This window comes from Melospiza georgiana, chromosome 8 (assembly GCF_028018845.1).
Source record: "Melospiza georgiana isolate bMelGeo1 chromosome 8, bMelGeo1.pri, whole genome shotgun sequence".
NCBI classification, from domain to species: domain Eukaryota; kingdom Metazoa; phylum Chordata; class Aves; order Passeriformes; family Passerellidae; genus Melospiza; species Melospiza georgiana.
Window position 1 is genome coordinate 7,328,890 of NC_080437.1, and position 243,793 is coordinate 7,572,682.

The following is a 243,793-nucleotide window of genomic DNA, read 5'->3' on the forward strand; positions in this document are numbered from 1 at the left end:
AGGAAATGAACCCACCAGAAACTGAGTCCTGGGAAGGAGAGTGGGGATGCTGCTGCTCTCTCTTCATGCTGTTACTGAGCTTTATACTATATAGATTTTATTTATTACCAGAAATTTTGAACTTTCCCATGTGACAGAGGAGTGCAATCAGTTCCCAAAGAGCAGCCAAGCAGCTTTCAAATACATCATGCAGTCTGAAAACAAAAAGAGGGTCAGACACAGAGCTCAAAACTAAGCTGTTCTTTAACTTGATGACTGCAAAGTGATATAATGCAAAATAGCCACTAACAAACAATTAATCTACTGACTTGCCAATCCCTAAAAAAACAGCACCAAACAGAGACGGCATTTTCATTATCAGTCCTAACTTTGGTTTCCTGCCCTTCTGTTGCCTGTGGGCTTCTCTGCATGGCCTCATGTCCTATAGATTAGACCCATGTGAAACTTCTGCCATCACAAAGCTGTTTGAAAATCTGTGTTAAACTTGGCCCAGTACTTTGGCTAAAATGGAAGCAGCAGGTGCTTTACCCTTCCATTCAGTGGTGAGCACACTTACAGAGGTTGTGGATGACTTGTCTTTTCCAAAACAGCAGAACAGCTTCCAGGGAAAGGTCATCCACACCTTCTCTAGTCAACCAGTCCCAACAGCCCTTAGAAATCAACTGGGCACAGAGTCTAAAAAGGTATTTCAAAAATGTTAGGTCTGTCTTTTTTACTGAATATTATCTCTGTTCAAATAACAATAAAATAATAATAAAACAGCTTCTTGTTCAACAAATTACCTTGGAAGAGGAAGGAAGAACAGCTCCCACTGATGAATGGGGAAGGTAAATATGCTGTGACTGCCTCCAAATTTTATGGTGTCCCCATAAACATGATGCACAACAGTAATAAAGTCAGACTTACATGATTTGAAAAGGACATGTACAACAATACAAAGGGTCAATCATGTACCTGGCCTGACAATTTTATTACTGCAATGGGTCATTATTAGAATGGGACATTTTAGCACACCTAAGATATTTCAAGGTAAAAAGACAATTACAGGACCAGGTGCATTATGAATGCAATAATTACATGCCACAGTTGCATTTCACCAAAAGGAAAAGACAATAATATGCCATAAGCCATGGTGACATGTAAAACTTTCTTCTGAATTTCAATAAGTCTTGTGACACAATATTACAGGAAGGCTTTTGTTTCTCCTAATCCACTGTCACAAAATTTGATTCTACCTAGTGAATGCACCAATACAGAAAATACCACCTTTATTTGTCTGGAATGAGAAGAGGCTTTTTGCAATCTTTTTCTTACTGATAATCACCTGAATGTCTACACACCTTAGGCAACTAACTGCCCATTTGGAAAACCATTTATTACTCTCCCAACCTGTTACACACAGTTAATCTTCTTTACAGCACTTCCAAGGTGAAAAAAACGAGAAGTTTGGAAGTAGATGAAGAACAAACCCAGAATTCACATGAAGATCCTTTGTATGACTATCTCCAAAATCTGACCTTCTCAGAAGAGTCCACTCCTCCTACTGTCCCTTGCCCATGACTGAGAAGTCTTTTTCTCCTGGCTCTGCATCATCACAATGTGATTTATCCTAAACCAGGAACCGTAGCTGCTTGCCACAAAAAGGAAGAAAACTTTTGCAGCCTCCTGACAAGTTTTCCAGAGTGAACAGCAGCTTCCTGCCACACAGCCATGCACAGTAGTGTTCTGCACTGCTGGACATGAGGGATGAATCAAAGGGAGAGAGCCCACTGGGGCACACACCCCCAGGGTTTTCTCTTGTGAGGTTTTAGGGGGTGCAGCCTCCCTTTTATCCTGAACTCTCAGCTGCACGTTGCCCTTTTCCTTTCCCCATCAGCTGAGGTACTAGGAAGATACAGCCTTCCCAAACCACCTATTGATATCCCCCTTGAACCTGTCACTTTACCCCAAAGTTCAGAAACTCTGGCTTCTGCAGACCCTTGCTGGTTTGAGGCCCCAAGCTGTCTGGCCCAGTAAGGAACCCAGACCCCAAAGTCAGCAGAAACACTGAGACCCATTTCAAAGATGTTAACACCCATCACATTGTTTGTAAAGACACCAGCACACATCTTTCCTCCCAGATTTACTGTAAAGGGGATGGAGGATCTCACATGTATTTAGAACTGCAGCAATTCTGTATAAAAATAATTACATGCATTTTTTTCTCCAAGCAACAGTGTGTATATGTTAACCAAGAAGCATCGGATATGAAACACCAGTGAAAGGAAAAGAAGCCATAATCTTATCTTTTTTTACTAAATTCAGCAGATTCAATTAGGTATACCTAATTTGCAGTGCTTTATCTGGGGAATAACTGCACAAATAGATGAGGTAGCACGACCTTTATTTGGGATTCTTTTTTCTGTGCTAGCAAAGCACAACAGTCATAAACCCAGCTGAAGCATCAGTGGCTGCTTTATGCTGTCCAAGTGATAAAAGCCACTTAGAGCTTATCAGTCAATATGCACCTCCATTTATCAGAGGATAATTTATTAGAGTTGCACATAAGTGACTGGAAATCAAAAATCTTTAGCTTGTTTCCTCCTGCATATCAGCTTCCCCACTTAAAACTATTTTATTTGCATGTTGTTGAAAGTTTATTTATCATTTTATATCCATCTGAGAAACTTTGAAAAATCCTTGAGGGGAAACTGCAGTAAACTGGATATATTTGTTCAAGCTGGAACATTATCTTTTATTGTGCAAAGATTTTTATTCTGTATTAACTTTGAACATGACCTTTGGTTTATGCTCCAGTCACCACAGTGAAATTAGACTGTAAGACTGTGATCTCACCTTGAAAAAGGGAAAATCAGTCCACTAACTATTACTCCAAAAGGGCTCAAAAATACACAGGGTTCAAATGTAAAGACACTGTAAAAGACAACTCTCCCACCATAAGGGCAAGTAAAAATACTTTGCTGCCAGTGTTTGGTTAAAGCATAACTTTAGCATTGCTAACATGGAAAAACAGAATAGCTGGGACAAGAATTGCTTGGATTCCAGTTAAGAAATTTGACTGAAGAATGTAAATTTATTTTACTCAGCATATTGTGACAGTTTGGGATGCACATTACATCCTGGACTGATAAATACAAAAGTCCACTTTTGCCACTTGCCATTGCATGGCTTTTCCTGCCACCTTGCCACACTGGCTGTGTCCCAACAGCTGAACTCTCACCACCCCAAGCAGCAAGGTCACATCAGTCTGTTGGCTGGGACCACTCCCTGGGCCAACTCAAGGGACAAAACCCAAGGGAGAGTCCTTGCCAAAATTATCACAGCACAGACAGCTGTGGGTTCTGGCACTGCTTATTTTCCTGCATGACTCAGCTCTGAGGAAAGAAAAACACTGGAGATGAAGATGATTTGATCAGTCACCTTCATCATGAGGACAGTGGTAGTTCCATAAAAAATTATGGATGAGGATGTAATAGAAAGAGCTTGTGCAGAGAAATCAGGAACTCCTACTTGAAAAAGGCAAAATTTAAAAAACAGTAAATGAGTACAACAAAACCAGCCCAGACTAAAGTCTTCTCTGATACTCCTTCAGCCTCCTTCCTTCACAAAACTTTGAATATCAGGGGCAAAAATTGAACAGGTTATCTGACAGTATTGAAAACAGGTGATGTCTTGAACAGTCAGGAATGTGCTTCTTTTGAAGCAAGGAAACACTGCACAGGTAGTGAACCAGAGATTAGTGCTCCTGCTAGCTTTACATCAAGTATTCCTCATATTTCACTTTTTCAATGACATCAGAAAGTAACAAACATAAAAATGTATGGATTCTGAAAATTTTGTATTTTTCTCTATTTTTTTGCTATTTCCCTCAAGATCAAGGCTTTGATATTAAAAAAAAAAAAATAAAAAATCTTATGCTTGTATGTATTTACATTACAAAGATCCTTCACAGTAAAAAGTATTGCCCTTTCTTTAACTTAGTCATATATACCTGCCTGGAGGAAAAAAAAAATAAAATAAATTGAGGTGTGTGTATTCCTTCCCTCTACTCACATCAAAGATGTCTTAATTTCAAAGATCAGCAGAGACTTTGCAAAGGATGCCATGACAAATCTCAGATTAATCTTTTAGAAGGTCACCTTCATTATATAAAATGATATAATTTTACCAGAGAAGAGAAAGATAAAGACCAATCAACACAGTTGCCTCTGAAAAAGTCTAGTCAAACCATTTATCTGACATTTAGGCATATTAACATATTAACATAATTAATATCACATTTCTGCATCTAGCATAAAATGCCTTTAGTTCTTTATTTCTTAGAGACCTACAGGGGAGAAAAAAATAGTTGGGCTTAAGAAAAGCCTTTACAAACACTACATACAGGTTATAAACTTACCTGGGCATAGGTAGATCCATTTGGTCTCTACATCACTTTAGACAGTATGTTGATCATGTATTACTAAAAAAAAAAAAAAGAAAAAGAGCTGATTATCATTACAAAAATCAAGGGGAGAAAGGACATATTCCTCCCTTGAAAATCTTGGTTGTTAATAAGTGATTCTAAAAAAAACAAGCAGGAACATGCAGTTTGCTGACTATGCTTATGCAGGAGTTAGACCTGAAGGACGTGATGCCCTTCAGTGGGACCTGGACAAGAAAGATCAAGAGAGACTTTTTACAAGAGCATGTAATGACAGGACATTGGGGTCCTAAACTGAAAGGAGGTAGGTTTGGATGGGATATTTGGAAGAAACTCTTCCCTGTGAGGGTGGTGAGGCCCTGGCACAGGGTGCCCAGAGAAGCTGTGGCTGCCCCACCCCTGGAAGTGTCTCGGGCCAGGTTGGGTGAGGCTTGGAGCAACCTGGGATAGTGGAAGGTGTCCCTGCCCTTGGCAGGGGTCTTTAAGGTCCCTTCCAACTCAAACTATTCTGGAATTCTAGGTTCCCATGTTTTTAGCCCACACTTTAAGAAGCATTATTAATCTTGGATATTGATGGAATTATGACATTTGCCTCCATTTCTTCTCCTAAATGTCTTGAAATTTGCAGTCATATGCAAATATACACACTATTCAGATCTTCCATCTTGGAATTAAATGCAGATTTGCAAGGTTCAGGCAAGCAGCACCCAGCTCTGAAGTCCCCCACCAATAGCTGAGTGGAGCAACACACTGCCAGGCAATATGTGTTGTTCCCACCAAGGAATGGAGTTTCAGAGCTGTGTGGCCCAAATGCCCAGCCCTCACCCAGCTTGCTGTTTCCATCCACTTGGGAAATTCATACTGCAAGAAGCACACCTAAGCAATATGATTTTGTTCAGCTTGTTTCCAGAAAGCATCTAGTTCTGCTTCTGAATATGGTTCAGATACATCTTATGCTCTATTACAACAGCAGGAATTCTCCCCTTTCCCTGAAATAATACAGCCAGGTTGCCCATCATGGGTTAGCTACATGAACATCCCTTTGAGAACAAAACCATCCTCACCAAACCCAGGTGTCAGAACCCAACCAAAACCACAGGTGAAGCTCCATTATTTATTTATGACTATGTTGTAATGACATTAATTTCTTTTCAGCTCTAATTGTTGGTGACTTATCCGTAGTGAGACACTGAGACACTGCTCTGGGTGCTCCAGCTGAATTTCCAAGACTTTTTCCACAAACTGACCCCCCACACTTTGGCAGGTCAGATCTGAGGGCTATTAATGGTCTTACCAGATATTTGATTCTGAGATAACCACAAGCAGGAATGAAAGAGGATGGTATAAAGTCACTTCAAGTCATATGTGGTGCTCTATAACTGTGTGTGACACAGAGTTACACCATTTCACTTATTTCCTCATACTGTGCTACAGAAACCACCTCAATAACAGGAAAAGCAGTTTTAAAAGGGTAGAACAGGAGTGAGTCATTCCCAGTTTTAACACTTAGAAACCTAGGAAATGGGAGAAGGGAGGCAGACACAATCAATGAATATTCAAATTGCCTGAGCACAAGATTTTGGCAGCAAGTCAGTACAACACCTAAAGTTTCACCTTATGTTCATCCCTTTTGGGGAAACAGTTTGATGCTCAGATCAAACTCCTTCCCCCTGTCTTCTACCAGACTTTTTCCCTGGAAACTTTACCCTAGTATATTACAGACATAATACTGTGGGACACTTGGAAGGTGAAAAAGGTATATAGAAATAATGCTAAAAAAAATATACCTATTTCCTTGGTACCTGCATTCCCTATTGACAACACTAAGGACACAAAATTTTCAGTGCATCTTTCCCAGTTTCCCTGCAAAATTCTCACCTTCTCATAAAAACAAAACAGAACTGCTGCACTTCTTTCCCTATATGCTGGGCACAGATAGCTTTAAATACCTTGGGATTGATTATTAGATTGAATAACCTAAAAAAGCTGAGGCTGTGAGCTCAGCCCTCAGTAACATGCAAGGCTGAGTAACATACAGCTCACCTCAGTTTAGAAGGAAAGGCAGACGAAGATTAACCAAGGATTGGGTGATAGCACAAGCAATTCTGTAGGAAGTTCTATAACATGGGCCTGTTATTTTCTGGATTGTAAGAGCATCTTCTGGAGGACATCTGATTGCTGTCCAAAGCCCTGTATTTTTCATTCTTTGAAAATTATGTAATTGCAGTCAAATATCACACACATTTTGCTTTTACAATACAACAAAGCAAAACTGATGTGTATTGATCTGTCCACGAAGCCACAAGCCTGAAAGTAGAACTCTTCATACAGTGAGATTTCTCTTCTGATTGTGTTACTCTACCTATGTCACAGATACAATATTTTAGTCATTCAATGGCATTAGCAGTAAGTTTGCTGATATGGATCCCTGTGTTTATGTTGCTAATACAGGACTGAGATTCAGCAATTTTATACTGAAGACATTTGCACTTGTTTCACTGTTGAATGCCAATGGAATTATATGTCTCTTATCTAAGTAGATGTCTGACTATTAGGTCAAGAAACAGATTTTTCCTAGAATTTTAAATCATTTACCCATTAAAGTACTTTCTTCTCCTTTTGAAAACCTTGGGAAAAATCCCCAAATGTGTATGTGTGTAAGCATCTTCTCAGTGATACACTGAACAGCTCATGGCTAAAACTAGTTGTAAAACAGGTGCAAAAATCCAGGAGAGAAATTATATCAGGTGGCCTGTTTTGTTACTACAAGCAGAGACAGGAATCCCTGGAGCAGCAGATATGCAGAAGGACAGAAAAGCTTTTCAGACATTATGGGAATGGCATTTCATCCTTGGCTTTGGCAAGCTTTTGTAGGGACACTCCATAGCTTTGGGGGTTTGAGGACAGTCAAGTGCATGGGAAGACTGAGAAGGGTTTGAGGACTTCAGGGTGAGGCAGAACACCTCTCATTGTGCCAAGAGAGGGGTGAGCCACCAGCCCTGCCAGGTGACCTGAGGTGGCAGAGGAGAAAGAAAGAGGACAAGGCGAAGAGATTATGAGGTTCCAGCCCACCTGGAGCCCCTGCAGCTGGACCAGGGTTCAGCTTTCATCTGTGATTAGGGATGGTCTGGCCCCATAGCGGCACACGACAGACCAGGAGCTGGGATGCCATACAGGAAAATTAAGGGTGAAAAGCAGAGTGAGTGGGAACATACCTGGGGTTGTTTCATGTTTCATTTCAGGACTGGCTCTTGCAGACACAGACCTCAAGCTCCAGAGCCTTTGAAGATGATTCTTCTCACCTCAAAGAGCCACAGACTTCCTCCTGTTGAAAATGAAACAACCTGAATGAACCATATGCAGTTTCATCATCTAAGATTTTCTATGTAATGGACTGGCCATAGCCAGCTGCCAGTCACCCACCCAGACATCTTCTCCCTCCCTCTCCTAAGCAAGATGGAGAGAAAATAACCAGGAAAATTTTGTACATGGAGATTGAGACAAGGGAAACCATTTACCAATCCCTGTCATGGGCAAAACTGATTCCAGTTGTGGAAAATCAGATCAATTCAGTGCCAGTTAGAATAGAGTTGGATAGTGAGAAACAAAAACAAAAATTAACACCCACGTCCTGCTTCTTCTCTGGTGCAGCATCACACCTTCACTCCTGACTCTTCTCACCATCGAGTAGCACAGGGAGTGGGGAAACGCAGGCGACAGTCCCTAACACCCCCACTCTGCCATTCCTTCCTCCTCACACCTTTCCTTGCTCCACTATTGCCCTGGCACCTGGAGTGGGTCACCATGCATATCTTAGCTATATCCATGGCTTGCATATCCATCATGATAACAGGATCATTGAAGGCACAGGTCTAACCTGTGTGCTGCATCTGTTCATTCTTCTGCCTGCTATTTCATCAAATGATGCAGTGAATTACCTTTAAGTTCAAGACTTGCCTTTTTAATTGAACTCAAAAATTGCATTACTCTGCATATATGCTATCACTAACAAGAAAGCTGGCATGGTTTTTCTTCCCTTTTAAAAGGCAAAGCTACCCACCTAAAAATAGCTGCTGCCCTTTAGCCCAAGTTTTATGTGTATGTTTTTCATATTACCATTTCAGGCTTTTAGCCTCAGTACTGACATTCCAGTAATTAGGTACAAACTGACATGCAAATTGCCAGTAGCAGGTTCCCCTCAGTTATCTCATTTATAGCATGATAAAAATTTTACTTCCATGAAAGAAAGTCAAAGGCAATGATGGAGAAACAGCTTGCAATGCACTGAGCAGTTGCTGACAGACAACACAGCTCTCTGGCTGCGCAGACCATGATGGCTGCTGGCACTCCAGGATATTCCATGCCCAGATGTCCATCAGCATTGTCAAAATGCAGCCTGGGGGTTCCTCACTGACTGAACTCTTTCCCTGCCTTGTGCTACCCTGCATCCCGTTTCCAAAGGGCCAAAGCAAAAAACCAAACTTCTCTCTCATGTCACTGATGTATTTTTTCTGGTTCATGAACCCTCAAATCTCTAGATCCTGCACCACAGCAAGGTTTCATGTCTCCAGGGCTCTGTCCCACATTGCCATCACAGCTTCCACCCTGCCAGTGCTCAGATCATTGACAATTTTGATACTCACACCAGATATCCCTGTGCTGAACCCCCTGTGCTTTGGACTGACACAGGAGTTAAGAAAAAAGAGAGCACATCATCACCCAAAGCACAAGCTTTTACAACCCTATTAATTCTCTGAGCTGCATGACATATTATGCAATCACCATGGAAAAACCACAGTTGTCTGTGTTAGATGACTGAATGAAAAACACCTTTAGTGACAACAGATGTCCACATTCTGTTTGGTGCTTTCAGTCTGATGTTGTTAAATATACCTTTTAAAGAGTGACATTTATTTTTGTTGTCCAAAAGGTGACAATACCCTCCAGGCTGCTACATGTCTGCTGAAAATTGGGCCACAGTACCTTGCTAGTAGGAATAATTTTATACCAGCACACCTTTGATTTTAGCAAGAATGAAAGCTCCACACAGACTGTGCATCTGTCCTCACATGGAAATAGGGTGTTGTCTCCAGGAAGCTGGGCTGGCAGTGAATTAGCTCTTCCTTCTCCCAAGAGTTGACAAGACATGTGTAAGTGAGAATAAGAAATTCTGGAGATGTGACCATTGACCACCAAAACACCTAAAAAGGACTCATTTTCCTTTCAGGTCACATTTACAATGGGTTTGTGTAGCTGCTGTAGCAATTACCACACACAAAAGACCAGTCCAAGCAAAGGGGTAGAGATAATGCAGAGTCCAGCAAAAGGAGCCCTGGGAAAACCTGGACTGTGGCAGAGACATCCCCATGACTTCTGCAAAGATAGCTCTGTTTGTAATGTCTGGGGGTTTTCCTATCACATAAACACACACATTACCTATCACTTGGGAGGTTCTATTTGTTAATTTCCCAAACTCCTTTGAGATCCTGATGTTTGATCAGCACCATTTTGATTGTTGATACTGAATGATGAAACTGGAAATAAAAAAAGTCTCTGAGTGTGCAGCAGGAAAATGAAGTATTACCCTCTGAGTGAGCATGGTGTGACGAATAACAGTGTCAGCAATCTGATGCTCTCCAAGACTAGTGCTGGATACTGAAAACAGCCCTTCTGTACTGATAACTTTCAGAAAGGATTGTAATAGCATCCTTTCAACCAGTTTTCCATTTCTGTAGATATTTCATTGTGCTCCTAACTTCAATATCACCTTCGTTTTAATAGCAAGGCTTTGCATTGTAATGTCTCCAGTGCTCTAGCAGGGCCTAAAAACACCCTGCTGGTAGCAGAAACAAAGTCTGAGAGTTGTTCCTCAAACAATTCTTTCAGAGGAAATTCCTTCAGAGGAGGGAACTCTTAAGTATATATATACCTTTGATATAGAAATTTCTTTAGGTGTGAAATCTATTACCTTGGTTGCCAGCAGAGGGGACTTTCTTTGCCCTTATCAAATTAAAAGTGTAAATTTCAATTGAAAGGTGAGCGGGGGTGGGATGTTCTCTTGTTTTGATCTTTTTAAATCAAAGTGAATTGGAGCTCATTAACTTCATGAGCTTGCACGTGCTGATTAAAATGGACCCAACTCTAACGTATGTGCTAGGCAGCTGGCATTGTTCTAGGAAGAAAAAAGGAACAACAGAGCAGAGCACTGACGTGTACTCCATTTATTTTAAATAACTTGTGTCTGAATGCCAGTGGTCTAAAGGGCATGAGGGTTCCCAAAAAAGCTAGGAACTGCTTTGCCCAGCCATGCAGTGAATTGCAAGAGGTGGTACTGCTGGTCAGCAGCTGCACCAGCCCAAACCCAGCTCTGATGTCACTTTAAGTAGACTTAACCAACTCCTAATACACTTTCCCATGGTTTCTCCTGTCAGCTACCATGTCATATATATATACATATTCCATTTCATATTACTGTGCTTTCACCATCAGCTGCTTGACCTGTAGTCTAAGCACATGTAAATATACCAGCCAGACCAGTACTAGCACTACAGTTAATGCTCTACATCCTAACTAGGCTTTATATTATGTCCTGCTCCTTTGATCCCCCCCTCAGACTGCCATCAGCCCTCAGAGAAATTGTGACCCCTCTGCTCCTCCCCTAGCCACTCACTCAGGTGCCCTGATACCTTGGCTGCACACTGATAATGATGCCAGATTCATCAGGCATCCTTAGAATTCCTTCATAAGGCATCCCTATAATTGTCAATGAGAGCCTCAACAAAGATTCTTCCATACAACAACTAAATTTTGGAACCAGGAGTTTCCACAGGAGGATGAATAAACCTCCTAAATAAACAAGAACAAGGTGATTCCCATTGGCTTCCTGTAGAAAAGGCTTTTTTATCCTTCAGCCCAGCTGAGCAGAAGTACCTGTGGTTTTTATCTTCCCTGCTGCAGCACTGTACAGGGATTTGAAAGCCTTTCTGCATGAAGCAGTGAGGCAAACACCTATCAGAGGAGGCCAAGCAATTAGGCCAGGGCAGCCATTCAATGGACGCTGTACCCAATGAGGTGAAGTGAAAATTAACAGTCCCCAAACTGTGCCAGACTGCTACAGATGAGTTTGGTACTGGGAGCATTTGTTGGGAGCTGTTTTAACTAATTGTCATAATAACAGGAGCAACCCTGTTAAACATCACCTCCTTGACACAAAACCCAACAATGGATATGCAGTCAGGCTGAGGAAGGGCAAACCTTGTCAGCAGAAACAATTCAAACAAGGATGGAAGAGAAAACAACACATTCAGGAAGTCAGAATCAGAATTTCCATACCTGCAGGACTCATCATTCATAGCAGATAGTGCACTTACTGCCTGTCACTCAAGGCCTAAACACAACCCCAGGAGAAGCTGATGGCTTTCACCTGGGCTGAGACATGGCAGCCCCATGTCTACACAGAGAAGCAGCAGGGTTAGGGCTCACATCTGGCACCTGCACCCATGGCCAGCTGACACAAGTGCCTGATCACCCCTGTGGGATCCCAGCACTGCATTACCACCAGTCTATTGCCCAGGTGCATCCAGTTTCCCAATGGAACTGTGTTCCTCAAAATACTCATCACTTACCACTGAAAATCCCATCTGCAAGCCAGCACTGGCACTGTGCTGGCCAGTTTATTGCATGGCACAGGTGGATCATTCCACACACACTTCAAAGGCAAATGGGAAGTTAGCTGGTAAACCTGGGAGAGACAGAGGGAACTGAGGGAAGGGCAGCAGAAAGTCATCTGGGTTTAAAGCACATACCACATCTCTGCTGCTTCTCTGATTTTTTCTATAAAATCCTTTTTTTATTCATGCAGGTGAGCAAGCCTGGGTGGGTGTGCCTCTTCTCCAGACTAATGTCCAGAATGACCTTGAAATAAAGGATACCAATTCACATCTAGATTTTTTTTTCATAGCCTCCACCAAAGGCCCTTGCTTATTTTTCTTTGTTACACAAATTGGCCACTCAGCACATACACAACTTTGCTCCTGAAGAGCCAGCCTGCTTTTCTGGCCAAGTAAAATCACAGCCACAAGCAAAGCAGTCAAAGCTTGGCTGCCATGGGAGGCCCAGGATGAGTCTGTGCCTATGACCCTGCCCTGGGGCCAATTATTACAGGGTAGTAGGGTTAAGAGAAGAAGAATGTGGGGTTTTTCTTTCCCACACAAAGAGCTCAGAGTTCACTGATTGATCAGAAAACGAACCCAGCCTCCATCCCCAGCTTGTACAATTTCCAGGGCAACAACTGGGATCAATGCCCAGCCCAAAAGCAAAGGGCTTGATCCCTTGCTGCTATAAACATGCTCTTTGGAAAGTTCTTTCCATATACACCCCCCAAAACCTCTTTTTTTCAGATTCTTTCTGGTATCTGAGAGCTTGCATATCACCCAGGCTGATGTTTGCCTTCCAGACATGAGTGGTCCTGTGGCTCGCTCCCTGCGTTACGTCTTCATTAGTACTTGGCAAGAGCAGCTTCAGCAGTGGGAATGTCTGTCATCATGAAAGAAGATATTCTCATTAAAAAATAAAATAAATCCATATTCCCCAACTCTTTCTGGTGCTTTATTTCCTTTCAGCTGTGCTGGTAAGCCCAAATATTTCCAATAACCAAGCAGTTTGAATAACACTAACAAACTTAAAAACTCAGTAGTAAACACAAGCAACTCTCTTTAAAAGAACCAGCCTAAATTTCAGCAGTTTTAGTGAATCTTAGAGGATCCATAAACACATTTTTAATACAAGATAGGAGATATCTTGTTCTTTTTTTCTTCCTGTTCCATTTATTCCCTTATCTTTATTTAGTTGAGTGTTTTTTAGCTTCTCTCAGCTATCCTTTCTTCGTCTTTTGAATTGTTCACCTCAAACAAAGAATACGGGGATAATGTTAAATACAATCTGATATACCAGAAATTATTTAAAAAATCCATATATCAAAATTCCCTCCCCTCCATTTGCTCTCATACCATCACCACCCAACTATAATAGCATAACAATAGATACTAACAGCCTACAATGCTGGGCTTCAACCAGAATTTAACCTGAGAGTTCTCTATTAATGTGGATAGAATTAAGTCAGTTTTTGTCACATCCTGTTCCACTTTACAGCAGGAATAATCAGCCATTGCCACAGAAGCTTTCAAAAAAAATACTCAAATGAACAGAAATTGGTAAGATAAAAGAGCCAGTATATAAATCATATTCTTCTTATTAATGTTATGCATTTTTATTTCCCAGGAATCAAAACAGCATACTTTGTGTGTATTCAGAAATCACAGTCATATTCTGAAATGTTTAATTTACATGCAAATTAGAATCAGGACCCTACTGGTTGCAGATATTCCCTTTCAGTCATAAACTGGCCTTTAAACCTATGTAAAAGGATAATATAATGGCAACAATATTATTACTGGTGCTGTAAAAGTTTAGCTTTGAAAAGCCATAGAGATTTGATTCAGTGAACAGGAATCATGGCACAGAAGAGGGAAAAAAAAAATTACAACAAGAAAAATCTGGACCTCCAGAGCAGCAAATTTGAAACTGCCTCATTTTAGAATAAAAATAACCAAAAAAGATTTTTAGAATTATGCTACTTTCTACTCTGTGAATCATCCAGCTGATGAGGCTTGTGTATCACCCTCATCCTTCCAGAGGAAATGCTGATACATTTCTCTATTTGGACTTCTAATCTCTTATGTTAGCCTGATATATTCCAATGATGCAGTGCTAAAAATTGTTTCACAGGAGTGGCAGATAAGGAAGAAACAATTTGGCAACATAGAGCTTTGTTATCCTGATGAAGTGAAAGGAAGAACTCCATAATGCACTTAAACTGCAACAGCTCTGTCTGCTACAAGCCTTGCAAAACAACTCCCTGGGGAATGATTTTAAAGCAAGTTTCACCAGAGCACTGGGCTATACAAGAGCTGCAGCTCATGTGAACAGAGGTATAGTATTTTGTTTCAATTATCAGTGTAACAAATAAAAATGTTATTTGATTGAAAAACGCATGTCCTGAAACCAAACCAAAAGAGAAAGGTGCTTTTTCTAATGCTTCATGTTATGTTTAAGCAAGTAGAAGGTACTGAAAAAGAAAATAAGTATTTTCTTATTGCCTGTCTCTGGCCCAAGAGGCCTGAGTAAAACAGCTCTAAAGATATCTTAAATGCAGTCTATTAGAAAGAGGTATATTTTCATGGTCAAGCCCTTTCCATGGAAACAAAGGGCATCTGATATCATGTTCAAGCCTTTTCATCTGTGACAGACTAAACTCTTTTGACCAGCCTCTATTTCACTAAGCAGAACAATCCCTTCTTTTAGTTCCCTTCTTGCAGTGCTCCTACGTGTAGCAATAAAACATTACAACATCATTACATTGTCCATGGGTGTGAGTACAGCAGCAATATTAGCACAGTGCCAACCTGCAGAGAGGCCACAGTGCTTTCATCATACTGCAAGAATATAATAAGAAATAGTTTGGGAAGTGCATGAAAATGTCACAGCAATGTCATTAAGTGCTTTTTGCAGGCTGATGGGAAAACAATTTGAATGCTATATGTGGAGAGATTCTTATTACAAGATACTCACATTGGAAACTAGCTTAGCAAAACGATCTTGTGTGGTCACAGAATTTTCACACCTATGCAGTCACTAAGCACAGCCCTCATTTCTACCCTCCTTGGTGGTGTTCAGCTTTCACTGAAGTGTGAGATGCCGCAAAGATGATCTCAATCGAGTATCTGCAATTAGATCCTTGTCCCAGTATCAATCCAAAAGTGAATTGGCAACAGACATTTTATCACACAGCTGGAGGAGGAAACCTTGTCCTTGAGGTGATGGATAATGTAAATTAAACTGGCAGCACAAGGGAGTTACAGCCTCCAAAACAGGCATGTCACACTATTCATGTAGGGTTTGGGGACAGAACATTTTTTAAAATAGTTAAAACTCATGTGCTTGGGCTTCAGGCAGGGCACTGACAAGTAAAAAGTCCCACTAGAAAACTCCAAATAGGTCAAAGACACTGCTCCTCTGGGAGATGAGGCTCCCAAACACAGCCAGGTCCTGTTTTGCTGGTGCCATGGAGGGCCCTGTTGGATGGGGAGCTGCAGAAATGCCTGTGTGCTGGGAAGAGCATGGCCATGCAGCTGGTCCCTGGTCCCCAGTGCCCTCTGCACCCACAGGGGCTGCTGAGCTGCCACCTTGGCACTGCTTTTGGCTTGAAAAAGTCAACATGTGTGCAAAGATAAATTCACCTGCACAGAGAAATCCTTATATGTAAGGACAAAAGAGATGTGGAAGGAATCCAACAAGCCTCTCTCCCAAAAGCTCTGTGATGGCCATAAAGGACCCTTCATGCCCGCCTGACAGATGTTCCCTGTTCTCTGCCCTTTGTGCTCTAATACATTTTCTCTTAATACCCTTAAGTATACCTTAAGACTTGGTGCTATAAATGTTCTTAACTAGTTTAAATCCTTCAATAATTTCACTTAATTGTGCTCCAGGCAAAAAAAATAATTTAAAAAAAATCCATTTTTCAGTCTTTCCCTGTATAGAAATTCTGTTATCCTGGCTATTCACTTCATAATTCTTTTTTACCAGCTTTTTTTTTTAATTTAGTGAGATAACCAAACCTTGACCCTGTGCTCCAAACAAACTCAAAAAGCACTTCATATAGTATTAACACAATTCCTTGGAGAGGGCAGTTTTCCCTTCTTGACCCAAACCATTATCTTGAAACACATTTGCTGCTGCTGCTTATGCAGCAGACCAAGGAGTTAAATGTTACCTAGTTTGATTGCCATGACAATGACAGGATTTGACTATTATGACTTTGAGGTATCCCCATGCTTGCAAATATTAATTGCATACTTATGTTCACTCAGAACATTAACTTTGAAGGCAGGGGGTTTCTGTGAATGGCTGCAAGTATTTTATGTTTCAGTTTATTTGCAGCATGTTGCTTTCCATGTAAAAAAACCTAGTTATGTTATTGACATCAATAACTGCAATGCCAGACTTGAACTTCCATTCTGCTCCTTTCCATATACATAGTGAGTTATGATTAGAGACTTTTTCCCCTCTTCCTCAAACAATACACAATAATGGAACAGCAAACTCCTCTGCAATCCCGTGCTTAGGACAGAAAATGAATTTACTTCTAAAATAATTAAGGGCTCTGCTTTAAAACCCATCTTCAGGCCAGCACAATCACTGCATTTCATCTTATCTGAAAGATGGAGGACTTTGATTGAAATTAACTATTCCCATTAAAAACATTCAAAATGCAGAATGGTGGAATTGCAGCACACATTTCAGAGGGTGCTATCACACTAACTCGGTTATACAGGGAGGCTGGTGCTTCCTGGGAATAAATAATCTATTCTCTCAATCTCTCCTCATTCTCCAGGAAAACAGAGATTTTCTTCATTAAAATGTTCCCATACAGGTGATCTTGTACAGGTGATGAGTATCAGTGCATGTCATCATTTCCTTTCCTGAATAATTTCATAGCTCACTGATCTGACCCTCTCTTAATCTTTCCATTTTTATTTTTTTTCAATTTAAAGATAACTACTCCACTATTAGTGATTTATTAGGATTTTATCTACAGCTAACTATGACTCATTTCAATAACAAGTTTTTCAAGCTCACACAAATTATTGATCAGCATACACATTCTTTACATCCCTTGCCTGAGAATCACACACTACATTAACTCATTAATGATTCCTACAAAAAGATGGATAATAATATGATAAATCATTTTAACTGCTGCAAAACTTGCACATGCAACTCTTAACCTTGTTCTGCCTGATACAATGCAGGGACCGCACAAACACAGGTCACTGTGCTAATTCTATTGTATTCATTTCAGAACAAGATAATAAATAGCCTAATCAGGCAAAAGGCTCCTGGTGACACATTTTTTTGATGCAGGCCAGGATTTGCAAGGGTCAAGTTCACCTTTTCCAAGTGGATGTGCCTTTTCCTATCAGGTCCCAATTTGTACCAAGCAGTACCCTCAGCTTGTGTATTCCTGCTCTGAATATTTACAAGATCACATATTGGCTGTCATCTCATCTAACCAAATTACCAGCCTCAAGATTTAATAGAGGAAGATCAAGGATTGCATATTTGCAATGGGGATCCTTCAGAACACGAGGCTGATATTTTTCTCCAGTTCATCAAAACTTCTGCTGCACTGGGGACTCTTTATATGAATCTTAAAAAATCTATTTGTATGAAAGTGAATGAACTTCAAATAAGCAAAAGGAAATAAAATACCATATGGCATATTCAGATTCATGGGATTGCAATCCTGCTTAATAAATCTTCCCTTACTCACATTTTTGATAAAAGTATTGTATCCTACAGGGATTTTAATTTTATATCTCAAAAGGAGGTTAGCATATTAGATTTTACTGTATACAGATTAAATGAGGACTTTTGAAAATTCTCGAACTTATCTGCTCAGCTAAATAAATTTTCTGACTTTGCACTTGGGGTAGTTGTAATAGAGCTTTTGATCCCTGGGTAGATGGAGGCAATAGTCCTATAAATCACAGATTTTCAACATCTTCAAAGACTATAAAATGTTTATGAGAGAGCATGGTTTTAGAGACATCTGGTGGTTATATAATCCTAAGGAGAGAAACCAACAGTGAAAGTATTAAACATACTTTTTCAACAAAAGTATCCTGTAAAGACAAAAAGACATGAGCTTATTCACTGTCTCTGCAAACTGCAGCAGATAATTTCACACAGGACCCAGCCTTGTTTATGGCAACTTGACAGCTTTGGTCACATTAGAACAAAAGAGAAAAAAGGTTTTTCAAGGTAAACGAATGTAGATGTCTTTCAGCAGCATTAAAAGTTAGCACAGCTTAGTCAGAGAATAACAGGGGCAGGAGATTGGATACTGAATATTTTAAATCCTCCTGCTAGACAAAAATCATTATCTCTGCCAGCACCTTGTTAGCTTGGCTTTTTCTAACTCCTGGTGTGCTTTTATTTTGGTTTTTTTTTTGAAACTTCACTGAATTTCCAGCATATTTTTTACTGAACTGTTTGCCTAAAGCTAGAAGCTAGAAATATAAACTCAGAAATTAAGTCATATTCTTAACTTCTTAGGTTTAAACCACAAGGACAGGTACCATAAATACGACAGCCATACTTATTTTCTATGCATTAATAATATACATTATTATCAGAAAGGACTTAGAATTAAAGTTCTTATTAAAAGTATTTGGTGCTGTATTTGAACCTCCACCTTATTTCCACAGATCCACTGTCATACAAAGCACAGAGCTACTTGTTTGGAGACATCAGATCAAATGCTGCTCTCAGACACTGACAAAAATTCAAAAGAACAAATCCACTCCAGGAAAAAAAAGTCTCTTCAAATTTAGGGGAAAAAAAATTATTTGGCCTCATCTTCTGCACCTAACACATAAGAGACATGACTGCAAGAGAAGAGAAAAATCCTCCCAGGCCCACTCTATAATATGAATTTGGAGAGTTCTAAAGCTAAAGAAATATTGAAAATTCCCATTTCTGCTGTCTGGAAGGAGGATTGCTCCTCTCTGGTTTGGGTGGGGAGGGAGGCCCTGTGCTTCCAGTCCCTTTGGGGTTCCCAGCCCTTTGACAACTTTCCCAACTGCTTTAGGGGCATCTGTTTCCTCAGCCCAAGTATTGACCCCTCAGTCGGAACTGCCTCCCTGCTCACAGCAGTGCTGGCACCTTTTCCAAACTCCTTTCTTTCCCTTGCTTAGAGTAGAGCACAGCAAACTTCTGTGAGAGCTAAAACTGGCCTCACACAAACGTAACTGTTCTCAAAGGCAAACATCTCTGCAGCGGTCTGTGCTGATCAGAACACAATACCCTCAGACACGACCCTCAGCAAGGCCTCAGAGGAACAAAGCAAAGAGCCATCAGAAATTTGCTGGCAGTGTTACTTTCCCAAATCACAGGTGGTGTCAACATTTCTAGGAGCAACGCAATAATTCTGCATCATAAACTTCTATACAGTGTAAGCAACACTGACAAACTACACTCACCTGTTTATTTTCAGTCAAGGAAGAAATTGGTTTGAAAAGTCTAAAGTATACTTTATTTTACTTTTAACAATCTGAGCATGAGCCAACATAAATTCTGATGCTAAGGAGGAGTTTCTTATGCACATTTTTGCATCCTGATCATTCAAAAGCAGTTCTCTCCTTAAAGTTTTAACTTTGAATATAATTTACATGCAATGAGCTGCATTAGTCTTTCATTATATTTGAGATTATACATGTACATAATTCAGGATATTTAAAGTCATGGTTGCTGTAGAAACCATAATTATATTTCTTGTTAAATCATTAAAGTTAACATCATTTACGAAATTATAGGATATTATGCAGGAGTAGGAATACTGCAGTGTAAAGCCATTTTACACATTGAGTTCTATCCATGCGCAAACACCAGGAAATGCAAAATTAGGGCATCTCCAAGTGCTGTAAGGAGCTCCAGTTTCATCTCAGTCATCAGCTGGTCAATCATGTCTATTACTTTACAGCCACAATTTTCTTTCATTGAAATGTCCTGTGAAGCCAGTTGATAGGTGAGCCCATTTCAAGTTCCAGTTGGACTGGGTTTTTTGGCTTTGCTCAAGTTAGGGCAGTGCCCACAACCTCCAAAACTGGATGCAAACTGGATGGAGGAAAAACATACTGCTATTTCTTCATCTCTTACTTTGATCTCATGCAGGACTTCCCCCTCCCCTCTCAAACACACCACCATGCTCTGGTAAGCTGATGGACATCTGGAGTTCCAGTCTCCCACTCCAGAACAGGGGACAGGGATGTTTTGGCATGGCTTGAAAACAAAGATCAGCTCAGGTACATCCTTGTGGGAACCCCCGCATGGGATGAGGCTCTGGGAACAGCTGTGAGCACTGCAAGCACTCTCATAAGCCAGATGTTCTTATCACAGCTTGCATCCCCAGCTCATGATGAGAGAGAGTTTTGTGTCATGTCCCCACACACCCAGGAGTGGACATGTGCTGCTCTTGACACACTGCTGGAGGACACAATCCCTGTTTGTGGATCTGCTTTTACTTACTGAAGCCCAGCATGGCACAGTGAAGAACAAATGCCTTTCAAACAGATATTCTATCACCTCTTATAAAATAAGGAGCTACTTTCCAAACAGGGAACAGCTGTAGGCTAATTTCTGGATCCTTGTCAATCACATGAAAACCTTCTAAATTAATCATGTCTGATGTTCCAAGCCATAACAGAATTAGCATTCAAGTGCACAGCACGTAAAGCATTACTTACATTGTCATCATTTGTCAGACAAATCCTTCCCCTCTCATTTTCTTATGATATTGCACAATTATTGAAATGTCATGTAATATAAAACTTGCTGGGAAAATTTTAATATTTTTAGAACTCCCATATTAAAACATGCTACTAGGCCATCACTATCAAGATTTGTGAGTCTCCTCTTTTGAAAGCCAGAAGTTATTTCAGCATCAGCATTGGGTTTATGTACTTCATTATACCGTCATTTTCTTCATAATTTCATAGACTCGCAATTGTATTTAAAAGGCATTTCTACAGGGAATAATTACGGTCTGCATTGACTAAAATTCAAATGAAAGAAGGTACACAAGGCATGAAAAACCAGCCAGTGCAGCAATGCAGTTCAGATTCCCTCCTTGAGACCCTGGGCAGATGAGCAAAGGCCTTAAAAACAGCCCTTTCAGAGGCTGGCAACTTGGGAGGCAATGTACAGTCCTCCTGGGGAGAAAAGAGTAAAAAGGAGGATGAAAAGCAGAACGCTATTTCTTCTTCCTTTCTGCAGCTGAAGGACATGGAGTCAGAGGACTTGCACTTTATCAGACCCACCAGAACTAATCCCAGCTCAGGAGATCACACAGCCCTTTCACAGCTGCTTGATGCATCACATTCCCTCTCTCTCTGCTCTTGTAGCTCACCCAGTGATACAGCCAGGCCCTTCTGCTGTTTGCCTCTCTTCCTCCTCTGCCTGAAGTGTCTGCACACACAAACGGGGGGGGGGGGTTTGTGACCTGAGTTAACCAAATAGTTCTACCACTGCTTTGGTTAAGTGGTGTCTTTCAGCACCCAATCCTTTCCACGTTCTGCCACCTGTTCTCACAGGATCCCAGTAAACAGCACTGAGAGTTTTTCAGCCTTTATCTGCTTTTCTCCATTGAATTACTAGTTTCTTGTTTCAGACACCAAGACCTCAGAGCCACAAAACCGCTTTTTGCCCCATCTTTTACAGCACTGTGCATGTGGTCTCCACCCAGAGCTCGTAGGTACTACACATCACAAGCTACAAGAAGTAATCCTAAATTGATGATACAAACCTGGTCCCCTCACTTCTTCCTGGAACAGATTTTCAAGCCTATTTCTCACAAAGAACCCTTGTGCCACCCCAGCATGTATAAGTTGCCTATCACCCTGCTGCGCTATTGCCGTCCCATCTTTCAAGGACTAGGACTAAAGAAAAAATGATCAATAAGCCACAAATGCACAAAAGTGGTTGTGCCCAGTTACAACCAGTTAACTCTTCACCTTGTGTGTCTTATGTACTGAGAAAGGTTAGAGTCAATACATGGATTGGCCTTTAACTCTGTCTTTTAAGAACTTTCAGCTTTAAGTTCTTTGCAGCTCCTCAGCCCTTTGTGCAGAGGTTTTCATGAGACCTGCAACACCATGGAAGTTTTCTACATCAGCCTTCTGGGCAAAGGCTGAGTATTTGGTAGGGACCTCACCACTTTCCTGGGATTGCCACTCGAGTGTAGATCAGAAGGCAAATACTTAGTGGGATGAATTTGGAAGTTAAGAACAGAAAGACATGAAATAAAAGCCAAAACAGGTCAACCATGGAGAGCAAAGCTAACTCCTGTAAGTGAGGTGTGCACCATTCATGTGCAAGGATTACAGCACTCAGCTTTGCCCTCCTGCTTAACAAACTCCCTCTAAAATATGTACATGTCAACAGGATGCTACATTTGTCTTAACTCAAAAACCTCTAAACCTCTGTCCCTCCTTCACTCACAATTAAGAACAGAATAATCATTGTGAACCGACACAACCATCTTCCCCAAAGGCAGATCACCTCTTGCTGCTTGGTGATAACAGAGGAACTTCAGCTTGCTCCTACTATTTACTGTAAAATCACTCAAGTTTTACTGGAACACAAAGCTATTAAGGTTATCATGATACTCAAATGTCTTAGGTGTTTGCACCAGTTAAGATTGCACTGAGTCTTTCAGACACATCTATCTGATGTACCATCTATCTTCTTTCTACTGTCACCACTATTTCTGATTGATTAACTTTCTTTATTGAATTACCATTACACTAAATAAATAAGAATAATTAGCCTAACACCAAATTATACTTTGAATATGAATCTGCAACAATCATAAAACAAACTCGGAGGTAACACACTATTATAGAGAATTTAGGAGCAATTGGTTGTTAACTGTCATTCAGATTTCTGCAGTCTGAGCTCCTTATACTGAGTTGGGAATGCATGTGGCCAAGATGGACCTTCTGACTTAATGTACCATTGTAATTTTATTTTTTAAATAGCCATTTAAAAACTTAAAGTCATGTAAAATTCACAAAAATTTGAAATTTCACTGCAAATTTGAAATAATTTATCAATGTTCAGTACCTAATCTTAGTATCTAGTACTTTGCTAACATTTTCAAAAGTTCATAAAATTGAGCCCAACAAGAAGAGAAAGCACTTAATTTTGTGCATCATACTAACGATACTACTAACAGTCTCACCAGGTGTTTTCAGAACTTACATGTAAATTAACATAGTGTGTAAAAGTTGTCCTAAATAAATAAAGAATAAGAATTAAGAAGCTCATCCAAAGGTCGCTAGAGAAAGATCAACTTCAATCATATTTTATCCTAGTTCATAAATTAATTCCAGGACTTTGCTTTATACAAGGTACTGATTTATAAACTGTAGAACAACAAACATGGGAGAATGAAGCATGTCCCTGAAGATCTGCATATGGTAATTCCTGTTGTAGAGATCCATGTCTTTATTAAGATTAGGGGTTTTCATAGATACTGTCCTTCCATCAATACTGCCAGCTAAAGCTTCAGAGCTGAAAGCAGATATCAAAGGTTTCCATGCCTACTTCTGATAAAGATATGCCTACCTCATCTTCATAAAAAACAGAGCAACAGATTCCCAGCACTCCTTCCACATGACAGGGATGGAACAAGAAGATTTGTTGCCATTAAGTTATGGCATCTTCTCTTTCCCCTCCGAATATTTTTAAAAAATCAAAGGGAGAAAGTGGGAGATTGTACACTTGTCTTTGATTCACCTTAAATTATAGTCCTGGCTTCTGAGGGAGGACTCCTGCCATAATAGGTAGCAATTTCATCCTGTCATTATGTGCCAGTTCTAACTAAGTTTCGTGCTTTCAGAAACCTCTCTTCCTGCCCCTTGCATGCACAGCCCTCAGCTGGGTGTTCTCTGAATAAGCCAGAACCATGCAGGTGAGAAGCACATTCAAGTCTATGAGTTAAACATCCCCCTCTTTAATCACAGCTCTGCTCTATTTTACTGTACAGTTGCTTATTAATGTTGCTTTGGTGATGGCAAAATTACCCTAAAAGATTCAGCTAATGATAAAATTAATCCTTTAAATATTTGTCTCCTTGATATATATATATCAGTTTTATTTAAATTTGTACAAAGGTGTCCTGATTTTTCTTTTGTTGATGTTGCTCCCACACTTCTTACATTCTTGTGGGCTGAAAAAGAGTATACAGGGGAAATTACACCAAACTAATTTTACAAATGTAACACATAAAGGAGAGGCCTACAAAGCTGTCTTTCCTCTTGTGTAATTGCTAATTGTGTCACATGAATTTAGCTCTTTACTACTGGGGGATGTAACTCAAAAAGATAAAGCACGTCATACAGGTAATTTCTTTTTATCTTTTGCAAATCAAGTGAGTTTTCCTAATCCATCATGCCATATTTAATAACCCAAAGAGAGAAAAAAAAACATTTACCAATGTATTTCAGCAACAATTTTTCATGGCTTGCCACTGGAGGAAGAGGACCCAAACCAGATTATCCTGATGTTATCTCAATATGAGGAACCACATCTCTGTCAATAGTTCCACCAGACACAGGCTGCAGATTTCTGTGTTCATCATCTTTTTAAATATCAGGGAACCTTGACTGGTTTAGATGGGTGTTGTGCTTTGGGAATGGTGCTCCTCGATTCAGTCTCCTACCAGGACTCTTCAAACCTCCCGCCACTCTCCCTTCCCCACCTTCCCCTCCCCAACCCTTGTGGTGGCTGGAGAGGGGAACTGGATCCACCAAAGGTAAAAACCAGAGAACAACTTACTGGAAACAGCAATATCATACAAAAATAGTAACAGCAACAATTATAGAGTGTCCAAGAAAGAAAATATTCACACAGATTCTGACAACACCTGACCTCACCCTACACCAGGTTTCCTAGACCAGGAGGAACCCCTTCTCCTTAGAACACACTACCTTTCCCCTGCCCCTGGCAATGACATGAGGTGGTAGAGAATAACTTTGAGGGGCTGGCCATGCCCCTTCTGGCTACTGCAAAAAATTAACCCTGGTCTGGCTGGAACCAGAATAGATGGGTCTGCAGGGAACCGCCCCCACAGCAGCAGCACACTTCAGATTTACTTAAAAGCATCACAGAGAAAGTAGTCTGCAAATTCCAACAATGCCTGACCACAGCTGCAAAATAAGCAGCAGAAAACTCAGAAAGATACAATCTGCTTCTGAATTGGTTCATCATACCAATTACCTTTTTCTTCTGTCAAGCAATTTTTCACCACCATACTGGAAGCCCAGTCAGTATTCACAGCATGACAGCCACATCACACTCTCCCCAAAACTGCTGGACTGGGTAATGCAGCAGAGGCCAAACAGGAATGTCTGCCCAGTGACAATTACTGGTAGAATTTCTCTCCCCTCAACATGCATTTTCCATCACCCTTTTCTGCCCACACTGGTAAAGTGACCATGTTCAGGTTTTCCATGCTAGTGAAGAACAATTTTGGGTGCAGCACAGAAAACAGCCTTATTTGCCCATACAGACTTCACTCCACCCCAGCACAGTCATCTCTAATTTCTGGTCCTAGCCTAAGTTCTAAGAACCAACCCAGTTCTTTGTGCAGTCTAAGAAAGACATACCCATGATTAGTGTTGATGATTCATTTTGTCTCACACAGCAAACTTACAATGGGATAAACTCACCCTGGAGTTATTTCTTCCACCCCCAACAGCAACATTTCTGAACTTCCAACATGGTAATGAGGGCCATAAAAATATTTTTGAGGCGTTTACTAATAGCCTGTATTGTGATAAGCAAACCAGGAAAGGAAGGAACATTAAATTTTTTCAACTTACATGTAGTTACCCAATGCATTTTCTTAAAAAAATCACCACAAAAGGCCCATTCTGATCACACTCTTCCAGGTGCTCTTATATTAGTTGCATAACATATCTCAACTGTCATTCATCACTGAACAATAACTTACCTATCTCCTGTTTCACTTTCTCACTCCTGAGCATCACCTCTGAACCCAGCTTTCTGAAAGTAAAGAAATCCAGGTTGGTGAGGCTGGAGCACATTTCCCATAACACTTTTTCCCTCTGGATTCTTGGTGGCACACCAGCTGCATAAAATTTTATAAAGCAAACCTGGATTTGGTTTGAATCATGTCCTCTTCTTCTCTGGCTAGAAAAAAAAAATGTGCCCCCATTTTGTTTTGTTTTTCTTCTTAAATATGTCATCACAGAGGTGTTACCATCATTGGTAATTGGCCCAGCTTTGGCCAGCAGCCTGTCCATCTTCAGAGCCATCAAGGATTGGCTCTGCTGGATGTGGTGGAAGCTTCCAGCAGCTTCTCACAGGAGCCACCTCTGTGGCCCCTCTGCTGCTGAAAACCAGGCCAGGCAAACCCAACACATCTGGTGATTCATTCCTGTGCACAAACCCCAGGGAATTCAGAACTATGATTTCTATAAATAACCTATTTCATCCCTCTTGTATTCTGAATTGCTGATTACTCAGTATTGGCATTAGGCTTTTATATTTCTGCAATGACACTAACCTACAATAACACAGAACAAAGTTTTACCTTTCAGCCAGACCTTGCTCTCAGATAGGCAAGCATAAACCTCGGGTAAGTCAATTGTTCTTGTGTTTTCCCATGAGTTACACTAATGTAGCATACAACTGGCTCCAGACCACTGAGTTAAATTGCTTTACAAGGCGATACTTTAATGTTAATATTCTTTAAATTAATATAAACGTGTCTTTCAGTTATATTTTACATAAGACCAATTTCCAATGCATTATTTCAATTACCTTCTTTTATAGATTCAAGTAGACTTCTAGCAGTGCCAGAAAACCAGCTGGCAAAACTCTTAGGAAGACCAAATTCTAAGTGCACACATTAATATTTTTAAGCTGTGATTTGCATGATGAAAATATAATTACTAAAATGCCCCAGGCTTGGGCAAAATTATGTTCTCTACATGAGATTATTGGTTTTTCATGCACATTTCTCTCAGGGTGTAACCTGCATATACTGTACCACATCCTGTTCATCCCCAAATCAGTATGGCTGAGTGCCTTAGCTTCAATGGAATAAAATGTGGCCTATGTTCCCTGTTGACAGAAAGAAATTCTACTTCTTGCTTTTTTTTTATGCAACATAATCCCAACCTCCTACACACTGACAAGCAAGAAGAATAAACATCCATTTGGTTTAAAGCCACCATATAGTGTAGAACAAATTCTTGGTCCCTCTAATGCACTCAGAGCACATCTGCACTTGCCGTGTGTGTGAGGGGGCAGGACTGACAGCAGCAAAATCATCAACCCACCTCCAGCAGCACAAGGTGAGGATACTTGGAGCTGGTTATGCTTTTATCCCTCAGCATAATCTGCTAGAGAGAGACTCCAGTGGCACATATGGAGGGGGAAGAGCCTGGGGACAAAGTTTTGTTGTGTAAGGTTTCCCCCACCCAATTCTCCACAGGTAGAATGCAAAGATTATCACAGTTCACAGGATACAACCCATGAGTTTCACAGACTTAGACCCCACTCACAGTGCAGCCCTCTGCTTCAAAGATTTAATCCCTCAGTTATCTCCTTTTACACATATTCAGAAATTGCTATACTGAATTAAGTAACTCTAGAGACGTCAGAGACAAAGAGATTGCAATATTAGAAGATGGTGGTACATTTCCATCTTTGTTTTGGGCACCAAGCTGTAAGAGTAAGAGTGGCTACCTCTCCTGAGAAAGCAGAGAACATCCAGCCTTCCTCTCCAGCCAAGAAACATTCAGCCTTAGCATTTGTCCTGTGACTACAAATTAAATGGTTCCATCTGGCTGTCAAAGCTGAAGCAGTGTTCAGCCAAAATGCCATTGATGGTTTTTCATAGCTAAATTATCCTTTAAACATTACCTATGCTTCTATTGTACATAAAAATAGCAGGGCAGCAACTAAGGTGGGAGAACATGAAGTGTAATATAATTTTAAAAGGGGCTATATCTTCAAGCAAAGTAGCACCAAGATCTGTCTGAATTTGGTGTCTTATAAAGCAGAAAAGGACAGATTGTTTCACAACATTCATCCAGTACTCTTCAACAGCATCTACATTCTCAGAAAAAGAAACAACCATTGTTTCCAAAGATGACACTCTTTCCTTATGCCCATATTAAATATTCATTTTTCCTCTCTAAACAAACATTCTGTTACTGAGAAGAAAGAAAGAAGAAGAAACAATCCACAAAAGACCAAACCCTTTATCCATCCAGCCAGGTACCAAAGCTCTGGCTTGGTCCCATGAGTTCATCCCGAGTGGGAAATGCTCACCTGTACTTGCTCCCACTGAACCTGGCCCGACTCACAGGGCTACAATAACCCTGCACTACAAGCCTGAAGGAAGGGATTCTCTGCCATGCAAATTATCTCTCCTCTTCACCCCTGAGATGCACATATACAAAAACCAATTCACCTGATGTAAACCAAACTGAGTGATGGTTTTTACTGACCTTTTCTCTCCTTCTGGGCTTTGTGCAGTAGCATACACAAAGTTAATTTTTCAACTAACTGCTGCAAAAATATTATTTCAAAACCTAATATTGCCTTTTTGCTCAAGCAAACCTCATGCTGAAATGAAGATTTTTTTACTTTATTAATGTTTATATAACAGCAAAGAAAATTCTTTTTTTATTTACTCTGTAAAGCAAATAAATGAACAGTGAACATTAAACTACTACATGGGTTTAGATATTCCAAATCCCAAACAGCTCCACTTTAATAGATGTGTATTTTTCATCTGTATAACGAATGTTTCTAAATATACCCAAAGAAAAGAAAGAATATTTACCTTTTTAATACTTAATATTTTGCAGTCATATAGATGGAAACAATTTAAAATGGGTATATTTCTGGGCAAAGGAAAGATCTCCATTACAAAGGCTGAAACACAGGTTTGATTGCAAAACCCTACCATGTTTTGCATCCTGAAAGCCAAATAAAAACCAGCTGACTCCAGAGCATTGAGATGAACTGTAAATAGTACAGTGAACAATCAAATGCAAAATATTATTTCAAATCTTGTACAGTGGTTCATACCCATTCTATTTATATGCTGAAATACTTGAAAATTATATCAGCTGAAACTTCTGCCTCCATCCCAAGGCCCCACATTTATCATTTTTAAAAATATTATTTGAAGGCTGTTCATTTCAAAGCATCACTGATTGCGATTTTTCTCATCATCCCTTAAAATCCTCCTCATGTAGCCAACATTTACCCATTTCCTGCCCACTCTGCTAACAGAGCAATGGGCACAATCTGGCAAAGAGGATGGGAGAACTGCAGGTGGGACCTACAGGAACCTCCCCAGGGCCCTGTGCACTCCACAGGACAGGCAGCACAACTCCCAGAGACCAGGGTGCCTTTTTTGGACAACTGAACTATGTCTTTCACATCATCTAAAGGGAGAAAAATAACTTTTATTCTTTGCCATATAAATTACATATTAATATTTTTTTTACTTAGGTAAATTTTAATAGATAAATTTAACCATATTTCCTCTAATAATAAAAGTGAAGCCAGATTATTTGATAGTTTCATAGTGTTTGTACTGCTTTTTCAATATCAAAAATTATTGTTGCATACAGAGCAAAGGTCAATATCACTATAATAACTACACTGTGAAAGATTGACTCCCCACCTCTTTAATCTGTGCATCACCTGTAAAAGACTCTTCACCCAAACCCCATGGAGAATTTTTGTTTTTATCTTATCGTTTCTTCTTTTTACTTAATTTTTGTCAATTGCTTTCTCAGAAACATTGTAGCTAATACAAGATTGTTGATGGGGAACTGAAGCCTAGAACTCCATGGCTCAAGACCTCATAATTTGAGCAATTTGAGCAGATCTTGACCATTTGAGCAATATACCAGTCTTCATATTCTACACAAAAAAAAAAAGCAGTAGCTTCATGCAGGTTTTTATGTGTAAATGACAAATTGCAAATTTATTGCAAATAAAGGCTGTCAAAAGGGGCACTTTTCTGTTGTTGCCTTTTATTTGAGCCAGTGCACTTGAAAAGGTCTAATCACATTTGCCCAGGACAGCACATATATTGGGAAGGATAAACACCTCCCTGAGGAAAGAAGAACAGTGACCAGGACCAGCCCTGGCTCTGGGGCTATTTTCTCTATTTTGCAATGTTTTGTTGGGTTTCTTTTAAATAACATTTCACACATTTAAACATGCACAGCCAATTATACTCAATTTATCTATTCCTCCACTACAGATTTCTAAACAGGCTGTGTTCATCCCTTCAGCTTTGTTAATATATCATTTTGGCTGTATGAAGATGCCTGACAAAATAAAGAAGATTCATGAGTCTGATTACCAGCATTTATAATTTGCAGGATCAAGGTGTCAAAAGCACAAACTACCTCTCCAAAAGAGAGAGCTGGCAAACTATCACCATAGCACACCACTACAGCAATGACAGAGACAACACAAAGAAGCAGCACATTTAACACTCCTGCTTTGTGAGCCCCTATTTTAGCATTACATTACCAATCTTTGCCCTTGAAGCTGTAGTTTGGGGAACTCTAAGAAAACAGGCTGAGATAGGGAAGCTGAGCCTGGAGAAGAGAAGGCTCTGTGGGGTTCCTCAAGGGGCTCCAAAAGAGCTGGAGAGGGATCACAGGCAAGGCATGGAGGGACAGGACAAGGGGAATAGCTTCCCACTGCCAGAGGGCAGGGTTAGATGAAATACTGGGAAGCAATTCTTCTGTGTGAGGGTGATAGGGCCCTGGCACAGGGTGCCCAGAGCAGCTGTGGCTGCCCCTGGATCCCTGGCAGTGTCCAAGGCCAGGCTGGACAACCTGGGACAGTGGAAGGTGTCCCTGCTCATGACATGGTGTGGAACAATGTGGTCCTTAAGGTCCCTTCCAACCCAAACCATTCTATGATTCCATAACACAAACTAGGTTATTCCTTTTTTCCCTTGAGCCAGTTCAGTTACATCCATCCTACTTTCAAACAATTTGTATGGACCTCGAACACTGCTGTGAAGGTACTGGACTACCATGGAAAATATGTCCTTGCAGAAATATTCGCCATGAGCTTTGTAGGAAATGGCACAGCCACGCATCCTCCCTAGCATCACAGCACTTGTCCCACCTGTACAAGCACCATCCTGTCACCAGTGTGGGTGCTGGCCCATTTTGCAGGTTGTAAGCAGGTAACTGAACCTCCTGGTCTCCAGGATGCAAGTTCACTGTTTGATGGCTTGTGGTCGGTAAAGTAAAAATGAGTTTCCACCTTGAAACTGAGCATTAATAACCCATAAACAAGCTGAAATGCTGAGAGTGGAATAGCTTGTCAGGAGGGATACATCTTTTTCTACCCTGGTAGGAACACATAGAGCATGGAACAACATATCAAGCTTCACAACTTGCAGTAGGAAGTGCAGTTTGTCTCCAAGCAGACAGTGCAAATTTGCCAAACACACCAAAAACGCAGAGGGCAGCCCCTCTGTGAGGCACTGGCTTAGGAATGGCACTCCCCAGTTCAGTGCTCCTGCTGAGGCTCTCTGAGCCACACTGCTGCTCACTCTGGGCATGAGGTGGATGCTATGGAATAAGGGGTGGACAACATCCAGCAGCTAAAGAACACAACCTGTGCATATTGCACCACTGCAGCCAGACACAGACCACACAGCCTCTCCCCACTGGCTCCTGGCTCTACTGTGTCCCACTCACCTAGAAGCAGAAGAAACTGGAACCATCCTCCCTTACAACCATCAAGGCTAATTCTCTAACAGGGAGTAACGTTTGTGGGCAGACCTTGCTGGCATTTGATGTTTTGGAATACAGCAGTGTGGCATAACCTGCCTCAGTGCTGCCCTTTTCAGGAGTTGCCCCACAGAAAGCAAGAACTGCTGCTTTTTGTCCCCTATTGCTTTTAAAGCTCCTAATTTCACACCACCATGTGGGTTCTGCACACATTGCAGAATCTCCTTACACAGAATTCCTGTTCTCAGGGCTTATATTTTTAATACAAGATTGACATGCACAACCCTTTTTCTAATGAGCAGTGATAAATAATCCCAATTAGATACCTAATATGAGAGTATTTGCCCTTCACTTATAATTGCCTTTTCCACTCATAAAGGGAGAAGTTTTTGTCTCACTTATATATTTACTTATCATTTTCCCTCCCATGTTAACATTTCCACTGCCATTTGACATTTCATTCTCAGGATTTTCTCTTCCAATTATTTTTTATTGGCTGTGATTTCGTGTCTTTTATTAGAGGTGCAGAGGGCCATCTGCCAGAAATTCAACCCCTGCTGCAGAAGCCTTTTGTCAACAGCTTCATCTAGACAGCTGAGCACTTTGGGTTGGTTAGGACCATTATTTTTATTCAAACTGAGAACCACTAGTATTTCCTCATTATTTGCACTCAAATACTCTTTATCTGTTCCCACATTTTGTTCAGTTGCTTACAGTCCCCCCCGACTTGCAGTGTTAATGGTTACACAGTTGTTTCCTCTAATTGAGCCATGACCCATTCACTTCCCAGACTATTTTTACTCTTCACTAGTTCAGGTTAATTTGCAGTCCCTTTTGCAGCCAGCAAAGCTGCCTTGCTTGTATTATTCCAAGCAGCAGACTCTTTTTCTGAGACTGCATACCACCTCCCTTAACTCCATTACCCAGCTCTTTTCCCCATTCTAGCACTGTCTTGGGTGTTAGCAAGGTGCTAAATCTTACTTGTTTGGCTATTCAGGTGACTTCAACTGGGCATTGTCACTTCCCTACACAGTAAATGCTTATCATTCCTCAATAATAATTTGTAAAAAACACTCAGCAAAGCAATAACTTTTCAGCTACTGTTTTCATCTCTACATCTGTTTCTTTCCTCTTGCCAGTTCTTGGGGTAAAGAGAAAAATTTTTGTCTTACTTTCCTTTCCACAGCTGTTTGTGTAGGAAAAACTTTAGGTCTCTACAAGAAGATTTTCTAAAATACCTTATCAAAGCAGCTCTTTGAGTGAATTTGGAAAACTCAAACAATTCTTTCTATCAAGTACTTTGGGAGTAGTTTGGGCAGGATTATAATTGATGCATATCATTAAGGTCACTGGAGGCTAAAAAGGAAATGGAATAAATGTTTTTGGTCCTTCTCTTCTGATGACTGTCCCTGAATCTGCACTATGCTGTCCTGCTCTGCACAGCCTGGGCAGCTCATGAGCAGCAAGACTTTGTTACCATACAGGGCTTCAGGCCAACAGCAACAAAGCTCAGATCCTCCACTAGCAAAATGCTAATCCCTGGAATTATTGCTTTTCTGTTTTGTGATCCCAGCCCTAGACTTCTCTGGATTCATTCCAGACCTGCTTCTTGAGGCTCCCCAAACAGCAGATGCTGTTGGCTTCCCATTGCCTCTACAAAAGGGGCAGGCAGAGAGACTGACTGCTGTAATTGCCTTAAACAGCCCTATGCCAGCTTGAAACCAGGCCAGTGCTGCAGAAGGGCAAAACACTTGAGTTATCTGCAGGGCTGCCACAACCCTGAATCAGAACACTTCAGGTCAAAAAAGGGAGTTCCACTAATCTGCAATTTCCAGGCCAGAGTTTTGTATTTCAAAGAGCAATTGGAGACTTGGCTTGACTCTGATCTCATCAGCATCTTGCACCAGAGCCAAAAGCCCCAGGAGTCAGAGCTGTGGCTCAGCACAGGCCCTGAACATGGGGAGCTGGGACTTGTTGGCATGAGATCCAGCTGAGCCAACGGGAAACCAACTCCTCCAGCAGCCCAGCTGGCTCCTGGAGGAGCACCAGCACAGCAAACATCTCCTTTCCCATGAGCAGTCCCATTTTCCAGCAGCATTCACAGCCTATCCTCTCCCTCCATCTGGAAAGAGTGTTCCAAACTCACAAGAGATTTGCTCCTCACAAAAGCGTCTGCTGGGTTCCAGCACTCTCACAGTATTGTCACTAAGGCCAGACTTCACTGTCTTAATTCTCCTCCAATCTTACCCTTAAATATACTGCAATCTTTCTCAGTCATGTTCCTGCAGACTATCTTCCTAAATTAACATGTCATATGTACAGTTTTCAATTTAGCATTTCTTGATTCCATTCACATAATTCCTCAGGAATTTTCTGTGACAGCAGTATTTGAGCTGTATATTAAAAGTGGATTAATGCTTTAAAGACAGAGCAGCTCCTCTTAGGTTCCTATGCACTATTGCCATAGGATTTGACTGACTGCATTTAAAAAAGAGATTGAAATTAATTTTCTTTTCATAATTTTGTACTGAACAAGTGAGAATAACCTCCAGGAAACAACTAACATAATGGTTATCTTTTTTAAGTTTTCAAGAGTTTTAAGCATTAGTAACGGGATGCCTTAGTAAAAAGGAAGTTACACTTTGTAACAAAATGGACTATAATTGCCTTGGGTGGCTATGAACTTTCAGAAGTTTTGGAAATCCATCTTGTCTACTGCATGTGTGTAGAGAGTGACACAAGCCTGATTGGTAAAACCTATGGTATGATCTTAATCAGCAGTACACTGGTTTATACTTCATTTCAGTCATAGGTGGGTTTGCACAGACCCCTGGCTTCAGGCTGGATGACCTCTGTGATTCTGTGAACCAAACAGCATTGGACCTTCAACCAAAATTCAGAGGGATCAGATCAGTAAGACTGCAGATGTTTGGCAGTTTCTAGTGACTACCTGCCATGTGCTTCAGTAGCTGTTGGATTTAGTTTTGGACTAACCAGGATGAAGGGCAGCAGCATTATAGGATATTTTTGTTCCAGTTTTCCCATCACTCTCTCTTGCAAGCTGAGTTAACTGTAGTTTAAGCTGACACCTTCCACCTAGAGGAGGTTTTTAGACTTTCAGTGGTTTTACACAATTTTGAAAGCAGAAGGTTGCAATGTCACAGATCTCTGGAGAGCTCCAGGGCAGGAAAAAGATGTTAATACTGGTTCTAGATCTGGCAAAGCTTGAAGCTGTAATGAGGTTATGTCAGATGAAAAAAGTAATTCAAAATAATCTTTTCTATGACCATAACTGCTGTTGTGAAAATTAAATAATAAATCATTCTCTGAGAGGAAGCAATTTTACAAAACAGTTTTAGATCTGAGCTCTGACAACCATCATGTTCTTTTTGCGCACCTTTCACGACACATTTTAGTACAATGACACTTCATATAAAGAACAGAAAAATTAGGCATTTCACATGTGCTGGTTTCAATCCAGAAGAATTCAGCATGGTTGCTAAGATTTTAAAATAAATTAACTCATCTATTTCAGCTAAGTACAAAATTAGAAACACTTTGCATTGTAATATTACCTCTGTGCACTTGCTGGAAAATGACAATCCATGGAAAATGGAACTGGAAAGTTTAAAATGTACCCAATTAAATACAAATAGCCTGACTAGCAACCAGGACCCCAAAGCACTACCTCATTTGCAGCTATTGGAACTGAGCATTTTACAAATGCTCTTGTTTACATATCAGTACATTATTAATAAACTTGGCCTGCAGCTCCCATACTGTATTATGGGACACTGAACAAAAGAGAGCACCAAACCTTAGCATGGCCATATGTCCCATGGCAAATGACCAATAGGTGGGGATTTTTCCTAATCTATTTCCATATAGGTCACCAAGTTCTGAAAGAATTGAGCAAACAGCATCTGTAAGCAGAGGTGAATTGCTACACTTTATTTTATCAGTGATGACACACCTGAGCAACTTTCCAATACTGTGATATGGAAGAAAAGACTGAGAATTCAGCATCCCAAACCAGCTGTGGTAGGCAGCCATGGTGGGGAAGAACATGGCTAATCTCATTAAAGAGACACAGAATTTATGCCCAATTAGATGGGCTAGATGGCTTCATCCGAAGTTTTAACATACACATTAAAAGGAAATGTAAAGTTCAGTGCAGTCCTCAGAGCCTGGAGCCAGCAAAGGGTGAAGAGAGACCTTTAAATGTCACTGGAGCAGAAAGTTGTTTTGCAACCAGTCCTGCTAGAAAAAACATGCTTAAATCTATATGGAGCAGAAACTACTTCTATTCTGATAAGATGCAGCCTTCCTCTGCTTAAAGGAATAATTGAGATAAGAAATTAACCCTGTCAAGAGTCTTGAAGACTCAAAAAGTTGAGAGTGGTTATAAAGTGGGGATAACCCATCAGGAGGAAAAGAGGCAATCATTAAGGCCAATGTCTTTATTGCCTGTGTCCAGGGAATAATGCTGAGCTGAACTGGGAAATGCAAACTATCTCCTCTGATGCAGGTTGCCAATGGGAACAACAAACACATTTAGGGGGATTTTTGTTAATTTCTTCATGTTCTAGATGTTAACCTCCCATGCATGTATTCTCAGGCTGTAAGACCAGCTGCTTGACCAGGATCAACATCTCAAGGGAGCTGGAAAGAGCTTTTTGAACTGATCTTTATCTTCAAGCAGAGTGGGGAAATGCCATTCTAATTAAGTGACCCTTTTTTGCACAGAAATTCTCAGTAAGGACGGAGAGAAATTCTAAGGAGGAACAAGGGGCAAGTGAGGCAGGACTGTGTGGGTGCAGGAAGAAAAGCTGGCCAGGGAGCAGAATTTGCTGTGATTCCAAAAGCCAGCAAGGTGACTGAACCCACAACTGGAAGCAGTGACTGACCTGCACATGGATCAGAGGAGAGTTGGGTGTTAAACCTTCACTTTTTTATTTCATATAATCTCATGGTATAAACCTAGTTACACTAGTGGGTAAAATAATTTTTTTTCCTTAAGTTAAAGAGACTTTCTAGTCTTCTCTGAATGCCTAGCAGTAACATGTAAGTACATCGGCCTCAAAATTTGGCCACAAGGGACCTGTTAAAGAAACACAACAAATTATGCATTGGGCACCCATAATCTTACATTTCTTGTCCTCAGCTACAACAGTTTCAGGACATTTCATTTAATAAGCAAACATAATATGTTCCACTTAAGTCTCTAACTCATAGGTTTTATTCTGCCATGAGTATAGAAACATTTACATAAACATTATAAAACTGTCACATCACCTCTTCTTTTACCTCAAACATTTAAAAAGTTTATGGGGTTTAGTTTCCTACATATTAGAAGTAGAGTTAAAGATTTACTGCGATTATAGTCTCTGATATTGGCTAATAGTCCTGAGCCAGTTTGATAGGGTAACTAATATCCACAAAATTTGAGTTACATTACAGGAAAAAAATTACACTCCACACATGGAGAGTCATAATTCAGAAAATAAAGCAAAAGTGTATGTAGAGAAAGCAGGAGAGAAAACCAGAAAATTACTTTGTTGCAGCTATCAGAGACAAAAGGAGTGATGAGATTACCTCACATGCTTTTTGCATACAGTGCCTTACAGAGCTGTAATAAAAAAAACCTGCAATTTTTCACAGTTTTAAAAAACAGCTGCCATTGCCTCAAGTAGCCTAGTGAAATAACCCAAAGTAGAAAACATCCACAAAACAGGCATGCTGGGACAAACATGGAACCATGCATTTAACATGTGCTGCCACAGATTTATCCATCCATGGGAGTGTGCAAGCACACACATGCATGTTTGCACCCTTGGATATGGGTGAGCTGAGCAAAGGATTTGGGCATTACTATTGATCCATGCCCTTTCTCTCTCTGACATACACAGGCCACACTCACACCTAAGGTCTGGTGGGTTTGCTCCACTCCAGGGACACAAAGCCATTGCAAACCTTGTTCAGCTGTGCAGCAAAATTGGATTCACTGCACATCTGAATCTCCAAAGCATGGAAAAGCATCTGAAGGCTACCACTAAGCCTGGCCTTGTGTTTCCCATAAAAGCAGTACATGCACCAGAGATGATCTATCTGCAGTGTATGTTGTATTCCTGCCATCACTTTCTCTCCCAGACCGGCTCCAGCAAATGCCTTTACATTCTCTGAACAATATTTTACTCATCATAGAAAAAAAAAAAAAAAGTTGGTTTAGCTTAATCTAGAAATCTTACAGTTTATGACAAATAATACTTTTTAACTGATAAACAAATCCATGGCTGTGACTCCTCAGTGAAATACCCTGGCATACTAACTGACAGATCTTCAAATTATTAAAATTATAATATGAGTCCAAGCAGAGTTCTCTTGGGGAAACTTGCTTCTTCAGTAAGAATCAAACAGCAACTGCTAAAGCTGAGTTGTACTTGTGATTTTCAGTTAATATATTTCACCTGAATTTCACTATTTGTGATACTTCAGTCCAGCTGAAACCAGAAGAAAACTGAAAAGTTTCATTATTTAGGAAGGGAATAGCTCAATATCTCATGCCATTTCCCCTTCCATTGCTCCAGCCAATTCCATGTGCATGTGCTCTGAAAGTGCAGCAGAGGACTCACACTGGTGCTGAGTGCTGCACAAACAGGAGTAGAGCAAGGTGCCCAGGTCCTGCAGTGCCAGCACCAGGCCCCAGAGGCACAGAGCCCAGAGACACACAGCACTGGGAGCTTCCCTTGTGGTCCTGAAGGCCATCCTGCCATGGCAGCTGGCAGGGCTGAGGCACAGACCAGGATGATGGGATCGATTTTGGAGCGTGGCCCACCAGTAATCAAAACTTTTGTGCAGCAGCATGAACACATTTTGCTGCTGTATTATTTCAAAGCCTTTTTTGATAGATTTTTCTCTTGAGGTCCTTTTAATAGATAGGTTTATTGAATGAAAATTTTCTCCTACTCCCTGTGATGATCAACCATGTTCAGGGAGAGTACTAGATAAAATATAACACACCAGGAAGAGAGAATAACAGGAGCTTTGAATGAGGGCTACCACATAATATGTCTTATCTAGATATAAATATTTCATGTTGAAGGTGTGAAGTATTTTCAGTAAAACCACTTCAATGCTTTTTTTAAGGGAATTAAACTACACTTCTATTCACTTCACTACTGAGCTGTAGCTACCCAGCCCTGCTTAGTATTTAGCTCCTATAAAATATTTACACAGTCAAGACTCCTCCCACTTTTTAAGAAATTAAACCACTTAAAATGTAATCAGCCTCAACTGCTTTATACTCAAGACTAAAAACAAAGGTAAGAATATGGTAAGATATATTTATCCACAGCAGCTTACAGGACTGGAATAATTACTAAAAGGGACCAAGCCCTTTTAATAGAGTGTTTCATGGTCAGAACAGAAGAGGATGTTCAGTGACAGTGTCAATATCCCATTTGGCTGCAGAAATACAAAGAAAGAAGGAGAAAAATAGGGAGAGCCAAATGGCAGAGTGATCTCCAAATCTAAAGTAAAAGTCCTTGAAAAGGCACAAAGTGCAACTTATTTTTATCTTTTCTTAACTAGTCATTTACACACCTTCAAGTAGAGTGTGCATTATAAGAAGAAAGAAGGGTGTCAAGAACTTAAGAGAATAGTGGAGACTAGGCCTACAGGATAGATGGAGAATACCTGGAAAAATCTTGCTTTGCATTACAAGTAATTACAGAAGTTTTTGGGAGTATTGCAATCTTGTCTTCTAAGTCAATCAGGCATCTGCCTGGAAATTATAACCCAAGGAGTCACTTTCCATGTAAGAAAATGAGCTGTGCATGCAGCCTTGCAATGATAACCGTCTCCAGGGGAGATATTTGGAAAAATGTCTTCAATTTTTGTAAGGAAGGGCTGTCAAGCACTGGAATAGAATACCAGGGTGATGGCAGGGGTGGAGTCACCATCCCTAGAAGCGTTCAAAAACGTGTGAATGTGGCACATAGAATGTGGCATGTGGGAACATGGTTTAGTGGTGAACACAGTAGAGCTGGTTAACAGCTGCACTCAATGACCATAAAGGTATTTTCCAACCTTACTGATTCTATAATTCTATGATATTGGCACTATGACTAAGAATGTTCCCAACCAGGTCAGAGGCTCATTGCTTCTCTACTTGTTTCCTCCTCACCCAGAGAAGCTGGTTACTATTAATAATAGCACTGACAAATCATTCAAATACTCTTGTTTATAACTTCTTGATGCATTGTTTTAGCACAGTGGCAATATTCAATATTTCATTTAACACTGTTAGATCTTGAATATTTGCATTGGTATTTAGCCATGTGACATACTGTGCTTCCTAATATCTATTGTGTTCATTCAGCATCTTTGTCTAGTCACCAAAAAATCTCTGAATAAATCATCTTCCCAGGTCAGGTGGCTCCAAATCAGCATTTTTGAAATAATGACTCCTCCAATTAAAAAGGTGCCTTGAAGTGATGGATATATGCTATAGCAGAAGTCAGAAGAATAAAAGAGATTTCCTGCAATGAAAGCCCTTACTTTTGGCTACTGTAGAAAAATGAAAACCAGTAAAGGCAAAGTAGAAAGAAGAGAGTCATGACTCTTCTGGATTTGCTTCAAGTGTATATAAAAACCTATCACATTTGGTTCAGGCTTGCCCTGGATCATTAATAGGGCATCCTCAGTAACTCCCATTCCAGGCAGGATAAATATTTACACATAATATATCTCAGCACAGATAGCTTCTAGATATATATCAGCCATAATACTAACTTAAAAGCAGGTTTCTGTTACTTTATGGCTCAAAATACAATATTTTCTGGAGGAAATAAGAGACTCTGTCTTTGCTTTGGCACTCTGCAGTTGCATTCAGAGACAGAATATACATTTAAATATCCAGGGACAGGCATTATTTTTAGAGACATCAAGCAGCTGGATTCATTGCAGACCAAGCTGAGCCAGGCACAGAACATAAGTCCAGACTCTCATCTATCCTCAACAGACTGAGGAATATCTTCAGGAATAGAAAGGACTTGTAATAACATTCAAGCAGAAAGCATTTAATTCTAAACACATTCTATCCACACATCTGTAATGGTCTTTGTACCCTCCTATTATCACATATACTGAAGCATAAAGCAATCGAGCTAATGATTTTTCTTGCTTGGCATTGTCCTACACTTTACAGTTCTTTTTACAAGAATTGCTTAGAGTTTATAATCACTACTCTGTGTATAATCACAGCTTCTGAAATGTTCCTCCTGTCTGTTCAATCATCTGAAGCTTTACTTCTGTTCTGCCCAACAGCCTTGACCAAATGATCAGCAGTGATTTCCTATCATCCTTGATGAGTTCAAACATATTGATCCCATCACCCTGCAGTCTTTTCTCAGAGATAAATAACTTCAGTATTGTAAATGTTTTATTAATATTTATGCACCCTCATATCATATGCCATATGCTAATATTCCCTAAGCCAACACAATAAAAAAGTAAAAATTTAAATGTATTTTGAGTAACTTTCTTCCCATAAGTTCAGGGTACATTGTAAATGGGAGGTGCACTGCTACAACTCCAGTTATAGTTCAAATGTATGGATCTATCACCCTTTAGTCTGCTCCCTGTATAGGATTACACACTTGAAATTCACAGCTTATACTTCCCAAAGCTCCAGTAAATCCAGAAAGAATGTAGCTCAAATTATCCCCTTTCTATTAATGGTATAATGACAATCTGTTCTTTTTATCAGCATAAATCTTACAACCATGAATTATAACACAAATGCAAATTTTCACACAAGTTAATATAACTCTGAAGTAAATACAAAATTCCAGTACATACATTTGGAAACCCCATTATATATAATAATCCCAGTAAGATATTATGGTTAGGACATCACATCCTATTGGTACCACAACATACTTTTACATAATTATTTAAGTACAAGCATTGCTGTATTTCCACTGGAAGTTAGATTAGTGTCTCATTTATAATACAAGGTCTTTCACTTCAAAGATTTAATAGATTTTATTTGCTCTAGACTACAGCAGTGGGTACCACACAGCATTCATTCTCCTGTTAATGTTCTGCAATAACTGGTGTGAGCCCAAATAATTGCCAATTTGTTATCTTACAAGTGGATAAAGTTTATCAATCCAATACTGCAAAATACTCCATACAGGAAAAATGATGGCACTAATTGGAATATCTGATCCTCAAATAACATGGGGGTTTAGGGGAAGGAATTTGACAGAAAATCAGAAAGCAGAAAAGCAACTGTTTTAGAAGTCTGGGGAGTATTCCAGATGTAAAAATTTGCTGATTTAATTCCAGTACTCTGTTTCTAATGATCTGTCCATATTTTCATGGTGTGAGGGCATGAAAAACTTAAAACTGCATGAAGGACAAGATAAAGTTCCTGAAGGTATCCACTAAAGTTGGGCAAGTGTGTTTTTGGTGTCTGACCAGACCTGAGGACACATGAGCAGTTCCTGGACCTCATAGCTACTAGTGTCTCTCCTAAGACACAACCCACTCTTTGCAGAGCCTGTCTGAATGATGTCCTGCTCCAAACCTACCATCAAAGGGCTCTTGAGATGGTATTCCATGATTAGGTTGCTCAGTCCTCACCCCATTTGTTCCAAGTTCAAGCAACAGCACTGCTCTTTGAGAATTTATTTATTCACAACCACATGTGTATCAGATACAGCAGTTTTTTAAAAAAACATTAGTTTAAGTTTCATTCCCTGTATCACAACAGGGACAAACTACTGAAGAAGGAAACTTCAATTGGCAATACCCAATACAAGTAGTTTTGCTTTAATTAAATTATAATGAAATGTCACTAATATTGATGATGAAGCATTTGATGTCTTTCCCATCTCTTAATCACAAAAAGGTTCATGTTAGCATAAATTTCCTCTTTTATCTCAGACCTAAACCTCAAATTTTGAGGAACAAAACCACCTCTTTTCTGTTATTATAACTTTCATTTCACCTTTCTAGAGGAGATGATTTACAGCCACAAATCACTAAAATTGCATCTGCCACTGTTACATTTTTCTGCTTCTTCAAAGCTGATTTCAGCATTTTTTGATGTCACAGGGTATAACGTTTTATTGACCAACAAAGCATCCTGAAATACATTTCCATCTTCCTCCTATTGATTTTAGTCAAGCATGGCCATCATTTCAAATCAGACATTTTACAGTCAGCCAGAACAATCTGGAACAGACAACAACAGATTTTTTTTTATGCACAAGTGGGTGCATGAAGGGCTCAAAAAACCACAAGAAGTGTGGGGGTTTTTATTCCAAACTCAATAAACAGGGCCTCATCCCCAAAGAATCAGTTCTCCACAGTCTGTCAAAGCACACAAAGACAAGGTAAAAGACTGGCAAACAATGCCTTAGAGTAGAAGATCTGAGGAGATCGATCCATTTGGATTATCAAATGAAAGGTTACATGGTGGCTTGATCACAGCCTCCTGCCATCTATAAAAATTTGACAATCCTGGAATCCAGCATGCTAAAGCAGACCAGACTGAGAGTAGCTCAACAAACCAGATGCAGAATAAAGGCAAGTTTTTAAGTAACCAGCTGGAATTAGAGGTCATGGGCTGACGTGGATCTTCTGCAACTGGATGGTTTAAAAAAAAGAAATGCATTTTCTCAGTGGCTTTCAAATTGTTCTATTAGTGGAGATCTGAAAAATTTCACAAAACCTTCCTATAAATACTTCAAGGCTACAAATGAAAGCATATCTACTCTTGTGCTCCCTTGCTTTGCAAACTAAATGTAACATTAGGATCTAAAAACAGCACACAGACCACTGGCCTGATTCACTAGCCCTTAGTTCAGAGAAGCTCAGTTGGCATAAGAGCCCCCACTATCAATTCCCTAGATCACCCCCATCATCTCCAGTTCTGTGAGAGCTGCTAGGACAGGGGGAGGACACAAAACCATGCCACCAGAGATAATAAATGCTTCAAAGATCCTTTGGAGAAACCAGCAGCTGAAGAGGTACAAAGAAGATGATGCAGCAGGAAAAACCAGCGGAGAATAATGGCTCCAAATGGAATGGCCCCAAACTTGCCAAGTGGCAGTAATATCCATTAAGATGCATGCTTTTAACTTATGCAAATGGTGTTCCCTGCTTGATTTGTACTTCATATGATCTACCCCTCTCACTCCAGCTTTTACTCAATGGTAAAGAATACACCAGGGAAAAATCCTGCATTGAAATTTCTGCCATTTTTGCAAGTGAAACCACAAAGAAAAATGTCTGGCATGCTAATCACTTTCAAAGCATCCTAATTGTTTTCCAATGGAAGCTGATGATGACATGATAGCTCTCTGAAGACCCATATTCAGCAAAACTACTTTCCTATTGTTGCATGCATTAACCATAAGCCTCATGAACAGCTCCATACTCTAGGAAGTATTTTCTACACTACAAGCAAAAGTTTGTAAGGTACAAAAAGTGAAGTCTATATCATACAAAGCTCTAGGAATTACATAAACCCACACAAAGCTACATGTAAAAGGGCAAGGCCTGCTGCCTCCTTCAACATCTCCTGCCCAAAACTGCTCAGTCCACATTAATGGGACAGGGATTGGAACAACTCCACAGGCAACACAATGCTATAAAGACCTGGTAGGGAATACGTGAAGATATTCTGTAACAACTGTGTTCGTGTGGAAATCATTTCTGTCTTTAAAAGTTTCCCCAAAACTGTGTAAAACTGTGTAATTTCTCTAACAGACGTAAGAGTTTTGGTTCTTTATACAAAAAAATCAAAGCAAGGATCTAAAAGTTTAATACAGGAAGGACTGGCACAGAGAAGTAACAATAAATACTATATTACATTCTTCTTTTAATTGCTGAATGGTATTGATTTAATTGCTTCTGACACCAATGCCATAAGATCTCATGTATTAAGTCAAGATATACCACCAGATTACTCAAAAGATTCATTTTTATTCTGAGCTGCAACTCCTATTAAAACTAATATGTGTAACACTTCTCAAACATTAACCAGCAGAATAAGGCATAGTAAGCACAAGCTACATGACCAAGGCAGAGGGTACAAAAGGTATACATGGAGCAGACAGTTTTTACTTCAGTTTTAAATGTAACTGGTTTGTTCATACAGAGGAGCAGCTCTTTTGAAAGATTGCTGCTGTTCATGCCTTGCAGTCATCAAGCCATAAGAATTCTCAGTGTGACACTAAACAATGAGGGATCTCTTGTTCAATGCATGTCTAACCTCAGCAGTGAACTCTGTCAAATATACACCCCCACAATAGCATGGAATATTTCCTGTGATACCTCTATGGGGCTATTTAAAACCATAGGCCTGATTCAAGAATGGGTCTTTTTTTTACCTTGCAGACTGCGCCTGATTTTTGTAGAACAAGCCTTTAACCAGGAATGACAGAGTTTTCTATCTCAAATTGTGTCCAATTAAATGAGTGATTTATTAAAACTGATTAAAAAGACTTAAAGAATATTTTAAAAACTACTAAATGTCAACACCAAGTCAAATTGTACGAGTTATTTGAAAACAATTATCCTGACATGCAAATAGAATTTTGTGAACATACAGACTCAGGAAAATTATCCTCCACACACAACCAAATACTGAATGATATTCCAAAACTGCCTTTTAGATTTGAGAAAAATTAAGCTATTTAGAAGCAAATAGATTTCTATTTAAATCTCAATTTCATTTTCCAGTGGACTATATTATCAAAGAAATGGCCCACATTAACAATAAAGGAAGCATTTAGAGCAGAGAAGTATTCATAGGGCAATTAGTAATTGCAATGATAGACTCAGTCTAGCAGAAGCAGAGGCAATTTTGTCAAAGGTTAGACACAAGATATTTGATACAGCTGCCTCCTCTGCTGGTGTAGATCCAGGGAAGACTCAAACCCAGCTCCCTGGCTACTTCTGCATTGCAATGGCTCAAAAGGAATGCTGAGGGAGGGGAGAGGAGCCAAATCGGGCAAGAGTGGAATTTTTCAGTATCTCCACTACAACTTGAAGCACGGAGAGGAAGGGGCAAACTGGCCTGGAAAAGGGAGCTGCTACAGAAAGAATGTTCAATGAAAAGGCAGTTTTCTCAACACAGAGCATCAAAGAACTAATGAATGGCTGAGGTCACTTCAAGTGCCTTTAAAAGTAATGAACCCTCATCTCTTAAGTCCCCCACAAACACCTAAGCCTAGAAACCATTTGTCTATTACACAAAATTGTCTCTTCTCCAAGGGAAAGCAGGCAGCACTTGTGGGGACAATTGGGAACCATCCTCACCAGTGTTTACCTGCTTCCTCAATCAATTGGCATCAATAACATGTGGAGAGCAAGGAATGCTCATAAAGGTGGCAAATGGCCTTTACCCAGAGGTCTCCCCAGAAAGGAAAAAAAATTCTATCTAGTTGCAAGAGTGAGCACATACTGACATCAAATGTTGGACTAAATCTTCCTTACCTATTCTCTGTAGGGCATCCCTTGGTTTGGAACACCACTTTCCAACCTGAGCTATTTCCCTGAAGGTAATGGCCATCTACCAGCATTTTATCCATTCTCCTCTGCTGAAGGCTTCAGCTTGCTCTAATCGGGGAAAAAAAAAAAACTAATTAAGGGGTGCATTTCTGTATTTGCCAGGAGAAACATACTCATTTGTCTGACAGCTGTCATAATTCATAACAACCAGAGTAATGGATAATGTGCATTTTACTCATTTAGATAATGATTAACGCTCATCATTAACAACTCAATGCATTAGTTAGACATGAGAGTGGCCAATCAATCTGACTCAAACTAGGGATAGCAAATTTAGTAGCAGATCAAAGTGAAAGCTTCCAGGAAATCATTTTCCAACACATTTGAATTGCCAGCGTGGGTGCTGAATAGGGGCACCATTCAAGAGGCTCTTAGTTATGTGACAAAGATATAAAGTAAATCTACAAAGCAACTGCTAAAAATGCAGAGGAACATATTGGAACAGTAGTCTTTCACATGTAAACCAGAGCAAATAGTTCTATCTGACATTCTTAAATTCTGAAAGGAAATCAGATCCCAGATTTATATCCAAAAATACAAACTTCTGCAGGTTCTGTGCACCTGCATGAATCCATGCATACACACACGGTACTGGCATAGAGACTCACATATTTCTCACAAAAACAGCCTCATATCCCAGGACCATTAACACCTTGGGCATTCACTACCACGATCTCCATCCTGTATCAGAAAGGTGTTGCTACTCTTGGTTTTCCACTACTGAGGCTGAATCTGGATTACTGTGTCCTGATTTGGGCTCCCAAGCATAGGAAAGGCATGGATGCTCTGGAATGGGTCCAGTGGAGGGTTACTAAGATGATCAAGGGCTGCCATGGCCCCTGAGATGGGTTTGTTTACCCATCCAAAGAGGAAACCCGAGGGTGAATGTTAATGCTGCCAACCACCACATCAGAAGAAGTTGACAAAAAGGGTTATCAAACACTGGAACCATAACAAGTTGTATGGGAATACCCCAACCTTGGGCAGGACTTAGCCAATCTGATCTAACTTGGAAGTTGAAGTAAACCATGAAGCCAGCCATGTGGAAACAACCTCCCCATGACAGTCATTCTGTGATTCTGTTATCTGGAACACAAGTTAGTGTGATAACACAAGTTGTGATAACTTAACACTTTCTACTACATGGTTCCACGCAGGTGTTGTCCTTTGGGGAAAAAAAAATAGTCTAATAATAAATTAACAAGCAACCTGAAAATATGCTAGTTTAGGTATAAAAATTATTAATTTAGATCCCCAAACTCTACAAAATGAGGAAGAGATGATCAACTAAACCAGAATGAAATGTTTCATGCATAAAGTGCTCTCAATGTGTGTTGTAATCTGCAGCACTTACTCTGGTTTTTTGGTGCCTTTTAATTCCATTTTTTTCTCTAATCTTTAAATATATGCATAAATATACACTAACATTGCCTCAGAGGTACACCAAAAATAAACTTACACAGAATCCACAGTGAAATAAATTAATCCTTGGCACTATGTCCTGTGTGTAATGACAAAAGGGATGAATACAACCCAAGCACAAGTAATCCCAATGCCAGATGCAGCTCCTTTTCAGAGTCCTCTATTCCCTCATTTTCTTGCCATCTTCCAGCAGTGGGACACCTGGTCAGGCTCCAACTTTCCAATTATTGCATTTTCTCCAGAGCTCCAGCTCTCTCTAACCCATTCCATGGGTTTTCAAGGTGACCCCCTGTGTTCTGTAGGAGTGGTCTGGCCTTAATCTCAATTTTCACACCAAGTTCAGCCAGCAAATCCTTGCCCACTACTGCATCAGCTCAGCTCTTCCATGTTTCTTATTGCAAAAAAATTTTACATCCAAGACCATTGCAGAGGAAAGGGCTGCAAAACCCAGGATTAACGGTTGGAGCCATCAGTGCATCATGAAGCAATGTCTGTGTGATTACCAGACAGCTTCCTGCTCCAGGGACAAAATGCTCTCACACTGCAGCCACTACTCTGGCCTTTGATCCATGTGCTGACTCTTTAATCATGAGCACTTCTCAAGATGCAATTGGTAATGCAAACAGTGGCTTAGTTATATGCAGAAAATATTTTCAGCATGATAAAAATGTTCTGTCATGTTCCCAATGTAACAGATGTCCTGTTTAATTGCACTTGAAATGCAAAAATATTTGGAGTTATGCATAATAATCAAAATAGAAAGTTGTATAATAAACAAAGTAAATGTTGTCTTCAGAGAATCCCAGAATGGTTTGGGTTGAAGGGAAAAATCATCCAGTGCCCACCCCCTGCCACAGGCAGGGACACCTTCCACTATCCCAGGTTGTTCCAAGCCTCACCTAAGCCGGCCTTGGGCACTGCCAGGGATCCAGGGGCAGCCACAGCTTCTCTGGGCAGCCTGTGCCAAGGCCTGCCCACCCTCACCTATTGGGATGACCCTGCCCTCTGGCAGCGGGAAGCCATTCCCCCTTGTCTTGACACTCCAGGCCCTTGTCCAAAGCCTCTTCAGCTGTCCTGGAGCCTCTTTAGGCACTGGAAATGGCCCTCCCTGGAGCCTTCTCTTCTCCAGGTAACACCCCTAGCTCTCCCAGCCTGGCTCCAGAGCAGAGGGGCTCCAGCCCTTGGAGCATCCCTGTGACCTCCTCTTGAACTGCTCCCAGAGTTCTGTTGCAGCACACCTCTCATTAGGGGTAGAAATGAGCCAAGACACAGACTCTTGTGAAAAGGGTCAGTGTCACAGACAACATGAAAAGGGTCACAGTTTATTCTTCTCTACAATTTAGCCATCCTGACTCTGACTACAGCGAGCTCCTACTGCTGGCTGCCCTGGCAGACTGACTGCAGGTATCTCCTGCTCAACTACGACTGCGTGTATTAGTCTGCACGCTCCGACTGCAGGCTTTTCACCTTCCTGTAAATCCTCAATCCAGCCACCACCTTATGGCTGCTGCCTGGAGCTGTATTTTTCCATCAAGTACTGTCTGTCTTCTGCTTGTGACCAGTGGGTCAAGCAGAGTTTGAGCTGTGCTGGCCTCTTTTACAGAGCATTAGATTCTCATAGGCGCTTGTGAAGGCAGTTCAGCAGCAGACAGTGTGAGAAAGCTGCTTCACACCCTACCTTGAAAGGGAACATGCAGCCTTTGCCCCCACCTCCTCCATCTGCAGCCCTCCATGGTAAGCCGGATCCAAAAAACCCCACTAGTTCAAGAACAAAAGCTATTTCAACATATTTCAAGTCTAAAAGTCTCCAGTTTCTCTCTATTTCTGAAGCACCAAGTAGGGGCCATGAACTCGAACCCTCTGGCCCTTACCATGTTTGACTATTGCTGTGTGAAGAGAAAACAGACCAGCACTAAAACAAGATCTAGATTCTATTTGCTCCAAGAGGGATGCAGCCTGGCCCCGGAGCTTACATTGCATTTATCAGACAAAACTTCCCTGTTTCAGAAATTTCAGTTCCCTTTGCTAGGGCAAGAAAAAGTAAATCAGTTTTGTATGTTCTGTAGTAAATAAAAACATACATAGAATTCAGACTCTGAGTGAGGAAGATTTTAAAATTTAGTGTGTCTTCCACTTTTTCTCCTTCTTCTTCTCCAAATGGACTCCTTCTCAAAACTAACTGCATGTACCTGGAATTAAGGCAACCTGAGCTGCTGAATCATACTTCTGATGGATAATACACATTAAAAAGCAGTTAAACAATTGCACACCAAAACCCAGCTTGCTTCCTTATTATATACAGAAAGATGCTGGTAATGTATTTTACCCAATTGCTTTTGTATATCAGAACAGTCTCCAAAATTGGCAAAAAAAACTGTAGCTCATCCACAATTTGCATGCTATATAGGAACTTAAACATATATTCACCACTATTCATCTTTCAGAAATGCAGGTTTAAGCAGAAATGATGACAATATTTCTAACTGCAGCAGAGGTTTAATTATGAAGGATTTTAAGAATCATTGGAATATGATTTCATAAAGCAAAACATTTTTTAAACGTTAATGGAAAATTGACTCTTCTTTACTATAACAAAAAATAATGTTAGAGATCGTGAAGTAGCAGAGACCTTGCTTAACTGGCACTGATCTCGTATAAAACCTTAACCCTGGTCTACAGTAATTGAACCCAAAGTCCCTTTAAGCTAATATTAGAAATTGTGTTTTTATGGGCTCTGACAAAATATTACTTTTTTTTCCTTCAGTGGTCCTCTGCAGGGAAGTGAAACCAAGATTATCATAATTTTAAACCAATTAAAGATCAGTCACTTCATGTGATCAGGAACTGTACTCTATTGAGATGGCATTTTCAGCCTCACACAGAGTCATGAATATGAATAAACCTATAACCAAATTATATTTAGTGTAGTAGTTATAGGTTTTATTCTACTGGTACACAAATGAAGGGATGAGATATACAAATCAAGATTGTCAAACAGCATTTTAATGCCTCTGAGCAGCCCCAAGTTGGGTAGGTTACCAAAAAGCTACCTTTACAATTAGAAGAAGGATCACAAGTTGTTTTGCCTTCTCCCTCCTCAAAATGTCAAGACTGCATCAGTTTCAAAAACTATAATTACCTTCCCCCTACCCAAAGTAACAGATTTTTCAAAATAAAATTAGAAAAAAATAGCTTTTAAAAAATCAAGCTAATTGGTTCTAAGCTAATTAAATATCTTAGGCTTCTTTGCTTGTTGTAGGAAAAGCACCTAACTCCCAGGCTAATTATACTGCTCCTCACAGACACCACAGTGGCAAATATTAGGAGGGTGAGCACTTTCTAACATTGGTGGGCACTGAGATTTGGCAGTCAGGTATGGCCATGAAGCCTGGTCTGTGCCAGTGACTACAACTTCAAAAATAACGAGACACTGGCAGAGTTAGTGAATGTAAAGAAATAAGTATTGAGGCCATACTTTACTAATAGAAGTAAAACAAGATTTCTCTTATTAAAAGTCCATTTATCAGTTGTCTCTGGGAAGAGAAGAATCTGTCTAAAAGTTATGCTAATTATACTGCTCCTCACAGACACCACAGTGGCAAATATTAGGAGGGTGAGCACTTTCTAACATTGGTGGGCACTGAGATTTGGCAGTCAGGTATGGCCATGAAGCTTGGTCTATGCCAGTGACTACAACTTCAAAAATAACGAGACACTGGCAGAGTTAGTGAATGTAAAGAAATAAGTATTGAGGCCATACTTTACTAATAGAAGTAAAACAAGATTTCTCTTATTAAAAGCCCATTTATCAGTTGTCTCTGGGAAGAGAAGAATCTGTCTAAAAGTTATGCTGGCTAATGTTAACTACAAAACAGAACTTGGATGCATGTTGCAAATAAAAAAAAAATCAAAGTAACAAGCACACCGCAGAAATTATCATCACAACTTATTGAAGTACTGGAGACACTCTTCCTGCAAAATCTGATGAAGAAAAAGCCTCAACTCCTAAGACTAGATAAAAACATAATCTCTACCACTGTATTTAAACATTTGAAACAAGAGTGTAAATCTCTGCAGGATCACTACAGAAGGAGCAAAAGCAAACCAAGGTTCAGTTGAAGAAGTAATGTTTTATAGCACCTGCATTCCAATACAGGATAAAGTGAAGTGGATTTGAAACTTATTTCTATTGAATCCAGTACACATTTCAGATAAAAAGTGTTTCAATAACTAACAGAATGAAAACAACATTTGAGAGGTTATTACCATGACTGTTCCTCTGCATATCAGGTGCCCCAATCTCCACATGGCAAACGAGGCTCCCAAGTGCAATAATCATGCACCAGTGATGTCCAAGGCCCTGGAAGACTAGAAATTAGACTAGAGTAGAACACCACAGAGGTCCCTTCAGCCTTAAAAGTCCAACAGTGTGTGCATGCAGTTACTTTTCTTCTCCACTCATCTTTTGCCATGTGCACAAAACAGTTCATATAGATTGCAAGCAAGCAAAGAAACCAAGAACTTTGAAACAAAACAGGGTTAATTTCTACAGCTTACATGATAATTGCCAAATGAGCACATTTACCCCAGCACCATGGAAGATGTGCATTGCATGAATCAATGACACTGCAGAATAAGGCAATGATGGTGCGAAATAAATACTGCTTAACACCTCTCTTGTATTCTATTCTCCTCAAGAAGCTGTGGGGATCTCCTACACCTTCTGGCTGAACTATGCTAGAGATGTATCAGTTTCTCTGGACAGGAAATTTCTCACTTACATTCATATAAGGACTTCTCTGGGAGTAGGTCAAGTAGAAGTTACACGGGATTTAATTTGCTGATACACCCTGGGTGAGATGCTACCACCTGGGTTTTGCTAGCACCAGCAATAAAAAACTTACTTCCTGTAGCCTGAAATGCAGTTCAGACTTTCTACTGGAAATTTACAGACCAAACTCTCAACACAGCCTAGTGTTTAGTAATTTACTTTTTAGCATATGTTGGGGGAAAAAAAAAACAACTTTCCTTTTATTACTTTCTTCAGTATTTCACTTTCCCTCCTGGAAATGCTTTTGCTTTCTGTTCTCATTATACTCTATCACATTGCTGATTTTCTTCCCTTTCATTTTTTCCTTTGGGTTAAAGCAATTAGTAATAAAAGTTACATGAAAGCCAGAAGTAAAGAAGCCACCCTGCAGCCTAAAGACTGTGCTTGGAAAATCTGTCCTTCAACTGGACAGGTCTGGTGGCCTGGAGAGAAGACGGGAGATGAAAATGAGCAAATCTCTCTGAATCTTAAAAGCCAAAGGAGTCCTGCTGCATTCCAGGCACTGGGAATCTGCAGGGCCATCCCCACAGGAGGGACCCACTGCAGTGATCACCTTGGGGACCTTTCATGGTCTCTTGGAAGCATATTTGCACAGAAGTTCATAATGTCATCTTTTCCTAGGTCTGTGTTAAAACATGAAACCTGCACAAGTCCCAGTGCCCTGGGCACTCATTACTTCCCTGCTGCTGACAGCAGCTTTCAGAGCTTGTCTGAGTACCCCCCATCAGAGGGACAAGCAGCTCCAAAGGCCTTCAAAAGCTCAAAGAGAGACTCTGTGCCCATGCTGTGGGTACAACACACTCACGTCTTGGTCACTGGGATCCAGGTACACAATGCATGCATCCCCTCCAAGCACAGAGATGGTTCTTTGGATTACTTTTCTCCTAGTCATTCATAATTTAGGAGTAGCTACTCACTGCTCTCTGTACAAGTCAGACTGTTTCTGGCTTTGCATTATTTCTGACAGTGTGGCTAATAATTTACATGACATTGTGTCACACAAATATTAAATAACCAATTAGCAGGATTAATAAAACGGAGCTTCCACTTCCCATTTCTGCTCATTAATAGGTACATCAGCCCTGCATTAGGAAACAAGTTATGCATAAAGCACATCTGCTCTAAGTCCTGCTTTAAATTATAGCTGCAGGGTTAATTGAACACCCCAGTCTAATCTCTCAGCACTGGCAGTGCATCATGCTGTACTGCATCAGCATTTTCACTTGAGCTTATCATTTTAAACAACTACATTAAAACAGTGGCACCAAAGAGAAAAATGGCATTGGGGGAAAATATTTAAAAATAATGGCCCTGTTGAGATAACCAGAAAGGCCTCTATTTTAACAGGCTCGAGAATAGCATTTTTCACATTTCAGCACATTTCTACCAAGCTACTCCTTTATATTTCCTGAATTCCTAGTCTGTCCTATATCAAGGCCATCCTATACAGCGTATCAAGAACAGAGCAAGAAAATCACTAAGGTCATGATGATATGGAAAAGTTATCTGAATTAGATAGACACTTCAGTCTGTGTGGGAAATCGCTCCATGCAAAGCCAGTGCTCACAAAGAGGAGCCCTGCAACTTTATTCTAATAAAGGGAGAGAGGCCACTGGGGCCCACACCTACAGGGTTTTTGCTCTCAAGGTTTGGGAGGACACAGCCCCTTTTACCCTGAGCTCACTGCTACACTCTGCCCTCCTTCCTTTCCCCATGGGCTGAGGTACTAGCAAGGTACAGCCTTCCCAAACCACCCACCATATATTCCCCCTTAAATATATAATTTCCCACCGAGTTCAGAAACTCAGGCTTGTGTGGACCCATTTGCTGTTTCAGGATTTAAACTGTCTGGGTTATGTAACAAACCTGTGGCTTGAAGTTGGTAGAGACATTAAGACTCATTGTTTGTAAAGACATCAGCACACATCTTTCCTATCAAATCCATTTGATGATAACTTTTGAGGACATGCATTTTATATCACATCAACATAGAAATATCTGTTAGTACTTCCTACCCATTCCTAAAATCCTGGTGGTTCACAGAATATGAATTTTTTTTCACTGAAAAAAACTCCTACATAAACTCCTATTATATTACCAATATTCTCACAAACCCTTGGGTATTACCAGTTTTGTATTTATTGGTATTCCCACTGATATCTGACTGTTTAATTACGTAATCATTAGCACGACTAAGTCCAGAAAAAGTCACCTTATTCTACAAGGGTGACATAATTTTAATAAAAGAGCCTTTACTGAAATTCAGCCAAGCCAAATCCAAACCAGCTAAATCAGCCTTTAAGGCCTGTGCATTTTGACATACAAATAAACTGTCTGTCACACCTTTAATCCATATATTGCTCTCTCTGTAGCTATTTGTTGCATGGATTGTAAGTGCTGGCAAAGGCTCCAGACCTCCCCCAGGCACAGGAGAACAGCCACCTCTTGCACTTAATAAAACCTAACAACAAGGGAGCTATCAGCTGTGTCAGTGTTCTGGATCTTTTTCAGCAAGGTTCAAAACCAGAGCCCTCCTTTCTCACTAAAATGCTGAAAGAAAATGGCTCTAAAGCAACAACACCCACCACAAACACAGACCTTTAGCACCAACAGCCAGCACAAAATATTCACACCTACTGCAAACAAAAGACATACTGACAAAGAGCACAGAAGGATATGTATAGCTGCTACAGTCTTAGGGAGTCTCTGTGCAAGCATATTCTCATTTTTCAAGTTTTTTGTTTCAAAACCAGTTGATTTCTTAGCAAATCACTGAATTCTTTTCAATGCAAACTGTGTCTGAATTATAAGTCAATGGACCAAAGAACTTATTCATGGGGAGTGGTTTTGAGAAATCTTAGTGTTAGGCAGCAAAGGTAACTCTTCAAAGTAGGGAAGTGAGGAGGACAAAGCACTCAAACCCTTCTAGTCTCAGTCCCCTCACTAAAATGCCAGATAGGGACAACATCTGACTCACCTTCCAGTGTCTCAGGAACGACACATGTTTAATAACATAGTGAGTAAAAAAGGCAGGAGCAGGCAGTCAGATTCCAATGGGAGAATGATGGTGCTTAAGGCAAGCAGAGCAGCAGGAACCAGGAGCCTCAGCTGCTTGCTCACAGGCCCAGCAGTGGCTGCTGCTGCTGTCAGCACTGGCAGCACGCTGGTCTGCAATGGTAGAGGGTTGGAAATGTGTCATTGACAAGTGGGACTGGAACAGCAAAATTTATCAGATTTCTTTCTAATGTCTAGACAATAGTCAGGGGCAATATTATAGACTCAATGACCATCGCTCACTTTTAATCTGGTCTCTATGCCAGACTCATTTCCTTTAGTGAGCACAACCTCATAGTCAAATGAACTCACCCAGCAAACAAACACAGGGTGTAGAGGTCACCTGGCTCTAAATCTGTATTGAAGGGTTGAAATTTTCTAAGTACTCACAGATACAACTAAGACTGTGGGTAGGCCATTGCTGACACAAGAGGGTAAACTTTAATATGGATTAGAGAGATGGAAATAGCCTGGCACACTAAGAAGGTATTCTGCACGCTACCTAGTAATTAATCTATTTAAAATGCAAAAGGAGAATAATTTAAAATGTCAGTTTAAAACTCAAAGAGATGAAACCAACAGTGAGGTCAAATTTGAAAAGGAGAAATAAGAAGGAACAGAAAGCCAGCTATTATGGCTCCAGAATGATTTTACAAACATCCTCTATTGGGGATGTTCATAAAAATGAACAGAGAAGGATCTCCAACAGAGCCAAACCAGCAGGTAGGATGCAAATACAAGTAAACAAAAAGCAACTGAAGAGTGGCTTGGAGGTATTAAATTAAACTTCCAATATTCAAAATTTAATGTAAGTTCTTCATAAAACATGCAAAAAGCAAAAATTAAATATTAGAGTAATAAACTCATGGCAGTTGCCTCACATTGGAGATCTACCTCCCTATGCCCAAAGAAATACAAGCAAACAGTAGCAACAGTAATTCAGTAGCAACAGAAAATTCAGTGAATTTACTAATTATCTTTTTTTAAGCCTCTACCTTTGTTTTAATCATAAAATCCCAAACTGAAAGTAGGACCATAATATGAGTTCCTCTGATGTCTTCCCTCCCTATGCAAAGAGAAGAAAGAAAAACCCCACAGCCCCAGCACACCTTTTTTTAATCATAATAGTGTTTATGGAGGGCAGCATGGAGCTTGGCTCAAAGCTCAGGTCAGGTATAACCTGAGCAACCTTCAACTACAGTTCATGAGTTAGATAGATTTAAGCGTTGATTTCAAGACCAAATCCACAAAATACAAATTGAATTACAGCTGTTGGAGGACAATGTGTAAATAAGACATTGCAGAAGTTTGTACACACAGACATTTCATATTTTAATTGCTGGTTTGAATGCTTATACTGCAATAACTGGGCAGATGCTGTTTTTAAGCCCCTTCTAACAGAAATAATGCAACAAAATAGGACAAGGACACAAACAGAAACACCAGTTTGCAGCATGTTTTTCATCTTTGATCTTATGGGATGTTGACAGACCAAGTTCTTGTGTGGGATGGGGTTTTTAGGTACAATTGGAGATTGCAATTCTTTATCAATCCTGCATCTGACACACAGTCTCTTTGGCTATACCGAATTGTAAAGGTTTTCAGAAGTTGAAAAATGACTACATTTGCCAACAACATGTTATATTTATCAACTGTGTGTCTTCAGGAAAATGAATTTGCCATGCTGTCAGAAATTGTCTGCTTTGGGAGGTGTGATTAAACTTTAGCCATTGGTGTAGAAATGTAATTCTTGCAGTTCATTGCTTTCCAGCTCAGAGGTTTATTTATGGACCAAAGATTATATAAGACCTTAAAACAAATTGTGGGTGTAGCAACTGTTTATAAAACTGTTTATAAAACAATCAAACCTGACTGCATGGATTGAATAAAAATTCGCTTTTGCGAGTAAGCGTGCTATGAAGAATCTTTATCTCACTCACGCCCCAAAGGGAGCACATGGCTGGCAAACAGCAAAGGAATTGAACTTCCCTGCTTGCATTTTTGTGAGCAGAAGCTTGCAGGGTGCAGAGGAGTCCATAGACACGCCAGGGCAGCAGACTCCATGCAAACATTAGCAAGAGGGAACCCATGGAGACACCAGGGTAAGCACATCTCAGTCTGGGAGAGAAAGGCAGGCTGCAGAGTTCTTTGATCTCCACTCATACCTGCTCAATCTGCACCAAGGTTAAGGGCTGGGACTGATTTCAAGTTCAAGGGTGTGACAGGACCTTTCACCCCCTGACACAGAAGTTGCTCTTTACTGCATAAGGCTAAACTAGGCCAGAATAAGCTTGCCTTGTGGTGAGTTATCCTGGCTGAAAACATCCTTAGCCAGCAATAAACACCTTGCCTCGAATGCATGGGGAAAGATAAGCAAAAATCCATGACTGACAGACACAGCACTTGCACAAGCTATAAAAGACCACTAAAATTTTCATAAAATCAGAAATCTCTTACATACTCTCTGAGTATATGGAGAGTTCTCCTTGAAAGTGAAGATGTCCACCTCAAGTTACTTCCCTGGGATTGAGAGGAAGGAGACTGCCATGCACCACTATCAGTCATTGGTAAGTGACATTGGTTCCTAATCTATACTAGTAGTTCTTCATCATTTATCCCATGTAGTAAGTAAGCCTGTTAAAGCCTTACATCTGTTTTTCCTTGTGCCTATTCAATAAATAATTCACGTTGTAATAGACCTGGATTGGTCATTTATTAAGAACTTGTGAGTGAGAGTGGTTTCAGGGTGCTGGCTATCTGAATAAAGCTGCTGCCCACTGCCAGAGACCTGAGCAAAGGCAGGGGCTGTCTAAACTCCCTCATCTCATTCATAAAGGGGAACCTTTTTTCAACAACTGTGAAAAGCAACAAAGACAAGTAGATTTGAAACCATTTAAGGCTGATCCAGAATGGCTGCTGCTCTTCTGTCTGGCATCACACATTTTGGAGGACCCAGTTTCTCTCCTGGTCAGAGGCCAGCCTTGGGAAGAGTGGTATGGAACATGAAGGCTGAACACCTCTACCAAGGCACAGGGAGCTGCTTTGGTGCCACCTCTGACATTGCATCATGCCCCAATCACCCCATAGCCATCTGCTCAGGCCTTTACAAGTGTTGCTATAAGGACAGCTGATCACCAGCTGTCACCATGGGGCTTTTCATGCCAGGGATAGAAAGTTTTGCTTTTGAAATATCACACCTTCAAGGTCTTCTACAGATGTTGTCTCCCTCCAGAAAAGTCATTCCAGAGACTCTACTGGGGAGCAAGCCCCACTGTCCTCCTCTCCTGTGGAAATACAAGAGTTAGTCTTCTAGGTTCTATTGAATGTCATAAGAAATAAAACATACTCTGCAGATCTAGGGAGTACAGATCCCAGTCCTGATGGCACCAATCTCAAATTGCCAGTAAGTAAAGTATTAAAAGGCTGGAGTTATTAATCTGCCATACACTGCATGACAGCTCTTGAAGATACTCTACCATAACTCTTTGCCTATCACAACAGCTAATCTTTCATAAGGCTAATACTTAATCACTAACATTTTTGTTAGACAGAAAAACTAAAAGACTCAGTCCTCCATGTATTACATAATTTCTACCAAGGGATGAAAGCAATGGGATTGTTTTCATTAACCTTTCATTCTTATAAAAGGACAAAAATCAATATCAAATTTATTCAGGCAAGTGAAAAGCAATCTCAAGTGATTTCACAAGGGATTTCACTACCATTGCTTTTTTCCTCCCACAAATTCTTATTAAAAATATTATGATCTGTCCAAATGTAAGACAAATAGAAAAGGCAAGATACTGTCAGCTCCTGAAAGGCACAGGATTAAACTGCCTTTTTACAGCTGGATAACTGTCTTTCTAAAAATATTGTTTTCTTTGGGATCCTAAGCAAGTCTGCACCATCTTACTGACAAACTGTGATTCACTTGTTGCACAATACTAAGCTGATCTCTTTTTTAAAAAATACCTGTGATACAGATTTTTTCTTTTGGCAAATTAAACTATTTCTTTTTGGTGTACTTTGCCCTTTTGTGCCATGAACAGAGGTTTGAATTACAGGGATTTCTGTGCACTTTCTGACTTTGGTGGTACTGTTAAATATTCCATGACATTTTGCCTTTTAAAGAACTGACTTTGAATTTACAATCAAACGTCTGACAAAAGCAATGATAAAAACTCACAAAGTAATTTGGCAGCAGCTCCATTTTCCACAGAGGACAAAAAATGCTGAAAAATACCAAATATGATTAATAACTGTTTAATCTGTGACTTGACCCCTTTCCATGAATTCTCCACATATCCTTTCAGATCTGCCACAATGCTGTGAGAGGGAGGGAGGGAGCAGGGGCAGCCCCAGCCTGGTGCATCAGGCCCCACTGGTTCCTACAAAGCCCACCAAACTGGACTCTTTTTTTCTTTTTGTTACAGTAGCCTTAAAAATATCTTTAAAAATAAAATTCTAAGTGGCTTCTATCAGTACCATTACTCCATAGGTGTATCTTTACTGCAGCTGTTGACTTTTGAGTAGTTTTGTTCCCTTTGCCCACAGTGGTCCTTTTGGAGAGTTTGAGGTCAGTCATAAGTCATTTTCAAAAGTTCAGCATCTAGGCAAACTTGTGAATTATTTTCACTATGCAAAACAGATCTAAGATTACAAAAAGTTGAGCAGAATTTGAATGCCAAACTATCACCCATCAGCAAAGGTGTTTGGAGTAAGATCAGCTCCTGGTGCTGCTTACCCTTATGGAATTGTTTGGGTTAAACATCATCTCTCTTCCAGTGGCAGAAATTAGGGGTGCTGAGTCCACCAGGGTTGGTTCCTAAAAGCCTCAGCTGTCCTCTGAGCTCTGCAATCACATTGCACAGGGACATGCACCTCCTCTTCCACTTCCCTGTGGTGGTACAAGATTTTGTGTGTGTTTGCTTTGAGGAGGATGGAAATAACCAGTTTGTTACTTCTTCCATCATGTTTTCCACTGGGCAATGGAGCTTGTGGTATTGGGAAATGTGCACATTTCCCTGGAAATATTAATGGATGGAAAAGCAAACCCAAAATTGCAGCAACGTGCTGAAGGCCTTAATCTGCATTTGGGCATGTTTCAATAAATCTGTGCCCAAAAATGAACAAAAAGATGTCGAGATATACTCGCTTCTCTAAGAAGAAATCTAGACAAAGGCCATTTAAATTCAAGTGAGAAAGCACATAAAAACTCCCAAAAACATCTCCAGGTCTTTGTGAATAATATTACAGGCTACAGGGCAGGCAGTGTATGCAAAGTGCCATCAGGCAACCTTTGGGAATACAGCATGTAAAATAACTGTGACCTTAGTATGTCAGTTATATTGGAGAACCACTGAAATCCCAGCAATGCTGTTTGAACTGCTAAAAAAATTCCCAGAATCAGTAGTTGGATTTATTCACTGTAAATTAATTGTAACACACAAGAAGATGAAAGAAATTATAAGGGACAAAAATTTGCCAGTTAATAGGATCTGATTCTAGTAAATATCTTATTCCATAAAAAAAATTATTGTATAAATAATGCCATGCTTTTAGGATGCTGTGTAATTCACCATCACCTAAAAGGAAGGAAAAAGTAGATAGCAAGGGAATATTCTGGGAAAAAGTGAAGAGGTTCTTATTTTAATTCTGTTTAAAAAACAACATCAGGACAACAAAAATAAGTATTTGGAGGTGCAGAATGCACTTCAAAGCCTTCTCATTTTCTCTCAGCAAAGTGTGAGTTGGCAGGTGTGAAGGACCTGCCTTTGACAGGCTATCAATCTACAAGGATGAATCTACTGCTAATTAAATTTAGCTAGGTTAATCACAGAAATACAATATTTATATTCTCATTTCAATTATTTATGCAGAAACTTCACAGAAACTTACAGCTATTCTCAAAGACTACTGTTATATATATAATTATAAATTTATGCTTTTAAAGTTATGCAAGTGAAAGTTGAAGCCACAACACACAAAAACCCATTTCCTGCATGGAGTCATCAACAGACCCATCAGCAAGAAACTGATTAGCAGAACTGCAAGAAGGGCCAGGGGTTATGTCTTAGTTTAGGGAGACAAGTTTATGAGAAAAACACTTTGGAATGAGTGTTTCCTCTAAAAAAAGAGTTCCAACAATCCCTTTCTCTCAATAAGAAATTAATACTAGTGGATGAAAGTGAAAAAAAATCAACCATTTACTGACAAATGGGATGCCCATATGGCACCAAAAAAAAAAAAAAAAGCTAGATATTGAATTGTCAGACCTTACTTCCCCAAATACATGTACACCACACTGGCACAAAAAAAAAAAAAACAAACCCAAATGCCATGGGAAAAACAAACAAACAAACCAAAAAAAAAAAAAGAAAAAGAAAAATAAAAACCCACAACACACAACCAACACAACAGCCACAACATGGCAGGGGAAAAAAAACCCAACAAACAGCTCTGGTTCCCATCTCAGGGAAGGGAAAAAATCCAAAGCGTTCATGCAGCAGCTCAGGCAAAACAGATGAGAACCTGGTGAATCTCTGGCATGGGTCCCCTCTTCAGAGCAGATGAAGCTGGTGGATTTGGTGTCTTCTCTCTTGTTGGCTCAGCTTTTCCAAGGGCTGGGAAGGAGCAGTCCCTCACCTTCCAGCTGGTCCCCAGATGACTGAACTCCTGTCAGTTTTTCTCTCTGATCTCAGACCAAAACCGAACTGTTCAACTCAAGGAAAAAAAAAAAAAAAAAAAAAAAAAAAAAAAGACACTGAAGGTTTGCTATCACAGTCTCCAAGGCCAGGGAAAGGGAAAAAACACTTCTTGTCTAAAAAACACTTCTTGTCTAAGCTAAGCTAGCTAGGCACAAAAAGGAACCTGGTCCACATGGTATGCCAGACACCTGGAGAATGAGCTTTTGAAAAAACCCACCAAGGAGCCCCAAAGCTCCCCCCTCTCCCCCAGACCCACCTTAAAACCACAGTAACCATCTCTGGGCACAGAGCAGATGATCAGGGAATAGAAAAACCATCCCCAGACAGATCAGCACTCAGGTACAACTCCTCAGTGGACTTGAAATGGGGATTTCCTGAAGGGGTTATGCATCAGAAAACATTCAAGCCCCTCATTTCCACTCCCAGACTTGCCTCTTGCACATCAGACAGCAATTCTAGAGTCCAAGTTTGCCAAAGCATCAGATGCATGTCAGCTTTTACCAATCATTAGAGACCAATTATGTCTGTGCACTTGGAGTTTGCTGTCAGACATAAGGACTAAGGACTCAAATTTAACCCAGCACTGCTCAAGCATAGGGCTAGAAAAGGCACAGATGATCACCACTGAGCCCCTAGCAATGCAGAACAGACACTTGGTGTGCATGAAAGATGTTCATCTGGTTTATCCTCAAAGAACCCCACAGCGTTCTTTGGAAGAACTCTCATCAAAAACCTTGGAAGAAGATGGAAGTGCTACATTTTGCCATGCCAATGTATGCTACTGCCTAATTATTTCACCTGTAGCTACCCAGAACCTGCCTCACTGCAGTTTAAACCCCATTTCTCCTCATGCCACACACTCTGACTTACAGCAGTCCATGGATATTTACAATCTCTGGGAACTAGCCTCTAGTGTCCCCAGCCCAGACACATACCTTCTGCATTGTAAGACACAGCCAACCCCAAATTAAGTGCAGATCACTAGGTGCTTTCTCACTAGTGGAAACTTTTGTTTGATGAAAGGAGTTTTAAATTCCACTGGGAAATTGCACAGCTTTTAGGGTAGCAATGCTCTTCCTGGCCTGCTGGTAATCAAACCATCAAGTCCATCTAGGTACCAGTGCAGATGATTGCCTATTTATGCTGAAATTTTATCATGATAGTTACCCAAAAAAAAATAAATCTCATCTGCTGCTTTAGGCTGCCTTTGTCTTCAACAGCTCCTCAGCAAGCCTAGCTTCAGGATCAACTGAGCCCAGCTCCTTTTCTGGGCCTATGTCCAGCTGCATTCTCCAAACTTTTACACTTTCACTCTTCCACATATCCTCCAACTGGCTCAGCTGTGCATTCAACTGGCTGGCTTCCATTCTGCTTCAAAGTACATTGAATACAGTATAGACATCAGATTTGAGGTCCTCCAGATATTGCTGTGGCTAATTTCAGATTATCCACGCTTTTCAAAAGCTCCTCACTCATATGCAAACCCTTCCAGTTAACAGTACTGGAGCTGCTGCCATTCCCATCACTGGAGTCTCAGTGCTTCCAAATCAGTTTAAGGATGTAAAAATACTAAACTGACTTGGTGTCCCTTTGCTCGCAGCAGCTGAGTGCAAGGGAGAGGAAAGAAACAGCCCACATTTACTGTGCTCTTTCCAGGCTGACGCCCCAACATTTACAAGAACATCCCTTGTCGTTCCCTGACTCCAAGGGCAGCGTTTAAAACTGTGAATTTCAACAAGTTTTAACAGAAATTTTTGTTTAGATGAAATATGATGCATGTATGCTCCTTTCACCAGAAGGCAGAGCACCAGCATGGCTGATTTATGGCCTCTCTCAATGGAACCAGGGTGCAAAGTTGTTCTGCTCTCACTGCAGTCAGTTGAGGACATCAGTGGGCACATGGTCAAATAGAGAGAGCAATTAAACCACTCGTGCACAGAACATAAGCTGGGCTTCTGTCCCTCATCACAAAATGAGTACAGCTGGCACCCAGAATTAATCAATTATTCCACCTCCAGCAGTTATCATTACAATTGTTTTTCTTTTTTAACTAACCATTTTGGGGAGAAACAGAACTCCTTAAACATCCCTCATTCTCTGTCCAGAACAAAGGGAGTTTAGTGCTGACACTCTCTGAGGCAGATACAAAAGAAGGCCAAAAAAAGGAGAGCAGGGGACCATGCAATCCTCCTTCAGCTCCATGTGTGTCTCCATTCCTGAACCAGGAATAAGTTGAACAAATGAAGGACATCCAGCTGTATGAAAGCCCTATGAATGCCTCCTCTTGCCAACATTTTGGTCTTGACAAAGCTGTCCAGCATCCAGAAGGAGGTGGGTGAGCACAGGAGCAGTACTTGGCTGCAGCACAGCCCCCTCACCAACTTCCTTTCACCAAGAGAAAGTGCCACTCACAAGCCCAGGGAGAAATCAAACTCCCTTCTCTACAGAAGGTCCAGGCATAATGTTCCAGAGGATGTGAATTATAAACACCTCTCCTTGGCAATTCACCATCAAACCTTTGAATAACAGAGCAGTCAGGCACATTAATTATGGCTAGGGCCAGTATTTTATCCCCGAGAAATGCCTTTGCAGCAAAGAGAGGTAGGTGGTAGCTATGCAGAAGGAAAAAGGCTGTGGTTTTGCCTTACAACTACTCCCAGAAGAAAGGTCAACTAGACAATTGCACTAAATAGACTCAAAGAGCAGAGACTGAGCACTTTACAAACTCCCCTGCATCAAAATGTCATCACTCAGAGGTCCAGGATGGAAGCAAAGAGACGCCAGTCACTAACAGACACTCTTGACTACTGGCTTTCTTATCCCACCAAGGAACTGGGGATTTTGAGGGACAGGGGAGCTTCCCAAGATTGGGATGCAGTAAGGCACTGCTGGAATTCAGTCCTAAGGGCTCTGGGATCTCTCTTCTGCAAGTTCAATCTTGTTGCAAAAAAAAAAAAAAAATAGCTAAAATTTAGGATTTAAACCTCTGCCCTCTCCATTTCCCATTCCTTGGATTAAAATTTTCTCTGACTGAAAAGAGTTATGAAGAGAGGGATCTTTGTGATGCTTCTCATTTTAAACTGTTGTACAAGTATGTTTGTCTCATATAAATTTAAAGAATATATTGTAGAATTTATTTATAATGCTGATTTATATACATCCTCTGTACACTTTTTATAGGCAAAATTCTTGCAAAAATAAAAATAGAATATAATGACTGAAATGGAGAGAATCTGTGCATTAAATCACCAAGCAGAGGCAAAAATATTTTGTCACAAGTAACAAAAAAACACAGATGGGGGAAAAAAATCCAAATATTCAGGGAATAAACATATTCTGGAGAAACTACTATGTGAAGCCTACTTAAAAAGGATGTGCAGTACAGTTATGAACAGCATGATCCAACAGCAAAAGACAATGTCAGTAAGTACATCCATAAAGTGCTTCTTACATGGATGAGGAGGATTTCCTTCTTTCAGTGAAATAAGAACAATGCACAGGACACCCAGAGTACAGGCCAGGCCAGCCCTATTCCCAACACAAAGGATACCAGAATTCAACCCATTCTCTAGTCTGAGAGCTAAAAAAATTCCTCTGGAGCTCCCAACTATTCAACAGCTGCAAAAAATGCACTTGTTTATCTGGCAGTATTTTCCATGTCTCTTTCATTTTCTTGTATTGCAGTGTCTGCTCTCCTGGGAAATTAAGGAGTTCATTTTATTAGAAGATAGCCCTCAGATAGCCCTTAATTTACCTCCAATTTATTCATTTCATTAGCTACAACACTGCATCTTCCTTTGCTTTTGAATAATCCCATTTTCCAATCCAAACATTCTACATTTATCACAACATAATTGCTGATATTTTGGCTATATGGTTTTGGATGGAAAACATTATTTTAAAGATATGCTACAGAATATACCCCAGTGACAGGAGTGTAGTCTGATTTTCTTTTCTTATAGGCATTAATTGACCTTTCACATCGCATTTTTAATTTTGCAATGACTTGGCTGTCTATCTTCCAGCTAGTGAAGCATAGCTGTCCATCTGTCTTACACAGTAAACTTGCTGCAGTCTGATAACACACCTGAATCATCTCCATCTTCAGCCACAGGCACATTCAACATATTTTATATTTGTAAGCTTATTCTAAAATACACTTTGAAGTTGTCAGTGGTCTAAAGCCAGAAAATCTTTAACCAAAATACCCTTTCTATATAGGGATGTTTCTGACAAATATCCCTTTCTATACAGTCAAATTGCTAAAATGTGCTTTCTAATCCTGAGTATTTTTAATAAAATCTTGTTAGAAAATGAGGAGGCATAGAAATCTATAATAGTCATTCTTTACAAAAATAAAAAACAAAAGAGGTTCTGTTCTCCCCCTTGAAGAAGTTTGCCTCTTTTATATCATATAGATTTACACACTGAATATTCAGTATCAGTTACACATTTCTCTCCAGTGCCAGAAACAGATCATTAACTTGCTTTTTTTTCTCTTAAATATGGAGTTAGACAAATTAATTTTCCACTTGCTTTGAACAGGAGAGAAGTTCCTGATTAACTCAGAATTCAGGCTCCATGAGGGTTAAGCTTGAAAACTTTTCCAGGCACAATGGCAGCAGCACAACTGATAATTTTTCCCATTTACAGATCTTGTATGCTCAGCTGAAGGCACCCAGGGCCCCTGAAATGGGCATCCACAAGTGGGGGCACTTAGATGATTTTCCTTATATACCCACAGCATTTTCCCAAAGGAGAGCATCATTTCATCTGATCTGAGTTACTGTGAATCAAGCTGTTCTCTTTCCAGAGCAGAGCATTTGCAGCCTGTCAGAAGCAGTGAGTTTCTGCTGGCATATTTTTTTCATCTGACACTCCACTAATCACATTTCAACTCGTTCTGCTCTTCATTAATCAGTTATGTTGGATCTGAACTTCCCCTTACTGTCACTGGGGGGAAAAAAAGCAATATACTGCAGCACTAATTCCCTTCCTTTTCATTTAATTTTTGATTTCTGCATCATAAAAATGCTCTGTAAAATTTGCTAAATGTGTTTCATTTAAAACTGCTAATCTATTTTGGTATAAGATCTAAACATTTATATGCCTCTGTTATATTCTCAGCAACTGGAATATGATTAGCAATTTTTTCTCTAAGGATGGGTGGGCAGCACCTCTCTAGAGCTATTTTATTCTGTATCCCTTATCCCCAAAGGAATAAGGTTATTCACATGACAGGAAAGGTTCATCAGCACATCAGTGCCCAGATTTTGACTCTACTGCCTAGTGGTTCACAAGCTCAGAAAAAAACACTTCCAGCACAGTCTGAGCTTTTTCCTGTAGGACTCATTACAAAGAGCAGCTTGGTTCAGTCATCTGCTGGGCTGGCTTCTCCTCCCTCAAAAATAACTTGATATTCACTGGGAATTTTTTGTAATTTTTATTGTATGAAACCTCAAGACCAAAGATCTTACATCAAGGTTGAGTGATATGCTGCTTCTTAGGGACAAAAAGCCAGAGCCATTTTCAACTTCTCACACACCACTGAGTTCGAACACTGAAGAATGCTTCTTATCACAGAATCCCAGAATTAACTAGTTTGGAAAACACCTTTAAGATCATCTAGTCCAACTTATCCACAGGGACACCAAGACAGGGGTTCTGTTATTTCTGACACTAGTAACAGACTTCTGGGGAGGTCCTCAGGGGCTGCTCTGGGGACTTCAAATGCACCAACAAAACTAAAAGTGGAATCTCTCATACCACAACACTAAGAGAGGGGAAATTTAACATTAGAAGGGATAAAAAAATAAAGTAAAAAGCTTAGTAACAGTAGAGGGAAAAAAATAACCGAAACAACCCACATGGTATGCACTGAATGTTCTTTCTAGCTTTCTGCCAGCATGCTTGCAGAGTAGGCTTTGAGGACATTCAGAATTTAAGGGGGCAAACAGGCCTTTAACCTCAACCAAAACCTTGAATACCAGCTCCTCTCCCAGTCTGTTCTTGCTGCCTTTCAGCACCAATCACCCTTAGAACTGTGGCAATAACCTGGGTAGCACCTTAGACCTCTTCCTCCTCCTCCACAGCATCACTTTCCAGTCATAATGGTAACCACAGGCACAGAGACATCCAGCATCATGTCAGTATTTTCCTTCATGACTTATTTGTGCTATTGCCAAGATGCTGCTGTAAGGTCCCCTCAGTCCTTGGAAACTGCCATCACAGCAACAAGCCAAAGCCAATACACACAAAGGCTAAAGAAAAGGGATTTAAAGTGTTTGCAAGAACCAACCTAGATAGAGTCAGACCACTCTCTGCCCTCCTCTACAATGAATAAATACATTTTAGAGATTCCAAATAAATCTGGAGGCTGTAACACCAGATTTTCTCATCTTTCTCTGCCTCCTTAACACAGCTGACTGCAGAGCTGTGTCACAAGTTCATGTGTGAGATCTTCAGCATCCACCTGCTGCAGAATCCTGGCTAGGCCCAACATGTGGATTGAAACGTTCAAAACAAACTTGTCCATGCTCTGAAAACCATGGAGAGGTTTTCCTAATGATTTTTATTTCCAAATTGATGGTGTGTGAACAGAACCATGAGGAGCAAAGCCTGCAGTGAGCTCAAGGACATGAGGCAGCCTTTTCTCTCCTGCCTCTGAAACTTAAAGAGCTGACAAGCGAGCAGCACTCAACCCAGCTGCCAAAGATTGAACAAAAATTCTGAAGTAATCCTGCACAGATGTAATACATAATCTGTGATTGCAAACATGAGCTAAGACAAGCCCATGAGCAGACCTATTAATCAACCCCACTTCATGGACACAAGTAACACAGAGCAGAACTGACAGATGCATTATAAAAGTGAAGACAACCAGCATTTCTCTGCATCATGTAGAGATTTTGTTTTCCAGGTCTTCCTTGCCTTAAGAGATGGTAATAAACAAGCAAAAAGTAAGAGATGTTTCTCCAGTGCCTCTTCAAAGATTGAGGTTTCAAAATTAAAGTTTTAAATTGCCTATAACAAAAGCTTTAAAATCTGCTTATTTTAGAAAATTAGGTACCCTGCTGAAAGTTATTAATAGAGCTTATAGTTGATATGCCAGGTGAGCAAGCAGGCCAACACAGGCCAACCACCAGGCACTAACAAACGTCACTCACCCTCCTCTGCCACAGCTGGGCAGAGGAGAGAAAAAAATTAACAAAGAGTTCAAGATAAGGACTGGGAGAAAATATTCTTAGGGCCAAACAGGTTCAAATTGAAAGGTATCAAGTAAATCTATTATTAATAGAGTCAGAGGAGGATAATAAGAAATAAAATAAGCCCTTCAAACACCTTTTCCCCTCAGCCCCTCCCTCCTTGCACTGACAGCACGGGAGGCAGAGTCTGGGGTTTTGGTCAGTTCATCACTGAGATTTTCTGCTGCTGCTCTGGGAGAGGAGTCCTTCCCTGTGAGACCCTGGGGTCCCTCCTGTGGGAGACAGTTCTCAGTGAATTTCTCCAGCATGGATCCACTCTCAGGAGCAGCAGTTCTCCCAACACTGCTGCAATGTGTGTTCCACACACAGATTTAGACAGTCCTGCTAAATCTGCTGTGGCGTGGGTCACTGTTCCACGGGGTGCAGCCCCCCAAGGACAGCCTGCTCCAGCCTGGGAGCAGGGGCCTCTCTCTGCACCAGGTCCCACTGGGTCACAGCCTCCTCCAGACATCCACCCACTCTGGTGTGGGCACCTCCCCCATGGGCCGGGGGTGGATTTCTGCACCCCCCATGGATCCCCACAGGCTGCAGAGGAACCTCAGCTCCAGCACCTGGAGCACCTCCTGCCCCTCCTTCTCCACTGACCTCGGTGTCTCCATGTTGTTTCCCTCACATGTTCTCACCTCCTCCTCTTCTCTGACTAAAAGAAAAACTCTACGACTTTGTTTTGATTTTCTTCTTAAATATGTCATCACAGAGGTGTTACCATCATTTGTAATTGGCCCAGCTTTGGCCAGCAGCCTGTCCATCTTCAGAGCCATCAAGGATTGGTCTGCTGGATGTGGTGGAAGCTTCCAGCAGCTCACAGGAGCCATCTCTGCTACCGAAAACCAGGCCATGCAAACCCAACACAACAGTGCCAGCATCTTTTCTGTACTCTGTTGTCTTTTGCTGTCCTGGCTGCTCCTAGGAGGCTGCTTGTGTCCCTCCATGCTGGTCCTGCTGCCATGGCCCTGCTCCCTCACTGGGCAGCTCTCTGAGGAACTTCCCCAGGCATGACCCATTGCACTCAACACAGACCTCCCCCATTCACACTCATGAGCCAGTGCTGGGCTCATACAGGTGGTAACCCCTTTCCTGTGCATCTCACAATTATTCTGGATATTTTTTCTACTTTTCTATTTTCTCTCTCTCCTTCCTCTTTTATAAATAATAAAGTTGTATTATAGCTTTGGATCCCAACATTTAGCTTCATTTGTGTTTCTAACCCTAAGGCACACAAGCAAGCCCCCAGTTCCCCCACATATCCTGCAAGAGAGAGAGAACTGTGTCCCTAGAGACAATGGCTTGAGAGCAGACATCCCTGGAGGTAACAGCAGATTATCTTGGCTTTCAGTACCCAAGGATAACCAAGAAAGCCACCCAGGGCAGTTGGTGAAGTTAGCCAAGCTGCAGACATCTCAGAGGAACCTGTGATACCACTGAGCCCAAGGCAGTTCAGTCTTAGCCTTTTACAGGGCTTTGACTAACCTGCATTTTATAATCTATGTCTCAATTACTGGAGAACAATTTTTTTATTTTTAAACTGTGTCTTGCATAAGCCCCCAGAAAATGAAGCTGGCAGGTATTCCCATCTGACCATCTTGCTGTGAAAATTGCCATCTCATGCACCTAGTCCTATTACATCAGCTCATGAATACATCTCCACAAGAATGGCTGCCAAAAACATCTGTCCTTGCATAATTACAGTGCCCAAGTCTAAGAGATTAATTAGTGATGACAGAGTTCAAAATGCTGAGTGTGAACAATGAACAACTTAATGCCATTCTTACTGAAGAAATAATTTTTCAGCCCAAACTAATCCCTGGTTTGTTCAGAAGCATTTCTGCATATATTACAGCAAGTATGTTAGGTGTCAGTTTTTAGTACATTTTCAGAGTTTTTGTTTAGGAAACAACAGGTAGAGTGTGCAGGGCATCAGTCCAAGTGTACATGATGAAATACCACTTTTCCCAATTCAATAAAAAAAACTAAATCCTGTAACTTAACTTCAGTCATTTTAGAGATGTATATATGCTCTCCTTCATTTTAAGCCATAAATTCTCCATAAATTTCATCATTTGACCTCCTTGTGGAAGACTGTGGCATTTGAACAATAAATCAATAGTGTGTTATGAAACACTGGCTCACTGCAGAGGTGCTCTGAAACGATACATTCAAGAAAAATTGGATTTGCTAGAAAGACATTCTATTTTCCCTTTTTGGGATAAATAACATCTGACATTCAGCATCACTTTCAGTTTGACCAGAGCAAAGAAGCCACCTAAACTCTCACTGACAGTCACAAAAAAGCTGTATCTGAAAGGTCAACTACAACAAAAACGGGGAAAAACTTAAAGAAACTTGGACTCTCAAAGTACAGAGTTTAGTTCCTACTGCTGCTGTCCAAGACGGTGCTGGACACTGAACAAGCCATTTTCCTTTCTGTACTGCTGCTCTCCTTCACACAAAGGGACTCATTTTTAAAGACAGTAAAATGATAGATGAAAGGATGAAGTCTCTTCTGAAAGTCTCATTTTAAAAAGTACAGAACATTCTGTCCTCAGTATAGCAGTATTTTTCAAAGGGAAGACCTCTGTTAATGAGAAAGGGGATTTTGAACTCTTTAGAACTAGAAGCATTTTTTTGTATTAACAGCAAAAGGTGTCACAAATAGACAGCAGTTCATCAGAAAGTTACAAGCAGCCTTATCAGATGCTATCTACAGCAAAAGCTAACCCACCCTTTGTTATTACACTTCTTTCTGTAAATACCATGTTTGATATCCAAACAAAAACACCAATAAAAAGTTTCAATTGACTTGCCACTTAAGCTGAAAATCAGTCAATAACTTGTTCTGGCAGTGGTGAGATATCCCAAACAAGGTAAATTATCAGCAGCTGAGGAGCCAGGAGCTCAGACAATTCTCACTAACAGATATGCTTGTTAAAAGACTTCTCAGAGAAGCTAAAACCCAAAAAAAAAAAAAAAAAAAAAAAAAAAAAAAAAAAAAAAAAAAAAAAAAAATCAAGTTTTAATAGTCCAGGGCAACTGCTGGCCAGTTTGGAATATTCTCAAAATGACCTGAGGTTGTACTGATGGAAAAGTTGACTCCAGTTCAGTAAACTGGCTGCCAGCAACTCAGCACCTTTCATGAGCAGACAAAGGAACAAAACCAAACCCAACCAGGTTAACAATGTCACTGGAGAGCTCATTAGAGCACCTTTACTTTGTCTGTTTTCATGGAGGTAAAAAAAACCCCACAAAAATAAACCAACTAACAAAAAATCCTGGTTTATTAATCAATCATTGTTGCTTTGTGGAAAAAGGTCCTGCTTCCAAAACAATCCCCTCCCCAGCCTGTTTCCTTTCCTGTTATTAGCACCACTGGCAGTTGTTATCTACCACATTTAAAATGTGTTCAATTCCTTATCCTGTAAAATTGCATTAGGAGTTTTTCAGACTTGATCTCACCACACACATCTATGCACTTAACACACTGCAGGCTGTCTTGCCAGTACTGTCAAACAACTAAATGAGAACAAACATTTTCCAATGTTTTGTTTGGAGAAAGTGGAGTTGCCAATATAGCTTATACACAGTTTGCTGCTCCCAAGGCAGCAAACCTCTCCCACAGTAATATCAAGGTGTTTTTTCCTCAATCTCTCACACAACTTCTCACAGTTAAATGATACACACATTACTCACACTCCTTTCATCCCCATCTTGGGCTTTTCTTACCCAGACTTACACCTAATTGTCTTTTCTTCCAATTCAGATTACTTCCCTCCTGTTGTCAGGATAGACAACAGAGACAACAGCCACATCAACCTCCCAACTGCTCTCAGCTGGAACTGAAAAGTCACTTCTTAACTCAATAAAATAAAAGGCATATGCAATTCTTTTAGCTATGGTGGCTTCATTTTGTTTCCTGGAGAAACAAACCTCCAACAAGCACCCTCAGAGAAAACACAAACAGTACGTGGTGCCATTCCAATAGGATGGTCTGTTCAGACCCCTACAGAATTTTAAAAAAAAACATCTTGAATAGAAAAGAATGCACAACCTCAACAAAAAAAAAATGAGGTGGGATAAACCAGTGTCATGGTTTAGGAATGGTACTCTCCAATTGAATTTCATTTCTCACTAAAGAAACCCCCACACTGCCCCTCTTCCACTCCCTCCAATGGGAGGCAAAATAGGTAAAGATCACAGATTGAGATAAGAAAAAACTACTGGAAACAGTGATAAGAAAATGAACAGTGGGAACAACAAAATTAATAACACAAGTGTACAAAAGAGAGAGTGAATCACATGCAAAAATGCCCATGACAACTAACAATACCAGATAGTTCCCGCGCCACTTTTTTCCTCCACCAGAAACCCTTCTCCTCTGAAGAGAGTCCCTTTCCCCCACCCCAGCAAAGACATTAGGTGGTATAGAATGGGTCCTGGCCATGCCCCTCTCAGCCACTGCAAACATTAACCCTGTCTAGGACAAAGCCAGGACAACCAACATAGAATTTAAAGTCTTTTTTTATAGCAGCCCATTAATTTTGTTTTAAAGAATTTATTGCTTTCATTAGGCTTCCTCTCCTGATGTGAGAAATTTTCATCAAAACCTCCCCACTATATGGCTCATCATTTTCCATACTTATGCTCAGAGCTGGACCAATGCAATACCTGCCCATGGCAGCAAATCCACTTTTACTCACCAGAATGAACACGTGCTACAATTTGCCAGGGGCTATGCTACCAAGCAGATGGCAAACATATAATTCCACATACCAGCCCTCCGTTATTTATTCAGAGATTCCTCAGAAAAATGTCAATTTGTTTCTTCTCACATTTGGAGATTTTTACTATGAGAAAATTCATAGGAGGCCCACAAAAATCCCTTGTTATTGGGAGTTGCCAACACTGGCACGAGGTCAATACATTGGCATAGCAGGAGAAGAAGCAGGAGCCAAGAAAAGCCTGAGCCACCAAGAACATCCTGGCATCCATTTCTGGCAGCTGGGAGAAGCTCATGCATCACAGCTGGATCCCATTTCCATGCACCTACTATCAGTACCAGAGGCTCTGGATTTTTCTTCCCCAAGCACCTCAGTTTGGCTCTGAGTGTCAAGTCACACTTCAGAGCCCAGGCACTTGCACCAGCTCCTGCAAATAAGGTGTAAGAGAACATGCAGCCCTAACAAGCTCATTGCAAGACTGATCATGTTAAAAGCACAGTAATAATTTGGGGCTTTCTCTTGTTAATTCAGAGAGATGCCTCATACTGCTGCACACTGGTAGAAACCCATTTTGGAACTATATTAATCTCATCTTCCCCTTAAGTCAATAAACACAAAGCCAGTGACACACAGCATTTCCCAGACAATATCTGCTTTAGGAATGGTCTCCTCCTCACACAAAAATGCTGCAGGGACTGTCCAAAGGAGTCTAGAATGGACAGGCAATTCCCCAACAGACACTGCAGACATCCCAAAAGACAGAATATAGCAAGCATGCTTAGTAAATCAAGGCTGACTGCCTCTTAGGGGGAATTCTGCACTAATGGCACAGAAGGGATGTGCACCTTTGCACAGATTTTTCCTTAACACAGGGGTGTGCAAAGGCAGTGTGAGCTGCACCTGCTGATACCATCAATGCACAGACGTGTCAGGGCCAGCACAGGCTGCTCACAACAGCACAACCACACCACAGAGCAGGCAGGAGCAGAGGGATGAACTACACAAGCCCACAAATTTGGCAGGAAGGCTACAGGGTTGCATTTAGCACTCCAGGAATTCAGAAATTTGGCCCCTTGAGACCAGCAGACTCTGCTGATGCCCAGTAGCCATCCTGGTGCCAGTGGGACTGACCAAGATCTCCAATCTCAAATGCTTTTGAATCCCATTAATGTCTAATTTGCATTTGCAGGCTGGATGTGTATCCATATAACATATGCATTATGCAAATGAATTCTTCCTACGTACATTTAAGTGAAAATAATTGAATGCAACCAATTCAGTGAAGCAAATGAGATAAAAAACATCAATCCTGGGCCGTGTGCTTGGCAAGCATCTCAGGTTTTGGAAGCAAAGCCAGGCTACTGGGCACAAAAACCAAACACATGCTATTTGTGGGTCACCTGAAAATAATTTCTGGACCAGACAGCAGCTTTAAATTCACTATATCCCCCACATAAATTTGTGTTCATTTCATTGCATAAACTCAAGGGGCAAAAAATAAATATTTTTCTGCTACTTATTCTCATTCACTTATCTGCAGCATACAAATATTAAAACCAGCTACAACAATAAACAGCCAAAGGCTATTTCTTGGCAGAACATGGTTTGCATTTGCTGCCAAGGCCAGCAGAACCCCTCATTTGCACTGCCTGTAAGATAGGAGGAAAGTTTCCTTAGTGTGTGCAGGAAGTGACACAGATCACAGCCCCTCATTTGGAAACGTGACCCCACTGATAGCAGAGGCAGTTTTCAGAGACAGCTCCTCTTTTGGGGGTTGAGAATGTATCACAGATGGGATTGGAGGAGATCAAAAAGCTCTCCCAGTCCATCACCTTGAGCTGATCTGAATGGTAAGGCAACAACAGCTAGCCCAGGGGCATATCAGACTTTGATGCTAACACCAACTTCAGAGAAGGCACCTCATGTTGTCTGTTAACTTCACATGTTGATACTTTTCTGCCTCTCAACAAATAAATTTCTCTTATCTCTATAGTTATGAAATAGAACCTTTGCAGTGATTTTCCCTGATTAATTATTCAAGATAAAATTTGCATTATACGAATGACCAGGAAAACACATTTTTTAAATGCTCTACATAACTTTCAGGACTGAGAGCACACATATCTAACTGAGCATCAGCCTCCAGCCATGCTGCAATGCTACACCAGTCTCTCACTTTCACATCATTCCAAGATAACACTTGGGTGCAATTACTGTAGTTTGTACTAGCATGCTACCAATTGCATACAGATCATCATTTCTTTCCCAAGCCAATAAATCAATAAATTATCCAGGAGGCTGAGATTGGTCTCTAATCAGTGCATCCCGAGAGCCATCTGTAAATACAAGAGGACAAAAATACCATGGAAGCATCCTGACTTGTTCCAGGCTTTTAGATGTCTATCCTTAAACCATCTCCTTAAAATGACCTGCCCACTGTGATTTCTTCCGAATGAAATCTTAATTTTTGAATGAAAGCTTAGTTTTTAACAGCAAAACCACAAAGCAGTCAGCAAAGACAAACCAGAAACAAGGTGTATGTGCAACCCTTGACCTCTGCAATCCTGTAGCCAGGTGTGTGCTGCCATCCTTGAGCTCAGCTCAAGTGACCTGCTGAGCAGCTTAGAGTCTTCTCAGTCCTCGCAGGGTCCTCATGCCATCTCGTGGCTGTGACTGCTGTTCACCACATTCTGCTGCCTCCCAAACTTCCTCAAACACACAGCAGTGGGACACAATTATAAACATCAAGAAACAAAATGGAAGGAAGAGCAAATACTGTCAGTCACCAGGAGGATCAATGCTCCAGAACAACAGAAAGCTTTTTATTAACAAGCACTAGAGCTTGTAAAACAAGCTTTGGAAATAAAACACTCCTGTACTTACTTGCTAGGCTTCCCCCCAGGCACTACCTGCAGTTTCATAGGAGGGCCTGTTGGTACACTGAAAGCAGGACATTTGGGGGTAGTCATCACTCTTTACACAAGAATAACATGTTGACAGAAATAAATGTGGCCCAGACAGTATTTCACAGCTCAGAATAAAAAAGAAGTCACTTGGACAGAGGTGTCTGCAGCCATTTCACTATCATTCATCAGACAGGGAACAGACACCTGAGCATGACAGATCACAGCTGCTGCCCCACAGCCAGGGAGCAGAGCAGGACCCACAGGCAGGCCATGCTCCAGTTCCACAGAACTTTCTCTGCTAAAATCTGCAACACAAGAGGGCCAGGACTAGGGTGCCACATGCCTGGCTCACACCTCAAACTCACACAGCTGGCAGCACACAGTGTGCCTCAGAGACTCCACCCAAGGTTTCTGCTGGCACCATGAACCTTGGCATTCAACACTGGATGTGGCACTGGAAAACTCCTGTGCATGAGCCCTCACACACTGAGCTGTCTCCACAGCTAACATGGGGAGTGGCACCACTGCATGTGTAATTTCTCCTAATCAATTAACAGCTCTTTCTTGGCACTGTTTAAGAGGAAATTTCACTCTGCTTCAGAGGAGCTAGCCATGTAACCGGAATCAAAAGCAGCTTTCAGTTTTCTTGCCTTCATTCCTCTCCTAAAGCCACCCCCAAAAAGCTAAACCACTCTTCTTACACCTTCTTCTGCTGCATCAGTTTTCCCCATAGCCTGCCCAGTTATCTCCAGACCTCTTCTGTGGAGACAGGGCTCAGACAATATTTACTCAGCTTTCACTAAGAACTCTACATTTCATATATATGTGTATGTATTTCTTATAGACATAAATACATTTAATATATACAAATACTCTTCATGCATCAGCTGTATTCCAAGACACTCTAGAGTGAACCCCTCTGGAGACTCCTTAGCTAAAGCAGCAACTGTGGATTTATAAATTACATCATTTTCTCTGTCTAGGAAAAGGGCAGATGGAGACTGATCTGACAGGACAAGTGCTGGGAGAAGGCTGTGGGGAAATAGCTCCAGTTCATCTGGTCTGGACTTAGCTGATTTTCAAATCTGTGATGATATACAGACTTGTAACTGTGTTCAATGTCTTAAAATATCAGCAAGGGTAAAACAAAGCCAAAAATGAGGCTACGGGTTTGGCAGACTGTAAAACTTTCATAAGTTTTACAGTTTTTTCCTCATAAAATATTATCTTGTCAAGTGAAAATATTTTCAGAAAACAGCTTTGTAGATGGCTTTTTCCTTGACTATAAATAATAAAAATGAGGCATCTGGGTGTGTCAAAATGGAGCCAAACACTTAGCCTAATCCCAGCTCTACTTCTTTCAAAGTCCTTGGTGAAATTCCACTGCTCTCTACCAATGCAGAGCATCTCTGTATATCCTGCCTTTTAACACCCTTTTAACATTTTACTGGGAAGGACTCTCAGCCGAAACAAAAAGGGTGCACTGCGTTTGTTTTAGCCTTTTACCCCCTTTATTAATTTAAAATAAGATAAATAAAAATATAAAAAGCCATCCACCCTTTTCTCTCAATGATACTAGGACCAAAGAGCTTCAGGAGACAAAATCCCTGGTGACCCAAGCCCTGTTCTGGCTCCTCTGCTCACCTAGAGAGCAGCTTTTTCCTCATTTCTGTCAGAGAAACCTCACTAAAGATGATAAACCTGCCAAGTTGCAAGGAAGAGAAAGCTCCTGCTTGCATAATCCTTATTACTATGATGAGTCACCTTAAAAATTTCTTTCAAGAGAGCAAATGAACAAGAACAAAATACAGCAGAGAAATTACTGTAGCATAAAACAAACTCTCCCTGGTGGCTGCTATTTGAGAGGAACAACATTTCTGAACAAAACTGTTTCTCTCCCTGATTAGAAAACATATTTTCAAGTATGACTCATATTCTGAGAGGAAAACTTGCTCTCAAAATCTAGTGCACTATGATCTGCAGCCCAGTGTTCCCTCAAGGATTAAGTGTGACATTAATGCCAAAAGATACCTCTGAGGCTCATCTCTGCTAATGTTGCTGCAGTCTGAAGGAAAGCTGCTGTGGCTGGTCCCAAAGTGATTCTTTTTCAATTTCTATAGTGCCATTTGGACCCAGCACTGAAAATGCAGCTTAAACAACCTATCTCCAGTGCAGAACCCTTTGGAAAACCTGGAATTGCAAAGAGGGAAAGAAAGACCACTCACAGCTCCTGCTGCTCAGACTCCTCTTGCTCCAAGACATGGATATGCTTCCCCAATGAGAGCAGCTCTTCCAGGATAAGCCCTCACAGATGCACCCTTAATACACATATACAGGATACAAATAACCCTTGAATTACTTTGTCAGAGAAAACAGTTTGAAAACAGAGACTTGAAGAGCAAACCCATTATCATGACATTCTTAATACACAAAGTAATACTAAGGCACTTCAGACACCTTATAAATTACTCCAGAAGAGCCCATTACTTATTCAGCTTGACCAACAGCAACAAACAGGATCTTTGTTAGCATCCCTCTCCCTTCAGTTTAAGGCAACAACATGTGTTTAGTCAGCTCCAGCCAAACCAAGGCAAGACAAATGTTCAGACAAATGCTGGCACTTCTCCAGGGCTACTCTCAGTGCTCCTCTTTGCATATACCCAAAGAGCTGCACTACCACATGCTTGCACCTAGGCATGCTCAGTTTAAATATTTGCTACCCTTTAAAGTCACTAAATTGTGTGATAGCCAGGTTTTCTAATCAAACTCTTCTGGCCCAACAAAGTTTGTGACATTTGCTTAAACTTATACTTCCATGCAAATGTGTATTACCATCTAGAAATTTCTGCCTGCTTGCTGTGCTGGAAATCACCAATCTCATCTTTAGCTTTAATTCAGCAAAACACTGCATTCAATACAATCATTTACCCAATTATTAAAATAATGTATAATATAAATTGTGGAAATGCATATGCTATATTTTGCATTTGTAGAATGCTCTGTAGTTTTGTAGGGCAGCAGAGGGAGAACAAATAATGGGAAATAAATAACTTTATAACCCTCTTAAGTTTGGTTTGGTCGCAATCAGGAAAATATAAACCAGTACATTAAGGTTTGGCTAAGGAAGAATATAAATTCAGACACAATGGCTGTTTGCACTGCTGAAAAGTTGCAATTCTTTTAAATGAAGTGTAACAGCAGTAACTGTGTTTCTCTGAGTGAGCTAAGAGGCAAATGGTGCATGAATCAATAAGGATGAGGCTTGTGCACCATTTATCTCTTTGCATGATCCACAGGAAATCCCGTTGCATAATGACATTATTCAGTCCAATTGTAATTGTGCCTGTGAGGCACAGAATGACTGGTCTCATTAGCACTCACCCCATCTTCAAAGGGCAGACACCCACCAAAGGTGATCTGCTAGGCAATCAGCCTAAACTTCCACTAATAATGGGATCACACTCTCTGAAATTACTGGTGCCACAACGGGACTTAATTTTTGCTGTCACAGAACCAATTGCTATAAATATCTTCAAGATTAAAAACATTTTTAAAAGCTTCAAAGCTTTCAGCCACTATAGAGCTGCTACAGTGAGTACCACTGATATGTCTGCTGACTCCAGAAGTCAGACACTGGTGCTTTAAACAATCATAAATCCCCTATTTAGATGTCTGAGGAAGCTGCAGGTATAGAAGAAAGTTTGCAAAGCAAGTGTTAAAACAGCAGTAAGCAGTGCTCACAGGTTTAATCTCCCGTGGATGAGGTGTTGTGCTGGGGCTCAATAAGCCCATGGCTTGAGTGAGTTCTCCCACATTCCCTGATGGGAGGAGAGTGCTCAGGGCTCTTACACTCCCCAAGCAAAAGACATTGTCCCACAGTCAACCTTCAACAATAAAAACAATGAAAAATTCTGAACAAGTGTCTACCAAGAAATAATTGTCACTCCAAAGAGACCAGACAGGTCAAATTGCAGGAGACTGAGAAAATGCACATCCCTGGGTGGCTAAATTTTGGCTGAGCTGGGTTTGTAATACACTCTGGTTTACCATAACAAGCACAAGGATGATCATTCTTGTTACACTTCCAGTAGTATGTAAAATAATATTTTGAGAGATGGCCATTACAAAAACTCTAGATTAATCACAGGCTTATAAACAGTCCAAGATCAAAGGTTTGGTGGACTTATTCATGCCAGCACAGCTCCAGTAGTGACTGTCAGTCTTAGATTCAACTTTGGCCCAAGGATACTAATTTATAGCACCTATAATGCTCAGACAAGATAAAAACTTACACAAAATTAATCCATATATACATAGAGCACCCACCATGTATCAGATGCACTGATGACAGGTACAACATTCAATAGTAACACATCAACCTGACACAAAGCCAACTGAAATCAAGGAAATGAGATCCTCTCAAAATTGAGGGGTTTGAAATGACTATAGATAGGCTCCTCTACTTCTCACTCTTCAGGATGAAACAATGGGTGCTGAGAGCTACTGGTGTGAAAGCACTCAGGGTCCACTCCTCAAAGAAGTAAGCCAGCAGTAACATCAACCTACAGAATAAATTGACAAGACAGCTCCTTCCCCTCTCTAGTTTGTGAGTAGGATCATTCTGCTGAGAAAAGCATGGGATTGGCAGGGGGGAACATTTAGTTTTTATCTCATGGGGCCATAGGAGACTCATAGTTTTCAGTCTTATGTACATCCAGTAATTTATTTCTTTTAACAATTCAAAGTCCAAGATATCTAAACTGTCATACAGAGCAAGGTACATATGCAAAGACAAGACTGTTGGAATAATGGAAGCACTCTTGTGAGAAAGCTGGAATGAATTTTGCAGGCAAGAGCAACCCTCCTGCTCTCATGATTTTGTATATTCTCAACTCATTTTTGACGCAGAAATAAATATAGAGAATAACTCACTTCCTTCAAAAGTAAGACTCTCCTTCCACCAAAGAACTGCAGCACCTGCCAGCAGGAACTAAAAATTTCTGTAATCCTGTAAGTCCACAAGCTACTCTGATCATTATCAGAGGCAGGACATAAGGTTAGGCAGACTTTCAGTCGGAGCCACCACAGTCACCCTTAAGTTATTTCAGTATTCCAAACAGTGGACACTTACACATGTAGGACCTGCCAGTGAGTACACAAAACACAGCATTGCTCAGGGCAAAAGCTAATGCTGAATCCAATGCTCACTGAGCAGGTATGTGTGCTGCAGACTCAGTGCTGTGCCAATCCCCTGGTGCTGTGAATTGTTCCAGCCTATGGCTATGGAGTGCAGCCTCCGCAGTGCAAGCTCCAAGGGCAGCACGTCATTTTTTCAGGTTATCAACCACCCAGCTCAGCTAACAGGTCATTTATATGTGGGTCAGCACACCAAGGCTCAGTGGCTCAGGGCTAAAGACCTGCAAGAAAGATAACATTTTAAATTATTTAAGGCAATGCAGTGGAAGGATTAGAAGCCCCTGACTGGAGAACTTACAAACAGCACATGCCCAACTTTATTTCAGACATGCTACGCAAGGCTAATATGAAACAGAAGAGAGAGAACACAAAAGTGTAAGGTGCAAACACAAGTAGTTCCAGAGACACACAAAGGAGCACTTTTACCAGCAGAGGTTAGCAAAAACAAGATGCACTTGTCCAATAGAGAAGTAAGAAAAAACTGTTCTGACATAGGGCTCCCCTTCAAACTGACTTCATTTTCACACTAGAGTTCCCACTGACAGATCACCCAAAACTTCCTTTGGAGTGAGAGGTCAAATAGCCAGAGACAGAGAAAAGCACTTCCTTACAGACTGCTCTTTGCTTACCTATACCACATTGCTCTTCGTTTGCTCATCAGGCTGGGCATAGGTTTTTAAATTGAATTCTTCCTAAACCCCCAGTGTGGGAGTTTGCTATCTTGGGGACAGTTTCCTGAGGTTTTAGGTTCCCAGTTTGCAAGTTCTTTAGCAGGAACAGCATGTAGCCTAGGGATTTGTATGTTTAAAGGGAGTCACAGCTGAAACTGTGAAGTCCTTTCAGTCTAAAATCTTCTATAATCCAGCTTGGGTATTATCCAAGCAGCAATCAGTTCATAAAAAGAAAAAAAACTGGGCAGGGGGGAAGTGGAAAGCAGGCACATGACTTTACCTTAGTGTCAGAAGATCCCCAAAAGCATGTTTAGTATCAAATTTTACTTCATCAGTGTAAAAGCATCATTCCTCACATTGCTGGTGACTCTGCCTCAACTAAGATAAATGACACCTAGGATATTAGCAGCTCCTCTTTTTAAACAGCTTCTGGACAATGGGACACTGAGATGAGACTCTGGCCTACATGTGCACTGACAGAACAGACTATTGCTTGTTTGGGTTTTCACAAAATTTCTCTACCTGCAGATAAATCCTGAGAAAAATCTCTTTCATCTGTAGTTATGTTCAATGAACTTTAGAAAGAAAAATGGTACATAAAATGCTCAGTTACAAGAGTACAAAGTTGGTTAACCAGGGAAATAAAGGAAAAATATTCTGGTAACAGAGAAAATAGAGGAAGGAAAAAATAAACGTGATGTCTTGCCTTTTTCAAACCTACACACACATTCTCATCTGTTATGAATTTAACTGCAAGTTTTTCATAGGAAAACAGTGTTCATCACCTGAGCTGGATTTACCCCCTCCATGTGGCTAATGAAAATTATTTTGTCACATACAGTCACTGGGGAACCTGGCAAAGGACCCCTGATTACCAATATCAGGGGAAGTGAGAGAAAACAGAGGCAGACCCTGAATTCTGTCAATTACTTATCAGAATGCAGCAAAGCAAAAACAGTGCTTTTCTTCAGTGGGAAAAAATTCAACATTACACCACATGATGGCATTTTGTGCTGAAGATGGTATTGCATTCCGTTTTCATGATGGGAACATTTGATAGGTATTTAAGGGATTTGAAAAACTCAAAAGAGCTCCTTGAGAAATAGGGTAATATTGTGGTCTTCAGTGTTATAATCAACTGCTGAAATTCAAGCAGCAAAAAAGAGAAGCATATTGTCAGAGGTATCAGCTCAAATTATTAATCTGCCTGTCTATATTGTAACAAAGCAAGAAGTAAATTAAGTTTCACCTGCTAAATCTGTACCAAAGTGAAGAAGGTGGTGTGGGTTTTTCTTTTTCAAAAATATCTGGACAGTGAATGCTAAAAAGAAGTGCTTTTACACCAGAGGACAACTTCCCCAAAATACAGGGAAAAGCCCAACACAGAGTAGACATTTATCTATTTGGAGAGATAATCAGTGCTTTTTGCATTTCAATTCTTGTCTTCATCACCGTGGCTTCCTTTTTCTTTTGTTCCCCACACAGAAAATTTGCACACTGAGCACAGCTGTTCAAGCTGCACAGACACAGGTATTTCTGGTGCCAGGAAATAATGTGCAAATCTACAAGTATAATAAAATTCCCTTTCCCAAGCAGGTGTTTTAATGCTGCTCTGGCTGCAATCCCAAGCTGCCAAGGCCCTCTCAAACTGGCCTTTGGCATTTGCACATTTGGGTTCAGCTTCTGCCCATTCCCCTGAGTGGAGACCCAAGCTGAATTCCCATCTTTACACCTCCAAGTCATCTAAGAGCTCTCATCCCAAACCCTGGCAGCATTCATAACTTTTGCAGCTTATTTAGGACTCTCTAGGTTTGAAAGCCAGGTGCCTGCCAAGGAAGGCAGGAACCTCCTTTGGAATGGAGAATATTAACCCCCTTCCCTCTGAGTCATTATAACTCTGAATTTAAATCTACAAGCAATTACAGCTCATAATAACTTGCAAAAGCACATACATTAGAGCAAAAACCAACTATTACAGAGCTGATTAAAACATCTCCACCCCTCCAAAAGAAACTCTCAGATAAGAGAAATGCAGCCAGATGCCCTCCTCCCCTGAGCTTTTCCACTTTTTCTCTCTCTCATTAGTACCATGTCATTATGCCTCCTTAGAGATAGATGGGACAAAATTCCATGAGAGAGAGAAACAAAAGGACACATCCTAAACCCCAACAATGACCTACAACAAACCCAAGCAAGAAAAGCAACAGACTTAGAGTCTCTCTTTTCATCCCTCCCACATTTGATTTCTGGAAAAATAATTTATTCTGCAAAGACTATTTGATATAATTAGTTCTTAAACAGAACCATGGTGAGACATTATTAAAAATATATTTCTTTTCCACATGATTCTTGCAACCTTATAAAAATACTAAATTAATTCAGGAAGAAAAGATACAGCAGCACTCAAATAGTACTAGCAGGAAAACAGATTTTAAAGTGCTGAATTTTTTTTTCATTTATAATTACTTGTACTTCTTGACAGCTGTTCATCAATATTATGGGAGTAAGGCTGGGTTTGGGGGTTTATCTTTAATTTTTTTTAGAATCATTTGTTATCCAGTTCCCTTTTTATTTTTAGCACTTGAAGGCTACAGTCAGATAATAAACATAAGTATTTCTCATCTCAGTAGGTACAGCTATGAACATAACACATACTACGCTCTGGGAAACACAGAAGATTTAAAAGCCCCTGCAGTAATCCTTGGAAGCACAAACCCTGGTTAAGAATGTATCACTGGCATGAAGGTGACATAGCCCAAGGTAACACACCTCTTCTAGAAAACAGAGATAGAATAGAGGGGACCACAGAAATCCTGCCCCAGCTCTTTGCACAGAGTAAAGGAACAAACAATAGAGTAAGACTTCTTTTAAGTATAGCTGAAGAAAACACAACACTATTTTGAATCGATTTTTGTACTACATTCAGAAACTTGCAAATTTTTTTTTGGTGTGTGTGTTGATAAACTTGTCAAGTAAGTACTAGGACCCAGCTCAAATATTTGACCTAAACCTGCAAATCAGCCCTCTGGATTTCAGTGGATTTTGAGGAAACCAGATTGCATACTTTTATATCTACACATTGCCACAAGGAGCAATTAGTAACTTGTCCTAACAATGGCTCTCCATAATGCAGAGCAGACTTCTTTCACAGAGAACATTAAAATCCACTTGAATGCAGGAAATATCATAAGCAACTAGCCAAAGACTGGCACATTTCTTGATGTGGTACTCAGTGGTTCCCAGAGTCCTTTCTAACAGTGTCAGAGAGCTGCTACCTTATATAGGATTTTTCTTCATTTACCCCTTGCTATCATAATTAAAGACACAAAAATGCCCTAGTATTCTGAAATTCCTCTCCAATGCACTCTAGATAGATATTGCAGAAACATTATCATAAATATAGAGAAAAAAATTGCTGTCAGGGCAGAACTCAAATTTTAAGAAATACCTATAAAAAGTAGTACAGAAACTCAATGCAGTTCAATATATCACATACTAGCAGCTGCTCATAGCTGGCTGGTTGGCCAGACTGCATTCCTGATAGCCCCCAGGCACAAGTCAATACAGAGCTGGCTGGTTGCATCCAAGTACTCTGTATTTATTTTAAAAAATTAAAATAAAAATAAAAATCAGCGTACTTATCTCAGTGAGCACTGCAGACTACATGAACTCCCCAAGGGACCCCTAAACCACCTCACTCAGTGACAGATGGAGACACCTCTTGGACACCTCCAGGAATGGTGACTCCACCACTTCCCTGGGCAGCCCCTTCCAATGCCTGACAAACAGAGAAAATTGGGTTTTTAATGTCTAATCTGAATCACCCCTGTCTCATCTGAGGCCATTTCCTCTGCTGATTCTCTGCTGGAGGAGAGACAGCCCCACCTCAGTGCACCCTCCTGTCAGGGAGTTTGGAGAGTGATGAGGAGCCCCCCGAGCCTCCTCTCCTCCAGACACACAGCTCCCTCAGCCACGCACCAGACTTGTTTTCCAGACCCTTCATGAGCTTTGCTGCCCTTCACTGGACACACTGCAGAACCCCAATGTCCTTTTTAAAGTGAGGGGCCCAGAACTGGATGCAGCATCCCAGGTGTGGCCTCAGCAGTGCCCAGTACAGGGGGACAGCCACTGCCCTGCTCCTGCTGGCCACACTAGTCCTGATATTCAAGATGCTCTTGGCCTTCTTGGCCCCCTGGGCACACTTGGCCATGCCCAGCTGCTGTTGGCCAGCACCCCCAAGGCAGAAAGAGCCTGCCTGCTGAGCCACTCTTCCCCCAGCCTGGAGCTGCAGGACCTGGCACCTGCTGACCCTCATGCCCTTGTCCTCAGCCCATTGATTGAGTCTGCCCAGGTCTCTGTGCAGAGCCCCCCTGCCCCGGAGCAGATCCAGACTCCCACCCAGCTTGGTGCTGTCTGTGTATGTACAGAGTATGCACTCAATCCCCATTCCAAATCATCAATAAAGGTGCAAAACAGGATCTGCACCAAAACTGAGCTCTGGGGAACACCACTAGTGACCAGGTCTATGTCCACTTTGTTACTTCTATGATGCATGGCAGTATAACAGCACAATACTTCCTCTAACTAGGAAAATACTAGTAGGAACTTGGACTGAAGTACAGAACTTGAACCTACTGAGTAGATATTACTTCTACCAATCAAAAATCACAACATAAGACTCTAGAAATGCTTTAGTTCTTCCTCTAACAAGCTAATCCACCTGTAAAACAGGGAGTGGGGGAGGATTCTTTTTGATAGATTTCTTGGATGAAAAAAAAGTGCAAATGCAGCAATATTATATCTGAGAACTGGTTTTTGGTAAAGAAGGGTAAGTGCTCCTACTGACGGGGGATAGAAAAGAGAGCAGAGAGAGGAAGAAAGACAAAGAGAGAAACAGAAGACAGCAACAGAACATCCCTGCTGTACCCCAGGAGACCTGTGAGTGTCAGCTCTGCAGATGGAGCAGGTGGGCTGTGAGCAGCAATGGGCCTGCACAGCTCTTATGACCAGCCACGTGCCATTTCCAAGGGGCAGCAGAAGGCTCCCCTTTGTTATAGATGAAAATCTGATGATTGGCTCCCAGAATTCAGAGACAAATACCATGTGTACATTGAGAGAAATTTTGTTGATGTATAGGTATATTATTTTAGTTTGTTGTTTGGACACCCTCTGCTCTCCTCACAGTCTTTTCCCCCCACCCCATATTGTTGTCACTGGACAGCCTGGGTTGTCAGGGTCACATGGAGGGAGGGTGTGCACATGTGCCCCTTGCCTGGGGCAGGTGGGAGTGGGCAACATCTCACCTCCAATCCAGCTGCAAGAAGGTCTCCAGCAATGGACAGCAAAGAAGAGTTGACTGGGAGATTTTGGGTAAGGCCAGGGTTGGCTGATGCAACCCCCAGGGGTATAAAAGGGGGAGCAGCCATTTTGGGGGTGAGCCTCTGGCAGTCAGCCACACTCCCAGCACTGCTCCTTTTTCCTTATTCAATCCTTTGTTGAGGTTTAATAAACCTTTGAGATTTGCAAGTGAGCAGTTGTTTCTCACACCATCACCTGCACAACTCCCTAGAGTAATTTTTCACCTTATGTATAACACATGTTGAGGCACAAATAAAAATCTATCATCAGCTAATAAAAAAAGACATAACACTTTGAAACAACTGGTTGCCCAAACTGCAAGGACCTCTTCTATAAACTGCTAAAAACTACTAAACATAGTTTGACTTATCTTTAGCATCTTTAACCTTCAACTACAAAGGCCCTCAAAACATTCTAAAGAATGTTTTATTGCAGCAGGAAGCATAGCATGATTACTACACAATCTCCTGGTCACAGCTATAAATGAAGAAAATCTCATTATTTCTGAACATTAGCCTTCCCAAATGCATTTATAATCAACATTGGAATAGTCTGAGAATTAAGGCCTTGATAATAAAGGCTTTGAGAAATGAGGTAGAAAAATCCCACCATTTCTGGGCTTCCAGATAATGCAAATTATTTGAGTAAAGCTGCATAATGGAACTGCAAGAGACAATTCCATTCATGAGGGTAGAATGAAGTATTTTATTATCAAAAAAATAATCAAATCAAGCATTACCTAATTAGGGATTACTTATGGAAGCAGCACTGGCAAAGATTCAGGTGTGTGACCAGAGTCACAACAGCAGGAGGGCTGGGAGTCCCTCTGTGACACACAGGTGGAGGACCAAAGGCAGTGGGGACTAATAAGAGCATCTCTTCAATGTTTTCCCTGCATGCATTTGAGTTATTTCTCTAAAACTAACTAAAATTTCTTTCCCCCTTTCCAAATCCTTAATCCAAACTGCTCTAACTTCATGGCAAGTTCCTACTCCTGCAGCACAACAAGGCAAAAATATTTTTAGGAAGATCACTACCCCTGCCACACTTGGAAGTTTTATGGGTTGTGTTAATAAGCCAGTTTTTTAAAAAGTAATTTGAAATGCAGGATAAAGCAAGCACTGCAGAAGTGGCTGATGACTGCCCCAGTTCTTTGGACTACCTGGTGGATAAGTGGATTTAATACCACCTGAGTTATAAGTTTCCATAATGCATTTTCAAAGTGTATCTGTCCATGAAGCTTCAAATCATTTTCCAATTTTATGCTAAATAAAAAACACATACAAAAATACTGCAGATAAATCTTCCCTGCCGGTATAATTGAAAAAATGCCACTATGCAAAGATAAGTTTGTACAGAACTTTCTTTTTAATAAGCTATACATGAAATATTATTTGAAATATTTCAACTGAAATATACTTTTCCCCTTTGGAGGTGTTTTAAAGATCACATAGGTGTAGAGATTGAATAATTTGGCATTGCTTAGCCCCAAGAAAAGGAGATGAAAGAGGAACAAAAGGACAGACTACAAAAAAGGTTGCTGCATAAAGGCAAGGAAAAATCTGTTCAGTGTCCTTGTGGATAGGGACAGAGATAACCCACTTCCACTGGTGCAAAGAAAACCTAAGTCAGGTAAGAAGTGAAATTTTTAATAATTAAGGCCAGGGCAGTACTGGGGTTAGGCTTCCTGAGCTGCCCTTGAAATATCTGACATGGGAGGTGATGAAGAAGCAGAACAGGGCAAACATTTATCACAGAGGGACTCAGGAGCAGCTGATTCTGGAAAGAAGACAAAAGACAGCATCTATTTTTGCCACTATGGATTTCTCCAGTTGTCTCCAAAACCAGCAATTACCATCACCAAGCAGCAGCACCCTAAGAAAATTCCAGCACACCATACAAATGAAAACATGGAAGGGAGAAAGTTAGCCATTTAAACCTCTCTTGAAAAGCAACTACTAAAGGGACTTATGCCAAGGGTTTTATGCTTTATCCTGTGTGCAATAGTGGAGGAGGGGTTTGACAATGCAGCTCAGATGTGTGATTAACAGCATCACCAGATGGACACAGTTTTGCCTGAGTCTGAGGCAGAGAAACACAAATTTCAGCACATGCACAGGCTGAAAATCCCCGTGTTCCCTGGTTTGACAGCAGAAGCCTCACTAAGAACCTTTGCCAGGCTGGACAGGGGAGCATCAGCTCAGCAATCTCACTTATATCAGCTGTCACACACCCAGCACTCATGGAACATGCTGAATTGGAAGGACCTCACAAGGATCACAAGGTCCAACTCCTGGCCCTGCACAGCACCATCCCCAAGAGTCATTTCTGTGATTGAGAGCATTGTCCAAACACTTCTTGATCTCTGCCAGGCTTGGTGCCATGGCCACTCCCTCGGGGAGCCTGTTCCAGTGCCCATCCACCCTCTGAGGGAAGAACCCTTTTCTGACATCCAACCTAAACTCCCCTGACACAGCTCCAGGCCATTCCCTGGAGTCCTGTCACTGTCACCACAGAGCAAAGATCAGTGCCTGCCCCTGCTCTTTCCCTCATGGGGCAACTGTAACTATGAAAACACAAGGAGAACTTGTTTGCCCTTATTAAATTATTCAGAACCATAACTCTATGCAAGAAGAACTATCAGAGGTCTTAAACCTATTAAATAAATGCAGCATACTAGGTTAACAACTGGACTAGATCTTAAAGGTCTTTTCCAACCTAAATAATTCTATTCTTCAGCCTTGACCTTCTTTTCTGGTATAGGGAGGAACTTCTTTTCATGACCTGACCCCACTACCACAGATATGAGCCAAGAGAAACACAGACTGTTTCCAGAGTCATCACCACGTGGACTGAAGAACGCCTTCTTGACACTGAATTTGCTTAAAAAGATATCATCTTAATCATCTCATTGAGCTAGTTATACATAAACAAAAAGCTCTTAAACAACATGCAAACCAGATGGTGTCATTGTAAGTGCTGGCGGAAAATACACCTGTTAAATAAGAGAAATAAGTAAAACTTGGGGTTGAATCAGACACTTCTCTCAACCCTCTCTCTCCCTCTTCTCTAACCTGTCCCCCATCTTCTCCCTCCCCTTTCTCTGACTTTTACAGACCTGTTTTCTGCAAATGCTTTCTCAGAGCACATTCATGTCTCACATATCCTTTCATGCCTTGAGCTGCACACCTAAGCTCTTCACACTTCTCATTTCAGCTAAGTTCTGGAGCCAAGCTCCCCCAGACCCAGGCAATCAGGACAGACTATATCCCTTCTACTGACATGCATTTTACTTCCTCATATGCAGAAAAGCACAGGGCTTTCACTGGAGACATAACATCTCATTAAACCACATGCTACTCCTTGTTCCCACCTCAAGCCAAAGCCTTTTTGCCATGAGAGCACACTCAGTGCCAGCCTGTGCATCAGCAAACATCCTGCCCAAGAGCAGCTGCATGGGGCTGATGTGTTTGGCACATTACTGACTTCAACATAAGGTCAGACACAATGCTACTTAACCACTTTGTGGTGCCAATGCTTTTAGAGGCAGCTCAACTCCTTTTCTGTCTCACTTCTAAATACAGGGTAATAAAATTCTAACTAAACACAGAGTAATAAAATTCTAACTGTAAGCCACTGGAGTGCTTAAAATGATCTCCAAGTTTGCTGTGAATAACACAAACCTCCCATCATTTGAAGAAAAACAAGAATCAGGCTCCAAATTTAGGCCTCTTTTTGTTCCTTTTATATCCACAATAGTATTCAAAAAGCAGGTCAAGTTTAGTAGGTGCAATCATTATATTAAAACACATTTCATAGCCCTGCCTACTATCTTTAAAATATAAGGATAGTATTTTTATTCTATTCCAATACATTATGCAACACAAAGAAGCAGCACCTGGAATGTTAGCACAGTTTAGATATTTGTATCTTATACAGACTGATACTCTTCTGAGCTAGGATTTTGCAGTTTCACATACTCATACCACATATCTATAGGATTGAATCCAGAGGTAGAACTGCTTCCAAATAGTATCCTACTCCTTCTAACCACAACTGGTGAGAGACCAAGTCATTTTATCAGCTGCTCACCCTGTAAATGAGATGCAGAGGTTAAGTAGCTTATTGAACTGAAACTCTACAGATGATCTAGTTTTACTTGCTCATTAATGATAATTTAAGTACTTCGTTAATCCTTTTCCCCCCTCAGTTAAATAAAAGGCTTTGGTGACAGCAAGGCTTAAATAAATACCTAGTCTGTTTCCTTATGAAGAACTGCATATGCCATTTCACACCCTGCTCACCTCTAAATTTGCTGTTATGGACCTACAATGATTAGGCTGCACATTACAGATTAACAATAGTAGTAGCAAGAAGCTTTACAGGAAATAGTTCCTGTGCTTGTTCAGCAGTTTCTTTCTAAACTGTGTATCTGTACTATTTAATCTGAAGACCACAGCAAGCACCTCAAAAAGCTGGGCATACCTATTACATCATTCACCTTATTTGAACAGCCTCTTGCTTCTCAGCAAGCAAATCACACTTCTGTAACATGTAGAGCTGAGCAGCAGCATACAAAATCCAAAGTGAGCTACTACTTACATACAAAACTACAAAGTGAACTCTGCAAAGTTTTACTGATCCTGGAAAAAAAACCAACAAGAACTTCATCTTTTCAAGAGCAAAGGCAGAAGTGCAGGGATTATCTCATTGGAGGTTATAGTCACAATGCAACTCACCTGAAGCGATAATGTATTTTTAATCAACAAAGCTTGAATCTAATATTTATTGATTAAATTTAAATGTTAATTCAAAGACAAAAGAAATGCAACAGCTTTGCATAACACTTTTAGTCTAAAGGCTGTATTTAGACACCTGTTGGGCTTAGACCACATTTGCAATAGAGTTCCAGTAAGATTGTTCCAGTCGTTAAAACATCATTATAAACAGCAGTTTGCACCATTAATTCTTCTCTTAAATGTAGAATCCATTTTACTACAAGCCAGTTGGAACAAGTGGCCCTGGCACTGCTATTTAAGCTGTTAATGATTCATTATCATGAGTCATTTCAGAAATTATTTTCCAGTAATTTCTTCTCCTTTTCCCCCCCATGTGAAAAATAGCAAATGCTTTGTACTGTCCAGAGGTGGTAGAACTAATCATCACTGGTGCACTAATTAATCCACTCAAAACACCCAGAACTCCTTCCTTGGGATAGGAGGAACACACCATATCAACAGGACAAACATTTAAAGGATTTTATCAAAAACCGTGTGGCAAAACACTATCCTAAATCCATATTTAGGCACAGTAAGATATTTGAACTTGATCTGATTCACTGAGACAGATAAGCAAAACATTTTGATCAAATCCTTACTAAAGAAATCAGGTCAACTGAAATGATTCACAGAACAATTGTATTCTGTATTTCACTCAACTGAGAAGAAATCCCATTGTGGGTTTTTTAAATGTGAGAATCAAAAATAAAATGTTCTTTCATTTCTAAAAATATGAGTAACTATATTTGCCTAAATGAAACATTTTCATTTCAAGGCACATCTTACCTCAAAATTGAAAATTCCAACACTTAGAAAGTAGAAATATTTTTTACTTCATTTAATTCTTACTTTTGTCTATGATTTTCTTCCTTCAATACACCAGTTTATCCACAGCATCCTGCTGATTACACAGGCAGCATAATTTACTTTCTGAAATACAAACTTGAAACCAGTAGAAATCCAAAACCAGTTACTGAGGAGGGGTCAGTGGAAGATCAGGCAATGTCCAACTCTCTACCACCACTGTGTTCCCTTTGAGTTTCTCCTTTTTTGGCTTATCACTTGGAGTCTAAGCCAAATTTTTAATAAAAATGAGATTGTAAAAGAAAAAAATAATAACTAAAATAAAACATTTCTGTTATCCCACATGAGTAACAACTGTTTTACTAAACTTGAAAGTCTTGGGGAAGTCAATAGATTTCTGCCAAAACAGTTCAACTCTGGAAATCAACCAAAGTTCTGTTAAGAAAACAAACCACACCAAAAAAAGAATGTCCCACAATGACAAAACCCAAACAAATTAACAAAACCATTAAAGAAATCAGGAAAATATTGTTGTCTTCTCCTTTCAAAGAAGTTCAAAGGTAGAACATAGGCAAACTTACAATCTCAGAAACAGATTCTCCTTCAGGGAAATTTTGCAGGAACACAAAGAAACACGATTCTGTGCTTTTGTGTGCCTACACACACGCAAAAAAGATTTTACAACATTCAGTCTTCAGCAGACAATCTCTCATGTGGATCAGCAGGACCATAAGACCTCCCTAGTCACAGAAGTAATCAGCCATAGGTGGTTTTTTCTCATCACCTAACTTTTTTAAAAGTGTAGATTATTATTATGTCCAGTCAGACTTGTTTAACATCTCAAAATATTATTTTCCTAAAAAAAGGCAGAAATAGTTTTCTTCATAGATAACAATTGTAGGGTACAGTAGTATACTTGTCAGATACAAGTCCTCCAGAGCCCATGTGCTTTCCTATCACATTCCCCATTATAACAGAAATATTGTAAGAACTCAATATCTACTACAGAGCTCTGAGGAGAGACACAGAGGAGCTCAGAGGATGCACTGACTGACCACAGGACTGCTCACACTGAGGACTTGTGGCATCACAGGTACAGGGGAAGGCACAGAACCCAAGCCATCCCTCCAACAACCTGCAGCATCCATGCCCACATTTCCCTCTTTGGCCCCTTGCAATCCCACCAGTTCCTTGAACAACTTGCAAGTAAGAACCAGGAGGGTCCCACCATAAAGTTAATTTGTACACCAACAGCATACACAGCACACTTTGAGACTAAAGTTAAAGCATGCTGTAACTGAATTATATCCCTAAGGAGACCATATGGCATCCTCTTTGCTAATGTTCCCTCAGCACTTCTCTGGAAAAAGTGCCTATGGCTCAGGATTGAAAAGAAAACATTGACAAAGTGTCTTCTCTGCACTGAATTAATACTGGGAGGGAAAAAAAATCAAATTTCACCTCCTGCAGTTTTGAATATCAGGTTTGGATAATAGCAAATCTTCTTCTATCAAGCCTGCACAGTCTGAAGGAACAGATATGCTGCTGTCCTTGTTTCCCCTGTACAACTAACCCAGAGCTGCTGGAATGTTGCTGGCAGTGGCAGAGCCCTCAGCATCCTCTTGCCCCACAGCCTCCTCCTTTCCTCCTGTACCATTGCCAAAGCTTCTTCCAGCCTGAGTTGACATTTGGGGATGTCATCGGGGCCCTTTTTCTACTCTGACACCTCTCATCAATGCCACCTGTCTGTTCTCTTCTAAATCACATCTAGCTCTAATTTGCCTTTTCAAGATCATTAGCAGCAAAATTGCCAATACAGTGCATTTTTTGTGGGTTGCCTTCCCAAGGGGACACTCATTCATGCTGACTCCATTCCTGCATCATCCAGGGTTCATACATCTGCAACCCATCACCTCATTTGGAGCACATGCAGACAGTCCTTATTCTGGGCTCTGCCTTCTTGAATTTCTTCCAATGCATGAATTTCTGTGCCTGCTTGAGTCTGACAGCAGGTCATGGTTGTTATGTGCTCTTTGCTCATGAGGTTGATTCACCTTTCATGTGGTGTCACACACTAAATTGTTAATTCTCATTTTTAATGCCACAACAGGTTATCACTAGGTGTCATAAAAGTTAGCAGGGGTACAAACTTGCCCAACTGTATGCAGCTTCTGAGCCAAGCCCTTCTTTAAGAAGTTAGTAACCCTCTTCTGTTAGGCAGCAGCTCCAAGGCTTCACTTTTCAGACCTTGATTAGCTATTCATTAACATGGCAAAGTCCAAGTCATTCAGCACAAAAATGTCCTTTTTATCTTATGTATCAAGCTGGGAAGAAATCATTTCCACATTGTGAAGGCTCTTTGAAAACAGCAGCACTGAATAACCATTAAATCACAGCCAACTGAGGCTCTACAGGAAACATTTTTGCACATGAACACAACACTGAAGGATAATGGATCTCCACAGAGCCAGCAAATTCTGCAGAGGTAAGAGATGTTTTACCTAAACAAATAAGAGCTGCCAGAACATCATTTGGAAAGAGAAAACAACAGAAAAACCTGTCAATAATGCAGCATGGAGACTCCAGCATTGCAGGGATCCTTGATGTGACACAAAATGCAAAGGCAGGCTGGCATTGCAGTGCTGCACCACTGCAGCACAATGCCATGCACGTCACTGCATCACAACACAGGACACAGTCCCTGATGCCACAGCACCAAATGCCAGCCTGACCCAGCTGATTGCCACCTCCTGATGAAAGGCTGCACACAGCCCCAGAGGAGCATTCTGCAGAACCACTGGACAAATAATCTCAAAATTTTTCTCTAAGTGAAGGAAACCAACATTTTTTCCTCCCATGCTTCCACAGCCAACCTGAGTTCTGATTGCCATAATGCTGCAAGGAGACAACTCCTCCTAGTGAATAGCCAGGAAGAAGAGGAAACTCCCACCATCAAGCTGTTGTTAATGTCTGATGTTAATTAGAGAGAGATATTTTATAATGCAATGTTTGACATCATGAAACAAGAGCCAATGAAAATTGGCTTTAAGGAGAAAACAGTAGTTCCCTGTTCATCCTGATACAATTCAGAAAGATGCTAGCTTAGATTGCTGTTTCTCATTTTTACTACTCTGAATTTAATTATGCTAAACAAAACCCATCATCTAACCATTTCCTATTTAAGTCATTCAGAGAAAAACACAAAATGAAGGGGACACATGAACTGACTTCATAAATCAGTACTCTAGACTGACCATTAATAAATTTTTTCTCTTAAAAAAAGCCCCAAACATTAGTGGCAAGCTTATTTTTTCTACTGTGCTTCCTCAAAAAAAAAAAAAATCACTTCTGTTATAGTTCAGCATTTCCTCATGAAAAGCAGAGCTGAGAGCTCTGTTAAGTTTTCCCTCCTATGCCTGCATTGCCTTATTGACTCACCTCTCTTACCTGTCAGTGAAGAGAAGGGTTAACTTGGCAATTTGCTCTGAGAACTCCCAGTGTCACTCGATGTTCTATTCACTTTCTACAAAGTATACTCCAAGTGTATTCTTTATTCACAATATTTTAGTACTTTTGCAGCTTTGTTACATTTTCTCCCTTGTGTGATGCATCCTCCTTCTCAACACCTTTCTCAGCTAGGAAAGAGATCTAAAGCTGAAGGGAAGGGAGCATTTTGCAAAGAGACTAGAGTGACTGTGGAGGTCTTGGAGGGAATTAAATGAGTTTCTGCAGTGATCAAGAACACCACACTAGTTACACCTACCCAGTGCAAAGCAGTTGGATTTTCCCTGATGAGCATTGGCTTTGCTGCAGATTTTTTTGCACAGTATCTCAGAGTGAGGAGCTGCACAGGGATCCATCTGTGGCAGCAGAAAGAGGGAGCAACAGACCATTGGTTTTCTCTGGGCTTCAGCACTACTGCACAGAGCATTCTGCTTAAATGAATCCAGAAACAGGAACTTGGCAGAAAGCTCCTGAAATTCCCCACAAGAAACAAGGTGTTCACTGTAAAATCAATGAGGGAATCACTCAAACTTTAAACTCATATGGATTGGCCCCCAGGTGTAAAAAACATGAGCTATTTTCTCCACTAGAAGGTTGGTAGCTCGTTTTGCTTTCCCAAATCTCCCATGAGGACTGGGTCACACTGGGCTAAATGCTGTATAGAAACCTCAGCACAGGAACAGTCCCTCTTCCAAACAAGTCACACTCCTGATTGCCTCAATACCACAGGCAAATATGAGCAGAGCTGGCAGCACAAAGATACAGTGAAACCTGGGGGTTACTCACACCACTCCCATGGGGCTCCATGATTCCACAATATCATCTGGAAAAGCATTAACACTAAAATACATCAAGTGACACCTTCATTTTAATGAAAAAAATGGCATCTGGATGTCAGAAATCTAGAGTGACCCAGCTATTATCTAGGTTTAAGTTGTTACCTAATGTTTTGAGTTTTCAAGGATAAAAAATTCATGACTGCTATATTCTACCGTAGGCAGAAACCTGAAAAGCTCAGGAAAGAATGAAGAACCACACAAAAACTTCAAGATTTAAAAAAAAAAAAAGCAGGAAAAGTGGGAAAACAGCTCATGCAAACAATCCTTTTACTTCAGCAGTAGAGGATGTTGTTTTGCAGATATCTCTTCTTTTATGGAGCAGGCAACAGACACACTCAATAATATTTTAGACAGTAAAGAGAGCAGCAGCTGTCTTATTTTTTTAAGCATGGCAAAAATGCAGTTGAGATTGAATGTATCTGCTGTTATGATAGTCCCTGCCTCTTGCTTGAAAGACAGAAAAATCAAAAAGCAAAGGGAAGGAGTTTCTGCTTGAGACAAGCTGCTTTCTTACCTGCAGCCTCCTGTCCTGAGGCTTAAATCCCTCCAAAAGCTGGACACCGTTCAGCTGCTTTGTGGTAACAAGCTCATAGCAGTGTTTAAAAAAGTCACCTGAAGGTTTCTGAAAGAAATCAAAGAAGTCCAGAAGGAAAAAGGAATAACATTGAGATGTTATAATGAATAACAAAGATGAGGAGGTAGGCAGGGGTTGGAGGATAAAGGGCAGTAGGTCTCAAGCAAGTTCTCTGCAGCTGGTTAACCTTACCCAAACACAACCCTGCCAGCCTACATGTGCACACAACAAATGCAAACTTTCTATGAGTATAAAAATGATGCTTTCTGGTACAGGCATGGCTCCTGATAAATGCAGTCACAGTTTCTTGACTTACACTCAGCTTCAGCATATTGGAGGGAGGCTCCCCAGCTTCCACCCAAATTCAGTCAGATTTCAGGATATGTTTCAAAAAGTGAAACTCTAATGCAAAGAAAAGTACTCAGTTACTCCATAAGATATTGCAAATAAAACCCACTCAAGCTTTAGACCAAAGGAGACAAATATGCTTATGGAACTGCATTTAGAAATCCTACTGTCCAATGGTGAACTTTCAAAACAATGGGATTCCCATTCCTTTGGCAATCTCATAGTTTTGCAGTTTGGGTTTTGGGTGAGCTGTCTACAAGGCTGTTAGAAAAGCCATAGTCAATATTCCCTTGTTCAAGCTATTACAGCAGTATTTTTCCTTAGAAGGTTACCTAACTTTATGTATCTATCCAAACATTGGACTTACTCCTACCTTTAAGTATTTCATTATAGTTGTTTGTCTTTCAGCAAGAAGTCTGCAAGAACAACAAATGCAGTTCCTGCAACATCATTCTTTTCATCAGCTCACATGAGACACAGACAGCAGCAGCACACTCACAAGCAGCTATAATATGGATCCAGGTTTTAAGGAACAATGCAGCCCTGTCTGCAAGGTTCTGGCTTGTCATTCTTTTTCCTTCTAATTCTTTATTCCTCTAAACACCCAGAGCCACAGCAGCCACTTCACATTCACTACTGCCCACTTCAAAAAGCAAAGTAGACCAATGGGCAGCACCCACAATTTCAAACCCAACAGGTCCCCAGAGGCAGACACAGCTGTTTCCTCTCCAGAACCTTGCTCCTCAAACACCCAGATTGTTCAATGCCCCAAGAATTAATGAGATTCTTGAGCACACTTGTACATAGTACAGAGGTGGCTGAGAAGAAATTAATTTGGCCTGTGGCATCCAGAGAAGGAAAACCTTGCACTGTAATATCCTCTCTTTACATGTAAGGCCATGGGGTGAATCTGCCAGCTAATGACCCTTTTTATTTGGTTAATGGCAGCAGATGAGGCAGCCCTGAGGTGCTGTTGCTCTCAAACACTCACTCACCACCTCTACTGCATTCCAGCAGGATTTTTTGCCATGGCTTTTGCTATCCAGCAGCTAAAAATCACTAAAAATCACTAGGGTTTCCTTGCAGGATTGAGGGATTCTCCACACCTAAACATCTTCTAAAACAATACAAACCTTGGCCAAACACAAAAGCATCTGAATTATACAAGCACCCTTGTAGAAAACAGTATCAGTGAGCTAAATTGATGAATTTCAAAAACTTTAAGAGAACAAAAAAGCCCTTCTAACCTGCCACTCCCAACTTCACTAGAGGGCACAGACCTGTGTCACAGGGAAGACTTTGACCCTTGTGGCTTTGGAAGCAGAGACAAATTCATTCAGGGAGTGCCATAAACTGAGTAACTATCCCCAGTGTTGGGACTGGGATGTGATATAATGCCTTTCTCAAAACACACAGCTAACAGAGTGCTGCTCAGGAAGTGCTTCCAGTATTTTGTTACTGCTGCTGAGAGACTCAGATTTATAATAAACACTGGTTAGAGGGAACACTGAGTCTGCTTCTCTCACTGAAGAGCCACCCCATAAATCTGGAATGAATCATCTCTCTGCACTTTATGTACAGATGGGATCCCACATTATTACCAAGAGGAATAGTGAGTATGTGGAATAGTGAGTATGTGGAGTGGCTCACTTGGAAAGAGTGAGAACACCAATCCAATTTGTTAAGGAAACCAGTATCTAGTCTACCAGCATGGCAGCTTGGGAAAAGCTTTAAGGAAGTTTCTGGTAAATATATTCCTCACTGTCTTGGTCTGTTTAATACCTTTCAGTCTGTACTTACCAAGGTAACTTTGTAAGGGAACACCTGGTGTAAGTGTGCCTTGAGGTCACTTGAGCAATGAGGCAATCCCAAATTATACTGTTGAACTCTTATTAACCTTTTCCAGCACTCTGTGTCTAATATGTGCCAGTGTAAGGTTTCCTATTCTTTGACCCAAAAATCCTTTAGGGAGTCCCTCTAGAATTCTAGATTTTTTTTTTCTCAAATGCTGAATTCTAACTTGCTATCAATAAAATTATGGAAAGTCAGTATTATTACAATAAATGGACACCAGGGAGAGCTCTGGGGGCATTGCAAGGCCACACTCTCCTGTTCCAGAGAGAGACATCTCCAGGGCATTGGCTGCTTCTCCTTAACCTTGCACAGGCTGTCAGTGACTACATTTGCTTAAGAGCACTTAGATATGGAAACAGTTGTGCTCAAAAAAACCCAAACCCCAGATATTGCCCACAGTTCATCCAATCACTGCTTTCTCCAGCCAGAGAGACCCAAAAGACCATCAAAATAGGCTCAAGAGCAGCATTTCTACAGCAAGTAAAGGAAAGTATAGATGCTCTTGCTGCTGCAAAGACATTTCACTGAATCTGGACCATGAGAAGGATGGCAGTGGCTCCCCCAGAAACTCAACAGCAGCTGCAGAGGCATGCAGGAGTACTGTGAGGAAAAAGCAGTGTTCAATGGCCCAGCACAGGCTGCAGGCACAGCAGGTTGGTTTTGGACCCAGCTCCAAGGACAGAGGGACAGCTGTTGTTAAACACTGTGCATTTGCTCTTCTCTAAAAGTGGCTCTCACAAAAAACTTATTTTGTGCTCAGATGGCGATGTATTTAAGTGATCAACACACACATTCTTTAGAAATAATTATCATATCATTGATATCATGTGCATTGACATTCTCAAGCACCATTTGTGGTGATGCTTGTAAAGCATTCAGAGAACTTTCTAGTGCAGAGGGGCTGCAGAGCAATACCAGTAACTTCCACTATGAAAAGCAACTTGATGCAGACAGTGAAGACACAGCCTTACTGAGAAGTTCAAGTCACAAATCTTAGAATAGTTTCATCTTACAGACTGCTACCCACATTTCCCTGTGGATTAAAAAAGGCAGGACAACAAGAAAAAGCAAGGCCCCCACAGGATGCTGTGCACAGCCTCTCCTTAACACACAGACTGACCCCAGCTAAGGAGGGTCAGCCCACAGGGACAGACACAGAGCTGCACTTTGCTGCTAATCAGCCCCACGTGCCCTGACAGCTCCAGCACAGTCAAATCTCTCAGGCTGTCTGTGGGAAGCTGGAAATGAAAACAAATTGCCCAAGAGGTGGGGGAAAAGGTTGTTTTTCTCCCTTGCTCAGAGCTCCAAATACTTGCTTTTAATCCTCCCTCTTGGGCTGGGTTATGTTTCCAGCCACTGTCAGGGACTTCACAAATTTCCATGCTGGCATCCTCAGTTGCCTCACTGCTGATCCCATTTCTCACTTGTGCCTCACTGTCCAGCCTGACCACCTCAGCTCAGAAACAGCAGCCAAAAAACTCACCAAAACTGCCCCACCTCAGCACTATTTTTCTGCTTTTACCAGTTTTCCTTTTTTTTTTTTTTTTTTTGCAGTCTCCAGAGGTTTTCCCCACTGACCTTTCTTACGCTTCTCTGATTGAACAGCACACATTTCAAGGCACAAAATCTGCCTAACAAACATGAGCAGAGTCAAGAGCCAAAAATCAGCAGCTTTTTTCTGGAAAGAACATTGATATGAGACACTCCCAGAGTACTGAGACCCTCAGGCTGCATCTCCTAGTGATATTTCCTGCAGTGGCTGTCAGAAAACCTCCTGTACAACAGCTTTAAAACCTCAGGCTCCCACAGTGGGTATGGGCTGGTCACCCATGACCACAAGCTGCTGGGTGAGCATCCTCAGCCTTAGTCCAAGAAGCTGTGTTGGTTTTTTCTGGGCCCATTTTCTCCAAGCTGAAGGTAAATACATGTCTTGGTACAACATGAACTTCACAGGGGCTGGGGGATCACTGATGTGCCCAAGTCACACAGTCCTTACTAAAGCAACACCTTCCAGAAGTGTTTGTTCCAGGTAAGGAAATCCCACCTGGCTCACATCACCACCAGGACATGTCTGGCTGCAGGAGATGCCCACACCACGCTGGTTCTGTTCCAAGTAAAACATTCTTTTCAAGTTAAAAATCTCTGCTTCAAGGAACTCAGATTTCATTTTTCTTTTCCTAGCAGCTCACACACTTGCTTCATTCCTTATCCTCGGGTATTTTCTGCTTTTAAGTTACAACAAACCAGCCCTTAAAACTTTTCAAAAGCCACTTTTGATGCAGTAGGTACTTTTCTTTTATCTATAAACACAAAAGTCTTCAAGCTTAGTTATGTCAGTGTATCACTACAGAGAGGAAGGCTTGAATGTAACAAGGACTCCAACCTTCTTCACTCATTTCCAGCAATTAGCAGATGTTAAAAACAGCATCATTTCTGAGTGAGCCTTTCCACACTTACATTCACATGCAGGAATTAATCTGGAAACCTAAACTTAGTACAGCCTCATAGTTCTCCTGGCTGCAGGAACTCTTAGGATGGTGAACCAACCTTTCTGTTAAACACCACAGCATCAAACCTCTCCCAAATATCTACTGCTGCCCTGAATTCCCTCTCTGGTACAGCAGAATGCTTCTCAAAAAAGGAATTCTTTATATCCAGAGCACTGCTGCCAGCTTAACATAAACAGCACCAAAGAGTGCCAGCTCCATCACATCCTCTACAGCTTAACTGGGCATTTTAAAGATTATTTCTATCACAGAAGTGTTTTTCCCAACAGAAATCTCTTCCCAGGTGCTTATTCTCACAAGACCTTCATTGTTTCTTTACACAAAGATGGAAAGCAGGACAGGTGGCAGGGACAGAAGGACCTACTGCCTGATGTCCCAGACAAGCATCATCTTCTCCCCATGTGCAGTCTCTGCTGAGGCTTTTGCACACCATCTCCTGCTCCATGGATCAGCAACACTTGCAGCTCTTATCCCTGATCTATCTTTATCAAACATCAATTTTTATTCCCTTTTCCAGCACACAAACTTTTATAGCCCCCAGTAGGAACAAACTCTCCAGTTTCACTGAGCTTGGTGTAAAAGACATTCCTTCCCCCAAACCTGCCAGCTATTTCATGTTACTTTCCCAGCTTTTGTATTAGGAGAAATTAGGAATGCCTTTCCATCTCATTAAATGAAATGCATATTGTAAAGATTAGTGCCCTTGGTATATAGCAAAAAATAGAAATTTTCAAAATATCAGTGTGTGGCTTAGATTGCTGTGTATTTGATGAGCTTAAACTAACTCCCTCCATACCACTTCCTTTTTTTTCCCCTAAGTTTACATCTCTCCTCCCCACACTGTCCCAGTGCTGCATCTCAGAGGGGCAGCTGAGATCAGAACCCACCCAGCACCCAAGGACAGCAACTGCCCAGAGAGGCTACAGTGATTCTGAGGGAAGAAAACAAGACTGAACATCAAACAGATTTACATTTTAAACTCCATTCTGAAGTCTAACTTTTTGATACAGGTTGAATTTTTCCAACAGCATATCCCTGAGAAATAACCACATCTCCACAAGCTCTTCCAAATAACAGAAATTTGAGCTCAGAATTTTTGTGTTAACCTATTCAGTATTTCTTAGGAAAAAGCAGCATCAATCACAGAATCACAGAATGGTTTGGGTTGGAAGGGACCTTGAATACCATCCCATTCCAACTCCCCTGCCAAGGGCAGGAACACCTTTAGACCAGGTCAAGACCAAACCCTGACCAATCTGGCCTTGAACACTTGCAGGGATTGGGAAGTGGCTCTATCATCCAGCCCCTGTCACAACATCAGCCACAGTATTTTTTTACTAAGAATTATGAACCAGGAAACATCTGGGATCACCATGAAAATGTACTTTCTGCTTTAGAGAATCTTTAGCACAAAAATCTTTGTCTTCCTAGCAATTATGCCATCACCTTTTCATGTTAGCTTTCCTGAAGTGTGATAAAAGCTCTTCATTAAAGCACCTTGCTGGCAGTGGTCCAGTGTTAAGTTTAATAAAGGCAAGCAGCTGAACCAGAGTTTTTAGACCTAGAGGTGAGAAATAGATTTCTAAAGAATTTTTTTAATTTGACAGAAAGTTCATATAGTCTTGAACATTTGTACGTAAACATTGAGATAAAGGGTGTTGACTTAAGAAGGTTATGGAATAGAGATGATGTTGAGGGAGAGATTGAATTAGAAATAAGTTTAAATATGTTTTAAAATACAGCTTTGTTAGAAGATATTTTAGAGCATTAGAACTGTGAAAGATGTAGTAGGACTATGAGGGGGAAAAAAAGTAGGTGATTGGTGTTAATAATAATGTGTGGTAAAAGTTAATAGGTTGAAAAACATAAGGTACCATAACTAGGAAATAGGTTCATTTCTGATGGAATAACATTGAGTTTTATATTTCTTGTGTCTCACTGTTGAGACTAATAATAGAATAAAATATTTTTAAATGCTTCTCAGTTACCCTGTTTTTGTAAAAGTTGAAAGAATTAACAAAATGGTGTTTCTGTTGTGAGGAAGCAATAACTCAACTATCACAGAATCATAGAAGTTCAAGGCTGGAAGAGACCTATAAGATCATCAAGTCCAGCCCGTGTTCTAACAATTCAACTAGATCATGGCAGCAAGTGCCACATCCAGTCTTTTTTTGAATTCTTCAAGGGATGATGACTCCACCACCTCACTGGGTAAATGATTCCAGTATCTGACCACTCTTTCTGTGAAATATTTCCTTCTTAATTCTAACTTACATCTGGCTTGGCGCAGCTTGAGACTGTGTCCTCTTGTTCTGTCTGTTGTCGCCCGGAGAAAGAGGCCGACCCCAGCTCAGCACAGGCACCCTTCAGGAAGTTGTATCTGCTGAGCAGCTGGAAGGCCTCAAAGTCCTTTTTGTTCAGTGCTACTGAGAGCAAGCAGGACCCTGAGGAATTGATTCTGCTGCGAGGGAGAAGCAGAGAGAGTCCTGCCTGCATCACTGGCTCAGCTCAGAGAGAGACACCAACATCACCTTATTGCACAGCACCAGGTGGGCTTTGGGGACATCACCAGGCACAAGGTGTCCAAACAACCCAGAGACCTTTGTAAAAGCCTCAAGGCTCTGATCACCCTAATTCTTATCATGATTCAAAACAAGAAGTAAAGAATTTCTCTTGAGTTGAACAGCAGTTTCCAACTATAGATAATATTTCTGTGTTCACCTTCTAAGATGCAGCTAAACTCAAACCATGCAATGCTTTTACCATAAACAGAAATAATACCAGCACCAGGCCACTCCCTGCATACCAGACTTGGATTAACATATTTAAACAATTCCCAAAACTGTATTCCCAAAATTTCTCTCCCCTTCAGTCCTAACCAGAAACCTGAAAACCTCAAAGAGAACCATGGTACCCTCACAGCTCCCCCTGTTTTTTCAGCCTACAAACACCACTGTTACCCCCACCTCACCCATGGATCTGTCGACCCCACCTTACAAAGAAATAAGAGAACTCTTTACAAAAGAGAGAGAAATTACTCTATTAGCATTTCAAAAAAGCCATTATCTACCAAAAAAGGAAAAACACATAATTTACAAACTTATTGGCATAGAAATTGAACGAGACACAAACTCTAGTTCAAAAGAAGAGTCTGACCCATCACATCCTGGCCCCATAAATACAAAAGAACTAAATTCAATTCCTCCTACTCCTATCTCAGAAAATAATTCAAAAAGACTAATTAAACTAAGATTAGATGTAATCTCATACAAGATAAAGATTTTAATTCACCATACAGAGAACTCCTTATTATACCAGTTAAATATAAGAATACTATTCCTCAGTAAAAACCTACATCATATTATAATATTAAAGAGTTAACAAAACTAAAGACAACAACTTCAACTCCCCATATTTTAATAATTTAATGAGAAATACATATGATTCTTATTAACCTAACACCTTCAAACTACCATAATCTCTCATCCATAATTTTAACAAACTCAAGATATTCTGTCATGTTTAGAATAACAAAAACACCTTAACAAAGTAATAGAAAACTATACTGAAAATCCTAATACCCAACTAACAATTAGTTAATTAACTAGAGATCCTCCAAATGATAAAGCTAAAAACCAAACTAAATCTTTCTAAAACCATAATAAAAGATGTTAAAAATACAACACAAAACTTTTAACTGTACAACATACAAAAGCCCATAAAAACACCTATTCTCTAAAACTAAACCTTACAGTACCTTTTTAAATCACTTCACACAAACAGTTCCAAAACCATATCCTAATAAAAAAACACATCCTCATTTAATTAAAATCTTTACCTTTTCAAACACAAACAATATAAAAAAGTGATTTTAACTACACCAAACCAACTAACAACACCACAAACTCTCTACTTACAATAAACTAAACACTCCACAACATATTGCAACCCTACCAACTAATATACTAAAAAAAACTTTAAAATTCCCAAGATTCATTAAAAAATAAAAACAAAAAAAACTATTAAAAGTCAAACCAAAATTATTTTTTAAATGTTCAATACTTTATGAGTAAAGCCCATTAAAAACCTATTTTAACTATAAAAAATCTTAGCCATTAAAAAGTTATGAAACAAAAAACCAAAAATACCTAATATTTACCCTCAATACAAAAAGAGACATCACACTAATCACTATCACTGTAAACATAAATGAGAAACCTCTATCAAGAAACATCAAAAAAAACCACACACCACCACATAAAACAAAAACAACTCAATCACAAAAAAACCCAAACAACCTAAACAAAATACGATTTATAAAATCACCCATCCCCCAAACAACCCCAAGTTTTTACCCCCAAAACCACAATATAAATTAACAACTTCTAAATTAACATATTTTTAAAAAATGCTTATCATTAACTTATACCCACAAGAGTAACTAATAGTACACAACCAAACCAAAACTTTTTTCTTAAATTTTCAGTTCTTCCAACTATTTTTCCAATCAATTATAACAAAAAACTAATAGTTTCAGCTCTTACTTACTATACTCCAATAACCATTCAACCAAAACCGGTAATAACTATTTCATTACCAATCAGTAGGGTACCCTTTTTACAAATAAAAAGTTCTTTGGTAGTGTTTGAATCACTTTGGCAACTTTCACACCTGCATTTTAATGAGCAATTGTGACAAGAGTGCTGTTTTGCCAATTTACAAGCCCAGATGCAGCTTTTATACAGTAAGAACTAAACAGCCAGTGCATGGTCTAGGGAAATGTCAGAGCACAGGTTATGTTTGAAAATTGGTGACCTAAGATAGTTATTCACCAAGGACAGCAGAGGAGGAGAAAATATAGTTTTGAAGGACAGTGTATTTGTATGTATTTATTCCTGAAAATATGGAACAAGAAAAGGGCATCATGTGCCAAAAGCCAGCAGCAAATAAAACCTGCAAGGGCTGCCACAGACACTGGCAAAGCATTGCTGACATCTAGTGCCACACCACAGCTTGTCAGCATTCCACATGCACCACAGAAGCACCTATTTCCTTCTAATGCAGAGAGAGAGCTCACAGCTATACTTGAGACAACACTAAAATAAAGTGTTACTAGTCAGGACTTTCCCAATTTTGGCAAAGACTGGAAGCATCATTTCACAGCCATGCACTACAAAGGAGCTGCAGTGCCACCAGTATGTGGAAATCTTGGCTTCTGCAAGATGTTGTCTCACCTGACATTGCTGCAGCATAAAAGCAAGCAGCAGCTTGCTCAGAGTGCTGAGCCCTAATTTAGCCTCTGCTTGACCTCCCTCTGCAGGTCCCTACAGGAACACAACAGCCAGGAAGGAGGTGACAAAGTGCAGGCAAACCCGGCCAGATCAAAGCCAGGCTTTTATCACAGCATAAGCCACATGTCACATCAGAAGGCTTCAAGTGTCTCTTCTTGTTCTTCAGCCCAGCCTTTTATACCCCTCAATGTTCCTGCCTTGCACCTGTGTGCCCTCTCTACCTTTTCTTGATTGATCAGTGCACCTCAGCACTCCATGGCTCATTGCTTTTGTTATAGATAGATATTGTAATATTGGCTTTTCACAAATATTAAAATGGATATTATATGTGTAGTGGTAAAGCAACTTTGTTATGAAGATACAGTTTTTATTTCTGTTGTTAATAAAGCTTAGACATAGCAGTGAAATAGCTGATATAAGTATGCTTGTGTTAAAATGCCTGGATGGGATAACATTCAATGAACATATGAAGAGGACACCTGTACAGATGTGCCAGCTCTCAGCACTCACCATCTGGAGACAGTGTGGACTCAAGCCCAAAAACTGGAGCTGATAAGAATGGACTAAAACCACAACCAAGGAATACACATGCTTGGAAAAGGCAGGTCCAAGGAGGAGATATGCTAAACAATTCTTGGAACATGTAAACTAGTTTGGGGAAAAGTTTACTGTGCATAAGGATCTATGAATATGCAACAGGCATAAGGGGAAAGGTATTTAAGGGGCTGAGTGCCAAGACACACCCGTCCGTTTTTAACCCTTTGCTTTATTTCTGTCTCCTACTGTCTTTTTATTAAACTTTTTAAATTTTACCAGCAAAGTGAATCTTGTTTTTCACACTTTCAATACTGTCCGCCTGCTTCCCACAGCTGTAGCCCATTGGGGATGAGGCTCGGCCGCAGCCCCACGCCCAATTCCCACACACCGTGTGCCTACCCACAAGAGTTTAAACACACAAAAACATGCCAACCATACCCCTTAAATATGATTCTTCCCTTAATGATGAACTAATTAAGACAGTCCCAAATTACCACAAATTCTGTGCCGACAAGATCTGAGCCCTCAGCTCACCTGATCGAACAGCATCGCTCCCGCTGGCAGCGCTGAGACAGGATTTACCTCCAGGACTCAAAGCAGATCCCAGCTTAGATGAAAGCAGCGTCCAGCAGCACACTGATGGGATAAGCTCCAGGCTTTATCTTTTTTGCACTTTCAAAATAGTAAAACAAGCGACACAAGGGAGTCCTGCCCCGCAAAACCCCCTGAGAGCCGCTCCTGTCATTGCACAGCTCAGCCTGCAGCTCCCCTGAGCCGGGGGGAAAACAAACGCCCCATGAGTGGGGTTCCAAGGGCTACAACAAACTCTCCGTGAGCCAGGCTCCAAGGACTAAAATAAACTCTCTCTCTTGGAGCCAGGCTCCAAGGCTGTGGTGCAGGCAGACACCTGAACATTGGCAAATTTGAAATTCACCTCTCGATCCGCAGCTGTGTGCCCGCGGGACGGAGCGGCTGCGGGCGGCTGGGCCAGCCCGGCACCGCGCTGAGGGCACCGCGCTGAGGGCACCGCGCTGAGGGCACCGCGCTGAGGGCACCGCGCTGAGGGCACCGCGCTGAGGGCACCGCGCTGAGGGCACCGCGCTGAGGGCACCGCGCTGAGGGCACCGCGCTGAGGGCACCGCGCTGAGGGCACCGCGCTGAGGGCAGCCCCAACCGCTCCCCACCGGGCCCAAAGCGCGGCCTGGCCCGCCCGGGAGCCCAGTGTGTGCTAATTAATGTGCGCTAATGGCTTTACTAACAATTCCAGGGCTGAGGGCAACGTCTTTGAAAGGCGTCTTCATGTCTCTAGCAACTTCACGACGTGGCTTTGTCACAGAACGTGACTGTGACTGTGAAACTGACCAACGGCAGGGTACAAGCCTGAGTTTGTGAGCTCTGAGGGAAGCGGCAGACACCGAGAGAGAGAAAACCCTGCGGCGGTGCACTCTCTCCTTTTATTCGAATAAAATTGCAGGTGTATGGAAAATCACACTTCAAAAAGCCAGTGTCCTTAAAGGAGACAGAGAAGTCCTCAAGGTTTGGGAGGACACAGCCCCTTTTACCCCGAACTCCCAGCTGCATTTTGCCCTCATCCTTTCCCCATGGGCTGAGGTACTAGCAAGGTACAGCCTTCCCGAACCGCCTAGCACATATTCCGCCTTAAATGTATCATTTTCTCCCAAGAAGTGCAGAAACTCAGGCTTGTGTGCGCCCATTTGTCGGTTCTGGAATCAGACTGCCCGGGTTCTGTAACAAACCTGTGCCTTGAGGTTGGTAGAGACATTGACATTAAGAACCGTCAATTTCAAAGACATTGACACCCATCCCCTCACCCATGGAATCGTTTGTAAAGACGTAAGCACACACCATTCCTGTCATCAGCACAGAGCCTGCGGCCCCAGGGCTGGGAACAGCCCTCATGCAAAAGGAGAGCTCTGCAGCCTCCAGGTCAGCCTCTGCCAGGGCTTTTTCAGTGATTTTAGCAAAAAAAGAAAACAAACAAAAACAACAAAAACAAAAAAACCAAAAAAAAAAAAAAAAAAAACCAAAAAAAACCCACAAAAAACAAAACAAAAAAAAAAAAAAAAAAAAAAAAAAAACCCGCACCTCTCAATACATAGTTAATAAGCTATATGCTAACTTTGGTCAGTTTTGGTTTTTAACATCTCAGGTTCTAAATTTAACCATCCCCTCCCCTAATCACCATCTCTGAAACAGCAGTAGCACTCAAAAGCCATGACAATCCATTAATAAAAATCCACATTCACTGTCTATATTTTCTAAGTTTTATCAATTCCCTTTTTAATCAGTTCCAGAGGAAATTGATACCCAGCATAGAAAACAGAGGTGGTCTCATACACTGATGAAAACCACTAAAGCTTGACCAGCAAAGGCACAGGTGAATACTGCATTCAGAGACCTCAGTAATACATTTGAAGCTTGAAGGTGCAGGACTAAGTAAAACTAGTTCATTTTTAATCACTCAAAAATATAACTACCTTCAAAATGCCAACATGCCACCTCTTGAAAGTTTCATTTTGACTGAGAGAAAAAAAATAACAATAAAAAGAAGCAGCTGTGCTGAAACACTGAGCTTACAGCTCCCTCCAGAGTTTCTGCTGCTGGAGTCAACTTGGAAACGCTGCTATATTTTCACCAGGAAGAAGAAATTTTCCCAGCCACTGTGACAATAAAATTCCCACTGCCCCAGATTTCACTGCTGGGATCAAAGCTCTTACTAATACATGTCAGTCACACATTGCACTAAACATGCACTTCTGGGAAAGTGCTCCTGCTTATTAGTAGTAATTAATAATTAGTCCAAAGAGTATTTACCACAAATTCACTGATAGAAGAGCTCTATTACATTGCCACATCTGGGGAGATAATCCCATTATGTATAGATTGGTTTCTCTCTAATAGACATTTATAAAGGCAGCAGATAAGCAGCAGCAAACCTGTCTTGGTCAGGTTTAATGCACTGTCTCCAGTATTTATTGAGGCAGAGCAGATCTCCTTATTGTTAGCAATATCTCAGCTGCTGCCTCCAAAGAAAATAGTTGTAGATCTCCCACTGGGGAGGGAAATTCAGAGAGGTTTCCAGCAGTTGTTGTCTATAATATTGCTGTCCATTCAGGGACGTTCTCAGCAGCCCACTCAGGAAACCCCCTTTGTCCTCACCTGTTTGTACCCAACACACAGAGTATGTCCAGCACCACGGGAGCTCCACCAAATACTCTTGACAAGCCAAAATTTTAGCCTTATCTAACCAAATCTCCACTTAAACCTGAATGCTGTACAAAGGACTGACAAGTGTTGTCAGTCCTTTGTTGTCATAATTGAAATGCTGATTTTAAAGACATCCCACACCTGAAACACAAATACACAGCATTTTTGAAAGACTCCTGAAGGATGCAGAGCCCAGCTCATGCATCTGAGTGGGGGGGGAGAAAAAATTTTAAAAAGGAAAAACAGAAAAAAGATAAATCATCACTAGCAGCAGTGCCAGAAAGCGTAAGAGAACCTGGGAGGCTCCAAGGCCTCCCCACTGTGCTGGCAGGCAGGAAAAATGCAGAAGATACTGTCTGCCCAAACCCTCATTTAGTCTCTGTGTGTAAGAAAGCTGCATGATATATTTCCCATGTTTAGGGTTGCACAAGCCTGAATAGCTGTTAACATGTTTGGAAAGAATGTGCCAGTGGTAGAATTCAAAAGCGTCTCTTGGTGGTGAATTTAGCTCCTGCTGAAAGAAAGACAAGGAAAAAGAAAAAAAAAAAAAAAAAAACCTGAAGCAAGAGAAGAATCTCAAGAGGGTCACTGGAAATGCTGGAACCAGGCAAGCTGAGAGGCACTGAGCCAAAACAGGACCAGAATTTCTGTTGCTACACTGTTATGCTCGTGTGCTGCATTGCTATCTAAAACTCTTCGTTTTGTTAAACTACTTTTATTTCAATGCACTTTTCTTTAAGGGAGAATGCACAGTTTACTTTAAATTAATTCCTCCTCTTCAGCCTGCTTCTCTCTCCCTGCCCTTTCTTTAGTTGATTGTCCATTCTGCCTTGGGTTCTATGTAGATATTTTCCCTTGAGCAAAGCTAATATAATTGAGGACTAAAAGCTGAACCTTCCTTTCCTGGTGGCAATAAAATTTTCATTTTAAATACCTCCTGGTTCACTTCTCAGGCTTCCCTGGCTGTCCTGCTGACTGCTCTAACACATAGCACAGCTACCAGGTGAGGTGGAAGCCTTTAAAGCAAAAAAAGACTCAATAAAAAAGTGCAAATCATGGGCATATCAGGACTTCTGTGTCTTTGCTATTTTCCTAGAGGCACACCAGCCTTTGAAAATCAAACAATTCATCATTTTACCTCTCCAGGCAGAGGTTTAATAGTGTTAATACACTGGTGCTTCTGGTCGTGCCCCAAGCAAGTGGATGTGGAAGCTGAGCTGGGACAAAGCCTGGCTGGTTCAGCCTCCAGCAAGACATCACCATTCTGGGGAGAGACTTGTACCCTCCTTGCTCCAAATGTTGGGCTACCAGTGTTTGAAATAGACCCAGAAAGCTTTCAGGCAGGGTAAGAAGCTGAGAGTTCCAGCTGATTAAATGCCAATGTGTGGTTCCAGTCAGTGGGCTGAATTCTGCAGGAGGGCTGACTGAGGGGAGGTGCAGGGGAAGAGCTGCATCGGATTGTTTTCTTTGTAGCTACTCCTGGTTTCTTTCTTTTTTGGAGAAATAACTTTGCAAAATTAGTACTTGGGCATATTACCTGTTTGACAGCTTCCCATCTGCTGGCCCAATTTATATCCACTGAAACTGCTAAAAAATCAAGTTTTTATTACCAGCCACATTGCAGTTTATATAGCTGTGGAAAAATGGGCTGAACTCAGTTCCTCCTTATGCTTTATCAACCAAAAAGTGTGCTCTGACACCAATCCTTTACTGCCATCCAGGGCTACAGGCAATTGGCTGCCCTTCAGCACACTGCACAACACACAGGTGGACTTATGTGCTCTGTTCAAGGTCAAAGAAAGTGGAGAGATGGCCAGAGAAAAATGTGTATATGGCAGGTATTTTATAGTTGTTATTCTAGATTCTGTTTACCCTCGGATCTTATGCTGGTCTAAACCACAAACTACAGTTACATTTGGGGATGGCAAGAAGGATGAAAAGTAAAAGCAAAACCAGCAGAGCAGCAACAGGGGATAAGGGAAATATCTGATGTTAAAGGTGAGACTTTTAAACAGCTCTCTAGACCCTCCAGTGTTAAGGAAACTTCCCCGTCTGAGCATCCAGGACCACTCTGACACTCACTCTTGCACCAACTGAGCTGGACCAAAGCCCCTTCACAGCTGCACCCACACTCACACTGGGCTCCCCTATGGGCTCAGACCCAGGTTTTCCATGGCAGACACTCAGACATTTGAATTCTTAAATTTAATGTTGGTGCAACTAACCAAATAACAACTCCAGCCAGTTCCTTTGAGGAGAGACTCCAAAAAAGGAACGAGAGACCCCAAAAAAGGAACCCTTGGTTTTTATCCCCTCACAGTCTGAGGGCAAAACTCTGGGGTCCTCTGCTCCTGCTGCGTCTCCGAGTGTCCCCTGGCAGGGCCACAGGTCCCCAGGCCCCTCATTACACAGAGGGGCAGCAGGGCAGAGCCCCTGGCCCTGGGCTCCCCTCAACCTACCTGCACTGAAAGGATCCTGTAACACCCATTCCCCTCCCACAGCCCAGCCTTTCCTCCACACAGAAGAGGAAAAAAAAACCAAGCCAAACTGATGAAGCCAGGAGAGCAAAAAATTACTCATTTATGTGTCACATAGGCAGGACTGTAACATTTGGCACCTGCCAGGCATCAGTCCCGCTGTGCAGAGAGGCAGTGAACACAAACCCAAGAGCTGTGCTAGCAGAGACTCACAGCAGGTCTCTGCACTAAGGAGCAGGGGGCTTGCTTGTCACACCGGGCCAAATCTCAACAGCCTCAACTCCCTGCCCACCCTTGTCACAGATAAGACAGCCACAATACAGACTGTCACCACACAATTTCAGAAGGTTTTAAGCATTCCCCCATACACAGTAACCCCTTACCTGATCAGAAGGCTTCAGGTGTCTGTCCATACAGAGCAACATCACTCCACTTCAGAAGGCTGCCAGCAACTGCCCTTTTTGCTCTTCAGCCCAACCTTTTATCCCCTCATGTTGATGCACTGCACCTGTGTGCCCTCTGCTCCCTGGGTGATTGGTCAGTGCCCCTGGGCTCATTAGTGGCTCATTATCTCATTATGACCTGTCCTGCACAGCTGCGGCCGATTGGGGATGAGGCTCAGCCCCACTCCCAATCACCACAAACTCTGTGCCCACACATCCTGGATGGGCTGGCCCTGTGTGGGGGCTCTGTGCAGTTCCCCAGTCTGAGGCAGTTCTCAGCTGCATCAGCTCCCTGAGATATTTCACTGTGCACTGTTCAAACACACACGTGTGTGTGTGTGAGAGAACAGAGACAGTAACCCCAGCCAGGCAACACCCCTGACAAGTGACGTGAGCAGGCAACCAAGGAGTGTGATTCCTTCTTCACTTTAAACCAACAAGGAAACGGGGATTTCTTTACAAGATTCTTCAGTGCATCACCACTATTCATTTTTCAAATCCACAAAAACCCCAGATCCTCACAATACTGTGGATTTTGAGTTACAGCCTTACCCCATCATTTCTTCCAATTCTGGAGCATGGGAAGGAAGGCTGCACAGAGCCATGGGACAGCACTTAAGACTACTAATGAACACATTTAGAAAGCTTTTTGTAGACAGGCAAGACAACACATTAAAAAAAAAAATGAAAAAAAGAAAAAAAAATTCCCAACATAATCCCCCCTCCAAACCAAACCAACTTAAAAGTGAAGCACTAAGGCTGTTCCTGCATGCTTTTGGAATTTGGGACCAGATGTTGGATGCAAAAGGACTTGTAATCAACAACATACACAGCCTCTTGTGGTGCTGTTAAGGGTTTTCCAGGATGAGTTTAAAGGATTGTGGAATTTCTTATTTTAGTTTATAGAGATAATTCTTGTATATTCAGCAGGTATTCCCATAAACAATGGCTGTGACAAAAACATGGTGGTAAAGCAAACCTGGTAAATACAAGGGAAACCCATTACAGAGGGCACAGAAAAAAAGGAGAAATAAAGATGGAAAGAAAGAAGGATTCATCATCGGTGCAGGTAACAGTCAAGTAAATTTTTTCTCAACAATCTTCTTATATTTAAAAGAAACCAATTATACTTGCAAGTCACTTGCAGAAAATTTTAATAATTTGCCAAATATACAGCTATTAGAATGACCCTAAATATCACTAATAATTGAGTTACAAAAGTTGGTAGATAGCACAGTACAATGTTCTATAAAATAAACATGGGTAATATTAACAATACTCCCTGTGGTCCAGGAATGTCAGAAAATAGCACAAAGAAATTACAAACACATACAGATCAGAGGAGATTGAGGGGCAGCTTTAGACACTTGGATCAAAGAAACTGAGACCAGACTAGACACATTCATTCATCAACATAATGAATGTAGAACTTTAAATCTCAAAACCAATTAACAACACAGCATCAGGTGCAATTTCACATGGTTTTAGCTATGTTCCAGTACAGTTCCCAGAGGATTAAAGTGCCTTAGTGCACTGTAGTTTCATTTAGTCAGGTGCAACACACATTGTGTTTGGAAGTTACTTTCTTTTTTAAAAAGTGACCTATGAAATAACTACTTGAACCCATGTCCATAATTCAAACTAAGATGTTTTAAAGTTTCTTTGTTCTGACTTTGCTACTAAATGTCATGTAACAAAATAAACCCCAAATCCACAAGGCCCATCTCCACTAAACAAGACCAGAGTAAAAGATATTTATTGAAACATGTTTCCGGTGATACAACCCTTAGTTTGCTTATTTTCCCCTTTCAAACATATTTACCCTTTGGATGACAATTTTCCACTGCAGTTTCCATTTCCAGGTTGCTGTGAACATGAAAACCAGCCAGATTTGGCCCATGGCTATGATGATGATATTTCCCAGATAAGATCCTGCTTTAACCCAGTGAATGAGCACAGCACATTCTCTCTGTGGGACACTTGGGGATCTGCAGCCCTTGGATCCTCCCTGTAGCCATTCCCTCTGCTACTGCAGGGACTCAGTGTCCTGTTCAGGGCTCCTTAGGAGCTCTCACTGCTCTCTGCTGTACCACCTCCTCCTTAAACCCAAACCTCACTGAACTGCTGTGAGGGAAGGCAAACTCCACACAGCTCAGCTGTCACCCACCTTGCCCCCAGAACACCCTCTGCAAGTCATGAGTACAGAACTCACTCAAAGCCTAAAGAGAAACTCCACACAGCTCAGCTGTCACTCACCTTGCCCCCAGAACACCCTCTGCAAGTCATGAGTACAGAACTCACTGAAAGCCTCCAATCCAGTCTCCCATCAGATCGTGCTGCCCTCCTGCTCTCCCAGGGGACAGAGTATTCCCACAGCATCTGAGGCAGCTCATGGTGGTTTGCAGTAGTGGCACTTCAAGAAGAGTAATGGGGCATGAGCTTTTTAGGAAATACAAATTTCCATCAGTGATGCCATCTGTGCCAAGGGCACTCGGGGGGGAACTGCATGTAGGGAAAAGAAACTGAAAAGAAATTAGGAGGATGAACTAATCCTAACTTGAAACAGCAAGTGTGGATGTGAGTCTCCACTCTTCCAGCATCTTCCTACATTTGACTGTGCTTCACATCATGAAGGAGCAAGTCACTCCAATGATTTCAGGCTCACGATGTGAACACTCCTGCACACCCAATGTGGCCAGCACAGGTGATGCTGTTCCTGCAGCACTGCTGCTCTCACACCTGAGGCCATTTTAAACTCTGCCCAATCCAGATCACATCAAGAGCTCTCTGCAGGTGAGGAACTTTTACTGGAGTTCTAGATTTGTAGCATGTTAACATTACTCACAATATTACATGCACTGAAATATTTTAAGAACATATGCATTCTGTTAATCAAATTAATGGAAAATAGTGGTTTCCTAATCTACTCGGTACTTTTAAAAGTTCTACATGAAACTGTGAGATTATGGAAAAGAACACCCTGGTTATACATTACAGTAGAAAAAAACAAAACAGTGCAAGTTTCATCTGAATCACAACTACCAGTAAAGTCTCCAGTTCATAAAACAAATTGATTAAATTATGTGAAGTATTTCATAGTGGTATAGTAACTTCCAATGCAATTTATGCAACAAATTTCACCCATATTCAAAAATACATTTGTAAATGCTTTTCATAAAACTTTATACAACTCAAGTTCCCCTTAGGTAATCCCAAGCACAGTCCTCACTCCACCTAGGCAGAAGCCTGTATTCATTCTCAAGAGTCCACGAGTGACAATGCTGTGTGAGTTCTTTCTCTTTGAGAGTCAGCTCTGCTAAACCCAACTCTTATTGCTTAAAACCATCAGTTTCCTCAGCAGGCCTAGCACCCAGCCACACCTCACCAGGCTGGGGCAGCAACCCACTGTTGTATGGACATAAACACCTACAAGCCTTGTAGCCATTCCTGTAAAGATTTCCATGGGATGGGTGCCTGTCCAGAGAGCAAAAGGGGCGTTGCTGACAGGGAGGGAGATCAGTCATTGAGAGTGCATCAGTTCAGTGACCCATTGTCTCCCTCTTCATCTTCTGATTAATTACATATTCTGTTTAATGATTTCTGTGAACACATTTCCAACTGTAACTGAAAACAACGGGCTCAAACACAAGACACACCAAGCCTAAAATCTGCAAGAACAGAAGTGTGAATATAAGGCCTCTGCAGGCTCAGACTCACAGCTGGTACTATGCCCAAACATCTCCACAGCAAGCTTTATTCACACAATTTCCAATAAAAAATACTGTTACTTCTCAAGCTACATTTTAAATGATCAGAAATACATTCAGAATAACTACTGGTACAAAAACCATGATAAAATTTTTTTATTCAAAATATTCTGACAGGTTGACAATATTCCAGGCATGTTACAAACACTGCCATAGCCAACAAAACAATCAATACTTAGAGAGCATTCAAACACTGAGGACATGTATCTTAAAGCAGAGACAGGAGAGTGCATGGTACTAAGTGCATACTAATCATTTTCCAATAACTAACTTGAGGAAAATACCTCATTTCTCTGGTACAAAATGGATTAAAACCCAGAAGAGATGAATTAGAGAGGACAAAAATGATGATGTTAAAATGTTTTTGCCCATACTTTCCTGTAAAACCTTGTAGCTTTATCATACAAGGCCACTACCAGTCTGGACTACTCTAGTGTTGACTATTTAAGGGATAGAACAACAAAATCATAACAGAGAAACCAGTGACAAAGCAAACAAAACCACAAACTCTTTCTAGAATATGGCTTAAATTAATTCACAGAGAGTTGGGAATATATTAACTATAAGGTACAAGAGAAATACCAGGTAGGAAAAAAGCTCCTTTTTTCCTGGTACTTTCCCCCTCAGACTTCACTGTATTTCACATAAAAATTTTAACACACTGGTCTCACCCTTCCTGCAAGCCCCTTTTTCCATGTTTCTAAAACATCATGTTACTGAAAGGTTGGTGTCATTCTTGAATGCATTGGCCAAACATGAGTTCTAAAGTTTAAACCACGTAATTCTACACATAGTAATACCCTGTTTCTCCCAATTAACCCAAGTTCTCAAATAAGAGCTAAAAATTCAGCTTTATTTAAAACAGCATATCTGCTTGAAAAAAGTATGAATCTCTTTGTCATGTAGAAAACAGATGTCCAATGAAGAACTTGTCAAGATGTGAACACAGCTGAGTGCATAGTGCAGAACATCATACAGAGAGAGCAGCAAGGCCACAGGGTCACTAAGTCCACATGAAAAAGATGTATGTTTCCAATGACCAAATCCATTCTAAAACATTTTTGTCCTGGAAATGCTTTAAGCATTACAATCTTGCTCTAGGGATGGCAGGACTCCTCCATTCCCACTTTTCATAGAGCTCACTGTAACATGCATGGCAGCACAGCCACCTACACAGCACACAGAAGAGACACACCAAAATTGCTTTGGATACATCATCCTGACCTCAAGTATTCCATACAAATGCTGAATTTTTCTTGTGAAAAGGAAGGAAATGGGAGAGCTTTCCAAAGACACAGCTTGCCTGTGTGTCATATTAAGGAAACCTGCAGTTTGGAGCCCAGGATGGAGAGCCACAGCTCCTCTGGCACGAGCGGTGGCACAGCTGGTGGCTCCAGGGCTGAAGGATCTCACAGGAGGCTCCTCTGCCTCTATTGCTCGAGGTTCCATCAGTGCTCCCCAGCAGCAGAAGCATCAAACACTCAGTGCACAAATGCAAGTGGCTTACAGCCAGCAGAGCTCTGCACGCTCACCCAGAACAATTCTGTCCCCATTGCACTGGTTTGCTTTTCAAAGCAATGTTGTTGGAGAAGGGCCACAAGAACAACAGTGAGACATTTTCCTTAATCACAGCATCAGACACTCCATTAACAGACTGACATAATCTCCTAAACCAAATCAACTCCTGGAACATCTTGCATTTGCCTTCTTTTGCTCCTTCCTAGGAACAAACAGTTTCTCTGGAAGTTGTGCAGTTTAAGCCTGTTATGGTATTGTACTCCAGCATTTCCTTAGCACCTCAACACAAATTATATGGTAGCTCATCTGTGGTGAGCATCAGCTACACACATCCACGAAGGGGGAAGGGCTGAAAGAACAACAATATTGTCCCATGACATGGAAAAGCACTTTGGGATGCACTGGCTTCAGGTGAGACTGCTGACTCAGAATGGGATTTCTCTCCAAGCAGAGTTACTCCAGTTATTCAAATACAGTAAACACAAGGGCAGTACTGAGGACATCAATCCTGCACCTTACAACTTTCAGTCTATTTTCTAAACACCTCTTAATGGAGATGTGGCTCAGTGTCAAGGCTAAATGGGCAAAAATGTCATCTATGCTAAAGTCATTAGAGGAACTAACATAACCCTTGCTTCTGGTAGTCCTTGGACTTAAGCCCACCACATACATTTCATTCTATTAGTTTACCTATCCCACTTTATCTCAAGCATCTTCATCCTTTCACACTTTCTATGTAACTATCAATATTTTTCCTGAGTGAAATTATAAAAAGTTAAACCCTTCTACCAAAAGTACAAAGACAAATAAAATATAGAACAATACAAACCCAGTTATACAGCATTACAAGTGCAGAAATTCTTCATGTTGTTGCTCTTTATCATTGGCCCCCAATAAAAAACATAGCAAAGAATTTAGTTATCCAAAATATTTTGCAGTACTGTGATGAGATTCTTCAGCCCATAAATATAGCCCTCATCCTTTGTGTTGCTGGGAAACACGTGAGCAAAATCGATCATTCGCACCTCGACCTTCGCGCTTTCCTTGGGCTCTGCTGGCATGTGATAGAAAACTTTTTCCAGTTGGGGTAGAACATTTCCATTCAGGTGCTCCTGTGTGATGCATGTGCTGCTTTTCCACACATTGTCTTGCTCTGAGTCCTCAACTTTTAGCGAGAGCTGGCTGTGGTGCCTCTTGGAGCACGACTTTTTGTGAAGTGCATAAAATTTAGACAAGCCTTTACCTACAGAGGCTTCAATTTTTCCATTCTCTGTAGAATTTATTACATGAATATTATTATTATACTCCAACACATCTCCACCTGACAAGAGGCCTTTGGGTACTCTTCTCTTCTCTGCCAAGGTGACATCACTCAGCCTCACGGTTGTTGCTTGGCATGAGCCCTCATACACAAACAGCAGCGAGCTTGCGTAGAAGTTGAGCTGTGTCTGGCCCTCAAACCACTCCAGAATCTTTTCAACCTTCTGAATGCTGGCAGCTACCACATCTTTTCTCAAGCAGTACCCACTGTGGAAAAACTTGGAGATCCCTGCAAGAAATACACACATATTGGAATTACTTTCACTTCTGAACAGAAAACAGATGAATTTTTTGTCTTTTAGGATGAGAATAGTCCTTATTTGAAGGAATGGACACAACTTAGGGAATTTCTCTTCAGGCAATTATGAACTAAATCCAAAGTGAACCTAGGAACTCTGACACCTTCAGTCACTGCACTGCTGTTATAGCCAACTGCACACAATTTAAGGTTGGCAGGCAGTTCAAACACTACAGGGAACAGCCAAAGACCCATCTGAGGGTCTTTGAGGACAAAAAAAGGACTCTTAAAACAGGAACACCCAGAATAATAGTTTTTCCACACAGCTTTATAAATCAGTATTTAAATGAAAAGATCCAAGCACACCCCAATTCCCTTACTTACCATCCTTTACTGTTTCCTTGGTCAAGCTCCTTCCATAGTGCTGGTTTTGTGTCTCATAGCTGTCTGAAGACACATGGTACACCTGAAAGAGGCAAGAAGGGGACTCCCTATGTATTTTGAATCACCAGGATTTCTGCAGAGCAAGAGACACCTCAAAGGCCACAAAACATTTAGCCTTCACAGTTTTTACATTTCTTGCAGTGCCCAGCAAAAAAAAAAAGTGCTCTCCAAAACTCTCCCTTCATCCCTTGGGCTCCAAGCTACAGCTTTCCTGTGCTAGGGACATCCTGGTGGTGGCAAAAAGCAATGTACCCTTTACAAGGAACTCTTTATGGTTTTGGAAATCCCAGCTGAGACCTAAAACTATCAGTCCTATCTGCGTTACTGTAGATGTTAAATCAGTAAGACAACAAAGCAAAAATTTCAGTGCAATTATTCTGAGTTCTTAAAGTTATAAAACTCTTTTCAAACAGAAAAGAAAGAAAAATAAAAAGTAGAAGAAAAGCAAAACAGTAAGAATTACTGTATGTGACCACTAAGGCCCACCTCCCTAAGACACATCTGCCACTGTCAGCACAAATGAAGCTGCACTAAATAAATGGCAGCAGCCAGGCAAAAGCTGGTTCCAGCATCAACAGCAGTACTTCAGCTCTCATCTGAAAGGGAGGCACTCACATGGGGACAGTTTTGTCCATATCAGGAATTGTACAAGCTTAAGAACTTAATTCAAAACTGCCTCACATATAGACGTATTTTCTCTCACACTGAAATATTTCCATAGCAGAAATGCGCGAGGCAGCAAGGCCCAAGTATAATTTGTTTATGAGAGTGCAGACAATTTTTTATTTGCAGAAATAATGGTGTTACCAAGCAGACAGTTGTCTCTGGCAGGAACTTGGTGCTTGGCACTTGTTCAGACCACCCATCCCTGTGGCATCCTCCCCATGCACAGCCCTGCCCTCCCTTCCCTGCTGTAAACAGAGAGGATCCCACTGGATGAGTCTGGGCACTCTGCTGAGGTGCCTGCTCCTCATCCCTCCTCTGGGGCCTTATTCTTGCTGAAGCCAACCAGTAAAGTCCTCAACAGTGAAACAGCAGCAATAAAAAGAAATATTACAGGAATATTAAATAAAAAATAAATTGAATTCCCTGTTTTCTTTATAGCCCACCACCTCGAAATGTCTCTTCCCCATCCAAACAACAATAAAGTTGATCACACAGATCCCCACCTCCTGTTCTGGGAAGAACACTCTCAAATAGCTTTTATTTTGACAAAAAGATTGATTTTAAGTCTCCAGCCATGAACTGAAGGGGCTGTAAACAGTCCTCATTATTCTAAAAAAATAAAGAGCTGTAATTCTAAATGTTTGAATTCAGTAGCAGAGACACTTCACACTGTTATGATACTTGGAGAAACTGAGGCCTCCATGTCTATGGAATGAAGAAGGCCACAGCAGAGATGAGTTATTCTAAAACTGCATCTGAAAAATGTGATTTTGGGTTCACAAGAACAATCATTTTTCTCCACATAGTTTTTGCTGGGTTTTTTTCCAAAGCACATGAAAAAAGTACCAGCATACAACACAGATACTCAAAGATTACTTATGTAAATACTTCAGGTACCAGAGTAACCTTCAAAAACATACCAAAAGTTTCAAAACTTTTTACAGAGCCACAAGTCAAAGGCAGTTAAATAAAGAATAATATTGCTTAGGAAGAGAATCAAGAGTCTGAAGACTAAATTTAAGTTTTCACTAATTGTGCCTTCATTTTAATGATATTAAGTGTTGTCATCCAGCTGGACTAGGGGCAGCTTTCTGCAGACATCAGCACTGCAGCAGTACCCAACCAAATCTTGTTTACCAGAACCTTCCTTATCTCTTCCTGTAGGAGCTGCAGTTTTTCTGACATGGGCACTAGCTCAAACAAGCTGATCAAAATCTGCAAGCTCATTCTGTTTTCCAAAGAAACGCTGGAGCAGCACATCAGACCCTGTGTTTCTGAGCTGGGCTTCCCAAGAAGGCACCTCACCTCTTCTCATAATTTAACAAAACCATTCCCCAGATGTCTTTCTATATAGCTGACAGACAGATATGCATGCTGCATTAACAGCACATTTTTAACTATACAAAGCAGTCAGAGACATAGCACCAAGTCCCAGGGCCACAGGATGGGTGTAAGGTATGTGTTTAATTCACTGCCTTGTGCACTGAGAAGGCACTGGGTCACCCAGAGGCTTGGCTGCAGCCAGGGGCACTAAGGGACAGCAGATGTGCATCATCACAAAAACCTCCTCTGACCAGCACCTTGAGAGTTTGCACAGCTGCAGGAAGAGACTGGCTAAACATTCCTGGAAAACCTCACTCAAATACAGCTACATCACACCCCATTCTCAAAGCCAAGCTCAAACAGAAACCATCTCTGACCAGCCCTTGCTCCACCCTCACCCAGCCAAACAGAGTGGCTGTGCTGGAGGAGCAGGAGGCTAAAATCAACTTCCTGACTGACCTCTTGCTCTCCTGTGCTTTTGTACACATGGCCACCACCCATCATCTGCTATTAACCCTTCCCAAAATGACACTGTGCCTCTGAACCAAGCTTTTCCTGCATCCCTGTTGTTGCAGCTGTCTGTACTGGCCCATTTCTGTCAGAACAACAAGTCAAGCCAGATCTGTAACCTTAACAGCAGCCAAGAAATGATTAGACAGGGAAATCTCATTTCTTGTCCACCTGCCACAGCTTGTTATGTGTTTGCTCTGTATCCACTGGCAGGTCTCCTGAAGGGTGCAGGACAAAGAAAACTCCTTCTATTGAGCTGCCACACACTGCCTTCAAGAAACTCCTGCTTCATCAGTCATTTTTATATATTCTTACTATGCAAGATCACAGCTGCTGTCAGTACCCAGCTGCTACCAAAGCTGGAGCCACAAGCTGAAACTGGGGAAAGCAGGTGGCACCCCAACTCACCTGGGCACATCCCAGAGCAGCATCCATCCCCCAGCTCTGCAGGGACCCTCCTGTGCCAGGCCAAGACCCACAGCCATGCCTGGGCACCTTCTGCCTGTGCCCTATGACTGTACCAATATAAATGCAAGTTTCCTTCATGCTCAAGTAACCCAGGTTTCTCTGCAGGCCCTTCATCCTGCCATGGTGCAAGACTTAAAGAGTTTCAACAAGCCTTATTTTTTCTTTTCAAAAAGAAAGTAAAGCAAGGATTTGAAGAAAAAATAACAAAGGGAGAAATTTTGTTAAAAAACATTCTCTTTTTTGATATGTCTACTTTATAGCAACGCTCTCAAATTACCACTGCTGTTGAGAGCATGCCCCATTGTCCAAATCCATTTATCTAAATATCTCCTATTCTCTTCTCCTATTTATCTAAACATTCCCTAATTTTTACCTTTTTTTTTAGCTTGATTTGTTGTAGCTAGACCTAGACCACAGGTGATGACAGTGCACACATCCCTGCTCCCTTGAAAATGCAGCACAAGAAGGCTGCATCCCTGCTCCCTCATTTCCAAGACTATACTTTGATATTTCTCTGCCCATTTTGCTTCTTTACTCCTCTGGACTGTTTTGACTGAGTGCTTCACATGACTAATTTCACCCCCAATGCTCTGACAGTCAATATACAGTTTCAGTCAAGTCCTTACATAAATAAGTTGTAGAATGAAATTATGCTGAAATTTATCCAGTGGAAAAGCAGACTATTAATCTGCTAAATAAAAGAAACTACAACACTGCAATTAAATCATGAACCATCTTTAAAATAGCTTAATACAGTAATTTTAGACTCCCAGAACTTCCATGAAGCATCTCATAAGAATAAATTTCTTTTATGTAATAAAAGACCACCTGCTCCAGCTTGGAAGATTTTTTTTCAGGGCTTTTGGTTGGTTTCTTTGGCTTAGGGTTTCATTTAATTATTTATTTATTGTTTCATGGATTTTTTTTGTTTGTTTTCTTTTAGGTTTTGTTTTGCTTTGTCTTCCTGTTCCCTTAAACATCAAAGCTTGAATTAGACTTACAAATGTAAAAACCCCCGTTCTGGTAATTTTTCAGTCTAGAAGAACCTGAACAGTAAATGCAAAATTTAATATTTTTGACTTCCCTCCTAAATCTTGTTACTAGCAGATCAGAGCTTGTGAAAATTACCATGATACTAGAAAGAGTTCATAAAAACCTCATAAAATAGAGTCAATTACAGTCTATTTCTGCAGGAAAATATCCTGCAGAATCATGTGCTGTAGATTAGAAAATTCACTTGTAAAACCAGCTTTGATTATTATACATTACTGCCTGCATGTTCATGGGCACTAACAATAGAAGTCAATGATGGATTATAATGTTAAAATTACATAATCACCAGTTTGTGCTTTAAAAAAGCATTTCAGAAATATTTTGGAGTAAGTGAGATTGCAATTGATGCCTGGAAACAAAAGGAAATCTGCAGGATCTGGGAACTGTGGATTCCAAAGGGCTGTGAATGTGAAATGAGAGCACAGCCCACACATTGTGCTCACAATCAGCAGCATGAGAATGCTCTGTATTTAACATTGCCTGTGCTGGGAAGAGATTTCTTACCTGTTTGCATGTGTGCTACTGAAACCATATTGCAATTTGTATTTTTGCCATTGCCACAGTATCTGAGACTTCCAACTTCTTTATAAACTCTAACTACTTCCATAACAAACCATGTCCATTCTGACAGAATCCCAGAATGATCTGGTTCCAAAGCTGCAATCCCCTGCCATGGGCAGGGACATGTTTCACCAAACCAGGCTGCTCCATGTCCTGTCCAACCTGGCCTTGGACACTTCAGGGATCCAGGGTTAAACTTCAGGGATCCAGTGGTTAAAAAAAAGAACTTCTCCACTAGGTGCAGAATTGTGCTTTTAAACAATGTTATTAAAATAACTGTGCTTCCTAAATGTGTCTCCATGCATTTATTCTGTCTATTCAATGTGTTAAGCTAAATACAGATCACATGCCAGAAGTGTGTACATAAATTAATGCTGGGCTAGACAGCAGACTCCTATTTTTAAGGACACACCACACATATTGTATATATGAACAGATGACTGCTTGTTTACCAGTGCATAAGAAAAAGCTGTTTCAATAGCCTTTTGGGTAATAAAAATACACTGTAAATAGCTTTTGGGCTAAAACTCCCACCTATAACACTTTTTTGCTTGTATCTCTTCATGACAACTTATACAATGGGTGCTTTAGAAAAAGCTCAGCTACAGTCTCTGTTTATCCTGGCCCTCTCCTTCTTGGCCTTGTAAAAATTTACCCCACAAGCCTAACTCCCTGGTAAAAAATCACTGAAAAAAGGAGAGATTAAAACCAAACCTCTGTAGTTCTTTGCTACATCATGTTTTGTCCAGTGAACAGGAACAACCTTCATCCAGCCATGAGCTGTTCTGGGCTGTATATAATCTGTGCAGGAGTGTTTTATAATATAGCCAGAATGTTGCAAAAATAAAGCAAGCACAGAGAACACCCCACAACCAAGAGGCAGAAAACATGCCTTGTGAATTCAGACTTTACCAAATGCTGTGTGAGGGCAGGAGGAACCTTTTCAGTTCTCTTTGGAAAAAAACTTCCAACATGTAATTGGGTGCCAAAGGCAAAAACCCAAATCTCATCTAGTTAAACACTGGATGGAAAACTGCACTACTTGGGAGAATCATCATTACACATCCAGTCTGAATTAGGGGATTGAAAAAAATTCTGCAGGACAAAGGCACAAATGAGTGACAATGTCAGAAACAATAGCCACAAGCATGCCACAGAAGCAATCAATCATTCCTTTTGCACTGTCATGAAACATAGGACATGAAGTACATTGTTTTACCAATGAGATAAGAAAGGTCACATAATGACATCAACCAAATCCAAAGCTATAATCTCTAACCTTCCTTTTCCATCCAAACTGTTTGGCTGTTTTTTGATTTAACTCCAACATTCTTGCTCACAGGCTTATGTAATTACTACTCATGACCACTATAATTTATATAGCAGCTTATCTCAAGGCAGACTGAAGGGCTGGGAGGCTGGGCAGCTCTGCACAAAACATTACAGAGATATTAGAATTATCTGAACAATGGTGCAATCTGGCTGCTGGTGCTATTGAACAGCAAAGGGGAAGCTTATCAAAGTCTCCAGCCATTTATGCTGCACAGCTTGAGGAGCCCTGGCTTTGTGTATGAGAAGAAAAACAAAAATCCCACATCAAAAAGAAAACTATTCCTGTACCTATCATTGCAGAAAAAACTACTCTTGAATTCCATCAGTGACATCAACACATTTCTCTTACTGAGCCACAAATGTTCTGTACAGCTTTTCTTTACATTGAAGTTTTAAAGTAGCCAATACACACATATTGACTCTTAGTATTTCTAAGAATACTAAGAATTAATAGGGATGTCTCCATGTCCAACTAACCTTCCCCTGACAGCTGCTCCTTGAGTGTGTAAATATCAAAAGAAGTTTGCTTCTGATGGAAAAACTTTTAAAATGTAAAACGTAAGCAGCTGTTCATGGCTATATGCATCACCTCTGAGAGCTTACTTACTCTTCCTTAGACAGAAAAAATATCTAATCTTGTTTTTATTTAAAAGCAGAGTATAAAGATGAAAAATGTGGCGGATACAGCTCATTACTGAATTATTAGAAAGACTGGTTCAGTATACAGATCTCTGATATAAGCCTGAAAGAACATAAAGACACAAAAATCTGCTTAATAATTTTAAATATCTGTCGTGGTGGTGAAGAATGAATTGCAACTACATTCAATTTTAAATACTGAATATTAGCCCATCTCTTGTACACATTTACAGTGCCCAGGTTGCAAATAGCTTGTCCTAATGGACACAGCCAAGTTAAAGAATGGTTTAGGGCAGTGCTTTGGAACTGATTTCACAGCTGATCCCAGCACTACCCAGACATTCAGGTGACACTGTATTTATGTACAGCTCACGAGGATTGCTGTTTGCTAGGAACACCAGTTGCTGTACCTGGTGTGGGACAAGAGGAGCATAAACTAAAAGTGGAGACAAAACAATTCCTTACCCTCATTCCAAGAACCAAAAAGCCAATCTCTTCCATCAGAGGGTACTTGCTGACCTGCTGCTGTATCTTCTCTGCTGAAGCATAGGGATCATAACTTTTCTGACCTATTTTCACATCCATTATGCAGGGCTTGTTAAACTTACGGGTCACATCTTCCAGTTTTAGATATGTATCTGTCAAAAAAACAAAACTTCTGTTAACAGTGGGTCACAGCAAAATAATTACATAGCTTCTGCTGAGCACCTGTGGAGGAACGTGAAGAGTTTAAGGCTTAATATCACACGAATTCAAGAGTCAAATTTGTCTCTGAATGCAGGCTAAGTCATGGTCACTGACACCCACAAATTGTATTGCTATGAAAATATACATGCTTTCTTGTTTAGAAAATTGTATAAAATTAATATGCATTAACCTAGCATTCAAATTCCAATTATTGCCCAGATAAAATCCCTGAGTAGCTTTTATTAGGTCACTAACATATCACAAAGAGCATTACTAACCACATCCAAATGCAGGTTTGCAGCTGTGTGGCTACTTTTGCAATTCAGTTGGTCTCCTGTGTCATTTTAAAAATGAAGAGAACATTTCAGTCCTGGCCTTCAGGGGCTGAAGTGCAGCTCATTTTGTTTCTTTTTATGCCACTCCCATCTACACTTGTTTCTCATGGACACCTTTTGGGGAAAATGCTCTTGGGATCCTAGGCTGCCTTTCATCCATTTCTAACAGCTCTTTGGCTGGACTAAGAAACCCCAAAAGTACTTGGAGTGCCTGAAGATTTAAAGGAGTACCTAAACCCTGATGGAAACTATCATTACTAGCATGACCCCCACACTCACTATCAGAACTGAACAAGGAAATTGAATCAGTACCCAGCCAGCTCCCAGACAGCTGCACCCACCTCCAGCCCTTGCCAGGACACAGCATAACCAACACAGCCTCAACACTGGCCTCATTCTTCATATGTGCTGTGTAAATCCACCTGTCACCAGGCACAAAATTCAAGTCTGGTTTTCCTTCCAGTACAGCCTACTCCACAAATGTATTTTTTTTGGCTTTAATGCAGTTTGAACACAAAAAACCGTTGTATTATACCCCATTCCTGCAGTATGATCTAAAATGGGATTGAGAGAGAAAGCAAAACTAGCTTAAAGTTTAAAGTTTAAAGAGGCACAAAGTGCCTCATCTGAAAGCTGTACAGCCAGGTAACAAACCAGTCCCACTCAAGATAAAGGGAACAAGCAACATTTCATTTCCACTTAATAAGCAGAAACACTTTCTTAAGGAAAAGAAATAAAAGGGACTTGTACTACTTTAAGTGACTACCACTGATTGTACAGAGCTGTGATCCCAGAGCCTGCAGAGCAGTGACTGCCAAGGGAAAGGTCAGGCTTCCAATATCAAGTCTGCAGCAAACCTACAAACGTATCTTCAATCTACATTTAGGAACAAGGCACACACACACTCTGCTAAGCTCCATCAGCTGCAGCAACTCTGATTTCTATCAAGACTACACAAAGCTCATTAGCACTACAGATAGCAGAGTTGGAAGTGCAGTGTTTTGGTTGAACTGTTGCCACAGCTTTCTATGAAGAGGACTCATGATAGTGCACAGCCTTTTCAAGAAGCAAAACAAACAAAACCAAAAGTTTCTCTTCTTTAAACAGTTATTCCTACTGCCTATGTCTGATTGACTGGGGGGGACCTCCCAAAACCCAACCCCACGGTGCACAGTGCTTTTGAATCCTCAAAGCAAATGAGCAATGTGCTGAATTACTGTCTCTTGGTTAGACCACATATTTTCACATCTTAAGATCACACTGCAAACAGAAAAAAATTATTTGCAATTGAGATGGAATATTAAGTGAACTCCATGACACATTAAACTGTGAGGGAAGGAAAAAGATAGCTCTTGTAGAGATATTTGAGTTAGTGCCAAACAGGAAAGCATGAAGGCAAATCTGAGCTGAGAAACTGCTGGTACTATCACAATCTTGCTTTCAGTTTTTCCTGTAGATATTACACCATGTCTTTGGATACTGTCCTACTACTTCTTTGGAAAACAAGCCTGTCAAGCATAAGCAGAAGACAGTTATTTTAAAGGAGCATGACATCTAGTTTGATGCCCACATATTCAAAGAGATTCCAGGCATCCCTTTGTGTGTTCCACAAGCTCCATTTCCCCAGTGTGAGTCAGAAAAGCCCCCAGAAGAAAATCTAGTTTCTAATACAGCAATATCTATTTTCTCTTGAAGACACAATCTTCCAATTGTTCTACCAAAACCACCCTTTTCTTCCTGACTCCCAATGTTATACAAACACAAATTTTAAGACACTAGATCTTTGTTTCATTTAAACCAGTAACAGGGGATGACAAGCAGAACTTCCCACCATGACACCTGCTGAATTAAGTGCTTTGGGTGGTAAGGCACAGTGATGGGATCCAGGCTCTGGAGAAACAGCAGCAGATTCCAGTCTGAATGCTTCCCCAGCCCCAGAGTATCCATCTTTCTTCCACATCCACAAAGTGCTTCTTCCTTTGATCACCTGGCTGCACGTGACCATGGAACCAGCCCACTCCTCCACCACAACCTCACCCAGAGCAGGAGCAATGGGCAATGTCCATCAGGCCCAGCTAGTCAGGAAACCTCTGCTGTTCAAACAGCCACACCCCATCTTCCTGGTGAGGAAGACTCCAAAGATCTAATCCAGCCACCAGACTGCAAACTGGAACCAGTTGTTAGAGGGAATGGCAGTGGGTTCTAAAACAAGTCCAAAAAAACCCCACAGAGTTCACAACTGCCAAAAATTCATCTCCAGAAATGTTTTCCAGGAGGTTTGGATGAAGAGATAAAATTAGAACAGTACCATTTGGTGCAGTAGGTGGTGACCAGACACCGAAGTATTTTGGCAGATATTCCCGCAGCTCCAGCAGAATTCTGTCGCAACAGTCGGAGTCATAAACCTGAAATAAAATAGGGAGGCTTGCAGAGATCATTTTAAACATTCATTTCTGCTGCTGGGGGAATGAACAAGCAGCTGCATGGCACTTGGCAGCTGGCTGGGGCCAAACCATGACAACTTCCAATTGTCCCATAATTATATTTTCTTACAGTATTTGTTTTCTTAAGTCTAAGATATTTACATTACATTTTAAAAACATACAAGATGAAGATGATAATTATCTCAGCCCAACATAAATGAGTGGCATCCTTTCTTTCAAATTTTAAAGTGCAATTGATGCATCAACCCTAAGCACAATTTATGGCTCAACTTGAATAAAAATCTAAACTGTGATTGTTAACTTTAAAGCTTAACTTTTGAAAAAGGTGTTCTCACATTTGCATTCAAGACTGTGTAGGATTACTGCATTGTATTATAGATCCAAATCTTTCTAATTTCTATCAGGTAAAGTATAGAAGCTCAGACTAGACAGCATTTTCTCATCTTCCTCAAGACAATTCATGTAGAGACTATGCACATTTCAAATATATTTCTTTTCATTTGCTTTTAATGCTTTCAGCATTTTTTTCAACTTCTGTAGGAAAAACAGTAACAGTTTGGAAACAGCAGCTGGTTTATATTTCTGAAGGAACAACTCTGCAGGTTAAATGAAGCTTTGGATACTATCTGTTATGGAATTGCATGACTGTTACCAGTTTGCAGCATGCTAAGAGGTTTCAAAACCATTCCCTTGCCCAGATTCCCCCATCCCACCCAGTGATGTAGTTGCAGACATAGGGGATTGCCTCTATCATGCTTCCACAAGCTTTGTAGACTGAAAGATCCATATCTACACCAGTTACAATGACTGTCCCAGCATTTAGGAGCCATCTCACCCCACTCCCCACAGAGATGTCCCAGCTGTGCTGCCATCACAGTGGTGTCGTTCCCTCAGCCCTACCCAGGGTGCTGCACAGTGACCTGCCATGCTCAGGGTTCTGCTGGCACTGCAGGGCAGCCAGAGCCCACTGCAAAGCTGGCAGCAAGGCAAAACAAGTATCAGGTGCTAACAGCTCTGCAGACTTGGCTCAGCTCACTGTCAGGCCACGTTGAACCACTCTGGGGGATATCTGCCAATAGCAGCTACAAAGGGAGGTAATGCAAAATACAAACCTGGAGTGTGATGTTAATGCAGCTAGAGAGAAAAAAAAATGGATCTGAAGTCCACAGGCTATTTTAGAGCATGGAGGCAAGCCTTGGCTCTGCTCACCAGTGCCAGGAACTCGACACAGCACCTCATACAGCAGCACTGTTAAAATTAGTTCTGCGAGTTTGTCCTAAATTGAGGCTTCACTGCAAAAATCTCAAACTAGGTGAACTCAAATCACCAGTGTGCTTCTAACAGAGGGACTTCTCCACAGCTGAAGCAGGGCTCCCCTGGCCTTGCACCAGGCACAGTTCTGACACCCTCACTGTCACTGGGCAGTGATCAAGAGCATGATACACCCATGCTGACTGTGTGCTAAGTGATGGAATTTGACCCATTCCTTGAACCAACTCATGGTATAGGCCCCATTTGAAAGAGACTAAGGCAAAGGGCTGAATCCTGAAAGCTCAAAGTAGACAAATATGTGCACAGTGTATTGCAAAACTCTGGGGTACACCCAACACCACACCCTCTGCCACTACTGTTGCTATCTTAAGTACAGAGAAGTTGCTGGGTGTGTGCCTTTAAGTCACAGTGTCACATCACAGGGCACTGACCTCTCTTCACATGCCATGGTTTGACAAGCTGGCATGGCCACTTGGACGACACATAATTGTATGTCTAAGTCCAGTTTCCCTCCATTTTAGCATAAGCTGGTATGCAGGTACATTGATAAGATAAAAAACCTTGCTTGCCCCTGTGATCAGTGTATTTATCCAACATTTCCTCACTGAGCCTCAGGGGTGCCAGCAGAGGACAGTGTGCTTTCTCCAGCAGACTGCAATGTAGCTTGATCTTACTCGTTTAATGAAGAAAAGTTAAGGGTGGAAGAGAGGGGAAGACGAGCAGCAGGCAGAATCTGAGGCACAGCCTTGATCAGGCACAGACCTGATCCCTGATCCCTGCTCCCTCTGATAACAGCTCAGACAGCTCTGCAGGCAGCACTTTCTGGGCCAGCACTCCAGGCACTGACTGCTGCCATCACTTCATGCTGTACACAAGTAGTACAAACCCAATTTTTGTTTACTGTGGTAGCTTATGATCATAGCACCTTACATCCAAGGTAGGGCACTCCACTGCACTAAAGGGGCACTAATGCTCTTTTCTCAGATGAGTTTGAGGAGATCTGAGAGGCAGAAACCATCATATCTTTTACATGGGAGCAAGGGCATGTAAACAGGTCAGGACTGAGAGGAGCAATGGAAACCAAAAGTACAACAAGGAGAAACACTGAATGCAACTGAAAAAATAGGCAAACATAGCAACTCATTTACTTAATTTATTAGCAAAAGATTCTGAGAAAGTGCAATGTCAGGAGACACTTTGGGTTTTTTAAGAGAGACAGGACCCTTGGCTTACTTTTTAAAGTAAGTCAACATTAGGCCATTAAACTTTGCAACTTAGCAAGTAATTCTGAGTATGTTCCTGTGTATTTCAAATAGCAGGATACAACAAAGATACTCAGATAATTTATAATGGCATGTAAGAGCCCAAAGTTGAGACCAAATGGGGAAAAGAGCTCCAGAAGCAGTATCTTCCAAGGAGTCTATTCCTCAATAACCGGATATAAAACATTTTAAATGGAGACAGAACTCCCAATAATGCATTTTCCAGTATCACTACTTTGACATAACAGAACTAACTGCATTACTTCTGTCTCTCAAGAAGCTATCTTGCTCTCAGAACCAGTAAGAAACTCCCCTCATAACTGACATAACATTTACAAGGCACTTATTTGACCTTAATACAGACCTCAATCTTAGCCTGTAATGTATTCACATGTCAAACAAGAATAAGCACTCAATTAATAAAGATCAGAAGAAGTCATTTGGTGTGGGCAAAGGAACAAAACCAGACATTTCAGGACTTATGCTCATTCCTATGCAGGACAGAAACACTTCTGTTCATCAGAACTGGGCCTCATGAGCAGAACACATGTCATGGGCATTTGTTCTTATTTCATACAACCTGGCAGCAAGCCACAAAATACCAAATATAAATGCAAACATGATAAAACCATCCCTAAAGCTACAGGAAATGCACCTCATGCCCCAAAAGGTATTGCTACCAATACTGCTGGAAGATTCCTGAAAAATACAGGTTATCACTCACCTCAGGAAACCCTTAATAAATAACCCATTAGATTTTTACTTACACCAGCAATATTCCAATTTTACTTCAAGAAACAGATTTTTTTTTTTTTTTTAATGTAACAGTGGAGGTCCATCTCTCCAGCCAACACTGACAAATACAACCAATTTCTGTGTTAGCATATATAACATCTTTATCCAATAAATCAAGAAATGCAAAACAATTCTATGCCAGCTCAGCCTGGGGAGTTATCCCCTCTACATATCACAGGCTCCATTCCTCCAATTGCACAGACTGAAAATGTCCCCAGAAAAGCAAGTCAATAGGATGCTGACATCTGGAGAGCTCACAGCATGACCATTACAAATTACAGCCACTAACTCACAGGAGGAACATGCTCCAGATATGTTCTGTGGCAGATACTCTAACAGACACCATGAAGTCATAATTTCCAGTCATGCAGGACTTTTAATTCTGAGGCTTATTTACCATCCCTAAGTTTTTTATCCAAAGTACACTCTGGGGTTTCCTGTAACAGATTAAGCTGCTTTTAATGCAAACAGGGGCTGCTCAGGACAATGGGAATGTTCTTTCCCTTATTTAAAACACAACATTTAGAGTTTTTTTCTAAAGAGTAGCTAATGAGTTAAATGATAGAAGAAGGGTAAAACAAGTGTTGAAATTTCAACAGGAAACTAACTATAGCAGTACAGACCTGTCTTGAAATGTCCTGATGAAAAAATATCACTTGGACAGAAAAGTAATCCATAGAGAACCTTCTAAAGTACATTCAAGAGCTAGTTTAATAGAATTTGTATTTTAAAGCTGTATTTGAGTAGGAAACTTGAAGTGTCAGAGCAGGCATATCAGTCTGAAGCATCACCTTTCTTTGCTGCCAGCTACCATAAACTGTCCCTAAAGGCAGCAGCACTACAGCCTGCAGAGTCTCTCATTACACAGCCAGCTGCCAACATCAGGCAGAGAATTCACTGTCCACCCTGGGATTTGAGACTTTTTTGAGCAGTTGATGCACCTAAGTCATGCACTTCAATTAGCAAATGCAAGATTTACAGATGCTAGGGCAACCTCAATTCCCTCTTCCACTGGGTGTGTATTATATCCCAGACTTTAATTACCTGAGCACACACTGCATTTCCCTCCAGACTCTTACATCAGCCAGTTACACCAGGCAATGGCAAGGGTCAAAAAATTGAGGTTGAAACAGCAGCTGTGATTTTAGCAATTCATATCTGCTTGGTTCTACAACTCAGACAGCCCCGGGCTTTTCCTGAAGTGGTGCCATCATGGTTTGAGCTGTGTCACAGAACCTGTTTCCACAAAAATGACTGCCATTGAGCCAGCTCTGCTTGCATTCAAAATCTCATACCACAAGAACTTCAGAAGTTAAATATCTGTGAATGATGTTACACCAAATACTACCATAGCAAATTGCTTAATTTACTATCTAATATGCAGCCATATTAATGAAATTGCAATCACTTCCACTGAAAACACACAGGGAGCACTCCCTGCCAGCTCATGGTGAGTTTTTCAACAACCATCATCCCCAAGTCCTTCTGCCAGGGCTGCTCCCAGTCCCTTCTCCCAGGGCTGTTATCAATCCCTTCTCCCAGGGCTACTCCCAGGGCTGCTCCCAATCCCTTCTCCCAGGGCTGCTCCCAGCCCCTCTCTTCCCAAGCTGTTGCTGTGTCTGGGAATGCAGGGCAGGACCCTGCACTTCCCTTGCTGAGCCCCTTGAGGTTCCCCTTTCCCACTTCTCAAGCCTGTCAGGGTTCCCCAGGATGGCCTCCCTTCCCTCAAGTACATCATCAGTGACAACATTACAAGCCTGTCTGGGTTCTTTTTAAATCTGGAAACTAGAATTCTTTTTGGAGACTGAACTTATTCTGTTTTTCTTTCAAGTAGGCAACCTACACTTTCCTCATTCTGTCAGTTCACCAACCATATCTTACTTTTAAATGAACTTATAATGAGAAAGTATTTTCTGTCTAACACTAACATGTATTAGTAAGTTGATCCATATTCTAAAACATTCATAATTAAAGTCTGAACAGTATTTGATCCAAGCTGAAAAAGCACTGGCATGACCCTCCAGCAGAGCAGGAGCACTTTGCTGGGTCTTAATTCAATTTAACATACTGTGCATTTTCACTTTATTTCCAACCAGATCTACTCTTGGTAAGGAATAATCCTCAAAATCAGGTTGCTGAGAGAACTGGATTTTTTTCCTGCTTATTTGCATAGACTACAGACTATTCAGTCTGCTCCCAACTCCACCCAGTAGTTCCATAATTGCATCAAATTGCAATAATGGCCTTTTACTGTCTCCCTTTTTAAAGGGTTTCCTAGATTGATTAAAGTGGGTTGTAGTTGATTCTGTGATACACAATCCTCAAAGAGCATGGGAAACAGACACTCACCAGATCCTCCTAGGTTCACTTTCTACTGTGTGGTGTGTTTCTTCCAAACTGGTTTTTGCTGCAGAGTGCAAGAATCACAAAAATCTGCCATATTTTCCAAGTCCTACTGGCCAGTCATTTAATAGTACAAAAAAACCATTTATAGAGAAGTAGTAGGAGCTCAGCAGATTCTTACAGCTACACTTCATCTTTCATCTCTGTTAGACAACTCCTAATGTGAAACAAGATCTGAATTCCAGCTGCCAGTATTTCACAATTTTATCAAAAAACCATTTTTCTTCTCATTAGTTAAGAATTACTATGTGTCCTTTTATTTTAATTACTATGTGTGCTTTTATTACCATAACCCAGGCTCATGGTTAAGAGGCAACTTCACATGCTGGTTTGCTCATTTCCCCAGCAAAAGAGGATCCCTTCTAGACAATTCCTGAGCAGAGGAGTGATGCTGAGGGCAGGAATGAACTGCATCAGACCATGCTCACTGTGCTTGCCAACAGGTAATGTGGACACTTCAGCACCAGTATCTCCTGTGGCAGATCCAGATGTACCAGAATGAGGCACAGCCAAAGATCCTTTTGAGCTACAGCTCCCAATGCAGCAGCAATGAAAGGCATGGGCAAGGCATTGCTTCTCCAAAATAAGATGTTAAGAAAAGCAGGCATCCTGTATTTATGTCCATACAAGACTGCAAATCAAAACCTCAGCCAGAGACATGATCACAGGATAAGGATATTTTAGTACACAACAGCAGCACAATGGCCATCATCCACTCCTTTTTCAGCCAAAGATTATCATCTAAATCAAGAGTACAAAAGCACTTGACTGAGCTTACAAAATAGGATAACTTCTCCTGAAACAAGACGTACTGTGCCTCCCCAGCCCCTTTCCTTTCCTGTCAGTAGCACAGAACAGTTTATGGAACACAGGCTGCCTTATCATGATTTATGCTATATAGGCTTCAAGGGAGCTGAGCCTTATGACTCAGTTCTTGAAATTCTGTGCAAATTCAGGCCAAAACCCATCTTTCAGACTGCTGCCTTCATTTTATGCCATTTGAGGGGGTGGGGAATCACCACAACTCTTCTGCACAGCCTGAAGCTGTTAGAATACTAATTAAAATTAGTAAGAAAATAAGCAAGCATTGAGCAGGAATGAAAATACATAGCCCAGGAGCTGCAGCAGGTTATTGAGAACAAAATAAATAAAGCAGTAAGGAAAAGACTACTGCTGATGGTCCAAATGGGCACAATTCCTGAACATTTCTTCTCTTTAACCCCAGAAGCACAAGAACTGTGGTTTCAGAAATATTAACATAACTGGGTTTCACTAACACATTATCCCCTGGGTACAAACTCAAAGACTGAGTGTTAAAAAAGACAGCAGAAGTTGCACAAACAGTATCCACCCTGCCTGGTATCAGGCTGTAAAATGAGCTAGTGAGTTATGAGAGAAAGCAAAACAAACACAGGTCATTGCCCTATGGAAACTGCATTTCAATGCATCCAAAGGAAACTTCAGAACAATTGTGCAGCAACCACAAAACCATTCCTTCCTAGCTTTCAAGTGCCTAACTCTCACCTAACCATTGTAAATCTCTTCCACATGTTGGAGCTATTTGTGTCTCCTATATCCTGGCTTTGTTTGTAGGACACATAACAAGAGTGAAAAACATTTTCTGCTATCTCCACTGGTAACAACTTCCTTGCATTCAGATTCGATGTCAGCAGGACTCAAACCCTGACCTGCTAGAGCAGTTAACAGAGCCATCACTAACTGGGCAGGGTGGAAGATTTGTTAACCACAAGAGCCAAGTGATTAGCTGAATTATCTTTTCACAATGCTGTGCAGTTAATCATCTCCCTTGGTTCACAAGCATTGGCCAGAGGTAGGAGTTAGCAGAGCTGAGCTGGGAGAACCCTGTCCACCTTTTCAATCCAACTTCCCAAAATCACCCTTGCACCTGGGACAGAACTCTCTGAGAATTTGGGTACAGCTTGCATTACAACAGCCTTGGAAACCTTATACCATTGCAGCAATGAAATTTGGAGCTATGACATGGCAACACCACTAGAACCAGCTGTGACAATTCTGAGGTACAGCCAACAGGGAAAAAGAAAAAGAAAAAGGTACCCACTGGAAGCTGCCCAAGCTGCAGGAGCTTTCCCAGGACAGTTTTCAGCAGGTAGCAGGAGGAGGGAAAGTGTACTACACATCCCCCAAGTGTCACACAGTCACCACAGGCAAACTGAAGGGCAATTCTAATAAAAGTTTACAGGAACACTTATTGATCTGTTAAGCATAAAATCCCAGTTTATTAGCTGTTCCACTAGCAAACTTTAAATTTCAGTAGGCCATGCTCTGAAAAGTTACACACAGTAAGAGGTTTACAGCAGCACTGAGTGAAAGCCAAGATCAGAAGTCAGAGTAGCCATTTCCAAAGAGTTCACAACCTTCTCTTGTTCCACTAACCATCAACAAACACTCCATCTCTTCATGCTTAACACACAGCTTGTAAGAAACCACAGTCACAAAGATAACAACTCTAAATTCTCTCTTCCTCAGTTTTCATAGAATCACAGAATGCTTTGGGTTGGAAAGGACTTTAAAGACCCTCTTGTTCCATCCCCCTGCCATGGCAGGGACACCTTCCACTGTCCCAGGCTGCTTCCAGCCCTGTCCAACCCGGCCTTGGGCATTGCCAGGGATCCAGGGGCAGCCACAGCTGTGCCAGGGCCTGCCCACCCTGCCAGGGAACAATTCCTAATGCCCAATATCCCATCCAGCCCTGCCCTCTGGCACTGGGAAGCCATTCCCCCTCGTCCTGTTCCTCAAGGTCCTTGTCCAAATTCCCTCTCCAGGCTCTATTGGTCAAAGTGGAAGAGGCTCTAAGCTCTCCCCAGAGCCTTTTCTCCTCCAGGCTGAACAACCCCAATTCCCCCAGCCTCTCCTCACAGCAGAGGTGTTCCAGCCCTCCCAACACCTTGGAGGCCTCCTCTGGACTCACTCAAAGAGCTCCATGTCCCTCCTGTGCTGGGGACCGCTCTGCAGATGGGGTCTCACCCATCCCCAGCATCCCCTCCCTTTTAGTGCCCACAAAAGCAGCTGTCCTGTTTAAGGCTTGACATTCCAGCATCCTCCCTCTCCTACAGGACAACAGTTTGTGCAATGCTGCATTCCTGACATGACAAACTGAGGAAAGCCTCGTGCTGGAGAGCTCTGAAATGCAAAGGCAGAGCTGTTCTAGCACAGAGTGCAATGGGGCACAGCCTGCTGGGGCTGGGACAGGAGTCCCACACCCAGCTGAGCACTGGGTTATCTCACAGGAACTTTTTCAACTCACCTGGTGCAACAGATCACTGCAGGAGTGCTGATAGGTTTCCTCCTTCTGTCAACACTGCTGAACTAAATCAGAGCATTTCAGCAAGGATAAATGAGCCCTGGCATAAATCAGGCTGAAGCCAAATCCCAAAACACACTGAGGAGCAGGCCACTGCTGTGCATTTCTCAGCATGCCTGCTTAGGCAGCCTACCATGAACTCACACTGCCTTTTACCAATTCAGTCTCTCCAACTGGAAAGGCTACATTTTCAAACAACACTATTTCCCTGTTCCCACATCCCTGTATACTGCTGCCTCCCAAAACCCCTTTAAAAGAAGTCCTTTGGAGCACCTCCACCTACACAGAGCATTGCCATTACACAGAAACAACTGATCAGCAGTGCAGATAGCCCTTAAATAAACAGCACCCTTATGCCTCAATTAGTTTCATTCCCTTGTTGCTCATACCTATTGAAAACAAAGTATTTTGGAGCTATTCAAGGTTTAAAAAAATGGTATTTTTCTCACACAGATAAGGGTACCAGAATACCAAGCAAAACACTCCATGGCTGTACAGGCAATGTTTGTAAGAAGTTCATGCCCTCAGGTACTGCAAGGATGTCAGCAGAAACAAAATTAAAAGGTTATTATTTTGATTAGATAATTACTCAGATTTACAGAACTCAACAGCAAGTGGACATTACAGCTAGAAAGTCACACTCCAAAGAGAAGTTAAGCAGTGCACAGTAAGCTATTAACAAACCAGTTAAGCTATTAACAAACAGCTCATTGTTTTACTGTGTTTTATCATAGAAGGTATTCATGATAATCTTATCATGCTGGTTTTCCCCTCCCTAAACACAGGGCAAGCCCCTTCCCTAGCAATAGAGAATGAGACAGTGCTCTAGTAGATAAAAGTTTAATTGGTGAAATCATCTCTTATAAAAAACGACCTCTATTTTATTTTTTTTTTGACTGCTAAAGGTAAACCACTGAATGAAGAAAACAGAAAGGTAACCTGACAGCAGCCTGAGTAGGAATTACTTCAGCAATTTTCCAGATTTGACAGAGACCTGTGAAATTCTTCCAAACTTCAGCTGCCACCTGCTTCTGAGCAAGTTTTGGATCACTGACCAGTATTTTGCAGTACATGTCTTCCTCAAGTTTCCATTCCAAAACAGAATCCCAGTTTGTTTTGGCTCTACTGGTAAGTATTAGCACCATGCTCAACAGAAAATAAGCCATCAATAACAAGGGAAGAAACATCTGATTCACTGACAGACTTCTACCTCTGTCATGTTCAATTATCAGGCTGCAAGCAAATGCAACAGTTTCAGAAAAGGAGAATTTTTTGGTCCAAACAGAAGATAATATCCACCTGGTACCACAATAAATATATCAGAGTTGCAGTCAAACTTGTCCCTTAATGCCTCATTATCATCTATCACGACACATTCCCTGCAGCTGCCAAGTGCTAGGGCTGCTCACTGAAATACCATTTCCTGCTTCTTGGAACAACTTCTGCTTCAGATCTGCCATAGCTGCTCTGCAGCTGACTCATCAGCTCACACTGAGACATGCTCCACTTCTTGCTTCCATAAACCACAGAGCTTCTCAGTTACTTCCCATGAGGAGGTGTGCTGGTCCAGAAGGGAAGATTCCTTCCTTGTTTCTCACCCAGGTACTGGGGCACTAATTTTCATTCATGCTAGAATAAGGTGAGATGCAAAGGGAGCAATAACATACCCACAGACAAAACAGTTCTAAGCACATATTGAAAAAAAAACAGGAGCAGAAATTAAAAAAAAAGTCACAATTAATCCATATATGCTGTTGGACAAACATCTGCTTTGATCTTACCAACCAACCTGCTGTTTTGCCCTCACAAAGGGAGAGCTTGGGACTCATCAGGCTTATTTCACTTGTTTCATTTCTGCACTGTTTATCACCATCTCCTGTACATGGCCACCTTTTAAACAACTCCTTGTCTCAAGAAGCAGTGAAATTATCCTTCCCTCCATCTCTGGAGGCTCATCAGCCTTCTCCAAGGTGATAATATCTCTGATTACAGCCCACAAGATGGGCTGAACTCAGCCACCAAAGCAGGGCAGTCTTGCTGTTGCTCCCTTTGCTTGTCAGCTTAGTCCCCTAAACTGCCAGAACACTACCAAAAAAAAGGAAGTTTTGCCATCTTTTAAATAGTGAACTTTATATATGAACTTTATATATGAACTTCAAATATGAACTTCCAAATTAGTTCATAAATGTCCAAAAAGCACCATCATGGTACAAGGTAAATGGCAGGAATGGGAAGAAAGGCATTTATTTCCCTTTTGGCAACAATGAGCTATTGGATCAGCTCAAGCTGCTCATAGAACTGTACCCTACCCTGAACCTCCCAACCCAGAGCAATTATCATCCTATATGATAATATCTAGTGCTCAGATGTCTAAACCCACATCCCACAGCTCTTGCCTGAGAGTAAACATGATTGCAGGTAATCACTGAAGAGCAACAAATCCCCAAGACCTTTCTCCTGTAATTTCACCACCACAACACACATGGACGTGCTCTCCTTCCCTCCTCCCACTAAAAAGCCTCCTAATGCACACACAACTAATCATGTCTACATCTTTCCCTTTCTCTGTTATTTTATGGCTTATAACAAAAAAAACAAAAAAAAAAAAAAAAAAAACAAAAAAAAAAAAAGAAAAAACAAAAAACAGTGTTTGAAGCAGCCCAGCAAAGCCTTAGGAGAAAGAACAGAAGCTTACTCTGCAAGTTACCAGCATTGATATCTGGCTCTCCACAGCCAATAACAAGCACACTAAAACAGACACCCCCTCTCCAAGACTCTGCCCAGGTGTTGCTCACAGCTTGTCACATCAGTCTAAGCTTAAAGAGGCAAAATTATCAAGTCTCTGATGTGAAGAGTTCATGTGCAAGCAATGCCTGAACTTACCCCCCTCACCTGCAGGCTCTAGGCAGGGACAGCATGTTAATGCCTTTGCCTGAGGATTTCACAGCACAGAAGGTAGCCTGGTGCCTAAAGGAGTTTGTTCAAGCTTCCTCCTTCTACTCAGGTTACCAGTCAGGCTGGATGGCATATTTCTTAACCTCATCTCAATGGGAGTCACAGAGAAACTCAGAAAAATATTTACATTTAACTGGCTCCTAGTAACTCAAGACTGCTGTCCTGTCCCATCATGAGAATTATCAAATATTGCCAGTATGCAAACATCCTGTTCTCTTAAAGCACCTTGCTTTGTTTAGTGAGACATTTTCATGAAATCTGCAAGGTCTTTTGGTAACTTAAATAAATACTCTTTTAGGGAAAAAGAAACCTACCAACCAAATCCAAACCAAACACCACAACCAGCAGAGGGTCTCAAGACTCCTCTTGCACCAAGCATGAAGATTGTAATAGCTTTTTGTGCCTAATAAGCCATGGAGAGGCATGGCATATCAACCTGACACACAAAAACCACATGACAGACTGCCACAGGCAGGTAGGAGAGAGCAGGCTCTACAAACTGGTCACAGGAAAGCAACAGCTTTCCTGGTGTGCACTTGTTAAAGTTACTGATAAAGCAAACTGAAGATATGCAACAGGGAAAATACAACTGAAGTCAAAACAACTTGATATGTTTGATATTTATTGACTTTTTAAAGAAGCTGAGTTTTAATACAGTGAACAGAGCAATACTTCCAGCAGTAAACCAGGTTAGGAAGAAGCATACAACATGCTCAATTTAGATGTAAGCACTTTTGAGAGACTTGGCTATGTGAGAAAGTTGGGATCAAACATACAACCCTTTAAACATAGACAGGAGATAAGGCTTTTCAATAAAATCTTAGATGCTGTCAAAGTCTGCTGTCCTATGAACAACCAAACAAGCTTAAATCCCGTGAGTGCAGTAGGTCTGGCATGCAAGGAGCAGAGAGTTCTAGAGAGCACACAGCATGGCAGGGGATTTAGGCTGCACTTTCCCAACTGCACTGATAAGGATTTACCTCTGCAGGAAGCACAGCCCCCATTTCAGCCTCCCCCACACGGAGGGACCCTCACCTTGTTGTAGAACTCCTGCTCCCTGGGCCCACGGGGTGGTGGCTGCAGCTGCTTCAGGACAGTTCCATCTGGATGCTGCAGTATGCCTACAAGAGAAGCATTTCCTTCAGGGCTTAGTTTTAACAGGTACAGCTTTGTTTTTGCCTTTTTTTCCTCCCAGAAATAGTGATTTCACCATCAAGGACAGCCTATTGAAAAGCTGCACTGTTTCCACTGCACACATAGTAGAGACAAAATTATCAGAATTATCAGCTCCAACACATAACCCTTAGCAGAGGTTTGCTTGCATTCCTCTTATTTCTACTCACTGAATAATTTCCTGAGTGTAGCTCTGCCCAAGGCCAACACAGTACTGGGATTTGACATTAAAACTTCCACCCCCAAAAACCCCATCATTAACGAAAAGAGATTACACAGACACTCCCTTTTTAAATAATTCATAAATTGCTTTCCAACAATGCCAAGACTTTGAAGGAGTAGCACATTTAATGCATTTCCCACTACTAGAGCAGAAATAAATGTCCTGTGGAGGTACAGCTACACTAGAGGCACAGACAGAGTATGTCTTTACTACAAGAAGTAGCATCCCCGCAGCACTCCAAGCTATCAGATGTATTTGTATCACTCCTCATTACAGTACAGAATTTCATTTCAGCCAGGCAACACCTCCATCAAGCCTACACAAAAAACCCTCCAAAATGCCCTCATGAAACAGCCTTATGACTCTCCAGTCACCAGTATTTCTGAAGAAGTGCAGCTGAGTATCTGAGGATGCTCAAGACATGGATGTAGGCAAGAATGGAGAGAAGTAACTGCATCCCTCTGAAATGTGGGCTGTGTTGCACCATTAGGTTCAACACAAAACTAAAAATCCACTGCTGGAAATGAATTTTTCTCCTAGGATATTCATTTCTAGCATTTCAGACAGTAATTTATTTTGCTTAGAAGAACAGAAAAAATGTCAACTGTATCCAAAATAGGTTCTATTTTCAACTGAGAAAATGTGAGAAAACAGAAGAATGAGCCTGGAGCTTTGCATCCCAAAGAGTTTGCAGTTATAACAGCAATTGTGTTTTTCACTCCTCAAAAACCATTATCTATGAATGGCTCTGCTGTGCAGTCCTGGAAACTAAACAAAGTTTTTAGAGACCAAGATGTTTACTTTAAAACGACCACCAGACTTAGAATAGTTGTTTCATTAGTTTGCTATGCCAAAGATTTGCTTTTAAAATTTGCATTAGACAGCTCTCAAATCATGTTTCTTGCCTAAAGTTGGATTTTATACACTTTCCAAAACTAGAAAAATATTGCCACACTTGTGCAGGCTACCACAACACAAGGGGAGCTTGTGTTCTCCCTCCCTGTGCCCTTCTGCATGTGCTGGAAACCACTCTGCAAAGCGCACCCAGTACTTCAATGGCACATGTTCCACATGGGAATTGTTAACAATCACATTAAAATAAAATAGGTTAAACATTACAATGGGTTTTATAACACATGCTCCTCAAAAATCTGCATTTTGCCTTTGATAAGCAAACAATCTACAAGGCAGAAAGATCAGGCAAAGACTCCTGGAAGCAGAACCCACACACTATTGGGTTTACATATTACTTGAAGAGTTGAATATAAACTGACATCCAAAGTTCCCTCATTCTCTGCATTCTAGAACACTTACTGAATTATTCTGTCACTGAGACTGGGGCAGGCCTGAAAACCAGAACCATGTTTCAGCATTCACCACAAAGAGGTAAAATCCATAACCTTCCTTCCCTCTGATCTACAAGAAGCACAGATCACCACCACCTGCAGATCATACCAACAGATGGATGCTGGCCATGGGTTTGTTGTAGGCTTCCTGGGATTTTTTCAGCACAGACAGGCAATAAGACTGTTTTAACATATGAAAAAGCAAATTAACAGAACTCTGCTGAAAATAAAACCCTGAAATATCTCACAAACGTTTCTCCCTGGCTGGGAAAGCTTGCTGCCACTCTGAAATGAGCAGCAAGTCACTTTGAGGGACACCAAGCCCTTTAGCTACAGAACCCCACCACTGCCTTGGGGACCCCCAGCATTTTGCAGACACCACACTCAGGCAGGTGCAGGGGGCTCCACAGGTGCCACATCCCACCAGGTGCTGTCTCTCTCTGCTTGCCTAGGGAATTAAGCTACAACCCAAAGTCATTACCTTACTCACTACACATGATTTATCTGGGAAGCACTACTGCACACAGCATTCAACAAAAGGGCACTCACAATGCACAGCAGCCTAATGTCCACACATGCAGGCAGAGAGGCTCTGAGAGGCCTTTCTCTGCAAGGCAGTGACAGGGGACAAAGGGGGAAAGAAAGGTTATTCAGGAGAAATTTTACTGTGTACTTTTAATAAAAAAAGTAAAAGTTCAAAATACTTTGGATACCTTCAAGTCCTCTGTCTGTTTGTATGTGGGAATAGAAGGGAAAATCAAGTTATAAAAATGAGAGCTGTGAGTACCAGAACAGCTTTGCTCTTCAATATAAAACAGTTTCCAAGGTGAGAACATCAGCCATGGAGGTGCCTCTGCAGAAAAGTCTTGGGCTTGCCCATGAGATGTAGTGGAGCAAGCTGTACCTAACCCACTGCAGTGGCACCCAAAACACAGATGATCACCTGTGCTGTCTGACCTCACTGCAGTAAGACTGATGAGCCAAAGGTGAAGCTCTCCCTGACTGAGGCTTTTTTTGTCTGATCCCACCTCATGCTATGATGCATGAAGAGGGAACACACCCACCTTCAAGGACCCAATGCACCTCCACCTACATTTTACTGCACTGGCTGCAATGGGGCAAGAATTACTCTTCTGTGGAGATTATCAGCAGCAAGACATGCCATGGAAACAGCCTGCAGATAAGACAAACTCACAGCACCCTTATTGCTATAATTCCAGTCATGGATGATCTAAAAGGTTGTGAAGTTCAGCCCTTGGCAGGGGCAGAGAATAATGTTTTTTGTTGAGATTATCTGCAGCAAGGCACACCGTGGATGCAGGCCCTAGATAAGACAAACTCCCAGTGCCATTAGTGCTGTAATTGCATTCACTGATAGCTGACAGGGTTCTGTAGCTCAGCCCTGGCCTATTCAGCAGGGGCAGTTCCTACAGCCAGGGTCCAAAGGCAATATGCCAGCAGGTGCCCATTATAGCTCCTCTCAGAGAGCACAGTGCAAACTGAATGGATGCACACCTTCCATCTGGCCGAGAGGCAGGACTCACCCCAAATGCAATGTCCTGGAAAGGCGAGAAATGCCATTTGGCAACATTAACTTGGCCACTTGCTTTGGCACTGCCCACTGCCTATGCTAAGCGGCCCCTCCATCAGAAGGGCCAACACCTTACTCCTCACCATGGAGCTAAAACAGAAATTTAGAGGTGGGGGAGGCATACTGTATCCTCATGTCTTGGTATTATTAGATCACTTCCGAGCCATTGGCTCCAATTTATCATCAAATAAACAAGCAAACAACTATAGCTTAGCAATAATTTGCTGAAGTTTCTGGTGGCCACAGGTTCAGGTGGTCCCGTTAGATAAGCCACGTTTCTGACATCTGTTCTGAGAAAAGCAGCATGCTGTCACTTCAATCCCCACTTTTAAAAAGGTGCCTGATGAAATGAAGCTGAACGGCACAAGTCCTTCGGTTTAAGGGTGCCCGATAACCACCACGTCCTGACAGACTAACGCCATTTAGGAAAAGCACCAGAAGAATGAAATTCAGCAGGGGTTTCACCGCTCCATCCGCAGCCCGTGTGTAGCGGGGAGCTCACCGGCCGCCCCTCCGGCCTTCCCGGGCCGGCTCCGGTTCCCCGGCGCTGCCCCAGGCCCAGCCCCGGCCTCCCGCGCTGCCGCGGCCCCTCGGGCGGGCAGGTGCGCCCCGAGCCCGGCGGCGGAGCTCGGCAAGGGCCGGTCCTGCGCTCGGCCCCCGGCGCCGCTCCCGCCGGCACCGACCCTTGCCCCGGCAGCCACAGAGCTGCCCCCGCGCCGCCGGGCCGTGAGGGAACGCGAAGCCAAACGCGCCGGTCGCAGCCGGTCTGGGAGAATTCAGCTAAAGGAGGGGAGGGTGGGGGTGGGAAGAGCTCCCTCGCGGGTGTCCCGCCAGGCCCGCCGCCCCCTCCCCGCGCCCGTCGCCGCTCACCGCCTTTATCCTTGCCGTACATGTGCCCGGCCACCTGGTGCGACAGCGGCACGCATCCGTTCAGTGCCCGCCGCCGGCCGCCCCCCGCCGCCGCGGGGCCCGGGGAGGCGCCGGGCACCGGCTGGGCCGCGGCCTCGGCCTCCTCCGACTCGCCGCGCCCGCCGCCCGCGCAGCACCCGCGCCCGCCCTCGGGGCGCCCCGCCGGCCGCGGGGGCTCCGTGGCCATGTCCCGGCGCTGGGGGGCTGCCGGCGGCGGGCGGGGGATGGCCGCGCTCTGCCGGCGGCGGCTGCGGCCGGGCCTCAGCGGGCCCTGCGAACCAGGACGCGGGCGGCGAGGGCCCGCGACTCCATCACCCCGCACCGCGCCGTCCGCCCACCCCGCGCTAGGGCTGGGGCAGCGGCAGCGACCGCCGCCGCCCCGCCCCGGGCGTGGCTCCGCCTCCGCCGCCCGGCCCGGCCCGGCCCGGCCCGCAGCGGGACCGCCGCTGTGCTGACGATGACGGTGGCCCTGGTGGCGCCGCGTGGGGCGCGGCCCCGGCAGGAGGCCTGGGCGGGCAGCGCCGGTTCAGCGGACGCTGGAGAAGGGAGCGGGGCCCGGCCGAGCGGCCCCGAGGCGCAGGGCGGCCGGGCAGCCCAGCCGCGGGCACCCCGGCCCTGGCTCCCCGCGAGAGCCGGCAGAACCGAGCGCTGGCGAGCAGGGGGCGTTCCCTCCGCTGGTTCTCGGTAACCTGAAATACCCCCGACTCCTCTTCGTTTTTAAATAAATCTACCGTCACGCCGGGGTTTGTTCCATTTCTTCTGCAGCAGATCGGAGTGACTGCAGGGAAATCCAGGGGAGGGGTGCGGTGTAAACCTTGACAGCTGACAAGGAGCCCTTAAAGCAGCCTAAACCAGAGCCTTTCCACACGCTCTATGTGCTGGTTGTGCATTATAGATGAGTGCACCTGGCCCAACACCAGATTAAACTGGAAAACAGATTAATCTCTAAATTTAATTTTACCTCCCCATGATCAGAGGAAGGTGTGTATGCCCCTGCATTCACTCTCAGGACCCCAAAGCTTGGCTAGGAGACTTCATTAACACTTCACTAGGGCTCATATTACCTCTATTTGGCAGCCTGTAATTACTGCCTTTTCTTTTTGCTGTTTCTATCCCTTATAAAATGAGCAGATTTCTGTGAATACTAATCTGTACTTTTGCTATCATATCTGCCAGTATCAGGTTCTGTTTAGCATTAACAGGACACAGAAACAGAAAAAAAGGCCAGAGACAGGAAAATTAATTTTAGCAGATATAGGTTGTTTTCCCAGGTTTTATAAAATGGCCTGATGCATATTCCAGAACTGGCATTAACATCAGAGAAACCTCGATATGACGAGCTTGGCTATTTCCCACCTCTTCCTCATCCCATAGCTGGGAGATGTGGAGATGTGGCAGGGGCTTGGGAGAAGTGGCAATTTAAGGAATATACTGGGGACATCAAAGTATCAAAAGAGCAGGAAGGTCACAGGGAAAATTACAATTTGCAGAGTGAGAGAAAAGAGCAAAACATAAATCTGTTGAAACTGAGTTTCTTAGTTCATTGTTCATGGAAGAGTTTGTTGTACACACTTAATTGGCTAAGGTGGTGCAGAGAGGGGTTAAAACTCAGCAAGATCCTTCCTGAAGTAACAAGGCTGGGCAGAAAACATTTCTTCCTCCTGAATATCCCCTTCTCATCAGTCATTACTGTACAGCCCTAAAGATCAAGAGCCAGATGGGTGCAAAAGTCAGCTCCTATCTTCAGATACCCAATGATGAATTTTCTCAGGGAGGTGCTGGCACAGGAAATAGCACAGATTGGCCAACCCTTGCACAAGAACTAGTGAGGTGTACAGTGAAAAAATGCACAAGTGTGTGTGTCTGGCAGAGAGAAGGCTCCCAGTCTTGACAGCAGTAGCTGCAACAAAGTTTGGATGCTAACCTGAGCCTTGCAGAAAGGTATTTCCCTCTGCAAAGATGTGAGGCACTTCAGCTAATCTGGATCTAAACACTGAGAGAAAAACAGAGATGGCATTTCAAAGCTAAGTGCCCATCTAACACGGCAATCTGCCTGAAGTCAAAATCTCAGTGGAAGGAAGAATGGGATTAAAAGGCAAAAATCCCTGGAATTTAAAGATTATTCAAGCACCTAGTCCTCAGTGGAGCTGCTAGATACTCTTGCAGCTAACAGAAGTGTGCCTGGAGGGCATTAAAAGAAATACAAAAGCATGAGTAATTGGAATAAGTAAACACTGACTCTTTCCTTTCCCCTGACATTTGCTTTAGTCAGATTTATGCATACAGAAATCAAGTGACATGAGACTATCCTCCACTCACTCATTCCACCCTCACACTTCAGCACATGGAGCTCACTAATCTTTCTGGGAACTTCTCCTAAAATGAAACAAGTGAAACAGAGAATAGCAGAAATGACAAATAATTCCTTTCTCCACAGTGTGATCCTGTAAGAGATTGCACTGAAAACTGAACCTACCAGCAAGATTCCCAAGGAAACTTCTCATCTCCAGGCTGTGTGACTGCACTCCAAGAGAAAGCAGAAAAGCCTGTGAACAGCTTCTAAAGGAGGGGCATTTGTTTGAGAATCTCCTCCAATTCTCCTGACAAAAGGCATTTGGCAAAATTATACTTAATTCTGGATCACTCTTTCCCAGTCTTGCTGAAGATCACTCTTCCCTCAGTCAGCCTGATGACAATGTACAGACCAACAATGCCTAGAAAACACCAGGACTGTGTTTGTGCTGTGCAAGGATGTGTCATGGGCAGATTGCACAGCTGCCCTGAACTGAGTGAGGATTACAAAAGAATCCCCTTCTGCTGAAATGAAGGCCTTTTTCAGACACAAAAGCGAGTTAATAACTAACCACAAGACGCACAGTAGTTTAGAACAGGAAATGAGCTCCTGTTTAAGTGGAAGTGCAGCAGGACATTAGGTAAACAGAGGAGTGGGGCTGGGTCTTTGCCAAAATATCAGTCCTCTAGAAGTGTGCTGACAGCAAACTCTGCTGGATTTTTCACTGTACCTTCACATGGTTCACAGCCACCTCTTCCATACCTCACCAAAACTACTGCTCTTTTGCCAGAGCAGTGCTTTCTGCAAGGTCTGTGTGAGAGACGAGGACCTGCTGCCCACAGAGCCACTTCCTGCATCAGGCTGCTGCGTGTGCATAGCTCCTGCCAGCCCAAGAGATTGCAACAGAGCCAGCCAGGACCACACATGTGGGCTGAGAGCAAATGTCCATCACCCAAACCAGGTATCTGCTGGGCAGGCAGGAACATCTGCAGTGGGGCTCCTGCAGGCAGGGAGGGCTGTCCCACTCACACAACACAAGGCAGACACCTTCACAGCAGCAGGAACTTGTAGCAGAATTGCAGCTCTTTTTTCTTGCCATTTCAAAGCAGAAGTGTTGCTGTACTGTGACCTCTTAAAATCACTCAGGGCGTCTAATCCTTTGTTAAATTCACAGAAGTTCTGTCCTGTCTTGATCTTGTTAAGTGAAGGGAAATCTAAACATACCCTTATCTGCTACAGCTGTAAAATTCAAGGGTGCCATCCTGCTTTCTTTCCCAGCTGTGGCCTTGTCACTTAGGCATCGTGTCCTACAAGGATTAATATTTTACTGGGCAAATGGATGCAAACTCTGTGACACTGCTCTCCTCCCTGGCAACTGGTCCATTTGGGTTTTCTAGAATGAAAACAAAGGGATGCTGTCAAAAGCCAACCTACACTCACTGTGATAATGTGGTACATTTAAAAAAATTACTGCAAGGTTCATGGCAGTTGTGTATCTTCTGCATCACCTATTCAACAACCAGAACTGCAGCTGTGCATTTTGGGAGGTCTGTTCTGTATTAGAAAGATACAAGGACTATAAAAATGAGAAGCTAATTTCAACAGTTCTTCTTCAGAATCCTTGGATTTTATTTTCTCCTTGGTTATCAATTAGGAAACCAAGCCAAGTATTTGAAGGAAAAATTTGTTTTTGAACTGAGAGTAGATGAAGGGCTGGGAGGCAAATGAAAGGGCTTTGTGGTGGAGAGGAGGCAGCAGTGTTTGCTGAGACTGGTTTTATTCAACATCTTCATTCACAACCTGCAGAAAGGAGAGTGCACAAAATCCCCAGGTCTACAGGTAATCCTGACCTCCTTAGGGCAGTCAATGCCATGCCAGAGACAACATCCTGCAGGATCTCACAAAACTGAACAAAAGACACACTGGTGGCACAGGAGTTTCAGTATAGATAAATGCAGGCTAACACATGTAGAGGAAAATAATCCAAACCAAAGCTCTTTGATGCTGATGGTGGAATTGGCCATCACGGCCCAGGAAGGAGGCCTGAAGTTGCTGTTAAGAGTTGCCTGAGATTGCCAGCCCAGTGTGCATCTGCAGCCAAAAAAGCCAACAAAACTTTTGGGAAGCAGCAGGAAGTGTTAAAGGAAAGACAAGAGGTGTCATTTTTTTGCTCTGTGTAGCCTCAGCATGACATACACTGAGTCCAACTTCCATGCCTGGTGTCTCACAGAGAATAGGAACATCCCATTAACTATCAGTGTGAAAGATTAAACCATGATTTGTGGAGAGCCTAAATAGCTGGAGCATGCTTTAGCTGCCTCCAGTCCTAGAAAACAGCAATGACAGATGTGTGCTTTGACATCCTGAGAAAGCAGCTGAGCTTCTACCTGAAACAGAAACTTCAGACCAAAGTCTTTGGTACCATCTCCTGATCTCATGGCTTACATGCAGATACAGATCCTCCTTTTGTCTCTCTAAACAGGGACTTCTTCCAAGCACAGTGTTGTATCACTATCAGGGGTTGCTCAGGGTTTATGAATGCATGATGGCATTTGGATTTTACCAGTCACATCCTAATGCTTTAGGATAAGCCCAGAACTTGATTTAAGGTGATTAACATGCCAAGAGGTTTATTTAAAATGCCTTTTTGTCTTTCCCTAGAGGTGACTTAAATTGCCTCCACCTGCAGTAAAATTAAACACTTACTTATTGGTTAAACCCCCTGGCATTAAAAAAGTCTGTTCTATTAAGTGGCATTCTACTGCCAAAAATCTGCAAAACAACAGCCACAACCCTTAAAAAGTAATTTAACCTGCACAGCTGTTAGAGCCAAGACTGAGATTGAAAGAACACACTGTTTGAAAAGAGCATCAAATTTGATAATTACTGCAGTGGAAGTCTGTGCTGGCCATTGTTTTGGTACCCAAATCTTGAGCAAGAGCCCTGGCAGTGAACAGACAGTGCATCTTGAACATGTCTTACCCATGTATGGTGATACTTTCCAGCTGTAGAGAAGTATTTGAGAAAAGTTATGCAGTGTGGCCTTACCATTCATTTTGCTGCCTGCTGCCAGCTAGCTTGACTGAACAGAACAAACACTGCAGTTACTGAGCAGACCCTTGGAATACACTGATTTTTGAATGCTTTACACATTAAAGATGTCATCTCTGGGATGTTTAGGAAGCTTTTTTGCATAGGCTGCTCAAGAAGAGGAGAAGGCACTTTTTTTTTGTGTAAGTCTGCCACACATACAAAAACAGCAGAAGAAAATCAGTCTGCATGACAACAAATAATACAGAGCAGGGTGGATTAAGGGCAGTGCAATGTCAAATAGGAAGGAGGGATGGTTGAGTCTTCAGCTGGGAAAAGTATAAGAGACATGATCTGTCTGTGCTTATGTGAGACCTGTGCAACTTCTATATATTGAAGGAAACAGAAGTTGCTTGAGAAGCCAGGAAAATCCTTTCTTACTTCTCCAGCCTGCATATGGGAAAGGTGGATCCTCCTTAACTAGTCCTGTAAACCTACTGTGATTTTACTGACATCTGGGGGGCATACACTAAATTCTCCTTCTATTTATTACAACTGCACATCTAATGAAACAGCTTACAAAGTGGGGTGTGGAGGAACAGGAGACTGCTAAGGGGACCCACTGCACTGGTGTGTGCTGCTTTCTGTCCAGCAGGACTTCACCAACAAAAGAGGAGGAAAAACCCCAGTAAGAGATGTCTGCTCAAACACATAACCCTTCAACTCTGAGAAGCATGGGTTTGGTTAACAGAACCACCACTTTGTACTTTTAATGCTTAGCTCTATTAGGGTATATAATGAAATGCCACATACCATTGTGTCCTTTGATTGATCCCTTTTTGCTCCCATGTAGCACTGTTATATGATGGTCAATCTTCTCTAGCTTATGCTCTCCTCCCATCCACCACACCTTTTTTCTTCTTTTTCCTCTTCTTCTCTTCACAAATTTGTTTATTTTTATGTTATTTAGTTTTTATTTAGCTGCTCTCTGCATTAGCCTCAGCATTAGGCAGCTTGGAAATTGTCCTGCCAAGAAATGCACTACACACCCCGGCAGCTATAGAAAAAAAGCATCAGAGAACTTCAAGCAGCAGGTCCAGGTACCCATTCTAAATTAATCATGGCTCTAGGAAAATCATTATGACAGTGCAAAACAAAGAAACCACTCATCAATGCAGGAAAATCACAGCAGAGAAGCCTGTATACAGAGAGGAATTGGGAGAATAGGAATCTGACACTGCTGGACTGAGTATGTGTGAGTGCAGATCTGTGTGAAATGTTCTGTCTGGGCTGAAACAGTGATGGGGAACACCAATAAACTCAGCTTCCTGGCACTGGTGTTGGGCATCCTCTCTCTGCCCACAGGCAAAGGGGAGGTTGTTCTTTTCCACCTAATCCAGTCAGGGCTCAGTGTGGGTTTTGTCAACCTTGAACCTTCAGGAGTTGAAACAAAAGATTTAGCACGAGACTTCCATGTCCAGGGTGGCTAAGGAGAAGCCAGCTGACGAGGTTCCTCTGCAAAACCAATGTTTAGTTTCATGCCTACATTCTTATCCTTCCTGCTATTATAAAATGTTCTTCCGTTTCTTGGATGGCAGCAGCTGTGATACAACAGTGACTCATGTTTCCATGGCTTTAGTTGCATTACACTGAAAGGAAAATCCACCTCTAACTGGTGCACAACTGCACCAGGTAAGTTTTACAGACCCCAACAGCACCTGAACAAGGCCCAAACAGCATCAATATGGTCATTTTAGCAGGCTTGCTGTCAGGGAACTGGCAGTACAACTTCTGGACTCAAAGTGCATGAGGCTGTGGGCATGAAATGCTGCATAGCTGTTAACATATTTATGCAGCACTTCCAGCTGCCTGGGCTCAGCCAGCACTGCTGCTGAAACCCCTTAAATCCATGGCTGTGGACAAAGTCCCTGGACCAGTGCTCATGGAGGCACCATTGCACAGTGTGTTCATTTGGCATGGACTGGTTTTCTGGTAGCAGGGGAGAGCCACAGAAGTGGTTGTGAGAAGCTGCTAGCAGCATTCACCATGTCCAACAGAGCCAATCTCTGATGGCTCTGAAGCTGGAAATGCTGCTGGCCCAGTTAGAGAGGTTTCAATGTCTCTGTGATGACCTATTTAAGAAAACCAAAACAGCACATGGACAGTATTTTTTCCAGGGACAGCGAAGCACCACCACCAGGGCCATGCCAGCACAGTGTACAATGATGGCCTGCAGTGAGCCCTGCCCGCCTGGCCACCCCCAGCCAGCCACAGCACAGGCAGGAGGGCAGGGGTGGCAGAAGGGCAAGGGTGGCAGAGGGCCAGGGATGGCAGGAGGAGGGCACAGGTGGTTGTGGCCTCTCCTTCCCAGCCCTGCCTGACCAGAGGCACTGAACAGCCCCAGCACTGGCACTGCCTGCTCAGCGCTGTGGGGCCGACAGCAGAAACATGGTGAGCGATTCTCCAGCATGGAACCCAGACATCACCATGGAACATCAACTTCTCAGTGCTGTGGGATCCTGCAAGAATGCTTGAATTGGTGGAATTTGTTGGCAATAGTACAGGCAAAAGTTTTTCTTCTAGTCAGGGAAGAGGAGGAAGTGAGGACATGTGAGGGAGATAACATGGCGGCATCAAGGTCAGTGGAAAAAGGGAGAGGAGGTCTCTAAGCAGAGTCCAGATTGCTCTGCAGGCCATGGTGAGGACTGTGGTGAAGCAGCTGCACCCCTGCAGCCCATGAAGTCCATGGGGGATGCAGAGATCCACTCCCAGCCTGTGGGAGAAGTGCTCACACTGGAACAGGTGGATGCCAGAGAAAGCTGTAATCTAGTGGGAGACCTGACTGGAGAGAGAGGGTTCCTGCTTCCCACCTCGAGCAGCCTGTTCTTAGAGGACTGCACCCCATGGACAAGTGACCCACATCACAGCAGTTCTGGGATGACTGTTTGCCCGTGGGATGGACCCATGCTGCAGCAGTTTTGGCAAGACTGCTGCTCATGAGATCAGAGCCACACTAGAGAAATTCACAGAGAACTGTCTCCCGTGGGAGGGAGACAGCAGAGCAGAGGAAATGCTCCTCTCCCTGAGCAAACAGATGTCCAGTGACAAACTGACCAAAACCCCTGTGCCCTGTCTCCCTCTACTGTCAATGGGAAGGAGGGAGGGGCTGGGAAAAAAAAACAAAAAAAAAAAAAGATGTTTTAAAGGCATATTTTACTTCCTATTATCCTCCTCTGACTCTATTAATCATAAATTTACTTTATACCTTGAAATTTCAACCTGTTTTGCCCTTGGAGTGTTTTCTCCCAGTCCTCATCTCAACACATGAGCCCTTCATTAATTTTTTTCCCTCTCCTGCCCAGCTGAGAGCAAGAGAGGGCGAGTGAATGGCTTTTGTGGATGGCTGGCATTTGGCCAGGGTCAAACCACAACACGTGGCCTCTGTTTCCATCCAGTGGAGAGCACAGCTGCAGTGCTGGCTGCTGGCTACTGCCCCCTGAGCCTGCAGACTGAGTGCTCCAGTGAAACCTGCAGGAAATACCTGTAACTGACAGCCTCTCCTTCAAGGATCCTGACTGTAGAAGCACTCAGATACCTGACATTCACACTACTGCAATGAGTCACACTCAATTACTCAAGAATCAGTACTTTAATTGCCTGACCTTCCCAACAAACACTTGCAAGCTGAAAATAACGAGAAGCAGAAATAGTTTTACTCTGTGGCAGGGATTTTTCTCTGCTTTAATTTTTGAAGGCTTTCTATTAGGAATGTCAATCTGAGGTCAAAATTGCACATTTGAATCATGTGGTTAAATTTATGGTTAAAACTGGTAGAAATGTAGCCAATGCACTTCATACTCTAGAGGTTATTTGCAGAAAGCCCTAAAGAACAAGACTGAGGAAAACACTGGAACAGTCAAGCACACTGGCCATTAGAATGTAGTGCCTATTATGGTACCTTAGTACCTTTTATGGTACTAAGAGAAAAAATGAAGTGTTCTCTGTGATGCTCATCGAGACTGCTTGGTTAAGTTTGTTTCCTCAAATCCAAGACACTTCTCATCATCACATTTGAACAGCTTGCATAAATAAGGTACAGTACAGGCATTGTATGTGCCTCTAATTAAGATCTGAACACTCAAACCAACATTTGGAAATGCAACACTTGTCCAAAACAAAAGTCACCAGGATGTAAATCAACAGAGACTGTGCTTCTCAGGAATAAAACTTCCCACAGGGCCCATTTCCCTGACGCCCAAACTGCCGGAAATCTTTTATTGGCAAACTCCACAAAATAGTTTAATGACTCAGGAGACTTATCTGAAACCTCAGGACTTCATTTCTCAGACCATTAACACTGAATTTCTATTCCTCAGGAGCAGCCAGGCTTTGATGTTGACAGGAAAAGGAGTCTCAGAAGGAAAATCCACTCCACACACAGGTTCATGACTACAGCAGCACTGTACAGCTCTACTGAAAGAAAGAGCATAGCCATGAGAACACAGACTTTACAACCTTGAGATTAAGATGAGCTCAAATGTGTATTTGACAAAAATACAGAAATATCCACTGTCATATTCTAATAATACAGAAGTTACTTTGCTTTGGATAAAATGTATTTGATAATTTAAGGTTAAAACAACTTTCCATATGTATTAGCACTCAGCAAAGTAAAAAATATCAAGTCTTTACACTCAGACAGAACAGACAAACTAACATATTTGACTGCAACTTCTTTCAGGTCAAGAGGTCTCTTGGACAGTAGTGCCCTGACTCTGACACTCCACCTTTCTCTACCTGTGCCTCCTTCTTTACATTCTGGGCTTCTGCCCAAATCCACACCAGCTGGCCAAGACCTCAGCCTCTGAAAGCCTCACACAGAAACTATGCAAAACATCTTCAGTTTTAACGTGTTGTACTAACCACCCCTAAAAAAATAAAGCAAACAGAACTCTCCTGCCCTGATCATCTGAAGAAGAAGAATCCTTAAGGGTCCAGGCTAAAATGTCAGCTTCCTAACAAGGCCTTTGATGTAGCCCTGAGGTAGTTTCTGTCCGAGGACATTCAGAGCTCAATCTTATGCAGGCCACAGTTCCACTCATGGACTGGGCAGTACAGAACTGCCCCCTGCTGCCCCCCTCTTTGGGTTTTGCTTTGTACTTACATGCATGTTAACAAAGCAAAGCTATTTAAGGAAACCAACGGGACAGCCACTAATGCAACCACGCCAAACAAGACAAGTGCCATGGGTAAGGAGGCTAAGACCTCTCCTCTGTCTCATCCTTCCCTCCCTTCTTGTTTCTATCTGTTTTCAAAGCCTTTCTTCGTCCATGCCAGGGTTTTTTGGTAAAATCAGCTGAACCACGTTAGCAGCCCAGGGAGGCAGGAGTTAAGACACATAGAGCCTAAGGCCACATATTAAGAAAAAGGTATGCCTCCTCCCTTGTCAGTGGGAAAAGCTTTCCAGAACCAGCCAGTGCAATGGTGAAGCAGAGGTGATAACAGGTGGGGGTTTTAGTTTTTCTTTTAGCTTCTGGAATTAATCAGCAGAGCCACCCCACAGAAGCATCCTGTGGTCTGGGGAAGTTGGCTTCACTGAAAGAATGCAAGTGAAACTAAGGCTTTCTCTAACAGCAATAGCAACCCTGCCACCTCCACTGCCCACCACTCCTGGAGCACTTTGTGTCATTTCATTCATCTATTAAGAAATCTCTAGAGACTATTTCCCTAATCCTACTCTAAATACAGGTCTGCAGTTTGGATAGTGTTTTCTGGATACCAAACAGAAGTAGTATCAAGTTTCAATGCTGCAGTAAATCAAAGGTAAAGTTGCCCTCTAGCCCCATCTTTCAGCCTTTTCTGTTGTCTGTTCATAGCTAGCAATTTGAATTTGTTCTTTTACAGAAGCCATAGAGCACTGTAGTGTAGTAGACAAATGTGACACCTGCAGAAAATGCAGCACAATCAGAGATAAAGATGGCACTGTGATTTCTTCCCTGCCACTGCCTTTTACATAGATATCTATCTACCTCTTAACCTCTCCAGGATTTTATTATCTACCTTTCCATACACATGTAGCTGAAAATAATTTAATACCTATTTCCTGATGAAGTACATTCTGTGCCTCATTTTAGTTTCACACTAGTGAGAGGGTACACACATTTTACAGGACAAAAAATTTAAACCATAACTACTTAATAAATTATGCATTGTAGTGATTGAAAGACAACAAGTACCAGAGAAAATATACATGCTGAAGCCTGATGTATATACTAAATGGGAAGTCTTCAGTGATATGACAAAGAATTTGTGGATTTTTCCCCCCCAATTACAAGAGAACAGAGGATTTGTCAGACATTGATTCTGGAGCTTCTAGTGTTCACTCTACGCCTCCTTCCTCTTGATGATCAGAGGCCCAACGTTGTCGCCAGTTTCCTCGTTGTGCTTTGTGTGAGAGCCATCACACAGTGGGAACTGAAAAAAGAAAGAATAAACACACCTGAGGTACATCCAGGGTCAGAACTGAGAACCTAGGCTGAAAGTTTATGAGCCATCTTCTCATTAAATCCACTGAAGCCACAGACCACAACTTTTATGCCAGCATCTCAGGTCTCGCTGAGGTTTGGCTGAATGCTGCTTTATCCTTGTTAGTGCACAGCAGACAGGAGGCTTGCCCTAAAGCAGCAGCCATAAACTCCACTCTTTGGTGTTCCTGCCTCAGGTGAGCAGGAGAAACCACAGCCTGAGCAGACCCTCAGCTGTGACCTACCTGGAGTACCTTACTCCCAACCTTGCTCCAAGCTTCCTCAGTGCTGCCCTTAAGAGCCACATCAGTTCCAAGTCATTTGAAGAAATATTTGTTCCATTAAAAAACCCCAAACAAACCCCACCCTAGACCAGGCTGGTCAGAGCAAGAATTACAGGGACTCCTTTAGCCAGCTCTAACTGCCCAGCTCCCAGAGAAGTGATAAGAAGAAGCTCCTGGGAAGCTCTTAGCACATGGAAGAGCTGAAAGACATCCTGTGAGGCAGTAAGAGTGAGGCTGGATCCCATCACTTCTCAAGGATGCATTTTCAGGGGGACACCCCCTCTGCACAGGAAACTGGAGGTGATCACAGAAATCACACACTGGTATTTTGCATTCAGGTACAATTTGTTTGCTTAGAAGTAATAGGGCTGAAAGTTAACAGGGCATTACTCAGCTGCTGCCTCTGCAACCCTTCCATCCTCCTGCAGCACCACCACAGTCAGTACTCAATGCCCCACTGAGCTCAGTGCTCCTGCTCCAGTCACAGCCTTTGGAAAACATGAATACCCCACCACCCATGTTTCATTAGGATAAAAGATTTCAAAGTACTGCAAAAAAGCAATACAATGAAACAATACACAGAGCTTTAAAAATAACACCACCTTGTCTGCAGGATAGTATTGGGAGGGAAGGAGAGAGATGAGGTGTAGGGTTTTCTTCTGGCTTTTCACAGTAATGAAATGTCAAAACCTAAGCTAAAAATGGCATACACTATTTCTGAATAAAGAAACTTTGAATTCAGAGAATGCTCATAATAAGCTGATTCATGGAGAAATCTTCTCATTCCATCAGTCATTTGTGACTCAATGAAAAAGCAGAGACAGACACTTGGACAAAATCTCAGCAAACAGGAATTAATGTTACTGGGGCATGGAGCAGCTTTCAGCAGATGTTCCTGGGCCAGTTGCTTTCCCACTTAACACCACAACCCACTGGTCTTCACAGATGCAATGACACAGCTTCCATCAGACACTAACATCTCACAAGCTCCAAGGAGGCAGCCCAAAGTCCAGCTACAACATCATCACTTCAAGTTTCCAAGCAACAAAGATGGTGGGATTGCTGGGTTCAGACAGCATGGAGACATCTTTAACAGCTGCCAACAGTGACTGCTCTGCATTCATTCTGCTGCTCTCACAACACTGGCTGCCAGGGGCTGCTGCACTGTACCTGAGCTTCTCAGGAACAAACACCAAACCAAACATCCCTCTCCCAGAGCTCTCACTTGCTCACCTCAAACACCTGACCCTGCAGAGAAAGAAACTGGGCCTGACACAATGTGTTCATCCCTGATTAAAAATAAAGCAGGCTAACAGCAATAGTGGTCACAGCTCAAACCCCAGGGGAGTTGTACACTGATCTGGACAGCTCAGCTGATTTCCCTTGACACTGAACATGTTTGGATTCTCTATCTCTGTTTCTGCTGATAGCCTGCAGCAGTATTCCTCAGCCCACAACCTGGGGGCTAATACTTCTCTGGGAGACACAGGAGCTGCATGTCATTGTAAAAAGACAGCAAATTAAATTTCCCACTCCCCCAACTCACACCTAAAAATGAAGGCAAGCAAGAAAACAAGTGTTCTAACTTGAATTACAGTTTAAAAGACAAAACTCTTGTCTCTGTGTTGGTTTGAGCACTGGGTTTTTTCACTAAACTGGACAAGTATGAAGTGCCTGCAGAGCATAACACTGAATAGAAAAGGGTTATTTAAAGAACCAGCCATTTATTATTAACAGATAATTACATGCCAAGACAAACTTATTTCAATATACCATGTTTGGTTTTTTTAAAACACATACATTACACAAAGACTTTGGCCAGCACAAAAGCCTTTTAAGTACACTTTTTCAGAAAAAGAACCCAAACAAAAAGAAGTGCTCTTTTTTCAAGAGTTACTCTAAAATACTCTGGTGCAGTCCAACTTTGTTATCCCATATAGAGGAGGAGCACCATGTGGGGTCAGGCGCAAGTGCATCACACCATCAGTGCAACAGAAACATCCTGGGGTTCCTAATGCTGCTGCTTCTAGCAACAGCCCCATGCCTCAGGTGAGCCTGATCTCAGGAGAATTGCACAGAGTGACACAAAAGGACATTTTTTCTAGCCTTTAGATGCACCTATTTAACAAAAACCTGGCATATCCCTAATGCATCTGAAGTAACTGTAATTCCCTGCATTGAAAGCACACACATTCCACATTCTGACACCACATAATTAAAAATTTAAACAGTTTGAGAACTGTACAAGCCAGGTAAGGCTAGCTGACAACTTCCAGCTATGACAAGCATGTCAGAATGATGTACTTTATGACTGTTTCACAATAACAAATAGGAGAAGCACACAAACCCTATGAAAGGTTGTGCAACCCAGGCTGCAAGGTCAGCCCATGAAGGCAAGGGGAAGGCAACTAAACTGGAAACTACAGGCTTTGAGGTGGAACATGTTGACTAAAATACTTATCATTAAACAGCAATAATAGGAAACAAATACCTTCCAAACTTTCCACTGACCCCCTAAAAGCCTTCACAAGACCTTTCAGATCAGAATTCTAAGAAGGCACTCATTACAGCCTCATCTACTGTGTTTCTAACTCAGTAGGGCAATTATGTTCCTAAGCTGTCAATATCCCTTAAACATATGCCAAAACCAAAACATACTTCTGAAGGTTCTTCTTTCACACCAAAAGAAGGGTAACATCAAATAACAGCAAACAATTGGCAGGAGCTGCAGTGCAGCCAGCAGAATCCGACACCATCTTCCATTTCTGTTTAGAAGACTGACTAGGAAGCAGAAAGCACAAACACCAGGGTTCAAGCAGGGTTTCGTCAGTTCAGACTCCAGACAGAATAAAGAAGACAAGGCCACCTCCACAAGACTATTTCAGCACCAAATCATAATGCTGTTTATTCCTTAGCAGTGTTACACTGTAAAACCCAATTCAGTACAAATGTGTAAGCTCCTGAGCTACCTGCAAGGTGATGAAGTCAGATCTGAAAGAGCAAGAGCCCAAAGTTACAGCACCTGGAAATTGCTGAGTTTGGCCTGATGAGAACAATGTCTCAGACCTGAGAAGCAGAGTATTCACCTCCTTGGAGGAAGGACAGCTAAATTTCAAGGCAGTTGTCTGGCTCTGAAGGTCTGTATTATTTCAAATTCCACACACAGGCACCTCCTAAAAAAGCTTTGAAATGTGCACCAGTGGTAAATGGACAGGATTAACCATGCAATCTGCTTTCTCTCATTACAGATCCCAGAAGTACCTTTATCTATAAAGTATATACATGTCAGGTGTCACACACCCCTAAGATCAGATTTAAATCTGAGGTACTGTTATTGAGAAGAAAGGTTATCACTAGGTTAAGGCAATTGAAGCAACCCAAAATTCAAATGCAAGCAAGCTGGACCAATATTTAGGCCAGACTTTTAACTGCTCAAAAACAGAAGCTCAAAAATAGAAGCTTAAAGCATGCCACTGTGATTGCACTGGCACACACCATGTACTACTAGCAAGGACTTTCTGACTTCAGCTTTCTCCAAAAAGAGATGTTTAAGATGCTCACAGACTGTGGTTCCTGAGCTCCCACTGCCAAGCTTTGGATAATTCTCAGTATCAGCACAGGCAGTACACAAAATGGCATCTGTCACTCATGGTCATGCTCCAGACAGTTGCTCTCTTTTCAGGATATCTTCTTCAGAGCTAGAGGAACATTCTGTCCACTATTAGCACTGATCTGCAGGCTTTACTCAGAGCATCAGAACAAATGTGCATCATTCTATAGGTTAGAATATTGCTACCTATCTGTGCAGAACCACTGAGGTGAAAAGAGCTTAGCTTGCTCTAAATAAAGCAGTTTTAAAATAGTTTTGCTGAAAGGTTTAATAATTTATCAACAATGAACATGAACAGCACTGGACCCATTCCCTCTTCTCTTACCTGCTTGGACCTCCAACAACGACAGTACACAGCCTTGTCTCCCAGATCCTCCATATCAAAGGCATGGACTACCTTGGGGTTATCCTTCTGGATATTGGGGTTCACCATTGCTTTGGAGGCTTTGTCTTTACAAAGAATTGCTTTGTAAGCTAGATATCCAAGAGCAGCTGCTCCAGCAGCTATGGAGGCTGCAGCAACCCATTCAGCTAGAATAAAAGAAGAAAAAACAAGAGACAGTCAGGTTTTGACCACAACATTCTATTAAAACTATTCAGCAGTAAATGTTTTCATGCTTGCAGCAACACCTCTTTACTTTCCAACAGATCTTTTTATTCTGTAGTAGCAACTCTCTACCTTAAAAGAGTATTTTCCTTTGACAGTCACCTAGTCAAAATGCTCTTTTCTACTGATCAGAGTTCTACTTCACCCCAATCCTTTCTACACAAGGGTGAGCATTAACCTGGCAGAGTTTTCATGGTTTGGTTTTATTTTTAACTTTTCTCCTTAGCAAACCCTGATATTACCATCAGTAGTACATTATTTCAAAGTTCAGCATATTAAACTAGGTGTAGCAGTAAAAAACCTGTTTGTTTCAGTTGCAAGAAAGTCACTAAAGAAGAACAGTCAGTGCTAACAACCCAAAACTAGGCTTCAACCCCAAAAAGGCATGGGCACTGAGTAGCTTTTAATAAAATCCATCTTGTAACTAAAAAAAACTAAAACCAGTCATTTGGCAATGGGGAAATTATTAAACATACTACCACCTGTAACAAAAGCCATCTTAGATTAAATCCCTACCACAGTATAGAAGAAAGAACAAGGATCCAAAAAGATTCTATTTAGGAATCACAGCACATGTTTATTTTAACTAGATTAAATCCTGCATCTCTGCAAGACAACTTTCATTTAAAAAATCCTCTTACCACAACTCATCCTCACATTTCCTCCCTTTATCGGGAAAATTTTTGCAGTCTGTCTTTGCACAATGTCCATTCCTGCAAGAGGTTTTCCTACTTTTTTGTGGCTCTACTGTTTTCTCTCTGCTTCATGAAAATAAGCTGGACTTTGCTCAAAGGTTGAGGTTGCAGCACCAGGTCCGTTGTTTCCTCTCACAGTAACAAGTGGCTGCTCTCTCTCTTTGCTTTCTATCCAGCACTCCTACATGTACTGCAACTTCTGTTTACAGACAAATAAACAGCAATTTCACTTTTAGCACTTCATTTACAGAGCTTCATAAAATTACAACTGTCTCCTGTGCTTTTGTGTTTTAATTGGATTTGTAAGATGCCAAGTTAGGTGGCATCTGTGGAGCAAGAGACATCAACATGTCCAAGTCTAGGAAAAAACAAAAACCTTTATTAGTTCTTGCTACTTTCCATGATGTGATTTGCTGTATTTCCACTGACAGCTTGGACTAAAACTATCAAGGTTTTCTGTCTCTATCCCACAAATTTTCCTAAAATCTCTATCAAGCCCTTTCCTCAGCTAAAACACTGACAGGCATCAAACTGATCCAGAGGGGTCTGGCTGCAGCAATATGTGGAATCAGACAGGGCTGTGCAGTGTCTGCAGCCCTGTGAGACCTGGGGATGCAGGCACTCTGAATTTCAGAGTCTCACTAAAGGAGTAAAAGATGCAGAGATCCTTCAGAGTCCATTTTCTTAGTAAATGACACAGAAGAGACCAACATACACTGAGACCTCCCCTGCTAATGAGTGACAAACCCTTCCTGTAGCAGTAAGGTGATATTAAGATACAGAAAATCATCTTTAACATGGAAGAATTCAGGGCAGGCATGTCTCCCTGCTCCCCAACTCCTTAAAACAATAAAAGCCTCAGAGACCAGGTTGTGAATGCTGTGTTTTAGATCCATTTATATTCAGTGAGTTTTCATCCTTTATTCCCCAGAGTAATGCGTTAACTTTGATAAAGAAGTGAGGAAATTAAAATTTAAAAATGATTCTATGAAAATCTGCTTTAATTTAGCACAACAGCCTAAATGAATCAAAAGGACAGTTTAAATCCAAGACAGCAGCTCTCCCAAGAAAAGCCACTGCAGCACCTGCACCCTGGGGTGTGGCTGGGAGGAGCTCAGCAAGCTCAGGGACCTGCTGGCTCTGACAGCTTGGAGGTGACCCCAAAGAAATGCCAAGTGCAGCTGCAGCAGCACAGGCAGATCTAGGGCTGCTCACTGTGTGGCTTTTGGGGCAGCAGCAATTGCAAGGACTGCCCAAGCTGCTACCAGGGCACTGCCCATGGCCCAAACCTGCACCTGCACCTTCAATAAGTGACAAGGGCACAGGGGGAACATGTATCTCGTGAAACCCAAAGGGAAAGAGTGACTTTAATGAAGCCCACAGGTGGCTCCTCTAACTGAAGCTCTATTTAAGGTACTGCACCTTAAGGGAGATGATCTTCACTTGTGCCTATCCGAAAGTCCAAGACAACTTAGCAAATAAGAAGAGGAAAAAAACTGCTAACATTTCTGTGACGAGAGAAGTCTGTACTAAAATTCAGCAGCACATTCAGAAGAGCTTTTCTGCACATCTGCAGCCAGCCCAGCTCCCTCTGACACCCCTGGGGCCATCCCCCATAACTGTGCACATCAGCTCCAGTTGAGCAAGCAGAGATCACACACTAAATTGTCACCTCATCTCGCAGTGATCCTCGGCCTCTTCTCCCAAGGACCAGAGTCATCCTTCACACACAGGCAGGTTGTATTAACACCAATAGCTTATACAAGCTTATTAATAGCTTGGATACACATCAATAACCTATATGGATACATATCAACAGCTTCAGGTATTTTTTCTTACAATAGAAGAATGTCTTTTCTACTGTATTACCTTTTTTCAGGCAGTGGCTTCACTGGAGCCACTTCGCTTTTCCCCTTTTGGGATGGAAAATTTTATCAACCAATGATGCGTTAAATCAAAACATTTAAAGCAGTCTCATTCTTTAAATTCCAGAATTGCCTTGATAAATATAATGAAAATTTAGAAGAAATATTTTAATATATAATATATTAATTTATTTTAATTTATTCAATAGACTCTCTGGTAAATCATCCTACAGGGTTTCAGAGGCAGAAAGTTTTGTCTTGTTTGACACACATCTGGAAAAGCTGGAACACCCATTTAATCTTTCTAACTAAGTTAACCATAAAATCCATGTGGAAGAAGAACACTTTTATTTTTAAATACTGTGAACTGTTTCAAAAGACCTCTGGTGCCAATTCAACAGTTTGCTGCCAAACTCCTAAGGTCATGCATGAGGCATCTGTTAACAGAGTGACACTGATGTGGAGTGTCAAGGGGTTTTTATTTCTTCTTAAAATAAAAAGCAGTAGGAACAACTTTTGAGGTTTTATTAAAGAACTCCCAATTCTGGTATAATACCAAACCACAGTGTTACAAGACAAGACAAAACAGGTCTGTGTAACATGGCAGAAAAAATTGGTTTTGTGTTTAAGCACTAAACAATGGAAAAAATTTCAGCTACCACGCCAGAAAAAATAAAACACAAAGGAGAGAAGAAACAGCAAGAGAGATAGAAAGAAGGAAATAAATTCAAAGAATGGAGCCCCAGGAGAGCAGGCAATGCACAAAAGGAAACCAAAAAATCAGAGATGAGAATGGCAATAAGACACTGACAGGGATTTATTCTCTTCTGTATTCTTTCATCATATCCTGATGAAAGAGATTTATATCAAAGTTTCTCCTCTCTTCTTTCTCTAAACATCTAGAACATTGCTCTGGATGTTTCCAGATCTGCACTACAGAGGGAGTTTCTGGATCTGCTAGAGAGCTCTGAGATGCTTTATCCACAGGAAAGCACATTTACCAACTGCTCTGAGAAGAGGACTAAGAAAGTGAAGTGGTCTTGCCTCCACAGAAATTCTTCTTAAGAATGCAGATCAATTTACATTCTAGCAGCTACCAACAATATGGGGGAGGGCTTCACCCCGACAAAGTTAGTCCAAGTTACCTCTGCTGCTTAGAAAATAGTTATGTTATTCAGAAGTCACAGAGTAATAACACCTGACGTGAAAAACTGTATTTTATGTCTCCAGAAGTGCTTGTAACTTTCAAGCACTTCTGTCCTCATTTTGTTTGCAATGAGGAGACTATCACTGTGCAAGAGTTGTTCATGACAGACCAGTAGCGCCACTGCCCACAATAAAAGCCAATGATGGAGAAACACATGACACTCACTTACTGAAGAGTCATCCAAAATAACTGGACACACAAAAAGCCTAACACTAAAAGTCAAGCAGTCAAAGCCAACAAAATCACTTCTACCACTCCACAGCATGCACAAAAAATGAGATTATGACTGGCACGTTTAATTTAACTGAAAATGTATGGTAAGGGGCACCTGAGGGGAAAAGATTGCTGGATTTCAGCAATAAGCAGTAAAAGGCACGGCACCATGATCAGGTCTGTGGTTGGTGTGGGGTCACACCTGCAAACGTGCACACCTCTCAGACCAAAAGCACGAGCTGTGCTACTCACTGCCCTGCAAAGGGCACACGGGCAGAGGCAATTAACTCCCCGAACTGCCAGCACAAATTAAATCTCACAAAAGTACTGTAAATTTCTGGGGTCTAGTTTTCCGTAGAGAATAAACGATTTTCAATACTCATTAGCCTGAGACACATGCCAGCTGGAGGAAGAACTGTAACCTGCCAGTCATAAAGCACTGATCAAGTTTAATCTCTTCAGAAATCACAAAAACCTAATGCTGTCACCTCCCAAACAAAGCACCCTCCCGACTAGTGCCATCAGCTGCTCTTCTGTTAAATAATGAGAATATCTGCAGTTTGTTTAGGAGCATACTCTTCTCCCATCTCCACGAAGATTTTCTGCTTAATTCCCAGTGTCTAGGAACTGTTCTAATTCTTGCAAGATTATAAATGACAGCAAGCTGCCATTGGGAACACAACCTGGATGCAAACTATTACCAAGCGATCCTCAGTGGTTTGATTATTTTAATAAGCCTTCCACCACTATAACCCATTTTAGACCAATGTCTTTGCCACTATCCTCTGCATCAGCAGCTTCCATCCTCCCTCAGCCCTCAACAAAAAAACCCCAAACCATCTGCCCGCTAAATCAAGGACATAAACCATGAGCAGCTTTGCAAGTGGAAACCAGTCATGCACGTAAAGCTCATTTTTTAGAGGAAATTAGGTGATTAATCTTTCTAGTCTATTCTATCCTCCACCCGGCCCAACTATTTCATCCTGTCTGGTTGTGCAACAGCATTTAAACCACACAGCGCTACCTCAGGCGCGGTTCAGGTCAATCATTACACAGCGCAAATGTCACCGCTACCTCTACTGTTCAGTAGCGGGCATTGAGAGCCAGACAGGACCTCTGACATTTACAGGTTTTCAGGAAATTTTCACTCAAACAGGTGGAACGACAGAAATAAACAGCGATGTCTGAAACGGGCCGTGCTCACTACAGATAAAACCCGGCGGGCGGCCGAGCCCGCTGCGAGGGCCGGAGCAGCCTCAAGGGCCCGGCGCGGAGCTCGGCGGCTCCGGGCCCTCACACGGCGGCGGGGTGGGACTGGGGGAAGCGGGACCGCACAGCGCATTCTCCCCTCGCTGACCGCAGCAGGGTTTTACTGACGAGCGGATCCCACGGCCGCTTCCAGACGCACCGCACGCCGCGGGCCCGGCGGCGGGCAGCCCGCCATCTTGTCCCGGGGGTCCGACGGGGCACGGGGCGCCAGGAGCAGCCGCCCCCCGAGCGGCGCCCCCCGTCCCGTCCTGCCCGGCCGCCGTCCCGGGCCCCCGGCCCTGCCCCGCCCCTCCGCTCAGCTCACACCTCCGGCTCCCGGCCAGCCATACCCCGCACGGTGCAGTTCTGTCCCGGCCCCATCGCTCCGGCTGCCGCTCCGCACCGCGCACGCGCCTCTGCCCAAGATGGCCGCGGGGCCGCCCCTTAAAGGCCGCCCGGCAGCGCGGGGGGCCGGGGCTCCGGTGCAGGTGACGGGATGTGCGGGACGGCGCTGGGGAGGGAGGAGCGGATCAGCGCTGTCGCTCCCCTGACGACAGGCACAGGGCTCTCAGGGAGGCCTCTGCAGCTGTAAAATGGGTGTTGGGCGCTGCTGTGCGGACAGTGGCTCTTCTTGCTTCTGTTTGTGGTACTGTCAGTGCCCAACAGCTCTGCAAAACTGATCTGTCAGGGCAGATCGCTGTGTGAGCCCTCTCCTGTGTAGTTGTGGAAAGATGAAGCTGAAAAGTGATGTCCAGCGAGTGACAGCCGCCTCGAACCTCATAAACTTGAGTATTGATATGAGAATTACTATACAATAAAAAGTATTATCCAAGTTCTATACCTGATTAAGGACTCGTTACTCTGGGAGCTCATTTATGGTTGGACCTAATAAGAAAGATGTGTGTTTATGTCTTTACAAAATACTTCCATGGGTGAGGGTATGGGTGTTAACGTTGTTGAAAGGCGTCTTAATGTCTCTACCAACTTCAAGCCACAGGTCTGTTACAGAACCCAGACAGTCTGACTCTGAAACAAATGGGCAGGCACAAGCCTGAGTTTCTGAACTTTGGGGGGAAATTACATATACGAGGGGGGAATATGTGCCAGGCTGTTCGGGAAGGCTGTCCCTTCCTAGCATCTCAGCCCATGGGGAAAGGAAGAGGTGGAGCCAGGATTTCGGGGTAAAAGGGGCTGTGTCCGCCAAACCTTGACACAGAAAACCCTATGGGTGTGTGTGCCCCAGTGGACTCCGCATGATTTTTCTGCACTGACTCGATCTTAGAGGTCTCTTTCAACTTTAATGATTCTACGACCTGTTCAACAGACTTTTCAACCCCCACGCCTACTGCTTCTCTCACGCACCATCATGAATGTGACACACCTTTTCCTGTATGCAGTTCTGAAGCTTCACACGGTCACTTTCCTCTTCCTCACTAGACACTGACACTCACAGTCCCTCACTCGGCCCCGCACACCCTGAGGGGCCCGGCCCGGCCGAGACTTCCGCAGCCGCGCGGACTACGCTTCCCGGCGAGCCCCGCGCGCGGCTCCGCATGCGCAGGAGGACACAAAGGGCACGGCGATTGCGCCCCCGCCCCTCCGCTTCCACGGCGCGCGCTCCCGCCGCCCGCCCCGCCCCGGCCGCGCTCCCGCCCCGCGCTCCCGCCGCCTGCTTCGCGCTTCCGCCGCGCGTTCCCATGGCGCTGAAGCGGATACAAAAAGTGAGTGGGGCCGAGCCGTGGGAGGGGGCGGAAAGGTCCCCCTGCCCTCGGGTAGTGGCCGGGGCTGTCGCCTTGTTGCCGGGGTTGAGGCGGCGGCCGGAGCGGGCTCAGCAGAGGTGTCGCGGCAGCCGCTGCCGCGCGCTTTCTCTGCCAGGGCTCGTCCTTGCCTCGCCGGCAGCCGGGGAAGCAGAGGGGGTGTGGGACGGGCAAGGGGGGCTCTCGCCGGCGGCCACACGGGTTCGGGACTCTGCCTCCTGGAAGGCCCCGCAGCCCCAGTCGGTGCTTTAGGGCGCCGTTCGCGGAGCAGCCGCGGTGCTCCGGGCGGTGCGGGAGCGGGGAAAGCCGCGGTGCTACGGGGAGCCTTCAGCCGGGCGCAGGGACAGCATCGGTCTCTGCCCTTGTGCTCGGCTGCTCCGCGCCGTGCTCGGGGCAGGGTTAAGAAGTGTTGTCAGCATAGTTCTTGGTGTGACCTTTGAGCGTATCCCAGTTGTGGTGTTTTGGGCTGGTGTGTGTAGATGGCCTGGTTCGAGTTGTGAATTGCCGGTTTCCTTTTGTTTGGCGAGGCTGAGCCGGTCGCTGTACCGTACGGACCGGCTGCCGCACCGGCGGGGAGCGGAGGTTCGGGCTTTGGCCGCGGAACAGAAGCCGCCGTGTTTGGTTGCTGTTGCTGTGCTATGTTTAGGGCGGCATCAGAGCTATCCTGGTTACGTGACGGTGCGATTATTTCTCGTGCAGGATTCCCTTTTGCTATCGGAAGCCATTGGTATTGCAGAAATAGGATTCTGTAGTGACCGATTAACCCCACAGTAGACAGATTTGGGATACCCTACACTAGATACCAACTTTGGATGGATTTCTACCAGAAAGTGCATACTGCTTACCGGTCTATTACTGCAAGGCTTATACCTTTACACACAGTGCAATTACAGGACAATTTTGTTCCTTCATATCACATGTTTGTCATGAATGTTCCATTCGACCAATATATCAAATTACCACAGTGGTTTTCTTTAGCAATAGCTTTGTCTTGCTTCTACATATTATACAAATGGTTTGCCTCTTGTTGCCACTTCAATTTCACACATATTCTTCAATATTTCTTTACTCTAGTTTCAACAAAAGGATTGTTCTGAATACCATCTCTTTGCAATTCTTGTCCAGCTTCTTTCTGCTGAGATAAACAGACAAAGGGGAGAGTCGGGTAATCTAGTATTTTTGAGATGTAGTGATAGTTTGGGGCTTTCCAAATAATTCCTGCTAGAATAGAATTAGCCTTCATACTTTTATCATGTTCCCTGTGTAACTTTCTTTCTGCTTTAGAGACGTTCATACATATTGGAAAGCCACAATTCTCTTTAATGTGGCATTTAAGAACTTTTGATAGATGTGAAATTATGGTTAGACTTTTTATCTAAGTATCTTTCATTCTGTTAGCCTTATTAAATTCTGTTTCTGCTCTTTCAAAATAAAGTCATGCTTTCCAACCTGCTGACTGTGAGGTGCTATGAGATTTCCTGGTTTTACAATAACTTCTGCCTGAAACATGAAGAGATATTGGGTAAGGACCTCCAAAAGAGTTGAGATTAAATTCAGAACTAGTTACCCCTTGCTTCTAGTTTGCTGCAGAAATGACTACTGCTGGCTTTCTTTTTTTTCCATTAACTACCCTCATCACTCTGTTCTGCCTTTCCAGGAGAAGAAAAAATTCTGCTAGAGGGATTTTGCTAGCAGTCTGTCTCTGAAGAAGTAGAAGAAGAAAGGGAATGGCAAGGAAATAAGTTTGTTTCAAATGGAAAGTTAAAATGAAGTGGAGAAGTTTGAAAAGACAGATTGTTTTGATGTAATTCATAAAATTTTCCCCAAAAATCATGGAGATGGAAGTTTAGTGGTAGATGAAATGTATTTGTATGTTGGTATGTTTATCTTGATTACTTTCCTGGTGTTTCAGACCGGCTGTGAAGGTTGATAGTTGTGTTGTATCTGAAGAATAGGAAGGGATAAGATCTGAAGCAGAGGAAGTGCTGTGGTTTCAGAGTGCCTAGAGGAATTCTTTGGACAACAAAACACTGTCAGCAAACACAGTGGCATTGCCTGGGAGCTCATCAGTCTAGACATACTGTCTGGAGTTAAACTTCTGTGGGTTTAGGGTGCTTCAGAATTGTGCTTAAACGAAGCTAAGGGATTTTGGTGTCAAGCTTGAGTGTTTGTTCCCAGTAATTTTGATAATTTGATCATTCAGTGTGACACCTCCTCTGAAGAAAGCAAAGCTATAATATGTCAACCTGTCAGTAAGCATATTTTTTGTCATCCTGGTTGGGACTCTGATTTCTGAGTAATATTGCCCCATGTATCATTGCATCCTGCCTTTGGCTGACTGTCTTCAAGGGGCTTCTCAAAGGAGGACAGCATGTGGAATTCCAAGACTGTACCCTAGTCACAGGAAAACAGACTGTGCTTGGGAGCTTTCTTAAACGTGGCAGCTGAGTAAGCAGTGAAGAAGCTGCTCACTGCACTTGGAGGTATCTGATCCTGGTGCTGCAGGTGGAGGAACAGTGAGGACATGCAGCCCTGCTCTGCAGGCACAGCTGTCAGCAGTGTCCATGACAGAGTTCCTCAGAGAGTTTGAGGCTGGAGGATTCTTACTCATCACAAGCTCAGGATCCTGTGTTCGTTTGCCTTGTGAGTGCTTTGCTTCACCATTGTATGAGAGAGGCACTGAGTTTCTACACTGTCAAAAAAGTTCAGTTACTCTGTCTGTGATGTTCCTTGGGGCAGTGAAAGAGCAACACATCTTTGTGGGCAGTGTAACTTCCAGATGTTGCAAATGATCAAAGCGAAATAAATAGTGTAGGTTTTTTAGTTGAGAAGAAATATTGTGCAAAGAAGCCTTTATCCTTGCCACCTCTGGAAAAGTGAGATACCATGACTTTTGTGAAAGGTGGAAAGTAATTCAGGCTGTCAGGTTCTGTAGGTCTCAGTTCTCCCCATCTGTCTTATGCAGAACCATTTTCCTGGGGTTCCTGTTCCAAATTCTTTGTTCACATATCTAATTTGCAGTTTGCCATGCTGGTAGCTCCATATTGCAGCTGAGATTGTTTGCATCCTAAGTCCTGTACCTGTTTTCATCACCAGTCCTGTACCTGGGTGCTCCCCCAGTGTTAGTGGGAGGTTGATGTGCTTGTTAATGCTCAGATGTCTTGTACATACTTTTGTTCAGGACTTCAACAGATTTTAGAAGACATTTTGAAACCAGGAAGGAGGAGATAGATTTGAACACTGCTTTAAAAATAGCTGTTGTTTTTACCTTATTGATACAGAAATGCTTGGTTGGTTTTCTCCTCCAACTCAGTAGGAGTAGAAGCATTCATTCAAACATGGAATGGTTTCAATGAGCAATGGAATATGTCTCTGTGGCTCAGTATGTGTTTCATATATGCATGGGCTAACAGGACATACTAACTTAAATTTATGTTGAAAATAACTTCTGTTACTGTAAATTGACTCAAATAAAAATTATTGATATTTGTGGTTTAGAGTTTGACTTTAAACCTGCAGCCTTTAGATGGTAATTGACATAACAAGGAAACTTTTTTGGCTCTAACATAAAATGTTGCATTTACTTTCAAGTCCTCAGCTGAGATACTACATATTTTAGCAATATTTTTTTTGCATTAGAACAATGTATGGAAATAGAATATTTATTACTGACTAATCATTATAGCAATAAGTCTTATTATACATATGTGCTTTATATTTACCAAATTTGTGAAGAACCAGAGAATTCTTTAATTAGTCTTAGGTATGATCACTGTGGAGTTTTATGACAAATGGTTCCAAGCAGCAGTGTATGCATAGAATTGGTAGGAAATCAATCTGAGGTCTACAGTGCATTTTGTGCAAGAAATTAAGAACACAACTGACAAATATAAATCTATATTTTAAATAATAGTGTGGAGAAAGGTTGTGGTTTTGTGGTGTATGGAGAATGAAAATAGCTTTTAGTGATGCTGTCTGCAGTTTATTTTGGTCTTCAGATAATCTGCAGTCTTTTTTTCCGAATTTTTTTAGACTGAAAAAAGACATGTTTAGGACTTCTATGCTGAGAACATTCATTTCCTTATCACCAAAATATCTTTTACAATGTTATTCCAATAGCTTTTTGGGAGAAAAGCCTGGATGCTAATCAAGCATGTAAGTGTTAAATTGGCCTTGCAGTCTTCAACTTCATACTTTTATGAAATACATCCTGTATTATTCATTGACCATGGGCATTAGTCTGCACATTCAGAAATGTCTCCAATGTTTATAACTTACCACAGACTGTTTTTTTACAGCTGTTAAACTTGAATTTTTTCTTCATGCTGTCTACAGGGCTGTTCAGGAGTGTGTGTGTTGCAAGGGAATATAATTTGGAGGCTTTGCCCATCTCCAGTAGTATGTTAACCATTAGTATTCTATTCTACCCTGAAATGTTTTGTATGAGAGGATTAGAGGATTTATTCCTACACTGTCCCCAGCTGAGGTATTTTTCTCTGTGCACGTTTATCCTGGCATGTGTTGGAGCTCTTGAGAGGTGCTTTCATGCTGTCACATTCCCCAGTGTTTGAAATAACTCATCCTTCTGATGCATCTCTTGCAGACAGAATCTTGGGGTTGTGTATTCTCATGAAAGATGTTGCACCAGTGTACACTGTAATTTATAGTGGTGACTTTCTCTTTTGAAATGAATCTGCTTTGAGCTATAGATCCTGTTTGTCAGAATATGTGCATCTTGCACTTTCTGTACCAGTGACTAAAAGTATTTATGCAGACCCTTGAAGTGACCAGACCTGCCTCATGCAGCTGCATGGTAATAATCCATAAAGCTTGGACAAAGCTGCTTAACTTAAAATTAACTTTAAACTACAGGGCAGTCTCTAGTGTTGACTGTAGTGCCTCACATGCTTGTGCTTCTTGATGAGGTTTCAGCATGTTAAACTTGGAGAATCTTCAGCCTTGTCCCTTAACAAAGCCAAGTTTTGGCCTTCTTCTAAAGAGCATCTCTGCTTTGTATGAAGAATTCTTGTGTTCTCATTCTTTCATGAATATTTACAGTCATGAAGAAATTTTTCTACATGTATTTAGAGGATCTTCATTTCTGTTCTGCAGTGTTCAATTCTGGGCCCTGGCAGGTCAGTCTGATTCAGGGACATCTGAGTATCTCCTTGCTCCATTTCTAAAGGTGTAGAAAAGCTTGAACCTAAATCTTAGAGCTCTGCAGATAGTTTTGCTTTGAACCTAAAGCTTAAACAGCCTAATCAACAATGTAAATCTGAATAGTTCTTCCTTTTTATCACAGCTTGATCTGAATTTCTGTATATAAAGATTCAAACTGTTCATACTGTTGGATCGTGTTACCACTTGTATTTTTAAACCACACTAGCTTCACATATGGATGCTAAATGCAGCTTGAATTTGCTCTACTGATTTTGAAGTTTGCTTCACATATGGATGCAAAATGCAGCTTGAATTTTCTCTGCTGATTTTGAAGTTTGATCTGGCTTTATGTTTTTTAGGTGCAGAAGCTCTCAGAAAGTATTTGTGAACATTGCTCTTATTTGGTGAAGTTGATTGAAGAGAACCTTTTCCTCGTTGTTAGGAAATATTAATTACAAGGGTTTATAGTTGTGGGTCTCATCAATGTAAGATGAAAAATATTTGCTGGTTTTTTCTAATCATGAACAGATGTCAGTGCCTTTTTGCCTGAACAAATTGAAGTGTATACCCAAGGAGCATTCCCCAGTTCTGTTAATTCTTAAGTACATGTGTATATATGAAAGAAAACAAATTTGTGTGGTTTGGGGGTATGTAAAGATCTTGATGAACACATGTAGCAACAAAAGCACTGTTACAGACCTGTGACTCTGAGTGGTTGCCTGGTAGTTCCTATATTCATATGGAATGTTTGCATATACTGCAGAGACTTTCTGAAAAGTTTAAGCTATGTATTTTTCCAGTTACTGCCTTGAATTTAGTAGTCAATAAAGAGTGTTGCAAAATGCATGATTGCTAGTGTGAGTTCTCTGTTTTGGTGCTATAGTGCAGCTGTTTGGTTTTGGTTGGGTTGTTTTAGTGTGTGTACAAGAATTAATTTTCTCCTGTTAGGTTAGATCTTGAGTTGCAAGTTGGAGAAGATGGTGCCTGTACCAGCTCTGCTGCTGGTCATGTTGGGGGACTGCTGGAAACTTGAGATTTGTTGACTCCCTGTGTGTACTGGCAGTGCCTTTGCATAAATAGCTGGTTCTCTGAATCACTCCTTAATGAAATCTGAATCCTCTGATTAAAATAGGAACTGCATTTCTAAAGTGCCTTTATTAGTTACAGTCTAGCCCAGAGTGTCCTTTCTGGATCAGCATACAGTGTCACCAACAGAGTAAAGTGCACACAAGTAATGCCAGTTGCCAACCTGTGCTATTTCAGTATAGGAAAAAGTGTCTTCTTGTTTGAAATCACAAGATTGTGAGAAGTCACTTCAAAGCAGTAGTAAGAAATGGTGCAGTGCTTTTCTTTGATTTCAGGGCCAAGAGTGGATCTCTAAGTCTGGCTGAATTTAGGTGTTGGGTCCATGGTTAATTGAGTTGAAATATTTACTGGATGTCATAAGTGGAAAAATACATCACAGCAGTTGAGAAATGCAGATTTTTAACCCTTCAAATTATATGTAAGGCCTGATCACACTAAGTGCACCAGTTCTACACTTGAGTTAAACTTAGCTCTAATTGAAACCTTGATTTTGTATGTAGTTGCCTTGACTAATGTATTTTGAGTGGAAATGTTTCTGGTGTTACTCCTTAAGGTAAACTCACAGACCTGCTCATGTCTATTGTTGACTTAAATGTGTGTGTTTTGAGTAAGGAATTGAGTTACTTACAAACACACACCTTTTAACTTATTTCAGAGGAAGTACTTGCATGTAGTCATTGAAGTTCCTATAGCACAGTTTCTATCAGCCTAGAACTGTAAAAAGCTTTTCTTAGTACAGTGATAGTTCAGACATCAAATATTGAATTAAATGAGGAAGATGAACTAACATTGCTGCCTGTCTTGTTTGAAATAGTGATGATAAATCAGATAAAAAACAGTGCTGGCTTTGTGAAATCACATGATTTTAAATTATTTGGGACTGTGTGGACTCCAGCAAGAGAAATAAATCAGTTGACCACCAAAAGCTCCTCTGAGTGCTTAAGTTTCAACTTGGGAGTTTTTAATTAGTCATTCAAAAAAAAAAAAAAGCAAGCATGCAGGGAATTGAATCAAGGTAAATAAGGTGTAGGGCTAATATTTTTTTCTTTAGTTTCCACTTTAGTTAGGACCCTTTATATTATGTTCATACATCATCTCCAGGCAGGCTGCAAACATTTTATGAGCCAGTTTAGCTCAGCTGATGTCTGCAGACTCAGAACAATACAGAAACTTTTGTAAAATCAAAAGCTAAGGGAATGATCAGATTAGCACCCAACTAAATTAAACTGTGAGTTTACAGACTAATCAAGAAACCTTTCTTCTTTATTTTGTCTCCTTCAAGTATATTGAACTTCCTGTGAACTTGGTTACAACTCTTAAATTCTTTCAGATATTAATTTCTAGCACAGTGTTAGCTGCAGGCCATCTGGCAAAAAAGCATTTTCAGTTTCAATGAACATTTCAAGTTGGCTGTTTTATCAAAATACCACAAAAATGCCCATGGACTTAATAAAATTGCTTTGTGTTCCCACTTTTGAAGGGATGCTGCCAAGTGGTATGGATTTTCATGTCTTTGTCTTTGAAATATTTCTGTGTTTCTTGCAGGAGCTAAGTGATCTGCAGCGAGATCCCCCGGCCCACTGTTCTGCTGGCCCTGTTGGAGATGACTGTAAGCTCTTCCTAGAACATGCAGTACATTTCAGTTCTGGAAAGGCTCAGGAAATCTCTAATTGTTGTATCTTTTTTTGCCTTTCAGTGTTTCACTGGCAAGCAACTATTATGGGACCTGTAAGTATAAGAATCATACCCCTTAAAATGTAATACCTTGCTTCTCTTTTTGCTACAGAAGGATTCATTTGGGTTTCTGTGAACACAGCAGCCACTTTCAGCTGGGCTGTGAATAGTTAAAACTTTAGGGTGACATTGGTGGTTTTATTAGTGTGGTACCAGGTGCTTTCTGTAACTCCTCAAAAATCCCTCTTTTCATTAAGTTAGAGGTGTTTAATTAGTCGGCTGTGGTGTCTGAGTTGGTGATATGGAGCTTGCTTTTCATAGATGATCAACCTGGAAGATTCATCCATCTGAAAGGAGGAAGAGTGGGTGAAATCTAATATTGAAGTTGCTAACTGTAAACAAGAGTGGAGTTGCAGAGGGCTCTTAGATGAAGTTTATTTTATTTGATAGTGTACAGCCTGGACATAAACCTGTGCACATGTTGTCTTAACAAAATGCATGTGCACAGATTTGTGCAGGTCACAAAGATGTTGGGTGTTGTAAAACTCCCTGATATCATCATGATGAAGTGAATTCTATTGGAAAATCCCACTCTTTGCATCAGCAAAGAGAAAGCACTTGTGAGGGTAAGTGTGTTTGTAGCTGAAGAATGGAGGAAGATCAGAGCAGCTGTGGTCCTGCACAGGGACAGGGTTTGGAGGACCTGCTCTGTTTCTGTGCTGCCTTCAGTGCAGTGAAGCCATTGACTCCCTCTCTTTTCTCCCCACAAGGGCAGTGCTCTGTAATTGTGCTGTGCTGCTGCAGTAGAAGCCACACTTGGGAGGGTTCAGTTCTCTCTGTGCCTTCCCAGTTCATGGCCCATAGTGGGTTATGTACTGGGGAAAAATGGATTTTCTTTAGAAGAAGGGAAGCTCCAAAAGAGCTGAAATACATTAATCTGTTTTATCTGTTTTGTTTTTTTCTCAGCCTGATAGTGCATATCAAGGGGGAGTATTTTTTCTCACAGTACACTTTCCAACAGATTATCCTTTCAAACCACCAAAGGTAAGTCTTTTCTTTTAAGGAAATAAAGTTTTTAGCTCAAAGTTTATTCTTTGAGGCTTAATTTTGGAAGTTAAACCAGAAAGATGAGCCATAGTATACATGTTCTTCATGGATGGTGATAAGACTGTCAAAAAATTGTGCTGGCAGATCTGATACGACTGGAAAGGAAGGGATGATGTTAAGGATTCCAAATGTAATAACCCTAATCTGATATTATTTGTTTTTAATTTGTTTTTTATTACAGATTGCTTTTACAACAAAAATATATCACCCAAACATAAACAGTAATGGGAGTATTTGTCTTGATATCTTGAGATCACAATGGTCACCAGCTCTGACTGTTTCTAAAGGTAAACTCACTGATTTAATGCATGTGTGAAGCTGCATACATTGCCATGGCACTTTTTTTGTGTATTAAAGGTAAACAGTGGGAACAAACTTATCCTGCATGTTTCAGAAGAGGCAAATTCCATTGGAGTCCTTGTTATGATCCAAGATCTTGTGCAGTTTATTGGGAGTTCATTACAAAAAATGCATGCACAAAGAAATATTCTTAAACAAGTTGGGTAAGATAATAATGTACATTTAGCCTGAAATGTGATAGCTGACTGTGCATGCTGAATGGAGGAGAAACTGATGAGCAGGGCTTGAAAATCACAACTTGGGACTAAATGTGAAACCCTGATACTGAGGTTGTGTGAGCTTACATGATTGCCTGTTGATGACTCTTCAGGCTGCCTGAGCATCCTTGTGTGGACTAAGGTCTTAATTACACTTTTTTTAAAAATGAGATCATTTGTTCTGGTTTGCATTCCTTTGTAAGATGAATATTTCAAAATGTAGCTCCTTTCACAGTCATCAGTAAAAGTTTTATTAAAATATTCTCATCCTGTAGTTAAGCTTTCTCAAAACTTGCACCCTGTAGATTTCTGGAACACTGAGTTAACAGTTTAGCAGTTCTTTTGCTGCAGGCATTTGTGTCACTTAAAAAGCTGCTTAAAATGTGGGTGCTGTTGTTTCTTCTCACCCATCTTCACATTACTGAGGCACACTTAGTCATATTACAGAAATCCCTCATGTGACTCAAAAGGTCAAGAAGCCATATCACATCTCCTGTGCTTGGGAGCTCTCTGAGCTGTGTGCCAGTGTCACTGCACTGGGTGTACAAGCACAGAACAAATTGTGGGGCTTTGTCCAATGGAAATTGCCCTGTGCACGTCCAGTTGCTGTACCTTGGAAAAACAACTTCTCTTGTTTACAGGCCTGTGCAGTAACCTCACAAGCCATATATAACCTAAGTCTAATATTCTGTTTCCTCAGCTGATTGCTAAAGACATCAATTACTCTTATGTGTAATTGGTATCATTTTTTTCCACATAAATTAGTTGTTTTATAGCTATGCAAAAATTGTCTTGCTTCTAGTTATTAAGCAAATGAAAATTGGCACTTAGGTTTAACAGCTGGCATCTACAACTGAAAACCTGTAGAATTTTTAGATCTTTAGCATTTTCCTATCTCTTTACTTGCTGAGCACTTCTTTGGGAATAAAGTGGAGCAGGTCTCATGTTCAGATACTATGTATTTCATAAACTGGAAATTAGCTCAGTGATTCATGGAAATTTCTCCTTTCTAGTCTTTGTTTGACTGAATCAAAAGTTTACAGCATATTATAGCACCTCTGACCATCTGTGTGACCATGTATTCTAACCTGACTTTCTGATATTACTGGCACTTAAAATAAGTCAGTGTTGAAGTGGCTGAACTTTCTACTCCTGAAAATAGGTGTGGGCTCTTGGGTAACAAGATAAAACAGGGAGGAAAAAAGGTATTCTATAGTTGATTCTTATGGCAGCATGAAGTCTCCTTCCACAACATATTTACAATTATTTAACTGTGTACTCTTGTATGCATATTAGTTCTGACCATAAAACCAGAAATTGCCTGAAAAGTATGGCTTGAAAATGTTAGGCAAAAAAATCAAACCTCCTTGGTTCAATACCAGGAAATTAATATGAAATTAGAAGTGAATGCCTGTATTTAATGCTGATCAAGTATTTCCCAAAATGGAAGTCACACTTGGGTAAAATGATTTTATGATTGAGAGAATAACTGTCAGCACAGAAGTGGAAAAGGATATGCACAAACAGAGTACTGCATGGCAATGTAATATTAATAATTAGTTACCTTAGCTGCAGGTGGAAAGCTTAGTTTGAGCAGTATCTACATGTAGCTGTAGTCTGTAGTTGGGTAATGTTCCTAAGCTAGGATGTGGGAGAGAGATCATTACAAAAGGTGCAGGTTCATGGCTGCAAATTCCCTGGCCTTGTATCAGGTGTTTATTTAAGGTGTTTATCAGGTGTTTATTTAAGCCCTAGAAAAAATGATGCTGTATAAACATTTCTGGACAGAGCTGTTAAATGACAGCTTGATACTAATATGCATTCTTTTCCTATACCCTCCTGTCACATCCTTCAGTATACTGGAATATGTTAAAGAATTGTAGAAATAAAGCAAACTAACTTTTTTAATCTAGTGTCTCTTTTATTTAGTTTTATTGTCCATATGCTCCTTACTTTGTGATCCTAATCCAGATGATCCTTTAGTACCAGATATTGCACAGATCTACAAGTCAGACAAGGAAAAGTGAGTATAACATACATAACTGTGTGTGTGGTACTTGCAGATGGCTGGCTGCTGTGCACCTTCAGTATTAACTTTTAGCAATACTATTTTCTTAGATTTCCACAGGATTAGCTCTTTAAATATTGGGAATAGCCATGGCAAGTAGAAAACTGTAGGCATACACAGCTGTTGGCAACTAATTTTTTTGTACTTAATTACATGAAACCCTCATGCTTCTGTGTAATAGATTTATTGCATGAAAAATTACTTTCCCAAATATGGGTTGTCACTACTGCAATCCTCTGGTTGTAAAACCTGCACAGAAGAATTTTTGACCTTCTGTTTAACTGGCTGACTTATTTGGTACCTATTTTGCAGTTTTGAGCCATTGCAGACTTCCTGCAGTGCATGCAGAGTCACAGATTCAGGCAGATTTGAGAATTGCTTTTACCTCAAGCAGTAGGCAGCAGAGGAGTGATGCAGAAGTTGCATGGACATCTGTGCTCTAGTACTTCTCTGCCCAGACTAAGAATGATTAAAATGGCCTTTTTCTCTCAGTTCAATGTCTGGAATAGTCAAATCATGTAACTTCTGAAGTGCCTGACTGCTGTAGCTCATTCTGCAAAGGAGATAGTGTTCAGGTTGAGGAGGTTGTGCATCAGCTTCTCCCCGTTTGTGGCTCAACTTTTTTTCCACCTACTTATTGGTGATTTCTGTTGTGCCTCCTGTTTGTGAAGGAAGTGAATGAGGGATGGTTTTCCATCTCCAAATCTCAAAATTTATTCATTGCTAGGGAAAGTGAGAAAATACAGAGTCTTAACTGTAGCTTTATCTTCTTATAATGAAGAAATATTTTTTTTTGTTTTACCTTGGATTTAGGAAATGAAAGATATGGCTGGTTACCCCTGAGCATTTATCTATGAGTATTTTGTTTTAAGTTAAAATCCAAGGACTTATGTGATAACATATTCTCAAGAAGAAAACCAATTAGTAAATGGGTTGCTATACTGATCTTAAGAGTTAAAAACTTGTCAGTATTTTTCTCTGGTTGACTCAAGAAAGTGAATCCAGTCTGAAGAGTAGAATGTAGCAAATGTAAAGACTAGAGTGCAAGCTATCAACTCTCTAAGGACATTTACCCTTGGGATTATGGAATTATAAGATAATCAGCTTGGGAAAAGACCCAAGACTTAAAACCCAGCAAAAAATGCTTTTCAGAAAACTTTCTTTTCAAGTTCTGAAATGCAGCTGGCAGTGCAGAATGGAGAATAAAATCCCAGTTAATGATAACTGAATTTTGTGGAACTAAAATGTGTAAACTTTGTCAGACTCTTATAAGCATATGCCTTTAGGAGTAATTGACAACAAATTCCTGTTAAGGTGCAAATAAGGGAACCAGTTATGAAATACAAATGAAGGATGCACAATTTAATGCAAACCTGTGAAGTTGAGTTTGAGTCTGACAGCTCTGGTAGATAACTTTAGAAACTGAATGTGTAGTGGGTGTGTGCTTTGTGGCTTTTAGACTGTTTTAGTGTTCTTTGCCTGCTCAGAGGTGCAAAGCTCAGTACCAGCTGTATTAAGTCCATGGCCATTGTCAGTGTGTCACTAACAGCTCTTCACTGTAATGCCTTCTTTCTGCACGTACAGATACAACAGACATGCAAGAGAATGGACTCAGAAATATGCAATGTAAACTTTTGAAGACATTTTCATATACCACAGAGTACTGTAAATTCTAGGTTTTTTTCAAAATTAGAAGGAAATGGAGCACAGTTTATGGTTTCAATGTGACACTCCTTGAATTTTTTTTTCACCCAAGTAAGTGTGTTTCTGGAGCAAGAGAGAACAAACTTCCAAAAATAACCTTATGACTTTGGTAAGAATATTTATCCTCTTTGTATGCTTTGCAGAAGACATTTATTATAGTTTTTAAGAGTTGGACACCTGCATCTTCAGACTACAAGATCTATAATTCAGTTGTAAATCAATGAAATTATTTTTGCTGGAAAAAGTAGCTGTTTTCATGTGATGAATACTGTATGTGTGTCATTGAAGTATGTTGTCTGTTTCCTAAGTGTGTTCAAGTTTCTTTTTGTTAGTTCTCTTATATAATTTGTATTTTTTTACTGTATAGACTATTTTATTTACAATGTAAGTCATTTCAGTTTAGACTTGCTTGTGCACAGTATTGACAAGATACAACTGCTAATAAAAAAATAATTGGAGTATCTCACCCATTAAATATTCTGAAGACTGACTGCAGACTTCTTAAAACCTACAATGATCTTTGCACTGTAAATCTTTGTATGCTGATTATGGAGAAACACTTGGTTTTGATTCTGTTGCATACTTGACTTAATTTTATTGCAATGTGAACTAATTGCACTGGTATGTAGAAAGATATGTAACTATTTTGTTGCTATTCACAACTGATTTGTGACGTGTGGGCAACATAATACTATCACAGACCTTTTACAAATCCAGATGTAGCCTTTTCCATATAAATAAAATACATTTTCTACTTTCCTTGGCTATATTTTTTTTTCTTAACTCATGCATATCCTTAAAGTACTAGTTCCACCATTCTAACAGAGCTGCCAGTAGTGTTTGTGTGTCTTGTAGGCAGAATGTCCATAAAGCCTTGCATCATGTACCACTCAGAACTGGGCTCTGAGTTAATTTTGATGCTAGTTCCAGCCTAGTGGATTTAGCCCATGGTTGGATAGAGGATTTCAAAGAGACTCATGCCATGCCACACCAATATTCACCTATGGAGGAGATAATCACAGGGGTCTGTTAAGGGTGGTGTGTTTGCAATATCAGAATGTTACAGTAAACTCACACTTGTCTCCTCACACTTGAAAGTAACTTTTCCATTAACTTCAGTTGCTTCAGTCTATGCATCTGGAAAACCAATAGTGCTGAGAGGGGTAATCTGTTCTTAAAACATAGATCAAAAGCAAAAAAACTTTTGATTTCCTACCTTTCATTCTTCATAGTTACTTGAAAATAAATAAAGATGACAAAATGTTTTTCTCTGCATCTTGCACATGAAAGAAAAACTACTTTCAGTTGGGAAATTTGTCATCATAAAACATATTTTTTAACACAACAGATATATTTGATTTGGGTTTTTTATTGTTGTTTTTTATTTGAATATACATCAACTGGAATGTGGGGTATGGGTGGCAAGCATGCACAGTAGGAGCTTTTATTCCTACCAGTGAAATATTAACTTTGTGTTTCCTGATTTACTCACCTTAGGTTGGTCACACATGGGAAAATGTCATTTCTGTGCTAGTTTTATCTGTGATGTAATGATGACATTTGAAACAGCAGCTTGATTGAGATTGGTTCCAATGATCTTAAAATATCCCTGAATAAATGGATTTGGTTTTGTTACTGAGTGCTTCATTATATTTGAACTAAGGCAATGTAGCTAGGAAGGCAAAAATATCATTTATACTTCTTGCTCAAATGATTGTAGAAAACTGACCATCAGAATGTGTTCAGTTTTTATTTTTTCTAGGTAAAAGAGCAATCTCTTTGTACTAGAAGTTATGTACACTTTTGGAGTGTCTGTACAGAACTGTGTGAAATCAGAAGTTTGACTTGGTTTATCAGTTTGTGTTAGGGATGGTTTGAAAACATTTATACTTTACCTGGTAATGTTTCTGCTTTGTGCCGTGCATTAGTGACTTTCCACCACAGTATGAAACCAGCAGGAGGACTGAAAACCAACCAACAACCATGTGTAGGACATATTAACCATATGCAAATATTAAAAAAGGGATTTGTCTTATGATCATGCTGGTTTAGATGTGTGAAGCTAAGTCTTAGATTGTTATGCTGCTCCTAGCAGTTCAGCCTTTCTGCTTTTGAAATTATCAGAATGAAATGATAAATACATTATTTAAAACTCAGTCATGCTGCGAAGTGGCTGGGTTCAATCTGTGGAGGGAAACACTTCCACTCCTCGGTTAATGCTTTTGATACAAATTCTATTTCCAGGGCTGGGAAGTTTACTTTATTCTGTGCTGTTTAGTATGATGGGAAAAGGAAGGGGAAAAAAAAAAGAAAAAAGAACTGGTCGGAGCAGAGGCTGCTGCTGTTTCAGACACAGCAGCTCGCCATAGCGAAGGAACCAGTGGGGTTTGTTTTGGCCCCAGAACGAGTTACTTGGTTCCCAGTTTGTTTCTGATCTCCATTACCATTCTGCTGTACCTGCTCCTGAGGGCGCCCACAGCGAACCCGCCGCCCGCGGTGCGGAACCTTCGGGGCCGCGGGGTCACCTCGAGTCGATGTCACCTCGCGGCGGTGTCACCTCGCGGCGGTGTCACCTCGTGGAGGGGTGACCTTGTGCCGGTGTCACCTTGTGCCGGTGTCACCTTATGCCGGTGTCACCTTGTGCGGGCGTCACCCCGTGCCGCTGTCACCGTGTGGGGCCGCCCCTCACGTGGGGCCCCGCCCCTCACGCCGCCGTCCCAGGGTGCCGCGCGCTGGCGCGCATGCGCGGCGGGCCGGCATGGCGGCGGCAGCGGCCTTGCTGGGCCGGGCCGCGGGCCTGGGCCTGGGCCTGGTCGCGGCCGCGGGCGGGCGGCGGCTCCTCCGCTGCGGGGCGGGAGCGGCGCTGCGAGAGCGGGGCACCGGCGCCCTTCTCGGCGCTGCCGTCCTGTGCCGGCCCGGTGGCGCGGCGGAGCGCTGCCTGTCGCGGGGGACCAGCTCGAATCCGCGCCCGAAGCGGCCGCTCACCGCCTATTTTCGTTTCGTGATGGACAACCGGCCGGCCTTCAAGGAAAAGAACCCAGGTACGAGCTGGAGGGGCGGCGGGCCCGCGCTTGGCGCTGGTGGGAGCCGGGGCTCCGCTGCCGCCGCCCCCGAGCGGGTGAGCCGGAGCTGCCCGAGCAGCTTTAGCTCGTCCCCAAAGTTGCTATTTCTTTGCAAAGCCGAGCTTTTGGAACGAGCTGAAGTGCTGGTCTCAAACACCCCGCCCGTGTGTTTATCCGAGCCACTCCCCGGGTCAGCCCAGCGCGGTCATGCTCCTTGCCTGCACGTGCTTCATAAGTCAAAATAATGAACATGAGTATGTAACTTTAAAAATACTCAGTGAAATACCTCGCCTAGGTAATACATTGTAACAATGATTTATGATTCTGAATTATGTTTTGGACTCTATGTATTTGAAGTATATTTTTTGCTGATATTATGAGCTGTGTGATTTTATTTTGAGGCTTAGTAATTGAAAAATTGCAGGTACTGGGTTGCATCATTGTATATAGAAGAAGAACTTAAAGTATTTAGAGGAAAATTATTTCCTATGAATATGTTTGATGTACCATCAAAAACTTCACTTACAGGCAATGCAGTGACTTGCTAGAGAGCTCCAGAATAGAAAGATAAGCTGGTTTTGAAATACTGTTGAAGGTTAAAATGTTTAAGTAAGTCTGTTCATATTGGGCAAATCCTGAGGAAGATTTAAGTAAGGAAAACCATTTGATGCCCTGTTTAGCTCACCAGTTCAAGAGTTCACACTCTCATATAGAATTGGAAATTTTACTTTTGGTTTCTTCCCCGCTACAACCTCCAAATTCAGACTATCTTGCATTGTACAGAAAAGTACCCAGCTCAAAAGACAAAAAATGTGAAATTGTTGTAAAATAACAGTTGCTGCCTTGAAATGGTGCTTCAGTTTATTACTTCGTGTTGTGTTCCAGGTGAGCAGTGGCTCTTTCCCATCCCCCAAATATTGCAGTGCCCTTTAACTGCCACAGTGAGTTAGTTTTATGAAAGATAAAAAAGCATTTGTACAGGAAGATGATACCTGTGACAGCTTTCCTTGGGAAAAGTTGAAGGAGCTTACTAAAGATACAATGTTGATCTTGATTTCTGAGCTTCCTCTTTTAACCTACAGAGGCCAGCAACACAGAACTGGTTAAAAAATTGGCAAGTGCATGGAAGGAGTTACCAGCATCACAGAAACAGGTAAGGTTCTATTTCCCTGAGAACTTTGAACTCTATAGGTGGTGGAGTTTTATTTGTTTGGTGTCTTGTGTTTTTTTTATTCAGTCTGGTGGGGTTGGTTGGTTGGTTGGTTTGTTTTTAAGGAGCTTGAAAAAGCACCTGTGTACAAAGGTCCACTGTCCCTGGTGGCCAATAGCAGGTGCCACTTGGAGCTGGCTGGCCTTGGCTCCATCAGGCTCCTCACAGAGCCATCCCTGTGCCCCCCTGGCCACCAGAATCTTGCCATGCAAACACAATACTGGAGGATACTTTGCTGCTTGTACATGACCTTGGCTTTAAGAGTTTGAGTCTGTTGCCAGAGAAATGACACAGCTCTCACTCCATGTGGCTGTGGCCTGCAAACCAATTCTTTCTCCTTTTTGAATGGCAATATTGTATGACATGTACAGTGCAAGTTTTGTAAAGTTGTTCTGATCTTATGTATATGGCAGGTGAAACCTCACTTATTTCTGATGAAAGGACCAAACTTCTTTTGCTTCATGTAAATTTCTTTAAGAGTCATCAAATTAAGTCAGAAGTAATGAAGTTTTCTCTGAGTGGCAATTTCAAGGGATAACATAAAGCAACTCTAGGACTTGTTGCTGGATTTAAATGCCATTTATAGCAAAGTAATGATTGTTCTTCCTTGACTGCAGTTAGCAATTAGAGGCAGTCAGGAACTAAATTCCATTTCCTAAAGGAGATATTTAGTAGACCTAAGTTGCTCCCATATCCCTTTTGGACTTCTCACTCTGTGTACCTTTCCCTTCTCTGAAATGTGGGACAGGGAATCAAACATGAAAATCTGATGTTCTGGTGTAAATTTTTCAGTCTGTAATTTTAGAAGTGTTAGCTTGTCTAATGATCATGTTCTTCTGACTGAAAGCATGTAGCTGAAGTTTAAGGCTGCTGGTGGTTTGTGCTGCAGGTTTATGAGGAAGCAAGGAAGACAGACTGGAAGAGATATGGGGAGCAGCTGGCTGCTTACAAAGCACAGCTGACCCCAGCCCAGGCTGCAGCTCTGAAAGAGGAAAGGAGAAAACAGCTGGCAAGGAGAAGATCAATCAGGGCAAAAAGAGTAAGTATTTTGAAGTTCAGCTCTCTTTTCTCTCAAGGAGTCTGAACCCTGTTTGTCTAATATACAAAGCAGAGTTGAAGCATGTTTTACAAAGACAAAAGCAATTCAGAATAGAAAAAAACACAAAACATACATAAACCCCCCCAAAATGCCATGGACTAAAATAATTCCTGGTGTCAGCAGCTAGTTTAGTGGCTTTGCCATGCTTGAAGAGCACAGAACTAGCAAGGATCTTTGTGCTTAGAGGTAGCTTCTCTATGCTTTTTTTCTCCCTATTTCCAGAGCTACCAGAGAAAGGATAGGCACTAAAAGACATTTGGACCAGCAGCACTTTCTCCTGGTGGGAAGACATCCAGAAATGGCTTTTCACAAAGACTGTTACCTCATTAGGCCCTACAAGGTAGCAGCTGTTTGAAGTAGCCTTTTTGCCTTGCTTTTTTGGGCTCTGCCACTGTGTAGCTCTGCTGTGACATCTGTTTGTGTCCTTTACTAGCATATTTATAGGCACCACCTTCCCTCTCCCTTTTGGCTGCTTTATGTATAAATCCTTAGAGACAGAACCATCTGCAACAGTACAATATTGTGGTTTGTCTGGAAAGGTCAAAGGGGTTATGTATTGCTTATTTATTTCTGTGAATTAAACTGTGACATTGCCCTAATTGGCAAAAGCACAAGAAGTTTGGTTTAAAAGACCCCTTCTTAAATGGAATTTGTAATCTTCATGATTTTGCTGATGATTTTTAAAGGATGGCACCACAAGGAATTCAGTTGGCATATCTAATACCTAAGCAAATGTTAACTTACAGCACCTAGGCTCCAGTGGGAATGTCAGGACTGGAGAAAACAGAAGTGTAATTGCATCTCTAACTTGCTGTACTTCATTCTCTAGCCATCATCCCTGTAGGCAAAGCATTCTGATCACAGAAACACAGCTCTCTTCCACCTTGTCACCTCCCACAGATCAGTGTGTGCCCTCTCTCTGCACACAGGCAGCATTTCACTCCAGAAACTGGAGCCTTACTGAAGAATAATAGAAAATCTGTCATCATGACTTGCTTGCAGAGTTGAATTTAGTAGCACTCTGGTTTCTGGAAGACTTAGCTGAAGTAAGAATCAGTTTTAAACGCTTTTTCAACAACTTGTTGAAAACTCAAGTTGTTAGCTTTTTGTAGTTTAACATTAGTCTTGAAAAGCACTAAGAGCATCTTGACATACAGTTCTGTTTACAGAATAAAACACCAAAGAAAGAATTTGTGTTTGATTTTTGCATAAAATATAAAGATAAATACTGAGTTTAGTTTTGGAACAAATGCATGCTTGGTAGACGGAATAACTTCTCTTGTTGTTTTTAAAGGAATTGAATCAGCTTGGAAAACCTAAAAGAGCTCGTAGCGGCTTTAACATCTTCCTGTCAGAAAATTTTCAAGAAAGTGAGGGAAATTCACCTGTGGTAAGCCAGGAAAGATTCTTTTTCTAAAATATATCCATTGTATTCAGAAAAATCTAGTTTAAATTCTGTCATTTTCAGAGATACTATCTGGGTGCTGCATTGCTTAGGTTATTTTTTTTTAAGCTGTGGCCATCTGGCTGTACTGCTAGCATGGCCTGTATAAAAAATGCTGTAAGGGTATACAGACTTAGAACATTTGTGCTGTTTTTTCCACCTCAGTGTTACAGACTTTACCTGTTCCTTTTGTAAGGAGAGAATTATTCTTTTCTTTGTTTTGATGTAGAAATAGAGTTTTTCCAAGAGCTGTGGTGGTGTGCTCCTGTTCTGGCAGTTTGTTGTACCCTCCTATAGTTCAGCTGGTGTCATGGAAATACAAGAGTTCCTCAGCAAACCCACAAGTTCTGCACTGAGCTGTTCTGTGGGGTAGTTTAAGTTACACTGGTGGATTCTAGCAGTGGAGGTGCTGCAGACCCACCCTGTGTGCCTCATGTGCTTCTTACCCTACACATTTAGTCAGTGAGTCAGGATGGTGGATGTGGTTTGTTCCTCAGTTTTCTATGTACAAGGAGGTTTCTCCAGTCAGCTGAGGCCTGCACTGTAACTGTGGCTCAGATGATGCCCAGAAGCTTGATTTGAACTCTGTAGTTTATTATTTATTTAGATTAAAAGGGTAAATAAGGGGAAGCAAGCTTTTGGGCTTTTTTGCATTGGTTTATGCTTGACTTTCACTCATGCAGTGTTCATCTGGAGCTCTCTGAAGTCAGTCTACTCATGTATTGCATGTTCTGTATCCCCTAGGCAAAGCTGAAGAAACTGTTTGATACGTGGAAAAAAATGTCTGCTGCCCAAAAGCAGGTATGTCAGAGGATTTGGATGAGGCTCTGATCTCATCAAAATTAAAAACTTGACTCAAAATTTATATATTCATACAAAATCCTGAACTCAGTTGCTCAAATTATACTACTGAGCAAAATACTCCAAGATCTTTATGCATCTTGAAAAAGATTGTCATTACCTCTATTCCAGTAGTGACCATTTAATTCATAGTGCTGTTGAAATGTGAGTCAGTGGGATAGGATAGAAGTTTGGTTTGCCTTAAAGTGGATGTTAAGTAACACCTAGAAAAGAGGTGGAATAATATGCAAAAATTTGATTTTTTTTATAGTAATCTATAATATATTTTTATATATATATTTAATATCTCTATATATAATATAAACACCAGCATAAGAATTTGCTGCTCATGGAAAGACTTCTTACAAGGGAAAGTAACAGAAACTCACAAGTGATGTGCACAGGGTAATTTATTAACTTTGGTTGTGTGGGAGATCATGTTCTGCCAGTTTTCTGAGTGTAGTGAACTATGAACCTGTAGATGAGCAAATAAGAAGTGGAGGGGTGCTTTACTGAAATCCAAACTAAACCTTGAAATAACTCCACAGCAGTATCTATTCCTGTGCCTCACTTAGTCTAGCTGTCTCAAACTAGTGCTCAAATAAAAAAGCCTTAACTGTTAGTAGTAGTACTGAATAAATTTATTCTTTGGGAATGGCCAGCTGCTGACATAACTGCAATTTAGTGCTAAAGCTTTGTATTTTTCTGCAAGTTTGATTTTTTTGGTTATTTTTTTCAACTAGCTGGGGTAAGAAACAAATACCTGGGCTGTTCACTGCACAGGTGTTGTTCTAAGTCACCTTTGTGTGTGGCATTTTTCCAGAAAAAGCCCCTTGTGTAACTTCTTGGTACCTTCTTTTCTTTCAGCCATACTTGCAGCTTGCTCAGGATGATAAGGTTCGGTATGAGAATGAAATGAAATCATGGGAAGCAAAAATGATTGAGCTGGGACGTGAGGACCTGGTGCGTTCCAGAAGGCAAAGGTTGAAAAAGAAACCAGCTGAAACTGCAAAGCAAACTGAAACAGCCAAAGCCAAAGCTTCCTCAAGTGGAAAAAAGGCAAAATTAAAAAAATCTGAAGAATAGAAAATCCCCTTTGGTTGTCTTATTTCTGTCCTGCTGTGTTAATGCTGCAGTCAGCATTAGCACTGAATGTGGAAAGCCCATGAAGGGCCTTGGGGAAGGTGATCAGGTAAGAGAGGAGTTACTGTCTCCCAGAACTGACTGAAATAATCACTGCAGGTGTAGCCTGAACTGTAGAATAGCAATTAACTAATCAAGCTGTGAATTCTGATAGCCACTGACAGCAGCAGTGCTCTCCAGTAACGGTTGATAATATCCAGCTTTTATAAGGTATTTTTTAATGAAAAATAAAAAATACTTTTTTGTTTATGAAAGAAAGGATATTCTGCAATGTTACCATCTAAATTCTGTAAATAAGAGCTGCAATCTGAGTTAACACTGCTGTGTTGTATTCCCTCCATGTTACTGCTAGTGAGATGTTCTACATTTCATCAGGCACAAGAAATATAAAATGCTAGCTTTTATTTTATGCATCTGTCTTTTTGTACTTGTTGATCTGTGTATGCCACTTCTGTTGCATTTAAAAACCATGTGAGTTTTGTATGAACGTACCTTTATTGATTTTGATTTTCTGGTTTTGCTTAGATACATACACACATTTTTGTCTTGCTGTTGTCACATTTGGGACAACCTAGAAGGAAAAGAAGTATGTGAACTGTTTGGACTTTCAGTTTTGGTGTAATAAATACAGGTATTTTGAAGAAGTGGTTGGTTTCTTTTTTGGGGTTTCTCTATCTTAGTTGAAGTCCCATAGGTATTTTGAGGAATTTATTTTTAGAATGCAGGCCAACTTTTTCAGTGTTTGGTGGAGCTCATCTGTTCTGAGTGACCCACAGAGTAATCATGGAACTCCAGAAAGGGTTGGGTTGGAAGGGACCCTCAGGATCACATGGTTCCCACATCCCTCCCAGAGGAAGTGATGCCACTCACTGAATCAGGTGGCTCAGGGCCCCATGGAGCCTGACCCTGGACACTGTGCCCTAAAAAGGGGCATTTTCCTCAAACCCTTTATGTTTGATCAGTCTGTCATTGCCCTGGGCTTGACTGCAGAGATAAATTGGAAGCAATTAGAGACAAGCTCTGAGTGCCAGTGCAAACCAGTTGGAGATAATCATTCAGTGCTCATAGAATCAGAATAGCCTGAGTTGAAGGACCCAGCAGGATCATGAAGTCTACCTCCTGGTGGCCCTGTAGAGGACACCCCAGGAATCCCCCCTGTGCCTGACTGTTGTCCAAACACTTCTTGAATACCAACAGGCTTGGTACTGTGACCACTGCCCTGGGAGCCTGTTCAGTACCTGAGCAGCCTTTATTTTCTCTGGCACTCTTAACAGAGATATCCATCCTGCAACCTAACTTAACTTTCATTACTTTGAAGGATCTCAGTATTTTTAGTATTTGGGGAAGTAATTCTACTTCATCAGAAACAGAACACCATAGAGGAAAATAGATAATGCACAACTTTATGATGCCCTCAGGCTTTGTATTCTGTGACAACAGGAAGAGAGGTGGGTTTTTTAGTGTAGCCTTTAACAGAACTTCTATCAAGAGCAGATCTATCTAAAAAAACTAAATCAGAAGAGCTTTGTTCAATCTGTGCTGTATGCCAGACATTCCTTGTATGCCTCTGCAGGCAACCTACAACACTAATTCTTTTATTTCTTCTGCAGCTTTAACTACTCATCAGGAACATAGAGGTGTGTAACTTCTTATTTTAAAAGAACATTCTCTAATAAAACACAGGCCAGACAAAGCTAGCACTTAATTCCTTACATGCTGAAGGAGTTTATAATCATTATTATGATAGTGCCAGTGTAGGAATTCAAAACAGGAGCACCCAGCACTAGGAACAGGCACAAGGAACCTCAAAAGCAGAACATGCTAAAAAGGTAATTCCAAGCGCTCGCATTTATTTCCCTTCGCATGCATCTCATGGAAAGAAACTCTAAAATCCCCCTAGGATGACTTCCAGAAGTTCTGGAGTGCTGAAGCCCTGTCTTGGCAAGAGGCAGTGCTACTGGCAGATGCTCCAGCTCACAGCCTCTGGGAGGCTTTCCTTCCCTTCCCCAAGCAGATTTGTTATCAAATTTGCTTGGGCAGCTGGCACACAGCTGGTCACCCCAGCTGTAACAGCACTTAGAAACACAAACTTGTCTTTTGGGTAACCCTGACTTTCTGCTTCATTTAGCATTCCTTTAACACTCATGCACAATATCATTTTAATCTTGTTTGGTTCACAAACCCATAAAGAAAAATGTCATCCTCATTTTTGCCACTCACTCAAACTATGACAAGAAAAAGTAATTTAATTACTGCGTAGTTTTTCTTATCATTAGAATGGATGTGAACCACTTACAAAGGAGGAGGAAGAAGAGCACTCCTGGCATTTCCTTGAGACAGTGTTCTCATTTAACAAGACCCTTTGTTTGCAAATGCAGCTGGAAAACAAAACACCAGGACAGGAGTAACCCACTCCTGAAGATGCTTAGGTAAAGTGGCCTCCCCTACCCCCTGAACAAAAAGGAAAATATTTTTTATTTGGACTACATAGTTAGGTAATGTGTGCAATACTGTGCTCCAGTAGAGACAGCCATAGCAAAATCAGTTTTTTTTCACCTCCCACTAATACTCCCTGGCCTCTGTGCTGCTCAGCACACTGACACCAACCAGTTTCAGTGCTGCTCCACTCCCAGAGAAATGCTCATACAGGTCACTGACAGAGCAGTGTTTGAGTAGGGTGGCCCAGGGGCAGGCAGGAAAGAGATGTTTTCCATGTAGAATACTTAAGAAAATCCTTTTAACAATCTTACCTGACATACACACTGGTTTCCTGCCCAGTTTATCTGACAAAGGGCCAAATGTGATATTTCCAATGAGCATTCCAGCAAAAACAAAGGGATGATGCAAGGCTTAATCTCGAGGCTTCTTGTTCAATTAGGTATCATTATTAAAAAAAGAAAACAATTCTTATTAAAAGTATGCCCTTCCCCCAGTAATAAAAACTATCAAAACTATTCTCTTATCATTTCCCACTTCTTGTTTTATGTCCCATTAAAGTTTTATTCAAAGTTTGATAGGTAAGCCAACAGTAGTGATATTCTTTCCTCCATAAGAGATTCTAACATGTTTCAGCCAGGAAATTTCATTGTAATTAATTACAATTGTTCCATGTGGTAAGCAACATCAGCTGCCCCCAAATCCCAAGCTTTGGCAAGGCAGCTTATCTTGGGCTGTTAAAACAAGGACCTGTGAAAAGCAGAGCTATTTCACCACTAAACCAGCACACTTATTTCAATGAGTAGCTACTAAGATTTCTTCACTAAGAAGTTCAATGCACAATCATTACTGCAGTACTTCGAGAGTTAACACTGTGCTTTCTGAACAATAAGTGATCCCTGGGGCCTTCCCTCACCACACACATGTTGAACTCTTGAAGAGAACCAGAAAGGGATTACAGCAAAATGTCTTGGTGCATAAAAATGCTCAGAACTAGTTATGGGCTACCCACTGGTATTTCGGTATCTTATCGTGCACATGCATTTATAATAAAAGTTACAAATAAATTTTAAGTTTCTTTATAAAATATATTTTCTACCTCATCCAAAATCTAAACTGAGGCAGCACAACCACAAGTCAAAGAGAAGAAAATTAACTGAGAGTGGATTAAAAATACTATTTCCCAACAGGGCAAGGCACACAGACAGCTTGTACAGTGATTAGTTCCTGAAGCAGAACATAAGAACCACTGGGGAGTTTTTTTAAGAACACTCCCTGCAAAACCAGAACAGAACTGAGTAAAGTTCCATTAAGTTTAATCTCCATCAACAAAATAAAGGAAATAAACTCTACAGAAGCAGCCCTTGCAGGGCAGAACAAGAGAAAAGATTGCTTTCACAAACTGGTACTTTTGCTGCTCAGTGGCTGCATGTCTGTGCTTTAGCAAGTCTGATACAGTGATCTGTGAAGAACATAACTTGTAAAAGAATACAGCTATCTACTTTATTTGCACAAAGGGAGCTTGTTAAAAATTCTTCAGAATTAACTGTAACTTGCCAACAAAGATGTTGCCAAGGAGAGAGGGGGCTGCCAAGAGAGGAGGTTGGTCCAGGCAGGACTTTGGGGGATGCAGCCACATCTCTGCAGCAAACTGGCACTCCAAGGGGAGCTGCAAGAGACAGCCCAGAGAAAAGCACAACAGCTTGGCAGTTGTTCCATCATGGTTTGAACAAGGGAGCAGCTTTCCTTCTTCCATGGCCTCTATTTTAAGAGAACCATTGTTTTACATCAAGATTTAATCTAGACTGGATAATTTCAGGCCTCTACCAAAGGTTTATTTTGCTCAGTAGCCTTCCCCAAAGGCCAGGAGATTGTCCTGCCAATTCAATGATCAATCTGAACTACTATAAATGCTCTCTTGACCCAGGGGCTTGCAGAGTAACACCTAAAAGCTCCACATCCTGTGAACAGCACAAGAAAGTCCCTTCAAGTTAGCAAGAATAGAGACATAAACCATCATTAATTAAACCTGGCAAAAATGGGTTTGACCAAAGCACAGTGAGTGGCTGCTGGTACAGTTCCCTCAACACTAACACACATGGTTATGGCTGCATTTTGCCTAGCATTACATTTGTTTACAATCACACTAACTTTATACAGGGTTTTAGATTTGCTTTGGGGCTTTTTAAAAAAGTCTTCCTCCTCAGCCATACAAAGAAATTCTGTTGTTTAAGGCAGTAAGGTAGGATGACTTTCCCTCAGTTTTCTTAGTTCATTTTCACTAAAATGAGTAGAAAGATTGACTGGGGTTGTGCAGCTCCCTGAGGAAGCAGTGAGTGCCACACAACATAGTGAGTGTTGTACACAGGGAAAGATGTGAGGGTCAAAGGGCTGCTTACCTTGGAACTGCTGCAGCCTGAAAAAAAATGAACTTTCTAAATAGTTTCTTAGCTTCCCCATCCATGTAGCCACTGTACATTAGCAGACAGCAGTGAAATCCTACATTTTGAATTCCTTGTAGTCCCTGCTCCAGCTGCTTTCATAATTCCTATCCTAATGCAAACAGAGCAATCTGCTGCTGAAGTTTGGCAAAGGCAGGCAGACACAAGACAGGCTCCCATTCTGTTCCTGAATACATCTACAGAAAGGAGGAAAATAATTTTGGAAGTCTATTGATTTCACAATATGTATTAGATTTCCCATCATATTCCACCATTTGTTTTCCCATACTAGTGGGGAAAATACACAATGTCTCAGAACTTCAAAAACCCCCAAAACCAAAAAACCAAACAACAAAACTCCCCAAAAGACCTGTCACCATTGCTGCTGCTGAATATTTAACATTTTAACCCAAGATACACATACCAGCACTAGTTTTGAATATTCAGATTATTCCCTGAGAGGGTCTTACCAGCGTCATATTAAAAAGCAGGAAGGCAGCTTTTAGCCCACATTCAGGAGTGCTCTCACTACCTGCTAAATGTCAGCTGAAGAAATAAAGGAAAAGAAGTCAGCATTGCTTTCTGACATCCACAATTTCTTGGCAGGGTGCTTGTACTGCATGAACTTTTCTGACATCAGAAACTGAATCACTGCAAGTTCCCCTAAGAGTCAGTCTGTGCTTCTGGGATGGATTTTCACAATGCTTAAAAATTATTTCTTGCTATTGTCTTTTAAATCTTTCTCCTCAATATCAAGAAATTCTTTTATTTGAGGAAGTAAGCCAGGAAACTTGCAAACAAGGCCCAGAAAATGTGGTTACTGAGGATTTTGCTTGGGTTTTGGTAGGGGTGTTAACAGATGACTCAAAAGGAGGTTTGAAAAAGCAAAGGGCCAAATTCATCTATGCATCTCCTCCCCTGGATTACCAGAAGAACTCTGACTAGGGAATGCAAAACAAAATCAGTTTGATGTCCAGCAGTTCCCCAGGAAGTTACACTCTTTTGGGACACTGAGCATCTCAATTTTGATTTACTCTGAACCATACATCTAATCAAACCAGGTGACACCACAGCATGTTCAAGTTGCCTTTAGCAGGGTACATCTCATTTCAGCCTAAATTAGCTTCAGACTTCATGGCAGAACCTCAAGGGCAGTTTAGTCATACTTTGAAGAGTTTTTCAAGTTTCTCCAAAGTTCAGCTAGGTTGTTTTTGGTGCTTGAACCATTACAATAAGTAACAGAACACAGATTACACAGTGACTAGTTTGTTAATAGTAATTCAGGTAATAAAATACCCACTGCATCTTGCTCAAAGCAGCATTTATTAAAGTCAGCATCAAGCTAAGTCAATGCATAATGAAGTTTCCATCCTACAAATATGTAAACAAGTTGACAGCAAGTTATTATTACAATATAAAAATTAAAGCTTACATTGCATTTTTTTAAAGCTACTATCTTCAGTCCAAATGTATATTCTCTGGTTTGTAGCATTTAAAAATACAAGTTCTTGAAAAATGTTAAAGTATTGCCTTTGCACATACATTTTTGTAGAAAAAGTACTTAAAAATACCAACTTCCCATTAATAAAAGCAACACCAAAAATAAAACACATTTTTGTCATGAACAGCACATTGAATGTGTCCAGCATTTTCTTCACCATTCTCTTTTACCAAGTTATCTTCTATTTCAAAATTCATTATACTTTGCAAAATGTCTGTTGGATGTTATTCACTTACTTTCACACACCAAAGGAATTAGCAATATTGGCAATTACATTGCAATCCAAGTCCAGCCTAAGCTCACTTGCATCTGAGGCCACCAATGTAATCCTCATCTCAGACTGGCTATTTTAACAAGCACAGCAGGCTCTTGCTAAGAAAGCTGAGTCAGTTCAGACATATTTTGGAAAGGCTTGAAACCTTGATATGATTTAAACAGAAAAACATATTCTCTTTTAAAGCACTTTTAAACCCCAAGTCTTTGTTTGACTACAGTCAAATTAGCAGTCCTGATGGTGGCAGTCAGTCAGTTCTCAGGAAACACTTTGTTCAGAAGATTAGATAATTTGACATCAACTACATTTTACATTCCAAATCCAAAAAGAATGTTAAACATCGATTTTTAACATTTTTTTCAAGAATTTTCCTGGCAAGAGCTAGACAGATGACTTGTGCAGTTGCTAAGGCAAAAAATGCTTGAAAATTCCCTGTAACCAAAGTTAAAAGACTTTTAGTATTTTAGAAAGCTAAAACCAAAGTTAAAAGACTTTTAGTAGTGTTTCAAAACCTAAGTAAACTAAACTCAACAAGGAGAGAGAACTATGTATCACTGGGATAAAAGCTGATCATGCCACTGTGCCCTGACAAGCACCACCTAACAATGAACAGTAAGAAGAAAAAATGAAGATAATCCAGTGAACCAGTTTGAGGATGAATTCAAAGATCAAAATCACGCTGGCAAGAAAACATTTGTATAGTTGGCTATTAGACTGAAGAAAACAGCTAGGAAAATATTGAAGGTTTGATCATGTAAGACAGTTACCTGAAAGAAAAGAAGCACATTTATATGCAAACAGTAATGAATAAGAATAATACTGCCAGCTTTCCTAATTCCATGCAAGTTCCAGGAAAAGGAGGATTTATTTAGCCTTTATCACTACTGAGTTAGTAAGTCAAGTCTGCCAGAAGTTGCAGCCTCAGGTACATAGAGACACATAGAGCAACTTCCTGACAGGAGTGTGGTAGAGCCTGAAACACTTCAATGATCTCTAGCCCTAGAAATGTGTTAAAAACATAAAACAACCCCCAAAACAGGATCTACATGAACCTGTACAGGAATTGTAATTCTGATAAAAATGGCTTACTCTACTCCTTCATGCAGGATTATGATTTGTACAAAGATGATCATTTTTTTTGCCATGCTTGCTGGTAAAACAAGCATGATTAGTTACAGCAAAATGTGTCAGCAAGTTTTCAACTCTACAGTAAGAGTTAGAGATTCCATCCCAGGCCCAGGTCAGTCTACTATTCAGAGAGGGGTGAGATGCAAATACAAGAGCTTAGGGTTCCTTAGTGTCTTACACACAGACAAACCTCAGGGAAACAGAGGAGAAGCACAAACATTCCTGGGGCAGAAGTCCCACACTCCAGGGGAGGTTGCTTTTGTGATCACTCCTTGCCCACAGCTCCTTAGAAAAGCTGGATAACAAGGTACAGGTTTGGTTAGGGGATGGGATTTTAACACTGTACTCATTTGGGAGACAGCAGCCCTCCTGTCTTCTTGTTCCTGTGTTTCTGAGTGAAGTTTTACAGGTTTTAGCTTTTAATCACACGTGGCCTGCTGGGACTTCTCCCTAAAGCACTGAGGTTCCTCAGAGATGCTGAAGTGCTGTTGTACTTGAGCACAGCTTTGCACAGGGCTTGCAGACACTTCCCACAGCCAGGGAGGAACAACACCAACACAGACCAGCTGCATTTGTACCCACAGAACTCAAGCCCTGGCTGAAGCACACAGAAAACCACTCTGAATGCTGCAGACCAGCAGTGAATTGCTATGGCTGTAACAGAAGAAGAACTGCCCAAGCCTCAGGAATATATTTAAAATCTCTGCTGGAGACTTGCAGATGACTGTCAATACCTGGGGAAAGGCCTAAGGATTGAAGTCAGAGATCCCAGGATAAGAGGAATTCCATGCCATTTCCTCTTTGAGGGAAGTAACAAGGTCTGTCCCAAAGATACATAATAAAATACTATCTGCAAAAAGTGGCGGCTTCTCCCTGAATCCACAGTAGAAATATAGTCACACAGCAAACTAAAGTCAGCCTAATTCTCAGAACTGCAGAAAATAGTACCAAAGGTGACCTAAAAAAAGTAATTTTGACAAGTCACTGCATATTGAAAGACATTTCAAAATTAATCTCTGTGCAGATATGCCATGGGATTCTAGGTTATAAAATGACTGACTAAATCAACTAGACTTTCAGAAGAAAAGCTATTTATATGCAAATATTTTAGTAATAACTTCAGCAATAAAAGAAAGTACTACACAGGCCATTTTAGAATCCACATATGGTATGAAATATACACTCCTACATGTTCTGAAGTACACATATATATAAATATATTTGTTCTTAAAGCAATGTAGAGCAAAACTAAACCAGGGCCTGACTAAGCTCATACATACCTTGATGGCAGCACGACTTTAACACACAGCTCATGGGCTGATCAGATCCCTGAGGCAGATCACTGGAATTGCTACAAGTTCTACTTACCACAATTTTAACCAAAAACTGATTTAAATCATGTTACATCTCTTTAGATGGAGGAAGACAGACACAAACAAAACAACCCCACAAACAAAAAAACCCCCAAACCCCCCCAAAAAAACCACACACAGAGACAAAACCCACACAGCCCTATTATACATAGAAAGGCACCTGATAATATTGTTAGTAGCAAATATCTACAGCATCCTAAGTGTACTTAAGGAATCAAGATAAATTTTAAGAAGATCATAAAATACAAGAAATGCTGGCATTCAAAATGTAACTCTAACCTATCTAGCAAGTCACTAAAATGACATGTGCAGTTGTAAATCATTAAGAGTGTGCAAAACTACAGAGTTTTGCATAAAGTGCTATATGTACCCCCAGTTTGCTAAGCTTGGCAATATGATGCAAGATGATGATGTTAAGGATGTATCCAACCTATCTCACCTTTCCTTTTTCTTTCCCACCATCATCCACTGTCCTTTCAACTGTACATTTAAAAATTACACAAAGGCCTTTTCAGGAATTGTAGTTCGGAAAAATATTTCAAGTATATCTATCTTTCAATGTAAACTTGGGGACAGTATGGTTCAATTCTCACAAGCTCTAGATACTTAAACCTTCTGCTAATTTAACTGGAGTTGCAATTATTTCTATCTGTCCAATAGCTCTGGAAAAGAGTATTTCCCATTCCTCGTTTAACTCCTATTTAAGGAGTGCTGAAATTCATGCTGTAGCTTGTCCAGACTTAAATCTAAACAATTCTAGAAAAACAGAGTAATACTTGATCTGATCACTTGGGTTCACAAAAACAAGTCCTACCCTATCTGTTCATACAGACTCATTTTAGGAATTGTACACAGATCTTTAACACTTGAATTCAAGTTACTATAGTACAGCAGTTTCTCTGGCAGGCATTGTGCAGTACACTTAAAAGTATACAGCAGGTCTCTTCTTTACTCTGTATTTCAGTGATCCATATCGTATCTGGGGGGAAAAATAAAATTATAACAAAGAGTTGAGTCACACCAAGCAGAACTATGATTCAACTGCCCACTAATTTTATTTTGCAAATGTCTTTCAGTGTGCTTTGGACACCCCAGCTTCACTAAGAGAATCTGCCTATGACTAAATAACAAAGTTTCAACAGAATTGGGCAAGAAGAATAAGTATCATCTGTTTTCCTGGAATGACCCAAAAGCTTCTATGAGATTTCACAGAGATTTATCCTGAAGTATCTTTAAATTTTGTGATGCATGCACATATAAAGTGCATTGAATGCAAACTGGGATCTTCTCTTTGTACATCATAGAGAGTCAGGCCATGTGTCTACAGGAACTAAAAAATTCTGAATATTCTTTATTAAACAGGAGGTGTTTAAGTGTGCACAACATGGAAATTATAATATTGCTATCCATAACCCTTCCAAGGTGAGCAGCTCCTGAAACTGGCCTCAGTGGTGTCAGAATTAGCATTGCAAGCACAGAGTCTGTTTCATGTCCTCTCCCCTGCTCCTTGCTTAGTTCATTTCATTCATGGATTTCCCCTAAACACTCCAAACTACAAAAGCTCCAAGCCTAGATATTGTTATCACATACTTCCTTCCCCATTTAGCATTCCAGAACCCAGTTATTGCTGACAACTTCTCCAGGATTAAAAATCAATGTCTGCACTATGAAAAATGCCAATATAGGCTGAAGAAACAAACTCCATTAACCAGGATTATACTTGCCTCTTTACGGCCTTTAATCGTTTTCACCGATTTCATACTCTGAGTTCTTCGAAGGCCTCTCTGAGCACACATTTCATCCTCTGAATGTGTCCCTTCCATCTCTTCATCTGTTTTATCATCTCCAGGATTTTTTTCAAGTGGAGTTTTATAACCTTTAAGAAAATAATTAAAAAAAAGTAGCTGTAACTTTTTGATTTCCAAGAGAGCCGTGATTTTCATCTTTACCACACATGATTTATCCTTTTAAATGATGTGCTCATTTCAAAACAGAAACATCAACTCTGCCACAAGTTTGGTGCTTCTAATCCTGCCACGTGGTTCCACAGGTGTGAAATGCAGTGATTCTTCATTAGTCAAAACTGGAACCACAAGTCTGCTGACATCTTCTGCTTTACACTAAACTGCAAAAGCCTTAGTGGTCATCTTAACAAGTACTCAAGATTTTTGGATATAATCCCCATGAGAGGGAGGTTACACTTACATAAACATTTAAAGGTCCCTTTAACACAAACCATTCCATGACTTTCATTCATAGGATCCCTCTTCATACTCTCATCCTCCTGCATTTCTAACACCAAAGCTCCTTTCAGATCAGTAACACACCCAAGTATTGTTAAGGGTTGTTAACATCCTGCAAAACCAGGACCAAGATTATTACCTGAGACTCTCACTAGAGGGCACAAACTGCTTAAAAACTCACCCTGAAAAGCTCCTTGGGGTCCAACAGCCCCGAATCCCCATCGCAGACCTATCACAAAGCTCCCAAATCCACTCTGGTTCCTTCTTCTGCAAAACTCTCTTTTTATCCCAGAATCTACAGGCTGTAACACTCAGGAACACCTTTTGGACTCCAAACCAAACTGTATTAATGACCTATGTACATTTCATCTTAAGCCAATGTTTTATTTAGGCTTAGCTAATTTTTTTCCTCAGTGTTTTTTCCCTAGAACTTAGAATCACATCATCTATTCCACAGCTACTTGAGGCAGACATTCTGCTGTTCTCTTCTGCCATTTCAGAGGTAACACATCTCTGCTTCCAGTATAGTTTCAATTCATACTTTTCAACACAAAAGATTTCAATCACATCTGTTTCTCTGTTTCAGGCTAGCAGTGTTTGCAGTGACACCAATACTTCTTATCTCTGTTTGTAACATGTGATGCATCAGCATCCCATCAGAGCATTCCCTTTTTCACTGCCAGCTCAGCACCACCCTATGATCCATGTCCTGCAATTTGCAGAGAACTCCCAGCTCAGACCACAAAAAATAAGATTTTGCTAAGCACAGCAGAATATTGCTACACAGTGTTCCTAAATCTATGTGCACTTTTGATCTTTTTTAAGTTCATAATGCTGCAGAAAATTCAAAGTAAACATGAGAGGTGTATGTTAGATATCAGACCAGCAGCAGAAACAATTAATTAAATTCAACTAGCTGTAAGAAAGCTTTTTGACATTTAAGATTGAATCTTACAGTCAGTGATTATTTATATAGTATAAATTGAAGCATTAAAAAAAAAAATTTAGAGCATTTTCAAGCTATTTCAGCTAGGTGGGTAATGCTGTGTGAGTGAGGAACAGACCCTGCACAACAGCTGCAGTGACACCATCTCTAGTGCAGCTCTTCATGAATTCTTGGCTTTCTCTGCAGCCAGCAGCTCCAGTTCACACTGCCCTGCACAGGATACCTTCTGGAAACAATGTGCAATTCAGCTTAGCTCCCTTCAGCTGGCCACCTATTCCTTACAAACTTCATGGGCTACCACATATCCATGGAATCCCTTGGACCCCACAAACACTACTCCTCCCCAAAACAGAGGGATAAGAAGGAAGGACAGGCTTAGGTGAAAAGAAATAGCCCAGATCTACTTCTTTTGTGGGAAATATCAGCTCCTTGACATCACAGCCTTGCCATTTAAAAAGGTGTAGGTACCAGGCTTCCAGCAAAACCTTCCTTCAAACATGACAAGCTCAAGAGCAAAGTGATGATGACAATAACAGTTCATGTAATATAATAATGAAACAATAGTATCTCTGAACAAAACCATATATTGGTGACCACACATCATCTTTCATCAGTCCATTATGAAAACTTGATGCCTTTATTATTCCTATCACCATAAGCAATTTTACATTTTGATCTATTACTACAAGCCTGGTGAATTAATTTCTATTAATTTTCTCTTCTATTTACTCAGCTCCCATATGTTTTCACGTTTAACTTCTTGTACATTTGTCACAGAAACTCCACTTAATCACATAATGTTTGACTTCCAATTAGGTTTTACTTTGGTGATAAATTCTCGTTGCCAATTGGCAAGGACAGGAGCAATGAATACAGTATGATTACACTGAGAGTGGCTGTGAGAAGAAAGTAATTCAGGAAGGATTTCTTAACTGTCATAATTTACTTTGCTTGAGTGTACTCTGTTTAAGTGTATTGGAATTCTTTGAGGCCTTTTCCATTTAGAAATTGGGTGAATGTGTTTCTGCTATTCCCCTTTTGCTTTGGGAGAATTGTTCTTTTAGGTAGGGAAGAAAAAAAGATACATACCTGAAGATTCACTTGTAGAGGCTCTGGTTTTCTTCTTAGCTTCTGGCAATGTCTGATAAGCTCTCTGTCCAACAGGCTCATCTCCTTGTATAGTAGTCAAATCATGCATACTGAAACTTCTCAGTTTCTCAGTTATTGCACCTTGGCTCTGAAATACAACAACAATATCTTTGGAATCCAGGCAGAGGTTTAACTTTGCTGCTCAGCTTGGGTTAAGATGTATAAGCCCATGCTTCCTTGCTGCACAACAAAACCCATTGAACAGACACACGCAGTTGCTTTACACTTTTAAAAGTATTGCTTTTACCCACATTGCTCCCAGGTGACAAAGTTACACAAGCTGGCAGCTTAATTACAAATGCTGCATTTCAACCCTTTCATCTGAGCAAATAAAGGCTGAGGGTAAGTGTTTAAAAGAAACACACATCAGAAATGTTCACTTCAAACATGGCAGTTCAAGGTAGCATGACAGTAACACTTCCACTTTAAAGAGTATGGTTGAAGATAGTTTTCTGCCATTATATATTCCACAAATTTGAATAAGGTTAAGGCGAAAAGTGTTAAAAATACACTCTGTAACATTAACTCAAATAACTGAGAAACTGGCAGCAAAACTGGCAGCACTATAAAAGCAGCTCCAGTTGACAGAAACTTGAAACCACAAACCAAAGAGGTCCTGCCTGGACTCCAGACTAGCAGTCCTCTTACTAATACAGCTTTACTGACATAATACCAACCCCAAATCTAACCCCACACAGGAGAATAGTTAATCACACATCAAGTATTCCTTCTCCAACTGTCTTCCCTTTTTTTCCATATGGAACATATGGAAGTTTCCCTGTTGGAAAGAAAGGTCATCCAGCAGCTCTTTCATCTTACATCAGATGATGTTATTATTAAAGCATTAAAGATTAATTTATTGCATAAGCAACTAAAAGAATAAGACCACGAGAACAAGTACTCAAAGTCATGTTAAAATAACACTTAATTCTTCCATCTCTGGCATAAGGCAAAAAATAACCATTTCAGGGAAAGGTTGACAAGCCCGTGCATGAACTGCACTTCAAGCAAGTGTTAAAGACTTGGTTTCATTCTTACAAATGAAGCTTTTAAGTAAAATTCTTCATTTGACCAGCATGCTAGCTAGCAGGAGCAGAAACCTGGGTACAATTCCATTCACCTTTCTCTGCAACAGCACCAGCAGAAGGCAATTCTGGCACTGCTGGCCACAGCCATTTGCTCCCACTCTCATGACAACTGTTTTTGCAGTTGGTAGACCAGCACACTGAATTAGTCCACGTTAAAAATAGCCATGTGAAGTGAACAGACAGTTGAATTAAAGTTCCTGAAGCTTGTGTGGGTACCAAAAGGCAGGGGGAAAAGTGCCTGAAACCTAATATTAATTTTCTGATGACTAGTTATTAGTACAGCATATAAAATTAAGACAGTGGACAGTATTCTACTCAAGCACAACAAACCTATGATAATTCTTACCCAATCATTGTCACCAAACAACAAAGAAAAGGTTTCTTGTGAGAGAAGCAGAAGCCTTAACTTTTCTATCTCTTCCTACATACTGGTAGGATGACTCAGTTCTCACAAACTGAAGTACAGCTTGCCTTTGAGTTAAAGTGCACTACAAACACTGCACAGTGTCTGTATTAAAGATTGTAAAAATCCCAAAGTCAAATTTATCCCCCAAAATGGCTCATTTGAGGCAGGTCTCCTAAAGTCTCTCTTAAGGCAGGAAAAATCCTGCCCTTCCACTACTGCACTGAAAAGCATTTGAAGTAAACTACATCAGGAACCAGCTGTGCCTGAGACCTTTATGAGGACATGGAGAAGAGAACTGCAGAAAGAACTGCTGCTTTTGACAAGTAACAGCTTACAGTGAATATATCACTCTGCTATAAGATACAAGAGTGTTCATCAGACTGTGTCCAATGCTTTAAGAGGTGGAACAGGACTCAAGTCTCAGTCACTGAACACTGAAATATTTTACTGAATATGTAAAATGGACCTAGCTGGTTCTCAGCAGAATCCATACAAATTCAGTACAATTCCACTCACCAAGAGTGAACAGACTCTACTTAAAACAGTGACAGAAGCTGGTTTTGGCCAGCAGCAAAGTATAGAAAGACACACTTGTTTAACAGCTGCCCAGCAAGTTCATTCATCATGTGATATACTACAAAAAGACATTTGGAAATTGTATAGAATAATGCAATAAGGATTATAACAACTAACATATTAAGCATTCACATTACAAGCCTATATTTCTTATTCCACTGTGGACAGAGGACTAGATCCAAGCTAGGAACATTCAGCCCTATTTTCCAGTGCAGCTTTTGGATACAAAATTTTGTTTTTCAAAGGAGGAAAAAAAAGTCAAGTATGTGCCATAAAATAACACTGTGCCCCTAACCAAACTGCATGGTTCAGCTGGAGCTCCTGTGGAGCACTGCCTCACTCAGGGAGCACAGCAGGGATTTATACAATGGCCCCTTCATTCCAAAACTACTTGCCAAGATGGAAAGTTTTACTCAAGTTACACACAGAAAACATTGAGAAGTTTGAAGGGATATATACACAAATAAAAGATGCAGCACACATGCCTGGGAGTCACAGTAGAATGGGAGCTGTGCTGTGCTGGACAGTCCCCATCACACATGGCACCAATCCTATGCAGCTACTCCCTAGAGGGCCCCCAGTCCCTGTCCCACACCTGGAACATCCAGTCTAGCCAAATCAAGTCTGATTTCTACTTGAACTCCACTGCATGGACACTGAAGGACAAATTCCAAGGTGTTCTGTGGGAGTGTGCACAGCACTGCACTCACACTGCATTTAAGACTTCAGAAGATTCTTCCACCCCCATGCCCAAAACCAGCAGTTAATTGCTTTCTGCTGAAACAAAGCATTCTGTGTAGATCTGGATTACTATCAGCTCAGGATGAAAGTCTGGCAGAAAAATATTAAATTCCTTCCTACTGCAGGAAATGTGAGAGTAACATTCCCATTTAGAATAATAATGCTTCAAGAGCTTTACTATTTTGTTTGAAAGGTCAAAGAGTTACAGCTTGAAAGCAACATGTTTGCCCTAAAAGCAGAGCAATTCAGGCGTAGGTGGAGCTGAAGAGGATCTCCTGCCTCCACTGCCATGCCCTGGATGTGGCAGCAGCCATCACCTCTCCCCAGATACTGCTCAGGAGAAGGTGGCAGAGCAGTTATCACTGGTGGCCCATCACATCACCAGTCCCTGCCAGGAAGGAAGGAATACACCAGGCTGCACTCAGCCCAGAGGCTGGGAACTAAACTGCAGCCCAAAAGATTGAAACACATACATTTACAATTAGAGTGCCAGGGATAAAGAAAATAAATCACATAACTTCAGCACTAAAATTTCTAAGTAGGCAAACACTGAAGAGAGATGAAGTCTGTGTGTTGTCTTAAACAAAATGCAAGTCCTAAAGAATGATTTTTCTTCATTATTCAATAGCATTTCCTAAAACATACTAAACATGTTTTAGAGTCCACACACATTAGCAGTAACCAATGTGAGACACCAATTAAAGTCATAATATCTTTCTAAATCAATTATTTGAAATAAATACAGCCCATTTAAGGGTCTCCTTTCAAGACTACTCAGCCTCTAGTAAGCTATTAGTCTCATCAGCTGACCCTCATATATGAAATGCCATTTTCCATTGTGTTATTGAGCATGTACTTTTATGGAAGTGGCTGTAAACAAACCCCACACTGTGAGCCTCAGGGACTCTGCTGTTCAATGGCACTTGCAGCCCTCAGGGGGCAGGATCACTGACTGGAGCTGCCTGCCTGCCTTGGACAGGTTCCCAATGCATGCAGCACCCACATTCTCAGCTGTTCTCTCCCTGATCCCATCCAAGCTGACAGGGAATGACTCCTGCTCCCTCTGAGCCTGCCCAGGGACTGCTGTCCCGTGAATGACCCCTGCAGCACGCCAGGCAGCCCAGCAGGGAGGAGGATGACAGCACTGCTGCTCCCCAGAGAGATGCTGGCTGTGTGCCACAGCTGGCTGCAGCACAGCTGAGTGGGGATAAGGGGAAGGGTGAGCAAGGCCAGGAGAAAAACACTCCAGCAGCAAAAAGGCAGCAGACTCAGGATGACCAGAAGGCATTCAGGAAACACAGCCCTGTGACAGTGTTCACAGGGGTCTTAGGATGAGAGAAGACATGAGGATTTGACTCCATGTTTTAGAAGGCTTGAATTATTTTATTATATATATTACATTAAAACTACACTAAAAGAAGAGAATAAAGGATTTCATCATAGAAAAAGAATGATAACAAAGGCTTGTGACTGACCAGGACAGTCCAGACAGCCAGACTGTGATTGGCCATTAATTAGAAACAACCACATGAGACCAATCACGGATGCATCTGCTGCATTCCACAGCAGCAGATAATCAATGTTTACATTTTGTTCCTGAGGCCTCTCAGCTCCTCAGGAGAAAAAATCCTAAGGAAAGGATTTTTCATAAAACATGTCTGTGACACAGCCCTCAAAACATATTATCACCATCACTTTACAAATGAACACTGTTGTGTGACCTCATAAAGAGGAACAGAGTATTTCACAGCTTAAGTAGCAGTTTCCCTGCTCAGAAAATAAGGACACCAGGTTTCACTAGTAGCTCAAGAAATCTGAATTCATGGGTTGGCTGAAATTGAAACATAGAGGAAACCATCATCTCAGAAGACCTGAAAAGCAGATGCATCACTGGAACTTAAATGTTGTGGATATAATTTCCCCAAATCCATAAACTACTGAGCCTATTAAGGCATCTTGTTTCTGATTCTTTTACTAATAAAAATTTCCTTCAGTATAAAGAAAAAAATTTAACACAGACTATCTTTCATCTCTAAATCTCCAGAAATCAGGATTTTACAAATATTTGTTTTCTGACATGCTAATTTAACACCATTTATTTTGCCAATGTATGGTACTTAGGAGGTTTTGAAACACTACATTTTATATGAACAGTGGCTAACTACTACCAGCTAAAAATATCAATATGAGAATGCAAGCTATAAGCCACTACTCCTGCCAAATACATTTCAATTTAACTATAGGGGAGCAGGTTTAAATCTATGTCAAATTTCAGCAGACTGACCTGTCTGGCTGCTCCAACCTCCCTAACAGAGCCAACAATGGTAATCCCCTATTCCTGTGACAACCCTTGAAGAAAATCACTCTCTCCCACATTTGATATTCCAAATATTTCAGCAAGTTTCCAATCCATTTTAACATCCTCCTAAAGTCAGCAAAAGCAGTTTTCTTGGACACTTTAGTGTCTTTTGACATAGGTTTAACCTTGCACACATGTTTAGCCTCTCCCCCTCTCCTAATTTGAGATTTGCTATGTCAGAATAAGCATGTGTGCTCTATTAAAAAAAATAATAGTGATGAAAGTGTGCCCTCTTTCCCATCAAGACTGATCTCACTACTACAGTTCTGTTGCTGAAATCCTATAGCATGCTCCACCAGCTCCTGGTGAAGGGATAATCTTTTCACCTGCTGGAGGCAGCAGTCAACTCCTGAAAAACAGGGAACAAAATCAAGAACACATGCATTGAGTCCATTTGCCTGCATGGAGCAGGCACACTCAGCATTTTGGAATGACAAACCCAAGAGGCTTAACATGCCAAAATAAAGATTTTCTTCAGTGAGTCTCCTCTTTCATGCTGTTAAAAAATCATGCCTATTTTAGGTCTATGGTATTGTGGTGGTTGTTTTTCCCTAGCATCTGATCTGCACTGAACTAATTCTGTACAAATATTCATGAGCATGTTTAACAAGTTTTAACAAATGGAGCAGGCATCTTGCCAGTCACAGCTGAATAGCAATGAAATCTAAACACAGATTCAGAAAAAGTTATTCATTATTTCAGAAGAAAGTGGGAGGAGATACTGGGGTTACTTATTTTACAATATTTCTGCTACACCCTAAAAATTAACAAGGAAATATCCAACCACAGCCAAACATAAGGGGCACACACAAAGCATAAGAATCCTTACAGGTGCTTATTGTAATAAATGTGTAATAGAAAGAATTTGCATTTTAGCATTTAGCAATTGAACTTTTTCTCCCAGTAGAGCACTTTGAGTGTTTGTTTGTTGGGTTTATTTGGTTTATTTAAATAACTTATTTTCACTCTGAATACTTTCATTCCTTTGGAGGTGCACTTATTACATTCTAAATTATTTCATGTCTCAAGGCAATATTAAGAATTTGAATAATAAAAAACCCCTACAGTGATCAAATTTAATCACTTTCTCAGTATTTCGGGCTCATTATGACCATATTTAAAAATAAAAAGTCATAATGTTACCACCCACACATATCTTTAAAAAGAGAGGAAATGAACAAACAAGACATGCATGACTACTTTTCCAAAGCTTTTTGAGGCAGCATGTGAAAATGTAATTTTTAGGAATGTCTTTTATTTATAATGCAGGAAGTTCACATAGAAGCCCAGACATGCAAGCTAAATGCCAGCTGTACATACTCAACTCTGACAGCCAGGGATCTCCACACTGTCTTCTGTTATCTACTGCCAGTGCTCAGGGTTTCAGTGCTGTTACTATGAGCACAATGGCTCCATTTATTCCCAGGAAGAAATTAATCCTGATTGCCTTAAACCTGTGATTTCACTTGGACATACACCTTTTTCTTTTCTTTTTTTTTTTTTTTTGTTTGTTTGTTTTGTTTTTTGTTTTTCATTACTATTAGGTAGGATACACATTGTCTGGAGTATATTCCTTTCAGTGGTGCACAAATTGCTTAGAATCTGACATATAAGTTTGTATTTTGTTTTCCTACACCCAGAGCTCTCTGAAATACTGAAGGTGATGAGTTTTGTAGGAAAAACAACAGATCACTCCATAATTTAATGGAAAACAATGACAAAGCAAGTGTATGCTAAACACCAATAGGCAGGCTTATGTTTAGTATATTAATTTAATAATTCACCCAACAAGTTGCAAACAGGTTAATTGTGTCAAGAGAATTTTTAACCATGGCAGTAGTCTTTCATGCCTTAATTCATATGTGGCATTACCTCAGGTTGATTGGAGAAAAACAGCAGAAAAGCCAGAAATCCTTTCAAAAGTTTGTTTATCAACAAGAAAGCACAACAGACAGAGAAAAGAAACAATGGTCACCTTTATTAAAAGCCTGCACAGAAAACTGAATGGTACCTTTTGAATTAGAGTTAACTGATCTGATCATCCAAGAAATAACTACAAGCCACCTTCAACAAACCAACACACACAGTATGAGGAGGAGAGGGCTGCAAGCCTTTAATTGTGTCCTAGGTTTTCAGTACACTTGCAGAATTTACCTTTTTTATGTAAGATGATAGATCCTCAGTACAATTGCACTGTTCTATACCAAACTCAAAAGCAATTAATGCAAGCAGAAACTCACCTTTACAGCTGCTGTCACTGCAGCAGTTGCTGCCAAATTCAACCCTTGCCTTCCAAAATTCACCATGGTCTCATAGCCTCTTTCTTTGGCTTGGACTATGTACTCATCAATCTCCTAAAAGAAAAACATACTTAAATTTTAGAAGGCTGTTCATAAGAGAGTAAGATTACTCCACAGTATTATTATTTTTCCATCAGTAAAGGAAGACAGAAGAAATATTTAAGAAAATATTTAATGGGATATATCTTTGTATTCAGATGTCTCCTTCATTACAATTTTCTCATGTAAGAAAAAGGATTATATGTGGTCAAACAAGAAGATAAAGCAGATCACTTTTGTACAGCTCAGAAACATTGCAACAAGTTCCTTACAGAGAGTGAGCTTAACTGGTTGGACAGAAGCTTTTCAAGAAATATCTTTATCTAACACAAGCTCCCTGGAAAGGTAGAGCCGACTTACAAAGAGCTTCCAAAGCCACAGCTTTGAAATAGTTAAGTACCAGGACAATACAGGCACGGCATTTATCTCAAGCTCGGGTAATTGCCTGGAGTTGAAGATAAAAGTCTGCAAGGTGCTTCCCAACAGCTTGGAGACTACAGTGAAGTATCTCCTCACCTTACAAAGTTGCAAATTGTTCCTAGCACAACCCTTAGAAGGTCAAGATGACCTTACTGTTCCTATCAGTGGCAATCTTGTCAGCTACTTGCTTTGCCTCATAAAGGCCAAGTCTAGCCTTATGAACTGACCTTTAGAAATGCTATTTTCTGTAGCGTGGGGCTTCTCAGTGCTTGTCTCCACACCTTGGCTAATTGCTCTTTCCACACATCCAAACTGATGCTGAAAAAGAGCTAAAGCAGAGCTGTGTCCCTGTCATACTTTGACAAAGCTAACCATCTTGTAGCTATTTTTATGTTTGGGTATTTACTGCTGCAGACTGGTCTACCCTTCAAACTCAGTAACAAGTCTCTCCTCTTATCTTGTCAGTTTGCAAACCAAAAAAAGTCATTGATGTCAATCATCCTGAGAAGTGTTATTACTAGTTTATGCTAGGAAAAAATGTTAACATCAACAGCTTTTAGTAAAGCTGTGTTCATGCTTCTGTGCAGGGAGTACTGTGCATGTGCTTGCAGCACTACTGCAAGCATTGCTACTTTTACAAGGGGGGTATTAGTTGTTGGCTTTTTTGGGTTTGCACTGAAGGTACTTGAGACAGCAATTTGTGTTTGGACCTAAGTGTTTATTATTTCTTATTAGAAAAACAGTTTCATTATCATGAGTTTGGCAGCTTTTCATTAGAAGGCACAAATTGGTCAACAATTTTTTGTTACAAGGTATTTTCATACTACACAACCTAATTAAGAATTGACACTTAGATTATTTTCTCTTTTAACTCAGTAACTGATCCTAAAGAGTTGGCTTTGTCCTAATTACAAAATTCTACTCAAACCTATGAAGGGAAGGAAGAAGCATGAAGAAGAAACCCAGGATGGCACCCTGTGCCCTCCATCTTGCTTCCATCCACAACATACTAAAAATCCCAAAACCTAAATTTCTCACTAAGTGATACACCTACACGATGTTTATAATTTATTTCACACTTTTGTGGGTTCTAGTTTATCTTGAAGTCCAGGAAACCTTCTCCATGAATGAGGGTCAAAGACAGTGCTCCCCTGCGGGTCAGGGCACGCCAGAACAGACAGAGAAATATTCCTGGTGCCCTGGGTTTCCACAGAAATTCAAGGTGCATCATTTCCATTCAACTGGGCTGCTCAGAGTGCCTCAAGCAGAGCAGGGAACACCAAACTCTCATGGCAATGGAGGCAGGACCTTGTCTGCTCAGACCAGTTAAGCAGAAGCACAGACAGGGACAGTCATGTGCACTTGCCTCTGCCAGTCCAAATTGGTGCTGCCAGGCAAGACAGTAACAGGCTGCTCTGCTTTTGTAGTGTATCTAGCAACAGCTTTTATTTCAGCATATGGTGTTTCCATATTAGGCATTAAAAACCTGAGGAGTAATTTCTTACCCTTTCTTTAGAAGAAAGCAGTGGGTGGAGGAATTTTCTGTAGATTAAACTTGCCCCTCTAGTATATGGGGAAAGGAGCCAGATGACAAAAGCTATCTTCAGTTCATAGTACAGTGGAAACCTACAGACAAGTTAAAAGTTGCACAAAATCAACAACTGCTGCAGGAAAATGCTCAGTAATTAATCATTATGAAGAGATTTTTAAAAAACCACAGTTATATTAGCATATAGGATTCTTCAAATAGAAGTAGTTACACTGGACAAAAATTAAATGAGTTCTGGATTTATGGACTACTGTCATTTAAGAAATGACAACAGATAATATACTTGCTTTTTATTATACATTCCTGCCATCCTTTTAAGAGTTCCATTCCCCTGTTCAGCTTCTACAGGGAAGCTGGAAATGTTGCAGTCCCTAATTCAAGTCACAGTGTACAGCAAACTTAAAAACAGCTGCTGTTCATCTATGTACCAAGATATTTTCCTGTAAAAACAGCTATTCAACAAGCACAACTTCTTTACACAAAATAAATCAGTACAAATTAAAAAAAAACATCAGAAACAAACATAGTTTCCTCTAGAGTTGATAAAAAGCAGGGTCTTACCAAGAGACTGTTAGGTCAGTTATTGTTTCAGTCACTGTATAAAGAGCAAACACAATCCAGTACATCATCCAGCGAACCTGGAAATCAAAACACCATCTTCACTGAGAGCTTGGATTTCACCTCTACACATAACATACTGAACACTGTACAGTTTGTTCAGAGTTGTCAAAGCAAGATACTCAACAGTAGTTTGTTTTATAACAGTTTAGAGACTCTCTCATTTTTCTTGAGCATTTGCTCAAATTTGGTTGCCTAAGCTGATTACATCTGTCAGAATAAATACTACAGAAATAGTTCCCACGCATTTATCTTCCCTAAGCTATCAGATGCCAAATGCAATGTATTTCCAAAATGGGTCACTGCAAACCACCACTGGTTATTTGTACAAACTGAACATCCACATGTTCTTTAAATTCCTAGAAAAAAACAAAACCCTGCAACAAAAAAAAAAAAAAAAAAAAAAAAAAAAAAAAAAACAAAAAAAACATTAAAAAACAAACCAAACCAGCAAAGAATAAAACAAAACCACCAAAATTGTTAGAGCCTAGTTTGAGCCCTAAATTCATGGTGCTGTCTTTCAAAGGGAGAATATATATACACACACACCTCCCCACAGAGGATGTGGCTCAGATTTAATCTTCACTTTTAAAACAATCTTTTTTGAAGTGGATTTAAATAACTACTCAAAACCTAATGATACACTGCTGCCTATTTCATGGATGTGCATTATAGTTTAAAACCACTTCCTCTGTCAGAACCTGAGACCCATTTATCTTAAATGCTTTTCAGTGTTTCAGTCTGAAAAGAAACTCAGTCATGTGATAACATTCTCCACTTCAGTCTCTCAGAGGATTTAGATATTTTAGGCTTGAATAAACGAAGACAAATGTCCACAGCAGCTGAAGTCATTACTGACAGGCCATGTGACATTTAGACTGGTGACCCTTCCATGAACCTGAGTCAACACCTGAATAAAACAAAACTTAATCCAACCTTGCTCCATCAGCTTAAGCATAATGCAATGCAATTTTTAAGATGCCATGCAAGACTGTATTTTTCCCCAAAATGATTTATCCAGTCTGCACTTTGTTTAATCAACACCTATTTACCCAATCAAGAACAACAGTGGAAGTGGGATTTCTCCTGGGCTGCTAGGAACAGTATAAAAAGCCCTGCAGAAGGGCACATGAGATGTGCCAGGAGTCCTGCTGAGGACTGGGCAAAGACTCAATAAAACACAAATCATATTCTAGTACAACTCATGCAGTAGGCACCACAAGTATCCTTGACAAATGAACCTGAGTGACTTAGAGGGGTTTTCATACCAGGAAAAAAGAAAAAAAGGACATTAAAAATGGCAGGTCAGATTTCACACTACCCAGAACACTGTCATCTACTTCAAGTTACAGAAGCTTTGACTGAGTTTTATTTTTCATGTTAAAAGAGTGATTACACATTTGTTTCATTGAGGGTTTTTTTTTCCTAGCATCCAAGCATTAAGCTCATATTTGTTGGCTCTGTCTGAAACACGTTCTTTCAGGTCAGGATTTTGAAGCCAGGATTTAAAAGGCTGGTCTGTTCAGACCTATAAACTACATTTCAGATTTCAAGTACTTTGGTGCAACACAGTGAAAAAAAGGTCTCGAATATCTTAGTCAACTCCACTAAACCAGGGTAATTACAAGAACAAATCTCCTCAAAGGCACAGATTCTAATTTTTAGCACTGAATTCCATAAGTCTTTTAAATTACCATAGTCAGCTCAACACTTTATCCCTCAGAAATAATCTTTGATTATTTTGCTGCATCGTGACCTATACAACAAGTCAGGATGGCTATTCTTTTTGTTTGGTTGGTTTTTAGTGGTGGAAGTAGTGGCTGAGTAAAATATTTTACTGTTAAAAAGCTCAAAGTTGAGCAACACAGATGGCTCCTGAGCCACACAAAACCCTGGAAAGGAAGTTGTGCTTGGGCCATGATGTGAGTGGCAGCAAACCTGTGCCATTTGCAAAGCTGCATTTAAATCTAAACCCTTTACTGAGAAAGAAATTATCCAGCTGGGAAAATGACAGCCATGGATCATCCCCAAGACCTATCAGGACAGTCAGCCCAGGCAGCCATGGACTGATAATTCACTGATGAATCATTGTCATGCCCTGCTAATGAAAACGTCACTGAGATGGTTCTTATTCATCCTGGTCCCATGAATATTTTCTCTGTGACTGCAAGTTCTGGGACTGCTCAAAGACCACAAGTTCACACTAAAAGAACTGAAAAAATATAATTTCAGGCCCTAGTAGCAGGGACCCTGTGTAAGGATGCCCAGACAGGTCATGGCTAACTGGACAACTGAGGTGCAAAAAATATCTCAGCATTCTAAAATATTGCTTCTCTTTTGCTAGAAAACATAGTGCAAGAGGCAATGGTGACCTCTTAAAGTGATTTCCTTTATTTAGGTTGGAAACTGCTATGCCCTACTTAGCCTGTGGATTTGTTTTGAAGGAGCAGGGAGGAAAAGCAGATTATAAATTCCTTGCATTATGGACTTCCCTGACAGAGTAATACAAGAATGAGACAGAGAAAATTCTCCTCTTAGTTTTGGTGATTTTTTCTCCCATGAGTTCAACTCTGGCAGGTACCAGCTCTATCTCACAAATGAGCTCCCATCAGCTTGTACACAGAAATCAGAAGTACAAATATGATGTCCTCTGAGGCCTTGACAGGGTGATGAGGCCAAATTAAGACATTCAAGGGGAGGAACAACAGCTACCAACTACAGTGTACAGTTACCAACTACCAATTACAGTTTACAACTACAACCAGGTACAAAGTGGAGACATCACACATCAGACAAGAGCCCTGGGTCACATCTCTGGCTGCTGAGTTCAAACTGCTGGCCCTGACCCCACCCTGAGGAGTTATGGCCAGGATTCAGGACAGGTTACCTGCTGAAATCAAGCCAGGCTGTCTCTTAAAACAGGGAAGTAGCACAGTGACTAAAGCTCCTTGTGACTGCAACTGGTTAACATTCCCATGATTATCTCATTGCTCACACTGACAAGTCAATAATTTAATAGCTTAATTAAAAACTGAAGTAACTATAATTGTGTTTTTCTCAATCTTTCTCTTCTGTCTGTTCTGCTTCTTTCCTCCACACCATCTTTTCCTTCCTTGGTTACATTTTTTCTCCTCTTTTAGGAAAAATAGATTAAGAACTAACCTTTTTTTAGGTAGATTCTGAGTCCCCTACTGAGCTCCATACAACGATATTAAGCTGCTGCTGCTCTTCTAGAGGTCACTATGAATCAGTTTGTCAATACTTACACTTAAGGTGTTGGCAGAATTAGCAAACTTGCATTCTACCCCCTGCCTAAAAGTGCATTATTTCTTTGCTGAATTAGAAACCAAGACTTGAAGGTTTACATTAAAAATACTCTTTTAAAAAATCACACTACAGCATAGTGTGTTGAACATGTTTCAGCATAAAACCATGTAAAGTATGAGATATGTTAACTTTAGCCCTGCAAACAAAATCAGAGCATTACCACTAGGGTCACACAAGTGTTGTATTTAACAGTAAGACAGTCAATTCAAGCTTTCACATGATTTATTACACAATGAAAATGTCCCACATCTATATCAGCAGAGGTGTGTAATTAAACAATTAAAAGGAATGAGACTTACATATTCCTTCACATTTTTTGTCTTCACAGCTTTGTATGAGTAGTATGCAGGGTACAGCATCCCAAACACCAGCCTATTGGAAAACAGAGAGAGCCTTCAGGATTTTGTATATATGACAAAACAGTGTATTATATGACAAAACAGTGACAATACATCATTAGAACAATTCAGCAAACTTAACAGAAAAATCCTGCTCTCTAGCATTAAAATAAAAATCAGTGTTATATGTTCCTCAGAGGAAGTTTCATGATAGGCAGAACCAGAACAACGTGAACAGAAAAGGGTGGATGCCCTAAAGACAACAAACTGTTTTGTAAGACTGTTTCTAATAGATAATGTAAAACCAGTTGTTCTGGTTCTTTTACAAGCCAAACCAGTCCTGCAGCCTGTCCACACCAGCAGAGTGCTGGCAGTGCTATCACACTTGAAAAGCCTCTGAACCTATCAGTAGTTAATCACAATCATCTACCTTTATCAGATTATCAGAAGTTCCCTTCCAAAAGAATTTTAAGACAACACTGACAACATTTCATCTCCTTTTGCTAGAACTATGCAACAGCAATATTTAGAAATGGAGGAAAAGTGGGAATTCATTCAATTGATTTTTGTCCCTGTGGAAAACTCTGTTCAGTAGCACACCAGCTCTAATGTCTCTCACCTTCCCTTGCTCTGGCTGAAATTATAATTATTAAGTATCAGAGATAAGAAAAGCCTTTGCTCATCCTTTAACCCATAAAATAGCCTTTTTAAGGGTGGAAAAGGTTTGTTCAAAGACAAGATACAGAAGAGGTTCCTGAACATCATAACCACCAACTGATGACATGCATAATAACCCAAACAGTTACTGGTTACCTGTGCACCTCCCCATAATTCTAAAAACAGCACTCCAAAGTTATTTAAATAACCATTAGTAGCCTGCTCATGTAAGAATCTTGCAATGAAGCAGATGAAAGGGAAACAGCTTGAGTCTTTCACTTCACAGATTTTTCAGCTACATTTTTCCACTCACTCTGTCATGTAGCATCACTTCTATAAAGAAAAAACCCCAATGTATTTCTAAACTTCAACAGCAATTTATCCTCTGAACATATCACTCTTGAACTGCTATAAACATGAAATGGGACAAAACAGAATTTTAAGAACACTTCTTCAGAAACAACTGATCTTAAGCAGAAATCTAAATACAGCAAGACTATCATAAAACTAAAGATGACCTCAAGTTCAATAAAAACACTAGCATAAGAAACACAAGAAAGGTAGCTAGTTTTTCCCATAGATTTTTCTAGAAAAATCTTTTACTCAATATTAGTCAAATGAGGACTTTAAAAATACCTATTTGAGTAACCACTTTTTCTTTTAAAGAATTTTTATGGAAATCACTTTAAAACAGAGTGCAGTGGTTAAAAGGACAATATATCATTATTATGTTATTCTATAATATGATTATTTTATTATACATACACGAATAAATAACAATTTAGTACCATTTTCAATACTGCTGTAAAATGGAAGTGTTAGAAAAACTTCTGTTTGTTCACTAGAAGTGGGTAGGTGGATAGGATGAAAACAAAACATCAGCACATTTAGTCAGTAATAATAGGAACCAGTACCATCAAGTTTTTATCTCCTTACAGCCAGAGCTGCATCCACACCTCCCAAGAGCTCAAAGCTGTCAGCAACACCTACTGCTGCCCTACTTCTGCACATTAGATGCCCATCCATCCTCTGATATTTCCACAGAAACCATACAACTACTTTAAGGATGTTCCCAATTATTCTATGGCTTTTCAAATTTAAAAACCCGAGTGTTATTTTTCCAAGTGTGGTTTGGATTTCACACTGAGCATCAGCACACTGCACCAATGGAGCAGACAAAAACAGTTTCCACAGATGGGAACAGATTTCAGCTGTGATGTCATTTACTTTACATTATTAGTAGATACATGGATAATCCTGCTTACCAATGTCATTTCAGAGCCAGTTGGAAGCCCAGCTATTTCAGGTTTTTAGCTGGACTCAGGAGCTGCCATAACATTCCCTTTTTGGTACAGCCACCTCCTCTACAGACATTTTGCTCAGGTAAAGAGAAATGTTTCTCAAATATATTAGGAGATAAAAACACAAAGAAAGAAGTATCAAAGAGCCTTTAAATTTGAATAAAACAGTGAATTTGCATATCCATATAGCTGTATTTTTAAAAAACCCAACCTACTGCCTTTATTACCACATAATCTATGGTCTTACAGTTTTAACAGCTTCAAAGTGAATAATTGCTTGAAAGGCTCATTTATGAAGCAAAGCAACAGAGTTTGCATCTGACAGACAACTAAAACATCAGTCATCTGTACACATGTTGCTCTGGCACTGAACATATTTCACATGGATAGCAACAACTCTAAAGCCACAGTTAAAAAAAATTAAAAATAAAACAAAGGCACAAATAAAAGCCTCTCAAAAGTACTAGTTGCATCCAGACTCCTCAAACACTAAGCCATTAACAACAATGCATTTAAGGGTTCAGTCTGTTCACATTGCCAAAGCATTGTCCAAAGCATGGAATAGTGTTTGGCACTTTATTCTTTCATTCCTCCAAATGCAAAAAGGGAACACTCTCTGTTCCTTACCTAACAGTTAAAGCAATCCAGGAAACTCTTTTAGTATGAGATGCTTTGGAGACAGCCCCATTCACTAAATTCCCTTTCCTTAGAAATTTTGTAGTAGTGATGACACCCATTGGTCCAATCAAAGGCTGAGGATCTCCACAGATTGATCCAGAGCCAGACACTGTGTGCATCTCCAGTAGGAATATGCTCCTACACCCTTGAGTGGCAGGCTGCAGAATAAAAGAATCCTCCATGCCTCCACAAAACCATGGACCTGATAAACTGCCTTGCTTTGCTGACCATGCCCAGTTCCCCTTCTCAGCACCAGGTGTTTCCCAGCTACAATAGGAGTGGTTTCCATCCCTGTCATAAACGTACACAAGTTTTTCTAAGAGCTGCTCAGACAACATGGAAATACCAGAAGTAATGTAGGTGACACTGTTTTACCACCACCAGACCTAATTTCTGCACAGGTAGTATAATTTCACTCGTGGATGAACTATAATTGCTATTCCACATATGGTTAGCAAGTTTAGCCTAAGCAACATTTCACTTGAAAGCAAGTTTGCTAATGAAAACTAAAGAGCAGAATAAAAACCTAAAGAACAATGCTTGAATCTTTGGCTGGCTGTTCTTGGCTGTAAAAAAGGCAAACAGAGCCATATGCCTCACCAATGGGATTTCAGTCAGCACTGGAAAAGCAGAAGCATTTTTGCTTAGACTGTTTACTGCCCATATACTTCCAAGCCACTCCCATCAAAGATCAGGAATTTGGGCTTTGCTCTCCTTTTGTTTTGGCTACCAAGTGATGAGGCTCCAGTTATGGATTGAGTTTTGCCTGCTATGCACCTCTGGGGCACTCTCAAGCTCAAATAAGGCACAAGGAGCACATGGAAGAATCCTCTTCAGGGGGGAAAGCCAAAAACCCTGCATGTGTTGGGTTAACCCAACACCAGGTGGACACCAAAGCCATTTTGTCACTCCCCCCCTCAGATGGGCAGGGGAGAGAAAATACAACAAAAAGGTCAAAGGCTGTGGGGAGAGAGAAGGACAGAGATCACTCACATGTTACTGTCATGGGCAATTGTCAACCAGGTTTGGGTAATTTGATTGTTAATCTATTATCAATCAAATCAGAGTAGGAAAATGAGAAATAAGAGTAAAACCTTGACACACAAACCCAATACACTCAAACCATGCCTTACCCCTCCCCCTGAGTGTTTCACAGCTAGGCAGTGACTTCTAGACTAAGCCAGCTACCAGCTACAGTTCACATGTCCTGACAAACAAAAGCTTGCCCTGGCGTTTTTGTCCTGAATGTTTCTGAAAAGCACTACACTAAACAAAGTCATTCTGTCCAGCACCTGACAGAATTTAGCTCCACTTTGCTATTCAGATACACAACACTAACCACACAATCTACAGTAAAACACCAGTAACTACAAAAACTACACTTGGAACAAAATGCTGGTCTGCTACAGGACAGAGGAGCATGAGGATCAGCTCCTGAACCCCTCAAGAAATTGTATCCCACTTTTTTTCCAACCCCCCTGGCTTTGGGCAAGGAGCAGGGAAAATCATGTAAATCCTATTAAAAGAACATGTCTGCCAACAGTAGTGAACTTGAAATCCAGCAACTCCTTCAGCAGACTGCAGTTACCAAAATGCAGGAATGCAATCAGAAACAGGTCTGTTAAAATCTTCACAGCATTCTTATGAGCAGAATATAAAAGCCAGAGAACAAAAATGCCTTAATAGTTAAAGAATATCCCCAGAAGCACTGACAGAGCTGAATAAAGCACATTCTTGAGCAGAGCAAGGCAGCTATTAACTTTCCAACTTAGAAAGCTGGAATTCTCCAAAGCAACTGCCAGATCCTTCCAAAGCACAGCAAAACCAATAGTAAGGCAATTACTCAAGCAGTCAGAAACCACCCTAGAATTTTACCAGGAAAAGTGACATCCCTACTGATTCCTCCAAAATGGGGGACTTTCCTATGCCAGGAACTTTTATTTAATGGGTCCCAAGTATAACAATTGCAAGCAGTCTGAAAGGAGACAATTAAGCCTTTTTTCCAGCCCTCTAGGCTCCATTACAAGCACCCTATCTACTCATGTTTATGGACTAATTATTGATCTACCCCAAATTATCTGGCACCTTTTGCCAGATAACTCTTCAAGTTGTCTCAACATGGAGATCTCTGTCTGAACCTTGAAAGAAGTCTAAAAAGAGCACAACAACAACAAAAAAAAAAACAACCAGAAAAAATTCTCTTCTGTAAGGGATGTTCTGCAGTGGAGTGTGAGTTCAAGTGCTGATGCACTTATGGGATCACAGGGGCCTGTGGCAGTCTGGAACAAGGGACAGCTAAAAAACAACTCCTGAAGCAAAATCCAGGCTGCCCTCTCTAATGAGTCAGCCTGGAAACTCTTCCACGTGGTCAAGTTGCATCAGTGCTTTAACACAGTTCTCCCAGTCACCCTCTCAGGAGTTGACAGGGCATTACTGGTACACTAAACCTGTGAATCCACTCACCTCCTGCACAGCACAGAAGTACTTGGGGAGAAGCTGTTTGCCTATCATCCTAACTCAAAGAATCTTCATCTGTACCTGGAGAGAGTGCCCAAAATTTGTGGCCACAAGTGAGCAGTGTTTCTTGTGGTGCTGGATAGCCCAGGTATATTTTAACAGAAGGGCATAAGTCTGGAGATAGCAACATCATAAATAACCAGCAAAAAACCCCAAACATAAATCCTGCTCAAAACACAGTCAAAAGGCCCAACAAATCCAGCTGTACAGAAAATTCCATAAAGCTAATACTGGAAGGCAAATAAAAATTGTTATAAAACCCTTAGTCACTTGTCAGCAGGCTGACCCATTCACCTCCTGCTTTATGATCCATGTTTGACTCCTGCTGTAGGAGCGTCCTGCCCATCCCATCCCAGCATTCCTTCCTGTTTACAGCCTCCCAGGTGAGCTCACACCAGGAACTGCAACCACACCTTCTGCAGCACTGCCTCCAGATAAAGAGCAAACACTGAATGTCTTCAAACACAGAACAACCCTTGGAAGAGAACTTCAATCTCCCACCTCAAACTCAATAGCAAAAGTTCATCCCTGATGGAGAAGTATTCGTTTTCAAAGCTGCTCACACTCACTTAAATCTCAAGTCACTTATTTCCTTCAAACACATGAAATTATCTCTGATTTCTGTGTTGCTAGACTTCTTAGCACTGGAAGCACAGTATTTGTGGCCCCATGTCAGCCAGGAGCACAACTGAACACTGAGAAATAGCCAACAATTAGGAACAATTGCAGGGACTCCTCAGACAGCTCTTAAGACGGCCTTGCACATGACTTTGATCAAAGAAAAAGATGTGTCCTTGCACTGAACTGTGCTTTTCTTCTAATGATCAGCAAGGACTGACAGCTGGATTAAGGGTGTCAGAAGAAAAACTGACTGGTTTGCTATTTTTCATGTTTTAAAGAACATCAAACCAAGCCTAGTTTTCAGGAGATAATTTCTGTTTTCACTTAGGATACGCATGAATAAACTTATTTCATAAAGCAGGTGAACAAGATAAAAAAAATTCTAGTCTTAATTGTAAGTTTAAAGATGAAAGCTGATACCTACATGCATGTTCAAAGAAACTGTCATATCAAGAGTTTACATAATAAAGGTAATTGACAGATGACAGAGCAACACACTTATGAGCTTCCTTGCTTTGGAAAAAGTTCTTTACATTCACTGCTCCTGGAGGTACTACAACCTACACATGCAGTTTTCATTGAGCAACATGATCCTCTCCATCCAGGAGCTTCTGAGAGCTCCTAAAAGACATGGGTAATTTAATGCAGATGATGTGCTGAACAAGATTAACAGGAACATTACAGATCTAGAATGAGGTGTTTCATCTTGTTATGAGGTTTAAAGTTACAAATACACTTGGTAGCTTCTTGGCTTCCATAAATTTCATTTTAAAAACTACTGGCTCTCTTATTTACACTACTTAGTTTTGTGCCCAGTGTCTTCAAAATTATGTTGGAAGCTTCTACAAATTTTTAGGTCTTTATTTCTGTGTAAGAACATGACATCCTTCATATCAAGGAGACTCCAGAACACACCTTAGAACACCTTCCATTGCAATCTATATGGTATATTGGAAAATTGTTCATTGCAGTAACTTCAGTGACTTGTGTCAAGCCAGCAGCCACTTCTCAAAGCTTCCTCTGCTCTGTGCCACAGCAAATTTTGAAACAAGGAAAGTTAGATGGATGTCGGGAGAACCAAAGCCAGCACAAAGAAAACAAAGACTCATCTTGGCACTGCCAAGTCCTGCACATTTTTAAACATGTTTAACAGTCTTAAAGCTTCAGTTCCTGGAAGCCTCAGAGGTCTCAGTCCTGGTGAATGACCAGGTAAAATCAGATTTGCATACAAAGATAATATTTTATCCAGCACAAAACTGGAAGAGCAGCAGTAATGCAGCACAGCAGAAGAGCAGCAATGCTAATTAAGTTCTTCAGGTGACAGAAAACTAAAAGAAACTTTGCCAAAAACACATGGGCACCACATCCCTAGAATAAAAGTCAAAAAGCCCAGCAGAATTCATTCTCATTACAGAAACCATACTTAATTTTTAAAGCAGCCTCACTCATTTAAGGTACGCAAGTCCCAAGACAAGATAACTCAGTGTTTTAAGTGGCAGTAATCTCTTTCACTGCTGTGGGAAGAAAGAAAATTTGGTTGCCCAAAAGCATCCAAGGCCAGCTTTTTATTTATTAAAGGTAATTTGGGCATATTTACCCTGAGTTACATTACCTTCAATCAAGCTATAGAAGTCACAATGGGAAGCCAATGTACAGACATACCACAGAGCTAAGTCTCAACTGCAGGAGATGGGGACAAATTCTTTGCAATAAAGTGTTTTATTTTCTCTATTGTCTCAGCAGCTGCCTAAGGAGAAAGCTTCCTGATGGACCCAATGCTTGAACTGTAGGTTCAGGAAATCAGTACTTTAATATTATCTTCAATATTAGAGGAAACTGAGTTCAGATTCTCTCAAGGCTCTGAAGTCATGCCCATTCTCAACTATTTTTCAAATCTAAAGCTTTATTCAGCTTTGACAAGTGGCTTCAAATCTCACTGCTCCACTGGAGTTCCTCTTCCAGGCTTGGCCATCACTTATGGCCTAGGCTTATTCCCTCTAACACCTCCAAATGCCATAGATCCAAAAATGATTTCCACTTCCACCTTTTCAGCTTTGGTTTTCACTCTATATCAAGTTTGCTAGAGACTGGAGCTAATTTCACAAGTTAAAATCCAGTTATTGTTTGCTGCTCTAAGAGTATCTTTATTTTTGGAAATATTACTCAACATCAAAATAACTGGCTATAGGAAACTAGCATTTAAAATAGGAGTGGTCCCAAATAAAAGTTGTTTCTGCTTATTCCAAGGGAAAGCACATTTTATTTTTGAGCTGTCTGTTAGTGTAAGGCAAACCACACTGCATGTAACCACCCATTCATATGGGTTGCATTTAAAAGAAAAAAGTGTCCATGCTGCCATAGGTCACACTGTATGGAATATTAATCTGTCTGGGTGGCTCCAGAGAGAAAAGTGAGGTTCAGAACCCAAAGGCTCAGAAAGGTCCTACTTAATCATTACAGATTCTTGAGCCCAAGGGTGTCATCAGAGACCAGCCTCAATGACCTGCCTCTCCCAAAAATGCTACAGAAATACCACAACCTGAGCAAAGGGGTAAGTGAAACCATATAACACCAACTTGTGAAGTAAAAGCATGCCTTATCTCTACCCCAGACAGCTGCTGGTTTGGTTTTTAATCATCCAAAGTTACACACATTTTAATTTTTTGCCCTAAGTTCCTTGATTTTCAAACAATTCTGTTCATCTTAAAACCCAGAAATGAACTTCTGGAGCCTCTCAGAGCATTCAAAGAACAAACCTTTCCACTGGACACAGGAAAAGGTTTCTATGAACTTTGGATTTGGCAGATGCTGCAGAGGCAGCATCTGGAGTTGTCATTGCCAGTGATGTGTTTCCTCAATTATACCTGGTACAGAGAGAACTCTGAAGATTCTGTTGGACACCAAGTTCAGGCTGACAAGCAGAATCTCCACCAGCCTTATTCATGCAGTTCTGTTAGTAACAAAAATACAATGCTGAAAGATCTTCATTTCCTCCCTTTTGAACCCAAATAATTTATGGGTTTTTTTAGACTCGTGCATTAATTAGTTTGAGGGTGTGCTCTCAAAAACAAATAAAGCACATTATGCTGATTAACAAAAAAAATTTCTGAGAGAAGAATTCTGTTAACACAATTATGTTTCACTGGTTATATGTAAATGGGCTAAGAAACCAGAAGATACAAAAGAAATGTGTGCCTTTTCAGAAATGTTATTTTCCAAATGCAAATGTAAGATAATTTGCCCAATTCATATTACCCTCTTTACACAAATGTAAATTTCATTTTGTCTCCACCATTCAAGGGTAACTTTTAGACAAGAAAAACTAGCCCTCAAAGTTCTGTAAGTAGAATAGTAAAACCAACACTGCTTACATTGCAACTACAGCAAATTAATGACTGCCAAACCAGCCATGTAAAACATATATTTTATGTTTCTGTGGATATAGTGTCTTCCAAGTGAACCATAAGCTGTTCACAGATGAAAATACTGAAGAGGTCAGCTTCTAAAACATTCTAATACTAAATACACTGCAACTGAGTAATCCTAGATGTGCTTTTAGACATCTATAAAGGCAGTGATCTGTTCTAGAAAAAAATCCTAATCTGGGAAAAAATATTAGCAGGCAGAAGTGAATAATGACAGCACAAAGCCAAATAATAATTCTTTGGGAGTTTTATGTTAGTTTAAAGTAATGTTACCATACTTAAAAACTAATCAGGATGTCTTTAAGCTAGTGACCATCTTCCTGACTCTCCACAGTTGTGATCAATGAGTTACAAAACAGGGTGGGGGGAGGAAATAACAAAAACAGACAGTGGTAGGAAGGCACAAGCACAAACTGTTTTCTGATTTTCCCCTTTGAGCACTGGAAGTTCCAACAGCTTTAACACAAAGTACAGCATTATGTCAGGCTTCTCATATCAGGAAAAACTCTGCTTGGGAAATCCTTGCACTCAAAGCCAGGTTGCAGGCTTTTGAAACAAACTGCACCTAGTTTTCAACATCAAACACAAGTTCCAACTGTCTTTGGGATGCATGAGTAATGTTCCAAAGATGATAAACACAGGGCAAACATTCATCCAGTTGAACCCACCTCCATGTTGATGCTTGCAGACTGCTAGGAAACACAAGAGAAACACAAGTAACGCCCTTTTATTTTGTCAGTGATAAACTGAGCAGCAAAGAACAGAGATAGCTGACAAGAAGCTCAGTGCAGAGACAGCCTTTGTGGGGTGTTTTATTTCCCTCACACAAAAACCATCTTGTCACGTTGGTTGTTCTGTGCCACTGAGGCCAGTTGTGTTTGAAGTCATCCTGGTCAGCAAAAAACTTGCAATCCCCTTCCCAGCTCCTCTCATTTGTCCTGGAGCAAACTGTTATGATCTAGTCTGGCAGGTCCTGCCAACAGAGGGATTGTGCTGTTGGCAGATGGAATATTTTCTTCTGTATAAAGCTAGTACTTACACAGGTTTCAAAATGTTGGAATTTCAAAAGCAGAATAAAAAGGAACCTAAAAAAAGCTTAGGGAAAACTCCTTTGCACATGGAGCACTGGAACACAGGACTTTGCCAGACACGTTTTACACACATTTTGAAGATGATTTCTATCAAATATTAAAATTATTGAGCCAAAGCAGCTTTTTTTTAAACAAATCAGAATTTGGCTCAGGATCTTCCTCAGCCTTGCCCAAGCATATAGGGAGCTGCCTCTATGTCCAAACCCAGGAAAGACAAAACTTTCTGTCCAGGCTGCAGAAGTGCTCAACAGCCTACAACGCGCTGGCTCAAAGCAGACATTGCTTTGTGGAACACTGCAGGAGTGGAGGTTGTTTGTTTTCATTAGAAACACCCTTTTGTGCCAGATCATGCAGTTCTTGGTATTTCTTTAGCTACAATCAGAGGACACACATGTGGGGCTCAGCACATTTTGTAACACAGAACATGCCAAGAGCATGAAGTAAGAATGTCAGACTCCACGGGACACCTCTAGACGTGCTCCATCTGTTTTGGGGAAGCTTCAGCCCAGCTGCCTGCCACAGGCTCACTCTGCACTCCCACCACCCTGGAAACATGGCAGAGCAAAGAGCAGCTAGGCTGCAGAGCAAATGTTGATTTAAGGCAAGGTGTGCCAGACAAGCAGTAGGGACACTTGTTTCTTACAAGTTGGCAGAGACAGAAATTCTGCATTGTACTAACTCAAGAGGTGTTACAAGTCACATACAAGTGAGCAGAAACTTCTCATTGTATATATTAGGATTACCTCACTGAGAAGCTGAACTGTTGGAGAGAAGAGTTCTGATGATTTCACTGCTTAATTATGTAAATGATTTTAAACTTTCACACAGTCAGGACAATACACTTAATCCCTAGACTTACATATGCTCACAGATTTCAACCCAAGAAACTGAAAACCCTTTAAAAATCTGACATCTTGTTTGATTAGAACAGCTGCACTGTTATTACTGGAACTAGATTCATAAGAAGAAAGAATAAGCAGCAATGTGAAAGCAAAGAATGCAGTTTCAGAGCACACTTTAACCATACCCTAAAGCCTAAAATAATGCTGGTTTTGTCCTGCAACCTTTCATTCTCAACACAGCACTTACCTAGCAACTACACAACAGCAGTGTGAGCTGGTGCAGTTCATTGCAACTAACAAAATATTAACTTCTACCAACACTAATTTTCATTCCAATTGACAGAACAATCAGACTCACACGGTGGTCAGAGTTTGGATCATGTGGAAAGTGAATGAGGAGAGGATGAAGGACAGGATAGCCCCTCCCAGCAAAGGGGCAGTGACATCTCTAGCATGAAATGCCAAGGACAACTAATCAGAGCCACTGATTCATTCCAGTTCTGAGATGAGACAGACACTGCAGCACATCTCACTCACGCTGTGACAGCAGCTCCTTTTCCCCACAGGTGCAGCAGCAATTTATAGGCCTTTAAACCAAAGAAAACTGTCAGAAATTCAGCATCCCACAGCAGCCAACATCCTTCACACTTCAGCTGCAACCACTGTGCCAGAGAGCAGGCTACAAAGAGTCACAAACTCTCCCACAAAGGCCTCCTCTGCCTTGAAGATCAGGCTATGGAGCTATAGCTGTTCCTTTTACACACAGGGTGTTATTGTTACCTGATTCCACCCCATGAGCTGGGATCACTTCAAAACATGTGACAGCATGTTGATCAGCACACAAGAGGGTAAATATTATTGCAGTTTATGCTTTTATTTAAAAAAAAATTGTATTCCACGAACAAGACACGATCTAGGTTTCCAGCCAAAGCATACAGAGTTACATAAAACATGATCCACATGCTAAGCCAGGTATTAGACAACAATTCAATCAACACAGAAGCTATGGCTGCAGCCACCCCTTCTCAGATTTACAGTAATTCTGGGGGCAGCTGGACATCTGGAAATGTCAAACAACAACAGAAGCATTAAAAGTAGAGTAAGATAATGCCTTAGAAACTACCATTAAAGAAACAGCTCCATTGTGTAAAGCAGCAAAAGCTGAAAGAGACCAATAATACTGCCTAGCTCCAGGTCACCTCCTGTGTCCCCCACACAGTCTTTGTCCAGCTTAAAGCAATTAGTTATAATCTAATATCAGATTCAAGGAATATTTGCAAGGCTCCAAACTTGGGGTGGGGAAGAGAGACATTATAAATACAAGCAAACAGAAAGCTAACTACTAGTGCCCAAAACAAATCCATCCTTCTGTGGAGCACTGCAACTTTTCCTTCCAACACTGATGGATACTGACCTACTTAACTGGAAACAAACCACGTACTTAAACATGAAGGGAGAGCGTGCTGCAAAGCAACACAGATGGGGCAACTTTCATTTTTAAGTGAGGAGGGAAAGAAGCTAACAGATTACAGCAGACAGTCTGCTTTAACAGATTGCAAGAACAAAATGGCCATCTACTTGGTATTTAGGATGCTTTCACATCTCTGCTTGGCACAAGAGGATGGTCTGATCTCATCCATACCAGGCTGTGACTGACAAGTATTCAGTGTGTTTACTATTAAATACTGTCTCAGCAACTGATGTGTACACGAGCACTCAGACCTTACAAATGAGAAGAATGAGCAATCCAAGTGGATGAAAAGTCAGGCACAAGCTCTGTTTGAAGTTAACAAGATGGGCAGTCCCAAATTTAAAAAATTATTTCCACCATCAAAAACTGAGAACACGATGTGCCACACTGACATGTTTTCTGAGATTCTGAATGAAATAATTTATCTTATTGTTAGTTTTGTTATGTGAAAAAAAAAGGAAAAACCCTGCAGTAAATATTCCAAAAATTGTTGCAACAGCCAGTGTGTTTTAGAAATAATGAGCTATACTTACTGCAACAGCACCCAATTGATAAACAATTTGAAAATGGAAAGATGTTTTAATTGTGCACTTCAAGTCTTCTGCTTCTTGACATAAAGATATGCAATTAGTACAAAGTATTTCACAAGTTTAAATACTTAAGAATAATAGCACTGATAGAGCAAAGGGAAAAGACTTCATTAAAACAAAGTTCTGCTAAAGATTCTTATGTGGAACAGTGAATTTGAACCACTCCCTGTTTCCTGTGCATGACTCCTCAAGACAATTCACATGCAATTAAGAATTCAAATTCCCTACTAGCTCCATCCCCTAGTTCCTTAAAGTGTTCACCAAAGTATTTTAGTGGAGTTAATGAATTCCAAATTGCAAACTCCCAAACTGAATCAGAAGGCAGTTTGCTTGGGACACACATGTCAGGACAAGTCCACCACGTCAGAAATCAGCAGAGGGCACTGCGACTCACCTATAAATTAATATTTTGCTGCTCTTTTGGCCCTGAAGCACAGGAGGTCAGTCAGGAGTGCAGAACTCTGCCACAGACAGACAAACTGCTGCTCCTTTCCATCACCAGTCAGGATGACAGGCTGCTGGGGACTTGTGCACCAGGAAGTCACCGGAGCAGAATCCAAATGCTACATGACATAGAGCCTCAGGTCCTCACAGCTACACAGTATTTAAAAATCTCTTTCTTATGGCTTCTATGGGAAGGCCAGGACACACCTTCCAAACTACAAACACACAATTCAGAGACTCAAAGTGACTGAAATAGGTACATCTGGGAAGAGACCAGAGGAAAACAGATCAAAAAAGGAAGATAATGGACACTGAGAAAACAGGACAAGAGCATTCTCAAGACTATTGAAATTGATGACCTCTCATGTCATACCACATCTACTTCTGTGCTACTTCTCACCTTCTGTTTCCACAAGAATTTTGCTTTATTAGCAAAGTTAAACGACAATCTCAAAGCTGTCCAAGTTCTCACTGAACACTTCCACCTTCCTGAGAAATTAAACACTGGCAAACTATTTAAATCCCACATCTAGGAAACAAGGACACAAGAAGGTGGAAAGGATTTATAAATAATATTTAGGACTCCCTTTTTAGCAAAAATAATTAGGGCACACAGATGAGTGACCAATGGCAACAAGGAAAACTAACTCCACAGAACTGCACAGTACATTATCTTTTACTGCCTTTTACAATAAATCTGTGGAGAACAGAAGCTGTTCTCTTCATTCCCTGTGTTATAGGGTTAGGCTCATGGAGATTTTAACTTATGCAAATACAACCCTTGGGAATTCAGGGGGGAAAACCCAACCACCTACAGAAGAACCTGGTCATCAGAAATGAAGGTACTCAGCATTGCTGCCATCTCCCCTGAAACCAACACAGTCTAAGTAGTTAAAATAAGAATTCTCTGGCTGGTGCTGTTATGTAACAAAGCAGAAACAGGTTGAGCAGCTCCATCTGATGTACAGAAAGCTGGAGTATGCCTCTTGCCTATAGCACCGTGTAAAGCCTGTGGGAAGACCACACTGCCAAAGTGCACCAACAGCAATTCCTCCCACAGACTCTCCTCCAAACCTCTCTCGTCCCCTGCCAATTCTGGAACGTGATGTTCTGCTTTGCAAGCTGCAATTATGTGACAAGTCTCGGGGACGGCAGGAAGAGGGAGAAGGACTGCTACTTATCGAGGTGCTTGGGCTGCCGCGGGAAAATATACGTGGCAGTATGAGAAAGTAGGAGAAAACTTGACAAAGTTTTCAGATGAAATTACACCAGACAGCTTAAGGAGGATATCTTTCACTAACAAAACAGGACAATCCTATTATGCCCTGCTGTGGGTCACACACTCCTGCTACACGCTTTATGCTAATTCGGATGTTTGTTGGACTGCTTTGTGAGCAGATTCATTTCATTTGCCTGGCAAAAGCTCACTCACAGCAAATCTCAACTCAAAGGACCCAATAAGCACTGGGGACCTCAAAGTCACTATCCTTGCCATCCAGCAAGGAGCATGAGGAAGATTCTGCTACCCAAATATTACTCAGACTTTATGAGGGACTTTATGACATTCAAACGAACTCAATAACTCATCAGTTTCAGGAAGGAACAGTACAATGCCTATGAAAAAATTCAGAGGTGTCACTGCAGATTACTCTTTCTCAAATAGAACTTACACAACAGGTAAAATGAAGCTTCTCGCCTTAAGAAAGTTTGTCTCCTTGGCTTTCAAAAACTCGAGTTTATGCGGTGCAGAACACAACACTGCCAACCTATCTCTTCAACTGATAAGCTACACTCAGCACAGACCGCCATCTCACACTCGCAAGCATTCTTCTAGTCGTCTCAACTCTGCTAGAAGTTAAAAAGGAAAAGTTACGAGATTTTATAGGTTACTCTGGATCACTTTACAAGCAACGGTTGCAATCTGTGCGTGCCAGGCACAAGCAGCGCGAGTTGGCTGGCTCCGCAGCCCCGGGAAACGTGCACTGAGAGCAGGAGATCCACGTTATGGGTAACCACAATCCCGGTGCGGGTCCTGCGGAGTTTCTGGGAGCACAAGGACTCTCAGGGACACGGACCCCCAAGGGGAGCGGGGAGCGCAGAGCACCCGCCTCTGGAGGCTGGGGGAAGGAGAAAAGGGACGCAGCCCCCCGCCCGCCGCTCATCGGGACCATCTCAGCCCCGGGAAATAAGGCGCCTCCCGCAGCCCCAGCCCGGCACTCACACCACCGCTCGGGAGATCATCCAGGACACCATCGCGGCGGCGGCGGCGGCGGCAGCGACGCGTCCCCTCAGCCGGCCGGGCCGCAATGGCCGCAGCCCTGCCGCGCCCCGCCCCGCCCGCCCCATTGGCTCGGGGGCTGCGCGCCTGCGCCCTGCGGCCGCGCGGGCGGGGCGGGAGCGGAGCGGGGCCCGCGGGGAGCGCTCGGGACGGCGGCTGGGAAAGGTGTGTGTCTGCTCCCGCCTCTTCATCCAGGACCTGTCTGAGCAGCCATCCTAGACCCCCACATGGATACAGCCTTTGCAAAGCACCTGGAAGAGAGAGGAACAGATAGGAGTCGTTAAGATTGCAGTAAGGCGCTTTCTCCCCTTCTCACCGCCCCTATTTGAAACACAGTGACCAACTCTAGCAATAAGAGGGGTGCGATGCTCACCCCTTGCCTTGGTCTTTGCCCGTGTGCTCGCAATGCTGGAGGATGTTCGGTAAGCCAAAACATCCATGGGGTTTATTGAAGTCACCTGCTGCCCCGGAGCGTGCCGAGGCACTCGTGTGCTGGAGGGGTGGGTAAGGCCACTGTGTCACCCAGGGACAGTGGTGGGTCAGGCCGCTGTGGCACCCAGGGACAGTGGTGGCGGACAGCGGGTGGGTCAGGCTGCGGTGTCACCAGGGACAGCGGTGGGTCAGGCCGCTGTGGCACCCAGGGACAGCGGGTGGGTAAGGCTGCTGTGTCACCCCGGGACAGCGGGTGGGTCAAGCCGCTGTGGCACCCCGGGACAGTGGTGGCGGACAGCGGTGGGTCAGGCCGCGGTGTCACCAGGGACAGCGGTGGGTCAGGCCGCTGTGGCGCCCCGGGACGGCTGTGCAGCCCTGCCGTAAGCAGTGTGGGGCCAGCCCGCCCCTGGAGCACTAGGAGAAGGTGTTCCTCCTCTGTGCTCTCCCACAGGCGCTCAGAACCAAAGAGTGTTTAAGGTCACCTCCTTAGGTGGGCCACACAGACTGCTACATGCAGTTAATCCAAAACTGCAGATGACCAGGTAGATACACATGGAAGGATTAGTGCTTGTCTGCATTGTTACTTTTGTTTCTTCCCTTACCCATCTTTTTTACCAGCTGCTGTCCAAGGCCTGAGAGCAAGCAAGATGATCCACAGTGTAACCCAGTCCAGGTACTCTTGCCAAAGTCGTGGTCTGGCAGGCTGAGACATGCAGGAGAAGCTGATTGCTTCCTGATACCTTAGTTAATCCATCTCTGCATATTAGTTTTACACTTCCTGCAGAACTGTTTGCACACATAAAACAACAATATTTTCCTGAAACTGACTGCTTTATCTTTTCTCAGAAGACTAGGTTGTATGAAGTCCTGCCCAAGCCACCGCTGAAAACATTCCATTTTACTCTTCTGATTTCAACGAGTGTAACAGAGCAATAGCCAAAGTGATGGATGTCGATGCTACTGAACATGCCACTCAGAGCTAAGGTAGGGAAAGAGCAGATCACAGTTTCAGCACCACTCCTGTTGCCTCTCACAGTAAATGACATGCCAAAGTCATTGTGACAATCCCTAGAAGAAATTAATACTTTAACACATCTTTAAGTGCAGATTATAGAGTTTCTCTGCCTGCCATACGGAAGGAAGAAAGAGCTTAATCTGTGTAAGCTACTGTCTTATTCAGATGAGAGGTGCCAGGTAAATGCAGGATGATTTCTGTTCCACCAGAATTCCTCACCTCCTCCCACCACTAAAACCCAGCCACGGCCATCTTCACTCCCCTACAGCCTCCAAACACACCACACACAGCCAAAAAGAGGGAAAGAAAGAGGGTAAATAAACAATTGTGGAACATTTCAACAGTGTTTGAAAACTGTTCTTATAGTTGTATACTGTGAAATTTGAAGCCTGAAATGAGAAAGCAGACAATGTAAAAAGCAATTATTTTTAACCATGCAGAAATTCTTGCATGCAGTGATACTGTCCCATCTTAGGTGTGTCCTCACACTGATCTTTGTAGGGGGTTACTGATGCAGGAAGAGGTAGAGAGGAATTTGTTTGTGAACAATTTCAAGTACACCACTCATCAATCTTATTTTTGCAACAGGCCTAACCTGAAAGCATTTTTCCTTTCATTCAATGAAAGCAGAAATCCAAACCACTGCTTCTGTGCCCTTTGAATAACAAACCCCTCCAGTGGTGGACTGGGCAGAGGAAACTCACTCAGCAGAGCTTTTGTAACATAAATTACCTGGCAGAGATTACATTTTAGGCTCCAGTTCTGTAAACTCCTGCTGCCTGCCTGACGCTCCACTGAAGTTTGTAGCATTCCAGTCCATTTAGAGCAAACAAAGATGAGAGCTCTAGTTCACAGCATGTGAAATTAAGTATACAATACATTTCTTTACTGCAAGCAATTATGCTTGGTACTAGCTCAGAGAACCATTCCAGGAAAAGACTTATACTCTTCTTTACTGTCTCAGATTGTGTATACAATAATTCCATAGCTGCATAATTTATTTTATATGGAATATGTTTATACAAAATAAAAAGTGGTTTTCCTCTAAGAGACATTTATTTTTCTTGTGTTTGTTACCATGGTGATACTGTCTCTGTTAGAAAGCTAAATTTACATTTAAAGAGACATTTTTTAAAAGGATAAAGGCAGATGGTTCCTAAGAGTAATTTATCTTGCTCAGAAGATTACAATTTATTTCACAGAATGTTTTGAGACTAAATTCAGTGCAACAAGCTGGGTGGTGGTTGCTGAGCCCTCAGCAGACAGGCACAGGGATGCCCCATGAACTTCCCTGTATTCCAGCTCACACATAATGCTAATCCAGGCTCCTGCATGGCAGAAACACAGGGAGCAGCACAGCAATTAAATCCATGCCATGTACTTAGTCAAACCTGGCATGTCTTACTCATCTGTCTGTCTATTTCTGTCTAAGGAGGAGACTTACAGGTATCTCATTATGGGATATTTTTAACACCCCTTCCAAAAGCCACTTAATATAGTTAAAAGTTGCTTTAAATAGTTTTTACAGTGGTTGGAAAATCATTTGTAAAGGCCACCTGCCTTCTTTGATATAATACAATGTATGTATAGAAACATCAATGTTGAGCTTTCACCTCTTTTACAGGTAAACAAACATTTCAATTACACTGCAGCTGTGCAATCAGTGGATGAGCAACATTTAGGAAGCCACAAGCTACTCTGTGACAGAGGGATTCAGTTCCCTGCAGTACAAGGATATGCTCCACAAAGACAACACCAGTTGCATCACATAGGTTAAAAATACACATAGGTTGATCACAGGGATGGGTTTTTCATAGCTTCACTCTTCTATATTCATCTATTCTAGCTGAGCCTCAAATCTAAAATATTTTGAAAAAAAAAAAAGATTTCTTTCAGTCCTGAATCATACCACATATGTTGGTAATTTTGGGACCAGAACACAGATTATGCGAGTTTATCTGTTAAAACAGCAATACAGAATGGGTGAAAATTACTATTTCTTACACTGCTCTAATGATGTTATTACCATAACTGATTATTAATTAATATGGTTGAAATGTAGAGTTTATGCTACCTTCAAATATTTAACTCTTCATCTACCTTTCCTCTGCATGAAGCAACAGCAAAGGTAAGCTCTAATCTCTAAATAAAAAGCCCTTCTGCCCTAATGGGCTTTAATTTGAAAGTGAATGTTGGGCAATGCTATGGATGTTTTAGGAAATCAAGGCAGCTGAAATTTTTGAATTCTGTATGTGCCACTTCTTGCTCACACCTATTTCAGCCTCCCAGCACAGCATCTTGCTGAGGAACATGGCAAAGCCAGTTGGTGTCTAATATTGTTGTCTTAAGTTCTTTTTATTCCAGCACACAGACAGAATTCTGACAGGCCATAAGTTTATTTCTTTCAGGAATGTTTGTGTCAAATTTATTAACATTCCAAATTAGCAATGTAAAGCACCCAACTTAATGAAAAAGCAAAGTTTCAAATGCATGTTTCTACCTTTTTCATTTGGTTTAACCACTATTGTTTTCAGTTTTATTACAGTTTGATATGCCTATTAAAGCTCTTGCTTCAATATGAATAAGTAGAAACCTTGGGTTTTGAATAATCTCTTTCCCTCATGTTTACAGATATGCCTGCAAGTGCAAAACCTGAAAACACACAAACTGCAACATGTTTTAAAATTCATGGTTTAAGGCATTTCTTGATGGCAGTTTCCTGACTTTCAGGGCCCTGAGAATTACAGTTAGTACTGTATTTTAAGCAAAATAGAATTTGGAATTAAAAAGGCATCTACCTAGAGTTGTAGGATGACTGCACCAAGTAGTAGAGGGGAATCCTTGCAAGCAGAGGAAGTAGCAAATGCAGCAGGCCCAGAGACTTGTTTTTCAAAACTATGAAAGAATGATGTCTAGCACTGTTAATTCCATGAGTTGTAGGTCAGGAAAAGCAGATAAGGCTGAGACAGAACTGAAAGCAATTCAGAACAGCCTTATCAATATAAAGGCAAAGCATTTTCATCACTCCAGCCTGTTTTGACTGCATCAGTCAATTCAGACAGAATCCAATTAATCTTATAAATACAAATATTAAAAGGGTACTCTGCTTACTATTTTAAAGAAAACTTACCATGCTGTGAAAAGGTTTATCATGCAACTGCTGATTTGTTTTATCAATTTTTAATGGGTTGCAATGGGTTAAGTGCCTCCCGTTCTTTCTTACCAGAAACATGAAAGCAAACCCATTAGGATTTTTTTTTTCTGAAGGGAAATGTGATCTGAAGCGGAAGGGGAAAGTTCAGAACAGCTCCATCTGAGACTTGCTCCTGGCAGCAGTTGTGTGTCCATCCTACC

General features: G+C 41.4%; 5 protein-coding genes across 9 annotated transcripts; 2 read left to right on the forward strand and 3 right to left on the reverse strand.

The window, feature by feature from the left end:
• Window positions 1-119,608: 119,608 nt before the first annotated feature.
• On the reverse strand, window positions 119,609-150,525 carry IPMK (inositol polyphosphate multikinase). Its single transcript, XM_058029120.1, has 6 exons — window positions 150,300-150,525; window positions 146,132-146,217; window positions 132,931-133,027; window positions 130,066-130,238; window positions 122,989-123,070; window positions 119,609-122,595 (listed from the first exon to the last, which is right to left on the reverse strand). Exons 1-6 carry the CDS (start codon window positions 150,523-150,525, stop codon window positions 121,961-121,963), a joined length of 1,299 nt encoding a protein of 432 aa, XP_057885103.1. The 3' UTR covers window positions 119,609-121,960.
• Window positions 150,526-159,291: 8,766 nt separating this feature from the next.
• CISD1 (CDGSH iron sulfur domain 1) lies at window positions 159,292-172,368 on the reverse strand. 5 transcript variants are annotated; one of them, XM_058029433.1, is made up of 4 exons: window positions 172,265-172,368; window positions 166,405-166,610; window positions 162,018-162,135; window positions 159,292-160,131 (listed from the first exon to the last, which is right to left on the reverse strand). In XM_058029433.1, exons 1-3 carry the CDS (start codon window positions 172,293-172,295, stop codon window positions 162,046-162,048), a joined length of 327 nt encoding a protein of 108 aa, XP_057885416.1. In that variant the 5' UTR covers window positions 172,296-172,368; the 3' UTR covers window positions 159,292-160,131; window positions 162,018-162,045. The 5 variants fall into 5 exon arrangements, 3 of the variants coding, with proteins under 3 accessions (XP_057885416.1, XP_057885415.1, XP_057885414.1); XM_058029432.1 differs by having other exon boundaries at window positions 159,292-160,134; XR_009114751.1 differs by having other exon boundaries at window positions 159,905-160,131; window positions 161,898-162,135.
• A 1,184-nt stretch (window positions 172,369-173,552) lies between these two features.
• On the forward strand, window positions 173,553-187,786 carry UBE2D1 (ubiquitin conjugating enzyme E2 D1). Its single transcript, XM_058029265.1, has 7 exons — window positions 173,553-173,635; window positions 181,463-181,526; window positions 181,614-181,645; window positions 182,558-182,635; window positions 182,880-182,985; window positions 185,185-185,278; window positions 186,908-187,786. Exons 1-7 carry the CDS (start codon window positions 173,612-173,614, stop codon window positions 186,951-186,953), a joined length of 444 nt encoding a protein of 147 aa, XP_057885248.1. The 5' UTR covers window positions 173,553-173,611; the 3' UTR covers window positions 186,954-187,786.
• Window positions 187,787-189,785: 1,999 nt separating this feature from the next.
• Window positions 189,786-196,469, forward strand: TFAM (transcription factor A, mitochondrial). The gene is made up of 6 exons (XM_058029181.1): window positions 189,786-190,068; window positions 191,172-191,242; window positions 192,189-192,338; window positions 193,693-193,788; window positions 194,587-194,643; window positions 195,550-196,469. Exons 1-6 carry the CDS (start codon window positions 189,786-189,788, stop codon window positions 195,766-195,768), a joined length of 876 nt encoding a protein of 291 aa, XP_057885164.1. The 3' UTR covers window positions 195,769-196,469.
• Window positions 196,470-202,006: 5,537 nt separating this feature from the next.
• Window positions 202,007-239,019, reverse strand: REEP3 (receptor accessory protein 3). The gene is made up of 8 exons (XM_058029576.1): window positions 238,936-239,019; window positions 223,039-223,111; window positions 219,356-219,432; window positions 218,751-218,871; window positions 216,727-216,840; window positions 209,257-209,404; window positions 206,703-206,854; window positions 202,007-205,957 (listed from the first exon to the last, which is right to left on the reverse strand). Exons 1-8 carry the CDS (start codon window positions 238,965-238,967, stop codon window positions 205,901-205,903), a joined length of 774 nt encoding a protein of 257 aa, XP_057885559.1. The 5' UTR covers window positions 238,968-239,019; the 3' UTR covers window positions 202,007-205,900.
• Between the last annotated feature and the right edge of the window lie 4,774 nt (window positions 239,020-243,793).

Coding starts and splice junctions, on each gene's coding strand:
- IPMK (XM_058029120.1), bottom strand. CDS start 150,525: ATGGCCACGGAGCCCCCGCGGCCGGCGGGGCGCCCCGAGGGCGGGCGC. Junction 133,028..146,131: donor AGCAGGAGTTCTACAACAAG/GTGAGGGTCCCT, acceptor ATTTTATTTCAG/GTTTATGACTCCGACTGTTG. Junction 122,596..122,988: donor CAAGGAAACAGTAAAGGATG/GTAAGTAAGGGA, acceptor TATTTCTTGCAG/GGATCTCCAAGTTTTTCCAC.
- CISD1 (XM_058029433.1), bottom strand. CDS start 172,295: ATGGGGCCGGGACAGAACTGCACCGTGCGGG. Junction 166,611..172,264: donor ACAGAACTGCACCGTGCGGG/GTATGGCTGGCC, acceptor CTTTTATTCTAG/CTGAATGGGTTGCTGCAGCC. Junction 162,136..166,404: donor GTTGTTGGAGGTCCAAGCAG/GTAAGAGAAGAG, acceptor TTCTTTTTTCAG/TTCCCACTGTGTGATGGCTC.
- UBE2D1 (XM_058029265.1), top strand. CDS start 173,612: ATGGCGCTGAAGCGGATACAAAAA. Junction 173,636..181,462: donor CGCTGAAGCGGATACAAAAA/GTGAGTGGGGCC, acceptor TGTTTCTTGCAG/GAGCTAAGTGATCTGCAGCG. Junction 182,636..182,879: donor ATCCTTTCAAACCACCAAAG/GTAAGTCTTTTC, acceptor TTTTTATTACAG/ATTGCTTTTACAACAAAAAT.
- TFAM (XM_058029181.1), top strand. CDS start 189,786: ATGGCGGCGGCAGCGGCCTTGCTGGGCCGGGCCGCGGGCCTGGGCCTG. Junction 193,789..194,586: donor GTGAGGGAAATTCACCTGTG/GTAAGCCAGGAA, acceptor TGTATCCCCTAG/GCAAAGCTGAAGAAACTGTT. Junction 194,644..195,549: donor TGTCTGCTGCCCAAAAGCAG/GTATGTCAGAGG, acceptor CTTTTCTTTCAG/CCATACTTGCAGCTTGCTCA.
- REEP3 (XM_058029576.1), bottom strand. CDS start 238,967: ATGGTGTCCTGGATGATCTCCCGAGCGGTGGT. Junction 218,872..219,355: donor ACTGACCTAACAGTCTCTTG/GTAAGACCCTGC, acceptor ACTTGTCTGTAG/GTTTCCACTGTACTATGAAC. Junction 205,958..206,702: donor CGATTAAAGGCCGTAAAGAG/GCAAGTATAATC, acceptor TTTTCCCCCCAG/ATACGATATGGATCACTGAA.